Source organism: Phycodurus eques, chromosome 21 (assembly GCF_024500275.1).
Source record: "Phycodurus eques isolate BA_2022a chromosome 21, UOR_Pequ_1.1, whole genome shotgun sequence".
NCBI lineage: Eukaryota > Metazoa > Chordata > Actinopteri > Syngnathiformes > Syngnathidae > Phycodurus > Phycodurus eques.
The window spans coordinates 11,532,432-11,763,736 of NC_084545.1; the positions used below are offsets into that span (position 1 = coordinate 11,532,432).

Below are 231,305 nucleotides of genomic sequence, written 5' to 3' on the forward strand. Positions count from 1 at the left end.
TGTGTCTTCCATATCCAGTCACCACTTGGTCTCAGCAGGTCGGGACTTGGGCAGTGTATCCGTAGCTAATTGCACCGATGTCCTAGTAAAGTGCAAGAGCATATTAAATCAAGTGCCACTGTGTGTCAGAAAGTACTACTGAACATTGCGCATTGCCCTACTGCATATACTGCATAGTATTCAATAAAATGCTGCTGCATATCAGTAACATTTATAAAAGTACTAAACTACTAAAGACTATTGCACATTGTCCTATTATAAAACAGTATGAAAATCTGCTGGTTGTAGTTAAAAAAATTAAATGTGCATACTGCATATTAAAGCGTCCATGCAGTCAGATGCTTCTTAAGTGTTATGAAGCTGTGAGATTGTTTGACTAGGAAGCTGTTCCGGTGGCGCTTCGCAGTGTTGCACCTGAACAAGTTCAATGAACAAACGTTTATGATCTAGTTCATATTTTGGGCGGACATGAACAAAATTTTGTTCAATGAACAAACGTTTATGATCTAGTTCATATTTTGGGCGGACATGAACTAAATTTTGTTCATTTCTGCCTGATGTGCATGATTGAGAACGTGCTCATTCTGGTGTCTGTGAACGGTTTTTGAACTACATTTCAATTTCATTCAAGACTGCCACAACTGTGAGGCAGCTGTGCTAACCAGTCGTCCACAGTGCTGCCCCGTCAGAAATATATTGAATTAATTTATTTTTCTGTCTAAATTTAGTTATGGCAGAGAGTTAATACTCCTTCATTGAGCATTGTTATGAAGTCGTTAGTGCTGATGTTGATGCCCTCACAGTTGACTAAATAATTCAGCCACTCTCTTTTAGGGTTAATTCGAGATGTGGCTGTTGGTTCTTAGAAATTACAGTTTATTGAAAGTAGGCATAGTTCGAGTCTGTGGTGAGTTAGCCCCCGTTCTTCGGTCCCATACTATCTGTTATTTGGATTATAAATCAATGTGGGTTTTTTTCATCCTTGCTCCAGTAGCTTTTGTTTGCCTTTTTTAAATAACTTTTTTTTTTTTTAGATTCCCATGCAAAATCCTTACTTGCTTCACTGCATTTGAATTTGCAGATGAAAGGACCTGGTAAGACGTGGCTGAGTTTTTATAATCCATTACAAATATGAAGCAATTTCCCATTTGAAACTTGTTCTTTATTTATTTTGTTCAATCTCTGTGGTATGCTTGCTTTCTTTTCAGGTGCACTGGGATGCAATTTATATTCCTAGTGACCGTGACTTAAGAAGTGGCGGCATTCAAATTAATTTGTATACACAGGCCGACATACAAATTAGAATGTTGTGTTAAATGAAGTTAAACAATGTGGGAAACAAGACATGCAGCAATATTATCAAATGACACCTTTTATTTATTAGGTTCACCTTTACAATGTAATGATAATGTCAGTTTTACACACACCAAAAGTGCAATCATAAAAATATTTAGATCAATAACGGTCAATGAAAACAGTTTATTATTGTTTAATAGAGCTATCATTGTATTTGATTGTGCATGTTTATCTAATGTCGAAGTGTCATACACAAAAACCTCCATATTTATTTTTAAGTATAGTGTGACAGTCCATTGACTAAATGTTTTCGGAAAACAATAGACCAAATGTGTTAAAATCTGCCAATAAAACATAGCCAAAGGTATTGATCCCCCAAGCAAATCATGCTTTTTACTGGTTGAAAACGTGCAAATCAGTTTTGCTGGCGATGTTTGTGCCACCATCTGTTATCATGACTGTCATGCACGCTTGTGTAAGTGTGAATAGAGAAAGCTACAACAGAAGTGCAGCTCTGGAAGGAGCGCGCTTTCAGTATGCACGTGTGTATTGCCTTCGTTTCATGTTGGAGTGAACGCAGTCACCTTACACAATATAAAGCTCCAAGGACATGCTTCAAAAGCTGGATAGGGAAAGCTTCAAGCCAGGAATGCATCAATTGCAATAGTTATGCAAAAATATGTATGTAATATACATGCAGTATATGTACATGCAGTATATGTAATCAAAGTATTCTAGAGATCAGGATAGTGTTGCAACCTGTGAGAAAAGGTGGAGGCAACAGATGAGGCTGATGTGTGTACATGTGTGTATTTTATGGTGATGAGCTGTCTGAGTTTGTTGTGTAGCCTCCACCTCAATGTTCATGCAACGCTGATAGTCTCCAGGAAAACATGGTGGGTGGGAGACTCGGGGGGGGGGGGGGGGGGGGGGGGGGTAGATGCGTCTTGATATTTACACACAGCAGCCACCACCATCTGGCAGCGATGATGACTCCCTTGTGTCTCCAAAAGACAGCGATAAACCTTGCGAGAGAACGAGCGGCAGTGACAAATAGGCTGGCAAATGTGGAGTGCGGTGGAATTCAAACTACAGAAGACCTTATGAGATTTGCAGCTTGAGAAAAAAAAATAAAAAAATCAGGAGAAACTATGTCGACTGTGGAATTCGATGCCACAAATGACACTTCTGCTTCTAGAGATGTTGTTGCTTTAGTTTAGTTTGTCTTTGTAAATGAGTGACATGACACATGAGAATCAAGTTGAAAATGAGAAGGTTTGTTTTTGTTATTTTAAAGTACAAGTGTCAAACTCAAGGCCCGGGGGCCAGATCCATATATATACTTTTTTTTTCCAAGCCCCTTTTTACAGTAACTTGAAGAATAGTTGAACAAACCCTTATCGTTGACTTCTGAATTAAAAGTGGTTATCCATCAATTTGTTGTGTATATGATGAGGGGATCAAACATTTATGTGGTTTCACAGTAATAACGGCACTCTGGGGGAAATTGTAACTACAATATGGCCCACGACAAAAACGAGCGCTACCAATGGGCCAACTTCAAAATAAAAGCCGAACAAATGTAGTCCTCAATGCTCTTTTGGGGCTTTTATTTTGAAATGTTTTAGTTATGGATGCCCCTAAGTGATTGAGTTTGATTGCTCTTGAGGTTGAATCCAACAAAATTATTGCAAGTAATGTGATTAAAATGTGTTTACCTTTTACGTGTTTACCTTTTTAAAATAAATAAATACATAACATACTATAAAATAGTTAATAGCTGCATCGTTACTCAACTGATTTGAACTTAATCTATTAACAAAATATGGGGCAAAATGAATCGATGACCAACCAGATCCAGTAGATAGAGCTGCACCTGATATTACAAGCCATCTGTCTCGCTGCTGGTCCCGCCTCAGGTGGAACTGGACCAGTGTGATCCAAAATGGCCCAGCCCAGTCCGCCTGGTGGATACAGGAGGCATCACTGGCTGCTGCAGCACAAAACCGCTGATCATTTTGGTGCCTCAGCTTGAGTCTTGTGCAACAGCAGGTGACAAGCCACCAGATGGTCAAAGTGACCACCACCCGACCCACCCGCACACAAACAGTCGACATTCATAACGGTCTGTATCTAAATAGACGCAAATTTTTATGATAGGATGAATGCACGTGCAGAACCTTCTGTATTCTATGTGTTCTCACTGTAGGTAGCTGAGACGAAATGGTTCATCAGCATGATGACACTCACAAGAGACACTCTTAGACCCCACATTCATTCACACTTAGTAGACAACAAGCGAGTGAGAAACAGCCACCCCACTGACTGCAGGTTATTTAAGTCCTGTGGCGGTAATAGCAAAAGAACACACGTCTAACACCACGACACTGACATTTGATCACTGTCGCTAAACTGGCATGACCAAGTCTTCATATTAGCTTCTTCTGATGGAAAATCATTACATTTCATCATCATTTGTATATACAATACAAAATAAAATTAGCCCATTCGTTATATGGTTTAATAACGGGATTCACATTGCGTCCAGTTTTGAAGATATGTGTTCAGTAGACTTTAGGCTGGGTTCCAGTCCAGGGTGTGCCTTGCCTCATGCCCAAGGTCAACCAGGCTCCAGCTCACCTGTGACCCTAATGAGGACAAGCACTATATTTTTATATATAAAAAATGGATAGCTTGATGGTACTAAAGATTAAATATCTCTAGTAACATCAAGCCATAAATTTTTTTATCAATCAAATTACACTTACTGTATTTGCAAACTCTACAACCTTCGTTATATACCGGCTTTATTTAAGTAGTAACATCCTGAGTTTATTTTCCACAATGGGCGATGAATCATTTTGAATGCAACTGTATGGTGTGTAAAGTTACATGGGTGGGTTTGACTGCAACAGGGACGCATTTATTTCCAGGTATCTTCGCTCTTCAAAACACTAAAATTGTCTAAATGCTTAATGCGACACAACATATTTTAAAGGAAAACCAATGTCATTATCCCGAGAATAAAAACCAGTGTTGAGATTTTTAAGGGAATAAGAATTCAGAAATAAGAAAGAACCTGAACTTTTTACAATCTATTCTAAAGCTACAACAATCTATCGAATGAATACTTCACAGCTACTAAGTATATTTGGCAATTTTTTTCTAATTAAGAAAAAAAAATATTTTCATTTAATTTTATTGTATTATCTAAAGTGAGTTGTCCGATTAAAATGATGACAATATGATTTTAGTTTATTTATAAAACATTATTTAAAGGCAACCAAATGTTTACACTATTTTCTGCCTAAACCTACATTTAAACATTATAAATTTATCGAAAGAATCTTAAGTGCCGTATGAATGATTGACACCACATTAGAGTAAGCAACATATTTTTATTAGATACTATAAACATATTTTACATTATGGTACAATAAAAAATATACAGGGGAATGCTACACAGGCCTGAGCTGTTTTGAATTTAGGCCACAGCGGTTGTACCATGGTATAAGACAATAATATCGACTGTACAGTAAACACATTATACAGTACATCTTTGGCTCAATAACATGGAGCACATCACATACAAACCCAAAAGTCAGTGAGACATGCACACACACACACACAAAACACAGGGTGACTTGGCGAGGATTTCTTGGGTGAAAAAAGATCACGTTTGAAGGGCATCTACTAGCTGGTATGTAAAATCAATTTTGGAATTCCATTCTAAAACATTTTGTTTTGGTTGGTTATGAAGCACCACACCACACAGCCCTCAGACCATCATGTGAGGGTACCGGATCCACAGTGAAAATGGGTGGACAGAGATTAGATTAAAAATAGATGGGGAAAGGATTGGCAGGGACTGAAAGGGTAACGCCGTGACTGAGGACGAGCGAGAGAAACCGAGAGAGAGACGGATGCAGCAGGGTCGCCGATGTGTAGAGATGGTGTCATGATTAGATCGCGGGTACCCTTGAGGCTTCTTCCAGTGCAAAGACATTTTAGAAAATGTTTTTAAAATATCTGCAAGCACACTTGTTGGAAGGAGGGCCTACTCTTGTTAATGACTACACCGTCATAGTTCATTTGGGCAGAGGGGCAGAGTGGGAGTGGATTACCACAGTCTGCCATTAGAGAAGCCCACTCCAGGTCTCCTGAGACAGTCTGTTTCTTCATGGTCGACTAGACAGAGGAAGAATTTTGACTTTCTGGAATCTGCAGGCTGATAAAGGAAGCTCAGCAAAAGGGTAAAAAAATATTGAAGGAGTTTCTATTAGAATTTTTTTACACTAAAGAATGTAAAAAAATAAATAAAAATGAAAGCATGTATTTTGTTCCTGTTCATTCTCCTGTAATTCCACTTTAAATATTGTTAAACTCCTCATCAGATGATGTCATCTCCAAACTTTGTCAAACTGAAGGTGACCACCCAGAAATGAAAGAGGCTTCCATCTAGTGGTATTTTGTGGTATATTTTTCTAAAAAAAAGAAAAAAAAAAAGAAAAAAACATTCATATGGCATAATGATGAGAAGTGACTTTGTCTGCATTAATTATTTCCGAATATAACATCTCTAATAATGAGGGAACAGCCTATTTTACAAATAATTGTGCATGTTGCAAAATCAGTTAGGGGCGCAATAGCCTCACACACCTGAGGTCACGACGCCCTGAGGTGTGTTTCCAGAGGCGGAGTCCATCTGTTCATCACATAAAGTCTCTGACTTCTGACTAACAAGTGGCTCTGCCTCAATGTCACCTCTGGACCGTGTGATGATGCGTGCACTGAATAATCTACAGTATCTTATGTACATTGTGGTTTTTTGCCTTCCTGTGAGTTCTAACAAAAAGCTTCCTTATAGCAAAAAAGGTGAAAAGCGCAGTGATGTTTTAAACATTTCACACGTAGTTGCGTGTGAAAGCTGGTATTTGTGGAATGAGGGGGAACATAGAAAATGTAGCCAAATACCAATTTGAAATGATAGAAATTGTCTGCTTTTATCATCACATGACTCTGTTTAGCCCTAAAATAGGGTTGAAAAAAAATCCTGGAATTTTCAAAATAGGGAACATCGCATTGGCATTAATGACAATACAGAGGAATTTGAATGAATGTGTAAAAAATACAGAATTACCCAAGTGAAGTGTTTTCTATAAATAAAATGCCAATCAATGAATCATGAAAAACTGACTTTGAAAAAAAAAACTTATTATAAATACAATATTTATTTTCAAATATTATATCCAGTACTGTATAAAATCTTTATGTTGAACTCCCAGTAATTTCTATGTCCAGTTGAATCATTAAAACATTCCTTAGCTAAACATCCTATACATCCTTAAATATTATGTTGAATATGTCTACACAGTCTGAGATTTGTGAAGAAGTCTTGTTTGGCCTACAGTCTATAGATCGTATTGATAATTACTGAACTACACATTTTTTTTATACGGTATGTTATATGTTAGTGTATAGTTCAAGTGTGTGGTACAAAAGCAGGAAGGAGCAGAAAAAAATACAATATGTGTAACTTTTTTTATTTTACTTTTTTAAGTGTACGGCCTCTTATTAATGTTTTGCTCCATATTGTATTGCAAAGGTGTTTGAATAATATTTTGAAAGAACGAGCATGTAAATGACAAAATGGCTGTAACCTAAGTGGAAGGTCTGATTTCCTCTCGGGTCAGTTGGCCAGCAGACTGTGTGGCGTGTTCTCCCCGACATGCCGGTAATACCTCCAATAAGATAAAGCCTCCCGCGAATGGGCTTCTGCCAGCGATAAGCAAGAGGATCGCTGACGGCCGACACAAGCGAAAACACGAGAGTCTGTGCTGGAGATAAAGAATGTGAGCAGCTAGAGGAAAATTGGAACAAGAGCCATCAATTGCTGGCACTGTGCGCCGACGCCATCGTTATCTTACATCTCCTGTATGAGTGGAAGTGCGGCGATTGCGATCAAAGAGGGGTGGCTGCTGCGCCAGCGTGGGCCATCGAGTCATCAATAACCACCGGCATTAGTGGAACAAACAAACAGGCAAGGTCAACACCTCAGAAATTTCTTCAAAATGGGAAGAGGATGTGAGACGAAAAATACCCTTTTTTAAAAAAACATTTACAGTGTGGGTGTTCCAGCTTGGATAATTCCATTCCCATGGAGGTATGAGTGCATGAATGGTGTCTGAGTTCCTGCTTTCTGACATGTCTGCACCCGCCAAGTTGGCAAGCAGAAACAGGTGGGATTTGGGCAAGGGTGTCTGTGGCTGGTTCAGGCAGAAAGATGTGGGATATTATGGATAGCTCGGAGTCTGGAGAGCCCGCGTGCCCCGCTGACAGGCAAGCTGCTACTTGTAGACGGTGGAGTTACTTAGCCACACTAAGCCAAGCGGAAAGGATGGGGCCGGCCATCTTTGCGTCACCCGTGTTCAGTAGCCCTTTTTTTGTTTGCTCCTAAAGGTCTCGGATGGATGAAAGCAACAAGCGTCCGCTGGTTCTGAGCTTATTGATTTGACTCACTTCGTTCTTCTTTTGTCTCACTCTTCTTCGTTGGTCAGCTCACTCCTCGCCTTCCTCTACATATGTGGATGGAAACCAGCCAATCTGAGGGGGGAAAGGTGGGATGTTAGCAGATGGTGGGCTGTCAGCAACAATTTTGTAGCATTTCTCTTGGCTTCCAATAAAATGTCAATGTCATTTTTATTTATTTATTTATTTATTTGCCCTATCAAATTTAAGCCTCTATATGTCAATATAATCTGCCCAGTGCCTTCAGAATCAGTAATGCTGGCCACTGTAACAAAGTATTTTAGCATTGGGACTGTTTCTTTGACCAATCAAATTTCAAATGCTCCTCAGAGGGCCACAACAATAACGTCAGCGTTTTTTGTCCTCTGAATGGTTAAGTCAAAGCAAGCCAAATTTGACGAGCAAAACACATCTTGAGCGATCCGCACACATTTAGTAGTGAGCATCTCAGGTGAGTATGATGTATTTTATTTAAAATGTTGATGTTCTTGTCATGTTATGAAATACATATTGCAATTTGGTCATAGTAAGAGGGCGATTAAGTCAAGTAAGTCCACACTGAAGGCCCAGGTGCTAAATGCACAGCCGTCACTGATGAAACATTTTCATCAGAACACAAATTGTACTACAAATAGAGTGCATTATTGCACCAATTGTACACCTAAAGAGGCAACACATTTACATAAAATGCAGGACAAATTAGAAAAATGCAGGATAATAAAGTTCACTAACATTATACAGTAAGACATTTTGGCAGATATTTAACTGCATCTCAACACACTAACTTTAACTGCATCTCAACACACTCAACACTAATATACAGTATATAACAACTAGGACCAATTTGAACAAAATGGTTAAAACATTTTTTATTTTGAAATAAATAAATAACAAAATGTTGGATAATGTAATTATGTATGCAGTATTTTGCTCAAACACATTAAATGTATGTGTATTAATGAATGTAATTCAAAGACAATCTTCTTGAAGGAAGCCTTGAAGGATGTGTTAGCTCTGCCACTTACCCTGCCATTGACCTCGCCCCTCCACCACCCGTTGGCTCCAGACTTAGTGTAAATCTTCACTACGTCACCCTCCTGCAGCGAGAGCTCTCGCGTGTCACGTGAACTGAAATCGTACCGTGCAATGGCCACGCCAATTACTTTCGGCGTAAACACTGGAGCAAGACACAAAGAAATACGTAGAAAAATAATTAGTATTATTACTGAAATAATCATTTTCAAGAAAAAAAGGATGAGCCACATAAACACACACAAAGACCACTAAGGCTGTTCTTTCGCACAGTAAATGTTTCTCTATTTGCGGTGAAATGTGGAATTCAGAGATGCTACACTCACAAAAGTTAACTCTATACAACGTGCAATAGTTTGCCACTGGTTGCACTAGCTACCCTCAGGTCCTACATTTGGATCCTTTTAACAGCTTGGCAATATGCCTGTACCTTTTTGACCTTGGAAAAGTTAACTCACAATTTTGAGTCACTAATTCAAAAGTGTTTCCCGCTTTAGGATGGTATATATTGAGATTACAAATGGCTTGCAATGAACTCATCAAATTTGCACAGCAGCATATACAAAAAAATCGCCACGCAGCACAAGAAGACCCACTCAGTTAGAGACTTATGACCCTTTTTTTATGACTGGCGTAAATCTGGTGCGGCAGGTGCTGCAATTGTGCGCTAGGGGCAGGTTAGACGGGTGTTGGTAATTTCGTAGACCAGCGCTGCCCAGCGGATGAAAACGTCACGTGGCACAAGAGGGCATGCTCAGTTACCACCGTATTATGTACGTATTATGTCATACCAATATGTACAGTAATTATGACTGAACTACTCTGTTACCATGGGTAAGTGTAGACTATAACACGTCCCTAACTGCATACAAATACGGGTTACTCCCTGCCGGAACTCAGTAAAAGAGGACCCCCAGTAATTAGTGCTATGAAAGTCCTATATTGGAAATCGTTCATCTGTTCTTATAGATAAATGAAGAAAAGAGTGAAAAATGTTCCAAAACTAGATCTGCATCTGCAGAATAAGTCTGATATAATTATTTAATAGTAGGTTTTTTTTGTTTAAAAAAAAAAAAAAAAAAAACAGTGGTTCATGTTTATAGCCCCTACCAAGTGTTTATTGTTAAAAAAACATGTTTACTACACCAAAATTAAAAAAATATCCGAAGAATTATGAACAATGAAATAATGAAGATCTTGTTGATATTGAATTACTCAGTTTGGAATCTGGGCCTGTTTAATTGAACACAAAGCTGATAGCAGGAAGCCATGACTTATTTATTCAGTTGGATAAATGGCAACAGTTGGAAGCTAGGTTAATTGTACCTTGTGCCATCTAATGCAAGAGCATTAAATTGTTCTGCCTGTCACTAAACATCACTAGTTGAGATACAGTAGCTGAACAAATAAATAATAATTTTTGGACAATATGAAGTGAAATTGGATAGTTTCCTGCGGCACCCCTGATGATCTCTCACTGCGCACCAATGTGGCACAGCTCCCTGGCTGCAGGGAATTACTGGTATCACTGTTAACTTCTGTACTATACTGCAGTGCAACAAGGCTGGTCTGACGGCATTTGTGCAGAATAGACGTCCTGTCAAGCAGTATATATGAGAGACACATGTGGAGCAGGTTAGCTAGTTAGTGCTATTCCATCCCGCCCGTCTACCCTGCTGGCTCTCTCACACCTCCAGAGAGCGAGTTGTCTCGAGCTGAGCGAGGCTGACATGGAGAAATGGAATGTCAGACCTTTACAACTATGGTCGTGGGGATAGAATATCTGACATAGAGGTGCTCTGTGTGTTTGGACGCTTCCACCTTTCAGTCTGACAGGTGCACACACGGGGGTACAGTCACCCACGTAGTGTGTAGCTTCAAAAATGCTTTCTTTCAGCACTGCCATTTAGACACGCTCAGGGCTGGATGAAAGCACAGCACACCGGGCCCCACATGTGTTGCAGAGCCCCAAATTGGCCGTAAAAAAATATATATTTTAGTTGAATGTGCTTTGGATAAAACAATTCAGTCTGGATGGCAGCAATGTTAGAAATATATAACACTTAAGAGGTGTGGCAAGTTCATCTCAACTTTCTGAGTTGGTGTTGTTTTTTTGGGAGGGGGGAGGGGTGACCTCTTGCTCCCAAATGTGTGGGGGAAATACAGGATTTGAAGAAGTTCAAAAAGTAATGGAATGTGGACCAACTTAAGACCCCTGACATCAATCGCATCCCATCTAACACAAAGCTCACAAACCCGTAAAATCTTGAATCTTGAATCTTTTTTTTTTCCGAGACATGTGGAAGCTGCTGTAACTACAAAAGCGTGACAAACTCCTTATTTACTTACATTCTTGAATGTCAGGTGTCCCAATGTTTTGTTTAGTGTTCATTATGCAAAAATAAATAAATAAACATACTCACGACGACAGAAGTGTGCGTAAAACGGAACTTATGGCCAAGATTTGGGCGGTTCATTGTCAGAGACATAGTGTTGGACAGACAGACAGACAGACACAGAAAGAGAAGTACTACCTGTACCTGACCAGAAGGGGGCAGAGGAAGGAGGTACAAAGCTGTAGCCGGCGGGGGTTACAAAAGAGAGGCTGCAGAGCAATGGGGCTATGGCGTGGCGAGCCAAGCAGGAAGCGGAGGGATGAAAGAGGGAAGAGGGAATGGAAGAGGTGGAGAGAAAGAGAGAAGCAAAGTAAAATGTTTTCAGAGGTAACAAAACACAGCCTCAGGTAGGAAATGTTCTACAAGTCACAGATGGAAAGTTTATGACTCTTTCAACATTCATCTAATTTTCATCAGACCTAGAGGAAGCCCCATTTGGTGTTCTGCTGTAATAAAACTACAACGATTGTCCTTGATAATTTAAAGGTCAATCTTTCCCAAATTGGTGTTAAAAAGAAAGATGCACCCCTGAAATGCAGAGACAAATCCTGTGTGGATCCTGAACGAGGACTTATATAACATACAGAGCTTCATTTGTTTCTACTTCAGTTATAATATAATTTGAACTGTTGCACATTTTCCAAAGAAATCACTCGAAAGACATGTTTAACAGTCTTGTTATATCATTATTGCCTTTTCTGAGACGTTGTGGAAGCATGCGATGACAACAGAGCACATTTCTCTATTTCAAAAAGACGAACAGTGTCTTTATCATACAGACACATGAGAAATAAAGAAAGCTGTGGCCCACAGCATTTGTATTCCACTATTCACAGTCTTCCACTATTCAAAAAAGAAGCTACAAGCATTGATCTAATTCCAGAAGTTCAGTGCTGTGCTGTTTGCACCTTGCAGGGAAAAACAACTTAAAAGTAGTTCATAAGAACGTTGACATGGAAAATATGGCAGAAGTGAATCTGGGATAAAGTGTAAAAAAGTTGACATCTGCCACAACATCAGATACACCTGCACAATCTATTGTAAGATGTATTAAAGAGGATTCAGTATTCATTATAGATGTATAGTTATATTTCACTGATCTATAGACATGTACCGTATTTTCACGACTATAAGGCGCACTTAAAAGTCTTAAATTTTCTCCAAAATGGACGGGGCGCCTTATATTGTGGCGCGCCTTATGTGTGCGCGGAGTTCCGAAATCTGTAAATGTTGTTGTGTGACTTTGATGAGCGCTCCGCTTGACTGACTGGGAGATTTTCCTGCCGACACGCTGCTTAAATAGAGGATGGCGAACGTGACTGAGGACAGCATGCGGACGTTAAAGGGGGAAGGCCGCGCGTGAAAGCGGACACTAAAGGCACGCCCCCAGTAGGTATATAGTGCCGGTATGTGCATGGTGCAAAACAACATCGGTTTGGCCAAGGACCCCCGAAAATGGCACCTACAAAGACAAAGTCCCCGACAAGTGTATACTAAATGTAACTGGGCAAAAACATTGCATGACAACTACAGTACAAGTCAGTTGTTTTTTCATCATTACAGAGGAGTCAACATTTGTCCTCACTAATAGCAGATAAATGACTGCACTTTAATGAGAAACATGCTGTCCTCAACAATACTTGCTGGCAAGTTAACTGGCCCGCGTTATTGGTATGCTGTAAAGGGAGATGAGGCGGCGAGCTCTTCTGCTTTTTGAAATGACTACTAATCAGCCCGGTGAGAGACATCTCAGCAACCTCTAACAGAGTACAGGTACAAGCGGCACAAGGAAGAACGGCCGTCCATTTCAAACAGAAAATAAAAGCACCATCAGAATCCAATGTGCTTATTTTGGCTGAGTCTTTTTTTTAAATTTTTAATTTTTGCAAACCACACTGGAAGACGCAGCGCACTGGTTGATGAGCAGAGCGGTTTTAAACGAACAGCAAACACACAGCACAGAGATGAAATCTAATCAGCGACCACAGTTTGAGGAACGGGTTTGAAGAAAGTGGAAATCAACACATACATTAGAAAAGACTAAATCCAGAGTCTGGGATTGTTTAAAAAGCATGTTGAGCAATAACCAATCTGTTAACAGTCATGTTGCCAAGAATGTGACCATCATCAGCATGCTGTCTTTTTTCAGAAGCGATAAACGGGCTTGAGATGAATAAAACGTTACCACAAGTAGAAATAAGTCAGATATTGGTTTAACAACATGGGTACTGTTGCTTGGTGTGTGGCACACACGTAGAGTTTTGAATGTCGCTTTCCCCCCCGCACCCCTGGCATTGCTTGAAAGACACAGCTTGGCAGCAGCGTATGTGGGGTGAACACGGTCTTTTGAAAGGATGAACGACAAAGCGCACTTTTCGGAAAAGGCAGACAGTCAACTGAATCTTTAATAGTCGCTTGATGTTTTTTTTTGTTTTGTTTTGGGTTTTTTTTCTTACAGCCTTGTTACCACCTGGCGTTGCCTGCCACAGCAATATAAAGAAAAAAAATGTCTACTTCTCCTAAAATAAACTCAAATGTGAGAAATAAAAATACATACCGCTCAAAAGGAATTTTAAGCCCTCCTAAAAGTAAAACAAAAATAAACAGTCAGCTGGGATAGGCCACAGCTCACCTGTGACCCTAATGAGGACAAGCGGTATAGAGAATGGATGGATGGATGTAAATTAATACTAGCATTCCTTAGAAGCCACATCTAAAAGCCTGGTTTGTCACCTCTCAAATATGTTGGAAATTAATGCTGGTCCAGTATGCAAGACTTCATGTCGAAGTTTGACGTCTGTAATTGGACCTTTTCTAAAAGTAATTTTTTTGCAAAATACTGCCTTTACAAAGAAAGGTTTGATAGATTTGGATGAACTTGAAATGCCCTATACCTATTACAAGTGAACTTAATGAAATATTCAGTGTTTCAGTACTTTTTACACAACTTACTGAGTTGAATGGCAAAATTCACAACAGGTGTTTGATCTATGAAAATTTTCAAGGACTTCCATTTCTATGCCTTTCTGTGACTCTTCCAGTCTCTCTGTCGCAACTTGCTGATGACACTCTGAGCTCAGGGGCAACTTCCCTCTGACAACACCCTGTTTGAAGCCTTGAAATGGTGAGATGCTGCTGATCAATTATTAGGTTTTGGTCTCATGATGACAAAATCACAATGTGAATAGCAGGATGAAGAGAACAAAATGTATTGGCTAATTAATGGATCAAAAACAGGTGAATTTTCAACTCCTTGTTGGAGAACAGCAAGTTTTACAAAAAGTTTAGTTGTACATGTACATTCAAATGTTTGGAGAAGGTCAAACTAAGTTCACCTGTAAAAGTTAAAGTGCATTTTAAGTTCATCCTGAAATTTCACTCAACAGTCAAATAACCCTAACTTTTGGACAGTGTACAACTGTACATTCCATGAAGTGCATATCGACACTCAACGTTTAACTAGAGATTAAAGATTTGGGTATCATAGGTACCTATATACATTTTATTTTAATTTCGGTATGCGTCAACATGTGGAGCTAAATATAGAATTACCTTATTTCCTCAAATAATGGCACGGGGCGGCATTTATTTACACAATGGCAGAGTACCAGGCGTTTCACAAGTATTTGAAGGATTGTTGTTTTGTACCTTTTAGAGTGTCACCATGGTAACACTCACAAATTATCTCATTAAAATCTCTGTTCAAAGATATGTCAACAGCACCTGCTCTCGTCCAAGTCACTAAAGAGAAGAATCTTAGTGCATTTTATTTTCTTCTTCATTCAGCCCCTAATTAGCAGCCCTAAACTTTGAGAAGTGAGAACGGATAATGACTGACAAAAGAAACTACATTTGCATACATAAACAGCCATCATATGTTGCAGTTCAAATGCAAAATAACAGTGTTAGAAACGGTACGAGTTGTTTTGTGTTGAGGTCCTGCCAGGACTGTGGGGAACAAGAAAAAAAAACAGCAGAAAACATAGATGGGAGAAAAAGAAATCTTTACTCAACCCGCAGCAACAGCCAGACGGGTAAAATGTTCTGCAAAATCTTTGTGTAATTTCAAACAAAAATTTGGCTGTGAAAAACAAAGGCCGAAAAACAGAGGCCGAAATATTCTATGACTGAACTTCTGTTTTTGCAAGTTACGAGTTAAGTTTCATAAATAGTGACTCGCCTATGATGAGTACTGTACGTCAGCAATGTCACCATGACCAAGCACACTGGCGTGGTAAGTTTGGATAAAAATGTGAAACTTTCAAAACACTATCAAGCTTTTTTTAAAATGTATTTACAATAACTTTGTACTGTACTGGGCGTTTTAGGCTGCCAAAAAAAAAAAAAAAACCTATGAAACAATAATTTCGTACTGTACAGTAATATGGGTACATATGGCTTTAAAAAAATGCTTCAATGTAACGGACATTCAGCTATATCGGACGATCCCCCGCCCATATTCGTCTGTTCTATCGAGGTTCCACTGTATTTCAAAGTGAAAGTCCTCTTGATTTTAAACTACAGTACAGTATATCTGGTCAACTTTGAAGTACCAAATGTTGCATTGGTATGCGTTGGGAATATTCGCCAATTTGTAATTCTGATTGTAAATTTAGGGGTTTGATGATAGATTTTGAATGATAGCTATCAAGGCAAGGTCACCCCAGTTCAATTTTCAACTAATATTTATCATTACAAACTCAATGTTTATTATATCAGTCATTTTTTAGAAGTGTTTTTCAACCTACAGGATTACATTTTTGGCTTCTATTTTCAGACATGCAAACACCAAAGGCATGAAAAAGGTGACCAAAAAATATATATTTTAGGGGGGGTCTGGAGGGGTCAGTGAATTTTTTTGGTTTTAACATAAATTAAGCAATCTGGAGGACTTTAAAGGGTACAATAAGGCAAAAAATATATATATACAAATATTCACGCAGAAAAACCTATTTACACCGCTCAAGTACATTACGATTAAAATTAAATTTGCCCCATTTCTTATAATAAATACAAAATATGAATGTACAAATTCTGATGTTGCTGTGTGTGTGTATGCACAGTCAAAACTAAAAAAAAAAAAAACATCTGTAATTTACTGCACGGTGTTTTCTCAAGGTGTAAGTGAGCTGAAATATCCACGTTTGGTCAGACACTGCCAGACAAATACGACAATACATGAAAGCTGTTGTTTTTGTTTGTCTAAATGTAAACAAGAGTAGCGCACCATTGCCTTCATGGTAACGACGACCTTCCCAACATGGCCGCCACGTACGCACGACGATCAGCGGAGCAGGCTTATCTAATGTCAATATCTATGTCCGAGAAGCTCAATGGTAGACGTTGTGTGAGGTCATGTGACTTTCTTGTGTCATTTGATTGGTGAACTAGACTTAAACGTCACTAGCGCTTAAATTGGATGACGCAAACAGCCCCCGATGCGAAACTCGAAGTCGTAGTCTCGTGCACGAAATAGTTGATAAATAAGCAATAATTGAGAAATAAAAGTAGCGAGCGACATTTAGGTCATTGTAATGGAGAAAAAGTACCGTGAATTATTAACAGCAGAAGCGGCGGAAGTTTTTTTTCTGGTCTCGTCAACTCCTGTGACTTCGAGCGCACAGGCAGAACCTCAGGCCGCATATTAGTCCGTCGCGGAGTAATATTCACAATTACATCTGTGTGTTGATGATGGATGTGTGGAATGGATCTAGCTGCCAGTGTTCAAGGAGTACGAATCAGCCTATGACGTCAGCGATGGCGAACCACCGTCCAGGAAAAACTGGCCTATTTTGAGTTCAAAACGGCGAAAGGAGACTGATTTGCATGTATGATTTTGTATGTGTTCTACAACTACAAAAAAAAAAAAGCTTTTATATGCACGGGTTAATCGCTTTATTTACCGTAGTTGCCTCTTTGGAATTGCATGAGTATGAGGCAAGTAGGCCCCAAAGCCCAGATAATATATTTGCCATCACTTTGGTGAGTTCACTGAAGGTTTAACCAGATAATTTAACTCCCTTGGAGTTTATTTGTAGTATTTGGTGGTCTGGAAACTGCAGATACTGTTGTCAAATCTAATGAGACTCAGAGCTCAAGTAAAAAAAAAAAAAAAAACAATAAAAGTCAGTGGAGAATGAACTGTTCCAAACAGCAAATAGCTGTGCAGCTCTTTTACTGTAACGGTGTGAAGATGCTCCCAGGTGAGTTAAAGCGCTGTGAAAAGGATGAAGAAAGCACAGAAAGCACTGAGCGGTGAGCAGAGAAATCAGCAGAGCCAGTAACAACAGTATAGCGAGATGCAGGGTTGGAGCATAAACTGTTAAGAGCAAATGGAACACTGTTTGAAGGGTTGGCGGAGAGAAAGTGTCAAATCACAGAACTGCTCGTTCATCAAAACATTGCTCCATGGGGCTACTTGTGGTCAGAAAGTTGACATGCTACTGTTACTGTTGTGATGAATTACTGACTAACACGTAAAACCAAAGCGGTGGTGTGAGATGTGTTTAAAAAATATTTTCGGTGTGGAACTATACGGAAAAAAGTATTTGGACACCTGGCCTACAAAAGGTAAAAATAAATAAAAATGTGGAGTTTGTGGCCACTTTCTTCAACTTTTGGAGATTTAAATTAAAGTTAGACATCACCAGTAAAAGATGAGGGGGCTCAGTTCATGTCTGACAACTTCTTCCACATCAAACCTTGCAACCATGCATTAGTTTACGAGCTTTACTTTGTCAACAGGAGCCAAATTCTTCCCATGGAAACCATCCATCCATCCATTTTCTGTATCGGTTATCCTCACTAGGGTCGCGAGTATGCTGGAGCCTATCCCACTTATCTTTGGGCGAGAGTAAGTTAAATTATTTTATGTAGTATTGACATTGATAAATTCCTAAATTGTATAAGGGGTGTGTCTCAATATTTTTGTCCATATCAGTGTGACTAATTTGCTTCAGGTGCAGAACTGCACACTACAAAAAACAGGTCTGTCAACCTTTCTGAATAGCGTTTAAATTGTCAAGCTGTGACCTTTATCGAAAGAAAACTGAAAAGGTCGAATGAATAAAAGTGCTAAGCATTTGAGGTGCAATGTGTTTGTTTTCTTTCACACTTCCTCAGGCGTACTTACTGTTGCCACCAGAGCGGTTGAGACGATGCATTGCAGAATTCTCCAGTTCCCGGTATGGATACTGCAGCGTCGTGTCCAGACTCCTGAATCCCTCTCTTAGGGAGTGATGTTTATAGTACTCAATCAGCTCCTGAACACACACAAAAGCATGAATAAATTAAAGGGGGGACATCCAGTATTATGGAAAATTTATATTTGGTGATGTGCCCATGCACCACATACACACAATATATTGCGTGATGTGCTGCCTCTACCAGTAAAATGAGAGTAAACCAGTAAAAATATTGCTTTTGCTAAAGCATGTCATTAACTATTGTGTATTATACAAGTATTTCAAAGTTTTAAAATTAACATCTTTGTTTGTATGTTATGCTCATTAGGAATCACCTTACTTATCATTTAGTTTGCTAACACGAACATGTCTGTAATCTAAAGTGATTTTTGTGTTACACTGCGAAAATCAAATTTAAGTTTTGACACTTCATTAATAAGGCCATGATTTAGTCATGAATTGCAGTGGTGGAATTGGAAAAAAAACACAAATTAAAAAAAAGCAAAAAATGGGAGAGGCTGAACAGACTCACAAACAGACTCCGGAACTTCTTGTTTTCTGCGATGTGGAAGCAGCCCTCCTTCGTCAGGATCTTTATGTGCTTCACGTCGTTGTTGTACCTGTGGGCCATTGAATAAGTTATGAGTGTAATTTCCCTCTCTGATCACCGCCATCGATCGGTGGCCGGCCCCTGGCCCCATGGTGATACCATAATGGAATGCATAGGCTCCCAAAGGTGGTTGACGTGCGAATGATGGGTGATCTGAGCGGTCGTGTGCCTCGAACGGCTCCCCGCACCCTCATATTTGTCATTCATAGTCTTGCTCTACTTGAGATTATTCACCTTTGTAGTCTTTGTCCTTTATTTAAAACAACAATGGGCAGTAATTATTTTCTGACCCTAGGCTTCCCTACACCTGGGAAGTGTAATTTACTTTGAAGCCAGTTTCGCAAATACACATTAACAGCCAAGCATTATCAAAAACAATATTTTATATGATTATCACAGCACCTTTCAAAATCTTTTATTGTTAAAACAGAATTAATACCACCTGGCACCATTCTTTTAGTTTTACTGAATTTCTATTACCTCAAGGGGGCACAGCCAAATGTATAGCAAAAATGTACTAAAGTTGTTCCTCTTAGTCACCTGCTAAACGCCGCAACAGGTTTGATATAAAAAAAAAGGAAATAAAGAAAATGAATAATCTGCGGGATTTCTTTGCTCTAACAGTCACAGACACAGATTAATAACAGTATCAAATTTGAATTTTGCAGAATAAACTGAATCACTGATTTTGATGTACATGCATGTGCTTTTTGTAGTTAAAAGCGATCACACTCATATGTGTTTAGTCGTGTCAACCTACTTCTAAAATTACAAAATAGTTTAATCCAGAGTTTTGCTACACAGAGAAACAAAAATGATCACTTGGATGTATTAACCACTTGTGTCAGCGCTGACAGTGAAGAGAACCCTCTGTCTTTAAAACAACGTGAAAGCATTAAAAGCCGACTCAGCATTACTGAACAATGGGGACTTACTTAATGCTGATGGCGTACTCTGTGTACTCTCTGCTGCGATGGCGGACCAGGTAGGTGCTGTTAACCCGGTTGATGAGTTCTGCCTCTGCCTGCAGTCTCTCCATAGGTCCTGCAAACCTGAAAAGTAAGAAATACTGTACATAACTCACATCATTTGTAACAACACGGCACATTTTTACGTGAGCAAAAATACTGGAGCAGATATAAAAAAAATAGATTAAACAGATTCAACTAAGTAGCAGTTACGTAATGATTAGTTGCAAACCATTTGCTCACGATAAATGCATCAAGTCTGTGACCAATTGACATCATTGTATCTCATGTCCACCCAAATGTGTTTCAGCAAAAATAAAGAATTGTCCGAACTGTTTTAAAGCACACAGATGTTTTACTTTTGATTTTTTATTCTTTCACATTCCCATTCATGCGTGAACTCTCCATTTTCTGCTGTAAAATCCCCATGATGAGACCAAGAACGCCTTAGTCTTTAGTTCTTTATCAGTGACAAATGTGCCTCACCAATTTGGAAGCTGGAAACAGCTGTCTATTTGTCGTGTTAGTTCGATCTAATAGAGCAGTGATTTAGGAAAGGCTTCTACCTTCTATTGACAATCTAATTAGGCAGTAAAAGCTAATTTGTAAACTTACCATGGTTGAGAGGAGTAATCAATGGGCTTTGGAACCTGAAGCAAACAAAAAATGGGCAAAAATGGACATGCAATTTTTAGCTTTGCTAACTATTAAACCATCATCCAACATCAACTGAACTAAATACGTAAAATTTATTTGGGACCAAATCCAACGTGCAGTGTGTTCAAGCTGATTATTATTATTTTTTTTTGTCCCGACTAAAGACGCTGCTCATATTTGCTGTTATCTTTACAACAGAATGTTCTGCGATAATCGTGAATTATCTATACTAGGGACGTCATAGTCCTGAAGAGGCTTGTCTGAAATGTGTTTATGACCTATAACGTGGTCTGAGAAAATGTCACGAAAACAGCAGACTTATGGTTTTTTGAGCGAAACATTTCCTTGAGTTAAAAATGTCCATTTTATGTAAGAGGCAGTGGTATGTTGAAGAGCAAGAAGGAAAGGCTGCTTACACATGGGCATGGCTTCACGGCGTCACTTGGGAAGAAGCCAACTTCTTTTGTTGACAAGATTTTGCCCTGAAAGCACAGAGAAGATAATTGTGTTATGTACTGTACATCTGGGTGACTCTGTCTCCATAATTCAACAACAATTAGCTCAGGACACAGAGCAACGCATATATACAGCCCTTGTTATTCTATTGTTGTAATAACAGCTGGCAGGAAGAGAACCCCTTATTTCTCCCATGAGGATCACTCTAATGTCTTGATTTATAAACATTGGGGAGTCCATATGAGGGTGATAGAGGGTTTGCTGGTGACTATAGTGCAGTTATCTCCTTCCGTTCAGGCACTGAAGCTTAACTGTCTGTCTTTGTGTTGTGTGTTATTTGGTGTAAGTTTATAATCAGCATTGACATACTTTTCTTTTTATACACACTTCACTAGATGACCCTCAAAATGTGTCTAAGGTATATATTGTGCATTACATAATACAAATGAAACACACAATGCTCATATAAGATTTGCTTTTTTTTGTTGTTGTTGTTGCAAATTTAGCACACTGCTAAAATTACAATAAACAATTCTGCCTTAACAAATATAATCGTGCTTCTGACAGAGGCATTAATTTAACAGTATTTGAGTCACCTGGTTGAGTTTGTGTCGATGTGTAGTGCATCTTACTAGGAGGCGTTTCTAATATTTTGTGACCTCATTTCGCCACCATCTACCATTCCATACCATGACAGCCCATGGAGGTCATTGCCCGTCACGTATGAGTCCTTGTGGCCAGCCCGGAGCTATGTGACATTCGTGCTATAAATGTAATAATGATTATAGCTTCGGCATTGAGTGAGTAAACAGAAGGCAGCCAGTGAGTGAAATCAAATTATAGCGAGTGATTCTATTTATCAGGTAGAAGCCATGACGAAAATGATTACAGTCGCCTGGCTACAAAAATGATGGATATTGAATGTTTGCCGACGGTGCACATTCAGTTGCCTGCAGTTAAGCTTTTGCACAAGATTAATTGAATTATTTATCTGTATCGTGTATTATTTTGTTCATTTCTGGTTGCACACTTGCATATTAATAGTGCTGAGGCTTGATTATTATATATTAGCTTGCTGAAGGTGGACTTTATCTTGCGAATCTATGACAATGTATGTCTTTTGTTTTACTTACATACAAGGTGTGTCAGTAAAAATATATTTCTGAATCTGAATCGATGTTATTGTATTGTCAGTGAAAGGTACATTCGCAACAAAGATGTTTTCTCGGTACAATGGTGCAACACGAAATATACCTGGTAATAATACAACATTCAATATGAATGCAAAATAAATCGATTTAGAAGAAAAGAGAATAAACAATCCATACTACAACCTAATAGTTTTCCCTTTTGAAGTTATCCCCGACACTTTAACAGTCTTCTCTGCCAGGATGCATGCAATCCTGGAATAATTCTTCAAGGATATCAACTTTTCTGACATACCTCATATACTGTATATTTTATAAAGAGTAGTTATTTGTTTTGTGATCTTCTATGGACTATTAGTTTGAAATAAACAAGTGACTTGTAATTCCAATAATGAGATTCATACAGCTTCCTCTACACAAATGCATTGTAAGACAGCAAAAGTTAATCACATTTCCAGATGTCTGGTTTTTCTCACTGAACAAATGTCTTATCCCATGAAAATAATTGCACTAAATTCAAAAGTATTTTATAAAAGAACATGTTTGTTAATCTTCTGTGGTTGTCTTAATTACTTTAAGCATGAACAAAGACTGTCTAACTGGCCTGTCTGTGACCACAAACATTTATAAAACTAGACTGATCGCGAGACATCACTCTGACCTTGTTATATGATGCTATAAAGTGTCCGTAGAGGTGATGACTTTAATATGTGTGGATTGAAAGGTGGTGTCAACTCTGACCTGCCACCAGGGGCTGTGAAGGTCAGCACAGATTAATTCGATGATATCACCCGTCTGGATGCTGAGCGCCGGACCAGAAGTCGGGCTCGGCACACCAAAGTAGTTCCTGATCACCATCATCTTGGGCAGACCTGCAACGAACAGCGTGAGTACCCGCACAAGTCGCAAAAAAACAAATTCAATGATTGTTTGTTATTCTAATAGCTGTATAATATGTTCCTTCCAGTGCTAATGCTTTGATTCATCAGTATGTAGGTGTGTGTGCCTCTGACCTCACGTCTAAACGGCAATACTTGCCATTCTAAAGCTCTGTGCCACTAAAATATTCATGGCTCTTTTTAGGTGATAATCAAAGGGAGTATAGGTTGCATGTGTACACACAAGATAAGATTGGTAGCATGCAACAGGAAAATTCTGTGGAAAGTTATATTATAATTCATAGAGACAACTGTTGCCTTCTTTGAAAATACTTCATAATGGGTTTTTTGATCGTGCATTATGTCTGACCTCCATAGTGTTTATTTTTCTCTGTGCTGCGTGGCGACAGGTTTGTATAGAAATCCAATAAGAGGAAAAGAAGTAGGAGTGAGAGAATGATGAGAAGGGGACAGCTCAAGGCAAATATTGTGCACTTCAACACAGCTAATCTATCTGCAGTGCTCGTGTTCCAGCGCCGTGGCAACGAGGCTGGCAGCCTGACATGCACGAGCCTGCCTGAAAAGCACTTCTAAAGACACGCGGTCATGGAGAATTGCGTCTCGGGGGCATCAATTGCATTCCTATCTGCACAAGGACAACCCACGTGTTTAGAGCACCTTTTTCAAAATAGACAAAGAGTGGAGTGTTAAAGTGTTACAAAACGCCAAAGGCTGGAGCAATCAAATCCCTATTGATTTTAATGTGTGTTCAGTCAAAAAAGATTTTTTGCAGTATGATGAATAGCGAGGAGGAAAAATTATCATCGAGGAGAGGTTTGCGGGAGATTGTCCTCACATGCACACATATTCAGTAAAAGTATAATCAGTAAAAGGATGGTCAAGTTTATCACATTTGTTTGAAAATAAATACTTAAATACAGAATTTCAGTGTGGCAACACAAAAACTGTTTACTGTGCGATTTTCTGCACACTTGAGTTTGGATTTATTTACATTCAATTACAGTTGAGACTTCTACACTGCAAGAAATAAGATGGTGTCACTGATACAGGACAGTTAGGACTTCTCACCTGGATCTCGGTCTTTGATCTGAAATAATTAAAAATACCAGGTTTACACAGTGACAAAGAAATGCACGTTCGTGATCAAATCAAATTTCACATGAGCATACAATATATGGGCAAAATTATTGAGACAACCTGAATTGCAAATGCTACAAATTATTAAAATGAAAATAGTTTTTTTAGCAGTGCTATAATGATCACATATAACTAGAATGTAAGTAATTAGAGCGCAGTCCTCCCCCAACACTGAAGTGTTAATACAACTGCACAAACTTCATTAAACATGGAATTTGTTTGTTTGTTGTAATGATACCATAGTAAATTTAATGGTGAAAAAAACATTTCTGTATCCGCACCTTTATCTAAGTCCAAACCAAAATGTAATTGGTTCTTACTTGTTTCATTTACCAACACTCTACAAAGTTTTGTGGACACTGATTTTGTATTTTCTGTGCAATCCTGCTTTCATATGTGAACTATTATTTAATATTTTGGAAGACTTACATTGTACCGTACGATATGTAAATATTCTAACATCACATAAGAAGGCATCCGCCATTTTGTGTGATTTTTTTCTTACTTGGATAAAAGTAAGTCTGCTCATGGACAATGACAAGAACACTGGTAATTCTGTTGACTGCAGTGTGATGCTAAATCTCTCAGGCACTGGCCCGCTTCACCAGTTCACTTGGAAGCCTAACAGAACGGTGCCAAAAAGTGATGCCGAAAAGCCCAGTTAACAAATTTAGGCAAGTTCCAAACTGTACTGCTTGGTAGAAACAGGCTTTATAGGTTTACAGTTGTAGGTGCTCTTCTCAATGTCACCTCATCACAACTTTCATGATTTTGCTGATCAGCATTGCTTCCGATCACAGTGTAATCCCCGTAAAGACCAGTTACAGTCAAGGCCACTGCTACACTATTAAACTACAAAGTAGAAATCCTAGTGTCATTTGCTTTAAGGGGGATTCTTAAAAGCAATGCACACATCAGCAATGCAGTGCCCAGCAGCAAAGAAAGCTTTTAAGAGACGGTAAACACAACTTGTGGTAAATCTGAACAGGTAGGCTGCACCAAGCAAAGTCAATTGGAGTCTCCTTGGCAAACATCTGCAGGAAAGAGGACCAATGTCGGTGCAGCACAGCTCGGGAGAGGAGAACGACAGCAGACACACAAACGCTGACATCGCACAAACATGGCGGTAGCTCACCTGAGTTCTGAGGGAGCCGGGATCTGAAAGAGGTTTGAGAACAGGCATATTGAGTGACGGGTTAGCGGGTGCATGCAAACACTTGCACGGTACAAGACAACACTCCCTCATTAGTGGTAAAGGCGGACGTCTCGTGTTTGACCGCGATTCACTTTGTTTTGCTTTGCTGCTGCTAACTGACAGCTCAGGTAGAGGAGGTAACGAGGTTGGGGGTTGGAGAAGACGAAAGGTTGGCAGAAATGTGTGTGTCTGTGTTTGTATGTGTGTGTGTTTTGGTTTTTTTCTTTGCTCCACCAGTTTCTGTTATTGGCTCCCAGAGGGACTGCCTACACCTCCTTGAAACAAACACACGTGTACACACTCCTCTACCTGTACTAATACAGAACACGCACAGATCCACACCCAAGTACACAATGCAACACTACACAAAACACATGCAAGCCTCTCGCAGTAGGCTTTGAGTGAACTTTAACCTGTTATATAAACATGCGATGCTGATAACAGGGACAAATGCAGGTAAACAAATCTATGGCACAAGTGCACTCACAAGCATAACAGAATGAAACTGACATTTTTCCTGTTGTGCAGTGTGTTCAGGTTAACTGGTGTAGGATGATGTTTTTCAAAAGATATGAAAACAAGGAATCAAGAAACCTGTCCCCATTACTGTACATGCGCATTTAATGTATGTTTAAACTTCTTGAGTAAACTTTGAGAGGGACTTTTCCTCTTACACAAGTATAGTTTTTACTGTCACAGTACTGGTGGCGCAGCGCTGTGTGGAGGAATGAGTGAGGGAATTCAAACCGACAACACAGCCGTCACAGTTCCACGCTCTCCCATCGCGGGTGTCGCCCAAATCTACTCAGGTGCACATAGCGCCTAGGTGGGCCCGGCGGTGGCGTTATTGCCTCTGCGACCTGATAGCACCGTGACAGATGCTCGGGCCAACTCGAGCTGGCGGCTCGCTGTGGGGAATGTGCGGCACAGTTGAGACACACTCTTGCTGTACAATGTGTACTTGTGGTTAGAGTGCAATGTGCATGCCTGCTCTGGTGTTTCAAAAACTTTATGCATGGATTTAGTGTGGAACACAGCCATGCCCTTCCAAGACCAAATTATTTTTACAAAGTTTGGATTTAGATTTAGCTATCTCCCATTCACACACATATATAAGCAGAGGACTAAGCTGTCTTCTGAAGACCTTTTTTTTTTTTTTTTGTATTCCACCTCTTAAGTTTTCCCTCCATTTATTTCAGAACGGTCATGGCTCTTGCACAAGGAGCTGAGTGGCAAACACAATAAGGGCACAATAAAAGGGAGGTTTTTTTAAGGCTCCTCTGTAAAAATATTATGAAGCATAGGGGAGCACTGCATGTGTACACACAATGACGTTGCCTTTCGTCTTCTGTGTCAAAACATCCCAGAGAAGCAGAAGAGCATTTGAATGAGTATTTAGAAGAACTTATTGAATATGTAGCTGACCTTGGTTGTTGGAATTAAGGGCACGTTTCAAACTCTACACCCACAGATTCCCCAAGTTACACCTAAAATAACCTTTTTGAGCAATGACATTGCAAGAAATGTCACACCAACCCACAATTAGTCGCACATGGTGCTCATATCAGCTTTGTCTGTCAAGAGGCGCATACTCCCACAGTATAAAAGTGCAGTTGTGTTGATGCAATTTAGTTTAATGTCACGCGTGGACACCTTTTACTCAGAGACAAATTGTTGATTTGACTTATATGCACTGGGAAAAAATGAACTTTTCAAAAGTAGTAATAAAAATTAAAAACAAGACATTTTGTCCCTAAAATAAGTGTGGAAAAACATCTGCCAATGGAACTAGTATGAGTATTAGTATGAGATTAGTATGAAAACTCGTATGAATTGACTTGATAAAATTCCTAAAACAACATCTTGTATTATAAAACAAGTCTTCTTGTCTGGCTGAAATTTTCGAAAATAGTCACAACTGTCTTAAAATAAGTACATTAAGATGTTTTCACCAGAAATAGGATAAATTCACTTGGTAAGAATTTGCGTTTTTGCAGGGTGTGGTTGGCCAAAACTGTGATGAAGTAAAGACTAAATTGAGATGCACTGTATTTGCATGTGTCTATGTGTGTGCATGCGTGTGGTGAAAAGGTAGCTTACCTGTTTTTCCACAGCAGCCCAGGCGGCCCAGGCATTCTTTATGAGCACCTAGTCCGCAGTTGGAGCATATGTAACCCTGGTTAAATATTCCCCTGCAGACATGTAACAAGGGCATTTTTAATCTATTTACATTTTCTTTGTGCATGCACAAGAATACAAAGATTAGAAAATGTACTGAAGAAATGTTACACAAGCCTGTCAACCAAAAAGTAACTACAACGGCAAGAGAGTGACAGTTTTGTTATTTTAACCCAATTGACTGGCTCATATACTAAATTATCTCCTCAAATGGTGACCTCTGCTCTCAAGATGGCGTGGCTCAATGAAACGCTGGGTGCTTCGTGCGCTTGAACAATTAAACAACTTCTTCCCCATCAGGAAAAAAATATATATATGTGGTAAAACACAGCCATGATTGTGACATTATTGCAAAATTGACACAGGGGTGGTGGTTTAAATCTTTCGTCATTGATTCTGACCAATTTGAATACATTGCATATTGTAATGTACTATTTAAATTAAGTATTATGAGTCGGCCACTATTTGAGGAATTACTGTTTTACTATGTCGAAATGACTGCTATAAAAATATAAAAATAAATCTGGTTGATTTTTGTACATCACTATGTGTCTTGTATGTTCGCAAAATGTTGGTGACTCCCCAGTGCAGCCCTTTTGTCGACTTTTTGTCCAAGCATTTTGTTGATGTCCTATTACGCATCTGCACCATGGGTTAAACTATTAATTGAGTCCAACTCTCACCGCGCTATGGATGGTTGGTCAAAGCAGATTTAAAAAAAAATAAAATGTGTGTAAAAGACAGGAAAGCGACAAAGAGAACTGAAAAAGCGGTTAGAAGGAAAAAGGGTTTACCTGTGTTGTTTTGCCATAAAATGCTTTTGTGCCGCTCTGAGTGTGTGCATGCATGGGTGACTCGTGGCCTCTTACCGCAATAGCATGTGACAAGAATTGCAGGAGGTAATTCTTTCAAAAGTGTGCATATGAAACTCATGGAAATTGTTTGTTGCATTCTCAGGATGAATGTTGGAGCTAAATAAAACAGAATAGAGACAGTTCATTAAACTTTTGTTTCGGGTGTTTGGAGGTCATTTTGAACTTTAAAAATCTCAAAATCCAACACCAAGAACAAAATCTAAGATGTGTTAGCATGTAATCTAATAATAGTGCCAGAATTGGTTTTGCACATCTTGTCATTACTTATTAGACTGCTAATACCAGGAATGATATGTATCTATCTATAATGACAAATGACATACAATAATTTAACATAGAAACATATTTCTTTCAAAAACATATAGTTCCCCTTCTGGTTAAAGTAAGACAATGATGTGGTTGTTACATTCTTTAGGAATAAAAGTTTTTAGACACTGAAGGCTGAAAGTATATCATGAGATGTTGAAGATGTTGGCAAGATTAAGTCTGAATTTCCCATCTATCTGTCTATTTTCTACAAATGTATCTTGTACAAGGGTGACTAGAAACTGGTGCCTATTCCAGCTCACATGGGGCGAAAGGCAGACTGCACTTTTGACTAGTTGCCAGTCGATCACAGCGTACAGACAAACAACTATTCTACCACATATTAACTCCGTCAATGAGTGAGAACTGAACCCACGCTGTCCAAATAGAAGTCAAATGAGTAAACTACTACACTAGTCAGTGACTGGAGTTTGATTTTTTTATATTATAACGAGAAGCAAATTTAAAAAAAAAAAAATGTGTGTGTTCTCATTTCTTATGACTCACATCTCAATATTGTGTCTGTTATCAATCAAAGATTTAGACAAATGTAACTTTTTTTTTTTTTTTTTTGGTAAAAATGTAGTTAGTTTTGTAGTTTTTCCTGTTCTTTTTTTCACATGTTCAAAATAAAGAATTCCAACAATCAATCAAAGAGAACCTTTACTTGTAGAACAGGACAAGCAGCATGACTTTTGATGTTGTGACAAAGCTGCACACACAATACACACAGTACGTGCTCTCGCACTCACGTGGTACATTGTTCATACTTACATGGCCATGCCAAATTGCTCCAGCCACTTCTTTTTCAGCTCTTTGGTCTTGAAGAAGAACTCAAAGCCGTTCTGGCCCTGGTTATGAGTCAGGTAGAATCCGTAGGACCACTACAATGGGAAGTAAAACAAACATGTGTGAGCAAAGAAGACAACAAAGGCGACTCCATCAAGTGAGGGTGTTGGTGAAAGTGACAAGGACGGAGACAGGATGCAGAGCGACAGATGGATGTAAAGAGATGCGAGATGTGTGTGACAGAGAAAACTATGCCTCAGGGTGGGCAAACAAGAAGGGTAAATGTTTGGAGGGCTGCACATCAGACAGAACAAGCGAGATAGATGATGAAGAGGAGAATCCAAGTGTGCGATAGCTTTGCCATATCACTGCTGGACATCACACAGCATGTTCCGACCTAAGAAGGCTGTCAGCTGCCATCACACAACTCCAAGGCTAAATGTGACTCTATTAGCATTTGTACCGACATATGCCCCTGTTTTTATTATTAGTAGCACTAAATTATTCATAGCTCCTGGTTTTGCTTTTCAAATGTTTCTAAAAAATACAAAGTCACAGGGGCAATCATCGAAGTGCAACATTGCATTTTTATCAATGAGAGTAAAAGAAGCAATGCATTACAAAAGTCTTTCCTGTGGACACCTAGGCTTAGGCTTAGTAAAGCTATACTGTAATCTATATATCAAGTGCTATGGATGGGCAGCTGTCATTCTGTCAGTTGTTTTGTCTTATCACTGAAGTTTTAAAATCCGATTAGGAACTTGGTACTGCCACAGCTATTGTGTCTACCATAGTTCCAATCTTCATGAGGACCAGTACAAGAGTTCCAATAATTTGGTTACCTTATTTGGCTATATAGGTTGTATGAAAAAATCTTTTAAACATTGCACAGTATGTTGCAGTGCAGTTTTACAACACTGCAAACTACAGCCACAAAAATAAATATTGTTAAATCAAACATAATATTAATACTTATACTAATAAGACTGCTACTACTACTAATAATAATACGTTTTTGTTAACTTTGTTAAGTAAGAAAGTAAGTAAATGAACAATACAAGCACTGACTAGATTACAGCCAATAGTTATTACATTAAATACTTGTGTGGTTCTTTTTCTTTTACTTTCAGAATATTGATTAATTCTATTTTCAGAAAATGTGCGACACTCGATTAATGAAACAAATTGGCAGAACAAATCACATCCTATGATATTCAAATTCAACAAGCAGCCCTACGAATTACACATGTGCAGGCACATTAATATTGGAAATCGCAAAATTAAACGTGTTAATCACAAATTTGCCTCAACTTTGACATACTGTATCTTGGAACTCACACATTCACTGCCTGCGGAAACTACTAGGATAGTTTTTAAGTGAATAATTAGTGGGCCATTTATTAGTTGTAGAATGCTGAATGCGTCATCCCAAGCCGAGATTCGAACCCCAAACCTCAGAACCCTGAGGCAGAAGTGCGAACCATTAACAACCTTGTTCCCGACAAGAAACTACAGTAAACACAATAAAAGGTGACATGTTAACAAAGCGGCCGAGGTAAGAGGCAAGTGCACCTGACCAATCAACTGGGAACACGAAAACAAATAATTACAAACAGATTTGTTGAAAACCAACTTTTGTCTTACAACTTTGCAGCTTCACAATAGAAAAATAAACAACGACCTTTCCAACACAGAAAGGTCAACAACAAAGTAATTTGTTAAAGCAACACTGCTTGCAAGAACACAGCTACACCTATTGTTTATCAAAATGTCAAATGTGATTGTCCTTTTCAGCTTTGTGGAGATTGACACCACCATCATATATTTCTTTTGTGTTTGAGGGCCAACTGTGTGCGTCTACTCTATGTATTGATGCACAAACCTTTCGGTTCTCCTTGTCTGACGTAGGGTTGTTTGTGATCTTAAACAGGTGCAGGTCTATTACGTCTTTCATCTCATAGTTGTCTCCTCTTCGCTTACAAACGATGACAGCAGCATCGAACAAGAAGATATGCCTAGTTTAAAAAAAAAAAAAAAAAAAACACTTAAGAATGACCTTCAAAGCATTGGAAAATATAGGAATATCGACTTCCCATCATTTGAGCCCTTTCTGTGTGTTCCAGAATTTTAACATTTGTTTTACATCATTACATGATCACGAATTTGAGTATCATTGTCAAGTTTCCAACTCCCCAAATATTGAATGTATTTTATTACATACACAATATACACTGAGAGGCCACTACATTATGACCACATGAAAAATTATGATTTCAAATACAAGAGTTGTAGCAAATTATCTGCCTTTTGTCATAGGTTCAGGTTTTGTATTTATTAAACAATATGTATTATTGCGGTGGTAGTTTGCAATGGTGTAGAACTATGTGTGGAATGGTGTAGAACAATAATGTGAGCTGTTTCTAATATTTTTGTTACCACAATTGGTTCCATGAGAATAACAATATTGGCAATAGCTCTCAGTATGATGCAGTACAGTTTTAACCAGTGCAAACTATAACCATAATAGTATATTGTTGAATCAATACTTCTTTGACAGTGTCAATCAAAAGTGACCAGTAATTATTACATTGTGGTCTTAATGTTGCAGGTGTATATACTGCTGTATATACTGTATATCAGTTAATGTGATTTTATTTTGCATATTTTGAGACGTAAAAGACATAAATTCGGACCAATAATTGGAGGAACATGAAGTGTTACAGTCATTCCCTCTGACAATCAATCAACCAGCACAACACTACCACATGCAGATAGCTCACCGGTCCTGTTTAGCTCGTTTGTCCACCGAGGCCACACGCACTTCCCCGTCACCTTTGGGTCTCCCGTAGTTACTTAGAGGCTGATTCTTGAGAGGTACAAGGCACAATGAAGATGAACTGAACTGAAAAGAAAATTTTTATTTTGTATTTGCAGGAATTGGGCTGCTTACTAGGTTTTCAATGGATTTCTGATACTGATCTATTTCTCGCAGTGTCTCATTGTCTCTCTTGACTTCATTGACATACTGGGCCAAGTCCTGCACACAACAACACTTGTATTGAATATTTGGGCTTTATGGGCTTAAATCTGCTTATACACTTGTAGGAAAAAATATATATACCTTCATGGCATCTAATGCCTTCCGTAGGTTGCTCTTGTCTGTGGCATCGTGAGTGTGTTTAACGAGCTCCTGTTGGAGGGAAACAAGTTAGACTAAACAAAACTTCCGAAGTGGTCCATGGGAACACACTGCTTGCTTTTTGTATGACAAAATATTGTTTGTGTATTTATCCACCAGATGAACAAACATAATAACTTTCCACAAGATTGTGTATGGAAAGGTTTATGTGTAAAATCCAACATCCTTCTTGTATCATATCTATGAGCAAACATATTGTGCAGCACAGCTAAATCCCACACATGAAGTTAAAACATCAGATCTAGATATGAAATGAAAAAAGGTTAGTGCAAAAGAAACATAACTGATTGTGTGTGTGCATGTGTGTCTGTGTGTGCATGCGTGCGCACGTGTGCGTCTGAGAGTGTATCTGAAATTGCTTCCCAGTGCCGGGCCGCAGCATAAACAAGACATCTAGACCGCAGCCGTAAAGGATAAGGAATGATGTCATGCATGTCCTTCTTCCAGGCCAATGAAAACGTCCTCAACACTCTCTCTCTCTCTCTCTCTCTCTCTCTCTGTCTCTCTCTCTCTCTCACACACACACACACACACACACACACAAACACACACACAATGAATCCTAGAGGGAGATATGTATATATACGTCGGTACTGCTCAAATCCCCGATGTCAGTCTTGCTCAACTGGGGCATTATTATCACTGGCAAGATGGCAGAGTTCTATTTTCCACCTTCACACATCCACAGAGATACAGGGCAAGGGAGTGTACAAACTGATAGTCAGGACCGCACGTGATTGAACTCAGCAAGGGCATGGTAAGGGGGGGGGGGGAGTGTGCTGGGCCAGAGAAGAGACTGAAACACAGAAAGACTCAGACAAGAGACTGTCTCACACTGGGAGGAAAAGTAAGGCTCAATCCCAGTTCTACCCGTTAACCCTCGTTTCACCCCTTAGGCCTCGGTTTTGTGCATTCACAAGAACGAAGGGGTGTCCCAATTCTTCGTAAGGCTTAGGGGTCGGTCTGCACAGTGCTTGAAACGAAGACAAACCGGGAGCCCACTTGATACCTAGGGGCAAGACGTTCCACTCCCGCTGACAACAATGGCGAACAAAAAGAAGAGGGAAACACATAAATCTAAGTCATAGTTATTGATTTTCATTGTAATGACAGTCATTATTTTATTAGCTATTCTATCCTTTGATACCAAGTTAAAATACTAGCTGTGCTTTGAGTTGATTTGAGTTATTTTTTTAGTTGTTGGTAAGTTTCTCACTCGGGAGGAGGCTAACACTGTCGTAGCAAAAACGCAATACCGTCGCTAGAAGCTAGGTAATGTCGCTTCTGAATACTGCCTGCTAATGCTTTAGTAGAACTATAACAGTGGATCATACTTCACTGCATCTCATAGTAAGACCCAGATGTCAGGCAAATGTCCCTCTTTAAGTGGATAGTGAGTACCGGTAAGTAGATTACCACTGCTATTAGGCATTCCTGATTAAGAATAATCAATACATGAATAAATAGTAAATAAGCATAATAATAAATGTGTAGCACTTTCAGCAGCACAATAGTAATATATATTAGTATGTGAAACAATTATAAAGACCAAGCCTTTCTCTCTATTCACGCAATTTAGAATAACAAATAAAACGCCTAGTTTACTAATGTAACTCAATGACCATTCTAGCCGTGAAGGCTGTTCCTCAATATACCAAGCAAGAACCATAAAGGCACAGCTGAATGAGATTGGAGTGAAAGAACCGGAGAGCCTTGATCTTAACCCCATCAAACACCTTTGAGGTGAATTAGAAGAAATTGTGAGCCAGGGGCTCTCATTCATTGTCAGTGCTCTCTAACCTCAGTAATACACTTCAGATAAATGCATGATAATTTCCATGGACACAATCACAAATCTTTTACAAAGTATATCCAAATAAGTGGAAAGATGGAGAAGGTGAGTAATGGACTAATGTCCCCTAAATAATTGTATTTTCTCTCCTTCTCCTCCAAAGTAAAAAGACATTTTTAAAAATGGGGTTGGGGGGGGGTAGACAGCAGCGCCTCTAGTGGGCAGGAGTGACAGTGATTTCTTCTCTGAAAGTACAGTAGGCCAAAGATGAATTGCACTTTGATAAAAAAAAAAAAATAATAATAATAATAAAATAAACTCTTGTCATTTCCTGACAGTCAGTCATTTGGTCTACATCACCATACTCAATAGATTTGTCTAAGTTTTGGGAAACATGGTTGTATGATCTGTTTGTAAGGCAAACAAAATGATGCCATGGTTGTCTGAGCTAACCACTGTTCAACTACTCATAGCACCCAAATGTAGGATATTGCTTTACAGTGCCATGATTCCAAAACAAAAACAAAAACAGGTAAAATTACAGCACTGCACCTGCAAGAGGAGATGGTACTTTAAGACCCGTTGCATGGGAACCACCAGCAGATCCCTCAGAGTGAATTTGCCATAGTTGGCTCTTTTAGAACACTCCTGTGTAAAAAAACAACAACAACAATAACAACAATAGAATTTGAAGAAATGAATACCAAGTAGAATGTTTTCAGTGAGTAGCCCTGTACTGTATTTATCTTTATATCATGCAATTCTTTAGGTATACACTTGGAGGCACTGCCTGGCTGTTTAATAGAGACACTGCTAAACAGCTCACTGGAAATCAAATTTACTGAATTGGCTGAGCCCTGCGATTGGCTGGTGACTAGTTCAGGGTGTACTCCGCCTCTCGCCTGATGTCAGCTGAGATAGGCGTCAGCACACCCGCAACCCTAGTGAGGATAAGCGGTTCAGAAAATTGATGGATGGATGGATGAATTCGCTGAGAATAACCTTTTTACCTCGAGCTTCATGCGTACATCCTCTCTGTCTTTACATATACTGTCTAGCGTGGCAATGGCTGTCTCCACATCGCTGCAGTATTTCCCATAGATTAGCAACCTAAAATAGACAACAAAATGTAAAAATATAGATACAAAAAAGCATACATTTCAGTAGTTACAGTTTATTGTGAATACACTCCTACTTTCAGAGGATTATGAGTATTTCTGGGTTGGAAATTATATGGTGTACCTTTCTTTGAAAGCAATAAAGATCTGGTGAAGATTTTCGGCACTCTTGTGTTGGACTGAGTCTTGAATTTCCTGCAGTAAACATTTGTGAACTTTCACCAGGTCCTGAAACACACGCAAAAACAACCGCACCTTTAAATTTAAGCAACAAACCACACACGGTACAGTTAAACCTTTGTTCTCATTATATAATAATAACATACTGGTAAGATACAGTCGCGGGAAATTTCCCTTAACCACATAGTTTACTTTGCTCCAGTTCATGATCTGTGTTGAATATATTATACATATTCCAGAAACAAAAAAAAATGTAGTTCCCTCTCCTTTTTTTGACATGAGGGAATGTTTGGGATAGAGCAAATTATTGTTGAAAATTTTGTATCAGATTTAACTTTCCAAAAATGCAAAGACATGCAATACTCGTATTTAACATTAACATTGCAGGGCGTATTCAAAGAAATGTATTGAAATGTATTTTGTTGTGTGTAGAGACACAATATTTGCATGAAATTAAGTATGAGGAAGTAATATTCAGTAAAGTAAGCAAGAGGACCACTTTACGGGGACTAAAAAAAAAAAAAAAAAAAAGATGACTTACCGGTATATTCACAAACACTTTCTCTATCTCGTCCGTGGATAAAAACACAGTGAGAGGTGTCATAAAGTTCTGTTGTAGAGAAAGAAAGAAAAGGCATGAGAATAAATCTGGTCATGCTAGAATAAGAGTGGGCAAGTCATTGCGAGAGGCCATTATAACATTGCAAAGTCGCTGCCGTCAGCGAAAACAAGGAGCACTGTCTGGGTCATGACAATAATCTCATTTTCAGAGTTTGCAATTTAATGATTTCCTCTCGGAAAAAGCTTCCACTGCCTAGTCACCTCTCCACCTCAAAGCAGCGGGCAAGTCCGTGCTAAATTACACCATCCACTTCACATTGAAAGTCATCCACTGCCGCACTCCAGTGGGAAATCAAGAAGGGTCTTTTTCCATACTTTGAACATCAACAGGGGAGAGAAGACATGTAGCACTGAATGGCTTGGAAGAGACGCAGCCTCCCACCATCCTGCTGGAGAGCACCTCAACATTTTTCTCACAGAAAAATGTTCACTTGGCTCATTACTGGCTACTGACTTGGAAAAAAAAATGCCTTCCACAGATATGACAGATAATGCTCAGTTTGGTTTAACAATTATAATTATAATTGTGGTTGGAGTTTGCCATAGTGTACACTCACATTGAGAAGTGTTTCTAATATTTTGTTGCTTTCATAAATGATAGCAATAACAGAAAGTGGCCTCAGTACCACAACCCCAATAAAGATGTCAATGAAAACCGTATGATACTATTTTTTGTTGAGTTTCTGATAAAGCTCTTGAATAGGATTTAATTAAATTAAATCCATAAATTAAATTTAATACCCTGTCAATATTTTTTAAAAGCAAGCCGAGTTGAGTTATTATATATAGTTTTATAAATAGTTATACTATTTTAAGCGGCAGCCTGTCCTTTTTTACAAGGATTTTGAGAGTTTTTCTGGACAGTGGAGACTAATGGCCAATACAATCAAATTTAAATAAGAATGATCATTTAATCCGAAGGTAGCGTCAATCCTGAACGAGAATTATTTCACCGAATCATGCATGTAAATAAGAGCACACAAACACTAACAGAGAGCTTTGAACTACATACAGGCATGGAAAAAAATATTTTGAAAGAAATCTCATTAAATTATGTTTAATACATTTTACTGGTCTTAATTTTTGCAATGAAGTAATGTTACAAATTACATTAGTGTCACTTCATGTGTACCTTTTCTATAGAATCCAGGGTGTCGGAAAATTTCTCCTCTGTCTGCTTAATTTCTGTTAAACAGCAACTCCTGATGTCAATCTCTGCCTGTTTCTGGAACACCTATACACACACACACACACACAAATGCACACAATACAAACATAACTAAGAATCCTTTAGTTAGGTTTAGAGTCACTTATGTAGGTTGGATCGTTTGCCTTACAAACAGTACATGGAAAGTATAATTTAAGACAACTCTTGTCGTAATATTGTGCATATTAGTTTCAGTAGTGGTCCAGTACAGACCTGACAAGACACCATACAAGATTTAGTTTTCCATAAGAACATGTACAAACAAACTAAAAGCTCTAATTTTCCCTTAAAGAACATTATAAATGTTTTAGTTGTTTATGCTAAACGTGGATTACAAATTGCAAAAAGCTTAAATATACTGATCATAACATTTGTATTATTTAAATTATAAAGTGTACTGTACAATTGTAATTCATCGGAATCCTAATCAACTCCTTCATACATACTTCAATCACATTTTCTAGTGTTCCATCCAAGTACATTGAAAGTATGAAAGTATTTCCACATATGTGTATGATGTAGCTGTTGACTCATGTGATGAAATGTGATGGAGCTATGTGAGAAGAAGACTGACCGGGGGAGCGAGAGCTTCCGTTTTCATCAGGTCCTCATAGATTTCACCGCCCTCTTCATCATCATACACACAGTCATACAGATCCTCCTCATCTTCCACCCCGTTCTCGCTGTAGCACACATGACAAAACACATGTACTTATATCATGCGGCTGCTTGGTTTTACAGTGAACTTCTGGAGATTCAAGTTGGTTTTGTGTACAGTATTCTCTTTGTACTCTTCTAAATACATTATTGTAAAACCGAACATTTCGTGTGCACATTTAAGAAATAAAAGGGTAATGTCTTGTGTTTTTTACACGTCAAAACACTGCACTCCTTCAGTAGAATCTTAATCAAGTAGCCTTTCAGCCACCATTAGACTAGTATACTGTCGTAGTAGTATACAGTTTTTACCTTTCCTTAAATAGGGGGTTTGCACTTAAAAACACACACACACACAAGTTCAATCAGTATAACCTGACATGGGTGAAATGATCAGTGGAAAATAATCAGCCCTCTCTGGGCCCATTTTGTACTTCTTATTTGATTTTTAAGAAACCATCTCGCCCGAGGAAGAACAACGGCACATTCATAGCGGACACCCTTCGCGCTGACCTGTTACCTTGGGCTTCAGGAACTTTGCTGACACTATGGAGGAATAGCCACCTCGGGAAAATAAAAAAATGCCCATCCCTCGTTTGCCAGCAATTGGGCAAATGACTAGCAATCAGATCAGAGTGAAGGGACGTCAGGGAGCTGAGAGGATTCAGAAGTGACGCAGCTTTAGCAACAGTTCTGCTCGATAGTTACGTTTATCACCTGATTTTGATTGTTAATCACCGCCATTGACGGCTGTTGAATTCAAATATCCATGTTAACATGGAGGCCTGGCAGTGGATGAGTTAATTGATCGGACATTCCAGAAAATAACACTTCAAACTGATTACGTATAGTGCTATAGTAACACTCCATTATGAATAAGCCATGCCACCAACGTCAGCTTGTTCACGGTGCCAATGAGTATTGTTGGCACTTATTAAATCTGGATATGCATTCTCTGTGACTATTAATCACAACTATGCACTTTCATAATCACACATCATCATGAATGTCCATGTTTGAGATTTGTGTTCATGCACCTTAGTGAGGGGTGTGGCTTAGGTCAAAGTCGCTGAGGGAAGGGATTAGACAAGTGAGGCTATATTCAAATGTTGCTAGCAGTTTTAATACTGAAAACTCCTTTAAGATGAATCTGTACTTCTACTTAAGTGCAGAGTATGAGTACTTTTTCCACCTCTGTCAATGAACCTCGAGTAAAGTACAGTATTTCACTGATTGCTCTAAAAGGGGTTTAGAATTCACAGATACAGTATCAATGGCATGCGCCTAAAGAGAATGAAAAATAAAAATGTCTCTTCTCTTGGTGTACATGCTTCTGATCCGTATTAATGATTCCCATTTAACATCATCAAACACTGACCCGAGAATTACAGAGTCAAGAGCTGAACTCTGCTCAGTGTAATGATGGCCGCCACATCCACCTCCCACGTGTCCACAGCTGGCCCTTGTCAGGCGCCTATTCCATCCCAAATGTCAACACTCACTCGTGGGCTCCCTTCAGAGCCTGAAGCTGTCAGCACTAACGTAGAGCAGAGCTCTGTGGTAGTGGGAGGCCTCCCAAAAGCACTTTAACGATAACATTGTCCATCTTCACTGATTTCAGTTACAACAGTTACTGTATATCACCCCTTCAAATGTTTTTCAATATCAACCCCAAATGTGTTCAACATAACTGCTTGATTGTAAAAAACAAACAAAAAAAGATGCATGGACAAAAATACACTTTGTTAAACTAATAGTGGTAAAATTGTGTTGCCTGATGAAATGTAAGTATGCACAAAATGTGTTAAATACAAATAAATAAACTGTATACAAATATTGCCAACAGCTGCTCCAGTTCCCCTAAAATGTTTATCTTAAGAACCTTCAAAATCCATATTAGTCAATGCTATCCAAATCTCTTCCTTTGCTGCCTTGCACTTAGATAGAGGGCTTTGCAATGAATTGCGCCAGGAGCCTTGTTTGCTATGAAGACGGATTATATAATATTGACTCGGGTCTTTGTTCACTTTCCAAAATGAGTGAAAAGCAGCATTTGTTGTTTTAATAAAAGTTAGTTACAAAAACCCTGACAAACAAACACAACAAAAGAGCGGACCACATACAAGCCTCACGCGTCAGGTAAACTATTAAGTCGATTAGCCTTCCACTTTTAAACAGGGCTTGAGGCTCTCAATCAACATGCAAATGTGTCCTGTTTTAAAATGCATAGATTCTTGTGTGAGTGGGAAGGCTGAGTTGAATGAATACAAGCTGAAAGAGCAGACGGCCTTTACATGCCTTGTGGTGGGAGAAAGCGGGGTGAGGTGGCGCTGACAGCCCTGGAGGAGGTGGCCGCCTTCCAGGCAACACCCATGCAACAAATGTTCCTCAAACATACAACAGCATGGAGTTGTAGGAGGGAGACTAAATTGCCCAAAACCAAAAACCTTGATAATTGATTGCACCAATAAGTCATGTTTCTCTAAAAAAATTAACCAAAATGTGCTGTCCGGGAACCAATGTCTCATCAAAATGGATCCTGAAACTGCAACAGCAGAGAAAACGTAGTCAAAAGAAACAAAATTATTATTGTCTGTAGGACACATACTCTATTAGGTCCTCAAGGTGGTTGTAGATATCCTCATCTTCAACACTTTCTTCAGTTGGAAAAGACCTTTAAAACAAAGTATACACTTTTCAGTCAATGTTGTAACACTATATAAAATCTAGCCTAAAAACAAACACGTCACATCGTCATGTTTTGTGCTAACTGAAACATACCTGATTCCAGTTTGTTGTGCAGTCGTTGTGTGAGAAAGCTTCGAAAGTGTGTCCATAACCTGCAATGAAAATAAAGGTACACGTTTACCAGGATTATTCAGAGCATCCTAAAAATTATAATACGATAATAATGTCACAACACTGGTTAATGCATTATCAATATACAGGTATATCAATCTCCAGGTACCAAGCAATTATGCCCCCTATAGGCGATGACTGGCCCAAGAATGACATATCAGCCACGTGTGTGTTTTGTACTTACATCCTCCCGGGCAGAAACACCTCTAAAAAACCATCAATTATAACCAATTCGCATTTGGACTGATTTGGTGTTGTTGTTGTTGTTGTATTTTTTATTATTATCATGCAAATCTGTTGAGAAGTAATGTTTCTGCTAAAGCAAGTTGTGTTGTCCCCCCCCCCCCCCCCCCCAGTTACTTTTAAAAGGTGGCACACAACAGTATTAATAAATATAGGCTCTCAGCATTCCCAGTTAAAAGAAAAAAAGAAAAAATAGTTCTGTATTGTAGTTTATGGGAATGCGAGGGTAGTAATTCTCACAATTGACACTAGAGGACAGCCTTTTCAAACTCTTCAACACAACAGCATGTTGTTAGTATGACATACTTCCCATGAGGTTTCAGCCATTAATTAACAAACCCATTTGTACTTTATAATTATTAACAAAAACAAAAAAAGGACAACTGAGAAATAAGCAGTGTAACACAAAAACATGACTCACTAAGCTCGTTATGAAGTTGCTGAGTGAGGCTAGGTGACTGTTATGAGTCATCACCCATATTTTCTGGTAGTTCTTTTTGTTAGAATGTGGCAAAGGAGCCACAGACATGGTTGGTCATCACTGACACGACACAGAGAGACATGGCGAGTAGATACATTTGCCCTGAGGTGTAAGCTGTAACAGATCAGTATTGATCACACAACTGGCTTTTCCCTGTCCTCCACCGGTAACTAGTAGTACAGAAAGGAAAGACGGGCACATAGTTGGTTTCACCGACCGGCGTGAGCCACCAAATGAGGTACAATAGGTACCTAAAGTGAAAATTGTAATACTAGGTTTAGAGACAATCAGGACGGTTTGCATTGAGCATTTTGTGTACTGCATTATTGTGGTTGTAGTTCAAGTTTTTTTCCATTCAGATTGAAGTGGTGATCAGTATAACAATGTGTAAATAATAACTATTTTAGAGACAATGATAATCTAAACATACAGTATTGGGAAATGATACATACAAATAATATGATAACATAATTTTCCTCACTGCAGTAATTCACCCTCGGAAGTTATTTTAGCTTAGTTTTTTTTATTTTGTCCGATAGTGAAAACGGGCCAATTGGCTGGTACAACAAGATCCAATGTGTGCCGAACAGAACTCTGGAGGCGCTCAAGTGGGATGAGTGGCATCGCACCGTTCCCTTCAGCTTCTCTGACTACGTGAGTCACACATATTTGCAACACAAGTGACCATCTGCACGCGGCCAAATACACTTTCTGAAGACTCACATGGATGTCATTACACAACTCACTATTTAAAAAAAAAAGTTAAAAAAAACATGTCAAACAGAATGTCCACAAAGGCAAATTAAGGGTTGAAAGTCCAATTGGCAGTGAATTGATTTGTGGAGCAAAAATAGCGTGAGTAAATAGCGGAACAAAAATAAAGATAATTGCTGCTTTTAGTGCATGGCACGAGGATGCCTAAGACTTAACAATAGAATGTCACAGGGAGTCTTTAAAGCTGCATATAAATTATCAGCCCAAATCATTAACCTTAATTTGGGTGCTTTAATTACTTTGAATTCAATCTCAGGCAATTACCTGAGTATATTACCTTCGTAATGTTTTGGACCTTTTAATTAGAGAACATTATTATATAGTATTATCATTATATTATTCTTCGCTTATTGGCTGGGAGAAATGATGAGGATCTTTTGAGATACTGTATGTGAGGTCCATCAGTTCATAATAGAGTTAAATACATACTGAGGAGAAAAGAGGAAAAGTCACACTTTTGGGGTCCACATAAGCAGCATAAGCAGGTCAGGTTCTCAGGGTTTTCTATATAAAATTTGGAAGCAGGCACCTCTGTCAAATTTCCGGCCGCCTCCGCCCCGAGAAGGTCTGACATCATAAAAACCATTATCTGACCACGGTCATTTTTAACTGCACTTGTGGTATTATGCCAATCACCTGGAGCAGCGTTTTATAAGAAACAGTTGGAAATTGCTCCTAAAACCATCAAAGAAGAGCCACGAATAATCGACAAGAGAAGAAGTCGAAGAATAGAAGAAAAGCCGCAAATGATGGATTGTCTTTCCAACTGCGAATGCGCATCAGACAGTTTTGTGGATTTAAATATAATGTAAATATTGTTTCCTTGGTAACCAAGTACTGTATATATGATTACGCAGTTTTAAAAAAAAGTATTCTAAACATGTTTTTGGCTTTTTGCAATGTCTGGTAAAATAAGTGAGTATTTTCTAAGATGAGGTGATGCCGAACAGAGTAGGAACTGGTTAATAGAGGGCGCTAGGGCGCAGCCCCAACAGGCATGGTGGTCATTACATTACTTTCCCTGAAGACAGAAATTGAAATATTTCAAAATACATGTATATATCTAATTTTAGATAGGCAGAATAGATAGAAAAGAATATAGTTAATGACGAGTAAAGTTGTTTGGCTCGAGTGTTGTCTGATTAGCGATGTGTTTTCTTGTCCGGGGCGCACAAACCTTTATCCACTGTCTCTTGTTAAAAGTTTGACACGTATGCTACCTCCTCTTTAATGTGACAAAACCGCAATGTTCTGCCTCTGGGTGTTTAATGTAACTGAAATGTGTTCAATTGCCATTTAACAGGACCACGTTTAACATAAAGCACTTTTGTTATTGTTTATTATTTAATCTAATATTGAACAGTGTTTCCACATTTTCATTTTGTATTTTAGTACAATATGACATTAAATAACAATAAAATACATGTAAATACTTCATACAAAAGGTGATTGAGTTGTGGTGTGCAGCATAGGCACGAGTGCAAAAGGTCAGAACACTACCACATCTGCCTCAATTTGGGCCAGGAAAACCACTGGGTTCTGCTGCCATGTTGGAGGACTGGCCTTCATTGGCTCCCTAATAAAGCTGTCATGTCTGATCTAATGATTCAACACCAGTGTAATTAAAGTTGGCTGACAAGTGTGTCTGCTCTGATAAAAGGGAGGTGAGAGCGCAGCGGCAGCATGTCTTTGAACACATCATTGTGACTTAACGTCAGTATCTGTTGGGTTAATGAATTGGAAAAAAAAAAAACATTTGATGTTGATAGAGGGAGCAAAATAATTGGTGCTACACTTCTAGCCTATTGTTCCAGTTTCTGATTTTCTCTACTTATTTCATTCTTTATTTTTAGATTATCAGCTAAAAATAGTGCAGTCATTTAGGTAATCAATTTGGAACACCTACATGGTTTGCATTCAAAGCCTATGCAGGACATCAACTGAAAAAAAGACAAGCATGAGAATGACAATTTGTGGAGTTCAGACCTCCACCAAATAATACATGAACTAGATCAGCATCAATTTGTGCACTTTTGTAGATATCCGGATCCCAAAGATGCGGAATTTTGCTAAAAACATTAATGTATTGATCACTGAGAAAGTAGGTAAAATGTTTAAAATTGTCCTATTGTATCACTTGTTTCTTCATCCCAGAAGAACTAATTTAAGTTATTTTTGCAAAATCCTCCCATACAAACAAATGGCAATGAAAATGCATGCTTGTTTCCTTTAAGGTTCTGGAAAAGAAAGATGTTTGCTGGAAAACTTTTTTTTTTTCAACAGAGTAAATCATTTTAAGTTGGCCACATTATATGAATATAATGATATCAGTTAATGATCTAAATTATTTAACATGAAAGCCACAGAAAGTACAGGAATGCTTCTTACAACAGGCCCCATGCCTAAAACATGTTACAGTAATCCACTCACAGCTGAGACGTCATTGCGGATGACATCCAAATGCCCCATCACTGGGGATCAAATTTCATGTATCCATGACACAAAATATCACAACTTATTAATCTTTAGGCTTACACTTTAAAAAGATGCATAAACAAAGGAAGTTTCATACATCAACAGTGTAGCTGGATGATGATCAACTGATTTTGTGATAACCAGGAGCCAAACACTGAGGGACATATTCAAGCGCAGTAAACGAGCAGGTGTGAAAGCCCATTCATCAAGTGCACTTTGCTCCAGCTCTTGGTTCTCATTCTTATGTGATAGACTGCTATGTTGTCTATCTTTCAGTGTAAGCTAGTGGATCATTTTTTGAAGTGTTTATCTTAGTGCAGCAATGCACTTAATGCAAAAAAATTATAATATCATATATATACAGTGGAACCTCAATAAAACGGACCCCGAATTAACGGATATTGAATAAAACAGATCGTCGGGACTGAACAAAGTCCAAAAATAGTTTCCATTTGTCACTTAAACTGCCGTTGACAAAGTCTGTTTGTTCCAGAATTTGTCGCTGTCGTTTACTGGTGTTGTGGGACTGATTTATTTCCAGGTCACAGATATACAAAAACAAAACAAAAATGATCCAATTCAAAAAGACGTGTCTGCCTACATGGCGACCATGTTGAATGTAGGTTATTGATGTGGCGGCCATGTGATGATGGTTATATTTATTGTCTATTGTGCCGTAGAGCGTGCGCAAAAAGAGAGAGATAGAGAGAAAGAGAGAGAGAGAGAGCGAGAGAGAGAGCGGCATGGCGGCATTGTTAACTTAGGAATACAAAACACAAGTCTCTGGAGTCTGGAACATGTTATTTTTCGTACAGTAAAATTTTTTTGTCAAGCTGTTCGCCTTTGGGAATGGATTTGGAACTAGGAAGCACACAAACTCCTTGCATCTTATGAAAGTGACTCGCCTACGATTAGTACCGTACGTCAAGAATATCACCATGACCAAGCACACCGATGTGGTAAGTTTGGATAAAATGTGAAACTTTCAGACATTTTCAAGCTTTTTGGATATTTGATTTACAATAACTTTGTACTGTATTCGACGCTTTAGGCCACACACACAAAAAAAAACTGCAAAACAATATGTTTGTACTGTACAGTAATATGGGTGCAAATGGCCTAAAAAAAAAAAAAAAAAAGTGCATCAATGTAATGGAAGACGTGATCAAATGGATATTAGATTTCTTGAGTCTGAATGTGAGAAACAAACACCAGGACTTGGCTTTTGAAACCCATTGCGGTTTTAATGACGCCTTAATGACTGTCATAAATTTAATCCCTCTGTCTGTGTCCTTGCCCAGAAAATCTTACTCTGTGTTGTATTTGCAGGCCATGTTTGAACAGAGTCAAATGTAAGGCAGAAAACAAAGTCAGTACAATTAAGTAAAAACACAAACACATCAAACAGTTTGCTGCTGAAAGAGCAAATTGAATATTGAACACTGGCTACTGTCCAAAAATGATACTTCTAAAAATTATCATATAAAATTTTGCATCATAATTCAATATTATATTAACAATATCATTGTGGCTCAACTTTGGAGTGGTGTAGACCTACATTGCTTTGTTTATTTTATTCTGACCTCCTCATGGAACTCAGTCAGGTAATCAGAATACAATCAGAATGCAATGTGATTTGTAAATGTGATGAAATGATGCTATACAATGCTATACAATTGCAAGTAAGTACAACACAGTGTATGCAGTGCCACAAGTGTACCTAATCAGGTGGCCGGTGTGTGTACCGAAGCTCTTTATTCTTTCACACACATAATTCTGCATGTATGCACAGCGAACATACTATAACAATGCATCCTGTTTTATTTGTTTTTTTGTTTTGTTTGTTTGACTGATTGTTTTACATACACATCTGTCTCACAGATTCAGCAGAGTGCAATATTCAGTCCACACAGTGAGGAGCCGGATAAACTCAGAGACAGAAGCGAGCTGATGTTTGGCAATCAAAGCCACGGTTCATTAACACCCGTAATACATAATTAGCGGGTCTGGGTATACAGATGTAGAGCTGGTTGGAATGCGGCACACGTCTCCCCTCAGTCCTTGTTGCCAGTGGAATTTCCTTTACAAAGCTAAAGAAATATGAATCCAAAAAGCCGCTGGCCTGTAAATAGTGCAAGCTTGATGATCAATAAAACAGCTTAGATTCTTACTTATTAAAAATGGACCATAAGCTTAGCAAGGCTGGACTACAAGGCATGATTTGATGAAGAAGCGCATACTTTTTTAGGTCCTTTTCGATGCCATTGCAAAGATTTATCGAGATCAGTAGTACAAGACACATGCTCAAATAAACTTGTCTGATAATAATGGGTGAGGATGTTCCAGAAAATGGCCCAATAGTGTCCATTGCTGCAAGTTTATCTAGTTTTGTCATTCTATACTAATGACTCAACAACTGGCACAGCTGCTAACATGTCTCATGTTCAGAAATGAATTTTCCAGAACAAAATATTGGAACAGATCCGTCCCAGTGCAAGTTGAAGACCCTCCAAGTCCTCGTCTAACTTCAGTCGCACACTTATACAGCTCAGTCATGTGATCTGCTGCAAGTCAAATAAACAACTGCAGCTTTAAGTCTGAATATGATACGATGACTCGCTCTGCCTCCTACTCGCTTCATCTCAGCAGAATGAGGTCAAAATCTACAATTCCTACCCAGGTGAATGGCATCGCTCCTGACAGATTCTAGGCCCTCAGGACACATGTACTGTACACATGCAATTGTGCACATGTACACAGAAAACACATACACCAGTGTTTTCTACCACTCTACCTGAATCAGATCCTTAAAATTGTTCTTGCTCTCCCAGAGCATTTATACAATCATACCAAATTATTATATCACATATGGGGACCACACATTTGCACTGTTTTCACACTTAGAGACACACACATGCACACTGATTGGGATATGCTGACATTCCCACACAGATTGAGACCTTGATGCACAAGCACGCCTGAGCTGCCAAATCTACACCTTGCTGACAGCTGGAGAGAGGGAACTAACAACTGTCAACATAAACGAGCATTCCTATAAACGTGTTACACTGATGGGAAAGCATGTATATGAGATACATTGTCTGATTCATACTGATTCAGCCATTGTTTACTAACCTACAGCAGGAATGGTTGTGAATCAAGCAGAATGCACAGATGATACTGTATGGGTCTTCTGCGAGCGACCAAAGTGTTCTGCTGAAATGTTTTGACAGCCTGATTTGGGGAAAGAGTATTGATCCATTTTTCCTGTGTTCTGGTTTAATATTTCTCTTTTACACATTAAAATTAAAATTTTACTCAGGCTGGATTTACATTGCAAACCCAATTGTGATGTAAAAATGATATCAGAAATGACAACATTGTGGAGCAACACCACAGTCGTAGGAAATAAAGAAACTTTAGGATCCAGTCAAGGCGTAACTCACCATACAAGACTGATTTGATTTGATTTACCGTGGGTGTATCATTTGTATAGATGTGAATATTTGTTTTTCCTTCTATGCACTGAGGTTTTTTGTTATTTTACAGTAAATCCATTTTTTTTTAATGAGGTTGATTGAATGCAGCAAGGTCCTGATCAAACACCAACATCACTCATTTCTTCTAGTCTTGTCCTGCCCTCATTAGGCCATGTTTTTGTGAGCAAATGGGCTTCAAATGGGCACTGTATTTAATTGAAAAATTTATAAATATGTTTTGCTTCAGCACTTTGATTACATGTCATTGGCATTTTGGAATCTGAAATGTCATTAAACAGTGAAAGACACATTGCTATTGTCAGGCTTGCCTTCAATTTCATATATAGCCATGGACTGTATTTAAAAGAGAGTTTTTTGTCTGGGAGGATGAGCAGCTACTGAATATGATGCACTTAGTGTTTGTTTGTTGTTGTTGTTTTTTTTAACCAAGTGACTGTCAACTACTGGTCTGGTATGCGTATTACAGCATTTTCTGTAGCTTTTGCACATTATGTTGACAATGCTGTCTCTACATGAAACTCGGTGGTGGTCCTGTAAACACACCATTAAATGAATTAACACGTTTTGTGACTGAATCAGCATTCATAATAAACTACAAGGCTTATTTTTTCCAACATTTGGAAGGGCACTACTAGTTAGGATTAAAAAACAAACAAACAAACAAACAAACAAAAAAAACATCATTGGTTCACTCCACATGTCATCCAACTTAACAGTGGAAAGCCTTTTCAAAACATATCTGTAGAACACTCCATCAGAAGGGAGTTTTTCAAACCACCTTGTCTTAGAGACTAAGGGGACTCAGAGGAGAGGTCTACGATGTGACAAAACAATGCAGCACTGCTGGCTTTGTTCATTACATTCACATTTGTGTCTTGAAGTGTAAATTGGTTCATGATTAGAGGACTGCATTAAGGACTGAAAAGAAAGTAAAGTTTACAAATTTTCTCTCTCAAAACCTGCTTAAAGTTAGTTGCATATAGCGCAACTTTACCCATATGTCCAAATGCGACACTCAGCTTTCTCCGTGTAAGTGTGTCTTCATGACTGACACAGCAGGATGAAATCCTCAGAGAAGAGGAAAAATGTGGAGGATATACTGGCAGCCTCATGTCACTGTTTGCAAAACAAACATCCCATTTGCACAGTGATTATTTCGTTTTGCTCCAAATGAGACTGCAAAGAGCTCAACTTTATCCATCCATCCATCCATTTTCTGAGCCGCTTCTCCTCACTAGGGTCGCGGGCGTGCTGGAGGCTATCCCAACTGCCATCGGGCAGGAGGCGGGGTACACCCTGAACTGGTTGCCAGCCAATCGCAGGGCACATACAAACAAACAACCATTTGCACTAACAGTCACACCTACGGGCAATTTAGAGTTGTCGATTAACCTACCATGCGTGTTTTTGGGATGTGGGAGGAAACCGGGGTGCCCGGAGAAAACCCACACAGCCACAGGGAGAACATGCAAACTCCACACAGGCGGTGCCGGGGATTGAACCCCGGTCCTCAGAACTGTGAGGCAGACGCTCTAACCAGTCGTACACCGTGCCGCCCGGAATAGAGTATGTTGAGATATTGTTAGTTGCCACAGTAATGAGGTGGGATATTTTCTGAAGATTACTGTAGGGAAGGATGATGCTATTCCCCCATACTTTGAATGACAGTACCTACTCTACCTCTGGGAAGCAACAGAGGGGGAAAAACATCAACTACCCTAGTAAGCTTTGAGGGTCTGGAAAATGAATCAATCGCATACAATGCACAGCTTCTGAAATCTTTATGTTCCAGAAAAACATCTCTGATAGCTTGAAATATCATAAACACCCCTATAAAAATCCTATTCACTGTTAGGAATAGCGCCTTATCAAAGATTCAAAGGAGTGTTTTCAGAAATGTGTGGGAAAACAGAGATTCCATTTTAGTGACTATAAAACCTCTCGCACTTTGTCTTTTAGACTGAGTCCGAAAATTCCCCCGGAAAAGTTGTTTATTCCATAGGGCCATTTTTTCCAAATTTAGAGAGTAAGCATAAAGGGTACCTCATATAATCATCGGCAGGGAAGAAGCCTCCATTTTACTCAGTCTAAGGTAGAAAAAACATGACCCAAAAGGTGAAACATTAAGATCATAGGTAAGGGATGACGGATTGCTGGGTTATCGTATCAGCACGAATATCAATCAATACCACAATCCTTTATCCTTCTGATCACTCACACATTCTAAACTGGATTTTCCACTGTATGATAAGTCTGCATAGTTGATTATTATTAGGTTCAATATTTAAAAATATGCTAAACAGCAGCAGACACTAAACAGTCACGGACAAGGAGTTAGACTTTAGGACACCTTAAATGGAAAAATGTGTACATAAATAAAATGAAATAAGTATTTTACACGTCACCATTTTTCTCATTAAATATATTTCAAAAGGTGCTATTGACACGAAAGCTTCACCAGATGTTGGGAAGAACCCAAGTAATCTATACATACCAAGAAAGTCGAACAAATAAGATCAGAAATTATGTTGTGTATAAAAATGTAAAATGACACAGGGAAAAAGTAGTGAACATGCCAACTGGTATTTATTTATTTATTTGTACTAAAGCCTTTGTTTGCATTGACAGCTTCAAGATGCCTCCTGTATGGATAAAATAGTCGCATGCATTGCTCTGCTGTGAATCTGGCCCATTCCTCCACACAAGCAGTCTTATGCCCCAAGTTGATGATTTGGTTTTTCAACATTTTTTTGCCTAAATTTTGTCCCAGCTTTCGTACATCCGCATAGTTTAAGTACAGTTGAAAATGGTCCAATTAAAAGTATCTATTTGCCCACATCACTGCGAACTTTCTTATTTGAAAATGCTTGCTATTTATCAACATTTTTAAAAGTGAAAACAATGTATTTAAAATTTTGGTCCAGAACAACATGAAATAAACACACATGATTTGCTTACATGGGCCATATGAAATGATATGGCAGGCCGCATCTAGCTGCCGGGCATTTAGTTTGACACTTGTCCCATAGTCTATCCCTGTAGTTTCTGCTAGCTCAGCACTGAAGAGTGAAGATGGGGGAAAAGCTGTCAGAAAGTAGGACAGTGAGGTGAGGGAGACTAGTTTGTAGACTTACAGTTCATGCTTTATAGTCTTTGATCCTGTCCACGGTGGCTCAGCTTCACATGCACACCGGCTGGCCCAGACCCAGCGGTGGCCTATAAATATCTGCCATGTATCCTTCACAGCAACCAGTGTGAGTGAAAAATATTGCCTTCTCATCAAGGTGCCAGAAATCAATTTGTCCTTCATCTGGTTCTATGTGCACTGTACTTTCAAAATGCAATTTCACATTTGAAATCCATATTAAAGTGTCTAATTTATTACAAAAAAGTAAAACAGACACATAAAACTACATTTGCACTACATTCAAGATTCAGATGTCGTTTTACTGTGAAAAGATCAAAATATCTATTCAATAATAAAAATCATTTTTTATTGGATCTTCTCTCGTCACTGCAGCTTTAATGTTCTGAACTCAGTATGAGGCCTCCTTTGAACTAGTATTGTATGTACAGCCAAACATACTCACTTTCAGGTCAAGATGGAATGATGGATAGATGGATGAGGTCTGTTCAACCAGTTAACCATTTAGCGTGAACATTAGTGTCATAATTGGTTGTCATCCAAAGTTAAATCGTAGAGCATTATATAGTCGTACAAACTAGAAACCCACCAAAATTATAAGGAACAACATGCCTAAAACCATATGATGAGTCAGCATTGCGCAAGTTTAACTTCTTCCTATTCCTTTTCGGACTGACAGTAAATGGTGTTTCACTATGGGATATTTATATTGTAGATTTTTGTTTTCTTTTCTGTATTTGTATTGCACGTTCGAAATAAAACTTCAAAGACCTCAGTTTGAGCACAAAAAGATTAACTCTGTGCCTGTGTTTAGCTTTTCTTTAAATGTTTATGACTTGCTTGCAACACTTACTCCAAATGAACGACCAGCCTTAACAAAAGGTGTTACGTTCTCAAAATTTTGAGTGTTTAAGTTTATCAATATAGTAATAGTAGTAGTAGTATTAACAGTGTGTCACTTAAATTGCCTGAACTGTTAACAAATGGTTTAAGAGCGATAATTTTGAACCAGGAATAGAGTTTCTCTTTTGCCATTATTTTCTATGGGACTTTTTTTCTAACCCTACACAAATCAAGCGTCAATCATCGTCTCAGAATGGATTGTGTTCAACACTAGAAATTCCACTGGATGTGACTTTAGGATAAGTATACAGATTTCTTTGATCAGTAGACATTCTACAGTATAATGCAACACTTTGGTATGTGAGAAATATATTCAGCTGACATTTTAATGAGCACACTACAACCACCAGGGTGAAATAACTTTTCTGCTTGTATTGTCTTAGCAGCAAAAGAAAAAAAAAAAAAGATTTTGTCAACCACCCCCGCAGGGCCCTCATTCATGCCATCAGGTGGTAGTTGTCGCAGCTCAGACATTCATTGCGCTCACACAGGGATCAAACACGGGTCCGCAATCTTCAAAGACATTTCCCTCTTACACCCTGAAACAATCACAGACAATTCGGCGCTGCAGCTGGTGGGCGAAGAGGCAGAGAGCTCATTGGCCCTCAGCTTTGTCTGAACGCGCGTGTGTGTGTGTGTGCGTGCGTGCGTAGTGGTTGCACATTTGTGCGTGCATTCACGCTTGAAGAAGGCCAACAGAAGTGTGACTCAAGTAGATGCAAGCGCCATGGAGTCAGAAACCAGGAGCCCATGAATTATCCAAAGACTTTTGAGCACAGCGACTTTAAAGCTTCCATCAAATTGTTCAGATTTCAATGCAAAATTTATAACCCTTGTATGTGGGAAGTAAAGTGCACACAGAAAATTAAAAGTACTACAACTCCAGTAAACAAGCAGACCTCTGTAATTTAGGATTTAAATAGTTTAGGGATAAACCAATTTTGCATGATGACACCAAGGAGAGTATTTAAATTAGTCAGTGTTAGGTTAGGAGGCGCTGACACAGTTGTGGGATTTTCTTACAGAGCAGCAATTTAGTCAACCCATTTTTGTTTTTTTGTTTTATTTTATTGTAACTTTCAATTGCCAAGAGCCCCGCGACCCTTGTGAGGAGAAGCGGCTCAGAAAATGGATGGATGGAATTGCCAAGAGCCTTATGTGAAATGGGACACAGGAGAGAAGAAAATCCGTATTCGTTGAATGACATTTTACAGAGAGAGAAAAAAGGCCAGAGCAGCATGAAAATTACCTACAAGAAATGCTATAGAAATGCAACAGAGCAACAATCCAGAGTTACACTGACAATAAATCACTTTTCCGACTTAAACCTGTCATCATGGGAATGTTTCCCCATTGTGAGCAAGACAAGTGTGCTATTTGCCATATCCTGAATGGCCAACATAAGCCATGGAGGAAAATGTGTTAATGTAAAAAGTAGACCACACAGTAGCTAAGGCAAAAGCTGCAAAGATTCCCCCGAAGTATCCATTAACACAGATGACATATGATATCTGGTCACACAAATTGTCTGGATAGAGAACAGCTGAAGGGCAACGGGGAGAGGAAGGAGAAAGGAAGGGGGAGTTCGTCGGGGACGTAGAGCTGCTTGAGTGGATTTCCATCGTTAAACATATCACTGTTACCTGAGGGGAAAACAACTAATCAATGGACCTCCATCCCCTGCTTCCTTTCCATTTTTGTTTTCCCCTCCCATGTCTTTTTATCCACCAACCCTCACCCGAAAAGAACACTCAGTATGTTCACCCTCTTCAAAATGCTTGCGAGCCAGTTGCTGTAGAGAAGATTTCATTCAGGCTGACATAAGGGTGTCATTACGCTTTGTTAAATGTTAACCTCTTTAAAGACATGAGTTTTGCACTCTTGTGCCGCTCTAGTTAAACTCTCTGCAAATACAGAACCTGAATAAAATGATGATACAACACTCGTGCCTAATAAACTGGATCCATATATAATCAAGAGTAGTACTCGGTAGAGCACAGACTAAGATTAAACTTAACAAACCTGACAAAAGGGATTTGTTTCTATATGCAACAACGTAAGATGACAAGACCATCCCATTTTTGGGGGATCTGAGAGCTTCACTATTACAGCCCCCACCCTCTGGAACTCTCTCCCACCACACGTCAGTGCTTTTGACTCACCACAATCACTCAAAAAACAGTTAACTCTTTCAATTAGCATTTAACCTTCATTAACCCATCAACCCTTTCACCTGTTTATTTTTGTCTATTTATGTTTCTCTGTTTTTGAGTTGAGCTGATGAATTATTATGATTACTTTTTGGGTACTGATTATTGTAAAAGGCTACCAGTCTGATGCACATAGCTGAAATAACAAATGTGCTCCAATTACCTTCAATTTAATGTTCTCATTAATAATTAACAATACTCATCTACTGTATATGTGAAGGCACTTATCATGTTAATGAGTTCTCACAATACTTATCAGCAATGATATAACAAGGTAGGAAACTGTCATGATCCATGTTTTTGTTGACTTTGTATTGATTAGATTGTTTTGGTTTTATGTCAGGTCATGTTTTTCCGTGTCCCTTGTCAATGTTCATTCCTTAGTATCTTGCTCGTGAGGTTTTCATTTCCACCTATTCTCATTAACCCTGTTCCTTGTGTCTACCAAACAGCTCCCTCCAACCACTCGTGTCTTGTCCAGGTGTGCCTCGTTGTCTCATCAATTTGCTTGTATTTAGCTCCCTGTTTTCCTTTCAGTCTGCGTGGGATTATTGTCATCACACGTTTAGAGTCCTATCATGTCAGTTTCCCTGTTGTTTTGTAGTGGGGACTGTTTAGTTTGCCCATGTTTGTTTGTTAATTTGAATCTTTTTTTTTTAACTTTGTACATTTTTTTTTAAATTAGTCCACAGACCTCGTTTGCCTTTTTGTTAATGAAATTCCTTTTTTTTTTTTTAGATTCCCGCACTACCGCCTGCCTCCCTGCTTCCCTGTGCTTGGGTCCACGACCTCTTGCCTGCAACACCACGAATAGCTCAGTATTGACAAAAGCATAAAAATCAAAAGACAACAATTTATTTCAAATACATTTCTGCAAGTGTTTACATTTCAATGTAATTACTTCTACAACATTCCTTAGGAAATCACAATGTCCCATCACTGGTGAGCTATTTTTAGAACTGGCCAACAGGTTTCTCACATGTGTCTTGTGTGCCCTGCCTTATTTCGTTCCTACTGAAAGCTTAATAGAGACTTTACAACCATATTTGTGAAGTGATGAGATAATAAATGACACAAGCAGAGATTATCCATGTCCAATGCCTACTCACAGGAAACACTCAGTTGGATTTGTACAATACAAGATGCAGCATGGGTCCCACACACAAAGTGTCACATACTGTAATATCCTTCTTCCGGTCAGTTTATGACATATTTTCCGAGTACTTATTACCTTGTCCATCATGTGACACTTAGCATGGAAATATTTGGTCAGCATTTTGAATCCATTTTAAAACAAGCTGTGACCAACGAGATGTGTTGAGTCAGAAATGAGTGAGATCACTCTGGATTGTCATTCGGGTTACAAAGCAAGGGAATTCGGAAGCGTCCTTAAATACTTTGTACCATTAAAAAAGATCCTTTGTCACTCTCGCTGCTGGGTGCTAAATATCAGAGTTAATGTTTGCCCATTGAAGCGAAGAATCTCCTTTCCCTGAGGAACGCCAAAGTCTGAAACCCTCCATGTGTCTTCAAGACAGATGTTTTTACCAGATGTTTTTGCACCAAGGAAAAACAACCACATACAGATTTGATGCAGATGACTGTGTTTTCCAGCACTGCAGTGTTTTGCAGCTTTCAATGAGTGTAGCCACCGTCCAGCAGCTTTTAGCTCCAGTCTTGTCATGTTTTCTCAGATCTCTCAACCCCATACGGGATTGCTCTTTTGCTAATGGGTTCTATCCCAGATTTTAAAGGCAAAGAAGGTCAGAAGAATCTTAACTATACCAAAGTGAATTTCTTATGTGAGTCCACCACTATACGAACGCTACAATGAACAGACACTTGATATTTTATTCATAGGGAGCAAGGGAGCTATTTTTAAAACCAAAAAATGCAGGTGAGTGGCAGCTTAGCCATTCCCGCTGCTCCTTGCTCCATTAGCTTCTGCAGAGCCAGCCAAGTGAGCATTACAGTTGCCGGCTTGCTGTCTAATTTCAGAGATGTAAAATTTACTCAGGGCAATGTAGGAGTCACTCAACAGAGTCATCAAAAGTGTTCTGCCTGAGCCAACTGGAATCCCGGGAGGAAAAGTGAAATTAGACCTAAAAAAAAAAATGTACATTTGAATCACATACAATGTGTCACAAGAACGGATGTAAAAGAGAGAACCTTATGAATCTTTTCCTTGCATTATCTGCAGTCTTGAGGCATTCTTTGAAAGCATAGGTTCTTCAATACCATTACGGATGGACATAATAATGGATTAATCAATTATTTGAAGAAGAATCGAGAATCTGGTCGATTGTGTTTAGTTCAATGTTGATTAATCATGTACAGTCCATTATTGTCTGCACACAGCAGAGGAGTTGCTCATTTAGGCTCCACTAATTTGTGGTAAAGCAACATGATGTTAGTTTGGCTTACTGGAAGTTGAGCTACATGGAAATACCTCTGGGGAGCACTACACTCTTCACATTGGCATCAAAACAGGAGTTCATAATATGCAGATAGACTGTCTTATGACAGAAATATGTATTTTTATATCATAGTAAAAAAGAACAATATTTCTCCAAAGTTTTCTATTATACAACACTTGTCCTATTTAAGTATTTCACTAGTAATTATTAGTTCTTCACACTATTTACTGCTCTCAGGATAAGCGGTATAGAAAATGGACCGATGGATACACAGTGTATATTCTCAACCAAAATTATTCATCGTCTACAATAGTTCGCTGTAAAAACATGTTATATTTGTCCATAATTTCAAAGCGGTTTGCGTTTGACGTTGCGTAGATTCTATGAGAATTGTAAGATTCATTAATAAAGTTTTAAGCTCTCATAGCCCTGAATGTGTGGTTTCCACTCGTTACAGTGCATAACTATTGCTATTAAATTTTCAAGAGATCTGTCTACTTAAGGTCTGAGAATGGTAACACTAGCGGCATCAGTGTGATTTATTCACTTCCCAAAATGTTGAACCATTTCTTTCGAAAAAAAGATGGATGGTTGTGAAACCCTTGTGTTATTTTTATTTTTATTTTTTTCGTGCTGTTCGGCTGTTAGGTCAAACCGAATGAAGGCTCTGTCTCCCTTTTATGCCGGAACAGTTTTACTGTGTCACAGTGGAGTTTTTAAGCTGCCACTGTGGTTTCTTATTATTATTATGGATATTTATTGAGTATCAGAGTCGAACAGTCAAACATAACAGGGTTTCTAGAGGGGGGGTGAGAAAAGATGACAACAAAAGACAACGCACTAACTGTAAAAAAGACGAGAAAGGTAAATCCTTATAGCTCTAGAACAATACCTATGACTCCATATATGTACAGTTGTGCTCATAAGTTTACATACCCTGGTACAATTAGTGAAATGATGTTTTTTTTTTTAAATATGACTAATGACTGAACAACAACCATCATTAATTTATATATGGTATTCTGCCAAATTCTGCCTGGGTAATCAAACATATGAGCACAACTGTGTGTTTTCTAATTTCCTAAATTAAAGTAGTGCTGTGAATTTCAAAATAAGAGCAACTAAATAAAAAAAAGGATTACATGTTCAAATAAAGTGCTTAACTTCAGAATAACTCTTTGAAAAAAAACTAACAAAATACAGATAATCATGTTTTGATCATATGGGTAGAATCTAGGAGAACCAACATGATGCATTGAAATGAAGGTAAAAAGCACCATCTTTCAGCCCGTCTGCTGCACAACTGAATTATTATGTTTTTAACTATCTATTACAATCATAATAATCCCTTAAGGGGAAATTCAATTTACACTCTGCTGTATATTCATGTTGTAAACCACATTAAGAACCAGATTACAAATATGCAGGCAGGCAAGGGGAGATTCGGAGTTAAAGAGGTGCTCACCACATGAGCTCGGGGGGTGTGGTAAGTGCCCTGTTCAAGGGTACCTTGACAGTAGCAAGCAACCAGACGAGCATCTCTCACACAACTAGTTGCCATTTTATCCACAGTCGGTCTCAAACCCATGACCCTCCAGCTCCAAACGCCAAGTCCTTACAGATGAGCTACTGAAGGTCATCATTCATTCACTAAATATTACTCCTGTAATCCATCCATCCATTTTCTGAGCCACTTATCCTCATAAGGGTCGCGGGCGTGCTGGCGCCTATCTCAGCTGACTTCAGGCGAGAGGCGGGGTACACTCTTAAATGGTCGCCAGCCAATCACATGGCACCTACAGACAATAATTCACAGTCATATTCACACCTATGGAGAATTTGGAGTCTTCAATTAACCTATCATGCATGTTTTTGGAATGTGGGAGGAAACCAGAGTACCAGAGAAAACCCACGCAGGGATGTTCCCGGAACACCTCACCAGGCAAGCTTCTGGGAGGCATCCTAACCAGATGCCCGTGTTAAATTAAAGTGTCTGACAGCTTCATTTCGAGAAGATGATGTAATCTTGTTGAATCATACAATCATAATTTATGACAAATGGGAACCCCAGGTGACAGAGTTTGGGAAACAATCTGTGCCTCATTTGAAAATATCAAACTTGAATGGGTGATATATTATTCAGCATTCTTTACATTCATGCATTTTTCACAAAACTGACCTGAACTCAATACTGATTTCATAAAAATATTTAATGAGCTTGTATATATACTGTATCTGTGTCTTGTTTAACACCCTGACCCCCACGTACTAATTCTCAAAAAGAAAAATTGAAACACTTCATAACATGTGGCAGTATCCAGGCCCAGCGAATTCTAATTTAACCTCCTGGGGACATCTTGTCAAAGAAAGGCAGAGGCACTTACAGCTTTCCAAGCAAAGAGTCAGCAACCTTATCAAAAGGAATGAACCCTTGTCCAGACATTTTAACCCCCCTAAAGAAAGCATGCTGAGACATTTTTCCCCTAATGAGGGGAAGTGATTAAAATGCCGTGTGATGCTGCTGCTTACTTCAGCTTTAGCTTAAGAGAGTTGCAATAGGCAGATTGTTCAGGACAGGTTTTCAGTTAAAAGAGAAGAAAGTTAAAAATAAAGCATATTCAGTGGAAAGTTAGCTTAGAAGAACCAAAACTGCAAGCCTAACTCTATACAGTGCAAGAATAGTCACCAAAGCCTGACGAAAAATCTATTTTGGGGTTTTTATTCGGGCAAAAAAAAAAAAAAAGAATTTGACATACAGTGCACACTTTCCATGTGTAAAAAAAAAAAAACAGGCAGCACAGTAGTGCATGTGGTAAATGAATCTGCCTCACAGTCAAAGGTGTGAACGTGAACGCTTGTGTGTCTATATTAGCTGCCGACCAGCTCAGGCTGTACCCCACCTCTAGCCCAAAATCAACTGCGATAGGGTCCTGCTCACCCATGACCCTGAACAGGATTAGCAGTAGAAAATGAATGGATGGGATGTTTCACCTGCTAAAATGTCACTATGGACATGTTTGGCTGAGCTAAACATCCTAGCTTCATTCTGAGCATACGGACACAGGATTATTAGTACTCTTCTCAGAAGAAAAAAAAATCCATTAATTAATTAATTTCAAATATTTCAAATAAAACTTGTGCAAGTGTTGCCTAGCAGACCGGAGGCCTTGCTGTTGACTTAGTGTGGATGTTTTAAAGTCCAGGTTAAAAACTCTTCTTTTTTCTCATTCTTTTTAGAGCATTTCCACTTAAATATTTCTTGCACTGTACGCTGTTTTAATTGTACTTTTATGTTTCTCTTTGTTTTAAATGTTGCTATTTATTTTTCTTTGTTTAAAAATGCTTTTAATCATGTAAAGCTAATTGTGTTAAATGAAATGTGCTATATAAATAAATTGGCTTTGCTTTGCTTTGCTTTACTTTAAGTTATTAAAACGCTTGCATAGTGGAATGGGCCATGCCGTCTGTTGAACCCTTTTTTCATAAAATGATATAAAAGTTCAGAGTGCCAGTCATTTGATAAAAAAGGCAAGAAATACTATAGAATTTATGAAACAATTCAACATAATCTCCGGGCAAAGGCAAAATGACAAAATGGCCTGATTCTGTTGAGTCCTTGGACAGCAGACAGACAGAGTATTCGGACAAGCTTCTCCTTCTATTACTGAACTTGCGTACCTTACCTTTCCAAAATCCCTGACGTCAAAAAGGTCAAAAGCCTCAAACAGCTCACTTTTCTTCATGCCAAATGTGTCATTGCACGCCGCCAGAAAAGTCCTGATGTTCTTCAGGCATAGGAACTATGTTGGGAAGAGAAACATCATCAGTGTACATGAGGAAACTGTACATGTATAAGCAATATGATTTGCACGAAAGATCTACCCCTATCTAAATGTTTCCTTTCACCTGAGCTAAATGTGTTGCTGATTAGACTCAGACCAAGCTAATTGGTGTTTTAAGTTCCGATTGTTGAAAACAATTACTTGAATTGGTTGAGTTGGAAGGGATGAGCGAATTCCAGGGCAGAAAATGCTAGTGCAGTAGGATGCAACAAGAATTTGTTTTTCCACAGATTTTCATAATCGAGTGCAATTACAGTGACATATGAAATTGAATAAATTGATCAATATTTGTTTTCTCTTTTTAGAAACTATTTACTTAGGTTGTAGGTGTATAACCTTAAATTTTAGTCTAATGATCTCAGAGTCTTTGTTGAAATGGGAATTGCCAAATGCTGGAATGAAATGGAGAAAACTGTGAAGTTAAGCTCTCGTATTAGGTAATATTTACCGAACAGCCTTTTTCAGTCTGTGACACGAATTTATAAGGAAAGCAGTGATGCAGATGGGGAGTGAAGGGGAAGGTGTCACCAGGGTGAAGTTAGCCAACACGCGGTATCTCTGGCTTGTAGCTGCTATCCTTCCTGTAATTGATACAGGATGGAACTGAGGAGCATGCTGATGAAAGAACTTTTTTGAGGAAGTGATGTTTTTGCCACATCACTATCCACCCACACTCATGGGACTGGGTTAACCAGATGACCTCATGTGTAAATGTGCATTCTACAATGAATATAGCAATACGTGCATTAGTAAAACACATCAAGCAATCAGAGTAACAACATGTTTTTACCTACTCTTTATAAACAAAGGTGAAACTAAAAAAAAAATCCTTTTGGTTCCTTTAAATGTTCATACAGTCCCAAGGAAAGTTTAGACTTCGACAGCATTGAAAAGAAAATACGTTTTCTGCAAATTGATGAGTGCTAAAAAGATGTATGGTAGGGATCAGTTATTTTGGTATCCTAGTTCTTTGGTGCCAAAACTTCTATGGTATCAAACTGAAACAAAATTGTATGTTTGGTCTAAGCATGACTAAAATATTCAGTACATTTAATGCCAACAACAATTGTTACCCAACCATATTATTTGGAATTGTTTGAATTGAGTTTTTTTTTTTTCCTTTTCTTGTGAGGTAACTGTTTTCCGCTGATTCCTTTTACCTTTAAAATATTACATCTGTCTTAAATGGAAGAATTTCTCCTCAAGATACTAGTAGATAAACTGTGAGAAAATAATTTATTTATTGACATATCCGAAAGCAAAGCTCTCCATTGAAGGGGAAAAGCTGTAGGACCTATTCTGTTATTCACAGCACATCTTCACTCATAAACAAAGAATAATGAAATCCGTCTGAATGCATAAAATATGAAATACTCCTCTCTCCAACTGAATTCGGTTTGGGAGACATATTCAATGAGAAAAAGAACAGCCCCTAAGCCAGTGAGCTCCTGATAAGATGTCGAGTAAGAGCAGCAGTCGAGCTGCAAATGAGTACTGTAACCATGTTATTGAATGTTTACATTTGGACACATCAGTCTATTTTATCAGACAAGCACATCTTGTCCGCCTGCAGTCTCTGGAGAGTCCCTCAGGATTCACTACATTATCTAAGGGAAGCAGCTTCCCACAGCACATAAGAAGCACAGTGTGTCGGCTACAATGAGCCGAGGATGGTTGGACGGAAAGCCAAAGAGAACTTTTCCACGGACAACTTTTCTTCTGCATTATAAGACTGATACACCAAATGTATTGTAAGACATCAACATTGGGCTTGACCCAGATGGAACAAGTGCACAAGTGTGCAGACCTTTACCAAAACTAAAAGAATCAATTGACAGCTACGATCTATATCTGATTAGCTAAAAGGGTATAAAATTGCATCCTTTTTGAGATGAAGAGGGGAATAAAATGGGCTCTAAAGATAGTTTTCCCGAGACATCACACTCCACCATGTTGGAGGTTAACGTGAGGTTTATTTTTTTCCGATGATTATTGAGACTTTGAATAGAGAACAACATGACGGACCAACAAATATGATCACGTGATCAAAAATCATCTACAGCAACACTGGTGTATACAGGTAAGTGTCCACTAAATAAATAAAACTCTGAACAATGAACTTTTTTCATGCATAAGCTTCACAGATTGTGCTGTATGTATATACGCCTTAGCAGTCGTTATTTTGTTTTTACTTAAACAAGCAATTTACATATTATGTCAAATAATATAACACACTACATGAGAACTGTAACAGAAAGAATAAAAGGATAGAAAATACAATGATAAATGCAAATTCATTTGTGATATCTTCAATAGATAAATAAAATTAAATAAGAAACATTCTTTAGGGAGATCAACAACTACCTTTACGAAATTAGGTATACAGTTTATACTTTTAAATTTTTAATCAATGCTGTGGATTTATAAAGTGAGATCAATTGATGCAAGTAAGGAAAGATTGGTTGGGAAGTTAAAATGATGTGTTATTTCATAGCAACAAATAACATCAAAGAAATACAACATAATATGGTAAGAGCCGTAAAAATATAGGATAGGAAGTCACTATTTGTATATCATACTGGTAAAATAACAGTTGTTTGATGGTTTAAAATGACTGCAGTGGTAATACTAATTTCCATTAGCCCGTCTATGGCATTTCCTATTGAATGCAAGCATTAAAGTGGACTTGCGTTAGGCTAATAAAATGGCAATGATGCTGCGTTTGAAAATACTGAACTTTAAAGAAATATTTATGACAAATAAACAGCTTACAGCAAAAAGATCTTATTTGGTGAACCGTTATCTGTCATACGTTACACTGCGTGTTCAGGAAGGATAGAACAAATACAAAATACAACATAAACAGCCAACACTACTGCCAGAAATAAGTGGAAACAGCAAAACGTAACACAGAAGCAAAAATACTGCTAGTGCCTCAACAAAATACCCATTCATCCATTTTGTATATCGCCTATCCTCATTAAGGTTCTGGGTGTGCGCGCGTCTATCTCAGCTGACTTTGGCAAAGTTTAGAGTACCGTGACCTGGTCGCCACCCACACAGGGCATATATAGACAAACAACCATTCACACTTATGGACAATTTAGAGTCTTCAATTAAACTAACGTATGTTTTTTGGGAATTTGGGAGGAAACCGAAGTGCCGATAGAAAATCCACGCTAGCACAGGGAGACCATGCAAACTCTACACAGGAAGGCTGGTGCCTGGATGCGAACCCACAACCTCCGAACTGTGAGGCAGACGTGCTAAGCTAACCAGTCGTCCACCATCTCGCATATATATATATATATATATATATATATATATAATGTATACAGGTATATATTTAAACAATTGAAAAACATCAGATCTTGTTATGCCCATTATTAATGAGATTATTCTTACCAAGTTAGAGGGAACTTCTTCTACTCATTGCAAACAATGTAGGGATCTGGAGCCAAAATTAAAAATGCTGATTAAAAACACCCTTCTTTGCGCAGGAGGTACATAAGGCAGCAAGGTTTAACTAAGCCTCAACATAAATGATGACGTCGGCTGAGGTGACTTTGCTCTAACTGTTTGGTCCTTTGATCATCATCATGAAAGTTTACAGTTACTGGTTTTCTTCAATTAGTGGGCAGGAGCATTTAGTCAGCCAACTGTAGAAAGTAGTCCTTTATTCCACTTCTTGTGTATAGCTGGAGCGGGACATGCTCCTGTTCACTGGTTAATGGGAAATTGTTTCCTACATATTACAAATAGCATATTATGTAGCTCAGGCAGCTATTGGCTTCCTGCCTACACCAGTTGTAGAAATGCTAATAAAGAGTAGTGTAGCAAATTTAACTGTATCACCTTGGGGAAACATGGCTTTTGTCAAGGTAATTTCAGCGACTATTTTTGGGGGGGGATAGGAAAAAAGGAGTGTAGCAGGGCTGGTCTGCCTTGCATTCGAGAGGTTCTGGGTTTGAATTTCTGCTTAGTCCCTCCTGTTTGGAGTTTGAATGTTCTCCCAGTGTTTGTGTGGGTTTTTAATTGGGTACTCCGGCTTCCACCCACATTCCTAAAACATCCCTGTTGGGTTTACTTAAAATGCGAAAATCAAAGGTGTCAAACTCAAGACCCGCGGGCCAGATCCAACGACTCATGTCATTTGATGTGACCTGTGAAAGCTTGCTACAATTTTTCCATGACTTATATTCACAAATAGTCTATCTATCTATTATAAAAATTCAAATTTATGATTATGTGTTTTTGATTATAAGGGTTCCCACACAGAACACATTGGGCAAAGGACAAGAATTGTAACTGCTTTGCGCTCTAGCCACACGGCTAGTCCTTAACACTCACCAATGGATGAAATAAAACTGCAATTGTTTGTTTACATTCAAATTTCAGTTTACAGCTATCGCGGGTGACGTCATGCACACCCTAATACTAGTCAGTTCATCTCTCTTATTGACGGACAACTTCACACAATTATTACTATTATTATTATTATTATAGTAGGCGGCGGCACGGTGGACGACTGGTTAGAGTGTCAGCCTCACAGTTCTGAGGGGCGGGGTTCAATCCCCGGTCCCGCGTGTGTGGAGTTTGCATGTTCTCCCCGTGCCTGCGTGGGTTTTCTCCGGGCACTCCGGTTTCCTCCCACATCCCAAAAACATCCATTAACTGGGGACTCTAAATTGCCCGTAGGTGTGAATGTGAGTGCGAATGTTGTTTGTTTGTATGTACCCTACGATTGGCTGGCAACCAGTTCAGGGTGTACCCCGCCTCCTGCCCGATGATAGCTGGGATAGGCTCCAGCACGCCCGCGACCGTAGTGATGAGAAGCGGCTCAGAAAATGGATGGATTATAGTAGGCCTATTTCTGCATTTTATAATGAAACCTGAAAAAAAAACCTGTGGGAGAATAGGAAACTGCCATCATATTAAATTGCAAATCACACACACTCTCATTATTGGGAGGGATGCAACGTTTATAAAATAATTGTCTGTAAAGAGCTTTAAATCTCACCACATTTAGTCATAAACCAACCATCTGGAATATCAAACAGAAATGAGGCCTGAGAGTCAAGTCATCTCACTGCTGCTCTTTTTGATATGCATCAGGCCGTGCTTTGTGTCCTCAATAAGTATCCAGTGTCTCCTTATGTATTCCTTCATACAAGTCCAAGCTCCATAGCAACAAGCTGAAGCCTTTTTACGGCCCCCGTGCGTATTGTAGAGCGTAATGAAATCCAGTTTGTGTACGCTCACTGCTCACTGCTCAGCTAAAGGCTTGTCTCTCGTGAACCTTGATGAGCACCAATAGATGATCATCAAACAGATTGCAAAGGTAAGGTTGTAATTTAGTACTTTTAAAAGATGCCTGACCATACACTCCAAGGACACTTCATTAGATACATTCCAGGTTGTATTTGCACTACATCATATTGAGAAGTACTAATATTGTATTCTCTCACATAACAATGGAAAGTACCCAAAATATTGAAAACCCCTCTCGGTGTAGCCAAATGAGGTAAGCAAAGCATTCATGAAATGTACTGTAGTTCTGAACAGTCATAGTCACAGTATATGTATTGTATATGTATTGAATATGGGAAATTAGTGAAATTATGCTGCTGCCTCTTGACTTATTTGTTAAACAAGACATTGGTATGTGATAAAAAGAAATCTATTTCGTTATTTTTTTTCTTGCTAAATTCATTGTGGCAATCTATTCTATTTGATTTCTTCTTATTGTTAAAGGAAACCTGCGGAAAGAAATTAGCCTGAGCAACTTATATTTTATGTGCTTCTGTCAAGCTTTTTTTTAAGGCGCCAGCTGCCAAGTAATGTCTGTTGTCTGATAGACAATTGAAGCCACCAAATCCAAGTTATGACATGTGGCCTTTGTCTGCTGTCTAATCAGGAAATGAGAGGTGACACACAAACGAAGACGTTGCTGAAACGGCTGTTTTATTTCACAGTCTCCGTGGTTGGGTTCACTGCAGCGACCCTGGAGACTGCAGGGGCACGGCACATTCCATTTGACATTGTGCACCTACAATCGCTTTTCATTGAAGCAGCAATGGATGGAGTTGATGTGCTAACTACATCAAAACATTCAAACTTTATTTACTGTCTTTCCAGTTCTTTTTTTCCAGGCAATTGGTGTCCACCTCCTTATTACATCTTATCACATTTCCTTTAAGTGACACAGTTTTTTCCACTCACACTGGCACGTTTGCCCTCTTTAGGTAGGAGGGAACGGCCCTGCTTGGTGTGGATGGGGGCCACTAAGCCACATGCTTTTTCCACCCATCCATCCATCCATCCAGCCATCCATCCATCCATCCATCCATTTTCTACCGCTTATCCGAGGTCGGGTCGCGGGGGCAGTAGCTTTAGCAGGGACGCCCAGACTTCCCTTTTTCCATCCTTCCATCCATATTGTACTGCTTATCCTTGTCAAAGTGACTTGTGAGCTGGAGCCTAACGTAGTTGGCTTTTGGGGAAGAGGCAGGGTAATACCCTGGACTGTTTGCCAGTCAATTGCAAGGCACAGGTATTTTCCATCCATCCATTCATTCTCATGGGCGGCATGACATCTGCCACACAGTTCGGAGGACTGGGGTTCAAATCCCGGCCCCGCCTGTGTGGAGTTTGCATGTTCTTCCCGTGCCTGCTTTGGTTTTCTCCGGGTACTCCGGTTTCCTCCCACATCCCAAAAACATGCAGGGTAGGTTAATTGAAGACTCTAGATTGCCCGTAGGTATGAATGTGAGTGCGAATGGTTGTTTGTTTCAATGTGCCCTGCGATTGGCTGGCGACCAGTTCAGGGTGTACCCCGCCCCTCGCCCGGCAATAGCTGGGATAGGCTCCAGCACGACCGCGACCCTTGTGAGGATAAGCGGAACGGAAGATGAATGAATGAATGCATTAATTCTCATTGATAGTAGTGCAAATATCCCTTTGTTTTATGAGTGGCTATCTTGTTGTTGTGAGCAAGCACTAAGGCGGTTCTGTTTTCATGTTTGTATGTTTATATTTGTAAGCAGTAGTTTTATGTGACGAAAAATTGTATTTCAGTTCAAATCACCTTTTCTGGAAAAGCGATATTTTAACATTCGTCACTAAATAAAGCTATAAGGTTAATGACAACATTTTGGCATAATGGATATGGAGTGGTATTGTTTGTGCTCCAAAATGGGTACTGGATTTCTTAGCATTAGGAGATGGTGTTAATGCAGTTCTAGACAGACAACTGAGAATCAATCAGTCAGTTCAACAGTTTTTATTAATATATTTATATATATAGATATATATACACACAGCAGAGTGACATTACCGCTCCCAAAATGTAAACCATCCAATTGTTAAATCAATAAAACAAACTAAAAGCCTATTTTATTTTTCATCCACTCTATACTTGTCATAGCACTCCCATACAGTACAACACAGATATAGAAAAGTGTCACGTCTTTTTTTCCCCAAATTTACGTCAGGCAAACATCAAGCTGTTCAATAAGTCATGTATACCAGCTGCAGTTTGAACAGATAACTTCACAGTTATAGAAAAAAATACAACGATAGAGCCATCTATTCAGCGTACAGACACAAAGCTCTACAACTGTCCATGCCTCCCAGTTTTCTTAATGTAAAGACAATCAGGAGGAGACACGCCCTCCACACACACACTGTTCCAGCATGCTTACTACCTCCCCCACATTGCCAATAAATATTTCCAAAGCCGTTTTCCATGAAATCCTAGTTTTAACCCCAGTGACCCCCACATATACACAAAGCCTGAACCCCATCCCCCACTAGTAGAGGGAATTGAATTACGGCTACCATGTGCGATATGAATCCTGTGATATGAATGTTTGTTACAAGAACACAGATCATGTAGTTTGAGCTGATTCACTTGTGAAAATGTGATGTGCAATTGAATCAGTTGCATAAGGTAACCAAAATACAGTGCAGTGCAGCTTTACAACACTGCAAACACAAAATTAAAACAAATTGTTAAATTTAAAAACGTACAACTCCTACTCAGTGCAGAAAGTATACCCCATAGCTATCATTCTTCATTACACAAATAAGGGAATTCTCACTTACAATATTGACAACAGTCATCCATCGCTTGGCTTTGAACATAAATCTCTCTACTGACCCCCATGGAGTCAATAATCTGCTGAAATTTACAAGGCTCTTTGGCTCTATTCATGCTATCCACACTATAGGACTACCCGACTGTGTTATCAGCAACGTGTACCTGACTCGGCTGCAGTTTTCCACCACAGTGAACCTGACAATAAAATGTTACAGGCACACTGCTGCAGGACATGAGCATGAATATACGTTCGGTATTATCAAGATTTTTGGCTTCTGAATGTCATCTTCATATGTTGAGCTTATAAAAGAAAGGGATGTTCAAACTGATATTATCACTGTAGTCGTTTGGTACAAGAGAGCCTGTGGCTGTGGAAATTACTTTGCAAATTTTATTAGGAGATATTCCGGTGGGGCGACACAGTGGACGACTGGTTAGCACATCTGCCTCACACTTCTGGGGACCGGGGTTCAAATCCCGGCCCCGCCTGTGTGGAGTTTGCATGTTCTCCCCGTGCCTGGGTGGGTTTTCTCCAGACACTCCGGGATTCATCCCACATCCCAAAAACATACGTGGAAGGTTGATTGAAGACTCTAAATTGCCCATAGGTGTGAATGTGAGTGTGAATGGAAACAATAGAAACAAAGAAACAATTTGTTTCTATGTGCCCTGCGATTGGCTGGCGACCGGTTCAGGGTGTACCCCGCCCGAAGATAGCTGGGATAGGCTCCAGCAGCCCACGACCCTAGTGAGGATAAGCAGTAAAGAAAATGTTTCCTATATTTTAGTGTGCACTGCAGCACAGTCTTTACAGGATGACCATGGTGCAGGATTGTTGCCTTGGTGATTGAAAGTTCAGTACACTCTGCGCATGAGCAGTATACGCGCACCAGTGCAATGGAACATAATGTTGTCTTTGCCAGTAAATATATGCAAGTCACTGTGCATATAGCAGCACATGCACATGCATGACATTGAGGTGACACTGCGGAACAAACTAGTGTGACTGAACTTAGCTGCACTGGAATAGTAAAACACGGTGCCTTGAGTTGACATGACATGCATAGCTGCAGTAACGTGCAGTTTGCATTCTGGTGCGATCATTTTGAATCCAAGAAGCGGTGTAGTAAATTACGATGACTGTGAATAATAGATTATTATATGTAAAATTATCAATATTTGCAACATTATGCAAAATGAGGAGGTACTTGTATTGAGCAACCCAAGCTGGAGTCAGTGCTCCTGATGGCACTCACTAGGCCATGTCCGTTAAAGGCTAGCATGACACAAATATTACAGTGTGCCCAATGTGTGGCTTTTGATATACACTTTTACACTCTATAAAACCAGTTTATTTCATTATATTGTCTTTTTATTCTCGTTTATTTAGAGTTTACAATACAGTGATATTTTGCTTTATTAAAAACTTGCGTTACAAGCTTGGTCACAGAACAAATTAAACTTGTATGTCAAGGTACCACTGTATCTGTTTTTGACAATGGAAAAGTGTCTTTGTAGTGAGTGCAACATGCTAACGTGTGGCCGAAAACAGGCTTAGGATTCCAATGTCAACTTTCATGACATTTAGGAGCATCTGTGACTCATTACACCATCCATTAAGCCTCTGTCATTTGTCTTTCAAGTCCATACTGAAATAATGTATTGTTGTTGTTTTTACATCTTGATAACTACAGCAGTTGGCTTATCTTAACACTTTTGTGACCATCAAAAAAGTACCTGTGTACAGGTAATAAAGGTTTTATAGATATTTTTTGTTATGTCCTATGAAAATGTCTTTGAGCTGAGATTCCACTGTATATAAGACTCTTAACTTTCCCTCCTACATGCCATCCAAATTAGCTACTGTATATAGCTCCAAATATTGACTCGTTCCTGCCCTGGTATAACTTGACAGCTCTATCAGAAACCAAAGGAATACAAACATTCATCATCAAACGTTTGCCGCTCATTTTCGAAGGTTTGTCTGTGAAAGTGACTTGCAAGTGTCACAGGCTTTGAAACTTCACTTTGTGAAAAGTTTTCTCAGTGTTTGGTATCACAGATCTTATGGCGTCGGCTTGATTAAATATACATAGTAACCATTTATTATGTACAAGTATAATGCTGTTCTCAAAATGTACAAAAGTAATGTGCATCAGCTACAATATGTTGTATTGTAGCATACTCTGAGCTACCTGCTGGGTAAATATCTGTGAAGGCTTACATGTATGGTAATGGATGAATGTTTAAATCGAGGCATCATGCCATGTTTTTGTTGGTTAAGAATATGTTGAGATTGCAATACAATACACCTCTATGTACTTTTCCTGCTCTGTTTGATGCTCGTTAGAATTAGACCACACTCTTGCTGGGACACTGTCTTCATCTCGCTTTCCCTTTCCAAAAATGAAGATCAAGCCTTAGAAGGCGGCTCTGCACAGGCAAAGTCGTTTTTTTTTTTTTCTGTGTGAAGAGAGGCGGCTTTTCTTTTCATTGTCTGACATGTCGCTGTTTTGGACTGAGCTTTATTGAGGGCATGTTTAGTTTCACTTCCTTCCTCTATTCCGTTTCCTGATTTTCTGTGCTGCCGCTGGTCTGTGTGAGAGATGTGTTCAGTTGTTGTAAGGGTTGCGACAATGTTCAATAATCTGGTGTTGTTGGACAAGAAGGCAACAACAACCTCCCAAGCACGAAAATCTGAAAAACATTCAAGTTAAGACCTTCGGTTGATTCAGGATCTATACTTAAACCAGCCTGAGTTTCATAAGTTTCACAAATTTTTACTACTAAATATTTCTGGTAAGAGTAAAATGTGGCAGTTACTGTGTTTTGTTTTAGACATTATAAATGAATAACTATGGCCTTGTAAAACAATGATCAAAGAGCTTCGTTTTTGTTCTTGAGGCCTTAACTACAAATTTGATGCACTCTGTTGTAAATGTTTATAGCATACCTTGGAAACAATATAATTTCATACAGCCATGCATTCACCTACACAGCATATGGCCCATCAATTCAAGTGCATTTTCGCCTCAACCACACAATTAATTTCCTGAGCATAAAAACACATCCATGCTACTTCATGTCAGAATCTAAAGGCTCTTTGCAAACAAGCAGCCTGCTGACTTTCTGTTGTTGTAGCGTGGCTCCCTTTCCTAGCAAACTCAAGCACACGGAAAATCACTGACAAATAAAAAAAGAACATTTAGATGTAAATGCAGAATTAGAAGCAACTCGTCCCAATGGCAAAATCAAACCCTTTGGAGCCTCTGATGCTTTAATTACACAACCAACACAAGCACAGTTGGGGCAAGCCCCTTCAGGGTTCTTTTGCATCCTTGGAAATATGAGTCTATAGGGACCCAAAGAAGTCTCTTTGTAGCCCGGTCCAATCACTGCCTTTGTCTTTCTATCTTGAAGGTCCCATGGGTAAGGCCGCAGTGGCCTCACATGTGTTGTTATTGGCCAATGACAAAAAAGCTGCTGTGGTCCCTCATGAATTATGCGCAGCGAAATGGAAATTCAACTCCACCCTCAATTATGTAAATGTAACTTTGAGAGGAGGGGAGAGTGACACTGATTATCAACTAAACAGTGATGAACCAAGTCAGGACTGAGAATTATACAGTGTCAATGTGTGGACGAATTGTACTCTTGCGCAGTCTATTAATATCCTAACTCTTAAAGAACACCAAATAAACTGTTACATGAAATAACAAATGACGACATGTGTTCATGCACTTGCGCTATCTGTCATTTCCAGCCATGTTACCATACTAATTTCGCTCTATATGTAGCACCACTACTGGCTCCCAGTGTGAGTAAGCCATTCAACCATGTATAAAACGAACACTGCCTATAAATAAGCCAATCATAGCCAGGTCAGGCACTGTGCATAAGTACGACATTACAGTTCTTTTGCGGCATTATGTCATGATCGACACAAAACATTAATACTCACTCGCACTGATGTCTACCTCTGTAATTGGTACTATTAGCTGCAAGCTTAACTTCTTGCAGCAAAGGCTTCTCCTCTTACAACCTCAATCAGGTTTTGCCAGGGGAAAAGGACCCATCAGTAGCTGTTTCCATTGCCATTGATGCCATTACAATTGCAAATGCTGATTTAAATTGTCCACTTGATCTGCTGGAGCTGACAAACAGATACCCTGTTCGATTGTGAGAGACCAGTAACTGCGTATTATATTGACCCAGCCACTGTGGCATTGTGTCTGGAGAGCTTTTTCCAGGAAACAAGCCTAATACCACTTCCATCCACATGGCACTACATCAATACAAATGATATTTTCTATTTCCACTGTTTGTTACCGTGTCAAACCAAAGTTTCTCTGGATGCTGCGTAGGTGAGGTTTGCAGTCACCGTGTGTGGTTACTGAGCCCAACACTCAATATTAATTTGGCCCGCTGTCCTGTTATTGAGGCAGATGGTGTCTGACAAACAGGAACCATGTGGCCACAACTCTCTATCGTTCCATTTAATGTAGGCAACGCATGGACATCTCTAATGGAGGCACTGATTTACTACAACTATACGTTGCAGTGGTCTTCAAAGTGCAGATAAGCGTTGCATTGCAAGTAACAATTTAAACCACAAACTAATATTGCGCCGAGAGGTTGTCTTTCTTCATCATATGACCAAGCTAGCTAGCAAAAAAAGGAACATAGGTACTGTATATCTTTAACTGTCACTTTAAAATTAAAATCCCATTCCCACTTTGCCTTAATCCACACTGTGTATCTTCACCCCTACCCTCTAGACTGGGGAACATGTATGTATATCAATGTAATTGCTCAGCGCTTACCAAAGAGTAATCAAATTAACTAATCAAATGAACCCAAATTGTTAACAGACTTCGGGATTGCTCGATGAGAGTAGATGAAGTGCATGACTTTTTTTGTTTGTTTGTTTGTTTGCTTAGTTTAATCACCAAATTTGGTCCACTTAATGTCGAATTTAAGGTTTATCTCCACCCTAGCAATATTGGGTGTTTCATAAAATGAAACCAAATGCCCAGCGTGGTGGTTTTAGGGGTTGCACTGCGTTCGGCCACAAAAATGTTGACGACTACGATGGAATTATTCGTTATTTTGTGACTATAATAGATAGCGGGGCGGTCGTGGGTTACATACCCAAATTCGAGCCAAAGTTGAGGTTTTATTGAAACAAATGTCTACATCGTTAGTTATACGATGCCGAATTCTTTAACTGCTCTCTTATACACATGTGTGTTGAATATGTTGTTATATGTGTGTTTCTTTGCTCAGGGGTATAATGCAAGCGTCCCTTAAAGTGGCGTCAATGTTAAAGAAGTCTGGCATCGGAGCGTCGATGCAGGGAGCAATTACGGACGCGAGCTTGCTCTTATCTTACCTGTGACATTTGAGGTCGCAGGTTGATCTCCTTTAGGTTGATAGAGTGGGGCCTGAGGTTGTTGAGAAGGTGGCAAAGAAGCACTCCATCCCGAAGGGTTTGGGCCAAGTCGAATACCTGCGCAGTCTCCCACGTAACCCGATGGTTTGCTGGAAGCACCTTGCAGTTGATCAACCACAGCGCACACTGCCTCCAATACTCCATCATTACTGCTCTCACGTGAGCCGACAGTAAGAGGAATTTCGGGTATCTGACAAGTGGACTAGCGTTGAGTAGCGCGCCTTCAGAGCGTGTCCATGTTCCAACCCGAGAGAGAGAGAGAAATAATGGAGCAGGACCACAGTCGCGGATAGATGGGCTGTAGTCGATGTGAGGATGACAGCCTAGTGTGCTCGTATGACTGGATGGAGTGCACCCTCCCTCCCTCTCTCCCTCCCTCTCTCTCGCTCTCTCTCTCTCTCTCTCTCTCTGTTTCTCCCTCCCTCGCTTTCTCTTCCCTCCCCCTCAGCCTCTTCCGCCCGAAACTGCATTATTACACTGTAGAAGACCTCAGAACACGGTCAGGATTCAGGATTTATTCAGCAATGCTTTTGAAAAATATGTTGTTGTTTTTTTTTTTTAGGTGCCTGAGTATCTGTAACAAGGTTGCTCCATACGGAAGCGTATTGCATTCACTTGGAAAAAAAACAACTTTTTTTCTGAGTAATTTTTTTTGAAGGCTTTGTTTTTTGGAATATTTTTTTCAGTTTTTCTGAGTATTTTTTTCAGTTTTTCTGACGAATTGTTTTTCGCAGTTTTTCTCTCTAATTCCCCCCTCCCCCTGTTTTATTATTATTTTTTCTCCTGTTTTTCTGAATGTTTTTCCCCCTGTTTTTCTGAGTAACCCCCGCCCCCTATTTTGTGACAATTTTTTTCTGACAATTTTTTTTCTAATGACTAATAACAATATCATCTATGTGACTCAAAGACAGGAGTATCTCCCAGTGTCTTAAACCCCTATCAAAATAAAACTTGATCAAACTAAATAAGCCGGTCATGTTGCTTACTACGAAGTCCGCAAAGAGTCACTTGCAGTTCGCAGGTTCTCGCGTGAATTCGATGTGTCCCGATAACGCAGAAAAAAATAGTCAGAAAAACAGGTGGCAATAAATTAGTCAAAAAAAACAGAAAGAAATGGTCAGAAAAACAGAAAAAAATAGCCAGAAAAACAGGAAAACAATTACTCAGAAAAACAGGGGGGGGCATTAGACAGAAAAACTGAGAAAAATAATTAGTCAGATAAACGGACAAAAATATTCAGAAAAAAATATTCCAAAAAAACAAGGCCCTCAAAAAAATTACTCAGAAACACAGGAGGTTGTTTTTTTTTTAATCCAAGTGAATGCAATACGCTTCCGTAGCTCAAAATACAGAACATGACAAATAAAATACCTGCTTAAAAAGTTTAACATATGATTCTCTTCTTGAAAACATAACAAATGCTGAAATAATGAGTTGGTTTTTCAAAAATGCGCCAGTTGTAGGCCTACTGTACTTAAGTAGATTTTTCAGGTATCTGTACTTTATGTGAGTATTATTTTTCAAACAACTTGTTACTTTTACTCCCTACATATGAAAACAGACATCTGTACTTTCTCTTTACTTTGTCAAAATATACTTATGTTTTTCAACCTCCTAATGAGGACAAGTGCTTATAAAATTGATGGATGTTTAGATCAGTGTGATTACAGGCACAAGTGCACATCTTTACAAAGATCATAGACGTATGGGATGGTAGACTACCACAATGTATCCCCGCAGACACCAACAATTGTTTGATACTGTGTATGTAGAATATAAAATGTTCTGCAGAACAACCAGCTTCTAATAATTAACTCATCAAGGCAACTGTCTTTTGAATGACATTGAATCTCCAACAAGACGCAATGTGTTATGTTTGGGATCAAAATAAAATATTAAAAAGCTCAGTTTTTGTATTATGCTGTGACTTTCTACACAGCTGCACACTAACCACAACAGCAAATAATAAAATACATTATATATACCAGATTTTATATCTTAGCTTTCGAATACCTAATTCAATATGCTAATGATCTGTAGATTTTTTTTTTCTAGATATATGTTTTTTTTTTTAGTTAGGTAGCCATTAAGGTTTATTTGTGACAAAGTATTTTAATATGTATAGCTGTAGATTCTGAATGGCTGCTTTATATTTCTTTCTTTCCTGATTAAATCCACCACGTTACAAATTGTCACTGGCGCAACATGCATAATATCTTTTTACAATGAAACCCTTTTAGGCCTTCTTCCCCATCTACGACACACTATCAGTGTCAATTAACAATCTGACGACACTATTGTTTCCACTGTGAGCGAACACAGCAGTTCCTGTTTATAGCATCGTACGATGACAAAAAGGTCATTCAGAATTTGTCCACTACCAAGCTTATTACCATGCCTATTAACAATGATTAAACTGATACAGTGACATGTCGTGCCTTGGGAAGAACCCCTTCATAGATATTGATAATGAATGATGATGTATTCAATCTGAAAAGACGGAAACCTATCATTCTACCACGAGTTTAAAATGTTAAGTATTTTCTTTTAAACGCATATTATTGGGAATCGAAGATGCACAAATTGCATTGCTTCATGTTCGCCAGATAACAAGCAATTGACTCTATGGTGATTTGTTTTTCTAGTTTGTATTTATTTATTTAGATCAGCCTCTGAATCTAGAAAGTTAAATCTAATAGTTTTGAAAAATATCTCTTTAAAAAGATAAAAACAGATTACCACTATGTATCCTATCCCTCAATTGTTTGTGGTACTGCATACAGTATGCACAATAAATGTTGTTCAAGAAAACAATCAAACTGTTAACTTCAGAACATAGAATAAGAATATGAAGTATCTCCCCTTTCTTTTATAAGAAGAAGCACAGCAGCAAGTCTAAGTGAGATTGTATTGATCCACCTTTGTATTCACACGAAGGAAAACAGCACCTTAGCGTAAATCAGGCCAAAGATGCTTGAATATCTTGAAAGAAAGAAAAAACACAAAAACAAAATGATAAATTAGAAATGGATTATTCTAATTTTGCTCCCCAAAAAATTGTATTACATAACAATGAAAACCAATACATATACTGTACATAATGTACATGCTCGATATAGTGTAGACCTGTGCAGAAAGGTTGGGCTAATTACATTAACTGAGCTATAATTGGTTGCTTGCAGCATTCCAGCAAAAAAGAAAAAAGAAAAAAAAAGGAAGCGAGACAATAAAACCACAACGTGCGTTACTTGAACTTTGCAGAAAGAAACTGTGAGCAAAAGTGCACCATGAAGAATGTGTGACGATGTAACCCCCGATATGCATTTATAAACAGCAGCTGAGCATACAGGCTTGTGGAAACAATGCATGTGCAGATTAGCCTACAGATTATGCTGTTGTAAACACATCTATGAGCTGTGACTCCTCATCCCTGCTCTATTTCCTTGAATCTCCGTTCTTAAAACATGCCTTTATATTTATGCAGAAGTTTTGACAGAAATCAGTACTCTTAACTGTTTAAATTAAGGATTGACTGAGACAAGTCTTGGTTAACTTTCAGTCATGTGGCGCTATCTTCCATCAAATGCCATGACTGGCATAGCGCAGATGGCAGGAGAGGTGACAGGCGGCCGGATGCTGATGTACTGCTTAGCACCGTTCTCCTGTTACAGCTTCCTCTACCACACTAGAAGAGGAGCCATGCAGCAAGGGAATTATCAGCATTCATTGGATTAATGCAGGACAAGGGCTGAAAGGTAACACATGATCCCAAGTGCAATTTAACCTTGGTTTTTTTTAAATGTGGTGTTTTAATTAGGCTTTGTTGAAGTACAAGGAAGTAAAATATTGTACAAAAATGGTAGTGTTGTTGCAGATCAGAATTAGAACGTAATGACACAATGTAAGCCTCAAGTAAACAGTTTGATTATGTCCCGGCATATACAGTATGATCATTGCCAGTATTTGAAGTCTTCCATTTCAAAAGTTTCACAAATAACTGCTTTTGTGCTGTGCATGTAAAATATATGTATTCAGGATGCTTCTATAGAAGGTACAAATATATCCAGTATGTGCAGTACAATTATTTGGACCAATTTTAATGACCATGTTGAAGGACTAGGCATTATATATAAGTATAATTTAAAATTATTTTACCGAATTATGTTTCTTAATCTTGATCCCCATCTTAATTCTAAAATTGCAATGTTATAAACAGGGACAGTAGATGAACCCAAAGAATAGTACCTCTAATTGAGAATTGTTAATATAACAATACAACAATATAAATATTATGAAAGCTGTTGCTCATCAAGTTGGTATTATTTCATTTTCAGACAGTCCTCTGCTTATTCCTATTTAAATGAAATAATAATCACGTTTGACCACCTGCAGTGATTACATTTGTGAAGACAAATGCACCCTCCCACTGTCCAGCCAGATGCTCATTGCTCCAAAATGTCCGCATCCCCCACTCACATGAGCACACTTCCTGGTTGTTAATGATAGATGTCCAGCCTGTTCTTCATGTCACTTGATGTGGAGACAGTGTTGGATCTATTTACGTATTCCCAGCATTGAGGCACAAGCTATCGCCCTCCCTTTACTTTAATGAACTGAATTTATTTACAGCAATTCATAGTCAATGTATTTTTTAAACAATTAACCCAGTGTCTTTGCTGCATCGTTTATATATATTGTTCACAACCATTGCAAGCTACAACTAATAGAATACATCTAACGATTTTTAGTAAATGTGACATTATTTGTGTTTGTGTTCATTGTTGTTAACCGGAATTGATTGGGTAAGTCTGTTTTGTTCGCTTGGAAGGCCATAAGAGAAATAATGGCCTGGGAGCACCCAGAGAGATCTGGGACAAATGGAGCCCGGCCAGGCCTTGCAGGATCTCATCCGAGTGAAATCACCAATGGGGATCAGCTGGGAAAGCATCAGGATGGAGGCAATGGAGTGGAAGGTATACAGAGAGAGGGAGCATGACGCATCAGATTGGCTTCTGGTCGCCCTCTGTACAGTCTGTGAAAGCTACTTCAACATGTCATCATTTTTTACTTTCCATCTATAGAGTTAAAAACTTGATGACATCAAAGCATCACTAACATATATTTGACAAACATAAGCTAAACTTACCACATCCTCTGTTTTGCCATTGGAGCTTCATTATCAGGGGGCTGGTGGTACCCTCCCACTAGTTTCGAGGGGGGGCGACAGATGATGTTTCAAAACATGTCAAGTGGACTACGACAAGGTCACAAAGAGACTCCAGGGTAAGAATAAACATTACATTTATGTTTTATAATGACGCATCACATTTTTACACTCTCTTTTTAGTCATGAACATACACTGTACTGAACATGCATTTTTATTGAGAGAATCATGTTTTCTATATTCCGTCGATGGGCATAAGCGTGAAATAGATGTTTTTGATGTCATAGTTCTTCATGGAGTATCGTATATTAACTCCTACAGTGTAGAAATGTCCCTTTTAAACTATTCCCTACAAGCTGTTTATTGCATCCATACTCATAGTCATTACAAGATAGACATTCCGTTATTTATCAAATGATAAGTATTTGTACCATGTGAAATGTTGCAGTATTTGACTTCAGTTGCTCTTTCTCCAAGTGTGTTGAAAACAGATGGCCTTGAGTGTGCAAGACAGGGCCATTGGGGCCATTATCGGGGCAGCAGTAGCAGATGCAGCAGGTAAGATAAAATGTGTGGTACTGATGGTGAAAAGCCATTGCTGTATTTACAAAAACAGGACCTTTTTGTTTTGTTTACTAAATACTGAATTTCCATGGTATTTGTTACACTGTTGTTTTGCTATGCATCTCTGTCTTATTCTACGGAAGATTAGTGATTGTATAGCCAATCAAATTTTGACAATATATTTTGCATATGATAACAATAATCGGAATTAATGAAATTAAATATTTGAATTAAAAGGCATTGTACATTATCTGATTATGTAATTTTTGGTTAACTTTGTGATGGATGCCATAAAAACAGACCTGCATCAACAGCAGATGCATCTTGAGGCATCTGTTCGCGCTGATAAAAAAAAAAAAAAAAAAAGAAGGGGTGGCTCTTCAGACATTTTGACTGCCAGTTTATGGTAGCAGAGTCTATCTTAAATAAGCAGCTTTTGGAAGTTAGTTTTCTGCAGCTAGGCAAAATAGACTCTTATACACTCTCGTTTTCTTGTCTGTGTGTTTCCATTGCAGCCCAGCCCATGCACTGGATTTACAATCTAGACAGACTCCGAGAAGTTCTTGCTGACCTGGAACCCACACCAGAGTTTCGTGCCGACTCTGCAAATCCTTTCTACCGCAGGAAGACAGGCGAGCAGACGTGCTATGGCGACCAAGCTTACGTCCTGTTGGAATCACTGAGTCAGTGTGGAGGTACACAACTGAGTCAGGCGGGACAGTGTGTCAAATTGTCTAAACAGCTTTTGTAAAGACTTACTGTACATGTGTCATCACCACTGTGCACCATGACGTGTGAAAGGAAAAGACTGGAATACTTTTAAAAAATGTTTTTTTATGATTCAGCTAGGGAATACACAGTGCCCTAGTGGTTAGCACTAAAGTTCTGAGGTTTAGGGTATGAAAGTCAGCTTCAGACTTCCAACGTGGAGTTTGCATGTTCTCCACATGCTCGCTTGGGTTTTATCTGTGCACACCGGCGTGCTCCTACATTCCAAAAACATGCATGTTAGGTTAATTGAAGACTATAAATTGTCCATTGGTTTAAAAGTGTGTGTGAATAGTTTGTCTACATTTGCTCTGCATTTGAGGAAAATCGGTAAAAAAGAGATGGCTAGTGCGGGAAGGTAATCGTACAAAATATTGTGGTCATGCATGTGGTCACACAATACCTCAGTAACCTCACCAGAGCTCATTTCAGCAAGCAGCAAAGGATTTTGTCTCTCTCGTGTGTGGGCAGGTGTCAATGTGGAGGATTTGACTCAACGTATCTACAAGTTCTTTGGCGCGGGGACAGTGTACGACCTGCCGCTTAATGACCCCTACCGCAAAACAGGAGGTACAGTACATTTTTACAGTATTACCTGTGAATATTTACATTTCTGTTATTATTGCAATATTCCTGTTATTGCCCACACAACAGCCATAGGGATGCACACGCGTCTAAAACAATTGTGTATTCTACATGAAAATATTCAAAAGTCAGACTTGGCCATCATTGTACCTTTTGTGTTACGTTTTGTTTTTAATAAGTAATCACAGCTGTATCATTCATAATGATGGAGAAACATGCCAAGACAACAGCTCTCTATTTCAGTAAGTTAAAATGCATCAAAGGGCAAAGAGAGTCATACTGTGATCAGAGAAATAAACCATTTGATGAGTTATTCATTATTATATCTATACAAACAGCATCCATTAATAAGAATTAATCTGTCCCAAAAAGCTGATATGAATATGAAAAAAGTGCTTCAATTGCCCAGGTCCCAAAGCTATCCTTCCTATTGATGGTCCTTGGAGGAATGGGAGCCTGAAAGCTTTCATCAGAAATGTGGATGCTGGCAAAGAAGAAACTGGTACATAATAATAATAATAGTAATAACTATCATTGATGAGTGATATTTTGGGTTGTGAATTTTCATGTGCGTGTGTTTGAGGTTGTGACAAGGACTGTCAAATGGACGGCATCACCAAGTTGGCTCCAGTGGTGGCCCTTTATGCTGGCCAAAATGAAATGCTGGAGAAAGTGGAGAAAGTGATAAGGGTGACCCAGAATAATGACATGTGTGTGGCTGTGACATTGGCTGCAGCTAGGTAAGGCAAGACATTGAAAACATTCCATTCTTAACATTTGGTTTCTCATTGGAGGGAAAGTTGTTATCCTCAACCCTTTTGTGTGTTTTATGAATGTGGTCAGGATTTTGGAACATTTCATTCTGAATGGCCCAAGTTCCAAAGTTCTGGAAGCAGTTTTGTCTCAGTTGAATGATCCACAAAGACAGAACCCTCAAGTGGTTGATAATGCAGTCATTGGTAAGACTACACTCTTATAAAAACATCCACTAGGGCGCACCCACACTAGGCTATTGGAATGTGCTGGACTTGGGTGATTCCCTCTCCCTCTCCAATTCCCTGCTGGCCTTTTTAAAAACTGTTTTGATTATTTTTAATCATTTGAATTCTTTTTTTTTTTTTTGCATGATGTCAGTTGCCAGTTATGATGAATAACTGTAGAAGAATGAACGCATTACAGTAGGGAGTCTTCAGAGTTCCATTCCTACGGCAGCGATGGAACACAAATTTGTACATAAGTTGGAATGTCTACCTTTGCTAATGCAGTAGTAAAATCATAATGAAAGTAAATATTTATATGAACAACACTTCTCGGCATAATATAAAACAATCAATTGAAAAGCACTAAATACAGCGGTAAGCAAGTGGGCATTATTGTGCCGCGTGACAACATACAGTATTCCTACGCAAACCAGTTAATTGCAAGACATTTGTAACCTCAAAACATCGTATGTCGGTAACACCCTAGCCTGTAACTGCCATCTTAGATTTAGCCAGATGAACAATCTTGTCCATTATTACGGCCCCTCTCAAGTTCCAGTCTGCCAGATGAGTGTATTTCAGCCATCGATCCATTACCTGAGCCGCTTATCCACACAAGGGTCGCGGGAGTGTTGGAGCCTATCCCAGCTATCATAGGGCAGGAGGCAGGGTACACCCTGAACTGGTTTCCAGCCAATCGCAGGCACATAGAAACAAACAACCGAATCTTTCAAATTTCTTGAGCTTACCTCCATCACTAGTGAAGATCTCCATCTTCCCTTTACACTCCTGAGCCAGCGCTGTTAACATAACGAACACGTATGCTATCACAAGTGGGTCTTCTACACGGAGCCAACCAATCATAGGAAAGGGGCGGTCTTAGCCAAATATGGACAAAGCGGATACAAAACTAGGTCAAACAGACGTACAGTAGCTGTCAGAGCGGCCTTGCAAATGACAAAACCAAGATGTTTTTTGGGGGGTTTTTATTAAATGAAATTGACACTTTTATACTATGTCCATGATAGGGAGTCTTTCTGTGGAGGTCTAAATTGCCAAAATATGGGACCTTTAAGTACGCATGACAGCTCTTACATTTATCAAACTTTACTGGACTTTAGCTACTGTTCAAAATGGCTCAACGACAGTTTGAAAGGTCGAGTGTGAGTTCGCCCTTAAGTGTTTCATAAATCGAATTCAATCGATAGTCATTTTAAAATTGAGACCTACAATGCTTTTGAATGATATCCGACTCAAACGCTATTGATTAATTTGTGCTGTAAATTAAGTCAACGATCGAGCCATCTACAATGTGAGCTGTCTGGCAGTAGTGATTTTCAGCCAATACTATTCAAGTTTTTCTCCCTTGTTTGGCTAGTACTCGTTCAGAAAGAAATATTAAGATGTAAATCTTTCACAGTATTCACTATATTTACACAGTAAACCTACCTTAATCTTCTCATATCTCTGTGGAAGCACATATCCACCAAGTGAAGAACAACCTGGCCAAGACATCCCAGCAGCTCATACCCACTATCTTCACAAACACATGAGGTAAGTTAGTCAGATAGCCTGATGACTTGGCAAAACTCTTACACCCCCTCAGTTCCAGTCTTTCATCTCCACACTAATGATCTCCTTTCAACTGGCTTTTAATTTTCCCCTTCCTACTGTGTTAAGTGTCTCAAGTTTTACAAGGCTAAAAGGTGCAGACAGTAAAGGCTCATGTGAAACGTTCTGGAGCGGGAGGGTAGCAATGATGTGTTGCTAAATGTCGGTTCTGTCCAGCTTTGCCTGGTGCATTCCAAGGAGCGCTACATGGAGTCCGTGACGTTGAGCCAGTTGGATGAAGCTGTCAGGGACACCATGCGCTGCGGGGGATGCACCGCCAGCCGAGCCTCTTTCATTGGAGCCTGCTTCGGGGCACAGGTACAGCAGTGGGGGCAGAAGTGACTGTACAGATGAAGGGCCTTAGCTCTCATTCCAGACTGACTTTAATCGTGTTCTGAGTATCGTTCATAATATACATGCTTAAGTTTTTTAGACCACCTCCCAATGCAAGGTTTATTTTAAAAACATTCTGTGTCTGTTTTTGTGTCCTGGCAAGATTAAACCAAAACTAGTGCACAGACTTTTGTGAAGGTCAAACAAAAAAGGAGCAACAAGTTCCAGATCCCTAACAAAATGTAACTGTTTCTTCCTGAACGCATGCACCCAGCCCCCCCCCCCCCCCCCCCTCCCTCCCCAAACATTCATGCAGATGATTTTGGTAGATTTCCATAATACTCATAGTAACTCACATCCAAAGAAAGATACACTACACAAGCCTGCAATTATTTCTGAATTTAAACTTCAAGCGTGTTTTAAAATTTTAAAGACTGTCTGGAAAGTTGTATCTAGAATGCAATACCTTTCTGATTGTTACTTCCCCATTGTGAATATACACATGCATGTTACATCGATTGTAACGCTTTTACGATCTGCAACAGAGTTTAAAATGGCAATGTGTCAAACTACTCCATTGAGGAAACACTGTCAGAAAGGCAAGAAAAATGTCAGCTTTAAAAAGGGAAAGGCATCAGTGTTCTCTTCGTATCTGGGAAAGCCGCCAAAACACAGTAAGCTGTACTGTCAGAGTTCTGCCTGAATCTCACATAAAGAATCAATTATATATGAACTTTCCACTAATCAATGTAATATATTTAAAACATTCTGACTTGGGATCAGTACTCATAATCTTGAGCTACATGAGGCCCATAATTCAATTCTCCATAGCATGATTAGGAACAGTTGATCTGGCTTGTGTTTCCACTGTGGGGGTGTGTAGGCGGGATAGTGATAGCTGCGTCAGCTACAATGACATCATAGCAGCGTGATACTGTGTAACCTGCCAATTAATTCAGGAAAGAAAAGGACACACAGTAAACAGAAGACAACAATGGAAGATATCCATTTTGTGTTTTTTTTCCTCCTTGGCACTTGGTTATTTCTTATGAAAAGAAAATAAGCTTGATTCCTCCCATTTAATTCCTGCTGTCATGTGGACAATTCTTGTCAAGGGACTGCAGTATGGCTAACTCCAATCATTAGGTACTATACAATTTAAGCACCACCACCAGCAGGAGAGTGCCAAAAGTTGTATGGTACAGATAAGTTGGGTGAAGTGGAACCTCCATTGTGGAACACAATCGTAATGATCTATGATACTGGTTGACTTCCAAGCTTTGGAAGTCAACATGTTGTTTGTTTCAACATTTCTCCAATAGTAAATAAAATCAATTAAATCTATTAAACTGCAAATTGTACCTATTTTTGGAGTTTCAGCCTGAATTAACTTCTGTTCAACATGTGTCAGTCATTCCTATGTTTTATGATGTCTTTGCAGACTGGCCTCCAAGGAATCACGGAGTCTTGGAGGAAGAGGACACTCAGATATCCTCGGCTGCTGGAGCTAGTCGAAAATATGTTCCAAAAAACAGCCTAAATTGCAGTTACTCTTTGAGGTTGCCTTGCATTATCACCTAAAAGGTATTGATGGTGGTTAGTTCCTTTCAATGCTATTCATGAAGACTTTCCTCAAGTTGCAGACGTGTGCTTAGAAATGACAATTCATGACAGTCTTGTTTCAAAAGTCTTGGACTGAATGAGACTTGAATCTGTTTGTTGTATCAAAGTTGCATTATGTAAGAAGAGGGGGAGTCTGTACCAAGTGCTTGAGTTGGTTATGAACAAGAGACCGCTGTTAAAAACTATCAATTGCTAATAAAGGATAACATTACTTGCATGTGCATGCTGTTTTCATTGAAGTGCAAGATGGATAGCTGAGGTTTCTTAAGATCTGGAAACACAATGGTTTTTGCTGAAGTGAAGAATGTATTTGGTTTTTGTCTTCCCACTCCGTGGAGCATGCTTGGTTATTGAGAAGTGAAAGAGCAGATTTACTACTGGGACAACCCGGGACTGAAAATAATGCTTCCCTCAAAGGAGCTGTTCTGTGTTACTAAAAGTGCTGACTTGTATAGTCATTCATTTTAAGCACTCACAGCAACAAATCTGAATTTGGGATGTCCAAGATCTTGATATCTTTTACATTAGTGATGTAAAAAAAAAAAAAAAGAAGTACATTAATACAACTGAAAAAATAAATGGTCTTTTCCCTGACACAACAGTTTGAACTTTTCTTTTCTTTTATTATTATTATATTTTTTTAAATGTGTCCTGTTCAGCTGCATGGCCATGCAGAATGGTGGATCTGCATCATGCTGTGGGTTGTTTTTCAGCTGCAGGGACAGGACAACTGGTTGCAATCGAATGAAAGATGAATGCGGCCAAGTAGAGGGATATCCTGGATGAAAACCTCCAAAGCGCTCAGGACCTCAGACTGGGTCAAAGGTTCACCTTCCAACAAGACAATGACCCTAAGCACACAGCTAAAATAATGAAGGAGTGGCTTCAGAACAACTCCATGACTGTTCTTGAATGGCCCAGCCAGAGCCCTGACTTAAACCCAATTGAGCATCTCTGGCGAGACCTGAAAATGGCTGTCCACCAACATTCACGCTCCAACCTAACAGAACTGGATAGGATCTGCAAGGAGAAATGGCACAGGATCCCCAAATCCAGGTGTGAAAAACCTGTTGCATCATTCCCAAAAAGACTCATGGCTGTATTAGCTGAAAAGGGTACTTCTACTAAATACTGAGCAAAGGGTCTGAATACTTATGGCTGTGTGATAGTTCAGTTTTTCTTTTTTAATATCCATCCATCCATCCATCCATCCATCTGTACCGCTTTATCCTCACAAGGGTCGCGGGCGTGCTGGAGCCTATCCCAGCTATCTTCGGGTGAGAGGCGGGGTGCACCCCAAACTGGTCGCCAGCCAATCGCAGGGCACATATAAACAAACATTCACACTTATGGGCAATTAAGAGTCTTCAATCAACCTACCACGTATGTTGTTCGGATGTGGGAGGAAACCGGAGTGCCCGGAGAAAACCCACGCAGGCACGGGGAGAACATGCAAACTCTACACAGGTGGGGCCGGGATTTGAACCCCAGTCCTCAGAACTGTGAGGCAGATTTGCTAACCAGTTGTTCACCGTGCCGCCTCTTTTTTAATAAATCTGCAAAAATTTCAGCAATTCTGTTTTTTTTTCTCTGTCAATATGGGGTGCTGTGTGTACATTAATGAGGAAAAACATAGGCAAGGTAATAGGTAAAGAGGTTTAAATAGGTAAGAGAGTCAGAAAATATTTATTGTAAATGTCATGGCACCGCAATAGGAATTATCATAAAGCTGTAAGAGCATGTCCACATCTATATGGCCTGACAATAATGCATGAATGAACGTGATGATGAATAAACTTCGACAACATTGCTTAGCTGGGTAAATAGGTCACGGCTAAGAGGGCGTAGGTAACAAACAGAAGGGAAGTCATTTGATTTCTCCCTGTGCCTGACTTCCTCCCACACAACAGGTAGTTGTGCATGTCTGGCATAATTATATCCAGAGCTGAAGAGGTTGTTTTTTTTTCTTCCCAATCTGCCAAAGTCCACTTCCACAAGAAACGTTTTCTAAGAAATGGAGGGAGGGTTGTAAAATAAATTATTATTTGGAAATAATTTATTGTCATCTTCCCTGTGTCAATATCTTTGTAAATAACATTTTAAAAAAAACAGCTCCATCCTGTCCCTGAAATCTGGCATCAATGAGGCGCAGTGGAAGATCTTGAGGCTTAGTCATTGCACCATTTTTGAATGTTTTTGCAACTGTACATTTTGAAGTCGAGCCTTGACAGCAAAAAACACCCAAGTTCACTGACATGAGACAGATGAGCCTCCTACTACTCGCTAGTGACTGTACCACTTCGAGTTAATGGAGAAGTCATTAAAATACTATTAAACTGAATGTTTACAGTTAGGGTCAGCATACAATATTTTTTTATGAAAAAAGCCAATGAGGGCCGACAGTCTAGACTGTAGAGAGGTCAAACATTCATGGCCATAAAATGATGACGATGGATGGGTGGGCAGCACAGTAGACTAGTGGTTAGTATGTCTGCCTCATAGTTTTGAGGTTCTGCATTTGAATCTTGAGTACAGTCTTCCAGTGTGGAGTTTGTATGTTCTCCCTGTGCTTGCATGGTTTTCTTCTTCTGGCATTAAAAAAAATCTTAGGTTAATTGAAGAATCGTCCACCGTGCCGCCGCATTGATTTCAATGTTACGTAAATAAACGTGAATTGCAAAGCAGAGCGTGTGAAACGAGAGGAATGCAAAACAAGCCCCAGCTTTTCGAGTTCGCCTTAAGACCGCATGCGCAGTATCGGTCCGACTGTTAGCGTGCTTCGGAGTGTAGCGGGAACTATCTTGTTGTTGTGTCATCTTTGTACAGTCAACAGCTGGGTGGCACACCCGACAAAAACTTGCTTCTGTGACGTTTCAAAAGAGATGGAAGTTGGGCTGCTTTGAAATAAGCTTACCGTGCTTATTAGGAGTCCATTATCCCAATTGTCATGGATTTTAATGTCAAGCGGCTAGCTGCAGACGCGGGTACCTTCCTGAGCCGTGCTGTACAAGTAAGTTTAAAACGTTTTGTTAGTGGAAGTTATTGCTAATTAGCTGCTAGCTTACCCTCAGTTACATTTGAAAATTTCGCAACTTCGGCGTTGACTGTGGTATGTATTAACAAATAATTTAATAAATAGCAAGACGTGTCTCACTAGCACCTTATGCCAGGTCATGCAGCACGGCAATGTTTTGGTGTCCGTTAGTCAGTAGTAGGGCAACACAACCATCAAAACAGGCCGCTAAAAAGATAGTGCACTTCATTAGGTGGACGCATGACGTTGGGTTTTGTCAAGCTGATAACATTGGGGGAAACGTTAAAGCCACCCGCAACCCCCATTCCCCCCCCCCAAAAAAAAAACTGTATGCCGAACGTTTGATGTCTTTGTGTTTTGATATGCGCTGTTTGAAGTGGCATTTATATATATATATTTTTTAAGTTCACAGAGGAGAAGTTCGGTCAGGCTGAGAAGACTGAGTTGGATGCCCATTTGGAGAATCTTTTGGTAAGAGCTGAGGCCACCAAACAATGGACCGAGAAGATTATGAAGCAAACCGAAGTCTTATTACAGCCCAACCCAAGTAAGAACATACCCTTTGTTCCTAATTAAAAAGATTCAAGACATTTAGTTTGTGTTCTGTGCAGGATCATTATGCTCTATGATGGTGATGATATACAGTATGTGGAATTTTACGTTTGCAAGCAGATTAACCTATCCAAGATGGTGTTCTAATTGCATCCATATGCAGGATGGTGTGTGACATCTGTATACTCAACTGTGCATCCCCCTCGTTTGCACCACATTACAGCAAAAATACAACAAACACAGACCACCTGGTGGTAACAGCCTTGGACATGGTCAACTGGATTTGTTCTACATTTGTCCCATGGACAATCAAATATTTGACAACATTTTTTTTACATTTTTGTTTTCTAATAGATGTGTTGTAATTTATGAAGTATGTCATGTTCTGGAGCTTTCTTATGTTCGCTGTATTGAATTTAGTGTCCGTACATGGCCCCCTCGCTGTTGTCTCATGACTTTGTAATTGAGTTTCCCTTGTAATTTTCAGATGTCCGACTGGAAGAATTTGTGTATGAGAAACTGGAAAAAAAGGCCCCGATACGAATGAACAACCATGAACTGTTGGGCCAGTCCATGATTGACTCAGGAAATGAATTTGGTCCTGGCACTGCATATGGTGACTATCGATTGTATACATATGGTACAGTACATACAGTGCTCTGTGTTGTCCAATGGACAGGCCAGAGTTACTGCACTAGTTGCTAGATTGTACCATCTCCTGACCAGCGCAAAAATGGGAGTGATGTTTTGTTTGTGCTGCTCACTATTGTAGGAAATGCTTTGATAAAATGTGGCGAAACCCAGAAGCAGGTTGGCGGTGCAGCGCGAGAGTTAATTCAAAGTTCTGCCATCAATTTCCTGACCCCTTTCAGGAACTTTCTGGAGGGGGATTTCAAAACAATCCTGGTGAGTTGGTAATGACCGATGGCATTGGCTCGGCTCTCTTATCTTTTCCTGCAATTTTAACTTCAATCTAGATCTTCGATCTTAAGTAATTCACAGTGCTCACGGTATAATAACAGCTGGTCTGTATTGAGTAAATTATACCTCAGTGGCCATTCTCCAGATGATTCCTTTTTAGTGTTTTCTTGCAAATGTTTTAACTTTTTTAAAAAGTACAAAATACAGAAAATGGTCACACGAAGTGACATGGCCAAACCCGACTTAACTGTCACACAGCGTGCAGGATTCTGTTCTGTTTCACAGTTTCGCTCCAATTTGAGTCGAATGGCCATGCGAGGTCGCAGGTGTAATGGCCAATAAAAAATGCCATGTCGTATCAATATTTCACAACATTATAAAAAGGTTTCCGGGAATGAAATGAGATCCAGCCGGCCGCTGCCATGCTGCACCAATACAGTGTATACAGTTTGTATATATATACAGTGCGGTGAAAATGTATTGGCCCATTTCTCAAATTCTTACATTTTTGCATAGTTTTCCCACTTTAATGTTTAAGATCATCAACAAATGTAAATATCAGTCAAATATAATCCAAGAGAATTTAAAATATTGTTGTTAAATTATTTTATTTATTAGGGAAAGAATTATTCAGTTACCTGGCCATGTCTAGAGGTAATCAGGCTTGATCAATCAAGAAATCACTTAAACAGAATCTGTCCTGGCAAAATCAAGTCGGACAAAAGATCAAGACAAAAGAAATTCCAGAACAGTTAAGAAATAAAGTAATTATGTATCAGTCTGGAAAGGGTTACAAAAGCCATTTCCAAAGCTTTAGGATTCCAGCGAACCATAGAGAGAGCCATTATCCTCACATGGAGAAAACATGAAACAGTGGTGAACCTTTCCAGGAGTGGCCAACCTCCAAAGATTACTCCAAAAGAACAGCAATGACTCATCCAGGAGGCCACAAGGAAACTCAGGACAACTTCTAAAGAACTGCAGGCCTCACTTGCCTCAGTTAAAGTCAGTGTTCATGACATAATGATAAGGAAGAGACAGGAAAAAAATGGCAAAAACCACTGCTAAGGCTCGTCTTACTTTTGCAAAAAAAAAAAAATTATAATAATAAATAATAATCTGAGTCCCAAGACTTTTGAGAAACTATTATATGGACTGACAAAATAAAAGTGGAGCTTTTTGGAAGGTGGATGTCTTGTTACATCTGGCGTAAATGTAGCACAACATTTAAGGAAAATAGCATCCGACTAACAGTCAAACATGGTGATATTGTGATGGTCTTGGGCTGCTTCTTGTGATGGTCTTGGGCTGCGGCTTGCTGTGATCGATGGAACCATGAATTCTGTCCTTTTAGCGGAAAATCCTGAAGGAAAACATTCAGCCATCAGTTTGTGGCTTCAGGCTGAAGCGCACTTGGGTTCTGCAGCAGGATAGCGATCCAAAAAACACCAAGCCAACTTCTGAATTGCTGAAAAAAACAAAAGGAAGGTTTTGGAATGGCCTAATCAAAGTCTGGACTTGAATCAGATTGAAATGCCCATGACCTTTAAAAAGTTGTTCATGCTTGAAAACCAATTCAAATTTAAACAATTCTGCAAGGAAGAGTGGGCCAAAATATCACAAGAGATGTGAAAGACTCTTTGCCAGTTATCGAAAATTACAGTTGCTGCTAAGGATGGTCCAACCAGTTATTCAGTCTAAGGGACCCTTTACTTTTTCACACACTTTGAATAGTTTTTTTTTTCTTCTTAATAAATGAAATCACTATTTCAAAACAGCATTTTAAGTTCACTTGAGTTATGTCTATTTACGTTTGTTTGATGATCTTAAACATTAAAGTGAGGATACTATGCAAGAATATAAGAATCTGAGAAGGAGGCCAATACTTTTTCACAGCACTGTATTAATTGTCCAGTGCAGATATGTTTGCCTGCTGGTCAATTACCAATTTTGTTCAGAATTTGAAAAGTTTCTATAGGATGAGGTAGTACTGAATATTTTAAGTAAAATTCTTAACTGTTATGAAGGTGCAAAAAGGAGTTAACTGCTGTATTGTAAATCTCCAAAGTTGTGTGCGACTAATGGTATAATTGAACTGTTTGCTGTGTTTTTATTTTGTAAAACACACTTTAGTCTAATGCTTGTAAATTACATCCACAATAAGCTTATTTTTGAATTTAATTTATTTAATATACTGATTATAATCTCTCAACAGGCAATTCAGTTGACACTAAATCCGAATTCCAAAGAAGTTGGGACATTGTGTAAAACGGAATACAATTATTTGCAAATCCCTTTCAACCTGTATTCCATTGAATACACTACAAAGAGGATATTTAATGTTTAAACTGGTGAACGTTACTTTTTTGCAAATATTCTCTCGTTTTGAATTTGATGCCTGCAACCCGTTCCAAAAAAAAGGAAGAAGTTTTCGAATGAATGCCCGAATTACAGTGCTAATCAGAAGTCAACTTTTATACAAGCAGCTTTTTTGATGCACCTATTGTTTAGCATATTATTATATTTCCCTGGTACCTAATTAAGTAAATAAACTGAGTCTTTGCCTGTTTCTTTGTGATAGAGAGTCTGTCATGTCACCACTAGTTACTAAAAGAGTTCTTAAGTCATCCAAAGTATGTACCTGGAAAAACTAAATATGGTGCAAAGCACCGGCAGCATTGTTAAAATGTACCTGGAAATTGAAACATGTATGTTTGTTAATTATTTGTACGCAGAAAGAACGGAAGCTGCTGCAGGTCAAACGCTTGGATCTGGATGCAGCCAAAACAAGACTCAAGAAGGCCCGCATGGCAGATGCTAGAGCTGTGGTATGTACTTGTTCTTTTACATCTTGGTGTCCGGGTTATTTTAACATTAAACATTAACAGCCGTCAAAATTTTTGTTTCCCTAAAAGTATGCGGCAATATCCTCATTTAAGGAAGGAAACAGTACCTGGGGCCTGTAACTCTGTATGAAGTCACATGAATGTGAATGAGTATTTGTGACACATTTATACTTCCCTTTTCTGCTCAGTTGTTCATTTGAGATGGTACCCCCATTTACACTGTGACTGCATTGTTTTTATCTTGGTCCTTTAAACATAATTCAAATCTTTCAGACTTTAGCAAGTTGTGGCACTCTCTTTCATATTACTTTACCTTTTCTGTCATCGATCATAAAACAGGATCAAAATAATGAAAAACATTCAGTAAGTGTGCCACTGATTTTTCTGTCATTTTTTTCCAAACATATCTTAATTTGTAATCTCCTTGGTTCCCAATCCTCTCTCCACTGTTTACATGTTAGCTCCTCCCACAAGAGATCAGGTCAAGGAGAACAACAGAGGAGCGATGAGAGAGAAATGTTTAGGGACATAAATAAGACTTTCGCTCCTTGATGTCATCATTTTATTGAGTCGTCAATAAAAGATGACATTACGTCATTGATATATATCACAAATCAGTTGTCTCTGTGGCTGTATAAGTAGTATTACAACACGTCCACATTGTGCTTTTGTTCTAGAGGAATTTAATTAAACTCATATATTGGCAACGCTGTTTCTCTTCACAACTGCATATGAAGAGGCGATCGTGTGTGGGCTTCTTCAGTGCGTTACCAACCACTCTACACACTTTTCTCTGGCAGCACGTACTTGTAGTGACTTGTAAATATGTATACAGTGTTGTATTTCTTATGCATTTTACAGAATGCAAAAACAGTGTATAAACTTCTGAATTTGTATTTTCTTTGTGGCCAAATGTATTTGATAAAATGACATCCTAATTATTACTAATTTTCATTGCGTGGTAACCTTGAACCAGTGTAATTAAATAATTTCAGTATTAAATAATGCCCAAGATAAAACAATGATGAAGCAAAATAGTCATATTTAAACTAAAATAATCAATTAATGCCTAAACAAAAGATTGACTATTTCATATTTAAAGTACAGCTCCGTTTACGATCTAGCGAGAACAAACCCATTTTTATGCTGGCATTGTCGAGGACCTAAAAGATTTCCACAAAGCAAACCTCAATGGTTCCTCGACTGTAGCTCCTCCGCGGAACCTCCTCAATCCTCGTTGTGCACTTGAGATGATCCTTTATGTGACGGAATACGAACAACTTCCGGGTTGTGGTTGAAGCATTCAAGAGCCAGAAACTAGAAACGTTGCAATTAAGAGAAATGAGATCGTCCCACAGTCAGTAAAACTGGCCTCATTCTGTGCAGTCTGCACTCAGTCCACAAGTAACAAAGAAACAAACTCCCTGTCAATAATTGTAAAGCTAGAGAGATGGAATAGTGTTCAAGGTTTGAGTGGTAATGATTCAAAAGTTGTAACATAGAAACGTGAGTGTTAATTAATAATGTGTTCTGTAGCCCAAGTGATGTTCAAAAACTAATATTGTTTTGTCATACGGTGTAAGTATGATCCGTAGTTACACAACAGCTGTAGCTCTAACTTATGTCACTGTTTTCAAATTGCAAAGCAGCAGATGTGAGCAGAGGAAGTGACAGAGGTGAGTGGAATGTTGCAGCTATGTTGGACCTTAAAAAAAAAGGAAAACACTCGGACACACTTAAAGTACACACAGAAGGCATCTCCTCCCCAAGTAATATCTTCTCCAGTCACACTTGGTCCTGTGTATGTAAGACCAATAAAAGGTTAAATCTATAGTTATAGTCCCTTCCTCCTGATATCAATCCAGATGGGTACTGACCGCAGCAGAGTGCAGGACAGTAAAGCCATTGTCACTCTCACCGACACGTACTGGTAGACTCAACAAGTCATGGTATGGCAGGTTAATATGTTGATTCCTTTTGACTCGCTATGCAGACAAGGAAACTTTTCTTTATATTTTTTTAACTCCCCACATCCTTATAGTGGTTATTTTAATCCACTGGTGTCAAACACAAGGCAATGGGGGCCAGCTCAGACTCGCCACATCATTTCATGAGGGCCTCCAAAGCAAATCACTTGTCAACATCATATTTTTAGGAAAGATCTGGACCAAAAGTGCAAACCATTAGCCAAATGGAAATTAATTAACGTTGTTATATTGCAAGCATTTTTTTGTCGTTACCAATAATTATATATTTATTTTTTAAACTCAAGAGCTGAACCAAACCATTTGTATTGGCTTTTGATTTCGAAACTAGTAAATCTGTTGTGTATATGTAATACGATGGGGCAATTATGTACCTTTTATGGTTTCAGTCATAACGGCCCTGTCGGGGAAACGGTAACTACAGTCTGGCCCTCGACAATGAGTTAGACACCCGTGTTTATCCAACATATTTGTATCATTACAATTACAATATTTTGAGTGACGGATCCTTCCGAGATTCAAAATTAGTGTCATTTTTGGAACCCAAACTCTGTTCCTTATCACGTGCGACAAATGTGGCCTTTGGTCGCATGTGCCATTTACTGACTTTATTATTTTTTATAAATTAATTAATTTATTTATTTACTTTAAGGGACATAACACTGGTCTCGTGTGTTCTGTTCTATGTGTTGAACATGTCCATGGTGGAGATGCTCTAGAAATCACTTTTATTCTCTCCCGCAGGCAGAACAGGAGTTGAGGATGACTCAAAGTGAATTTGACCGTCAGGCTGAGATCACCAGACTGCTGCTAGAAGGCGTCAGCAGCACCCATGTGTGTATCCCAGCAGAAACGCAACGTGTCACCTCAGTCTCAGTCACGCAACACATTTGAAAATAAAAAAATAAATTCAGATATGTAACTGAAAGTGGGTGAGACCACAAGAGAAAACTTTACAAAATGAAGGGATTGTTGGCAATTGTAATATAGGAAATGTATTTTCAACTTAACAAGTGCAAAAAAGCAGCTGAGATAATGAAGCTATCAAATGCGTCACAAGTTAAACATGAATTGGGTAAAGCTTCCTAAACTTAAAGCATTTCTTCTTGTGTGGAATCAGGCACACCACCTCCGCTGCTTGAATGACTTTGTGGAGGCTCAGACTACATACTATGCTCAATGTTACCAGTATATGGTGGATCTGCAAAAGCAACTGGGAAGGTAACGTTAATCTTCTGAGCATCTACCATCAAATGCTTTTTAGCATCTCATTCTTACTACTTTCTTTCTTTCTCTCTCTCTCTCTCTCTCGCTCTCTCCCCCACTAGTTTTCCTTCATCATTCTCCAATAACAACCAGTCGTCAGTGTCTGAAACGGCCAGCATCTCAGTGCCGACCATACCAGTGTCGGCGTCCCTGCCCAGCTCTTCTAGCCGTGGCGGCTCAGCCACATCAGGTGGCTTCAGTGAATTACGTAGCTCCAGCGGCAGCCGCAATGCGAGGGTCCTTTACGATTATGACGCCGCGAGTAGCAGTGAACTATCCCTGCTGGCTGATGAGGTGAGCCACACTTGTAGCTGTCAGCAAGGTTCCACTGTATCGTTGCTTCTTCTAGCAAGGAGCTAATATTTTATTCGTGTGCGTTTCTACATTTTGTGTTCATGATTTACATTTTGTTGACAACTAGATTGCCAGAGGGATTCATTTTATGTATTTCTTGGGATAATGAAGAACACAAAATGTATTTATTCAGGCCCTATGTGGAAAAACTAATATTGAGCTACACGCTCGACTGGTCACCAGCTAATTGTAGATGCGAAAGACTCAGAATCAGAATCATCTTTATTTCCCAAGTATGTCCAAAAAACACACAAGGACTTCAAGCGAGTAGTGCGATAATCTGGGACAATGTTGATTGTGCAAATGTTGCAGATACTCGTCAGTCAGTGTGCAAATGGAGCAGATCCTACTCTGGCATGAGTGGCCAGTATTGGTCAACAACAGGTTATTTGTGATCAATGCATTTAATTCCTGACATGGCTCCCACAGTAACGCATGAAACACTGTCTGTTTGCAGGTGATCACAGTCAGCAGCGTGCCTGGCATGGACTCAGACTGGCTGATGGGAGAGCGAGGCAGTCAGAAGGGAAAAGTGCCAATCACCTACCTGGAACTACTTAACTGAAACATGCAAATAGTCCCTTCAGTTGTGAGCTTACATTGCCTTGTCAGGAGTTACTTCCTCTTCCATTCACATTCAGTTTTTCTCTCTCTCTCTCTCTCTCTCTCTCTCTCTCTCTCTCTCTCTCTCTCTCTCTCTCTCTCTCTCTCTCTCTCTCTCTCTCTCTCTCTCTCTCTCTCTCTCTCTCTCTCTCTATCTCTATCTATCTATCTATCTATATATATATATAAAAGCAAACACACAAAGCAAGGCTCTATTTTAGTGGGGACACTTGAACTCGTTGAAGCTGGAATCAATTCATTTAATTGAAGGGAGGGGAAATGGAGCTGATGTTTTTGTACATCTTCCTTACATTTATAAAAAAAAAAAAAAAAAAAAAAGCCTCTCTTCCATGCCTTTTGTATTTGATGTTAAGCAATTTGCAGTATGTGCCAGAACAGCTCCCAAAGGTTTCCATGCATTTCTTTTTGTTTACATTGTTTGTCATCTCAGCTGGAGGCCTAAATGTGTAAGTTTTGGGTCTCTCTACTTCCCCCACTGCTAGCACCAAGTACATTGGCATTTAAAAAAAAAATAATAATAATAATACACTTCAGCTTTAAGTACATTGATTACCTTATGGTGCAGTTATGGATAACCTAAACAATAATATGTTTATGATATTGTTCATGAAATAGTAGTGGGGAAAAATTACATAATATGTGAGCAGTTTGAAATCACATTTTTATTTAAAAAAAATATATATAAAATCATTTATTGTCTTGGCACCAATACCAACAGTATTCTGATAGTCAATTCATTCTCCTTTTTAGTCATGACTCCTGTTACCTGATATTTATTGCTAATTGGGAAACTAAATTGTCACATCTCTCTAGGAAATTGTCAACCCAAAGCTAGTTTATGAGATTAAGTTATTACTGAGTTGGTTCTTGGCAAATATTTTGTTTTATCGTATGACGTAGTGATTGCTTTGATACTGATGAGCGTGGCATGGCTTACACCCTTCCTGAAACCTGAATTGCATCTCAACATATAAATAAAAAATGCTGCCTTTACAGTGTGGAAGCTTTAAATACAAATGGTATTTTATTTTGTTAATATTTGCATAGTAAAAACAAACAGGTGAAATACAAATGTCATGCGAACACATGGGTGTGCAATGAAAACGTTTTTAAATTATTGTGGTATTACCAAAATGAGCCAGGAGGTGGCAGGACAGAACTGTTTGTGCTGCTTGAGCTCAACAGTGGGAACACCAGACTGATGCTTTAAAACTATTCTGCCCTTACGAAGATTTTGAGAAGACACTGTAGAGTCGAAGTTCAACGTACTGACAGATGTTTCTAGTTTTTACCTATTAGACATAGCTATACAAAAGGCAACCAAACTATAGAATTGCCTATATTAGCTGTCCGTATGCAGTTCTACACCACTCCAAACAGCCACAATAATAAGCGTCCATTATGTATTAATATTCTAAATTTAACCGTTGCATAAATACAAAAAATAGTCAGACTAAAAATAAAAATGGAATAAATGCGTCAGTTAATATTTTAGTTTGGATTGATAAAAAGTGATTCATTTAGTGTATCCATAAAGTTTAACCTGGAACTTTTTCTTTCATCTAAAGCATTTTTCACCGTCGTTATTTGAAAACGTTTTATGGCGTATTTCTGAAAGATCTGCAAGATATAAACAATTAAGCAGGGACAGATGTTTAAAAACAAAAATTACTTTCAACTAACCGTAACCTTACCAAAATGCAGTGTTATTTTTTCTTACCAATCAACGTCACTTCTTCCGTCCAAGTCCGCAATACATGCACTAATCACATAATTAAAGAAAGTCCTTTGGTCAAAATGAAACATTTCAGTTTGGTGCCCTGCTGTAAATTTAAATAGCAGTAAAGAAAATACATTTAACCATAATTATAAATGAGAAAGTTCACTTGAAACGAACTAATATTTATCTGTTTTATTGTTTTTATTATTATTATTTCCTACGGATAACAGGTTTGTTATACTTTTTTCAGCGTAGTTACCAAAATAAAAATAAACTAAGCAATGCTGCCGGCTACATTGGCATTCTTTCTTTTCAAAGCACTAGCACAATTTGGAATAAGGAATGCTTACTGTTATCTTTTGTAATTTAGCCTACATATCAGTGCTCAATGAGTGTGAAACATAACTTTTGTTGTGTCAAGGTGCTATTTTATGTCTTCTGGACTTAAAACATTGATTCATTTTTCTCGAACTCTCTGAAGTGTGTGTTCATAGGGGAAGACGTGTGAGGAGATGCGATGTGAGGCATTTTGTGTCCTCTATTGGGTTTCAGCATCCTAATGTGTGCCTCCCACTACTCCCACGGAAGCTTCATGCATCTGTGCCCACGTCTGTGAGTACAAAAAAAAAACACACACACAGAGGACCCAGAAAATCATTCAAAACACTGACCTAGTTTGCAAGACCTGTTTCATTGGAGGCAGTTTTTCCCAAAAGGCCAAAGGCACCCGGGAATAAAAATAACACACACTTGCACTCTATGTTAGTGCCGTTGTGGCCTAACACAATGAGTCTATAAGACTATGTTGTTTTGCACTAATTTAACTCATATTCAGTCACCATATAGAACACGGTTGTGCTTCGCTGTGTATGTGGTCGTCACAGGTCATACTGTATTTAGCAAGTGAATAGAAAGTGCAGAAAACTGTGTGGTGACTTTCCAGCACCTGACCATTAAGACAACTTTATTTGCATTTGTACATAGCCATACAGTTACCACAAACACTAACTGTGAAGAGAGAACCGTCCTCATGCACAATCTAATGAGATGTAAAGAGATGTACTGAAAATGTTGCCATTACTGTGTAAAGGTAATAATGGTTGGTTTTGATAGACAATTATTGTGGTTGCAGTGCTTTACAACTACCAACTACTCCATCAAATAGCTGTGACCAATATTTTTATTCCCTCGTGTAGCTAAATAAGGCAACGAGAATTTTCGAGATACCTCTCAGTATAATGAAGTTGTAAACTAAAACCGCAATAAAAATGTATATTAATCAAAACTGAGCATAAGCATCTTTTAAAGGCAGACGTTTTGTATTTTTGTCTTGTATTGGATCTCACTGCATTATGCAGGTGATGATAATGTTGCAGGTTGACTTATTAGATTTTTTTTTCAATGCTGAAATATAACATCTCTTTGGTTATTTGGAAATATTTTATATTGGGAAACACATATTTCAGACAAAGAGAAAACCTGAAACCAAAATACTTCCTTCCACTACAAGCAAAACAAAAATCCTTAAGTTCCATTGCAATACTTTAGTCCAAAGTATCAGTTGCACACTGCAGTGTTAAAGGCACAATAAATAGTCCACAATAAATATTATAACCTCTTTCTTTCATATTTATTTGCAAATTAAAAGCAATAAAAAAATAGTGTAATTTGAACATTTCGCGGTTGACACAATCACACATCATACTAATGCATGTTCAGCAACTTCACATCAGGCACTTCCTCTTTCTACCAAAAAGTATTTTTCAGTTTGACACAAACACATGGGTTGTATTTCTGGTATTGTTGAGGAATCAGAGTAGTAATTACCAGTCATTACCAGTTGGGTAGAGTCATCCAAAATGGAAAGCTCCATTAGATTGTCCATGTATTTGGAAATGTCTTGCCAACTGTATCAAACTGACGACTACACAAATGAATTAATGAGTAAAAAAAAACTCATTATGGCTATTTAGTTGAGTTTATTATTTTGTTAATTTCTTTATTTTGGATAGCATCTACCTGCTGGAATGTTGATGTGTAATGTATTTTATTAATATATATGTTTGGTGGTTTAAGTGCCTCCAAGCACTTCTGTTAACCTGATAAAGTTGACCAGCAATGTTAGGTACTCACTTGCAGAAGCTTATCAAAAATTTAACATGAGCCGAGTAATCAAGACTTGACTTGATTGACCTGACCAGGTGTTTTTCATTCAATTGATGATCTGTTTGCATCTATTCTTACCCAATAGATTCCCAATATGATCAGATACTTATGGACAAGACATGGTAATCCTTTTATTGGTATAAAGTGAACCGGTGTTCTTTATCCCCCTAAAGCAGGGGTCAAGAATCTAATGATGCAAGTACTGCTTTCTTCACCTGTAATTTATTAAAAATACTAAAAGCAATCCATCATGCAATCACATATTTTTATATACAGTACATAATCATTAGGAAACCTGTTACATCTCAGCTTTTGGTTGAAGGTGATAGTTTATGATTTTTCAGGAATTATTATTCCCCCCTCCCTCCTACTAGAATACGGTAGATCTGCCCCTGCACTGAGGAGCAGCACATCGCCACATACTGTACGGAACCAAAACGAGCAATCTGCAATAAGCTCACAATCTTTAAAGGTGTGTTTACTTGAGGATCATTAATTTGATATGATCACAAATGGCAACTTAACACCGAGCAGAAACTGCTGAATACCATTTTGGTTCTGAAACAGAATTTTCTTTATTCCCTGGTGCATCTTTTCCTATCTAGAAAAGCTGTATATGAAACCAATTTATTATAAGTTATGGTGCTAATCTTAGTAGTTGTCAGACAAAAGCAGAGCACATAGAGACAAACAAGCATTCACATTCACACCTTTGGACAATTTATAGAGTCTTCGATGAAACTAACATGCATGTTTTTGGAATGTGGGAGGAAACTGGAGTGCTGGGAGAAAGCCCACGCAAGCACAGGGAAAATATGCAAACTGTCTGGATTTGAACACCCAACCGCAGAGCAGTGAGGCAAACAGGTTAACCACTAGTCTCTGCACAGTAAAAGAATAATTGTAATTGACACTTGATTGTGTCTGTACAATCTAGTGTGCAATAATGTAAATACATCCTGTATATTTTTCACTTATTTATGTAGTAGATTTTGTGTAAATAACTATACCACTCTCTGCTCCCTTAATTTCCCATGGGGATTAATAAGGTTTTCTGAATCTAAATCGCTTAACCAAAAGCAAAAAAATAATACACTTTCTAAAAAGAAGTTGAATGATAATCCTCACTTATTACACTTTCAGGTTTTTTTTTCACTACATGGTAAAGAACTTCATCAGAACTGGAGGTACTATATTAATTAAAACAATATACTTTAAATACCATCAAGTGGCACCATTGTCATGGAAGCTGAGTGGTTCGCACAGTGAATGCGAGTGTAAATTGTTGTTTGTTTGGGATAGACTCCAGCTCACCCTTGACCTCAATGAAGACAAGCAATGTAGAAAATGAATGGTTAGATAGATTATAGGCATGTATAACTTATGTTGTGATTGTTTTATTTTTCTCATATCCTCTTGGAAACAGAAAACAGGTTTATTTCACTCATTTGAAGTTGTCAAAGTAAAGACAGGGATGGCAGAATAAGATTACTTTCCAGAATGTTTGACTGAATCTTTTAACTCCATAAAATAATAAAAGTTAAATGTTGATTTGTTCTCAACTGTACTTTTTTTTTTCTTTTTTAAATAGTGATTTTAGTTATGTCAAGGTTTCTTTCTAGTTTCTATTTATATGTCTTCAACCGCCATGACCTTGAGCATCACCACAGCGGTATTTTGGTTACCTTCTGGTTAGGCCTCTTGCTCTTCTGTAACTACACACATCAGCCTTCTTGCTCTTCAGCAACTTGACTCATTAATAATAAATACGCACTTACAGGCTGTCTATGTACTTTTTCAATTTGTTGACTGATATCTGCCTCTCCTTTCCTTTCTGCACGTCTCCAGAAAAGATGAGCAAGCACAAGGATCCAAAATGTGCTCCTCACATTGAAATATTGTGTTGATGTTGCATTTGCCCTTCATCCGTTAGGAAGGAAACGCTCCTCTTTGAGATGCGGAACTGGGCAGTTGCTACACATTTGAGCAAAACAGGAAATTTCTTGTTTCCTCCGCTGCTTATAGCAACAGCTTGCACCACACCACTTCTGCATATGTTCACACATGAAGAACACCACCAAGCACACATTCACACACAAAACGGGACCCAGCCGCAGTTTTAGATTGAGGTACCAGAAGGCTGTGGCTTTGAACCACACTCTTGTGCATGCAATGGTGGGAAATGAAATACTCTGTGTGAGTGTGGAAATGTTATTGCTTACACTGGTTAGTGTATCACAGGATACCATAGCGAGGACCAAATAACATTCAAATATGCCCCCAAGTGGTTGGAAGCACCACAAGTAATTGAATTGGATTAGATGCTTCCGCCGATGACGTGATGCAACGTTTTTGTTGTTGATGATCTCACCTTTAATCTTTCTGAAATGTAAAAGTACTGCATTTTAAAATCTTTTAAATGTTTTTCACTGAGAAATCACCCATCTGAAAAACAAACAAGAAAAAAAACATACATTTTGTTCCTGGAATCGGTTATTGATTATACACCGTAAAAATGTGCAGTATGTTGTGAATGTTGGACTCACAGTATACCTACAAGTGCTTTGATAATCCGTGACAGTTTAACAAAAGGTTGATTTTATTTCTGAGAGTCATACCATTTTTCAACATAAACTTATTTTGGATTGCCGAGACTTAAAAAGTGTCAATAGGATGTAGGCTTTAAATAGTTCTTTTTGATTGATTTGTGTATCACTTTGGGCTTCAGCGTGAGGAATAAAATCGTTAAAATACCCACTAAAGAAATGCAAACGGGTACAAAAAGGAGAATGTACCACAAAATAGATTCTCCATATTCCTCATGACACAAAAATGACTGGGAATGCCAGATGCTGTGTGTTTGGAAAAGATCTGTACATTCCATTTCCGACTGTCCGACCATATGGATTGTCTTTGTTGTTTCAAATGTCCTAAACCACTCTGTCTGACAGCAGTTGAATGGATTTCCTGTGAGGAAAACAGTGTGAAGTTTAGAGGCTAATGTGTTGGCCTGAAGTGAGGGAATAGTGGACAGCTCATTGTCCCTTAAATCGAGCTGTTTTAAGTCAAGACCCGAGATCGAAGCTGGAAGATGTGCGAGAGAGTTGCATGAAATATTCAGAGACTTCAGATTCTGAAAATTTGTGAAGTCCAACTCCCCAACGTGTGTGTTTCCCAAACCTAAGTGGTGTAATGTTGTGCTCAGACTTTTTATTGATTGTTGGCCTCTTAGTCCGGGGTTATCAGATAGTTCTAAATGTGTGAGAGAGAGTCCGGAGAATGCAAAAGGCGGAATTCTTGGAAGGTGGCATCCCTTGAGGTAAAGCTGCCTTAAGGACACTGTGGTGTTCCAGGCTATCCCTGCACTGCCCTCAACTTCCTCAGGAAGGCATATTCCCATGTTGTTGTAACTCAGGTCCACTGACCTAAGGCTTGGCAAGGCAAACAGTAGTTCTGATGATAAGCAGTCAAGATCATTCAGGCTAAGGTTTAGGTATGTCAAATTGCTAAGAGTTCTCAACGTAACGTCATTTGCTACGATCTCTTTCAGTCTGTTGTTGCTAACGTCCAATTCATACAAGCGATCAGAGAATTGCTCCGAAGTTAGATTCAAGCTTTCTAGACAGTTGGTGCACATTCGGAGTCTAGATAGGGAGGGCATTTTGTGGATGAATCCTTGCGGGAAGTAGTGCAACTGATTTCCTCGTAGGTCTAAAATCTCCACCGAGGAGATGTCGCCGTGAAGACTGTCATCCCACAGCTGAGCCGTGATGTTGTTTGTGTTCTTCCTCAGGTTGTAGAACTTGACAGTGGCGGTCAAGTTGGGGAATGTGACATTGTCCGCCAGGTGCTCATAAAAACTCACAATGTTGTGGGACAGGTACAGATTCTGTAACCGGCTCACGTTGGGTAGGAATGGAAAGAACAGCAGTTTGTTATCGGACAGATCAAGCGTCTCTATTTGGAAAGTGTCATTGACATCCTGCCTGGAGATGAACCACTCGATGAAGTTGTGGCTGGCGTTGAGGACCACCAGCTGGGTCATGTCGAAGTCAGTCAGGCAAGGTAGATAGTTGAAGGCCAAGTTGAGTCGTTGTAATCTGGGAGTGCTGTCGAAGGCGTTGTCGATCTCAAACAGGAGGTTCCTCTGCAGGTCGAGGTCTTTGAGCTGGTGGAGATCCCTGAATGAGGTCTCGTCCAGGCGGCGTAAGAGATTCCCTGAAAGATTTAGGTACTCCAGGGCTGTCAGATTTTGAAGAAGGACGGCAGCCATTTCTTCATCCAGTTTATTCACTGATAGATCTAAAGATTTAAGATTGGGCAAGGTCTTTAAAGCGTTGCTGGTTTCTAGATATCTAATATTCAGATTATTATTTGCTAAATTAAGACTCTTCAACAATTCGGAGTGCTGAAAAGTGTTAGACTGTAATTTCTCCAGCTGGTTGCAGGCTAAACTGAGGCTAGTGAGTGAGGGATACTGAAGAGAGTTGTCCTGTAGTATCTTGATAAGATTGTGATTGAGCTGAAGCTCCTCAGTGGTGCCTGGTAATCCCACAGGTACTGACGTAAGGTTGCTATTGTTGCAGAGAGTCGTTCTTTGTGTCTGTAGACAGAGAGAGAACACAAAATACATGATTGGTCGGGACGCTGTTGGCTACAATGTTACGGTACTTAAGAGTTCAACATTTCAAATCTTTCGTCGTCTTTGATGAAATTATGAACCTTTTTTCCTTTTTCAGTGACATTGAAAAGACAGTAGCCAGTTTCATTTGAGCTGTTGTTGTTATTTAAACCTATTTTGTTCTTGTTGAACAATTTGTAATTTCATATGGTGCATAAAGTACTAGCTATTGAATGAGAAGAAGACCTTAGACTGGTACAGTATGCACATTTTCATAAATGATTGGAGAAGGTCGTGGGATCCGTTGTGATCTTTTATGCCCATGTATTTATTAAGCTAGAATTATTAGGTTTTTTTCCTTCTGCTTGTAAAGGAAGAAATTGTGGTACGATCTATAACTGTACCTTTTCCCCTACACCAAGCAGGATGTTAATTAGATAGCAGGATAATACTGTTACAGCTACTAATACTACAAATGCATAATATTTGGTGCAATTTAATTTTCACCTCCCAGTAGTTGAGTCACTATTGTATGAATAAAATACCCAGAATCTTGTATCATGCCCCTTCACCTCAAAGTATAGCCTGCGACAAACCAACAAGAATGACAATTGCTGTCATTGTATTTTGTACTTTTTGCAACGATTGCCTCAATTTTTCAAAAATAATGAATGTACTTTAAAGTTATTATTAGATAAGAAAGAGAAATAGAACAAACTCAGTGTTTTAGCACTTTTTGCAGGTTTGAACCCCGGTCCTCAGAACTGTGAGGCAGATGCTCTAACCAGTCTTCCACCGTGCCGCCTACTTTTACTATAGCGATGGATATTTTTTGTAAGTTCTCTATTTATTTTTTTTCCTTGAACATTGTGTCAACTATTGAGCTATATTTACCTTGAAAAGCTTGTCAACATGTGAGGGAGTATCCCTTCCACAAGCAAAAAAAATCTAAAAAAAAACCATTGCTTTAAGGATTTATAGTATATTTTTAAATAAACCGACCCACAGCCAAGTGACGATAATATGGAACTTAGTCCATTATATAAAAAGGGAGCGCTTACCAGCTTGCACTGACTGTGTTGCGGATGACTTGAGGTTGGTGTGAGGATGGTCCACATGGATAACAGTAAGCAAAAGAGGATGGATGAAGGGCCGTGAACTGACATTTTAACATCCTCACTGTTCAGAAGATAATGAAAAAAAGAGGTATTTCATGAAAATGCATATTTATTTCCACTTTTTTCATATATAGCTGAGCAGCAATTTTAATACCGTTCGATTTGGTGTAATTATTGTGTAATAACTGACAAGTTTTATTATTGTTGTCTTCATGCCACAATGTAAAACCAAAAGCACCTAAACTACCATATAATATAATCAATTTAATGTAACATGAAATAATAAACTACAATATACTTATAATTTAATTTGTGTTCTGTGTATCATTTTTATATTTTTCTTATATTTCAAAGCACCACGTGAAACTGTGTTTTTTCACCTTGTGATTGCCAATATTAATTTTTGTCGTCAAAGCCAGTGATCATAAACCCATGTCACATTTAATTTACATGTGTTGTGAGTCTCACACGGAATATTATTTTTTATTTCAAAATGTATTAAATGTTCATTTTTTTCTATAATAGTTCCAAAATGAGCTGGCACTGAAATAAATGCAGTACTGTACATCATACTGAATAGCATTATTTTTAAAATCTTAATTTTACTAATTTCACTTTGTGGGTCTCCAAGCAATGTGGAAATAGTGTTTTTACAGAAAAAACAACAACAATAAAAAATACTAACGATAATATAGTACGAGATGGGTTTGATCAACAATGTGCACTGCTCCAATAAATAAACATTTAAAGTTATCATTCAGATTGTTTCTTAGACAGTATCTGTTAGTTTTCCAGTAATAAACTGCATATTACATTAACTTACAGTGGTGGCTAGGTGTGGATTCCCCAAGCCACTGATGCCCGCTCCCCTCACCATATCGCTGTTTCACTCTCCGCTGTAGTGTGTTCTCATGTGTGATCTTCATGTGCCGTCCTCTGACAGAAGCACTGACACCTCTGTTTTACTATTCACAGAAGCATACAACGGAAGCCAAGTCACATGGACAAAGCTGCAATCAGAGGTTCTCAAGCTCGAGGGGCCACAGGAAGGCAAGTGGTGCTCAACTTGTCGTCTTCTTCCTCCTCGCCAGAGCCCGGGCGTTATATCTCACATATTAGAAATGTGGTTGCGAGCGCAGCTGCCACCACAAGAGCTCTGTGAAAATGCGCAATTGACACTCTTTTGACACACTCTTGGCCTACTCTGATCAGCCAACATACTGGAGAGGAAACCAAACAACGTACACACCCTTCCTGCTCGGTTTGAAGCCTGCTGCTACAGTAGTTAGTACAAAACCTATTGGTACAGTTAACATTATCGGACATTTTGTATTGTATAGTTTCACTGCTGTAAGGCATTCAAATACAATTCAATCAGCGGAGATATTCACTACACTTTTTTTTTTCATTGTCCCTGTAGTCATATTTTGACCCAAATTGTTTATCCTTAGTATCCAAACCACAAGCAAAAATAGGGAACAAGGAATAAGGAAGTGAAGTGGCTGCCTGGGACATAGGTCACAAGTGTGGCAACAACAATCAATGAGGCATATGATGCCAAGAGGCTAATGTATTTGGTTGGCAGGTGCCAAAACACTAATAGTGCTCCTGCGCAGCATGTATAGCAATTAACTGAGCACCTATAGCATTCTTTGCGTTAAACTAACATGATCTCAGTTGGCATTTACATTTTGATATATTTTTGGTACTATGTCATCATCGTTTTAATTAAGTGCACTGCCATGCAAAAATATTGTAAACTAATACACCTGCCCAATCTCATGAGATCCAATACAAGTCTTCACAAATTCTACAATTGAAATAAGATAGACTTTCAAGTCCATTAGATTTATATCTCTCCATCCATTTTCTATGGTGCTTATCCTGACTAGGTTCACGGGTGAGCTAGTGCCTATCCCAGGTGACTTTGGATACACTCAGGGCTGGTCACCAACCAATCACACGGTCCATATAGACAACCACTAAACAGTCACATCTGTGGAAAATTTAGAGTGAACCTAATGTGTACCTTTACCTTCTTGTTTTGATGTAGGTGTACCTAATGGTATTATCTGTGTTGGTAGAGTCGCTGTTGTCCAAACTGCTTAATGTATTCCCATGCCTATACTGTACATATTTTGTCTTTCCAATGTCACGCCTTCAAGACAATATTTTTGTCTGTATAAGTATCTTTGTTAATGTGCTACAGGTCAAGTAATTTGTTGATTATTTTCATGTAAATTAGATTAGTTTGGCAGGTGCATAGACAAAAGAAGGGCAGTTGGTGAATTATAATTTATAGTAGCAGCTGTAATCAGAGCATGTCTAATGGTGTGTTGACTGAATATGAATCTTAGGCATTATTGTTTGCCTAGCTTCAGGGATTAAGGCTGTGATGAGGAACAGCACGATATGTAAATCTGCGTTCTATTTTCGAGAACTGAGGAGGTGGAGTATAATAGTAGGGGGGATGTGGGAAATTTTCCTGCAGGAAAAAGGCAGTTTCATGGTGTTTAAATATATCCAGAAGAAGAATTTGTTGTGCAAGTGCATTGTCTATTGTCAGCCTAAAAGTAATCAAAACAGGTCATGTGTTTACAGTACACTAGATGACTGTAAATATTTTTTTTTTTTTACTTAAGTACATTTCAGAGTCTGTAGTTTTTTTTTTCAGTACTTCTATTCAATCCTATTATACTTCAATTCCAGTATTATTTTTTTTACACAAAGCATATGCAAGAATTTGTACTTCTACTTAATTACAGAGTGTGAGTACTTTTGCCACTTTTTTGACTGTGCAGAATACTCATTTAGAGAGGTCTATCTTGCATGGAAAGCATGCACAAGACAATTGCTGCACTGACCTCTTGTGGAAATCAACGTATTTCAGTTCTTTAAAATGAGCAGATACTATTAGGGGAGTTTGAGAGGGAAAAAAAAAAAAAGACTGGGAAAATATCAAGGTTGGAGACACGGATCGACACATACAGTGACAGTGCCAGAGAACGACAATATCAGAATAGAGAGATGCGGTCATGAATGCGGTGATCCACAATGAGACCATGCCACAGAAGAATGCATCAAAAAGCCATCCAGAGTGGCACCATGTAATAACTTTATTCTCCAGCTTTTCAACCATACAGTAATAGTACCATAGATAAAACAGAGAAATAAATAGTATATAGTGTAATACTATAGTAGCACATTAAAAAGGACACACTGACATGACATTTTCCACCATTATTGGATGTGTTGGATTAAAAACGACTGATTATAACGGTCCATATGCCACTTTCCATGCATGACAACTACTGAGTCAGGTTGCGTTGCTGTGGCATACAAATCATAATAAGGGTTATAATAGATTATTCTACAATTAGCTGTTTATTTAACTCTTTAACAGCGAGCTTTATTGCGTTAAAATTGAGTTCTTTTAGTTTTTGCCGTAGTCTACAATGGTTTAGATGGGCCAAATCTGTGCTTCATGTTCAGCGCTGAATCGGGTGAAAGGTTTATATAATTTGATGTCCTACATGTATAAGCAGTCTGGTATCTAAACTGTAAAAGTGTTAGCTCCCATTCTGACGCATAAATAAACAAACAGTCCTTTTCACAGTCTAAAAATCTGACTCAGAATTCATGTTGAGATGTGGTAGAAATGTCAACAGTCCTCGCTATGAATGCGAAGGGCTGCTTAGGAGAAACAGGACGGTTCGGCCTTCACAACCTTTAGTTATACACGGCTCCTAGCCATCCAGTGGTTTCCCCAAGTACACCATCGTGACCTCAGTGTTGCCGTACACGGCGGAGACTGCAGGGAACAGGCAGGCTTTGGGCAGTCCCCGAAACGCAACTCCCAGAAACTCAAAACCCCTCTCGAAGGCTAATGTCTTGTCATCCATGTCGAGAATCACTCGTATTCTCTCCCCAATCTGCAGAAAAATACAAAATGGGCAACGGTTTAATCAACATTTTAACAGCGATATAAGTGTACAAAGAAGTTAACCACTATCTACTATATTCTATGTGTAATCGTTACCTTTTAATAGGTCGTGATGGATGCATACCAGCTTTTAGGGATTTCAGAGTAAAGAGAGAGGACTGCTGAAGGTAGTGGCGGGCTGAGCATTTAGTACCGGTACCTAGGCCTTCAGTGGGGACTATATCCACTTTGTACTACTAGTATCACGTCGCGAGTATAGGAACCATCAAAACTATACAAAAATGCAATATAATAAGGTGTGACATTACACAGAGAGAACTATTTCGTGTATTGAGGATGAATAAATACCCTTTCTGCTAAAGCAAGAAACCCAGTTATGACGACCCCAAACCTCTACACTACAACCACAACTGTGCCACGTAGGTACGCACTGTACGTTTGTCAGCTAGTTTTGGGCTTGGCGGAGCTCTCCTTCTCTTGTCTTAGCTTTTCTGGAATAAGTCTGCCTTAAAAATAGATTATCCGAGACTGAGTCAACTTTCCCTCTCCGTCGGCCATTGTCAGCCATAAAAAACTTGTCAACGTGGTTGCGGAGGGGATTTGTGTTTGCTGATGCGTCCAAATGCCACATACACAGTGCATGTTTCGGACACTGTTGCAGACACTAGTGCATTTCCTTCTTTAATTATTGTTGTTGTTGACTTATTGTGGTCATTTGTACTGTTTTAGGTGACTTCAGTATTTTACCCCAAATTGTGGTTGATGAACTCAAGGGCGTTTGAATTTAGAGGTTCCATTGTATCCAGTATTTTATGTAGTGGCAACAGTCACCAGATTGGCACCTACCTGATATTTTGGTGCATTGTTACACTGTGGGAAGTTCCCGTTCACCTCCCCGTTGTGAAGTAGGTTGTTGTCGACCAGGTTCCAGCCCCAGCTCTGGTCGTCGCTGCCCAGAAGGGCCACGTAGCCTTGGCACTGCATGGACGCCCGCTTGGTGGCGATGCCAATCACCGCCACCGTGCCCAGAGGGCCTTCCCACCAGATCTCCCAAGCGTGGCGCCCCTCCGAAAAGCCGATCTTGCCCCGTGCTCCATCTGTGCTCTGGGCGATGGGGTTGCGGTGCAAGGTGAATCCGTTTTTCTTCACGTACACGTTGCGAGAGCAGTCATGGGAGCTCAGAGCGTGTTGGAAGGATTTGAGCTGGAGACAGATTAGAATTGTGATCATCGAGAACATTTTACACAGTTACAGTAACACAACCATTGAGGTGGAAATCATTCTGAAGGTCAGGAATGTTGTGGTTCTTCTGCAGCCAAAATTCATGTTTGTCAACCATCCATCCATTACTACTGCTATATACTGCTTGTCCTCATTAGATTCAAGGGTAGAGCTGCAGCATATCCCAGCTGACTTTGGGCGAGAGGTGGGGTACACCCTGGACTGGTCGCCAGCCAATCACAGGGCACAACCAGACAAACGACCATTCACACATTTTAATTTGTTACACTAACATGCGTGTTTTTGGAATGTGGGAGTCCCTGAACTTACAAATTGCAAGGCAGACGCGCTAACCACGAACGGGCAAAAGTGCTTTCCCCTTTGCCATCCTGTTTAATAGACACATCGCCCATTCTGTGTGACCCCGAATACTTTATACATCACCATAACGCAAAAGGGGCATTTAAAGTAGCAGCGATGGTGCAAATCAACCCACGGGTCTCCCAATCGGAACCAAATAGTAAACTCACCTTTCCCTTGTATGAAGGGAGGTTGCACAGGATGTCAGACCGCAGAGCTTCGTCATTTAATGTTCGAGTCCCCAGGCTGCGCCACACTTCGCTGTTTTCATCCCCCAGAATGTTGTTCCAGTGCCAGCACACCAACGCGCATCGGGTCAAATCGGCGAGCTCTAAATAGGAGAAAATATGCTCTAGGACCCGAGCTGGTAGCCTCCCGGCTACCCCTGCTCCTCCCCCGGACGCCGTAGTGTAGAGAGGGCCGGCGGAGCTGCAACTAGCTCCTGCTGCGCCCAGACAAGAGGAGCCTCCACCGGCCGCGCCCGACATAATAGTCCCACTGTTTGCAAACGAGCGAAAACTGTCACCTAACCCCACAGAATGTCCCCCTATTATTAATTTAATGTCGACATTTTAGCTATTGACACATACATGGGTGCTACTGGAACCACAACAGTATGGATCCCATTCTTCCCAGTTCAACCGCTGAGGGGAAATGATGCGTAAAGGTCCTTGAAGAAAAAAATTATAATAATCAGTAACATTATAACCAGATACTCTGGTCATTCTAAAACATTCTAGTATGGCGTTAAGTTCTTAAAATGCTTAGTTCATTACGTTTAAGTGTATAAATAAGGATAAATCACCGCCGCAGTTCAATACACTTTTATCACGTGCTAGGACCTGATGTGACGTCACTACACACCCCATGGCATTTGGCTAAGCGCTGTGGAGCAGCCCAGTTTACCAACGTGCCTACGTGGCGGCCATGTTAGGCGGGTCAATGTTGCCATTAAAGGCAATGCATGGACATTGAAATTGAATCATAACATGTTCATTTCTCAATTTATTTATACTTACTTACCTACCTACTTGTGAAAGGTTATTGCGCGGCGTTGTGTGCAACCGTATATCGTACAACGGCATCCTTGTTCTTTCGGTTTTTCGAGCCGTCCACACACATAGATTACTTTGCCCTTGCCAGTTTAGCGACGCCTTAAACACACGGTTTAAAGGGGGCGTGTCATATTTACCTATTCATATCTGAGGCATTTGTAGTAGAAGGTTAAAGTGTTGCAATCTTATTATTATTTGAATTTTATTAGTTTATTTTTAAAAAGCACAAACTGTATATCAAGCTACGGGACAGAAAACACAAATAAAATTGGTTAAAATGCAGTCATGTATAATTTTATGTATATATATTATATTTTTATAGAAAATAATTACCAAAAAATCGAATATGTTGTACAATTGTCTTAGATAAATAATGATTTTCACAAATCCCAAATTAATTTGCAAAGCGTTCTACAAATACAATTTAAAAAATGTATACGTTTTCTCTCATAGTTTTCGTTGTTGTGCGTTTTGAGAGATTTTATGACCACAATACATAATAAAATATCTAAATAATTGAATAAATCCCAATCCGTTTTGGGCCCTTATCACGCGGCGCTATGCGGAAGTGACGCGGGCACTCCAAAGAGTTCAGCATCTGGGAGCAAAACAACAGCCAGCTTCATTTGAGTTGCCATCGGGTCTTCAACGAAGCCTAATTTGCACACGGCAATAACATCTACCAGTAAGTTATTGCAGTCCATTGGGCTATTTTGCTTAGCGTTGTGTTGTCTGCCGTGTTGGGCCAAGCCAGTGGTGCAGAACACAGCTGTCCGGCTGGCTGCGGCCTCCTCCTGGCTGCTGTGCACTAACTCCGTCCCTCCAGAGGTGTTTTTGTTGTTGTTGTTGTTGTTTTTTTGTTTGTTTGTTTGTTTGTTTTGCGTGGTCAGGCAGGTGAATTTCCTGCAAAGGTATCAATAGTATGAATACTGGACGTTCTCAATGCAAAGCACACGCGGCATCGCTCAGGTTGAGCTGCTAGTCGGGCTCGCGCGTTGACGCTAGCTAACGATAACAAAAGCGTCGCTCGGTTCACCTTCGCACACCTTGCCGAAATTCCTCCACAGCATCTCCAGTTCAGCGCGGAGCGCAGCCAACACCGCTCCCAATAACGCCAATAGCGTGCACCGAACTGTCATTTCTAATCATCTTTTAAAGTCCAATTTGCCATCATATCGCCAACTTCTTATCATTTTAATCGCATTCACTCTCATGACTTTGTTTGTAGTTCAACTGCCATATATAACGTGTGTTCGGTGAGAGAAAATTTTTTTTTTATTTGCCATATAACGTCGCACTGTGCCCCGTTGTGTCCTCGAATACGGAGAGTGTGTATTTTGATTTCCACAAGTGCGTAACGAGTGTGGAGTCATTTTGAGCCCCGGACGCCCGTCATCGCTTCAGCCTCTGTGCAATGCGCCGTGGTCGCCGGTAGGGGGCACATCTGACTTTGAATGTGATTGCTTCATTCTGGTCACATCTAAGGGGTTGTGCAATCCCATTATCTGAACAAATGAACAACCATTATAGGTTGTTCATTTTTACTTACACTTTCGAAAATATTTTTTCCAATCAAGTAGTACAATTATTATTATTTTTAATGATTCATCTTAGTCTCATTTGCTTATATCCCAAATCCTGGCATTTGAACAGATGTGTGTGTGTGGACATTTTACATGCACTGTAGGTGAAAGAAGATGGAATGTAAAAAAAAATATATACAGTACATACTCTATATACATATATTTTTTTTCTATAATCGCAGGATTTGGTGGCCATAATGAATCCAGTGTACAGCCCTGCACCAACAGGGGTTCCTTTCACCAATTCCAAGGGTATAGGCTATCCAGGTAGGTTTTTGCATCAAGTGTCCTAAGTAAAGGTTTTATGCAAGTATTTAATGTTTGGTTTTTTTTCATTTGTTGTTGTCATGATAGCTGGCTTCCCTGTTGGCTACGCAGCAGCTGCCCCAGCATACACTCCTAATGTCTACCAAGGAGCAAATCCAGCCTTCTCAAGTGGTAAGATCTATTATAAACCCTATATTAATGCTACAATGTTTTAATAACCCTGTAACGTTCCTAACGGTCATACAAGTTAGTCACGTATAGTAAAAAAAAAAAAAACACTTGTACTGAATAGTACAGATATGTAATTGAGAGGGAACTGGAACATGTTTGCAGTATTTCTGCAATTGATAAAGCCTTGTGACGCTTAATTGATTGTACTGAGCCAGTCGCTTTTTGTATGTCACACCTTTCAAAGTTTGACTTTGGATGTTTCACTGTCACTTACGGACACTCACACAATGTAGTTCCACATAACTGCAAAGTCCAACAATGATGATTATTCATTTTCTTGGATAGTTTTGAGCAAAGTGAAGTATTATAATCTGTGGGAAGGCTGAACATTTGATACATTTTGTAAATGTGATGTAATTAGATGACACGTGTAGCCTCCCTGTTGATGTGACCAGCGAGTTGTTTGAATGCATTTCATTTTCTCTTCTGTGATCCAGGTTACGCCCCTGGGGCTCAATTCAAAATGTCCTGTTCCCCAAACACCGGGACTGTCCCGCCGTACTCATCCTCCCCAAACCCCTACCAAGCTGCTGTATACCCAGTAAGGAGCAGCTACCCCCAACATAACCCTTATGCACAGGTATGTAGAACTTTGTGGTGCTACCTAGTTTATAAAACACAAAAATACTATCTAATACACTGTACTGCTTGGTGTAATGTAGGCGCTGATACCTTCACAACAGCAAGGTACTTACTTCACACAGCCACTGTATGCGGCACCGCCTCACGTGATCCATCACACAACAGTGGTCCAGCCCAATGGGATGCCCGCGGCCATGTATGCCCCATCCATCCCTCCTCCCCGCAACAATGGGGTTGCCATGGGGATGGTAGCCGGCACCACTATGGCCATGTCAGCTGGTGGGTAGCATTGAAGTAATAACTATTATGGCAGCTCTCTGCTCAGGCAAGACTAATCTAGGATCATAATAGGTAAATATATTCTCGACACAAGGGAAGAAAATATAAGAAGAACCTAGAGAGACCGAGATACTGTTTATAAGCCATCTTTTTTTAATATAGCTGTTTCGGTCATTTGTGTTTTATGGTTTCTGTTGTCACTTGTTTATTTTACCCCAAATTACTGGCAACATATTAAATAGTACAATTGAGCTTTTTTTGTGTCAAGTAAAAATGCTGGATGCACAAATATGCCAATCTTGTTCTCTCTGCATGTCAGGAACTCTGCTGTCGACTCCATCACCAGCGCCCGCCGCTCTCGCCCCGCACCCCGTCACCGTGCCCACATATCGGCCCGCCGGCACGCAGAGCTACAGCTATGTGCCCCCGCAGTGGTGAAGTCCAAGCAGAGTGAGTATGATGTACAGGCGGTGTTAACACACCCACTAAGTGCTGACAAATGTCAGTTTTTTTTTTGTTTTTTTTTTTTCACTTTTTGGACCTTGGTGTGTCTGCAGGTGAGGTGTATGATATGCATTCACACTCCACTCCAGTGTTTTTTGCTCGCGGCGGTGGACCAACTCTGCCAGCATCTGCAACCAGTTTGTCTTCTTCCAGTATAATGTGAATCTGAAACCATGTAGGTCCATTAGGACAGAGAGATGGGTCAGGCCCGTCTATCCTCGAGTCTTAATGGAATTAGGCTTCATTCCACGCCGCACCCCTACAAGCCTGTTGCATATCTCACATCCAATGGCCTAAACCTCCATGCAATTGTTTATGCAGGCTGTCATGCAGAATTTTACAGTTTTAAGTAGCTTGTGGTGAAATTGGAGTTCGGAGTAGTTTGTCCCCACCTATTTTGGAGATGCGTCTGATGTTGAATGCATGTTCTGTATGTTGATATGTCAAGTAACGCTAGCGCAATCGACCTGCTGTGACCGATGCAAACTCCTTCAAAAGGAACACATCCAAAGGACGTTAAAAGTAAGAAATCTCCGATGCTGACTTCCCAGTCACCCCATCTTAAATGTGAAACAAGATGAGAAGTGTTCATGCAAAAAAAAAAAAAATAATAATAAAAAATAGCAAAGTTGCACCGTTATGTGCAGAACCAACTGTTCTGTTTTCACAGCTTTGTGTTTAATTAAGATGACCTTGTTGGTTTTATCTTATTTCTTTCAGTGATGCAATATGTGCATTGTGTTTTACCGTGAGCGTATTTTAGGGAAAGAGTGGGATTTTAGGCTCTGGCTGAGTGTTGTTCCAACTCCGGCTGAAGCAGTTTTTTGGTTTGTCCTTGATACCTTTTTGGTGATGTTAGCGGGAAGAGAATTGATCTGTTTTAGCCAGGCCACCCATTAATAGAGTGGATACGCAGGAACCATTGTGTGTGTGGGTGCGTTTAAATTGGAGACTATTAAGAAATTGTGTCATACACGTCATTGAATTGTCCCAATTATTTTGTTCTTGAAGGTCTTAAACACTACACCACTGCTAACTACTAAAGTTAAAGTAACCCATTACTATTAAATTCCATTTGTGAATAGCACTACTGATGGAAAGCACCAAGTAATTCTAAGCCGTTTTTGACATTACTTGCAGATGCAGCGTCGGGCTGACTCCACACTATCAATGTCTCATACTGGCTTTACTTAAGATGTCACCTCGGTCACCTGTGTTCAGTAATCTGTTTTGTACATGTTATTTTGGTTCTTGTTTTGTATTCTAAAGAAATGAGCAAAAATAAAAAGGAATATAAGACTAAACTTGCTTACTGTTGTTTTTTGTACAATCCTTGAGAACTAATTTTGCTGTGCAACGTAAATGTGACAAGTTACCTTTATCGTTGATGCTTGTGTCAAATGGGTAACTTTTACTTCTATTATTATGTAGCATTCCTTCCATCCGTCCCTTGACATCTCATCTCACGTTGCATACCGTTGTGCCCTGTTGTGTCCTCAAACACAACTGTTTGAATTTAACAACAGCTAAGGGAGAGGAATTCATGCAGTATAGTGAAATTTAACAAAGGAGAAAGAGAACTATACAAAGGAAAACATGAGAAAGGAATAAAGTGCTGATAAAATTCTGGGAATTACATGATGTCAAATGTAGGACAGATAGAAAAGTCGAAATACGTCAGAAACTTGGAGTAATTATAAAACCAGTATTGAGAGACCAAAAGACTGGAACAATCTGAAAAAGGTATTAACTTGAATGAAGAAAATTAGGTGGCTATAAGGTTAAATAAGTAACAAAATAGATAATATATAGTATCTTGTTAGCTGTGAGTCTGGAAAAACCTTTTAAGATGACAGAGGATGTGGTGGGCAGTCTGAAAAAGGATATGTGTATGTCAAAGAGTGGTGAAATGCCTACAACAATAAATATTGAGTATTTGAACTCCTGTATAATTTAAATAATAATAATAATTCAACACTGCTTGCAAGTATGAAAAGGTTTGTTCATGTAGCATCATACTAAAAGGAAGACACAGGAGGTGTGGAGTCGAACGTGAATGGGGAATGGAGGGGCACATAGTATTGCTTATAGAGTGGGGGAAGAAAACTTCTGCAGAAATATACAAGTCAAAGTTGGGGGAAACATGCAGAGGCAGTAGTTAATTCAGCGAAGTAATAAATACGAGTATTAATGGGTAAAGAACTATTGCAAAGTAAAATAAGATTGTAAGGAAAACGTTCTATATTTCATCTTTTCATATGAAAATGAAACGTTTGTAAACTAAAGCGGGAATCATTAGTAATCGATAGGTGGCAGTAATGCACGGTTACTGTTTGCCATTAAATACAAGAAGAAGAAGAAAAAAAAAGAAAAAAAGGACACTTAATCAAACACTTTAGATTATATAATGTATTTCTGCAATGAGACACTGACTTTTTGGTTGTGTTTGGATTTCACCCCCTGGCGATTGAATTTGTATGTTCTGTGTTTCTCAAAAAAAAAAAAAAAAGCACGAGACTTCATCAGCACGAACAGATAACAATAGACAATAGATACGCTAGCGTGCTGTAGCAGCTGGCGAAAGCGTTTTACCGAATATTTGTAAAAAGAGCAGAAATAAAAAACAAGGAAAATCAATTTTCACCTATTAAAGGTTATTCTCCGTTCCCTTGTTGTGGCTGGAAGGCGTTGTGTGCAAACCGTATGCAGCACAGTGGGCACGCATCCTTGTTGCCCCCACTAGTTTAGCGCAGCCGTATGCACGCAGCTCAAAGTAGTTTCTCTACGAATTGTTATCTATGCGGAACACGTAATTCAGCGCGCGGATTTGGAATTTATTAAGCTTTTTTTGACCTCCTCCATTACGTTCTTGAACATTTTCATACATTTGAAATGTTAATTTCCCTGCATTCATTACCGTCTCGTATTCGTCAGCGTAAGTAGCAGTTGTATAACAAGTTTGGCGTTCTACTAGTTGTCATTTAATCATTGTAATTGTCATTTTTGTCAACAGGACAACAAAAGCGGGTGGTACTGTACTTATGACTAATTAAGTGGTTAATGTTGTGTGTCTGGCTTGTTGCGTATGTGTCGCTGTTTTCCTTGGGGGGGATTGACAGTGGAGTTAGCGGTTGAGCTAATTCGTTTTGTTCTTCGTCATAACTTGGCATATTTGATGAACTTGTGTGTCGTCTTCAAACACACACTTAAGGAGTATTGTACAGGACATGTCAAGATAACCAATGAAACGGTTAAACAAATGCCACGGCGCAAACAATGCCATGTAAAAGTACTGCCAGTACCACTATTATTATCAGTTTGTTTTTTTAAACTCTACCAGAGATGGAAACATCACTCACACGCTTTACTTAAGTAGAACTACTTGTTTAAAAATATTACCGATATAATAGTACCGATTCAACTCATTATTGAATTAAAAAAAGTTACAGACTCTGAAACGTACTTAAGTACGAAAGTATTATTATTATTTTTTTTCCACTGTCTTGTCTCCTCTGGCTTGTAGGGAACTGAGGATGAGCAGCCCTGCAAACACACCCAAACCAGCTGACCCCTTTCACACTTTATGGATGCAACTACGGGAATGCCAACAAAAAGGACTTCAGGGTAATACATCTTTGCAATGTCAAAAATCTTCGTTCTTGACTTCATGGGAATACATAAATCATGTTTAATCCATATTTTAGGTGTGTAATGTGAATTTAAGATGTATGATGGCCATGGTAGATGTTTTCATGTTTTGGGTGTTGCGCTATAAACTTGATCTCTCCTTTAAGAACTTGAGGAAAAAGTGTGCAAGTTGAAAAACGAACGCCGTCTGTGAGTATGCTACCCTTTTAAAGAATAACTGTATAACTGTAACAATTAAAATATTTTATATTGTCACATTTAGATGAGATTATTTGGTCTTAATTCAGATTTAACAACACCAAACTGACTGTTATTATATTTGTTCATCACAGAGATGCAGAGAGTCTTCAACTGTTTTATACACATAACCAGGAGCTGAAAGAACAAATCAAAACTCTACAGGATGCCAGTAGTCTCTTGGAGGATAGGTAACTCCAAAGACTGCTAACATTTATGCTTCCTGTTTTAAGGAAGCTTACACATCCCATGTTAAGACTGTATATGATTATATATGAAGTGTATGTGTAAGAGAGAGAGGTGTGGATTTTGTCAGAATTAATTTTAAGAAGTCAATTTCAAATGAATACAGAAATTTCAGCAGTGTCATTGTATTGTCAGTGTAATTTGAAGACTAACTACATTTTATTCTGCTTTAAGGCTGCGAACAAAAGAATGCGATCGATGTGCAATCTTGGAGGAAAACTTGAAAAAATGCCAAGACCACAGCGAGTGGATCCTCACCAAACTGAGTGAGCGTTTGTGTGTATATCTGCAGTTTCTAACTCGAGTTCTTGCTTTTCACTTGTTAAATGTTATATTTTTCTATACAATACTGTCTTATCTCATTGCTCATTGTTGACTGTGTGTGTGTTTTCTCAATAGCGTATGAAAGAAAGCGCCTAGAGGACGAAAACCGCAAACTTCACACCGAGCTGCAAATATTACAGAGGTGGTGAGTGCGTCTCGGCCAGCTTTCTATGTTTTTTTTAATCATTGTTTGTAGGTGAAGACTAATTTCGTATGATTATTCACACTTAAAGAAATCATTGCAGACATGCTTGTTTATGTTCTGCTTTTGGCTGTTTAGTGAAGGGTTTTTAGTTGTAAGCTCCAAGTTTCAGCTCCCTAACTGAGCCCTGTAGGTGTGTGATATTGTTATTATTAGCTCCGAACCGCAGGTGGCCCTCTCCCCAGAACATGAAGATGGCGTCATCCCAGACTCGCCAGTCCTGGCCAGCTCGCTTCCCGTAGCAAACAAACTGAAGAAACGTAAATACATGGACAACAGCAAACATGTTCACTATGCAGAGGAGCCGTCAATCAAGTTCAACAGATCACTTTTCAAAGGTCACTTTCAAACGTCAATATTTGCACTCTCATGTGGTAGCTGTAAAATGAGGGATAAGTCTTGTAATTTGTGTTCTTTTCAGATAAAGAATCAAGTGACACTACAAAAAACACTAAAAGAACACAAGTGCTTGTTCATAACACATGTGAAATGGAAACATCCCAGATTTTCGGTAAGATTTGAAGTGGCATTGTTGGACGTTACAGTAATGTAATTATTTCTGTGATGACCATACCTTTTATGTTTTTTTTTTTTTCATTTACTGTTTGTACTTGTAGCTTCTTTAATAGAATTTTGCACCCAATCATCTGAACAATCTATCAGCATTCCTTTTTAAACATGTTAATATAAAGTTTTTTTATTTTAGGAAATGTTCTGGTATCCCACATGGACAATGATGCTCTAGAGTGTTATTTAAAGCGAAACATTTATTTTACCTTTCCATTAGGGATCGGTATAAGTGCTGAATTGATTAATCAATTGAATTGATTGTCGATTAATCGGGTCTTGAAACATTTGAGACAAAATTGAGTGCCCTACTTGGTGGTAACCAGCAGGGGCGCTGTTGATTCATTCATTCATTTTCCGTACCGCTTATCCCCACAACACACTGGCATTAAAATATGATTTTAAAACATTCAGAGTCTCCCATCCTATTGAAATCTAAAAAAAAAAAAAAAACAATCCCACACAATCGCTAATCCAATGCATTGAATGTTAATTGCATAGAAAATCAAGGAAATGTCAAATGTCTAACTGTGGGTTGATGCTGAAATTGATGTCTGTCTAATGTCAGGAGAGGAGGAGATTGGAGGAGAAGTGATAGCAGAAACTTGTGGCCTTGAACTTGTCAACACATCTCATATGGTGGGTTGTGTTCATGCTCTAGCCTTCATAATTATATATACAGTATGTGTTTAAGTCCTTTTCTCTGACGGAGTTCTCTAATATTTCTGATTATTTTCTCAGAAAAACGCAGCTGCAGGTCAGCGTTACAGCTCAAAATTGCCCTTGTCTAATGTTTGTCTAAAGTAAGGACTAAAAATGTCTACTATACAGTAAACAAGAAGAGAATATATCAAGCATTATTGTTTTAACGACCTCTATAATTCAAACTGTATTTGTGTCCCGGTGTGAAGGCCTCGTCGTATCTCTTCACCGTCCACACCCATCTACAGTCCAGACTCGACCACAGCAAAGTCAACATGTCTTCGTCCTCACGGTGAAAAGTTGAATGATATTGACTCTCTCGTGAAAGTACAATCGAAGAAGGGAGATGATGATGATCCAAAAGGGCTGGAGGAGGGCAAAACGTGCGACTACGGAAATGGGAAGAAATTGGACACCAAAGTGGTGAGTGAGATTTTTTTTTTCCCATCCATTTTCTACAACGCTTATCTTCACTTGGGTCGCGGGTATGCTGGATCCTATCCCAGCTAACTGCGGGCAGGAGGCGGGGTACACCCTAAACTGGTTGCTAGCCAATTGTATTTATTTATTTTTTATATATAATTCTACAACCACCCCAAAAACTGATCAACTTAACTAAGCCTCAAGTCTAGAGAGCGACTGATTATCGACGCGAATGTTCAACATTTTGACCCACACTTTTTTTCTTTCTTTCTTATTTGACGGCCGATAAGAGATCAATTTAAAACTGGGTAAACTACAGGGAACTATTTGTTTATTTAAATTTTCAGTTAACTTTATAAGAGATGCTGCTGACCCTGAGACCTCCCTACCCTTGTTGTTTTAACTTAAAACGAAGATAAGTGAAAGATTAATATTTTAGTAATACTGAAATTTTGGACGACCAGTTCAGGGTGTACCCTGCCTCTTTCCCGGGGTACACCCTGATAAGATAGCTGGGATAGGCTCCAGCACGCCCGTGACCCTAGTGAGGATAAGCGGTACAGAAAATGGATGGATGGATGACATTTTTATTTACTGTGATAACTTTAGGGAGCTCTGCATTAAACTTCATAAGACGTGCTACAAATCCTGGGAGCTCCCTGCACTGTTTTTTAAAACAAAGATGTCTAAGATTAAAAAAAAAAAAACACTTTGCAAATCTGCATGCATAAAGGTTGTTATGTTGAGTGTTGGATTATTATTCAAGATTTTTACGGCAATATTTTCCCTCCAAATATCGGTTATCGGCCTCCTTGACTGCTAATAATCAGTATCGGGCCCGAAAAAAGCATGTGTCTACCTATACTTCAGTCCGGTTTTAAAATCTCTTCACAGGTTCTCAACCAAACACCAGGTGTTGACTGTGGAAGTCCCGCTTTCAAGAAGCCTGACATGGGACCTAAAGCTCACCACAAACAAAAGCACCTTCAGTTCCACAATGCTTCACACAAACGAGCTCATCCAGATGATGGTAAGCTTGCTTTGCCGTTGTTGACTATGGTCACCTTTGCACATCATTTGTGTCCCTAAGATCGGTACATTCCAATTGATTGTGCTAATTTTGTTCTTTTAGCAGTAAGGAAGCAAAGAGTGGAGAACATGTGGAGCATTGACCCCGCGTTTGCCCTTTCGATGTATGAAAGTGAGCAAGGTGCAGATGAGGTACAATACAGTCACATGACTTACAATATTCACTACAGGACACTGGGGAAGCCTCTGGGACATCTGGGCCTGTGTCTAATAATCCCCTTTTGCTCAGTTTTAGCTCAAGAGTGATTCCACTCAGTAACCAACTCTGAGAAAAACTCAAACACTGATCTTTATGAAGTTGACCCCATTGCTCGGTATAACTTGCATTCAACACACTCAGCTGCCTCCCAACATGGTTAAAAAACAAAAAAACTGACCCAATATTAATCCATATTTTTATATTCATCTAAAGTAATCGCTTACCTCAAATTGTTTGTTTTATAATTTAATGTAGAAGGTGTTGACTGACCCTAATAAATCAATATATCAGTTGCAATCTCCTACAAGAATCTTGCAACATTGATTACTTGCATTTAAATTAATATGCTAGGTCGGATATGTAATCACATCTCTTCAGCCCTTAAAATTATCCTCCCACATTCCAAAAACATGCATGTTTGGTTAATGGAACACGCTAAATTGCCAATAGGTGTGAATGGGAGTTTGAATGGTTGTTTGTGCTTGGCTCTTCTAAAAATCATGTGTGTCCCCACCGGAAAATCATAGAATTTTGGGTGTGGCTTTTAAGAATTTCATCACAGCTGCTTTTAGCACTAAGATTCTTTATGAATACTTCCCCTGAACTCTAATTGTGCTTTTCCACCAAGCATTACATTGACACTGTAAATTAATTTGCAGGTTACACACACAATTCGTGTTAACTTGTGAAAGGGTAACAAAATTAGAAAAAAAAAAATCACCACAAAAATCACCACAAAAAAAGTTATTCACTGAGAAAATAGTAACTTGTTAAATATAATCACGGTGTTCCCCTGTATACTTTCTGATTTCACCTTTTTGCACATATTTTTTTAACCCATCGTCTGTTATTCACTGAAAATTCACATTTGCTGTTTTTGTGGTCAGGTCATAGCTCTGTATCATGTAAAAGTAACTGCTTTAGCACCATCTAGGTGCCAAAGAACTATGTTGACGTGAGTTGTTAATTTAGACAAAAGTAGTGCTTTGCTGCCAGCTATTGGCATCTTGGTGCCAAGGAACTTTGAAGTGAGTTGAGGAGCTTCATTTTGACAGAGATGGTGCTTTTTTACCATTTTGTGGCCTCTATAGTCAACTACAAACCTTTTTTTAGGAGGGGCATCAATTACTTGTGGATTTTTGTCATTTACGGCAGGGTTGAATCCCTATCCTATGTACGTAAATTTTTCTTGCAATATCATTCAGTGTTTTCTGGGATTATGTAAAAATATGCTAAATGATTTAATACATTTTATATGTATCTCTTACATAACTTGTTTCTGTGTTTACAAACACGAACAGCACTTTGAAGAATTACTTGATAGCGACTACACTTTGATCAGTCACAGCTTGCCCCAAGGTCATGTTGAAGAAGATCAGCACGAACACAGTGTGTCAGGTGAAGCACTCTAATCCCGTTCCCGACCTGTCCAACATTTATTGTCAAAGCCAGATGTGTTAAAATGACTCCAGTATTTTCTGACCAAGGAATTGGTGACAAGGCGAACGACAGTCTGGATCGATTGTTTGACACTACTGCCCATGACGAGTACATATCTTACAACAGTTCAAAAGTTGCCAATCATCCCTCTGAGGATGATGATGAGGAGGAAGATGGTACATAGTTTGACAATATACAGTACAATCACCACCAGCCACAACATTAAGTACAACCAAACAAGTATCAACATTTCAACAATGTTGATTGAGACAATGAAAGAGAAAACTTTCATTTTATTTTTTTTTAATAAATGTGCTCATCATTTTGGTTGTCATTTGCTGTGGTGTGTCTCCAACAATAATGAACATATTGTTCAATGATTTAAGAGATAAGTGGGTCAATCAAAATTCATCACTTGTAAGATTTTTTTCATAGAGCTCTTGCATTGGATATCTGCCGAATGTTGTGTCTGGTCTGGGGAATGTATCATGTGAACAGTTTGTATGACAACAATAAAAAAATTATGTCTTTATGCTTCTCTCCAATTAGAACACGAGTCTCCAGAAAACTCTCCACGAGTGCGCAAAATGCAGTGAGGAATTTATTCTGCGGCTGTTTCATGCTAAGTTTCCAAGACAATGAGATTTTCTAAAATTTTTGCTTGGATCAGTCTGACTGTAGTTATAGTTATCAACTGTCATCTTTTGTTTCACACTGGTAGTTTAAAGGATCATAGATTAAGTTTCTCTCTTGATTAGACACCCAACGTTTGCACATGTGGCAGTGGTCCGCAAGAAAGACGAGAGAAGAAAACTGAAAGGCACCACTTGCAAAGAATGTGAAGTTGTATGTCTTTTGCTGTGCGATGTATACACAGAATTGAATGCGTTCTTTCAAATATCAACTTTCTTTGTGTTTGACTCTCCCTCTGCCAGTATTACACCCATCTCCCAGAGGAGGAGAAACAGAGGAAGTTGTCCGAATGCTCTCGGCATCGCCATCGCTTCATTCCTCCCAGCACTCCGGAGAACTTCTGGGAAGTCGGATTCCCATCAACTCAGACATGCATCGAAAGAGGTCTCAAACTGCTTTCCTGTTCATGTTCATGAGAGTTTAAAAACACGAAAAGGTGACTTTCCTCTCCATTTGCATAGGTTATATAAAGGAGGAGAAGATCCCACAGTCTCGTTTAAGGAGAAAACAGCCTTTCACTGCTCTCTTCTCTCCCAAGAGTAGCCAGCAGGAGAGCTAAGCACAAAACTAGTTAGTGTCAAAACTCCACCAAGGAACTCAATGTAGTTCTCGTTTTGTATGTACAGTACATTGACTGTATCATTATTAATGATACTCTTTACCTATCCCCCTGTCGCACTTGCTCTACCTATAAACTTGGGACAGGCTGAATAAATAAAAAATGCCAAGTGAAATGAAGTGTCAATGCATATTTTATTTCTTTTATTTCATTTAAAAAAAAAAAAAAAAAAGGTTTGGGTGTACATTAAGGATCGTAACAGTAGTGGCTTTTTATCCCTTAGTCTCCCCTAAAATAAGAGTATACAATAGACAATATGTAAACAAATGTTATTTGGTCTGTAGTTTATCAGAGCAACATTAAGTAAGTGAAAAATATTAAAATACACCAAAGAAGAACATTTGTTTAGGAAGTGTGTGGTCCATCCTGAAGTGCTGACATTACTGTGTTTCTCTCTCAAAATACACCAGCAAAGCCTCGCTCACGTGACTGACTGCCATACTGCAACCAGAACAATAAATGACATTAGTAGAAAAAAGACAAAAAATACTCTTTGCTGCAATATTTGAAAACAGTAATTACCAAATACAGCAGTGATTCCCCAAATTTCACTGAATTGGTCAATTGTTTTTCTATTAATTACAAAATATCTATCTATGCCAATGATGTACAGTATATGAACCTGTGTCCACTGGTTGTCGCCGTATACCAAGTCATGGCTTCCTTTGTTTATATCAGTTTTGTGTTCAAGCGAACAGATGAAGATGTCACTGAGTAAATTTGTGAGTAAACTGGGACGAGATCATTCAGTATTCATACTTTCTGACATTTTTGTTTGGTTGTGTAATGTGAAAATTTCCTCTGAAAATGGGTGCCTTAGCTCAATAAAGGTATGGAAACACTGCAATATATGTGTTAAAAAAAACTAAACCACTAAACTTGCAACTTACCAAATTATAGATGGAGTATTCATGTCCATATAGAAAATGAGAGGTGACAGGAACATGGCAGTGACCTGGAACAAATAGTACATTGGACATTGAGTAGAACTATTCTGTGTCTTACAGTTGTGTCTTTGTACGAATGAAGAAAAATTTTATTATTTCTTTGTTTTTTTTACCTTGGACATAAAAATCCACACTGCAAAGTGCTGAAGGGACAATCCACTTTTTAATTTGACTGTGGCCAAAAGCAACAAAAAACCCAGCAAGGCACTGTGAAAAGACAATGCAATCAATGTGTGATTAATACAGTTATCAATTTATCCTTCTTTTTGATTAGGTCTCAGGCCAATTACTATCCATTTACATTCACCATACTGTATTACCAGTGCAAGAAAACAGCAAAGCTCTTATTTTGGCTGTAATTAATGCTTTAAATACATAACTTAATGTATTAAAATTATAACATTTATTATGATGGTTGTAGTTTGTAGTGATATAAAACTGCACTGCAGCATAATATCTTATTTGGCTTATATAAGGGGTCAAAATACTGAACTCACACAAAAACTTGCTGTCACTCTAACAAGTAGCTGAACGGAAGAATTCACAATAGGTGTTTGATCCATGAATTGACCAATACATTTCCTGGTTGAGTTAGAATTGGTATTTAAACAGTCCTCTATTTGATCTCATCAGACTGCAGGTGTACCTAACGTTAAAAGTGAGTGTTTTCTGAAATATTTCAACCAATAACCTTCTCTTATCTGTTACATTGTTGGTGTAAGTAGACGTTAGCGGTGATGGTGGGTTCACCTGGCACAGCAGCCGCCGCGGAAGGAGTAGGACTGAAGAGAGGGGAACTCCAAGACACTTGTGAGGTCACCTGTGGGGGAACAAAGGTCAAAGTGTAACACTTCGGATTGCCACTGTACAACTTAGACGAAGACATTCAAGGGAACTCACAACAATAATTCTCACCTGTTGGGTGGGCGGCCATTGCCAGCAGCAGAACGCTGTTACAAAAAAAAAAGTTCTGTTTAGTGTCTGACTTTGTTATTATCATAAATACGTTATTCTACATGGTTTGTTCTTACCTGAACAGGTAGTTAACACATTGCTGCTCAATGTCGCTATGCCAGAAAAGTTACATGAAAAGTGATTAATTAATTTGAATATTGCTTCTATTGCAATCAAATGTGCTCACCCTTACCTCAAATTACTAGATTTGTAGTGAACTTGAAACACTCTGTAAGCACCTGAAAATGCAAAACAAAAACAGTAAAAGTCATGGACAAAAGTGACGCTTAAAAGTAAGTACAGTACTTAAAATTCTAAACTTACCAACACAGACTAGATGAGCAATGGCCCACATGTAACCGGTGAAATCAAACTACGATGTGTACAATCACATTGATTAACTTTACAAATAATCATCATGTCTGTCTGTATATCAAAAAGAAAATGAATACCTGGGGATCATAGGCAGGAAGGTTGATGGCTGAAAGCAGCACAAGACATATGCTAACAGAGGAAGAAAGAGATAATAGGGTTCTTATTTTCATATAGCAAAAAATACCACAAAATACAAAATAAATCACAAACCTGATAAATTTCAGCCACTCAATTTTCTGTAATAAGGAAGAGAAACAAAATTGTCCATCAAAAGACATTTTTGATGTTCATACGATAGCCTACATTCAGCATGAGACTATCCGGTGACTTTAAAGCAGCGATATATACTTATTTTATCTCATATATTTCATATAATTGAGCATTTCTGTCATTGTGATAGAAACACACCCCACAGCACCCCTGATGGACAAGCTTGTGTGGCTTTTGCACTAGGATTCACACTAACACATTGTTTAGAGTTGTGTGTACTAATGCTGATTTAGTGATAATGTTGCTGCATGATTCGGGAGAGGATGACAATTCCACGACATGATTGATGTCAGGAGTTCTATCACCATTAAGAACATTCAAATTGGTCGTCCGACCTGGATAGAGGGGCGAAAAACGAATCAAACCATTCTCCGTCCAATTTAATTTGGATTTGTTAAGAAGCAACTCAATTTACTTGAATACAATATTGTTACAGGGAATTACAGGGAAATAACACTTCACAGGCGGCACGGTGGTCGACTGGTTTGAGTGTCTGCCACACAGTTCTGAGGACCGGGGTTCCATCCCCGGCCCCGCCTGTGTGGAGTTTGCATGTTCCCCCCGTGCCTGCGTGGGTTTTTTCCGGGCACTCCGGTTTCCTCCCACATCCCAAAAACATGCATGGTACGTTAATCGAAGACTCTAAATTGCCCATAGGTGTGAATGTGAGTGGGTATGGTTGTTTGTTTGTATGTGCCCTGCGATTGCCTGGCAACCAGTTAAGGGTGTACCCCGCCTCCTGCCCGAAGATAGATGGGATAGGCTCCAGCACTCCCGCGACCTTTGTGAGGATAAGCGGCTCAGAAAATGGATGGATGGATAACACTTCACAACAATCGTGGAAGCCCTGGAATAACAGCATTTTTTGTTGTAACTTTAACCATCCTGTTGGGTTTGTTTCTGTTCATGAGTCTATTTGACTTGCTCTAAATTAGAATTACACAATTCAAATGTAATGTTTTAAACATTAGTTTTAAGGGAGGGGGGGGGGGGGCAACAGAATATATTTAATTTAATATTTCTTTTTCTTTCTATATTTTTAAACAGGTCACTTTCAACCTCAACATAACAGGAGGATCTTTGTCTTGGTGCTTAAGAGTGTTGTAGTTACTTGGAGCTTTACTGTAGTTTCATTTATGGGTGAGTTACATTTATACAACTCTGGGGGGAGGACTCTTGGGAGAAACAACAACAACAACAACAAAAGAACTAAAACAAGTCATGTACTGTGTGGACTCTTGTTATTCAACAAAATTTCTTCCGGGAGGCATTAGACTTTGGATTTATTTGTTTTCTGGATTAATTTGGTACACTAAAGATTGGCTAATGATTGTCTTGCTTTTTTTGGTCCATTTCTATATTCTATAATGTTGTCATGATAATAAACGGTTTCTATATTGCGAAACTACTCTAGTTCTGAGAGTCCACTGTATTCCTGAACTGTGGATCAGTTTGAAAGTAAATTACACTTAACAACTGTAGCGGAAGCCCTGCAGCAAAAAAAACAACAAAAAAAAAACAAGTTTTCCTTCCAGTATCTTTCGGGAGTGGCTTGTTTGCAATTAGAAGTAGCGTGTAAAAACAGCATCTAGGGCATACTCTTACTTCTCTATGAACAGCCTTCAAGATGACATAGCTAACAACATGAGAGGAGTTTTGCAGAGTGAAGAAGAAAGGAATCTCCTGGAAGGAGAAAGAAATGTGATGTTATTCAATCAATCACTACGTATAGTACATTCGAAGCCCCAGTGTAAGGCGAGCATGCGGTGACTCACGAGGCGTGATAGAGCTCTGGAGCCCGCATAAATGTTTCCTACAAACAGGAGGGAGCCTGGAAGCCAGGCGAAGGCAGCAGATCTGAAAGTCAGTATTGAAATGGATCAAACATGCTGGCCTCTTAAAGTGTATGTAGTTGAATATATGTAAATGGACTTGTTACAGGAGTGTACCTGGAGATGCGGCTCATTTCTACCCATCCCAGCTTGCCAGAGAGCAGGAGCAGGAGCGCCCCAATAAATGTCTGCCATCTTGGACAGAGACACGGAGGGAGTTAGCCCTTTCTGTACTGTCAAACCTGGATTTTGCATTCAGACCATTTTGAAAACATCTACAGTGACTTTGTGATCAATTATTGCAGCCATGTTTAAAGACAATAAAATGCCATGCTTAACTATACGACTCACCCTTGAAATAAGGTTGGATAGGTGAATTTCATTACAGACAGGACAAACTGAAAAAAAGAGATCCATGTGATTACATTTAAACACACAGTAAAAAGGCACTAAAAACACTATGTCAGTAAATTAAAAGATATTTATAAAATGTCAAATATGAAAAGAGAAATAATTAAGGAGGCCCTTAGATTGGACTGTGATGTGCTGCTGTGATAGTAATGGTCCTAAACAGTGAAAATACAGTATACATATGACAATTACTGAACTTGTGATATTTTAAGTTTACTACCATAGAAAGAAAACAAAAATCGATGTTTAAATATATATAGTCTTAAACAGTTTTTAAATATAACACCAGATTTGAGAAAATAGCCACATTTACCAACTACACTTGCACAGTACAATATGATCCTATACAAAAGCTGTAACACATTCTGCTTTAAAAAAAAAATGCTCGACTTTATCACTTTTCTTCCTTCAATGTATTTTGTTCACTTTATTTACTGAAGTGATAAGGAAGAATTATTAGAAACAACTCCGCATATGAGCTCTGCAAACTAAAACAACAATAATGAACGCGGGGTCTAATACATCACGGACAGTGTCGATTTTTTTAAATCATTTTAATGCATTACTTATCTATTATTTTGATACATCTCTTGTGTTCAATGATTTTATTATAATTAGCTTCCACAGGTGTACATAATGAAGTGTCCTGTGGCTGTAGTTCCTGCAGTGATTTACCAAAATAAAAGTTAGGCTGTGTTTACCTGGCGCATGATTCTTTTTTTTTTTTTTTTTTTCCCCCATCATTAGTACTATTATTATAAAGGATCCTAAATCGTGTTAAAATCGTTAAAGACGCGGGTGGTTGGGGTTTTCTTTAAAAAAAATAAAAAATAAATAAAACAATAAAGCCAAGTTCTCACACTGGCATTTGTACAGGTAGGGTACTGTACGAGGAAGTGCAAACTGTTCAGTTTAATCTGCCCGTTCAGGAAAAAAGTCAGGTAAACTGAATGTTGCTCAAAACAACTTTTATTTAACAAACTGAGATCTAATATTAAAAACTCATCGTTTAAAGATACAAACGCGATATTTGACAGACACTCACCTTATTCATGAAATACGACACAATGAAAAAGAAACTAAAGGCAAGGCCGCTGAAATTTCTTTTCCACTGCATTTTGACCTGCTAAAACGCAGCATGACTTCTGCTGCGCGAACACTAATGCAATAATATCATGAGTCCGTTTTCAAACTACTTTACTGACATTTCACAATCGGAAACTTTGCTGTTCGACGACACGTCAAGACGTCGCTAAACTAAGATCGTGTATTAAGGGAAGACAACGTGCTGCGCTGCATGGTGAGAAACACTACGACCGGAAGATAAATGAATTGCTGTCACATCTGTGATACATGATTATACAATAAATATAATTACACGATCTATGTCATTCGACACGATCGTCTAGGGCATAATTGTTAAAAAAAAAAAAGTATTTCGGAAAAAGTGCGATAGGATGTTCTATATTAGCCATAGATCGCTTGTGAAGGGGGTCACGTGGTGTAGGGGAAGTTTCCTTGTTTACAGGCGTGTGACTGAGCTGCTTCGGTCGGTGTCACACAAGAATGGTACAGAGTGACAGTCATGGCATTTTTGAAGACTAAAGAGCGAACTAAGGAAAGGTCGGTGCCCCCCACTGTTTTAGCATTGCGCCGTGCCACTGTGTGTGCTGCAGCGGTCCTCCCGCGGGTTCTCGAATGTGCGAATCCATGTAAGAACAAAGTCGTACTGGGCCAATTAGCTAATGAGAGACGCTGGACGTTCCTGTGCCGCTAACATTAACATGTATGAGGAATATGTGGAAGAAGACTGGTCTCTTGAAGACGAAGACCGCGGGGGGTGACGGGAAATGTAGTGTTTGCTTTGACAGCATTTACTGCAAAAGGTTATTGTGTTTTACGCCATCCTCTCACACTTGACTTTGCTGCAGGATGCTGACGCTCAATAAGACGACATTCGATACACTCCACCTATCCAATGAGGTCAAAAAAAAAAAAAAAGAATAATGACAACAAAACAACTTTGTATTGTATTATATATATAGATATATATCTATATATATAATATTGAATCATACAGAATTGAATTGCGAAAGGGCGCTGACATTTTGATGAGTATAATCCAGTACAGTTCTACACCACTACAAGCACAATAATAATAAAATATATATATCCCGTTTGTATGCTAGTGCAAAGTGATCCGGCTCTTGGTGTTATTAGAATGTGTGATGCTACCACAAACCTGTGTAACAATGATAGGTTTTAACATGTAGATTTTTTTTATTCAAATATTTTTTCAGTTGGACAAGTGGTATGGAAAATGGATTGTTGGATGAATGGAAATGAAGTGTGACAATTATTTGATCGCATTTTAAGCAATACAAGCTGTGCACTGTTAAAACTGCTACTAGATTCCATGTGAATGTTTTTGCAATGAAAGTAATGCTTTTTATTCAGATTCTAATTAATTAATATACTTATGGATTTTCAATCAAGAGGAATGTTATTATTTTTTAACTAAAACTTACTACAATAGCCCATGTAAATGTTTAATCAATTTGTGTATAGTTGATTTAAGTGTATGCATATTCAACCAAATAATGAAATCATTTGTTTCCGGACGAAGGAAGCACTAGGAGAAAACAACCAGGGCAGAGAAAAATGGCTTGACTCATGAAAAAAATACTATTCCCGTAAAAGTTCAAATAAAAAAAATTTTCATTGCTTCATCATTTCATGCAACTATGTTGGTGCAATCAAAAGCTATCCAACCAGAGGATCCAGTATGACACACTACCCACCTTTTGGTAACAAATACAACTATTGATATTTAATTGCTCTGCTGTAATTATCCTGGCTAAATCGAGTGGGGTAACTGTAGAGTGTTGAGAGGATGATCCATTTACAGTAAGGCAATTAAACGTCTGCTCGTTTTGAAGTGTCTTCCCTAATGACTCAAACCCTGTGTAATCTATGTATTTATTTATTTATTGCAAAATCTTCTAGATTTTCTCTCTTGTTATTGGATCTGGAAGAGTATTATTTTGAACAGCACACTGCATACAATGTGACAAGAAGTTCAGCCAAGAAGAGGTAACTTACACATATTCTTTACCATCACTGTCACTATCTCCCATCGCTGGCGTTGGTGCTGCTGTATTCCTTTAATCCGGGTACCTCCTTGTGGACAAACAGATCAATTTACATTCACACGATGTTGAGCAGCTGTTTAAACATAATCTAACTCAGTCATCTATTATCTGCAGTATATGATGAGGTTTTATTGTCAAACACAAAGCATGCGATACAGCTGCTTGGCAGATGAGAAGGTGTGTGATCCAGAAAGATTGTCAGTCAGTGTGGTCTGTATCTGAAATGGGAAAAGTTGAATAAGATGTCATACAAAGAGTGAAGAGAACAAGCTGGAAAAGGGTAAACACACCCTCGCAGTGTGATAAATTGTATAATAATACCTCTGTGATATTATTGCATGTTGCAATGGATCCAGTTTGTCTGTACTGCTCACATCTATAAGAACATTTCAATACAAAAATATATGGTAAGATGATTGATATTGATGTATATTAAACTTGTTAGTCAAGTAAGCTATTTTATTAATTTCCTTTTAGAGCTCATTTTTTTTTTTTTTTTTTTTTTTTTTTTTTTTGCAGGATGTACCCTCCTGGTATACCAAAAGCCAAAATAGCACATTTTTATTTCTTTACTGCTTATCCTCATTACAGTTGCAGTTTGGCTGGAGCCTATCCCAGTTGATTTTGAGCAACCTGGAATGGTTCCTTCTAACCATATTTGACACAACTGTATACAATCACAGGGGCACATATCAACCAAGCATTCAAACTCACATTCACATCAATGGACGAGTTAGTCTCCAATGAACCCTATATGCATGTTATTCTAATGTGCGAGGAAGCCAGAGTACACCGATTAAAAAAACACATCCAAGCAGGGGGAGAACATGCAAATGCCACCATAAGCTTGAAATGCTAAACGTATTGGGTAAAATAAATCACATTTTGATAATCTTTCCTGGTTTCTCTCCAGCCATGATTATGATGTACGTTTTTTTTTTAAAATTATCATTATTATTATTATTATTATTATTATTATTATTTTGCATCACGCTTTTTTTCCAGTCTTTGTCAATATCGTATGAAACTAAAATGTGTCAACTATTTCCCAACCAGAAAAATTCGAGGCTCCTTTAAGGTCTGTTCCAGATCAGTCATTTTTGACCCAGAAGATTTTACAGAGCCAATTTTAAAGGTTTGTTTTTTTTAAATTTTATATCATGCCTTTGACAGCTGTCTGTCTGCCTGCCTGTGTGTATAATATATTGTGTATATATTGTTTATATACATACAGTATATAATTATACATTTTATTTGCTATACCTGCAGATTCCACTCCGAGACTGTAAGCAGATTGAGTTTGTAGCAAAAGAGACCAACCCTTTTAATGAGTGAGTATATGTTATGCGTATACAGTGTATGTCTTTTTTCCGTTTTGCTCCCGCATTGTTTGTTTAGTTTGTCAAACTGGTTCAGTTCCTTCTAACCATATTTGACACAACTGTATACAATTCATTGGGAGTAGTGTCACAAGATTATCATGTAATCCTAAAAAGAATAATATATTTATTAACATTATATACATATATATTTTTTTGTCATTTCTACTCATTTATATATTTTTGTTTCCTTTGTAGACCCAAACCATCCAGCATTTCAATTCTATGTGATCAGGTGAGGTTATTTTCTCAACGATATGACTGACTCAAGATGTATGCATTCCAATGTCCCAATAATTCAGGCCATACTTTTTTTTCTCGTCCTAAAAGGTAAACAGTTATCCATTTTTGTTGCAGGTTATTTACATCAAAGAAAACTGCATCATTTCACCTTACAGAAACGAGAGAGTGAGTCTGGTGTGAACATGCTGTCGGCTATCAGTGTGCTTTTTGCGTTTTTTTTGCTGTGACGATCGATTTATGTACAACCTCAAGACAAGTTTGCCTGTGCACAAATATCTTTACAGTCCACAATTAGGTACACTTTTCCTTGCACACAAGAGCTGCATTGATCTACAAACTGCCTTTACAAGGTTAATAATGATCAATTTTGATTAACAGAAATTTTTATTTACCATTATTATGGTTTATTATGGTGGTTGTAGTTCATACTGAGAGGTGTTTGTATGTTGTTGTTTTGTTTTTTATAGAGAAGGTAAAAATAGTTGTGTAAAGATGAGCCAATACATTTGCATTGTTGTCTTTGTAAAGGATGATTTTGATACAGTTCTTGTATTGGATCAATTGTGCAGGTGCACCTAATGAAGAGGTTTTTCCACCCCCCCCCTCCCCTCTCTCAAGTCCAGGGAAGGTCTTGCTAACGCTGGTGTCATAATTGATCCAAAATGAGCACAGGCTTTATATTCATCATCACACTGTCAAAATGCTTAATTTTGTGTGAGTAACTAAATGTATTTGCTTCAATTGAAAGGGCACGAAAACTGTGAACTTTCAGCTGGAAGTGTGGTGTAAAACAGAAGATGTCGTTCAAACGTTACATCAAGTATGTAGGACATTATGGGATATTTGGAAAGTACTGTAAATTTAGCTGTACGCATTTGAATGTTTGACTATCTCTGCCATATGCTTGTTTGTATTTTTCAGCTGCATCGAGCGTCCTGTCTGGAAAAGCTTGGTGACCAGACTGCCATGGTGACTTCATACAGACTGATGTTGGTTTAAGGGTTAATTGTCACACATTCCAAATACACATTTCCTTTTGTGTGTGTTTTTTTGTTTTTGTTTTTTTGTACAGATTACAGCCAATCTTCAATCCCGACTGGCAAGGACATCCTTTGACAAGTACTGGTATGTGTCATGCATACTCAGTGTTGAGATGGTGTTTTGTGCTGAGAAAGAATATGCAACAAGAACATGAGTGTATGATCCATTTGTTTGATGCTGCAATAGTGCTGGTTGTGCAATGTAAAGCTTTCAGAGTGTTGCTGAGAAGCCTCATATGGAGTGTGCGGTGGAAATCGTCCTACCTCTGGTGTCCAATCCCGGCCACGTCTGCATTACGAATGAGAATCTCTACTTTCAGCCACTCAATGGATATCCGGTGAGCAGTTTGATATGATAAAACGTGGGTACTTATAGTCTGCAGTACAGTGCAACTCAAGAATGATGTCATTCCTCTCTCACTTCAGGAGCAGGTCATTCAGATCAAACTGCATAAAGTCAGGTGGATCTACAAAAGACGACATGGCCTCAGAGCCTTGGTAAGTACAACTGTTCTGAGTTCAAGCACTCCTGTTTGCTGGACACACAATGTTTACATTAACGTGTCTATCCTATCATGCAGGGGCTCGAAGTGTTCTGTTCTGAGAATGACTTCTGCTCGGACATCTATCTCAAGTTTTACAACACTGCAGACAGAGATGAAATCTATTATTTCATTGCCACATTCCTGGGTGAGTAAATTCAATGCTGTACAAAAAAAAATATCTTCAGATGTTATCGCAATTCTCTCACTAGACACAATAGAATATGAATCTGATTTCTATTCTTTATTCACCCCATAAATTAAAACACGAGGAATTGTTGCCGGTCGTCGTTTGGACCCATCACCCTAATTAGAACTAATTTCACAGAAGCTGTGAGTTCAATGAACCAGACCTGTCCTGAAATTGGGAATTAAAAGATATTGGAAAGGTTCAAGGAGGGTGAAATAAAGAAAAAAAAATATTCAATAGAAAAAAACTTTCTTGATACTTATGTCACCTAAATATAAATATATTTATTGTTGCGGTACTACTTTGCAGTGGTGGAGAACTACACTGTATCATACAAAGAGGTGTTTCTAATATTTGGGTTACCTTATTTTGTCATATGAGAGGGGCAACCATTTTAATCATGGAAGGTGAGCATTGCAATCTTTGTAGGCAGAATAGTTTTTGGATTGCATCTGGATTTGATTGTGCCGCCATAATTAATATAGTCGGTGTGTATATTAAAATCCAGATTTGGGTAGTGTCAGTGTTTCTCTAACATGTATTTGATCTCTTAACACCTTTGGCCAGTGGCTTATTTGTGCATGACAATATGGTTTATTTGAAGGGTCTTTCCAGTACAATGACGTGTAATTCAAATGAATTGTGTAAGAATCAGTTTTATTCAAAATTATTATGAGTACAATTTTATTCAAAATTATTATTAGTACAATTTTTCTATACCTTGGTATCAAGTACATTCATGAGTGCTCCCCCCCCCCCCCCCCCCCCCCCCCACAGAGAACCACATGACGGAGCACACAGCAGAGAGTTACATGCTGCAGTGGCAGCGCGGCCACCTGAGTAACTACCAGTATCTCCTCCATCTCAACAACCTAGCTGACCGCAGCTGCAACGACCTCTCCCAGTACCCCGTCTTCCCTTGGATCATTGCCGACTACACAAGTACACAACTGGGTGAGTTGATGACACGTATAAGTCAAAGCAATATACACAAAAGACCAGGGCTGTCAAACTTAATCTACTGTAGTTCAGGGGCTGCACAAAGTCGCTGTTTTGCGTAATTTATATAAATAACAATAAGTTCGTGATTTTCCTCTTTTGTTTTAATGAAAATTGATGAATGTACTGTATATTAGGAACAGCTTTATATTTAATTCATTGTCCTTTTACAAAACATTAAGGAAAATGTGGAATTTGGTACACTTTATCGCAGTATATAAAGGCACAAAACCTAGTAACATGATTTAGGAACTGAAAATATAGTATTACATTTTAAAATTAAACCCACTTATGAGGATATAGGAATTAAACTAACTCTTTACGGTTTCACTTTTTCACGTTGCACAAAAATTATCAAGACTTAAATTGATTCCTGAGACGTACAAACTATTAACTAGAACTATTTTAAATGTATTACAAAGAAAGAGCTCACCTGTTGCGAAAGTGTATCTCGTGTGTGCGGTGAGAACATATACAGTGTAGATGTTGTAAAGCAAAGCAAATGTATTTATATAGCGCATTTCATACACAAGGTAACGCAATGTGCTATACATGATTAAAAGCATTTAGAAACAAAGAAAAACACAGCTTATAAACATTTAAAACAAAGAGAAAAAATAAAAGTCCAATTAAAACAGCATACAGTGTAAGAAATATCATTTAAAAGTGGAAATGCTCTAGAAAGCATGGGAGAAAAAGGTTTTGGGAAAAAGAGAGTTTTTAACCTGGACTTAAATACATGCACACTTGGGGCTGACGTCACTTCTGTTGGCAACTTATTCCATTTGTGTGCAACATAATAGCTAAATGCTGCTTCACCATGTTTTCTTTGGACTCTGTGCTCCACTATTGAACTGAGTCTGTCGATTTCAGAGCCCTACTGGGTGCATATTCGATTAGCATTTCATTCATGTATTCAGGACTTAAACCGTTTTGTGATTTATAAACCAGTAGCAGAACTTTAAAATCTATTCTAACGCTGACTGGAAGCCAGTGTAAAGACTTTAGAATTGGAGTAATATGCTCTGACCTCTTTGTTCTGGTCAGAACCCGAGCCGCAGCATTCTGAATGAGCTGCAGCTGTTTAATGCTCTCTTTAGGGAGTCCAGTCAGAAGACCATTACAATAGTCAAGTCTACTTGAGATAAAAGCATGGATGAGCTTCTCCTGGTAGAGCATTCGTAGTTTCAATATCATTACTGGCACTTATATTAAAGACACAGTATGTACAGAATGAATTGATATCCTGCCTCTTGTCTTTCAGATATGACAAACGCAGCCACATTCAGGGACCTCAGCAAACCTGTTGGAGCGTTAAACAAAGAGCGACTGGACCGGCTGCTGGTGAGATCCACTCCCCTGCGGAATCTAATGAGATCTAATGCTGTACATGAGGTTTATCTTTTGTACAGCGATGATGCTTGTCAAGGAACCATTTGTTTAGGACCATTTTTATAATTGCAAGTGTAGTTTTCAATTGTGTAGAATGACAGTGAAGTACACAGGTCACAAAAAAAGTAAGTTCCGATCCAACCTCTCTTTCTCAGTGTCGCTTTAGAGGCATGCCCGAGCCTCGCTTCATGTACGGCAGCCACTACTCGTCTCCCGGCTACATCCTTTTCTACCTGGTCAGAGTCGGTAAGTCACTAACCTGACGCTGTGTATAAATCTCAGGATATGCAGCAAGTGCTCAATGTATTATCGTGTGTTTTGGTTCCCTTCTGCACAGCTCCAGAACACATGTTGTGTCTGCAGAATGGCCGCTTTGACCATGCAGATCGCATGTTCAACAGGTAAATTATTTTGCCATGATTACAACATGTTATATAACATGCCTTGACTCGAAGATTTTTTTTGGTTAATAAAATTTAAGGCTCTGTGGTATTGATGCTGTCTTTGTTTTGATTGTATTATAACTGCAATCCAAACTGACCTTTTCTGTGTAACTGGGAATTAGCTAAAGGGGAAATACACAAGCATTTAATCTCTCAATGTTGACGTGTTGTTGGTATGAACTATGCATTTCTCTCTTGCAGCATAGGCGAAACATGGAAAAACTGCTTAGAGGGGGCGACAGACTTTAAAGAGGTATAATGTTTATTTTGCTCAGCTGCAATGACACTTCAAGCCAGGGATCACCAAACTTTTTGAAACTGAGAGCTTCTTCTTGGCTACAGATTAATGTGAACGGCGACCAGTGTGATACACGTCTGAAGTAACACAATTCCTCAAATTGCCTTTTAATTATGTTATTAATAATTAATGGTATTCCTTCATATGAAGACATCAATCATGTTAGTAACTTCTAAGAATCATTATCAACAAGGATTTGATTAGGTAAGGAGATAACTGTCAATATGCAACACTTTGCAAGTGTTTTCATTTTCAAATGATCACTTCCACAACATTCCCAGGAAATTCCAATGTCCCATCACTGGTAAGCTGTTGTTAGAACAGGCCCTCGAGCGACTTGTGGTGCTTGGGGGCTACCTGGTACGCGTGGGCCCCATGTTGGTGACCTCTGCTTTAAATATTGTTTTTAGTCTAATGTTAATGCTGTATAGCTTGCTGATGTTGTTCCTCTGATTGTGTTTGCGTCTGGTACAGACCGATTCAGAGCATCAAACTGATGATGCTGTGACTAATTTACAGAGCACAGTTTATTGAATGGTTTATCATCTGTGGTTTCAGTTGATGGTTGTAATAATTATTGTCTTTTATCACTCAGATAATTCCGGAGTTCTATGGGGACGACTCCAGCTTCTTGGAAAACCATCTGCATCTTGATCTGGGCCGACGGCAGAACGGCAGCTTTGTCGGCGATGTCCAGCTCCCACCCTGGGCCTCAGGTAACTTCCTGTGGACATGTGATGACAGATGTGCACCCTGATGTCTTGCCCCCCTGTGGATACCGCCCTACCTGCTCATGTTCGAGTTACAGTGGGTCAATTTTGTTTACTTATTTGGATCCTCCTACATCTTTAAAGCCTAATCGCAATTAAATGTCTCACCTCCTAGTTTTTCCCCTTGCAAAAAAGAACATCTGTTGGTTCCATTACCTTTGCTATGACATATAATATCACTCTGTGCTGTAGTCGAGGTCTTTACCACATTAAGACAATAGTTTTTTTAAATATTTGTTCTGTTCACTTCACCTGTTTGTAAAAAATGCATTTTTTTCCATGGTACTGGTAAATTACAAAATATATGACAACATAATTTATCCATTTTGCTAGAGCGCTTGTCCTCATTACATTCATGCGTTAGCTGCAGCATATTCCAGCTGACTTTTGGTGAGGACGGGGTACGCCCTGGACTGGTCGCAAGTTGGTTGCAAAGAAACATGTCAATGATATATTTGATCAATTGTCATTATTAATTAGTAAAATGACCAAATATATGTACTGTATCATCACTGAAGTGCTTCTTGTTATTTGATGTTATGAAATTCTGGGTGTTAAAGTTAAAATCACAATCAATTGACAATCAAGCAGTGCAAGTATGTTATACCTGAATTAACTATTGCTACACATACAAAGACTCACACCGAAGTATGATATGCTGAGTGTCTTTGAAGTAACTATAGAAGCCTAATTTTGCATACATCATTGAGCGAGGACAAAAACACACAAATAATCCACTTGTGTGTACTTGATGATAGCTGCTGAATCCTCAATCCTTGTGGTACGTTTAAGACATTTGAGATCCACGATAATATGAGCTTCAGGACGGCACATTTCTGCATTCTCCACTCCAGATGCTAGGGATTTCCTGCAGAAGCACAAGATGGCGCTGGAGAGTCATTATGTATCAGAGCACCTGCATGAGTGGATCGACTTGGTATTTGGGTTCAAGCAGAGAGGGACAGAAGCAGTCGAAGCCCATAACGGTAAAATAAATCATCATCGAATCCAGTAAAAGGTGGTAGAAGCTAAGTGTTGTCATCTTCTCTCAGTCTTTCACCCACTGACCTATGAAGGTGGCATAGACTGTGACAGGTAAGAAACCAAGTATGCATGAGTTACAAAAAAGGGAAAACATCGGGCAATGAGACAAATAGAGCAGCAGCAGCATATATAGCAACTGTATTGGAAGAATCAATACTATATATGCAGATTATAACTGTACATAAAAATTGTATTCAATAGTGTAGTTCATTTCAAACAGTGAACCCAATACAGATCCACAAAACACACAGGAAAATACTGTACAGAAAGCCAATTTCTATCTAATTTCAATGTCAAAAATACGTTTGATTGATTCTTCATGTAATATTATAATATCTTGGTGAATTTGGGGTTTTCATTTGCCCTTTATGCCATCATCATCCAAGTTTCAAGAAATGAAATATTTCACGATATGTAGAGTAAATGTATATGATACATAAATTTCACTTTTAGAATTGAACTACTGAAATAAATTAAGTTTTGTATTAATAATAGCTAGATGTATAGAAACTGCCAATCATACAAAACCAGCTATTTTAAAATCAGCAGTGGAGTGACAACAATAATTTACGAAATAATATATAAACATAATATTATGCATACTGCAGCGCATTATACATACTGAGCTAAATTTTGAGCTTAATGGCAAATGCTGTGAAACTGTTTTCATGTGAGTTAATGCTTTTTTTATTTTAAGTAAATTTGCAAAAATCTAAAAAAAACCAACATTATTTCACATTATTATATTGCGTCATTTGTATAATTTTGAGGGGAAAAATAAATTCAATACATTTTTGAATAAGACTGGATAAAGTGTCAACTTTATAAACATAACAAAATTGTGAATAAGGTGAAGCGCTGTGCAGTTGCAAACTTAACTTGCGCTTACCCCGCCACATTGTGTGTTTGCAAAGTATCAAGGACCCTGACCAGAGGGTGGCCATGCTGACACAAATACTAGAGTTTGGTCAGACCCCTACGCAACTCTTCACCACTCCTCATCCTCAGAGGATCACGGCAAGATCGCAGAACATCACCAGGAGCCTCAGCCTCACCTCACCCATCAGTGAACTGACCCCAGGTTCAAATTCACCTCTCCTCCGGCCACCATTGTCATTCTGTGGCTTATGTTTGTGCAAGCAAGAATACTACTGCATTTAAAAGATGTCCAATACGTCTGATGTAGATGTGTCAAATAAGTAGTAATGTGAGTGTGTGAGGGAAAAACCCTTTTTAATTAGGCTTAAACTCTCTAATTGTATCATTGAAAGCTCTTTATCACTCTTGTAGTTTTGGGGATGATCAGGCCATAGGCTACCAATACATTACTGAATATTTGCATCTCTGTTGCATGCCACCACTTAAAATGTGTGCTTCCAGGCTCTCTGAACGAGGACTCCTCCTTTGAGGACTTGACAGAGGAGAGCCGAAAGTTGGCGTGGTCAAACATGAGCCTTCTGACACCGGCCTCCAGACACAAGATCCATAAGGAGTATGTGAGATCAGAACATTGTGTAGTTGAACTACATAAACACTGGCAATACTTCAGTGGTGTTTTTTGTTAGTAACGTTGTAATGAATGCACAGGGCAATAACGGCCATCACTGTGACCCGAGATGGTGCTTCTGTTTTCAGCACATCCCAAGGTACAAGCAACATATGTCAATAAGCCTGTACTCTATGTTGATTTTTGCTTGATTATGTTTTAGACTCAACGCTAAAGATGTTCTCCAAAGAGTTAAAGGACTTTCAGAGGAGCATGTCTTTCTCCAATATGGTAGGTAGCGCACCCTTACCTCTGCCAAAGTTGTTCCGCTTTTATTTTCATTTTTAACTGAAATGTGCAAAAAAAATAAAAATGTCGAAACCAATTTCTGCAGAACTTTGTGGAGTGGAAGGCTAATGACCAAGCAAAGACCTGTAGAATATATTTGTATTTTTGTCTTTAAAATTGGTGACAATAAAGTAGGACGAGAGACAGTTGGGCTCAGCTTAGTGTTTAGTGGCAGGCAACAAAGGCCAATGTTCATGAGTAGCAAGATCAAAAATCATCAATTCATATCTCATATGAAAGCCCCTGCTAAGAGATGGTCATGAACTTCAGGAAATCCAAGCGCACTGATACCTTACTCTTCCTAAAAGGAAATTAAGGGATTTCTTGTCACCATTTTGTTAATTATGCTCATGTTTGATGATACAAAGACTCTTTTTTTTAAATATAATTTATTTATTTTTTATTTAAAAAAAATATATATATATTTATATTTTGTGCTCTTAAACTTGGGTCACAAACTGATGGCTGAACATTGTCCTTCAGGATTTTCTGTTAAAGAGCAGAAAGTATGGAGCAGCCCAAGACCATTACACTACCACCACCATGTTTGACTATTGGAATGATGTTCTTTTTCTGAAATGCTGTGCTGCAATTACACCAGATGTAACGAGACACACAGCTTCCAAAAATCTTAATTTTCATCTTGTCAGTCCATATAATATTCTCCCAAAAGTCTTGGGAATCATTCAGATGTTTTATTTATTTATTTATTTATTTATTTTTTTGCAAAAGTAAGGCGGACCTATATGTTCTTATTGTTGTGTCTTGAACACTGACCTTAAGTGAAGCAAGGGAGGGACTGCAGTTCTTTCAAAGTTGTCCTGAGTTCCTTTGTGGCCTCCTGGATGAGTCATTGCTGTTCTATTGGGGTAATCTTTGTAGGCTGGCCACTCCTGGGAAGGTTCACCACTGTTCTGTGTTTTCTCCATATGGGGATAGTGGCTCTCCCTATGGTTCGCTGGAGTCCTAAAGCTTGAGAAGTGTCTTTTTTTCCGACTTGATTTTGTCAGGACAGATTCTGTTTAAGTGATTTCTTGATTGAACAGGTCTGGTGGTAATCAGGCATGGCTGTGATCAGTGAAAATTAACCAAAAGTTATGATTAGCCACAATTAATTTGTGATTTAACAAGGGGGTTAATTACTTTTGTTTTACACAGCGCCACGTGACTTTGAATATTTATTTTTTCCTTAAGTGAAATGATCATTTAAAAACAGCATTTTACCTTCACTTGGGTTATAGTTGTCCGATATTTAATTTTTTTTATGATCTTAAACATTAAAGTGGAGAATCTATGCAAAAATATAATTTGAAAAGAATTTGAGAAAGGGGCCAATACTTTATCACGGCACTGTAATTGTCCTACCTACTAGTATGCCCAAATTGTCGTGTTAGTGTGCAGAAACATCATACATGTTAGAGAAATGACCTACTAGTTGCATGTAGTCGAGCACTAGTAGTGTGTAATTGCATACTAGTAGCGCACTAGAAAACTAAAAGCTGATGGAGCATTTATTTGACATCCTTGACATCCATCTTATCCCCCATCTACAAGTACTCTCTTTGTCCTTGATGCTTTTGTCTTTACCTCAGTCAGACATCTTCGCATGCATGTTATTTCATGTGTTCTGTAAGTGTAAACTCATCGGATATGGATCACTTGAAATTTACATGGAAATAGACTAGCATTAAATTGGATTTTAGTACCTGCAGTGTAAATCCAGCTTAAGTCTCTCAACTGTCTTTTAGGCTTTGTCATCATGCCTGATGCTGGCAGATGGTCAAATCGTGGTCTGTTCCTCGTGGGACAATAATGTGTATGTATAATGTATTAAGTGCAGTATGTTGTACTGTAGATGCATTTGTGTCTTCTTCTGACCTTCGCTTTTCTGTCATGAAGTTACTTCTATTCCATCCCTTATGGGAGGCGACAGGACACGCTGATGGGTCATGACGACGCAGTCAGTAAAGTGCTTTGGTCCAACGACAAGCTATACACGGCGTCTTGGGACTCAACTGTCAAGGTGCAAAAATAGATAGATACACATGCGGTATTCCCTCATCAGAAAGGTGAGAGCAGTGGAGAGTGCTAACGTTGTTGTTCATGTCTCAGGTGTGGCAGTGTGATCCTGATGTTTTGTGCGGTCACAAGAGATCACAATTTGAGCTGCTGGCTGAATTGGAGCATGATGCTGGGGTGCGTTGGCCATATAATAATCATCACATGACAAATATAGTGGTACATGGACTTAAAAGTTGACCAAGATCGTAACTCAGTTTACTCATATAGTCATGGCTAAAAACATAATAATCAATCAATTCCAATTACCGGTAAATCAATAACGTACATACACATGTTAATAGTTTGTAATGTTTTGGCTGATGGATGTCGTGTAATACCAAGAGACCTTGAAATACAAAGGTTTTAACAACGAATAATCTTGCATTACTCCTGTAATATTAGTGACTTCACTGTCCAAAATTCAGGTGAATGCTATTGGACTAAATCCACCGGGGACTCTGCTAGTGTCAGGATGTAAAGACGGGGCCGTCACCATCTGGGACACAGACACCTACGGCACCCTGCAGCAAGTCGACTGCCACGCTGCCACTGTCCACTGTGTGTCGTTCAGTCCAGGTGAGTTGGGTTATTCTTATGGAACTGAGATAAAATAATTGATACAAAAAGTACAGAGCACATCTGCTTCACAGTTCTGAGGACTTGGGTTCAAATCCCGGGCCTGGCTTTGTGGAGTTTGCATGTTCTCCCCATGCCTGCGCGTGGGTTTTCTCCAGGTACTCCGGTTTCCTCCCACATCCCAAAAACATGGCTTGGTAGGTTTATTGAAGACTCTAAATTGCCCATAGTTGTGAATGTGAGTGCGAATGGTTGTTTGTTTATGTGTGCCCTGCGATTGGCTGGCGACCAATTCAGGGTGTACCCTGCCTCTCACCCAAAGATAGCTGGGATAGACTCCAGCACGTCCGCGACCCTGGTGAGGATAAGCGATACAGAAAATGGATGGATTGGATAAAAGCGCAGTGACGGGACTGATATGGTCCGAGCCCTTCCAAGAATAGCAAAAATCCGGGAGTAATACAACACACACACACACACACACACACACTTAAAGGTTTGCAATTGCGTATATATGCCACAAGATGGTGCCAAAGCACTACTTATGTCTAATTGAAGCTCTTCAACTCACTTCAATATGGTTTCTTAATACCAACCAAAGGCGTCAAAGCAATACTGTTATTATATAGGTGAGTTTTTCAGCAAATAATGGAGGATAGATTTCGCCAAAAAGTCACTCTATTGATTCTGTATGTTCATCAGATAACCTATACAACTATAATGAGCGCCAATACAAAAACTGTGTCAAAAATCTATAGCAGAATCAATGTGGTTGTAGTTTTTAGTGGTGTACAACATCACTGCGTCATTTTGAGAGGCGTTATGATAACACAAAACTTCTGACGGTGTTAAACAAAACTGGGGAAAATCTGATAATAGAATACAGCTCTTGTACTGGATCATACCTGATGTTCTGCCCTACTGGATAATCTAATGCAATCAATTTCTACCTTAACACACTGCACATTTGCACATTTTGCCCTTCATGTTTTTGGAGATTAGCATCAGAGAAATGTCTCATGGTCCTCATGATGACAAATTGGCAATTGAATGACATTTTTCTGGAAATGTTTGATGATTAAGTGAAGTCAAGTCAAGTGAAAAGTGTAGGAACTTGACGTCTAATTTCAATCAGCTGATATAATGTGTTTAACCTGGCAGTGATGGTGGCTATTGTACTGTATATTCTTAATGGGCTCCGAACCTTAACTTTGTACTTTTAACCAAACAGAAAGTAAACAACTGACAGTGAACACTGAAGTGGTTTGTTCTATTCAGATAGTCGACATGTCCTCAGCATTGGCGCCGACTCCTTCATGAAGGTGACCGACGTTCAGACGGGAATGGTGATCTCCTCTGTGAAATCGGAGGAGGAGCTCAGGTAACGTAATCTTGACTACGGAGCAGAAATGATTCTCAAATGAAATCTCCCTCATTTGGGTTGTATATATCAGGTGTTTCTGCTGGGATGGAAACTCTGTACTGTGCGGGGGCCAGTCAGGTGACCTCCTGCTGTGGGACTTGATGAGCAGCACAGTCACCTCCAGGATCTCGGCACATTCAGGTGCATCTCTCTCCCCCGACACACACATGCACGCAAACACACAAACATGCACGCACACACACTTAGACACGCACACACCCTAGTGAAATAAATAGTAATATAGGATAGGGCCTGACCCGTATGGATTTTTTGAGGCCGATTCTGGTATTTGCCAAAATAAAATTCTGACAACGATTTAATTGGGCGATTAATTAAAAAAAAAAAAATCTGTGATGGATATAATAACTTTTTTTGGTCCATTAACAGCAATAAATATATGAATTATAGGGATAACATTTTACTGTTTTATAATACCTTATCCATTAGTATTTAATTTTACAGCAAGGGAAAAAAATTGGTAAAAATCGGCCAATTTTGGCCTTTTTCTTTGTTGGTTTGTTTGAATGTCATTATCTTGTTCTTATATTGTAATGTGTTAAAAAAAAATCTGCCAGTTTTTGCCAATTTGAAACGGGCTAATGTCGGCCGATTAATCAGCCTTTATATGGTATACCGATGAGAAAATGGAAAAAAGGTTGGAAACAATAACCTGTGTGTATACATGTTTATGAGTCTCTCTCTTTTTTGTCTTTTTGTGTGTTTATGTCTCTTTGTGTGTGGCTCTGTGTGCATTTGTCTTGTGCATCTCGCTGCGTCTCCATGTGTTTGTGTCTCTTTGTATGTATTTGTGTGTGTGTCTTTGTGTTTGTGTGTGTCTGTGAATCCCTCTGTGTGTTGTCTCCATTGTGTGTGTATCTGCCTCATTCTCTCTGGGTTTGTGTGCTCAGGTCCAGTCACAGCCATGTGGATGAATGAGCTCTGTGCCACAGTGATCACAGGCGGAGAGGACAGAGAGATCATCTACTGGAAGCTGCACAATTAGCACGCAGACTATGCAGAACATTTTTTGAAAAATAAAGCCATCAATACAACGCAACGGGAAAGAGTCAAAAGACCCAAATCTTCAGCAATTTTTTTTACAAACACAGCGGGTCCATGTTAGCATATTGCTGTCTGTATATTGAGAGAAAAATGTCCAATTGCAGTTTTGTTCATGGCAACAGGAAGCTTCTCACAGTTTTTTAGTTTTATTTTTTTGTGCTTTTTTTTTTTTTTTCAAAAATACTGTGTTTATTTTGCTCAATACTGTGGACATTTTTGCAATATGTGCGATGCTTATATGCTGCTCAGATGTTTACTTGAAAAAAATGATGCGAAAACAAACCTTTCCTGTCATTGGTACCTTTACTCTATATTGTACTTACACCTTATTACATTTCTGTATATTAGTATGAGTCCAACATGTAGGTGCTATGTAGAAACACAAAGAAGGGCCTGCTTGGGCCACTTTTAACTATTGTCATGCATTTTTAAAAATACATCAATCCATCCACCCATTTTCTTTATCCGCTTCTCCTCACTAGGGTCGCGGGCTGCTGGAGCCTATCGGGCGCGAGGCGGGGTACACCCTGAACCGGTCGCCAGCCAATTGCAGGGCACATAGGAAGAAACAACCATTCGCGCACACATTCACACCTACAGGCAATTTAGAGTCTTCAATCAACACAGTCACATTATTTTATAGCCATATTCAAGTGCAATTCACAAAATAGACACATATAAAACAAATAAATAAATAAATTAAATATGTTAATAATTGTCCATGATCAGTTGATACCGGTCCACAGTCGGTTGAACCTATTCCCACTGCTTCGCTGGTTGTTTCTGTGAAGACAAAACCACACGTGACGCACAGTGACATCTGCCCTTCTGCTCCTAGATCATTTACTAAAATCTTCACTGACCAAATACTAAAGACCTGGATTTGACCCTCATGACTATTACAACTACTTTATAAATGATTATACTGGGTGAGCTACCTTGAGTTTGTGCAAGTTGGCAAATGCTTTCATTATCTTTGGTGTTGGTGGTTTTGGACCAAAAGGAGCCGGACCTTTTGGCCTTTCCACATCTTTAACATCTGTGGGAGCTTTGGCCTTCGTCAGTTTCCTTAAGACAAATGCACACAAAAATAAATATTTACATCCTAATAATCAGCAACACAGAGAAAATACATAATACTCTACATGCCTAAATAGTAAATACATAGTGTATGCACAAACAAACTTCCACCATGACAATAAGCTTTGAACAGTTAAAAAAAAAAATCAGCCAGGCTCCTCATGTAAAATGATTGTCGGTCATTTCAGGCATGACTTCCTTTCCCTACCTGGAGCCAGAACCTTCTGAGACTCAGGGTAGTGCACCAGGATATCAAACAAATCTTACTCCTCCAAAACAAAGAGATTAGCGAAGCCATAGGCTTTTACATTTGCAGTCCGTCTGTTCCCTCCAGCTTTGGCAGACTGCGGCAGACTGATATATAGACAGAAACAAAAATATGGAGCCAATTGTCGCTTACTTGATCTCAAATTTTAATGAGGTGTAAACACAAGTTTAAAGGATACATTTTTTCCACTTACAATATAAAAAGTATTTCTCTGACATGTTTTTGTGAAAATACATCAAGGATCAAGAATTACATGACAAATTGTAAAAAAATCTGTATCCCTTTAAATATGTTGGAATTTTAAGAAATTTTTCAGCATGAAGCCTTTTTAATTTCATTGGCACAGCATGAATGTACTCAAATAGTCATATTTAAAATAACGTAATTTTTTAGGGGATAGCAGACTGTACACTACTAACGTGTAATAAGAAAATCTGTAATGCTGTGCAGTACATATTTATATAGTTATTACTTGCACTACTTCTAATATTGATAATAATGGTAATCTATTGGATTACCTTGCGGAAACACAATCAAAGCAAAGCATTATCTTTTTAAAAGGTAGATTATTTTTTTAATTGGATTAGTTAAAATAAGTAGATAATCCATTTCTACCTGGGCGGGTGTATGAACAAGCGCACTTACCTGATCTCTTCAAACACAGAGCCAGCCTTAAGTGTGACAAACACATTACTGTTATCAGGTCCTCCCACTACCTGCACCGCTCCGCTTTTGATGACATACATCTCTTTACCGATGTCACCCTGAAGCGAGAGCACAACGCCTGATTTAGGACAACGCAGTCTTGGCTTTACTATTATTGGCCTCTTTCTGGTCACTATCGTCATAGGTAGCCTGTTTGGAGATGCTGCAGAGTACCAAGTAAATGTACTCACTTTCTTCACAACAAAATCTCCAGGAAAATAAACAATAGATTTGTCGCTGTCGTTGCTGCTCCAATGACATTTCTCATCTATGACTCAGAAAGATGAAGAATGTTATGAAGAAGCATCTGAAAACGAAAAAGGAAAAGCAACTGTTGACACATAATGATTAAGATGATCCTGACCTGGCTATTCAGGCTGGAGAACACAAAGACACCAATGAAAAAGTTGGTCATCTGAAAGGCGATCTCAAAGATGGTTGTGGGCTCTGGTAGCCCACTGATGTTGATCAGGCTGCGCACTGCAAAGTAGTAGCACCGTATGTACCTGTGGAAGACAAACACAGAGGAAATTAGTATGGCATTTAAGATTGCATTAAAGATTTACAAGTGTACAACAGTATTACCATGTATAATAGAAATAATACATCCATCCATTTATTTTCGATATCAGTTGTCCTTGCTAGGGTTGCGGGTGAGCTGGAGCCTATCTTAGCTAACTTTGGCCAAGAGGCGGGTACGCTCTGGACTAGTCGTCAGCCAATTGCAGGGCACAAATAGACAAACAATCATTCACACTCACATTCACACCTATGGACAATTTAGAGTCTTCAGTTAACCTCATGCATGTCTTTCGAATCTGGGAGTACTACTACTACTGCAATAGTTACTCTTCCTATCATTTTCAGCACCATGGACAGAGTTGATCTCAGTGTCTTGACAGGCCAATGGAGAGCGACATCACCACACTTCATTGCATGCGTCAATCCGAAATGAAGAGCACGTACGCTGTCCCCGTTCCGTTGTAGACCCGAGAAAAAAAAGCTGTTGGATTTTTTGAATCCAAAAGCTTTTATGAGAAGACGAGAAGTAAGTAGAAAAGACAAGAAACATTTCTGCGTTTCAAGAGCTTTCCTTCACTTAATACTAACCTGAAATCGAGGTGATTTCCGATAATGTTCCCTTGTCATGGCCCTGTCTTTCTGCAAGGTGGAAATATACTCATTTAAAAAAAAAATGTTGTTTTCATATCACATCATCCTCACTATAATTTGACTCAAAATAATATCGCCAGCTTTGACAAAGTGAAGCCGAGGCTGCCAAACCATAATGTCCACAACATTCACCAGGTCACTCAGAATGTCAAAAACTATCCAGTATCGGTTTGCCGTGTCATTATGGAAGGGGAAGGCCTAGCGGGTGGAGCAAAACCAAAGATTGTAGTTGTATGCCACTGCTACGATGGCCAACCAAGCGATGTAACGGCGATCTGAGGAGACAAAGACCCTTTTATGTCAATTTCAATGCATTTCTTTGTTCGCTCAGGGCCATATTGTCAGAAGTTGGAAAATGCACGCAGCTGCGTGCTTTTCTGGCTACGCACATACTCTTATTCATTTATGCACCCTCATGCCAGATAAGCACAGTGGGTGGAGCAACCCTAAAATGTGGGCGCTTGCCATTTTCCTGTGGAGTTAAGCACTTTCCCTTTTCCGCACTCCAGAGGCTGTGAATCATAATGCACGTTTTGATTCAGTTTACTGCCTGGCAACAGCCCGGCGACAGCAGGCAGTGCAGGACACACCTTTCCCATAACGCTTACCTACGCCGTTGGTCCTACACTCACTAACCGCCCAATGACCGTAATGTGTCCCTACCACATTCCGCCATTAGCCAAGTGTCAACATATCATATTTATTTGCAAAAAATATTGGCGCCCGCTGCCTTTCTTCACCTGCGAGATTTTCTGCTTCAAAGATGCTGCTTGATGTTTTTTTAATAGACCTTGATAGACCTCTAAACATTTGTTCAGTTATGAGCACAGTATTTTGAGAACATTACTTTTATTGGGTTTATTTTATACAGAATAAAAAAAAAAAAAACATGCTCCTTGAAAATGGAGCATGTTAGACAGAGTGGTGTGCACTATCTCAATGGCTACGACACCTGCGCGGCTGTAGGTAGAGCGGGTCGTTCGGTCACTGGTTCGAATCCCGGTTACGACTGTCCGCATGTCGAAGTGTCCTTGGGGAAGACGGTGAACCCTAATTTGCTCCCAGTGGGCCTGAGATGCGCCTTACATGCCAGCAGTCGCCCATTAGTGTATGAATGTGTGTGTGAGTGGGTGAATGTGAGACTTTGTAAAGCGCTTTGGGCACTGTGATGGTGTAGATAAAGCGCTATATACTGTAAGTGCAGTCCATTTACCATTTGCGCAGGGCTCACTATGACAAAAACTAATATCATAATCGCACAATGGCGAGTTACTGTATATTTTGAATTATTTGTTTCTATTTGCTTCAAAGACGTTAAAGTGACTCGCCTGCTCTGTGTCGCAAGGAAGCTTGAGCACCCCTGATCTATCCCTTTTTTATTGCTCGACCTCTAAACATTTGTTCAGTTCTAAGCACAGTAATTTTGATAAAGTTACTTTTATTGGGTTTATTTCATACAGAATAAAAAAAAAAACACATGCTCTCCTTCAAAATATAGCATGTTAGATGGAGTGCTGTGCATGTCTCAATGGCTACGAAACCTGTGCTACGGAAGGTTTTTTCATATTTAACGTGTGCTACGGCATATTTTCTGAATGGATTTCGACACAAGCTTGCACAAGTTTCCAGTTTACACACCATGGGGTGTGTCAGAAGTCCGGATGGGAGAATCCGTGTAAGCCAGGCGTTTAAAAACAGACTTGCAGAGTTGGCTCCAACAGGAGAATATTGGACTAACTGTATTTTGTTCTCACTCACCAGTGAAGGGGTCGATGATGCATCCCAGCACAATATCCATCTTTTCTCCTATAGGTCGGAAGAGGATGTCTAAGCAGGAAAAGATGTTATCTGAGAGCAGCTTGTCTTTCTTCCTGGCCTCCTCTGACATTCTCTCCTCTTCTGCTTTTTTCTCTGCCTCTAGCCTTTTGTCCTCATCCTTCTTTTTCTTCTCCTCTGCCTTTTTGGCCGACTCCTCTGCTTTCTTCTTTTCCGATTCTTCTTTTGCTATCTGCTCCTCTTCCTTCAGTCTGTGGTATTCCTCCTCCTTCAGAATGGGAGCTGAGGAGGCAGAGCAGCGGTGAGTTCAGTGACACTGAAGCCCCCTGTGTGTTTATGTGTTGATTGTTTTTGTCCATACTTACTGACAGGCGGGCTGATTTCTGGAGCGCTAGCATTTGCATCAATTACTTTCTCTTTGAGCGTCTCTGTTCTCTCCCTCATCGTCATGACCAACCAACTGAGAGTGTCGTCTGTGTAACGGAAGTAAACAACAGGAGGTGGAGGAGGTGATGCTGGATTCTCTTCACTGAGAATATGATTGAAAGGTGACAAAAGATTATTTTATCTTCTGCATTAAAGAAAAATTTAATGCTAATGATTGACTATTCTTGGTCAAAAGCACCTCAAAGCTAATAATCCTACAGTTTGAGAGTCACAGAATTACAAATACACACCTCACAAAAAAACAAATAATAATAAAAAATGCGACTGAACAGCGGGAACAATGGTGTCAAACTGGTGGCCCAGGGGCCAGATCCGACCCGCCACATCATTGCATGTTGCCCGCGAAAGCAAATCAAAATTGCTCATTGTGTTCTGGTGTAATACCATTGAGATATGCTCAAGCATTTTTTTGCTACCAATCCCCCTTTGAAAACAAATATAATAGTTGAAAAACATGTTTTTATAGGCTTCTGATTTCAAAACTGGCTCTTCATCAATGTGTTGTGTATACTGTATGTAATTACAGTAATCTTTCATTGATATGAGTTCACAGTTGTAGCGGCCCTCCGAGGGAAGTCATAATTACGATGTGATGCCCGTGACAAAAGTGAGTTTGACACCCTTGATCTAGAAGAGTGATGTGTTTTCTAGTGAACATTGTTTTTGTATTTCTTTGTTTTGAGGTGGAAGGGCCAATAAAACTGGCACCAGGGGTTTCAGTTTGTCCTCGAAATGCTCATAATGAAATGCTGATAATTACACATGCACACATACACACACACACACACACACACACACACACAAACACAAATGTGTTGTGTGGCCTTCAGTAGAAGTTTTTCTTCAGTGGGTAAAAATTTGGCAGGAGAGTCAATTTGTTGAAATTTTAATCGATGTTATATTTCAACCAGTGGGATCACAAAAAAAAAGGCAGAATTAGAACTATCAGGACTGTGCTGTGTGTAGTCGGTTGAAAAGCACATTCCCTTGAAATTTTCAGTGCATTTGCACATTGTGCAGATTAAGCCATTAGAAGTCATTAAGCATTAAGATGGGTTGATAGGTCAAGTACAGCTAGTTTGCCATACGAGTTGCTGCTGGACTGCAACAACACTTTCATTTGTAGTCACACCACTGCTTTTATTTGCATGCATTATTTCATGACTTGGCAATTAGTGACTTGACAATTGTTTTCATGGGGGCATGAGCATACATCCAGAATTAAATTGATCTGACGTCATTGGAGGACAAGCATTATTTACACATTCTTACCTTCCTGCTCCCTCTGGACTGACGGGATCTACAAGAGCTGCTGGAGCAGCTGAGGCAGGAACTGAATAAAAAAACAAACAAACAAACAAAAAAAGCCAGAGCAAAAAACTCATTCCTTTGACCAGCAGGTGAACCAACAACATTACCATGACTCTTTCACAAGATAAAATCTCTCTGCTCTGCATTATTCTTTGTAAATAGAAAAAAATATAAAAAAGTCATGATAGAAAATGTAATGAAATATAACAAATAAATACAATGTACCTTTTAATTTCATGGGGTTTGAATTAAGTTAATGTTTAGTATAATATTTGTAAAATGTAATGGTCGTACCCCAAACGGAAAGACAAGACAAAGATGTTTAGGACCACATTTCAAAATATCTTTCAAAGGCAGTGAAAGGCATCCAAGGCTTACCTCAGCTGGCGGAGCGGCCGGAGATGGCGCAGGTGCAGCCACTAACTTCTTTAACCTTGTGAAGATGGCAGAGTCGTGTTCAGGCTGCTGTCAACTGACCCGCTGATGTTCTCCTCCCTTTTTAGAGCCTCTTTTGTGGCTCGAAGAATCCTGCGAGACTCCGGTGTTGTCTGACTCTCACATCAACAAACAAGGGACTGACGCAATGAATTGCTCTAACTCGAATAATTCCCTCTGAGCGCTGCCCTTCTTTTGGAGTCATCACCAGATCAGTTGTCATTAACATCAGTCACTACCAAAAAAGTTCAGTGTTTCCCGTTGGGTTAGAAATTGTAACATTTTCATCATCTTAATATAATCAACCATATATGATTAGAAGGTTGTATTAAGTCATTTTAAGCGCACCCATTTGGGTCCAAATTAAATTGCCCGAGTTTATTTTGGTCCCTTCTGTCTGTTGAGGTCCCAGTCTAGATAATGGGATTACCGTAAATCAGCATTTCTCTCTCTCTCTGTGTCACTCACTTGTTTGTTTTGCATCTAAACTCGTCCACAAACCATGGCCAACACAGAAAAACAATAATAAAGAAGAAAAAAAAAATCAATAACAAAGCGCAAAGATAAATCACAGCTATAGTTATTATTAAATTTTGGAATCATTTAATGCAGCAGTTTTTGGATAATCTGACAGATTTCTACAACCACTGAGCATTGACAGAAGGTGAATGCAGACGACGGTAAACAGACGGCCACAATAAAGTACATTTATACATAAAATATAGTGCAGGCTGGGTCACAGAACAAGACTCAATTCCAAGGAATTATTTGTGTCAATAAAGCTTAGGTATAGACAGGAAAGTAAAAAGTATATATTGGTCTATCAGAATAAAAGAGGGGTATGAGTCTTAAAATAAAAAATAAACTCCCAAAATGGAGTTGATAAAATGAATCAATAGAAGTGTCTCTCAAGAGTCAGCACCAGACTAGGGACAAAAGAATAACAGAAGTTAATGATCAACAAAGATAGATTAAAGATCACAAAACAATTGAAAAGAACTCACAAGTGACCTTACCTTAGGTTTGTCAATTCTTTTTTTCTTTAATCCTCCACCGAAGAGTCGCATTAATTTGGGTGTGGGTGGTTTGGGTCCAAAAAGTGCCAGACCTTTCTTCTTTTCCTCTTCTACTTTAGCTGCTGCTGGACCCTTGGCTTTCATTAGTTTCCTATACAGGCATGTGCATTTAATGTCAATAAAGAGTCGAACAATAGATTCACGGGGGTTCATATGACAGTATTATCAGCTAAGAGACCACTGAATCGAGATTAGCCTTTAAATTTAGACATAGATTTGTAACAGGACAGCAGGGATTTGTCTCACCTTCCCTTTCGGGCCAGCACTTTCTGAGACTCTGGGTAGTGGACGAGAATATCAAACAAGTCTTTCTTCTCGAGGACAAAAAGATTAGCAAATCCGGAGGCTTTGACATTTGCTGTCCGTCTGTTTCCTCCATCTTTGGATGACTGCAGCAAACTGATAATACACACACACACACACACACACACACACACACACACACACACACACGCACATTCACATCCATCCATCGATCCATTTTCTGAGCCGCTTCTCCTCACTAGGATCACGGGCGTGCTGGAGCCTATCCCAGTTATCATCGGGCAGGAGGCGGGGTACACCCAGCCAATCGCAGGGCACATACAAAAAAAACAACTATTCGCACTCACATTCACACCTATGGGCAATTTAGAGTTGTCAATTAACCTACCCGCATTTAAATCGTATAACAAAATTTGTCCTAAAAGGCAACGTAGTTCAGATTAAATGGACTTTCGTGGACGACTGAATCAAATAATTGACACAGACAGGAATATTGATAACTGAAACTAAAAAATGCATTCAATTGCATTTCAACACAACACCAACACCAAAATTAAACAGGCCTAAAATGAAAGTGCCATTTTAGGACATTTTTTTTTTTTTTTTTTAGAACAGTATTTGAATGGCTTCTGCGTGGCAGTTGAAAAGTTGAATCGCATGTTGGAGGCTTGAAGTGCTTCAGTGGAACGTAAAAGTTCCCTTTTGCACAAATTGCACAAACTCCACTTATGGAGGCTTTCATCTTTTTTTTTTATGAAATTTGCCTCCCATCAGTCTTATCAACACTGGTTCATCCAATTCCTCCATTTGGTAGCCGAGCTCTGACATGTGCATCAGTGTAATTGTTGTACTAGGAAATCATGCAGTGACAAAGGTTCCACATTGTTTAAAACACAAAAAAAGCAATTAAAATGCGTTAATTTTTTTAACTAATTAATTTTTGTAATTAATTAATCACAATTAATGTCTCCAATGTATATATATGAACTGAAGAGCATAAAGCATATCTGACCTGATCTCTCCAAACACACAGCCAGCCTTTAGTGTGACAAACACAATACTGTTGTCAGGTCCTCCCACCACTTGCACTGCTCCGCCCTTGATGATGTACATCTCTTTGCCAATGTCACCCTGCAGAGAAAGCAGAGGGGTGCATGGGGATGGCCATAGGATAATTCCACAAAATTAACTATAAAGCATAAGACTAGCAATCCATCATGTAATAAAGTATCTCGAACCTACTTTCTTGACAACAAAATCTCCTGGCAAATAGATTATAGACTTAAGTCTCAGTAACATATCCACCAACATCTGCTGGTCACAGCCCTGTAAGGAAATATGCATGATAAGTCTCACGCAGCCAAAAATCTGACTCATTATGTGCTTTACAAATACTTATAGATGCAGCCACCTTGAAAAGGTCTATCTTTTGGAAAGTGGTCAGGTTGATGTCCACGGCGATGGCAGTTCTCATTACCAAAGGCATCTTCTCCAGCAGCTCAGACTCATCTAGATGCATCAGGAGGGACGTAATACTGAGTTCTTCTTTTTCACATTTGTGAAAAAAGATTCCTTTACACAAATGAAGGCACACTGACCCAGCATGCCCTGGGCATCCCAGGTGTACGTATACCAGGTGCGGACTCTGTTCTGGACTAAGGAGGGGATGCGGTTGGTCACCATGTAGGCCACGGTGCCGTCCATGGACGAGCGGAAGTAAGTCTGTCCTGCTGTGGCTGCGCCAATGACATCTCTCATCTGAAGCAACGAGAAGAATTAGTCAGAAAACAGCAAAATATACAGTATTTTTCAAATGCATTTAGCTTTTTTCTCAGGTTTTTGGCAGGCAAGATGCCAACGGCAACCATTGAGCAACATTTGTGTGATGGATGACAGGGCGGTGACGTCACTAACTAAGCGTCACTCCTACATGGATTGTTTTTTCTCGTCTATCACGACTCTAATGAGGTGATGACAAATTTGGAAAAGTTCATTTCTATCGGGTCTTCGAGCTGCGGGGAGAATGTGTTTTGTATTTTACCTGTCCGATCAAACTGGAGAACACAAAGATGCCCGTGAAAAAGTTTGTCATCTGAAACGTTATCTCAAAGACGGTGTGGGGTTCATTAAGACCCCCGATGTTGATCAGACTGCGGACAGCAAAGTAGTAACAACGCAGGTACCTGTAGAGAAGATGAGGGTGTTCAAGGGCCTACGAGTAAACATAGTGGACCTTATTGGGCTGTTCATTGATAGAAATTAATACACATGCTGGAGTCCATTGTTCACATATTTAAATCACTGTTCTTCCTTTTTTTTTTTGTTGACTCCCTTGATATCTTGCTGCCAATTAGAAAATTATATAAATAATCACATTAATAAATATAAAACAAAACAAGAAAACTGCATAACTGCAAGCCTTGGTAGGATCCTTCCTCGGGAGCGTCTTTTGACGCCAGCTTCGAATACCTACCTGCTGCTCATTGGTGACATTTCTTGAAATGTCCAGTTTTTTTCACTGCTAATGATAGGAAACTAATTATCAAACATGTTTGAGATTGACACAAGAGATCTAAGCAGACAGGAGAAATGCAAAACCTTCCAGAGAAAACCCAAAAATCTCATGTTTACAGTATTTCACTTAACTCTTACATGCATAATTTGAAACAGCGCAATCAATGGACCAGGCCCAAACCTTATTTGGACAAGTTGCTTTACGGGGACTACAACAAAACAAAAACACAAGGTGTGTCAGAAACGTTCCAGGACTGGCGTCACAAAAGATATCCAGTACTTCAAACCCAAACTACAAACTATGGGTTTTCCCCTTCAGTGTGGGCCCGAGGATAAACCAGCACGTCTACAACGAGAGCCTTCCGCGTTTGCTTCATTCATTCAGTGCGCAAGAAGAGGTGAGATTTATGGCAGGACAACTTGCACCAGCTTCATCATGTCAACGCGCCTGCTCACAGTGACCCGAGCATCCAAAAGTTGACCTGAGCGTGACAACGGCGCTGCAAAGACTTCCGGAAGGGTCCTTCCAGGAGTGCATTAAGGCATGGCAGAGAAGGCTGGGAAACGGCATTACACTCTAGAGAGATTACTCCAAAGGGGATTTTCTTCTGTGACGTCAGTCCTGGAACCTTTCTGACACACCTTGTAGTATTAAGTAAACAAGTTGAAAAGATTCCAATAAATAATCCACCTGACCGAGAATGATGGACATAAATAATGTCCCAAAAAGGTAATTTGTCATCTGGAACAATAAAAAAAAATAAAAAATCTCCTTTCTGTCCTTCAAATAGTTTTAGACTGACAGACAAATCAAGAACATATACAGTAAACAAAAAAGAAAACAGATGCTAGTGCTAGTAGAATGGAGAAATACTACTTACGCATTTCCCAGTCCAGAGTAGACCCACTTAGTTTGACCAATGCCCTGGTAGACTGAAGCCACATAGTAGAAGCAGGCGTTGAGGTGGAGGACGAAGAGGAGATAGCCGATGGTGCGAATAACTCTAAGAGCACAGTAAAGAAGGTAGTTTCTTTATAGTCATCCATCAATCCATGGTTGAGTTGCTGTCTTACAACTTACCTCCAGATGTAAGCCTTCGCCATGATACTTTCCAGGCGGTCGCTAAACTCGAAAAATGTATCCGCCTTGGAATTTTGGGGGAAAAGTCAACAGCGGCACCAAGTGAACAGCAAAAACACACACTATATATTCACCTTTAGCAAGCGGTTTGCTCTGAAAATGGATTTGAATCCAAACTGGAAGTAGAGTAAGTCAAAGGGTAAGACTGACACTATGTCGGCCTGTTGAGAAAACAAAGACAAAGTTCAGCTGACTATGATCTCCTCATCATTAAAATAGCATGCGACACCATACCATAAATCTCTCTGTTTCTCTGTAATTCTTCTTTGTCATCTTTCCATCTTTCTGAGAATATACATATATATATATATATATATATATATTTTTTTTTTTTCATTTTAACAAGAATGTAAATCCTCCAGAAAATCCACAGGTGGGAAATTGACAACTTACGATGATGTCTCCTGCTTTGACAAACTGTTTGCGAGACTGGAAGACGATGCTGTCCGTGAGGTAGATGAGGTCAGCCAGCAGGTCCAAGGCAAACCAGTAAGGGATTGCCCACTCAGTGTGGTAGGGGAAAGAGAGCCGGGCAGTAATGAACCAGGTGTTGTAGTTGAAGGCGAGAGTCACCACGCTCAGCCAGGCAATGTAGCGACGATCTAAGACGGCGAATGACAATAAGGAATTGAACTGAATGGTAACAGGAAATCATAATTTTTTGGTTTGAAACTTAATCTGTGTTCACCTGTGAAAGGATCAATGGTGCTCCCCAGCATATAGTCCATACAGTTCTCGAGGGGCTTCAGAAAGACATCCACACAAGTCCACATTTTCTCCATAAAGACAGCCTTAAAGTCTTGTGTCTTCTCTTCTTTCCCTTCTTTTGCCTCCAATTTCTTTTTCTCGTCCTCTTCCTTCTTTTTCTGCTCATTCTCTTTCTTTTTCTTCTCCTGCTCTTCCTTCTTCTTCCTCTCAGCCTCCTCTTTTTTGATCCGCTCCTCCTCCGCTCGCCTTTTCCTCTCCTCCACAACTTCAGCATAGTGGTCTTTAGCCAAGAGTGGCGCTGAATGCACACAATTTTAGTTGTACGTATCACATCAGAATTACTTTATGCTTTATGACACATCTGAGACGAAGCTGAGTATCCAAATTAGTGGAGAACAGATGGCGTTTGTACTCACTGACAGGGGGGCTAATCTCCGGTGATGAAGCATATTGATCAGTCACTTTCTCCTTGTAGATATCAAGTCTCTCTCTCATCCGCTTCACTATGGAGCGAAGCTGCTCATCAGAATACGGGTTGATTACGATTGGTGGAGGGGGGGGTGCCTCTTTTCTGAATAAATACATTACAGTCAGCCTCCCTTTCACATATTGTATATACTGTGTGTATATATATATATATATATATATATATATATATATATATAAACAACAACAACAACGGCACATGATTGGAAGATTGGAAGAAAGAAACCGAGAAACCTAGAAACATGAGCATATGGTGCCCCCGAGTGGTTTTACTTTAGCAATACCTTCTAATGGAATTGGACTACAATGGAATGCGTTTGTGTTCTTTCATTAAATGAATAAATCAATAAATGAAACGACACTGTGGTTAAAGTATTTTTATAATAATAATTTTGCATGAAATATTTAGACTGACCCTAATGAGGACAAATGCTGTAGAAAATGGATGGATGTTTAAATTTAAAGACAAAAAAAAATAAAAAATAAAATTGGGACTTCAATACAGTATCAGAATCTCCCCTCTGTAAATGACAAACTTGTAAACTTACCAGTAGATGCACAAATATAACTGAGTGATTGAGCAATATGCTTTCATATACCGTACTGTATAAATATGTAGTTGAAAGTTTCCAAAGGTGCCGCCATGACAGTATTGGACGACCTCAAGAAACAAACACCCGAGAAGAATTTGCAAATCGAGTACAACCCGGAAGACTTCAAATCCTAAACTAAACACATAATTTGGTGTTGCTTTGTGTACCTTTGCGCCGATACATAAAAATATTTTTTCTTTCTGTTTCTGTGGAAGGATTTTGAGAACGAAACAAATTCATGTGTTGCGGTGTGAAAATATCCATTAATTTTTTTTTCTTTCACATACGGACGCACTACATAGTCCACTATGTAAAAATCCCCCAGTAAAATTTTTCTTGGGGAGTATTGTACAGGTGTCTTCGACACGGAGGCAACCAATCAGAGGAAAGGGGGCTCGGTCTTAACCAAGCATGGACAAACCGGATACAAAACTGGGTCAAACAAAAGTACCTGTCAGAGGGGCCTTTTCTGGACACTCGTATGACAAAACCAAGGTGTTTTTTAAAAAAATATTTTTTTTTTTAATGAAATTGACTCTTATACTAAGTCCATGGTAGAGAGTCACTCTAATAGAGGTCTAAATAGCCAAAATATGGGACCTTTAAAATAAATTTGATGAGAGCTGAACAAACATCTTTTTATTGGATTCTGATTTCAAAGCTAGTTCTCCATCAATTTGTTGTGTACAGTATATGTAATTATATGAGGCGATAATTTATGTGAGTTCTCAGTCATAACAGCCCTCCGAGGGAAACCATAACTACGATGTGTCCTGCGACAAAAAATGAGTCTGACTTCCCCGCAGTAGGGAATGAGTGAGCGATTCCATAACACAGCCACTGTTCATCTCTAATAAGGTGTATGACACATTAATACGCTGTCTGTTCACCTGTTACTCACAAGTTGGCCCCAATATACAGGTCATCCTATATATACAGTATGTCATCTAATTAAAATTGAACAACAGGTCCACTCATTTAGAGAAGTGATTAAAAGTGGAAGGATCAGTTGTATCTGTCTTTACCTGTCACTCATTGGTTTATATTGCCGGGGCAGAAGTCGCCATATTGAGCTTCTTAAATCACAAAAGCTGAAAAGCTTTTAATCTACTCTGGGCTCATCGTCTCGTTAATATGCATGCTGCTCCAGCGCATCAAGATCTCACATACTGTGTTCGTCTCTAAGGACTTTCTTCGTCTCTCCCTGTCATCTTGCCAGGGAATCTGATTAATTAACTATCCTCTGAGTGATTAATTTGATACTGTCCCCCCGCACCCCATTGAAATCTTAGCCAGAGTGTGTTTTGGTATACATTATGCAACTGGTGAGAGGATAATATAGTACTACAAAATACACGAATGTTGGCCTCTCTGTCATTTCTTGCTTTATACTATTGATTTCGCAACTGTTGTCACCCTGCAAGACACATTTTTCTATTGTTGCTATGTCACGACCCACTTTTTACAGAAGTTAGGAACTATAGAGAACATGCAATGTTCAAAAATAGCCTATTTTTAAATTTAAACATAATCTACACATGCTAAAATTGCCTTTCGGAGGACCTTATTTAGAAACAGGATGAACATAAATGCAGCTACAAACATTTACATCTTGGCACTGATCTCGTCTTTTGAGAAAAGTTCAACATCAATAGTTTATCTCCTTTTTCGGAAATGTAATGAAGGCTGCAGACCAAAGCCACTGTAAAGGTTTCAACAGAATGAAGTATTATGCTAACCATTTTTTACTACCCACCCAAAATGGCTCCCGACCCACCAGTTGAGAATCACTGCTTTATACTGTATACTATTTTATTCTGTGTTGATTACAGTACAAATTCAAGGCCAAAGATTGGATTTCTTACCCCTCTGGTCCAATTTGATCAGGGTTGACTGTGGCTGCAGTAGGGGCTGATACTGGAGCCGGGGCTGGAGCCGGCGCTGTGGTTGACGCTGGTGCTGGTGCTGGTGCTGGTGCTGGTGCTGGTACTGGTACTGGTACTGGTACTGGTACTGGTGCTGGTACTGGTACTGGTACTGGTACTGGTACTGGTGCTGGTGCTGGGGCTGGTGCTGTCGCTGTCGCAGGTGCTGGGCCTGGAATTGATTTATCACACTTTCAACCAGTAGGCTAAGGCAGTAATATATAGCTTCTCCCGTACTGACTGATTGGCGATGACAATGCATGACCATATCTTCCAAGTACTCGTATCACGGAAATATATTCTAAAATTCAGCTTCGATTCTATTAAAACAGTAGCAACTACACACAGTCACTTTGACATAATACATATCAAACAGGAGTGCATCATTTCATTTCAAATAATAAGACTTACCCTGAGGTTGGTCCTCATTTTCCTTTTCGGTAGCTTTATTGTCCTACAGCACAAAGTCAGATGGTTCGTTAGTTGAGGCTTGTTTAATGGAGTCCCATTTTTCTTTGGAAACCAGACACGACTCTCGGCAGTGCTTCACAACATGAGAATGACAGAAATTTAGAATGACCTCTCAGAATAATGACGAGTAGTACAGCAAACTACAACTGTGACAACACAACATGCTGCTACAAAGAATAGCTCTTATGAAAACTGAAAGTACGCATAGGGATATAGTTCTTGTATTGCATTTCATTACACGTTGTGGTCGGCAAGTGTGCACATAATTACATACAAAAGCAAACGTCAGTGGTCGGGGATGTTCAGAAAATCTTTCTTCTTCTTCTTCTTTTTCTTTACCTTGCTTCCAGCAGGAGCTGGAGGAGGAGCAGGAGTTGGTGGTGGGTCTTGACCAGGGTCAGGAGCTTCTCTGTTGGTGGCAGGAGATGCTGGGATCTGCGGTCCACCAAGAAAGCCCTTAAATCTACCAAACATATCCAAGTGACCCTGAGGGTAATGTATAGATTGGCAAAAATGTGTAAGATCTCTTCTATGCCGCTTTCTTCTCTTTCCCTCTGAATGAGTTGGCCGCAGTGTTGCTGCTGCTTTTAGCACCACTAATGCTCTTGCAGGGAGAATAGCCCCCGTCACCTCCACAAGGGACATCTAAGCCCGTCACCATCTCATACAAGATCCCAAGAGGATTATGGCTCACCGCTAAAGCTCACATGGGCCACTCACAAAGAATAGATGCAAGCATGGTGGAGTACATAGTGTACCTAATGAAGGGACTCACAGCAATGAATAGCATTTACATACTATTGAGATACATAATGGCTTATGACTTTCCTTTGTGATTTTTACAGTATGGCGTTTTCATGGCTTTTCCGTTATAAGAACATGCACGATATTATTGTTTTTCCATTAGTTTTTTTGCCTTATTTTTGAAAACAAGTTTTCACACAATTGAAATCGTTGTGGCTACATTGCAGAATATTCTGGTTTATGGTTACTGATGAGTTTAGCTTGAACAGGTGTTGCTCCCAAACGTGTGTGTGTGTTTTTTTAAACGGGTTAATCATAAAGTAGTAACAGCAACAGAGCTCAAAAAGAAGTACTGTTTCCTTATGTTATAACACTCAGTAGTGCGGGCACATCGCTAGGCAGATTTGGTGCAGCCCAATCATCTGTTCCCCATAAACCGAGTCAAGATTGTGGGAATGGCAAACAATTGATTTAATCACTGTGCTGTATTACCGGTAAGTAAAAAAATGCATATTAAAAAGAACCACACTGATGTTAGCACAGACTATATATTTTCTTTTTACCCCCAAAAGCAAATAATAATAATAATAATAATAATAACAGTTTTGATTAATGATTGTGGAAATACGAACAATCTCAGAGCTGCTCTATAATATTGTCACATTGTAACATTGTTGATTCCAAGTCATGAGGGAACTATGATTTAAAACATTGAATTCATGTCTGTCTTTCGAGCTGTCCTTTTGTGTTAACTAGATACCAATACATTTCTTGATTTACTCTGCGTGACTCTGTTCGAGTCGGGCTCGCCACACTAACAAAAATGCCATTACGATGCAGTTGGGACTTGACTTGAGCCGTGGGCTTCGTGTCATGTACCTCACGGACCATTAAGTTGTCGCAGGTGTAGTGGACGAAATTGTAAGAGGAGTGAGAAGAATACAGATGCACCTTTTCCAAACCTACGTCTGATTTACTCATCGTGAGCTGAGAAAACAAAGCAGAGAAAACTTGTTTTTGTTGCTGAGCATTTTACAAATGATTAAACACTGTTATTAGAGGACAATATTAGACTGAACATATTTCGGCCACAGTGTGGCCCGGATGCCCAAGTGTTGCAGTGCTTTCAATCAGTCAATAGCAGAGTGACGATAGACCTTGACAGTCCTAACTGGTGGAGGTAAATTTCGAGCACTGAGTGGAGGAGGCTGAAGACCTCGGAGCACATTGACATATGGCTCACTGCTCTAATTGGTGTAATCCAAAGCTGATCTCAACCGGGGGTGTGGAAACGATAAGAATGCTTTACCACTGGTTGAGGCCAAAATCGTCGGGAAGTCATGGAGACAAATGATGCATGATTATGTGCTTTTATGTACTGTACACGGCTGTCAAAATCAAACACTGTATACGCATGATGGGCATGGACGTCCGTGTCTGAAAAGAAGCAGAGGTCAAATCAATGGAGGAATAAATAAATATTCCCAGAACCAGAGCTGCTGAGAGGACTGTTTCAGGTGAGTGAAAACAGAACACACACCTTTTTTGGATTAACAAACGTCCTGGTTTTTAGACAGACAGAGAGCCTTCACAAGGGAAATAATGCCGTCATACTTGAGCGTGCATATGTGCAGGTGTATGTCTTGAGTAAAATGGTTTCTTTGTGCTGTCAGATATGCAGTATTTCTTGAAATCATGCATAAATCAATGAATTCATTAAAATAATCATGAATCCAAACATCTTGTAAAAGGCATCAGAGCACAGTTGGATGCATTTTTCTCTGCCACCAAATGGGGGCAGGAAATGCCTTCCTAACTCTTCTAATCTTCTCCCCTCTTTTCCTGTGCCTTATTCACAACCGATATGGAACGATTTCGCCTCCAATTAGCCATATGTTGAGATGTATTCTCCGCTTCCGGCAAGGCAAAATAGAAAAGACACTCGTTTGATTTATGAACATTTCAAAGACATCAACATCTGGTGCCACGACACAACTTGTTCCAAGAGACTAAAATCATTTTTAGTCTCTGAACTTCAGGTCACTTCAGAGTCTAAAGTGACTGAAGATGTTAATATTCTCTGTGTCAAAGTCTTGGTTACCAGTGGTGGTTTTACATCGTTACTACCTACTTTGTTTCACATTAACCTTGCGAAGGAATCATTCATTCGTACAGTAACTCACACAAACAGAGGGTTCAGTTTATTGCGCATTGACACTTCAACAGAACTGACAAGGAAACGGGAATTGGTCCTGGGATCTTCCAGTTGAAAGACAACCCTTCTAACTTGTTGTGTATCCAATGGCATTTAAGGGCCACCATTCACATGGCATAGAAAACTGTGATAAATATATATATATATATATATATATATAGTGTTTGGCTTCTTTTTAAATCATGGAGAGTAAATATAAAGGAATGTCAAGGTCTCAACTGCAAGGAATAGTCAAATTAATCATGAGACACAATATTACGAGTGTTGCAGTCCCTTTCTAGTAACTGATGACGAGTTGAAGCAGCAAGCGAGGTCATGGTGTATTTTTGGAAGAAAAGTGTACTGATGTAATACATTTCCATTGCTTTTGGTATCGCCTGTTTCTGCTGGGGGGGGGGGGGTGTTGGGTGGGTGGATCATGCTGTCTATTTCTGTGAGCCGCATGGTGCTGAGGTGCATCATGTGGATTTTTGCCAGGCCTGCTGATGTTTGAACATTAGGCTAATCGGAACGAGTCCTTCCTATTAAAGCTGACAGTCACATCCTTGCTACTGTCACAACACTGGCTGCTGGAGCACGCTCATTAAGCTCAGGTCAGGTTGCTGACAACACACAGCTACTGTATTTACTCCTCTTATACATGCTTACTATCTTGCATATGCAAGATAGCAAAACACTATGTTCACCATAGGACTGTCACTATCAAATCATTTTAGAATAGATTATTTTGGGATTATTCAATCTTTTTATTGAATAGTTAATGTTTATTGCTAAATCATTTTTTGATTAGTTTATTCACCGATTATTGTTGTTTATTTGGTATTGTTTAATGTTTAAACAAAGCCAAATAAACGACGTCATGCACGCACCTGTTCATTCATTTTGTAAGCAAAAGTGCATTTTGCCAGCAAAGTTCTAAGCCTGGGAAGGCTTCGGGATACCCCCGGGGCAGCTGGACAAAGTGAGTGAAGCTGATGCCCCCGCGACTCGACGGCAAATACTTTAAGTGGAAGAAAATGGATGGAGAAGGAGAACCAGTCTGCTTTCATGGAAGACTACAGAAATCAGGGAATGCTTCTAGTTGAGAGGCTGAAATGAGAGCATTTGGAGCATTTTAAGTTTAACAATGGCTCTAAACAATTAATCGATGACCAAAATAGTTCTGGATTTGATAATCAATTAGTTGTCGATTAATCGATTAATTGTTGGAGCTCTAGTTCACCGTCTTGAGGCAACAGTCATTCATATAAAATGATGTTTTGCCTACTTGTGGACTGCAAAATGATCGAAAAAACAGCAAACATATATTACGTTAGCAATGTGAATGTCACGAAGAAATGTTAGGTCAGTGCAAAAGAAAAGTGGAAGAAATATGGGTTTAGAGGAGTATGTATTGGAAGACAAAGTAAGAAAGGAAAGCAAGACAGACAGAAATATGACACCAAAATAGCAAACAATAAGTAGGGAATGAATGCATGAAAGAAAGATAGAAACTAAGGATGTATAGGGAATGAGAGAAATAGAGGAGGAACAAAAGTAAGGAGCGAAAGAAGGAAAGTTAAAAGAATTATAAGAGTAGAGGGAATAAGAAAGCAAAGAAAGAAATATTAAGAGGACAGAAAGAAAAGCAAAGAAAAAAAGTGGAAACAGGAGAAATGGGATGGAATGAAGGAACAAAGGGAAGTTAAGAAAAAGAATGAGACAGAATATATAAATAATGTCAATGAGCGATGACAAACAAAGAAAGGGAGAATGAAAATTAAAAGAAAATGAAAGAAAAAAAGGCCAAGATTTAGAGACAATATGCTACGGAAGAAAGAAAGAAAGACAAGCGAATTGGAATAATTGAAAAATGGAGGACAGAAAGAAAAATCAAGCAAAACAAAACAGAAGAGGTAGGGAAAAGAAGGAAAGTAGGTAACCATCCATCCCTTATTCAAGAAAAAAGAAAGCAGGAAAGGAAAGAATGAAAGAAATACGATTATGTGTGAATGAATGAAGACAAGCATGAAAGAAAGCTAAAAAGAAGAATGCAACGATGACACATTGATGTCTGACGTCTGGCACTGTTGTCATTCCTCATGAATGTTAACAGCACAATTTCATCTTGCCTTTTTGTCTTTTCTTTTCTTTCTATTTATATATATATATATATATATATATATATATTTAACGGCGCTCTGTGAGCTGCTCCTCTTGGCACCAATCAGACGTGACACGTTCAAGTCTGCCGGCCAGCATTAAGCTACAGGCCTCCTCATTACGACACTTTCTGTCTGACAGAGGTCAAACTGTTGTTAAAAAATATTTCGGGCTGGGTCAATATAGTTCCGGAATTCGATGCACGGGGCACAGGGTGCCGTGATGAAATGGAACTTTAATTATCTTGGCTCTGGAGCCGCCATTACGGCTGGAAATGAGAAGACAGGTGACATACTGTAGATATTAGAGCAAAACAGAAATAACACAGGCCTGAACCACAAAACTATACTCGTACAAATCTATAGCATGAATGTGTCAGCGTGATAAATCACACTATTATATGGTGAGAATGCTTAAAGTATGTGTATTCAATGTAATACATTTGAGGTCAGCGAATAAAGTAAGGTAACTGGTAACTGCACCAAACATTTTACCCAATCCGATTAATTTGTATTTAAGGCAAACAAAGAAATATCCCTGGCTTTTGCGCTTCTTTTGAACACACAGTCACAGTGATTTTTTTTTTTATAGTTAGTTTTGCGCCTTCACATTTACCTGTTTCTTGTCAGAGGTTGGGGATAGTGGTGTTGGGAGCAGACCGGTTTTGTCATGGGACTATTACAGTAGCTGTTGGTGTGTCTATTGTTCTCTAGTCCTTTCGCTGGTTGTTTAACCCGTGATCCAGTTTTCTCTTTCTATCTTCCCTCTGTCCCTCCACTGGGTTCTGTTTCAGGTTTCTTCCTGAGAGGGTGTTTTTCCTTCCCTCCGTCGCCAGGTTCGGTTCTTGAGCTGCTCAATGGGTAAAGTGCCCTGACATAACATCTGCTGTGAATTGGCACTATATCAATAAAATTGACTCGACTTATTACTCTAAAAACTGCCGTACACCATCCACGGATCATTAAACACTAGAAAACTAAGTAAAATTGAGAAAGGTCGGGCAATAAATGTACAGCAGATCGAGTAAATCTGAGAAGTCAAATGTATTATCTGCCATCAGCGCATATGAACGCACGGCTGTCTGTATATGAACAAGAGGAGGAAGGTGAAGGTCAATGAAAGGTGTGTCCTTCATTTTGTCTTGTGCTGCCCTCAACAGATGGAGACACTGATCATATCTTCACTGCATTCTGGCCTGAGGCTGCTTCCACTTCCTCTGAACTCTCGAAGCTTCTGTCTTCATATCCCGGCTATGGAGGCCATTAGTAATCCGTCATGCCTCTGTGAGTGTTTTATTTGCGTAGACTATACTGTAGGACCACTCTTTAATTGTGCCTGTGTACTGTGCATAACACCTGCAGTACATTACAGTTAGGAATATTGCATTGCAATGTTTAGATACTGTGGAACCAATTTGAAAGAAACATTATCCTGCATACCCTGTTTAGCACAAACACCACAGTAGCATTCGTATTAAATGTCATACGAACTCACATTCCCCTAAACATTGGTTAAGATGTCTACTGTAAGTAATAAACACAATATTTCCCTGAGGAAAACAGTCCCTGTTGTGCTGATATTCTTTATGTCCTATGGCCACCAAGTAGCTTCTCATGAGAATTCAGCAGGATGTTATTCAAGCAGTAAACTACAGTGAACTTTCATTAATAGAAGGAAGTTTGGATCAGGTCGTTTTACAGGCATGCGTTTTCCCATTTATTTTTGTTTAAAATATTCCCAAAACTCACTGAATGAATTCATTTGTTTTAAGGAATCGTGTTTTACAAAAACTCGAACCGTGGCTAATGCTCGATTTCAAATCAAAATATACCACTTGAAGTTTTCGAAGTCTGACCTCAAAATGTTCCATCCATCCATTCTCTAGACCACAAGGTTGTGCTGGCGGCCATCACAGCAGACTTAGCTTGGCCCATGACAACTTGCATAGGTCACATGGGTAAAACTACATTTTGCCTTTTCTTTGTCAAATAAGCAAACAAAAAGATTCATAAACACATTCATAAAAATGGAGTCTTCACTTATTAAATGCCACAATCCAAGTGGAGTCGTCAAATTTAAAGCTGCCTTGTAGTGAAATGTTAACAGTATAAAATGTGTCATAGGTGTTGAATTTACTCCTTATTTAGCGTCCAAGTACAATGCACTCTTTTCCACTTACTGTACATCTATTGCCACAGGTTTTCACTTTCAGAATGGCAGGGAGCCATTTATGTGCGCACACACACACACACACACACACACACACACACGCACACACTTCCGTGGAAGCCTGACGACATGCCAAACAGGAATTGCATAATTTGTCCCGCTCCCTGTCATCCTGCTGGGACGCGACATCTGCCCTTCCACTTCGAGCATGTTGCTTATTTCTGAGGCAGGATGGAATGGATGTCCATTCCATGGACTCATGGGTAATCGACGGCACGACTTCTCGAACTCTTAATTTCAAATAAAATGAAACGAATGAGACATTTCCTCGAAACACTCAAAATTCTAAAGAACAGAGTAGAGCGGACTCAAGGATTTTTTTTTTTTTTTTTTTTTAAAGAAACATCTGACCCCAATGTCAAACAAGAATCCAGAACATGAACAAATTTTGAGGTATATCTTCAAAAGGATAGAAGGAAAATGTTAATGACGCTAAAAGTTCAAAGGAAGTTAACTCAAGAAGTTATTCAAACGTAAACACTAAAGGGTGATTTTGTCATTGATTGTGCTTTAGTTTCGAGGGGTTACTGTACTAATTTACCCACTTCTGTTCTGGCTAATTGCAATTGGTAATTATTTACATTTTTTTATTGTCCAATTTGTGATCTACACTGTAACTACTGCAACATCTTCACCTCCGAAGGTGAAGCAGTGAAAACATACTTTCTAAAGCAGAATGGACAATGAAAGCTAAAAATATACAAACATTATTAAATATAAGTATATATTATATAAATAAAATAACAAAGAATTTCTTTTACAAGATCCCGTTTAGACCCAAGAGCTACCAAGGTAACCAATGCCTTAATAGTTTAATAGTTTATGCTTTTCTTAAAGCATAGTTTGATAGTTTGGACCACTCCTGTTCATTGTGACTGAGCTATAATACGTACAATTTGCTAAGCGATACGATAATTCCAGCAGCAACACACTGTTAGTGGGCTTGACAACGAAAACCTTAACAAATGGGATTTATGGGACTGCTTTATATTGGATAGAGAATGGTGAATGCATTCCTCTGTATGTGGGCCAATTATTAAGGGACTAGATGGGAACGGGTTTTTGGGAGGCCCTGAAAGAATGATCTATTGACAAAGTTGTCTGCAGGATTGTCCTGGATGTGGCCAGACATTCAACAGCTCTTTCCAAGAACTGTTGGACTCAGCATGAGGGGAGGACACTGGTCTTTTTCTTCTTCTTCATTTTTTGAAAAAGAAACCTCCAGTATTTATAATCGCATAAAAATGGATTGTATTTTCCTTAAACAGCTTTAAAATCCTTCTAATTGTTTTGGAATTTATATATATATATCAATGTGTAAAAGACAATTAGAAGTTATAAAGCATGCCTGTCAAAACCACAATAATCCTGGAGGATGTACTTTAACATTTCTTTCAAGGTTAAAGTTAAAACAAGTTCTGTTAGTGGTTACCACTTATTTTCAATTCAATTCATTTTTTGTGTGTACTGAAGAAGTTTTACGTAAATTAAACATCATAATGTACCTCTTTTCCACAGTTTGTACAGTTTGCTATTCACATTTAGCCTCTTTCCATACATTAAATGCATTGATTATGCTTTTGCACTGACTCATAACTGTTGCGTAACATAATAAGTAACAAAATAACATGATTCCTTGAGACGAAATGGTCTGTAAATATGTCGATATTGTCTAACATTTGTAACTTTCTGTAAATATTCCGATACTTGCACTTCTGGTTAGATGGTAATCACATTTCATTGACTATACATGTACCCTCTACTATGACAATGACAGTTGACTCGAATAATACGATTAAATGTGGATAATCCTGGATCAAAAATGATTACTCATTACAGCTACTGTAAATTCATGCATGTGTTTGGCGCATTGGATCTTTTCTCCTATCCATTGTCAGATTTGTGCAGTTTCGTGTATCGTGCCATTGCTTTATAGTTTATTTTATGTAATGGCAAAATATTGAAATTTCTGCAGCACAGTCTCATGCTCCTACACGTGCATCACATCCAGGAGCTGAAGCATCAATGTATTTATTAAGAGGCTGCTACTGGCAACCCGCAGAGTACGAGCGCAATCGATAGGCACCATCATGTTATAATGGATATGAAAACGGGATACCTTGGTTGTTCTGGCTTCTCGTCTGTGTTTGTCTACTGAACTACAGTAGAAGCTGTGATCAATATGTTGTGAGCCTGTGAGTCTCAAGGCATCAGAGATTGTAACTCAGATATAAGGCCAAACATGGAAAAACGTTATATTCCTTTTGAGGAGCTGTAGTTCACATTCAGTTGTTCTCCGTAGTGCAAGGATTATTCCAAACTAAACGCTAAAACACACCATTAGGCTCATTAGGGAGAGGAAGCTTTTGGTGACTTGGCATTTGAATCAATTTATGTGGCAGATTATTACTATTTAAATGTGTTGTGCACTGACTGACAGCCGACAGTACTGTATGTGGTTCTGTATACTGTCATAACTGAACACATTAGCTTTAAATTGGAGTAGAAAGCACAACTCCCTCCAGAATTTCAGTTTTCTCAATAAACTTTCCTGGGTTTTCCCAGAAACCGGAGCCCTACTTGGCTGAAGCATGTCGAAGTATTTAGTAAATATACAAAGCGGAGTTGCCAGAACTCTGGGTGGGACTGACACCCTGTGTCATGTGAAAATGATTTAATCATCCGTCTCCCTGATTGATGAAACAAACCAAGGAGCTGCAGGATATTTACATAGCCTGAATTCCATATTGTACGGACGGCGCTTGCCGTATTATCTCAAATAGTGTGGACTACTCTCATAGACATCATGTCTCACTTAATAGCTGCATCTCAAATAAGCACTGTATATGTTGGGGGCAGGCAAGTGGGGCGGTGGGTCCCTGTGTTCTACTTCAGGTGCCTGGTTTTGGGGTGCTTCTGTGGGGCTGGTGGACCGCCCTGGATCCCTTGGTGCGTGGTGTGTCCTTTCAGCCATGCTGTTCTCGGGTGGGCCCCTTACATCGCCACTACCACCACACTCCAGTTGCACAGCCGGGTCCACTCTTTTCCTGCTCTCTTCCCCTCCTGTCCCAGTCCTGTCCCTCACACGGTGTGGCACTACTATCCCGTACAAAACTAGAATCCAATGCGACACTGTAGTATGCATATAATACTTAGTTTAGTGTCCTGTATTTCCTTGTTAAATTTTCTCTGTCCTCTCCTTTTTCTTTTCTGTCACTCCCCTTTAAAAATCTCATTCTCTCTGACTGACATTTTCAATAAATATCCATCATAATACAAAAAACCTCAATGGCAATATAAAAACTCCATTGTTGCACAGCAAAACAAAAGGGATCATCCATTCTGCTTGACCTTGCAGCTGAACAGGACAGGTTTAAAAGTTGAAAAGAGTTGAAGTTAAGTATATGTGCTCAGTGTCATATACACAGTTTGTCTTTGGAAAAGACACGTATGAGTGCTGCCAAGCATTGTTGAAGAGGTTGACGGGGTGGGGGCGCGGGCTGTCAGTGCTATTTGGCTGTCATCCCAGAGGAAAGCCTTTTCTAAAGATGAAAAGAAAGCCCACAAACAGTTTGTTGAAGACAAGCAGACTAAGGACACAGATTGATGGAACCATGTTCTGTGGTCTGATGGAGCCGAGAAAAAAATCATTTGGTTCAGTTCGTGTCAGGGTGTGTGGCAGACTGGGGCTATCTACAGTTTTATTGAGGGATTCATGGATACCAACATGTATTGTGACATGCTGAAGCAGAGCATGATCCTCTCCCTTCAGAAACTGGGTCACAGGGCAGTATTCCAACATGATAACAAACCTCCAAGACGACCAGTACCTTGCTAAAGGAGCTGAGGGTAAAGGTGATGGAGTGGCCAAGTACGTCTTCTGACCTAAACCCTACTGAGCATCTGAGGGCATCCTCAAACAGAAGGTGGAGGACCTCACGGTCTCTAACTTCCACTAACTTCCACTAGCTGCGTGATGTTGTCTTGGAGGAGTGGAAAAGGATTCCAGTGGCAACTTGTGATGGTCTGGTGAACTCCATGCCCAAGAAGGTGACAGTAATGCAATAAAATAATGGTGGCCACACAACGTTTTGACAGTTTGAGCCCACTTTGGACGTTTTTGCACGAGTGTGTACTTACAGTACTTGTTTTTGTCAGTGGTATAGACATTAATGACTGTGTGTTGAGTTATTTTGAAAGGATAGTCAATATACATTCTTATACAAACTGAACACTAACTACTTCATATTGTAGCAGTGTCACTTCTTAAGTATTGTCTTGTGAATGGATTTAAGAAAATGTTTACAAGGTGAGGGGTTTACTCTCTTATATACATATATATTGCTAAACAGGAAGTAAAGTTTTAGACAAATCCAGAGTTTCATCCATTTCCAAGATAATAAATAAATATATATATATATATATAAACAGTATAATACAAATTACAGGGAGCAATAGTATTGTACTAGTGAACAAAAAAAAGTTAAAAACGGCTTTAATGAAACTGAAATCCTGAACAAAATGGAAGCATCTTTTATTCAATGAGTGATCATGATAAAAAGACAAATCAAAGCTGTTTCTTGCAAAGGAGCGGATACTAAACTTTTTATTCATCCTCAGCAGAGACAAATGGAAATCATTCAAATCATACGGTCACACTAGACATACAGTGTACAATATATTATTTACTCTATAAACTATTTTGGATTTCTGGGTTAGAGAGTCATTTGAGGACTCTGCAGAAGGCCAAAGGATGTTGTAGCTCCTTCATTAGAAATGCATGAACTCCTCACTCCACAATTGCCTATGGAGTGCCTCCAGTCTGCGAATGAAACACTCCATGGGGCATCAAAAATTACACAGTACATCTTAGTTCAGTTTTTTAAAGCCTTACCATAAAAATAAATAAATACAAATAAAATAGTGAATCAAGAGCATGTAGAAATCAAGAATTCAATGTTGGTTGGATGGGCCATTTTTTTTGTTCATTTTTAGCACAGCTCCATGTTGGCTCAATGTATGCTTATCTTCAGCCTTGCACAAGCAAAAAGATTTACTCTATTCACCGATAATCATGAAAAGACTTACCATGATCAAAAGAAGGGTGAGAGGTCAAAATTGTCATTGAGTCCTGAACTAAACAACTTGCAAAACACACACGCACACTTGCAAAACATGCAAAACATACTGCTACTGCTAATCAGTGTCTTGCAAAGGGGGGGAAGGGGTGGAGGTCTCATCCAACTGAGGCTGAGGGGGGCATCCAAACAGGTGTTGGTGGCCATTAACCAACCCAATACCCCATCGAACAACGCATTTCAATCTGTCAGCCCTCGCGACGACAAATGTATATTCGATCGGGAAAAATTTCTGTCATGTATAGTTGAGAAGAATAAAGGTGTTCGCAGTTGACCACTACACAGTATAGCAGTATGGTGACAAAAATATCTTTACCTCACTGTACCATTACTTTCTTTCTCAAAAAACGTGAAGTTCATCCAATTAACAGGTGTTTGGCTCAGCTAAAGCATTTACATCCCTGTGTAACAGGTTACGTCCTGTGGAACTGTAGAAAGACTCTATAGCAGGCAGACCTCTAAGGCCAGAGAATCCTGATTTGGATAGATAAATGAAGGAAAATCTTACTCTATGGTTAAAAAGAAATTTGGAATACACATGCTGGATGAGCTCACATTAACCCACAAAGTATTGTAGAAACTGGTAAAGTATTTTTTACCTGCTAACTCATAAACAATGGAAAATGAAAACATAGCACCTTCTTGGTGTAGCTAATAAAAATATGTGAACAGTTCCAGTTGTTTGCTTTGTTTGTGCATGTGTTAGATGCAGAACAACAGAGTGAGAGTCGTCAATGCTAAAACCTGGTTTTGCAAAAGAATATTTTTGGTCTGTGCACCACAAAATGTGTCATGGAAGTTCAAGACAGTGGCAACTAATCCTATCTTCTAAATGCCACGCTTTAGAGCCTGCTGCTCAGAGATTCTCTCCAAAGATGACATTTGGCACGGAGAGAAATCACCCAGGAAGTTATCAATATACCAACATCAATCCTCAAAAAGGCTAAACGTAATGCAGCCACAGCCGGCACCTTTATCAATCGGGCCATCAACCAATGTTCTCAAATCTTTAAATTTGCAAACTTGAAATAAATAAATATAAAATCCTGCTGAAGGTGAGTGAACTGTGACAAGTTACAACCCTATGATTTTACACATTTCTAGGTTGTTTAAATACAAAGTACAGTTGAGATTTTTTTGATCAGTCAAATTTAGGGGTGCTGGGATTCATTTTAGGGTCGCAACAGCACCCCCAAAAATGGAATGGAAATGCCTATGGTTGTATCTGTTGCATTGAAAAGGAGCTGCTGTGCATGTCAAAGTCATAACGACAGTCAATGGGTGAAGATTTGTGTGCCCCGAGACCGGTGCGTCTCGAATTAGACAACACACATTTTATCGATAGTTTCATCTTATTTGTTGTCTTCACGGAAGGTAATGTGGTGACCACCATCAGTGGTGGGGCGGCGCCCTAGCGCCCTCTCTTGACCAGCTCCCACAGCTTCAAAATCATGAAAAGTAAAGGCTCCATTCTGAATGAGCTGAAACCACGCCCAGCTCACTTCTTAACTGTTAAAAAAAATATCACAAATATCATCCATTATTAAAAACATTAGGCCTCCTGGGGACTTTAGTCATAAAATAAGTACACAAGCCAACTTACAGTCATTGGTGGGGACATTCATTAATGTGACTACTGAACAGTCGCCCAAATTGTCACCGGGCCGCTCAAGTTCTTATGTAATGGGGGAGGGATGACTCACAGTGGCTTGCTAAGTGCTTCACTGGCTGCTGTATTATTAGCCATGTCCCAAAAAAAAAAAAAAAAAAAAAAACAGAAATTGGTGAAAAACTGTTTCATGTTATAGCTCCAAAATTCAGTACTACATAGTTCTCAGTATTTGCAGATATTTTCAGCAATTATCTTCAAACATGGAGATTGTGACTTTTTAACATGGACTTAGTATAAAAGTGTCGTTATTTAAAAAAACACCTTGGTTTTGTCATACAAAGTGTCCAGGAAAGGCCCCTCTGACAGCTACTTCTGTTTGACCCAGCTTTGTATCTGCTTTGTCCATATTTGGCGAAGTACGCCCCCTTTCCTCTGATAGGTTGCCTCCATGTAGAAGACCCATTTGTGAGCATACACACATTTGTTATGTTGAGAGTGCTGGGTCGGGAGTGGAAAGGGAAGGTGGAGATCTTCACTAGTGACGTAGATAAGCTCGAGAAATTCCAATGACCTGATTTCAGGCCTCTCGGCAGAAAAACGTCAGGAGCTCAGGTCTGTGTGGGTGATTTCAATTCATATTTCATGTTTACTGAGGCACCATGGATACAATATTACATTATGCAAATACTAGAAAAAGTTGGTTTGGCAATATATGACCCCTTTACGAACTAACGGCATGAATCGATCCCAGTTTTCTAGTGTAGCTTCTGGCATGTGTTCCAGGGGAAGAAAAAAACCCATTGTGAAATATCTGCAAGCTCTGCGCTGTTGGTGTTTACAATAAACTGTGTCTCTGCCCTTGTTGTGCTGTACAAATCAAAGCACCAGTAAAAGACAATGTTAGACTTAAATCATTTAAGGACTGTGGAGGACATTGGCCTTCCCCTTGAAACGTTTCCTTCCCTTTAGTCCACACAATGCATTATCCGGTGACAGAGATGTCCCGGGCCGTGCTCTACGGTCGGTGATGGATGGCCCTTCGCACTCCACAGAGGCCTCAGTGATTGGCTTGTGCTGATAAAGCTCTAAATGGCTTTGGTAAGATTTTCATTGTAGCAAAATCCCCCAAAGACACAGCCAGGCAACAACTCCTGACATACACTTGCAGTGGTGCAATTTAAACCAACTGATTTAATGAACTGTATTAATGTATTTGATAAATCCTTTTTATGGTATCAAAAGAAGGACAAAAAAAACTAAAGTAAACTTTCTACTTTTCTGCTGTTTTTAGGTATTTTGTGTTTTATTATATTTTACGGTTACAACAAGCAGCAAGGAGAAATACTAGATAGCATGTCTGCCTCACAGTAATGTGATCCGTTTTTTAATCTCTGCTGGAACAACTGGAGTTTCGATATTCTACAAGCGCTCACGAGGGTTTTATCCATGTACTCTGGCATCCTCCCACATTCCAGAAACATGCATCAGATGACCAGTTACATTAGATTAATTGAAGACTTTTTTCTTAATTGTCCATTGGTGAGAATGTGAGGGTAAATGGTTGCTGACCAGTCTACGGTGTATCGCCCCTCTTGTTTAACTTTAGTTGGGATTGTTTCCACTTACCCGCAACCTCTTTGAAACGTATCTAATGCCTATGCAACAGAAAATGACTTTGGTTCCATATTTCTTGTTCCACTTCAGTGTGGGATACTGTACATTCCTAATACTGAGTAAAATTAAATATTACATTTCTGAGTTTATGTGATGTTATGAATCATATCTTCCGAGTGAGTAAATTGTAATGCAGCACTTGCACTGTTCAACCTTTTTGGGGTAAGGGGTGAATGCGGGGGGCGGGGTTTCTTCAGTGTTCAGAAATCAATCAAAAGTATTTCAGAAGAAAGATGTAGCAAAGGCAATAACAGAATGTAAGAAAAAAACCTGCACAGGCATTGAGGAGACCAAATGTACATATATGATTTTTGTGAGTGCTGTATGTTATGCAGTACTGTGTTTCTTGAGTACATCATCTATAAACAATGTACAAGTCTCTACTGAGCTAAAATGGACCCTGTCAGTCTTCCTGTCTACCCTTCGATTACGCTGTTACCCCCCCCCCCCCCCCCCCATCGGCATTGCACGCAAATATGTGCGCGCACACACGCCTCACCCAACAAGTTAATCTGCCACACTGCTTATGCGATTCTCTTTTCTGTTGGCTCAGCTCCTTAGCGTGTGTTAGTGTGCGTTTGTGTGTGTGTGTGTGTGAAACCATGCGTCCAACCAAAAATCCTTGTCACTGCAGAATAATTTAAGTCCTCTCTACTCTCAGAGATAAACTTTTCCACCAGATAATTACAAATATATGCTCGGATTAGTTGAATTCATTATTAGTATTATCGCGGCAAAACTGAAAGACAAATATTTGATGCTTTCCAAGTGTTGTAAGAAAACTGCAGTAAATACGGGAACTTGTTAAACATGTTAGTGAGTGCATGCTCTAGTACGACAACAGACAGTCAATTTACAGAACACTCTGGAGACAGAAAGACATTGACAAAAAAAACAAACAAAAAAAAAAAACAGTCACTGAGCAGTAAAGGGTTGCTAGTTATCTGGTAATGTAATGTAAGCATGCAAACTCCACACAGGCAGGGCCAGGATTTGAACCCCAGACCCCAGAACTGTGAGGTAGATGTACTAATCAGTCACCCACTGTGCCAGCTTGCTGTAATACCATTGAGAGATTTCGAAGCATATTTTTTTGTTAACAATCTTGAAAAATGTAAGTTGAAAACCGTTTTTAAAGGCTGATTTCAAAACTGGCCATTCATCAATGTGTTGTGTATACTGTATGTAATTAGAGTATGAGGTAATCTTTCATTTATATGGGTTCACAGTTGTAGCGGCCCTCTGAGGGAAGTCATAACTACGATGTGGCCCGTGACAAAAATGAGTTTGACACCCCTGCACTAGCCTATCCTTCTGCCATTAACAGCTTAATAGAATAATAGAATAGAATAAAGGATTGGTCTATCTATCTTTTATCATATAAATAGCCTTACTTATTCATGTTTATAATTACTGTACTGTCTTTTCATTTAATTAGCACTAATCAAATTTATCCAGTTACCTACTGTTATTTATTTGTTTTTATTATTGTTGCACTGACTGCTTTAAAGCACTCCTTATTGGTTATTGAAAACCTCTTGACAAATAGACATAATCGTTAAACATAATCAATTTTAAATGTCATACTTTGACCACCCAAGATGAGTTATACCTCGTCCGATATTTGGGTCAAAGTAACTCAAAGCACATGACAAGATGTTTTGAAACTGCATGACGAGTTGATGAATGCCAAAAGAAAGTCTATTGTTGTTGACTGGGATGTGACTTTCTTGTAGCATTGTGTACACACTGTCATAATTACACCAAGTGCCACAACAAGAACACAATAACATAATTCTGGCACTTTGACTTCCACACAAAGAAACACATCGCCAACAGTCCCCCCAGCTGGCTGCATTGTGGAGCTTTTCCATGAGTGATGTCTCTGACCTATTCAGAAAATCGGCGGCCACACTGGCAAACTAATTGCCCTATCATCATTATAGCTCGCGCACACACACACACACACACACACACACACACACACACACACACAGATACTGACTCGAAGTAATATTTCTAAATACACGAGTGAAACACAGAAAACTTTACAATTATGCTTATTTTATTAGTATTATTTATTATGACTATTATACAGGTATTGCCTCTTCAGATTTAAACTCAAGCATTCTATTTATCTGATACATACATAGTATTTTTATTATGAGGTTAAAAAAAAAGAAGCAAGTTTAAGACCAGCAGTCTAAACAGAGACACTGCCTTCTTCTGACTTATTTACAGCTGTAAATAAACTGTAAACAGAGGCACAAAGCTTTGATTTTAGTGGCTCAGACAGCCTCATTTCTGGTTTCCATTCAAATGAAAAAACAAAACAAAAAACATACACTTGCCATCTATTATTCATTCTATTTACCAACGCTATTTGAATGCATCAAGCGAGTGGGCGGTTTGTGTCCAGCAGTTATTTTTAGCTGCAGGGATGCAAAGCAAACGGAGAGTATGTCTACATGCTACATGCACGGTTCCATACATGTACAGATATACAGAATATACACAAGCACACAGAACATTATCCTCCATCCATTCTTTTTCTATGCTGTCACTGATGGTGTAGCGGTACATTCGCCTGACTTGGGTGCAGGCAGCGTGAGTTCAGTTCGCACTCAGTGACAGATGTGAATGGTTGTCTGTCTCTATATGTGCCCTGCGACTGACTGGCAACCGGTCCAGAATCAGAATCAGAATCAGAATCATCGTTATTTGCCAAGTATGTCAAAAACACACAAGGAATTTGTCTCTGGTAGTTGGAGCTGCTCTCGGATGACAACAAACAATCAATTGACAGAGAATACTTTTGAGACATAAAAAACATAAAAACACAGTCACTGAGCAATAAAAGGTTACCAGTAATGTGGTAATGCTGGTACAATTTATTTATTTTTTTGACAACTGTGCAAAATGATGCAGAGTCCTCTAGCAATTAGAACACTTTGAAATGGCTAATAGAACAATAGTCTGGTGTAGTGACCATTGTGCAAATGGCGCAGAGACTTCAAGAAATTTATGCAATTTAAAGTGACTAGTAGTGCGATAATCTGGGACAATGTCAATTGTGCAAATGGTACAGATACTTCACAAGCACATGTGTGGCCAGTATTGGTCAACAACAGATATACAAGTAGTGCAGGGTGGCAAGACTACTGCAGTGAGTGCATGAATAATGTAGAATTGGCCCGACAGAGATGTGACAACCATCTCAAGACAAACATTGGCAGCAAGCAGTGCGGAGTCCACCTTTCGTCTGAAGTGGGCTGGGGTGGGCTCCAAGTCACCTGTGACCCATTTGCATTTGATCCAGTTACGTAGTTACAGTATGTACTGTAGGACTACTTTGTTTTTCACCAATGGCCCAAATCATTATGCCCACTTTTTTACAAAATCGTATGTGTTCCAACAAGATCCACATGAGAAAATATCACAATACGATATGGTAATGCTCAACTTTGATTGACATAATCAGAGCGGTATTAAGCGAACAATGTGTTTGTTGTGCGGTTGTAATGTGGTGTGGAATTGCACTGCAAACATGCTGGGGAGGAAAAGTATGTGGACTTTCTGACTGACCACATTCTTCCATGGTACCGAAAGAAGAACCTAGCATAACAATGCACCATCTTAAAATAAATTGAAGCAGAAAGTATACATCCATCCATCCATTTTCTGAGCCGCGGGAGTGCTGGAGCCTAACCATGCTATCATCGGGCAGAAGGCGGGGTACACACTGAACTGGTTGCCAGCCAATCACAGGGCACATACAAACAAACAACCATCCGCAGTCACATTCACACCTACGGGCAATTTAGAGTCTTCAATCAACCTACCATGCATGTTTTTGGGATGTGGGAGTCAAATAGTCAAGAGTCAAAAGTTTAATGGATTTGTGAAGCTGTTATCAAATAATCAATATCAAATTTGGGATTGAAATTGTTTTTGATTTCAGGAAATATAACCTCCTAATGCTGCAAATTTGATAATTGACTATTTTCAGTCCTTTAAAAGCTGCAAATATCTTGAAAAGATTTTCTGTGTAATAATTTTGAAAAAATAAAAATACAAATTCACAAAAATACTGTTATCAGTGGGAGGTTTGTTCCAAAACTTTATAATTATTAATTTTAATTAATAAATTTTATTATTTATAATTGGAATGCAGTGTATGCCACTGGACAAAATGACAAAATATAAATTTATACATTTATATAGGTTATTATTTTTTTTTTTTACACATCTACATTTTTTTTCAATGTGGTATATGCCAAGCCTGTTAAAAACCAACAATTATACAACATGCATTTTTTTTTTTTTATCTAGGAGCATACAACTTTTATGAGTGTGCGTGTGAGTATATGCCTGGCCTCTCAAGAGCTCAAAAATAAACAGAAAAATAAACACATTCAACAATACAAATGCCATTCAGCAACCCGAGATGTTGAAAGGATTCATTTTTCCAAGAAAAATATAAAAATTGCTAGATTTGTGAGATTGCAAGAAAAGAAAAGAAAAGAGAAAATACATCTGAAGTAATGGTTTGATCCGTTAGATGAAGTCTTGTTACTAAATCCCCAGTGATGACGTGCAGTCACAAATGTAACTGCATTATGAGTCACTCCTTGCTGGTCTCCTCTGTGGATGTGGCTGAAGGGTTGCTGCCTGAACAGTCTGAAGAGCGCCACGTTAAATGTTGTAAACCAAAATGATCACTGAATCGGAGGTTTAAGTAACCGTATAAAGCTCTGCAACCGTATATAGCTCTGCAATTGACCTGAGACCAAACTATATATTGTTCTTGAACATGTAAAGGTGCAAGACTAAATGATAATGACATAACTTTATAACTTAGCTTTATTATAGCTTTATAACTGTGTACAAATGGCATCAAGTAGATATCTGAACAAAGAATAAAAAATAGGAACTAATTTTACTAAAAGAAATAACAAAACCAAAAAAACCTTCTAAAATGTCCCTCGAATGCTGTCTTTATGTAACCTTCACACATGCAATTTATTTCTACCGGCTTCTTTTGTGCAAGGAAATAGAGGAAGGGTTGAAAAAAAATAACATTGGAAAGATCGAGAGATGGATGAATGGAGGGTGTGATAACAACCAGACAAGCGGGAGGTTGATTTGGCCTTTATCTGGACCTCATGGGCCTGACAGGCGACTAACACTACTGCCACACGCACGCGGAAGCACGCACGCACACAAACACATGCATACAAACGCACACACACACACACACACGTACACACAAAAGTGAATGATGGCACTAACTCCATCTCTCTCTAATTAGTTTGCAATGCAGGCTCTTGATCCATGAAGGAAAAAATAGTGTGTACGCATGCATGTGCGTGTGTTTAATGCCACGTTTCACGTTAGGATGCCCCCTAACAGGCACACAATGAACTACATGCCTCCTCCCTTTTGGACGAGTAAAGCTGGGCTGGACTCTGGCAGTGTTGACACACATAGAGACGTGACAAAGCCTGACTTAGTATTGACTGTCCTGGCACTGTCCATACGGCACGTCAACTTTCCCACACTTCTAAACCGGAGCGGACTCTTCGGAATAAGAAGAGCCTGTGGATGTTGGATGCATTATCGGAATACTGTCGTGTCCAGACAATCTTCTTTTCCCCCATCTTGGGGATATTATTTGAATCTTACACACACACACACGCACACACACACACACACACACACACACGCACAAGCACGATGAGTCCTAATTTGACTGTTTTTGGAACTTTAACTTAAAATATTGGTGTCAACATTTTGAATAATACAAACTCTAACACACATTCTCTTTGTATAAATGTCTTTAAGCATATCTATACTAAACTGCTTTTCCGATTTGCAACATGTTAAAGGTTTTTCTTGTTTTCTTTCTTTTTTTTAAATCTAAAGACAATAGACAACTTTGTTTTAAAATTGTAGCAAAAACTGACAGGAGCTCCCTGACTCAACTGCATGTCTCATGAAGTTAAATGAAAACTTCAACAAATAAATATCTCCCCAAAGTTTTCTGCAGTAAATTGTTTTCCCAAATTGTAATATTACCTAAATGTTTATCTTTCACTTTGTTTTAAGTCCAAACAAAAGTAAGTTTACACAGTATTAAATTGATATTTTATCATCTGTCGGATCTTAAAAAAGGCCGATGCCGATGTGCATCGTAATGCCAAATTGCGGCGCTGATAATTGGCCTGGCTTAGTTGTTAACAGTTTATTAATCAAACGTTACAAATGTTGCTTACTGTCAATTCAATAGTAGACATTGATAAAAATAAGTATCTATAAATTAAATGTTACATCGTTATTGTTGAAAATTCAGGGCATGAACTCCGTTTATTTGATCCACTAAAGCGAAAACACCTGTACATGTAAACACAACATATGTCGCCATCGTTCAAAAGGTTTTTCGAAGTATTTGAACTAATTGAACAAAACCAATGTGATATTTGGATTCAGCACATCAAAATTGTCCTATATCAGCTAAAAGATCTGAGACAATAAATTTGTTGTTGACCAGTGTCAGTCTATCCCTGTTAAGATGTTAAAAATTGGTATGTGTAACCCTTTACATAAGGCTTGACAATCTGCGAATGCAGATTTGTAAGCCTGTGGATACATTTAAAAAGGGTTGTACAGAAGTAGGTCAGTATCTTGCTCAAACCACAGTGGAAGAAAAAAAAAGCACCTGGGGTTGAAAGCATCAACTTTTCCATCGCAAACTAGACAGCTACTATGCTGCACGAGCCATGCGGCCCCCTGAGGGCTGATCGATTCATATTGTACAGTGACAGAACAGATCAATTCACCATGTCTCCGAGCTGCCTTGATCCTGTGATTCTCGGCGTAAACTTGCCATTCTGCATTATTCCTTTCAATGGGGTGGGAAGACTCAGCGCCATGGCAGCAGGCTGATGCCTTCAGGGGAACGCAGCCTCCAATCCGTTACGTATCGTGCGTGGCCGCGGTAGCACTCGGTATCGTTCCCAGTGAGCTATCAGCGGTCGAGCAGCCGTTTGGATACATTGATGTAACGTGATACATCCTCTGGGAATGAATTAATTTCCTCCTCAAGCCTGTGCGATGTTGGCATCTGGCCTCGTCTGAGGATTCTCAGCTGTCGTTTTCTTTGCTTTTCTTCACATGCAACAGGACACTCAACGATATGGATCCACTAATGCTCCAATGGCCTCATTACTCTCAATAAAGGGTCAAAAAAGGCATATGTAGCATTATTTACCCATGTTTAGGCCTCAACCGAGTACAGTCAAAGCACTGAACTTTAATATTTAAGATGTTACGTGATCCCATACAAGAGAATAATGATAATAATAATACAGAAAAATCTGCCTATACAAGGACTTGTAATCCCCCCCCCCCCCCTCATATTGAACTGCAAACATTGCAAATATTTATCTTCCTCTCAAATAAGTTCATACAAATATTGGGAACAGTTCTGAGTATGATGCAGTGCAGTTCTACACCCCAGCAAACTGCAACCTCAGTAATGAACAAGATATTCTGCAAAAACGTCAGTGGCGGTAAGATACATACAGTATACAATATTTTAGCTGCTTGGCTGACCTCTAAATTGGGCAAAACAACAACTATGATTATTGTTGTTGCTATTGTTAACATTATCATTTGTCACTGAGTGTTTACTCGCCCTGACGTCCGTGGAGGCAGTGTGGGTTCGGTTCCCACTCAGAGATTCTGTGAATGTGCCTCCATGCGTCCCGTGATTGACTGGTGACAAGACCAGGGTGTAGTCTACCTTATTACTGTTAATAATTTACAATTCTAAACTCCAGATGTCTCCACAAACCAGTCATAAAAAGTTTCATTCATGTAATATTAAATATTAAGAGGGAATAATTTAAGCATACTTCATGAATGTTCAAAAGGGTTGGTTTTGAAAGGTCATTTCAGAAATCTCATGTTAGCTTGATTATATTTTATTTTTTTTCAATTGAAAAAACAGTTTTAAGGTGTGTTTGAGATCATTGTCATCCTGTTGGAGCACTCAGTTGTGTCAGGTTGATGCCCACAAACATGAACGCGATTGCACCGTAAAATCCGGTCTATTGAGCGCTCTGGCTGATAAAATGGACGTATAACACATCCTAATACAAAAGAAAGCTCATCATAGTAATCATAAAGAAAATACAGGCTGTTCTGAAAAAAATTACAAGATGGATGGATGGATGTTTGGTCGGATTTGTTTCTATTAATATTCTTATTCTCCTGTATGGGATCATGTTACATGTTCAGTGCTTTGACTGTACTCAGTTGAGGCCTAAACATGGGTCAGTAATAGTATACATGTATCTAGCTTACACACACAGCCAAGAGAAAAGGAAAGAGGTCTGCTGCGTCTCCATCAGCATCTCCGGTGAAGACGATGTATTTTATTTAAAGTTTTGACGTTTTTTTGTCATGTTATTCGATAAATATTGATTGTGAACTGCTATATTGTGGTTTATACATTACAATTGAGGTTTGGAGATGTTTGGAGGTGACGTGTTGGAAGATCAAGGTAACAGTTTCTTGCTTTAGTAATAATGGCCTTCAACCTCAAATATGGGGAACGCCTCTTTCTTTTCTTTAATGTAGCACATAGTTAAACATGTGTAGTGTTAATATACATTATTTTTTCTACGTGATGGAGTTATTGAGAGGTGGATTAGTTCACTGGAGGCCCAGGTCCCAAACTCACCACCCGCCGCTGACTTTTTCAATAGCCAAGTCGGTCGCCATCAACTCGACGGCTACATCATTAAGTCACGTTTTCGACATGTGACAGACACCATGCGTGAGACTGTCCATTGCAGGTTAAAAACATGAAGAGTTAATGCTTCAATATAGAGCTCTTCAAAAAAATCATGGGCAGTAAACACCATATAGGTGAGTTAAAGAGAAGCTAAGACTAGACATTTGGTAAAATCTGTAAATGGATGTAAACTCCTGGGGTGTTTCAAAGTAGCCCAATAACGTAGATGAAGCTGGGAAAAAAAACAAAATCTGGACCAAGTAGAAGGATGACAATGACGTTGAAAAGATGAGAAACGCCTACAGAGGAGACATCAGTGCCAAAAAGCATGTGTAAATAGCGTGTGAGGTCATGCTACACTTGGGAAATGTCATAGTAATTAACTAGATGTCGGGGTGCCGCCCCCATGGAGCGATCGCTGATTAAGCGTGAAGAAAAACACAAAACTTGCTACAAAAAATATTGTACAGTACCAATAGGATTTTTAACCGGTATTAACCTGCCTCAAACATCAATTGTCAGTAACAGTCTTGGTTTGAAAAAGCAACCATCCCTGAATGTTGGCGGAAACACTGACAAGGAAAATGTTATTCCAATCTATAATCCATGTTTACGCTAAAATCGAGGATAATGATCCCTGAAAGTTTAACGAAAGCTTGCGCTAGCTCGCCTGTAACATGGACTACTTTATTTAGTTGAGTTGAGATGAAGCATCTCATGGGAACATTTTCTATCGTGTGCATGATTCAAATGTGTGCAAAATGAAGTGTGGCTAAAGCGAAACTGTTGAGCATGGATTTAGTAAACACTGCGCCTGTGTCCGCAGTTGCTGTGTATAATTGAGGCTCTCTGCCTGCAGAGTTCTCTTCATTTCTTAATTTAGACGGCGAGTCCGAGCTCTGGTCTTCATGTTTGTGGTTAAAGTTCTTAAAAGAACAAAAACCATATACTGGAATTACTTTGTGTTGATAAATTAACACTGTTTGGTCCATTCAGTGCCCTCACGACTATATAGACACTCATGGGCTACACATGGAGTCTTTACATCCTATTTAGTGGTAAATTGCTGACCTTTAAGGAGGGACCACTAATATGATGATATTATAGGATTTGGTGGAGAAAAGTCAGTAAATCTCTCTTGAAAGTACTCTGGTGCTCAGTCATCTGGCCCACATCAATGTTTACGTCATGAGTCGCGGAAATCTCAGTTGCTTGTGTTTTGTTTTCAGTTGAGGCCACTCTCATGGAACAGCTTGTGGGGTCCACATGGCAATGGGCGTGGATGGATTGGTGAGAGGATAAAATAGAACACAGAGTAAGTCAAGTAAGTCATCATGAGCTTTGGTGTACAGGCTGCCCTCCAAAGGGCATCAGACGACTCAGTGGTGGCAACAGCCCTTTTTACAGGAGCGATGTACTAACTGGACGGACTGGTAAGGAAGGCCAGTTCTGTCTTGGGATGTCTCAAAAGCTAACCTAGCAGCATGTACAGTATAAGTTTACTTCCAATCTAATGAATCCAATCAAAATAGTCCAGTTCCCTCCCTATTGAGTTGTATATTGAAGGGCCCCCTGTTGGTCATTATAGTGATTTGTGTATATGTGCAAAGCTGCCTACTTATTTGTGCATGAGCAAGTATCTTGTAAAAAGCATTTAATGTGTGCACAACATCCATGCTGTGATTCCAATCTGAAACCGCTGCAGCAAGGCCGTTTGTATTCATAAACATAACACACATTGATCCCTTCGTTTATTTCCACAGACAAATCATTGTGGCTGTGTGGCCTGTCGTCAATTCGCTCTATGATTGGTTATCTGTTTCCTATAATTTTAATCCCAACTACGTGCCCTAGAGATGACTGAGGTAACATCACCACATCGATTTACGTTTTCTCTAGCGAAGGGGTAGACAACGTGATCCCCTGCCGGTGGCCAAAGGAGAACCTTCTCGTGCTCAAACACATGCAACCTGGATGTGCGGAACATTAAGTGATGTGATTGAAAGTCCTGCCCGTTCATTGATCACATCTATAAATCAGAAATGAGTCGAGGATGAGTGCAGAGCCATATGCGTGGTAATAGGGAAGGGAGGGGTGAACGTGCTGTAGCACATCTGCGGTGGGGCTAAAAGAGTATAAAATGGTGTTTTTGTCCATTCTCACTCTACGTAAAGATGATAAGGGTAGCATGTCCATGTCACTCACCCACGCACCAACTGGTTGTCATCGCTGTCTTATCGAAAAGCGATTCTTTTACATTCTACTTCACATATAGTTGAGTTGAGAATATGCGCCTTGGGAGTAATGTATTGTAGCTGGTTACAGCAAAAAAAGGACCTATAGCTCTATAATAATAATAACAATAATAGTAATAATAGGGCTGGCCTTGCCACTGCGATACAAATTATTGCGACAAAATGTAGCATTATCTTCCTTGATAATTCTAAGAGGGTATTTTGTTTCAATGATCTCCTCTAAATGCAACACTGTGTATTACTGGTTGCAAGCAAAGATGTGAATTATTTTTAGCCCCGCAGGAATTCCAAAGTGGCTTCTTGCAGGACTCACAAATGCTGCCTTCAGCAAACAAGGAAGCCAGATATATTGGAACACTCTGCCAAACCCTAATTTGCTGTTTACTAAGAACTTCCCTGATGCGCTCTTGACAACAACTTACGGCTTTGTAAAAATGGAATCAATATGCTCCGATAACACAAAATCTAGTCAATGGAAATGCATCATGTTCAGTACTTTGACCTAAAAAAACAAAAACAGTTGCTCTTTCCAAAAGGATAAATAAATCAGTCTGAACTACCATCACTGAAAAGCTTGCTTTTTCCCCCCATCTATTTTATCAAATCTCACTTTCCAATTTGTACATCTCACAATTAGGGTTTTCGAATGCGAGGAAGGCCAGGCAAAAATGTGAGGGACCTAAGTGCAGGGAAGCAGGGAGGCAAGGCAGGAGTACAGGAGTCTCAAAAAATAATATTTAATCTCCAAAAAATGGAGATTAAATATTATAAAAATGGAAACCAAGGAACAAAATGAACCACATTCAAAATAAAAGATGATATACTACAAATTAGAATTTTTTTTCCCTCAATAAACTGCAAATGTAATAAGAAAGTATGTAACGCTTATTTTTATATGAGACAAGTTCGGTACGAGTGAAGACGGTTGAGTTTTAGCAGTGCTTTGACTCCTGATAGGATCTTGTAATTACGGCTCTCGTCATCACTTTGGTGCAGAGGTGGGAAACGGTCCTATCAGCATAGATGGTAGATAATCTCAAAGGCAGATATTAGTCAAAGGCAAACGCAAGGCAATTTGCATCTGTACCGCAGCCCGTTTCTGTGACTCGTCACATGAAAGACTTCAATCTCAATGAGAATTTTTTCTTTCAACAGTAATGTGAGGAGAATGCGTTCTTTTGACTTTGGCAAAGAAAACAAAACAACAACACGTAAGTATCAGCCTTCCTTGTAATGAAAAAAGAAAATTATTTATGTATTTTATATAATTTTATATATATATATATATACATACATATATATATATATTTTTTTTTTAAATTGCTATATATATATTTTGTCAAATATGATAATTAATCACAGACAATTTGCTGTCTACGCAGTTCAATACATTGTCGTTTAAAGATACATTATGTGATTACTGTATTCAATTGTATTCATTTATTGTGGTTACTGTAATTGCACAGTTATGTCTCATATGTAGCTATAAGTAGTGATGAAGCGATATGAACATTTCCCATCAGTATTATCATGACCAAAATTATCACGCTTATTGGTATAACACGATATTACAAAAGAAATGTTAACTAACAAACAAAATCACAGATTTGGAAGCATTTCAAAAGGAGCCACACCCAAAGTGAATTTTCATACGTGCAAGAAAGAGCCCATAAAATGTACGTTTACACTTAAAATAATTGGGATGACAATGATGAATTTAATAGGTGCTATACTGTATATTAAAGATTATATATTGTAAGATTTGGATGATACAGGAACTTTGAGGTGATGGCGGTAACATTAGCGAGCCTCCATTACATGCCTTGAGCAATGGTGATGGATTAATCTTACCAAATGGTCACGCCTGAGAAATGTTCAATGAGCTCATATTAGGCTACATCATAACATTTTAAGATATTTATGTTCAAGGTGTGTTGAAGGGCTACATAGCAGTTTGAATTAGTTGCTACCATCTATGCTGTAGTTAAACATATTTTAAAAGCAACCATAAATGAAATACACGTTAAGTAAAAGCTTTGCAATTTAAACATGATTGAAGTGTAAAAACAATATAAAAGTATTATTAGCAAAAGTATACCCTCACTTAATAAGAGTAAGACAGTGGCATCTCTGTTAAGTACAGTATTTTTCATATCCTTCAAGAAAGCGGGGATCTATAGTTAAAGAAACCTGACGTGATAGAGAAAAACTGAGATCAGTTTTGGATTCCGCACCCAAAAATGAGTTAAAAACAGCTGTCAGACTTAACTCAACAAAAAAGTGTGTTCCCCAGTGTAATAAGCCTACAGACCAAAATACATTTTAGATATGATGCTGCAATTATTTATTTTGTTATAAGCATGCCTGAAGCCAAATCCTTGTGTTATCTTTGGTAGTGTCATGCATGACACCTTTTGTAAGCTTTTGTAAAATGTAACTTTAAGATACTGAATAGACTGAACCCAGTGAAATAAGATGGAACATCGAGCATTAGTGGGATAGTCCCATATTATAGTACAGTATTTCAATTGTTTAGGAAGCTGCACCAAGTTTTCAATTGACCACGTTATATACAGTCAATTGTAATTGTAGCTGTCCATTCCTGCAAGGGCCAGGATAATACTGAAATACATTTCTTCAGGTAACACATACATAAATCACTAGCCGGTTGTGCTGTGCTAATTATGAGGGGCCGGTCTAAGGCAAAAATGCCAAGGCCGATTTCTTTGTCCCCATTTTCTTTGTACCATCCAAATGATGGAATTACATAATATCGGTGCTTTAATATTTTACAAGGCGGGTTAGTTCAACCTTGCTAGTGTGGACACGTTGTATCTGTAACCCGGCCTGAGGCCCATCTGCTGACAGATGAGTGCACACAGGGTGTAATAATAAACATAGTGTATGGAAGGAAACACGAGAGTGTCTCAATTTCCAGGCCTTTAAGGTAATCCATCATCCGGATGCTGACCGGCCAACATTCGGGCACCTGTCGAGTCAACACGTAATATAGTAGAGATTGTCGGGCTGAATAAAGGATGTTTCGTGGCCCCTCCCACGGCATTGTTTCCCATTGTCCACGTGAAAGGATAAACAGAACAGAGCTTGGCACAAGTTTGTCATCCATCCTAATGAAGTGCATCCTCCTGAGCACCAAATGCCATTCATCATGCTCCTTCCTCGCTTTTCCGTGTGTTTGTATCTTTAGGATGCTGTTGGATCTGCATCTTTGTGCTATTCCCACATTTAACTCAAAAGACAGTTCAAACCAAATAAGACAGTGAGCACATTTCTGTGGCGTGTTCAAAGTGCGCACCCTTAACCCAGAATCAAAAACTGGTACAGTCCAGTCATCTTATGTCCAGCTGCATCAACTCCGAAGTGGTCTGCTAACATACGGTTTTGAGAAACAAACACAAATCTGCTTCCGTTAACAACCTGCCCTTTGAATGGCTGGCAATTAGTCCAGAGTGTACCCTGCATGTCGCCCAAAGTCAGCTGGGATCTGATATATGCGCAAGCAAGTTCCATTGGAACCCAAGCAGGAGACCACAACAAAGCACCTGTAGGAACTTTAAAATACATCTACATTGTCTTTTGTTTAATACAGGATGTCACCACAAAGGTACCTAAGATGACAATGCAGGTATCTGATGTTTAGGCTTTGTTCGTGTTCAAGTATATCATATCATATTTGTCGAAGTAAAGGAAATACACGTATTTAACTTTTGTCCCAAGACAAAAGCCATAAAGTCATAAGTAAGTCATAAAGTTCGGTTTCAAACCATAATGTCGTCAATACGTAGTCAAGCTCTACGTTAGCACAGCATACACAGGAAGTCCACGAACCTGTTTTGCGGGTTTGGTCACGTGATTTTCCTCATATAGCGCATAGGCTAACGCTTACCCGCTACCCTAATGAAGCTAAGCGGTGAGTAAAATGGATGGATAGATAATAACAGTTCAACCTTGGTGGATGTTGTTAAATTTCTTTTTTTTTTTCTTTTTTGATTGGCACACATACATGTAATTTCCTGCCTTTTTAAATGGATATAAATTTCATAATTATATCTTACGTTACACTCTACTAGATACACAGGGTACGTTTCCTTTGTTGATTTATGTTGTACATTACAACTTCGCAGTTATTGATAAATGATCTACCCCAGCTGTACCATGATATCGTTCTGGAAAAAGCATTATCTTTTGTTTAGTCTCTCTCTCGCTCACACGCACACACCAATGAACATTGGTGTGAAAGGTCAATACTCACTTTATCATCATTAAAAAATATATACCTTCAAATGTGATCATATCATAGTCTAAATAGTAAAACTATGATTGTCTGAGCCAAATAAATACATTTCATATGGAAGATTAATTGTTGGGGGAGTACAAAGTACACAAAAAAAATTGTGTCTGCGTCAAAGCAGGCTGAATACGTGTGATACCTTCCATATGGCTATAAGATGTTGAGCATAACCAGATGCGACTTTTAGCCTAAAATGGATGATTTCATTTCCAGAGTTTTCTTGGCTGCAACATTGGAATAGCCAAAACTGAAGGCATTACATTGACACTGGAAAGTTAATGTCATGAACATCAGATATGTTTTATTGATTGGACGGTTGAAGGGGTTTTCCAATGCAAAGTAGCACATCTGTTTTGGAAGCGCTGAATGATGAATACATTTTCTTTCCCATTTTACAACCTGGGTCTTTTTGATACCTTGCGCTCAAACAGACTGGCATCATATTTATATCATGGCGACTCATTGTCACTGATGGCTGCAGGGTGTTTGAAATGGAGACTTAAAATACAGCTGTTGTCAACAGCTGTGATCTGCAGTCACTCTTTGAAAACTAAGTTTTTGGTACAACTTTAAAGAGAAACTGATTGGGATCAACCTAAATATGGAAAATCATAGCCTTGCTGTTGTTGCTGCTCCGTTGCTTTCAGTGATAAATATATAAATAAATGGAATTATTGGCATTGTAAAGGTTTAAATAGCTGCCCCCTGGTAATGGAATCTCATTGTAACTAATTGCGTTTATAAAGATGCGTTCATTTTGGATTGTTATTGTTTTGCAAATGGGTGCAGGGTCACATTATTGTGTGAAATAGCTTGCCTGTGGGTGGTAACACTTAAGTACTTTTGAAAGCATATACTTGTACTTTTGTGAACCAGGAAAAAATACAGGCACGAAAGTCCGATTATTATTGGTTAGTACCTTATATCGATAATACTTCAAGGGGCAAAATGCACTGCTGCATTATTGTTTCTGTCAGTCAGGAGCAGATGTCGCCACGTTGTCAGACCCTAAGTGCTTTTAGGCATTTATCGCCTGGCTAAATGGCATTTCGACCATGCTCAAAGAGCGAATTAGCATTTCTCTAAACACACAGTCCAAATACAATTTTTGGTTGATAATTATTGGTTAGCACTTCGAGCTCTTTGGTCCCCATGTAAAGCCCAAAAGCTACGCCATTCTCATGGGAAAAATCATAGTGGAAGTTTTAAATTCAAAGGTCCATAGATTTTTACAATTCGGAATTTAACGAAACATTTCTCAACAATACAGAATACAAAAGATAGCATGCAGCAAATATTGCGAGGGTTCACCTTATTGAGCAAAAAAAGGAAAGCTAAAAAGTGTGATGATGACCAACGAACCGCAAAATCAACTCGCTATAAAGGAGTCGTAGGAAAGCAGCACACTAGGATAGCGCTAAATCTTTGTGGTTGCTCTCTATAAAATAGTAATATTTTTATTTATTTATTTTTTTCCCAATACAGTAGACCATTGGAACCTAAATGGTTAATTGGTTGAACAAAACGTATTTGATGGTCCAAAACACAAGAATCGCACATCTGAACAAAACAAATAGCTTGTCATCACCAGATCGCCCTTGGTGTTTTTTCTCCTTTCTTGGCTTTTTGTTTTTGGGGGCTTACCTTTTTACAAGAGCATCAGTGTTGCTAAAGCAAAGTGGAACTCATCACCGAGAGCAGCCCTCACCATAAATAAGATTTCATTACATGTCATGTTTTATTTTTTTTTAAATTATGATTATGATTTCGATATTTCTTGATTACTGCTGACACATACGGTAAAGGACAAACAGCTTCCTGGACCAGAATTGATTTGAGTTCTTATGAATCAATTGCAGATAAATGTTTATCAAACACTGTCTGTCTTTCAGTTTCTCTCTGAGTATTTCAGAAGTACCGGACAGATGTTGACAACTAGTAGCTATGACTAGACCAAGATGTGAACCTGCAGAAATACAAGATGAGCCTCTAACAAGTCAACATACTGTGAAACATCTGGCTGTCGACCAACAGTGTGATCTCTGAGTGAGGTTCCTCCAAGCCTCGTGGAACTATTTGCTGATATAATTAGCATACCCCCCCCCCCTCCAAAAATAGCTTTAATTAAACTTTTTAATTTGTTTTTCATTGTAATTATCCAAGCTTACCTGAAACTAATATAATGTTAATGGGAAACCGTAAGAGTTCAAAAGATGTGTGTCATCCAATTTCACAGATTTCCTTTTTTCATTTCTGGAACATCTGCAGGAACATTGTCTGCTGCTTTGTTCTGCTCCTGTTGGTTTGAACTCAAGGTAATCTCACTCAGTATAGCTGACCTCGGCTTCCTTGCCGCCTCGCACACTGAAGATAAGAAGCTTTCATAATACCAGGTAACATAAGGAGAAATAGCTTACGATAAGGATATGAACTGCTGCTGGCCGTGTGTGTGCGTGTGTGTGTGTGTGTGTGTGTGTGTGTGTGCTCGTATACGCAGTCGTCTCCACAGATAAATGTCCCCTATCTCCACTCCATTTAATTCTACCGTTCCTTCTGTTGGTCTAGGATCCAGCATCCACCACCTCAGGGGAAATAAGGATCCGTCTCTCAGGTTCCCAACGGGCCCAACATAGGGGAGCTGTTCCTCATTCATCCAAGATGAATTTATCCCAAACTCATTTCTTCACACAGATTAATTTGGCAGACATTCTGAAGCAGGTGAATACTGTTGAGTAACATCTGCAGGTATCTCTATGATATAGTGTGTGCAAATGCTTTGCCTTTGTGTGTCTTCGACTGTATCCCAGAGGCTGGCCGATGGAAATCAGAATAAGATATTGGACTGGTTATATTGATTATCAGCCGTTGTGTAGTTGTTTTAGGCAGACGTAATACATCTAACATTTGTAATGTACAACACAACATCGAAAGTCAAACAGCTCACCAATCAAACATTTAAGAATTAAATATTTTTAAGATAAATATGGTCTCTAAGCAGAGGGGGAGCCTGGGGGGCACGTGACACACACACACACTTTTTACCCTAAGTGCCCCTTTTTTACCCTATGTGCCCCTATGTGTGCAGCAAAAAGTGCCCTTGTAACAGCCAAAAGTGGAGTGGCCACAAGTGCCCTTGGATTTGCAAAAGTGCCCCTGAAAATGTTCGATTGACTACTGTGTTTACATCACATTAGCATTTCTTTCATGTATTCAGAACCTAAACCATTAAGTCCTTTATAGACCATCCATCCATCCATCCATTTTCTGAGCCGCTTATCCTCACTAGGGTCGCGGGTGTGCTGGAGCCTATCCCAGCTGTCATCGGGCAGGAGGCGGGGTACACCCTGAACTGGTTGCCAGCCAATCGCAGGGCACATACAAACAGACAACCATTCACACTCACATGCACACCTACGGGCAATTTAGAGTCTCCAATTTATGCATGTTTTTGGGATGTGGGAGGAAACCGGAGTGCCCGGAGAAAACCCACGCAGGCACGGGGAGAAAATGCAAACTCCACACAGTCGGGGCCGGGGATTGAACCCGGGTCATCAGAACTGTGAGGCTGACGCTCTAACCAGTCGGCCACCATGCTGCTCCTTTATAGACCAGTAGCAGAATTTTAAAATCTATTCTAAAGCTGACTAGGAGCCAGTGTAGAGACTTTAGAATTGGAGTAATATGTTCTGACCTGTTTTTTCTGGTCAGAACCTGAACTGCAGCATTCTGAATGATCTCCAGCTGTTAAATGCTCTTTTGGGGGAGTCTGATTAGAAGACCATTACAGTAGTCAAGGCTACTTGAGATAAAAGCATAGATGAGCTACTCCTGGTCTGCTTGGCACATGCAAGCTTTCACTCTGGATATGCTCTTTAGCTGGTTGAAGGCTGTTTTAGTAATTGATTTGATATGACTGATCGAAGTCAGGTCAGAATCTATCAGTACACAAGTGTTTCAGACTGGAGACATTGCTAGATGTAACTGTATATCATTTGCATAGGTATGATAGTCAGCATTAAGGTTCTGATGAAGTTGGTAGCATATACAGGCTGAACAGGAGTGGTTCAAGAACTGACCCTTGAGGGACTCCATAGGTCATTACCATTCGATGAGACTGAACACTTTCAATGGTTACGAAATAACCCATTTCCTCTTGGTAGGGCCTTAACCATTTAAGGACTGTTCCATTTAGTCCTACCCAGGATTTCAACCTGTTCAGCAGTAAATTAGATCTACCATATCAAAAGCCACACTGAGAGCCAACAAGACCAGAATTGACACCTTTCCCAAGTCAATATTCAACCTGATATCATTTAGCACTTATCAGAGCAGATTCTGTACTATGATGAGTTCAGAAACCTGATTGAAATTTATCAAAAAAAGTCCATTTAAGTTCAAGAAATTGCTGAGCTGATTAAAAATAACTTCCTCAACATTCTTGGCTATGAAAGGGAGATTTTAGATGCATCTATACAGTAGCTTGCTAACATGGAAATGTCCAGTGTTCTATTTTTTTAGAAGAGGCTTAATGGCAGCTACTTTAAGAGCTTTAACTACCGTATTTTCACGACCATAAGGCGCACCGTATTATTGGGCGCAGGCATGGTAAAACATACGTTATCTTAAAACATACGGTAGCATGCATACACACTAAAACATGCTAGCATATGTTTTTAAAAATGCAGCGGGCGCAAAACTGTGCTTCGTAAGCGTGTCTCTTCGTAGGTGCCATTTTCGGGGGTACTTTACCAAAACGATGTTGTTTTGCAAAATGCACACCCCGGCACTATATACCTACTGGGCGCGTGTCTTTAGCGTCCTCTTTCACGCGTACCCTTACCCTTTACACATCCGCATGCTGTCCTCAGTCACGTCCGCCTTTCCTCTATATAAGCAGCGTGTCGGCAGGAAATGCTCCCAGTCAGTCAAGCGGAGCGCTCATCAAAGTCCTACAACAACATTTACAGATTTTGGAACTCGGTGCACACATAAGGCGCGCCGGATTATAAGGCGCCCTGTCCATTTTGGAGAAAATGTAAGACTTTTAAGTGCGCCTTATGGTCGTGAAAATACGGTAATAATTTAACAAGAAAAATGTATTTAAAAAATACTGAATACATTTTAACAAACACATTTTCAGAAAATGACGAACGTATGAAATAAATATCACAGGACTTCTGATAATGTAAATGATCCATGGGCTGGATTTAAAAACAGAGCGAACCAGAAGAAAAACTTGATGCTAATTGCAGTTTATTACAGGCCATCTTTGAATATGATGGTGCGGATGTTAATTCACAGGAAGTGGACAGACAGACCAAAACACAAACATTCATGTAGGATAAGGGTGGGTACAATCTGTGTACATCCACTGGCCTCAAAAGCTTTAAAACCCTTTGACTCACTGTTGATCTGCTTCTCAGACAGATGACAACATCATCTCCTCACTGTGCGTTAATCTGCAGAATAGGCCTGCCTTCTCTTAGTGCATGCGTTCCTTTGTCCACATATCTCTTTACCCAAGTGTCACTGATGCGCTCTGCTCCACTCGTCTCATCGAGAGCACGATATTCCTCCTCATCCCCACAATGGCCTGCCTGTCCTGCGGAGGGGCTGTCAGCTTCCTGCACTACATCGCCATCTCTAACTTCACAGTCTCACAGCCCTCTGTGTCATCTACCTCTGCCGTCCTCTGCTTGCTTCCTCTATCTGTCACTTAGCCGCCAAATCTCAGAGACATACAAATACATTAGATGCTACAAAGCATGCAAACACACAAAAAATAAAGTCACGTTTTGGTAATAAAACCCTCTCGGGACAGTCGCTCAAACTGTGGCATGACCTTTTGTACAAAGACGCAGTCCTATTGTTACTTTTACTACTAATGCAAAATATTCCATTCGGCATCTGAAATATTTGTTAGAAAAATAGAATATGAAGCAGGCACGTGAGTGTAAAAACAGCACAATTAATCAATCACATGCAATTTTATTAAATGTGGAATACTGAATGGGCTTGCCACTTGATGAAACTGCCCTAAAATGTGGGCACAGGTCTGGCAGATTCCCTCCAAACTCATTGAGAAGTGTGGAAGCTGTTATAGCAGCAAAGTGGGGACACGCTATTTATTAGCTTCTATTTTCCTGTTGGCCTATTGTCCAATACATTTGTCTATATAACGTTCAGTCACTTGTTTCGTCAACACAAACCACATAATCCTCAAACGGTTTCTACTTATTTCCCTTTGATTGCTGCAAATGGGAGGGAAAAAAAACAAAAAACGTTCAGCTTCTCAACTTAGTTATCTCTTTGAACTACAAACCAATTCAATGTCACACTGCAACAATTCAAGAAGGGATTTTGTAGACAGTTTCCATTAATCTTCCAAGGGATGGAAACATAAAAATAAATATATATATATATAAAGCCACATGTTGGTGGCAAGGAGGAAAACACAAGGATGGAGCCACGCAATTTGATGGATAACAAAATGGTAACAGCAGAAAGGGAACAAATTACACTGTGTTCGCAACCGTGCCAAAAACAACCAAAGGGGACGACAACAATGTTGGTGATGCCTCACAGCTCAACTCGGCTCATAAGTTATGCTGCTCCCTGACTAATTAGTTGCATGACTTGTTTGTAGGCAAATAAGAAAACAAACAAATTTACCGTACGGATGGTTTTGTAGCCCGACCACTGATGTGTGTTGACTAGTAGCAGTAACAAAACAAGATCAATGCAAAAGGGTTTTGAGGCACAAATCAGAGATTTCTCTGCTGGCCTAAACACTACAGAAGCACTAACCTACATTTCCTACCTAAAATATTTGTTTAATGAAATTGTGTGAATTCCCAACAGTCTCTTCCTGCTTCCAGTACATGAATGTGGATGTTCAAATTTTAGCCTGTCAATCTAATCTGCCCAGGGCCTTCAGAATCGACAGTTCTGGCTGATGTATCTTAAACTATATGTATTAGCAATGGGGCTGTTTCTTGTTTTGACAGTTAGGAATGTAGTTTAACACAGTCACTGCCATTGACGGCTTTAGAACTCAAATATCCATGTTAACTGGGAAGGCTGGCAGTGAGTGAGTTCAAATGCCTGTACAGTTAGTAAATCTTTTGTGATGGTGACAAGTTGACTTTGGGACGAACAGTTGTTATTATTAATATTTCCTAAGGGGAAATGGATTCAAAATACCTGTATACCCGTGTTCTACCTCAGTGATTGCTGCCCTAATTTGTATGTATCGCGTGGTGGGAACAAGGCTTAGGTCTTTGTGGGTAGCACATCCCAAGTGGTTGCTGTCATGATAAATGCCACTGCATCATAGATTACTATAATATACTTTGCAGTATCCAAAGTGCAAACACAGAAAAAGTATTTCCAAATTTGACGGCTTTTCAGGCAATTTTAGGTGACGAACGGAAAGAAGTTCACACCAAGGGCTCGAGCAGATTCAAACTCATAAAGGTTTCATTGGAAAGCTATGCATTATCTTGTCTGATTAACCATCTACAGATGAGGGAATGGGCCATCTTTTATGGCCCCTTTTAGCTTGCTGGAACATCAGTAACATTGTCGACTGTCTCAAAGACTGATCTTTTTTTTTTAACTTTAACTTCTTCATTTCCCCTTCCATTATCTTTTCCACCTACACATACAGCACATCCTCATAGTTGCCAGTGTGGTGCACTACAAATTATTCATGATATAATTAGCAAGCAGGGAAATCATATTAGGCTGTCTTAACTTGGACCTCATGAACCTTTTAAGCACTTCAGCAAATAATGGGTCCAAATAATATCCCTGACCGAGCTCTATTCCTGGATGGCCCAGATAGTCATATAAACCAGTAGATGGCATGGAAAAGTTCACAAAAACTAAACCAGATTTAGCCAAATGTGGGCACAGTGTGTAAAATTATAGATTTTTTTCATGGTATTCTGTCTTTATAATTGCATATTTGAGGTCATTGTTTATAAGCGTTTGACAGGGGACAAGACCCAAACCTCATTCCTTTTGTTTAAGGCTGACATTTTGTTAATCAATCCACCAAGTCTCAATAGACCAAGTCCAAAACAGCCACTTCCTCCTGAGCTCCAGGCAAACAAAAGTCAGAACTGTTGCAATCATATCAACCTTAACATGTTTTATATTTCTTTATTCCAAAAGGCACTTGCTTTTGTTCATTTGAGTTATTTGGACTCCCTGCAGGAGTACTTCTACCGCAATCAAGAGAATTAATGCATCTGGCCCTTGAACTTAATCTGCACCACAATTTAATCTGACAATATGTCAGAAAAATCGTATGAAAAATTCCATGCACCTGCATTGGCCATTCTGTTTTATAGTTTTAGTCAAGCCAGGGGAATCACACTGAAACTTTCTTCTCCCCACGTCAGTGCCTCAATGGTAAATCTGCGTTCAACTGAGCCAATGACATGAACTACGGCTGAACTTCACATTTTGTGAAGGAAAACACGATACTTCTCTCAGGATGACGCTCTCTTTATTAAAGCTGAGAGAGAGCTAAGTAGGAAAATAAAATGATTCCACACTTGTTAGAGTTGCATTGGCTCTGCTGCATCTAAATGCAAATGAATGAATAAGAGTGTGTCAACATCCATTCATTGCTTAATGGAAGTTTAAAAAAAACACACAAAAAAAACAGTCTCATGCAAATGTTTGTTTGGATGTCTTGAGTTTACTTGAGACTGGAGTATTTACTGTTTTCCTTCTATGAAAATATAGAATGCCAAGTAGAGGTCGAACTCCATCTTTCCAATCAACATACATTTGGCAATGATAAAGAAGAAAACATACAGTATTTGTTTTAAAACAAAGATGGATCAAATGAATGAATGCAGTTTCATGCCTCCAACCTCAAAAAGCGATTCTGGGCCTGAGGAGGTACAAGCTCCCACCAATACAGTTTTATGCTGCCGCACAATGTACTGAGCAGTTCACACACTACAATAAAACTAACAATAAGAAAGGAACCCAACATTATTAGATACTTTCCGGTTCATATAACTATAAATTCTGCAAATATTTAAACTCCGTCAAAACCATGCTGCATTGAATGCATCTGTCAGAACAAGAGATGCTAACTTATAACAACAGTGAAGGAGTGTCTCTTGTACTTTATTGACTTCTTGACATGTGCCGTTAGTAAGGAATTAAATTTTATATGAGAGAAGATGGTGGCCAGCAAAAATCAAAAACATGAACTGCTACAACGAAGTGGAGACTGAAATATACAGTAATAATGTGGGATCCCAAAGGGTAAGCTAATTAGTTGTTAGCTGTTAGTGGGGGGGGGGGGGGGGGGGGGTCTAGCAGTGTTACGTTTGGGGAGGTGATGAATCTTCTTGACCAGTGATGCGGCCAGCACTGGTTTACGTCATGCAGATGCTCCCATATGGATGCGCGCTCTGGGTCTAGCTGAAGTGCTAGAGACAGTCCTGTGTATTAACTGCCAATGGAAATATGTCATTATTATCTCGGACTGTAGTGTGATGAATAACGACTTGAGGGGACAAAGGAATTAAAAACAGCATAAAGTTTCAGTACTCAGGGAATGACAGCGTCAATGTTTGGTGCAGTCTTCGCTCTTCGAACAACTCTTCCTATAAACTGCCATTTTAAATAATGGCCGGTCTCCATTAATGCAAACTGTGCAATGCACATCCTGGCTGGTTCTGTGTACAATGTCAGTGACAATACTTTCACATCTGGCGTACAAATAAAATTGAGAGGGATTGCTCCTGCTGGAGAAATTAATGTTAATTTATATAAGCTGCTCTACCATCCTGAAAGGTGTCCTATCAAAGTGTCCTCTTGTTTCCATTCCATGTTTGATAGTTCTCTATTCTTTGCTGATTTTTGCGGAATCCCACAACATTCCCCTTAGGCCAGTTCAGATGTTTTTGTGATTCTTTTGGAGACATAGATGTAAGTCTGTTTTTTTGTTTTTTTCTTATTAAAAAAGCAGTTCCATAAAATTATATTAAAGTTGATTCGTAATCTTTGACTTCAACTTATCGACTTCTATTGTTTACCCGAAGCCCATACCTGCCTCATACATCTGTCAGCATTTAACTGCAACACTGAGCAGATAAAAGGGGTTGCTACTCTGTACCTAGAAGAAGTTTGTTCCACAACATTACATTCATGTCTGCAAGATACTTCCCATTCCTGCTGAGACATGATGAATGGATCCAAGCAGGCATTTCTGGATGTGGTTACAGAACATCACTCTTCCTTATGATCCAAAGAACACTTTCTCTTCAGTCTCCAGTGAAATGCTAAATGCAACTCCAGAGTAAAGCGCAGCAAGGCTAGAGTTTTAGATAACACTGTTCAGTTAGTCTTAATGGTATTGCTGTCTGTTCCTCTGTATTCCAAATTATGCTATTTTCTTTTGCTAGCCACCCTGATGGCTCTGGGGATTGAGACGCACCTCGGGAACAAATGGGCTATGAAATGCACAGCAGCTGGTGTTTTGGTGGCGAAGCACTCTACTACGTTCAGCTTGATCCTTTCTAACATGGTTGCTTAAAGGCCAATTCTTCTGAAACATTTTGTAATGGAACATGTCTGGATCTTCAGATGACCTTCCCATAGCTGAGTCACACACAGATGGTGCAGCTCGACAACGTAAGAGAGCACAATGTGGACTTGATCAGAACAAAATAAAAAGAGGAAGCAGAAGATGAAGAAACCCGTATGGGTGGCAGAGAAAGACTAAAGCATATGGTCACCACATTTAGTCATCTAGATGGACTTGAAGGCAAATGAATAAACTAAATGCCACCTAAACAACAGCTAAATTGCTAAGTTGAGCTTCTCCTCATCCATTTTTCCATCCCTATTATCCTGGTCAAAGTTCCAGGGGAGCTGGAATTCCTTCCAGCAAGCTACTGTCAGAGGTGGCGTTCACCTTGAACTGCCTGCCAATCTATCACAGGGCAAACACAGACATTTACGCTCACAATTATATTAACCCAAGATGCGTGTTTTGGACTGTGGGAGGAAGCTGGAGCAATCTGCGCAACCTACCCCCGCATTTGGCAAAACAGGTGAAAGCACATTCACGCGACATGTGTAAATGGCACAATGGGACTGGGGCAAAGCACACGTAAGAACTTGAAACATCTACAATGTCTTTTGTTTAAGAAAACAATGCCAACAAAGATCACAATCTCCAATGTTTCGGCTTCGTTCGTGTTTACATGTATCGTATTTGTGTAAATAAATGATATACATGTATTTAACTTTTGTCCAAAGACACCAGCCATAAAGAAAAACAATTTTTCGCAGGTTCAGCGTCAAACTACCTTTTCATCAACCTGTAGTCATGCTCATTAGCATGGCATACACAGGAAATCTGAAAAACAGTTTTCCGGATTTGGTCATATGGCGGACTGGAGAAAACCTATAGAAGAAATGTAATAAAAAAGAACTTTTATTTGTATATACTGTAGTGCCTTTCAAGGGACCCAAGGTCGCTTACCACTAAGCGTACTTTATGTATAACATAGGGAGAATTTGCAAATTTCATACCGAAAAAGCCACAATTAGATCGAACCAGTGATCTAATTGTTATATATATAAGGGTTATATCATCTCGCATCGTTTTGTTTTTCCGGATACTCCAACTTCTTCCTGCGACTTCCTCCCACATTCCAAGAACATGCATGTTAGGTTAATTAAAGGCTCCAAATTGCCCATTAGTGTCAATGGCTGGCTGTGGGTGTCCTGTGATTGGCTAGCAACCGTTTCAGACTGTATCTTGGATCTCGACCAAGGTCAGCTGGGATGGGCTCCAGTTTACCGTGACCCTCAAGGGGCCAAGAAAATGAATGGATCATCGGCATTCAGGTATATGCTTATGTTCTCCACTTACGGTGCCATTTTTTTAAAATTGTCCACTTGTCATGTAAACACGTCCAAAATGACACTTTTACTCAGTTTTTAGTAAAAAAAAATTGGATTTTGTCAATCTCCAGCCATGTTGAGCTGAACACCATTGATGTATGCAAAGAACAAACGTTCGTCAACATTCACCCTAAATAAACTTTGTTTCCAACCTGTGCTCGATTCTGGCCATGAATCACCTCATCATTGTTTATTATTATCATTCATTGTTGAGCTTACACCAACTGCTGCGTACACCACAGCTCATCCGCTTTGCTACATCTTTTATGAGTTACCGAAGTGAAAGTTATTCCTTATTTGAACAAGCCTTACCTCTGTAGCGACTGTATCCAAAGTAAAGTAAAACAGTCTCAACCCCCCTTTTCTCTCTTCCCAGACGTCTGAGATGTGAAACCCCCCTCCCACCCTTCTGTTCAAGTGTGTGCTTTGATATTGGCTCAAAGCTCAGGGGAGGCCCCTCAGGTAACCAGATCTGCCGGTTCACATTGCAGCACCAGGCTTTGCGAGAAAGATGCATGTGTCACTGAAGACAGCCAAGCATGACCTAAAGGCATGGCAAGCAGCCAGACAAACAAAGAAACCAGCATATCTCAGCATGCTTGTGCACACACAGCCACCTGTGTTTTGATTGTATGACAATTATATATAGATTCTTACATAGAATCTTTTTTTTTTTTTTTTCATTCTAGGAAATCTGCATTTCAGTTTTCAACCAGCTTGATGAAGGACATGATAAGCTATGTAGATGCAGATTGCTAGGATTGCCTATTGTTTTACAGGGACTATTTTGTATATTTATGTGGATGATGAGTCAAGTTTTGACTTTAGTTATAATCAAATTTTGCTGGGAAAAAAAATAAATCAATGCAGCAGTATCCTCTTTGCTTGAAATTTAGTTGGCTAAGCCAAGAGCAGGCCTCGGTAATGTGCCAATGAAATGTCTACTGAAAATAAATGTGAATGCAGACAATTTCTGGGTAAACTCCGGAATTGCATTGTGTGAAAGAGCTGATGACACCAATATACAGTGTAAATGAAACTACTGGAGCACAGCAAAACTCAAACAAACAATTTGTCACTGTGGGAAATGTAATAATGTATAATGTTAACATATGTTTTATTTAACAATCTAATCCATCCCCCTTTTCGTTCTGCATCCCAAGCTTTGTATTGTTTCTTTGCAGTTGATGACATTTCAAAAATAATGGAGCACGTTCAATGCAAACCTTTCGGTGTTATTTGATTTGTAGTCTGGCACATTGACTTGTGTGTGAAAGGGAAGATTCAGCAAGGGGGCCTATACACATTATAGTTAAATGGGGTCAGTTTGGCAGGGTGTTTCTGGACTCCCATCGTGTATTTCAACAGAGATCAATAGGACTCATTCTATTCCATTGACTTTCACTCACATTTCACAGAGTTCCCTTGTTCCCCACCATTCTGCAACCAATGACTCATTATGGGCTTGTGTTAAAGGTGGCCAGGCTTCTTCTCAAAATGGTGGAATGACACCCCCCCCAAAAAAACCTAAAAATAAATAAATAAATACAAATATTTTGGGAAATTATTAACAATAATGGTGTGAATGTGAGTGTGATTGGTTTTTTGTTTCTGTGTGCCCCGCGATTGGCTGGCGCCCGAAGATAGCTGGGATAGGCTCCAGCACGCCCGCGACCCGCGTGAGGAGAAGCGGGACAGAAAATGGATGGATATTGACAATAATAGTTTTCAACTCTAGAGCCTAACAAGTATATAATAATAATACACACCAAGAACACTACTCCCCTCTCATACTGTCTGTGTTTTTTATTTAGACCAATTTCTATTCCAACGGCAATCTTAAATTCATTTGTGAGTCCTGATGATAAATTTACAACACGATTATAAATGTTGCTGTTTTAGCAAATCAACAGCATGTCTAAAATACTTTTCTGTGTTACATTGCTCCATTGAACGATCACTTGTTGCCAGGCAGAATTCATAGGGTTAATGCAAAACTGTCCCAAAATCCGATGGCCCTACTCTAGCCACGGCCACGAGGTTTTTTGACTCGTGCACTGGAGTCTGATCGCAATGTGCCTCCAGACAGAGCGAGCAGCAACCAGACAGCCAGAAAAACAACAACTGCCAAGCTCAGAGGAGTTGAGGAATAAATGGCTTTATTTCGGAACCAGAATTGTGCCGTGTTCAGACGCATTTCGTGGGTGATGACTTTTTAAAATAAGCTTTCACACATGCTCACAATTCATGAGACATTTTATTTTCACTATGACATCATTCCTTACATGTTGCTTTTGGACAGTAAAACCTGGAAAAGGTGAAAAGAAGAGGCGTTAACATTGGCCGTGACATCAAAGATGATGCAGAAATATAAGGTGGATGTCACAACACACATGTTGACAAGAACTAAGCTAGTGTGTTTTAGCACACACACACTTGTTTGTATATGTGGTTGTGCACATGATGAAGATTGAGCCATTAAAGGTGTTATCACTATTCTACTCAGGGGAGCAGTTGACATACTCACATAAGGACAAGGACATCTTCAACCTGCCTCTTAGCCATACGTCATCGTTAGGATGACAGTTGCAGTAGTCTCTAATAGCTTTTTCCCCATAATCCCCCAAGTGGCAGTATGTTTCCAAAAGCCCACCTCATTTCACGCTGCATGTTCAACAAAAGAAGATTTGATCAATTATATGAAGGAGAGAAAGGGTGAAGCAAATAATATTAAGAAAAGGAAACGCTATTTTGTCAGAAGACAGGTGGAGGTAAGATGTTGGATTTAAGGTGCTTGCTGGGAAAGGGAGCATCATGCAGATCTCTGCAGTATACGTGTCAAAACCCCCCCTGGGTTTCTTCCTGGCTGTAGTGTTGAGCTCTGAGCACTGAGTCAGTGCATTAGTGTCATGGCAGATGTGTCCTCCGGCCCGTCTCCTGGCTTGCAATGCGAACCCACAGAGATGCATTCAGTTGCAGCCAGCGGCACTTTGCGTGATGAGCCTGGGCAACGGCCTCAATACGGACTGAAGGCAACATTAGGCCCAAAAAAAAAAAAAAAATCAGGAACGGGGCGCGAGTGGAGAAGGCATAACTTCCTGGAGAGGCAGTTATATACTGAAGCGTGTCTGTACATTATATTATATTGGCTTTTTGATGGCTATTATGGTCAAAACTGTCATATTCTTTGACAACAACATATGAAAGCAACTATTATCACCCTGGCAAATTCATTATGACACGCCAAGGATAATTTTATTTTATTTTTTTTAAATGTTCAATTTTACACCGCCACTGAATAAGTGCCATTGGCAGCGGAGTGTGTGTTTTGTGTCACCAGATTGCACACATTCAGAATTTCACTCATTTGAGCCTGGCGCCACCATTCTTTGGAGGAGTGTGCGGTGGCCGTGAACACGTTACATCCACATGGGGCAAATGAGCACCCTTGCACATATTCATGAGCAGTCTTGCCACAGTTACCTTGAAAAAGTAACTTAGTTAGAAAAAAGTCACTTTTTAGTTTCTTTCAGCAGCTGCCAAATGGCAGGAATATCACTTATCCACAATAGAGAAAAAATATTAGCTTAACCAGACCCATGACTTGGTAATATACGCCACACAAGTTACAGAATGATGTCATCAACGTGAACCAATCACTTAAATATTAGTGCAGTGGAAGCCACATTAAATGACCAACTTAGTGCGGACTTGGCCTCAATTGCTTTGTGAAAATGATGAATCAACTAAACCCAATCAAAATCATTTGAAAATATCAATTTATTTATTGACTACTCAGTTATGCCTATCTGTCGTGACCTTTAATGCCAAAGGGCAATTTATGCAGCAATCACTGCTTCAAACAATCAATGTGAGTCGGCAGTTGATTGCTCGCCGACCTGCCGCATCAGCCTCCGACTGATTATTTCCTGACGCTGTGCTGTGAGATGGCTGCTGAGGAGTTTGACTGCTAATTAAAATGCAACAGGAGAACTTCAGAGGGGGACCCTTTAGAATCAGTGACAAAGTAAAAAATCCAGGCAAATATTTGTGTTGTCCATATATATGGACAACACAATGGCATTTGATGCACTTAGGGCTAAATTGATTGCGCTATTGGGCAACCAGCAGTGGCTCAACTACTTTTTACTCTAAAGAAGAACAGAAAGAAGAGAAGAAGAAGCTGAGCTACGCAGGGCATTAGTATGCGCAATGCAAAACTGGCATTAAAACAGGCTTTCAGAACATTTAGAGCAATACTTTTCAAACTGGGGTTGGTAGCTTAGGGATACGCAAAATAATTTGCAATACACTACTATGTCGAATTGTGGTCGACAACTCGTCAACTTTTCGAAATTGATGTCCATCTCTACTTTTAAAGAAAACATAGTGTGATTTTAGTACTAATTTTCCATAATATGTTCCCTGTAAATATTGTATAGTATCTTTTTGTCAAAATTGAAGGGATAAAACATAATTTTGATGAAGAAAAGTCTCCCATGGCATTCTTTGCTCTTCTTAAGAAATGCTCTATTTATGGTAAAACTGCCCACCTGTTGTCTCAGTCTCCTTAAAGGATGATCATTGGTCCTATGCCATTCAGAATAACATTAAATCTAAAGCTTGAGAAAATAAATGTATGAGTCTCCGTATTTCCAGCATGCTTAAACCAGTGTGGGGGGCGAAGGACTCCGATGAAAGAATGGGGCTACAGTATATAGACGCCTGGTCATTATGTTCCTATTAGCTCATCTACTGTACCAAACAAACATTAGCATGTCTAGATGCTGATGTTTATGATGATGGTTATCATTATGCACGCTGGAAACACAATAGCGTTGCGAAACTCATTCCATTTCCTCCCTTGCTGTGAGACAATTCAGAAAGTAGTTCCGGGCTCAACACAGTGTCTCCACTGTCTCACACTGACATAATACCAACGAGAAAAGGGAACCAGCAGAGAAACTGTCGACTGGGATCCACTTGCATGCTGGAGTCAATTAGCGGGGGTGTGCAATTATGTTGTCCCCTAAAAAGCATTTAGTGGATGCAGGTCGGCTCTAATAGCATCTTAACTGTGTCGCTAAATGGGAAGTAAAACATTAATGGGAGAGCGTGAATGTGTGCGTATGTCACAGAAGTTAATTGCTGGGGATTTCCATCAGACCACACACGCACACACACATAATTGCTATGAGTTTCTTCTCACAGGTTATCTGTTACAAAGCTGACAAAAAAAAAAAAAGTCATGCAATTGCATTATATACAGTATGTGCTCCTGCTTGGATCAAAGCAAAGAAATAACAACATTTAAGCTACTTATGTTCTTCAGGACTGCAGCAAAACCCAATACTAGTTCTATCATTATTATCAGAAATGGTAGCAGTAGTGGGAATAGTAGCGCAAGTCATGTTGTGAGTAGAGCAACAATACTATTGCACAGCCTCATGTACACTACTTTGTACCATTATTGGTATTGATTGTTGGAGCTTGCGGAGCCTCTTTCCTATGCATATTTAATTTTTGATTTACACTCATTGTGATCCGGGAAGTAATAATTATAATTAAAAAATATATATTTTTGTTGCAAATCACAGCGAAATGTAATGTAATGGGTCATGCAAATGAAGTCTGCACCCTTGAGCTGCACTTCACAGGGGTGTGGTGCCTTGCTCAACGGCACCTTGACTGTTGTCAGGATGTAAACTAGCATCTTTCAAACAACTGCAGTAGTTCTAATGCCATAGTGAGACTTGAACCATGATCTCCCAGTTCCAGAGTCCTGACAGATGAACAACTTCCGCCACTCAGTGTGGTCCAAAACATACAACATAATGGATGAAAATGACCTTCCGAAATAATGATATATTCACATCATCATTTTTTGATATATTTAATGTTGTTGTGTTTTTAAAGCTTACTATTATGATGAAGGGTTACATACATTTGCATATGAACATAACCATCTGAAATGGGGCTTGGCTCATGTCAGAAAGAGCTTCACTGCCAGCCCTCCCAGTTAACAAGGCTATTTGACTGATATAGCCGTCAATGGCAGTGCATGAGTTAAACAAAGAAGGTGAATGGAGGTTCAAGATGCACTTCTTGCCCTTGGCAATGCTTTTACTGATCTCAAACCTGAAAAAGGATATGGAAATAAGAACATGCTGTATTTTAGCATGATTCAACCATCCATCCATCCAGTTTCTATATCGTTTATCCGGTTCAGGCTCACAGGAAGCTGGAGTCTATCCCAGCTGACTTCAGGCGGAAAGGCGGACTTCACCCTGGACGGGTCGTCAGTCAATCACAGCGCACGAAACAGACAACGTTTCGGACTTTCAATCACACCGTCACTGAATAATAATCTGTGTCATTTATCATCCGAGTCTTTCAATAAAGTTTTTATAAGGTCTAACTAGTCTGCATGTTGCAGTTTAAAAAAGAGGAGCACTAATTGGATGCTGTCACCTGTGAACAGAAAAGAAAACATCCCCCAAACTCTCTGTCCCTTTCAATATCCTCAATCTTTTCTTCACCTTCAACGTTCTAATAACACTCTTTAAGTTGACATTCCGTTTTCCCCCCTTCCGCGGGCCACACCGCTGCTGTCTGGTTTCTAATTGTTATAATAATTGCGGTTGCGACTAATCTCAGCCAGAGCAGCGACCTTGGGATTTGTGATAATGAAATAATTGCCCAAATGCTTCTTTTTTTTTTCCACCTCTCTCTATCAGCTGCTGAGACCTGAACCCACAGACGAAGATGCATCAACATTCATTCGGTTTCCATCAGCCACACTTTGCACTTTAATTGAAATTTAGATTGTTGTTGACCTCGTGGGTGAGGCTTCCTGGAACAGCAGGAAGGAGGATTCACCCTCAAATGGGAAGAATGCCAGCTGTCTGTCACTGCACATGCTATATGTCCATGGAGGAAGTGCGCATCGTCTATTTTCTCGAGCTTTTTAGTTCTGCATTGTTCTAATGATTGAATGTGAGCAAGCACAAATAGGACATTACTTACATTTGTCTCGGCTGAAAACGCATCATTTATCACGCAGCAGGTCAAATGAGGCTGCTACGAGAGTAAAGTACACTGCCACAATCAACAAGGTCCAAAATTCGTAAGAGAGAAAAAGAATATTGCGAAGACATCTAATTAACAGTATAAACACATGGACAAAATGTTGGCAACTTTCTGTTAAAGAAAGAAACCCTCACTGAAATAACTTGAAACAGCTACTAACCGCGCAAGAATACGGAAATTATGCAAACTCAACACAGGAAGGACGAATTCGAATCCCCAACCACACAACTGTGAGGAGGATGTGCTCACCACTCATCCACTGTGCCACCCAATAATAAAAATAAAGTCGGATATTTAAAAGAGCTCCTCAATCAAATCTCATTAGATTGCAAGTGTCGCTCGTGTTGTGCTCGCTGAGTGTTCATGTCTATTTAAGGAAAGCCTTTTAGCACGAGATGAATTTCACGGCATTGAAATGTGGGCTTTCATTTTTAGGGCACGCTGCATCATTTAACAGGAGGGCTCCAAGAACATTAGCAGTGGGACTAAAATAGTTGGTGCTCCCCAAGTAGGACACGGGGAGGTGTTGTCAAGACCTTGTAGCATAGCAAAAAGGTGACAAATATCCATTAGCGTTTTCCTTTCTTTTCCTTAAAATCAATTTTGCATGCACCGCAAAGTTTCCAAAATCTTGTAAAATAAATTCCGACGTACAAACCAAGTCAAACGTTTGGATGTAAAAGTGTTACATTCAGCACTATGGTGAAGACATACTGTATGATTTGAAAATTCCTGCATGATTCCCTTTGGATGAGCATTAACAGTAGACTGGTACAGTACATACAAGGACAACCCAAAGTTCCCATAAAGATGAGAACGTTTCCTCAAAAACCTGAATAGGAATCCTGCTATCTGTCAGAGTATGACAGAAATAAAGTCATTTCAAGGCATCCCCCTAATTTCTTTCCAAGTGGGTAACGTGAAAAATTCTGTAAAAGTAGGCAAATGGATTTACTCAAGGCATTTGTCACCTATATGATTTACTCATTCCCATTCTTCTTTCTTTTGTCAGACATAATCCATCATTTTTGGACAACTTCAATTTTTACCAATGTTAAAAATTGTTACCTATTGTAACATAGTGTGAGTGACCATGTTGAGATGTTTCGTATAAAAATATGTTTGGTAATGTAGTTTTTGCACGGCAAACCAACAAACAGCAATAAAAACCTAACACACATTTTGTCCTGACGCTTAGCGATGGAAGCATATCAGAAATTGTGTGTGAATGTTATATCATAGCAATCCCACATACGACTATAATATGCCTGTCTCGTATGTGGCAAACATTCTGTAATGTTCTTAGCAATGATGCTGCTATTTGGAGTGATAAAAACAAACAAAACAAAAAATAATAATAATAATGTTTGACTGACTGGACTAAGAGTATTCATGTTAACAACAATTTTTTTTTTTTTTTTTTAAATCTGAACTAGGCCTGCAGCTTAGAAGTGTTGAATAACTGTTACCATGGACCTTCTGGGGCGCAGTGACCAAAACCAACACTATAGCAGAGTGTCTGAATTATTAAGGCTTTGGAAGGAATGGGAGCATGAAAGTGAACATGCTGTTCAGGGATGGACCAGATGATATAAATTAGATACAACACATGCACTACATGCTGCAGAAGATTAATTCTAAGTAATACTCTATTTTTATGCAATACCTTTTAAGATCAGCTGTGGTATAAATAGTATCGGACAGGAGAAAAAAGATCATATGAGGTCATTGTTTTTCTGGAAGCTTCTCTTCTTGAGAACAGTTCATGTGAATCGTATTTGACATTTCAGGATGGTGTTGAAAGTCCAACTACAGCAGCAGTACAAAGTAGTAGCAAAGACAAATTTATCATGTTTGATATAAAGACAATAGCATTTTCCTGTTCTGAGTCGTCTGCTGACCCATGCTGCTTCCGCTTCCACTATATTCATTCCGCTAATTAAACTGACTACGGAACAAAATCCAACTCAGTAGCCTTAATTGCTTTTGACGCAATGCATAGATTTTTCAGCGATAAGACCCGTAGTAAGCGTTAGAATTAGTGAACATTTTAATTAGCCTCTTTTGTATGGAGGTGAATTTGATGAAGAAACGGTGAGAGAAGAGGGACTTTTTTCTGAAGCTCTGGGAGGGAACAGCTCAGGAGAGAACGAACGGCCTGCTTTATATGGGGACACTTTAATTACTGCCACACAGAACAACACTGCAATTTGAAGAAGAGGAAAAAAGAAGACAGAACACAGAGTGGGAACAAATGATGGTGCAGTGATTCATCCAAAAATATATTTTCAAAAAAGATGAAGTATTGCTTCTTGGTGAAATTGTGCGTAATTTAGTTTCTGTGAGAGCGTTTCAGTCGTTCGTATGAAGATAATCCTGAATTATGTCCCAGACAGCCCCTCATATTACACCCTGTATAGACCAGGGGTGTCCAAACTTTTTCCACCGAGGGCCGCATACAGAAAAATCAAAAGATGCAAGGGCCTTTAATGTATTAAGCTCCGTAAAACCAATCTACTAAGTAATGATATATTGTTTATAAATTGTAGTTACTACAACTACTATGTCACAGCTTTTTGGGGTGGCACTATAAAAGATCAATAGATCCACCCCTTTATTATGTTGATCTCCAAATTCAGAACCAAAACAAGAACGTGTAGTAAAATGACATTTTTTAGGATCATTAATTGGACCTTGATGAGGAGCAGAAAGTGTGGGAGACTATTCTTGCACATTATCTTTATTCACTGTAATGAAGAGAAATTGTGTTAGTATTTTAGTTGTCAATAGTTTCTTTGCGTCTTTGCATATCGTTAACCTAATAGCATAGGAACCTGAGCCATTACTGCCACAATATTAATAAAAAAAATAGCAATGCGCTTGCTTAAAATTGTGTTGTGTCTGTGTGGACTGTCGGTCATCCAGGTGACGGTAATCCACAAAGGTCGAATCAAAGCAACTGGATTGTAGATGTTTGTTGAATATGTTGGTTTTTTCTTTTTCCATTCTTTTCCGAAAACGTTAAAAAAAAAAAGCATGTGGGCAATTATGTTATTAGACTGGCGATAAATAGAAAACCTTTATATTAAATTTATATTAAATATTAAAATGATATATTATTTTTGTGGTAGTAGTTCTAGTTGTGTGAGTCTTTAATTTTTGCAATTTCTTTTAATGATTTGACCTGATGTAATAAAAATGTAGCGTTTGAACATTGGTGTGTAGACTTTTTTTATACCCACTGCATTTAATGTAATTAGATTGTTAGTTATATAATAGAAAGAGACATTTTTAAACACGAATGCAGTATAGCGCACAGTCATTTCAAACCATACTCCCCTTTGTTTTTGTAAATTATGTTTATCATTCTGCAACTGCAGATCATATAATCCACAACCTCAATCTTACGTGTGCGGCTGGAATGTGATTTGAGCAGCGGCTCAACTGATTGCAACTGAAAACAACGAGGCAATTCATTTTCAAAGTAACAAATATTGTCTACGTTCAATCATCAAGTATTGAATTATTCGATGTCGACCCTTTTAGTAGCGTGTATAGAAATTATAATTATTGACTCATCTTGATTATCCTTCCCTGTGCAATTTCTTTCCACCTTTCACCTCACTGTAGAAGGAAGCATGCCAACTGCAGTGTAATATCTCAGTGATGTAATGAATTTGGAAGGTAATAATTCTGTGTCATCCTTGGGATTAGATGATGATTATTGCTATGATTACAATTGAATGTGAGATACCTTAGTGTATGAAGGTTTAAATCCGAGGTGATTGCATGCAAATGTCCACTGACAACGCATGGCACGTATTGATGACTGCGAGCCTGAGAAATAAACACAAAAGCACACGCAGCATTTTCAAAAGGAGTGTAAATGTGCATTTTTCATATTTGAACTGAGCTTTGGCCGAGTGTTTTTAATCCAAATGTTTCAGCCTCGCACTTCCTGAGAGGTTTGGGAATGAGATTCTGCTGTCGTGTATAATCCACTTCTATAATGACTTTCCTAGGGAAAAAAGGCGGGCGCCCACAGGGGCCTCGCTAAGTAACTGTCAGAGCGAGAATCACAGCGACTCACCGCTAACACCGCCACATCCTATAAATTGGGACTGCCTGTTAAGGCTGCACGTTTGCACTGAACTTGTCCCAATTCCCACATTGTAGTGTGCAGAGGACTTAACGTTTCCATAATGGCTGCTTTTGGATAGACTGTAACTTCCAATGAGCCATTAATGGCTCACTGCTACCTGCTTTATAGTCTCAGAATCTTAATCTGATTCATTAAGTACTAAAGACGTCCATGATTGCATCCAGCCGTAGGACAGATTTAGGAATTTCTATCTTATTGGCGGCTTTTATAAATGACGTACAATTCTTCTCTCACTGGACACATTAGTAACACTTGCACAATCTAATGACATCCAATGCAATATTCATATATCCATTTTTAGTACCAAGTATGGTAGTATGGTCGTTTATCCCAGCAGACTACACCCCAGACCGGTCGCCAGCCAAACAAAGGGCACATGTGGAGACAGGCAACCATTCCCACTCACATTCGTACAATCACTGACTGGGATTTAGTTTTCAATCAATTTTTGGATCCTGGGAGGAAGCCAGAGGACCAGAATAAAAACAACGCACGCACAGGCTGAACATGCTAACTCCACATAGGAGGGCAGCAGCCGTGATTTGAACACAGGACATTTCGACTGCGAGAAAGACGGGCTAACCACTACTGTATTATACTAGGCTTCCCTGCAACGTGATAGTTATATCAAAAATCGGGCCTTTACAAATATAATAACATTCACTTTTGAATGACATCGCCATAGAGGAATTTATTGTGTAGAACTGCACAGTATCATACTCAGAGATGTTTCCATTATAGCACAGCGCCACTGTACGAAGGCGATTCAGGCCACTGACCACACATCCTGTGAGAAAACGTGTGGATATACACTTCATTGCCCTTATAGTTGCTCTCTTTATGATCGCACAGACCATGCTCTTTGCTTTACAAGGCCACGGTGTGTAAAAAGCCATTTACATCAAGTTGACGACTTCATGGAGCCTTCGCTTGTTCTCACAGTGGATCGTCTCATAGGGCCCGCTGTCATCTGTCTTAAACCCCCCCCCCCCCCGCCGCCCTCCTCACTTCCTGTCGTTTCGCTAGTCTACTGAGACTCAAAGCTGTCAGCGTCTGTTTCTAACAGTGACGTGTTTTGGTTGGATAGTAACGGTGAGGAACGACTAGAAATTGCGTGTGCGAGTGCTAAAAGACACTATCGAGAGCCAAACTCCACAAACAGTAAAGGAACAGAAAACTGTAGTACTGGTCATACATCCCAGCATATCTATCTATATATCTATCTATCAAAAAGAGAGTCAAAATAATCAACATATGTCAGTCTTTTTTTGGAAGTATAAGCCTACCTCTTTGACCAGAGGACTTCAGGGGAGGTGCAAGACCTTGAGGAAAAAAAAAATAAAAAAATTATTTAACCATAACCTTGGTTATATGAAATGTTTATTCCATCCCCCCAAAAGATGAATGTTTTCAACATACATTCCTGAAATCTTTACTTGACTTCAACGACATGAAAAGACGCTTAGCTAGTATATGCGACACAGTGTTCGTTGTGTGCCCAAGTTCGCTTTTAAAAACGCACACTCACATACACACGGAAGATGAGGGTATCCTTGCTGGAGTAACTGTTATTTTGAGATCATATTGGTGCTTTTAAGGATGCAGATGTCTCTTAAATAATAATAGTATGATCCCGTGGTCTAGCTGTTGTTGCTGTATACAATTGCCCAGAGCATGGGAAGAGAATTGTCATTCCAACTATAAAAGCAAAATAAAGCCTAGTATTGATAGACAGCAAAGAAGCCATATAACCTCTCTGCGCTGTTTGAATTGCACACTTCCTGAGTGTGAGCTCCCGTTCAAAGAAAATCATCACCAACGGGAAAAAGAAAGTCGATGGTCTGGGCTGTGTTGATATAGCAGATTTGTTGCTGAGGTCCTTCAAAAAAAAAGTCAGGTTTAACGTGGAAAAAAAAAAAAACAGTGTCCTACTGTATGTGTCCTGCTGATAAAGCGTTATCACTGGAACGGGAAGCTGTGAAATCAGGCCAGGAAAAAATAAACACATATTTTTGCTCGTGTGATGTTCCCACGTTCTAAGATGTACATCATCATCATCATCATCATCATCATCAGCAGCAACCTCTGTGTTGGATCAACAACATAGAGGTTGCTGAGATTAGATATAACCTAGAAATAGTCATGCAGTGGCTACACGGTTCATGACTTTAATCCTTTTCGTGACTCTGTTTGTGAACCAAGGTAATGTTTCCCATTGAAATGAATGTAAATGCAGTTCATCCGTTCCAGACTCTGAACAAAGTTAGTATTTACCTTATTTTTATTACTGTGTGGTTAAAACTGAATACAGTACAATATAGAAAGAAGTGAAAACACATTTTTTTAATGAAGCAATAACATGGCACGGTGGCTAGCAAATCAAATTCTTTAAATTTACAATCGGAAAAGCGAAGGAGATTTACAGGGAAACATTAGACCATGAAGCCTTGCTAACACTATCAATTGTAAGCTCTCGTAGCCTACCATGGGCAAAAGTTAGTATCCAGATTTTCACCTCTCTCAGTGTGGTTAACACTTGCTAGCTGGTACTTGTACTTGTACCAGCTAGCAAGTTAAATGAAACTGATTTCTATTTTCTCTTTAACAAAAACATTATGTCTAACCAGACACATCCTCATTTTAATGAGACTCCAGAATCCAAGAGTAAGGAATTAAACAAAGTTTTATAATTGTTTTCTTCTTGGGATTGTGGGTTGGAGTGTCAGCTGAAGGTGTTTCTAATATCTGAGTTCATTTACCTACATTACAAGACCAAACAAGAAGCAGTTACACACTACCTAAAACCACCATTAATAAACTTATTGTTAACTTAAAACCTCACCGAGAATGTCAATCAGTAAACAAAATTCCGCAATATAATTATGTTTGACGAAAACATGGCAAACTAGCAAAGCAAATGATCTAAATGCCAATTCAGTTCAAATGTTTCTGCACGAAACTACCGAAGGTTGATTTCCTTTCTGTCAGAAAATACATTGACGTTTAAAGCAGAGGCATTAAAACGAGACTGTAGGCACTTTTGATGGAGAAAGATTCAAATGCATGCAAGAAAGATCATTCAAGCAGATCCAAGAAAGATATTTTCTTCTTCCCAAAAATACCCTTGGAATGGTCACCAACAATATCCAACACCCACTCTTTAGCTGTAGTTGTGTGATATAATAATAATATTAATAATAATAACAATTTCCTTCTTGGGGGAAATGGACTGGGTAATAAAAATAATAATTTTACCAATGATTTAATGTTTGATGATGGTGAAAGTTCAGAGGTAAATAATGAGTAAGCTCAGGACTTTCCGATGCTTATTTCTTGTGTGTTTACAAGGAGACAGGTATTGGCTGTAACTCCAAACAAAACAAGCGCCAACAGATGAACGAATATTATTGCTAAGCATACTCTTGCCATAACTAGCACGGAAAGAAAGGAACGGTGTTCTACATAGTACCAATCAATGATGATTAACTGAGCTAATTTGACCTCAACACCGTGGATCATTACTTACCATTTCCTCTTTTATCCTGTCTAGATGGAAGCAAGTGTGGAGTGTGTGGAAAGTGGATAATGTGTTTACTGCTTTAATGAGAAGCTCTCTCTCGCTCTCACACACACACACGCACACACACACACACACACGCGCACACACACAGAGGACAGAGGAAGGTAAGAAGAGTCATCAAGGAACGCAGAGATGCTATCTACATCGTCCAAAAGCATGCACCCTCTGACCTGCACTGTGTCCACTACGTGAAAGACTGCACTGCATATTGGTCGAGTAAAATTTAATTTTGTAGCTGTTATTTTTTTCCTCCTCAGTAAATAAACAACCTTACTATACTGTATGGGCAGCATGGTCCGTTCTTCCATCCATCCACTATCCCAGCTGACTTTGGGTGACAGGTGGACGACATCCTGGACACGTACAGCATAAAGACAGACAGCCATTCATACTCACATTCACGGCGTCACTGAGTGGAGAACCGAACCCGCGCAGCCTGTGTGGACATTAGGCAAGAGAACCACACATTCTAAACGTTATAGTAGCAAATCCACACCTATAGAAAATATAGCTGTGGCTTAGTTAAGGTCAACAGAAGTTCATAATTACCACCCAACTTCTGAGTACTTCACCTTGAGCTCAGACATAACATTACACTAGGATTTTTGTCTCAGTACGACCCTGACAAAATATGAACTTTTGACCATCTAAAGAAAAAAAAAAGGCCCACCGGGGCTCTTAGGATAATTTTGCGGTGGCGGCAGTCAAAGTCAGCTGCATTCTTTTCTCACCATTAACCGCTGAGCCACCACATTTTTACACTTCCCAAAGAGTGTGGTATTTACCTTTGTGGGGCTCCTCCTGCAGTATTTAAACCTTGAGCTTGCCACACAAAAAAAAATTGTAGAGTGTTAATAACATTCATGTAAAACACATTTGAGAATAGATTATGCTGTACTTTGCTACCTAAGCTTATAGAGAAGTGAAAATAAATCACTAATTACAATGAAGTATATAGTTGTTCTGTTTACGTGACTACTCTTCGAACCTCTCGATCAGTGCCATTTATGTATTGGCAACTGCAGTGCTCACATTGGCTGATATATATTTGCCCTTGCCCTGTCGGCAATGTCACAAATACAGGTTCACAATGTTGTAGCTGATTTAAAAAAAAATATATATATTTACTCTGTTATTTGTAGCTGTGCCAGGGACTTGATGTTTTTATATTAAAATTGAAAAAGGAAACAAATATGAATATATTTATGAATAAATATATATATATATATTATGGAAAATTAAAATGTGTACTATACAATACTTACATTTCTTGAGAGCCTGCCCAACGAGCAAGTGTGAAATTTAACAACCAAGTAAATCTTTAGTCATCTGACTGTTTCTGAAAGTCTGTCTGTGAGCTGAGCTGTTCTGCACCTCCGTCCCCCTGTAATGAAACAGTGGTGCTAATGAACCTAATAACCAACTGGCCTGGCAAGAAGTTCCAGAGCGAAAGAACCACTTTCAAGCGGCAGCCGATGCATTAACACGTCAAAGCCAAATGCTAAGCAGAGTTGCAGTGTTTGCACAGATTACTGTTGGCTAACGGCATAACCAGCATTAGCTTCTGATAATGTTATAGTAATGTTAAAAATGTCTACGTGTGTGTGTGTGTGTGTGTGTGTTCGGGTAGTTGTGTTTGGTCTCACCGTGAAACTAATTGACGTGTAATTCGATGGCTTGGTGATAAAATGCTGCATGCGTTGATTTCACCCCAGCGAGAAATATGCTGTTAAAATATCATTTTTTTTAATCATTTAGGTATTTTGACTTTAAAATAATCCTTAGTGCTGCTTAAAAAAAGAAAAAGAAAACGAAAAGAAAACACACATGACATGACAGAACATCTTAAAATGATGTATTCCACCTTAAAAGTGAAATCTTAAAGTGAAGGTTATGCTTTTAAGTTGACAGGTCATATAATTAATTGTTTTAAGAAGTAGAGTGACAAAATTACGGTGATATTCATGGAGTCTTTTGGAGCTCAGCATTTCATTTTCATTCAACCTCATACTAAAATAAACCGCTACACCTCCAATTGCGTCATCCTGATTGGAAATTGTCAAAACATATTTGCCAGGAGAGAGCACGCTTTTGAAGAACGTTTTAATTGAATTCATTTGAGTCTGTTTAGCATTAAATTGCTGTTACTTTCTGTCGGGATTCATCAGTGCCAGACCGCTGATGGCGTGAACAAAGCGCACATAACAGCTTTGCAGAAGACAGCTGGAGCAGTGAAACGAGAAAGCTTTCAATCAAAACATGGCAGGAAGGCTAAACAAAGTGTCAGCAATTGGAGAAATAGAAAAGAAAATATAATGCTGTTAGTCCAGAAATACTTTCAACAAAAGCAAAATGTGGCTGGAATGTACCATACACACTTAGTATGTTTTTATATGCATTACTTTTTAGTCAAAGCAGACTTTTTTTAAGCGAGAAGGTGCACCGCCACTGAAAAACCATTTGGCAGTGAATTGCAAACACATTTTCTGGCATGTCCGATGCTCGCAGCTCATTGTACAAAACTATTAGATATGGAATGCGCAGAGGCCTCATTTATTTGTTCGCTCAGTCTCGTTCCATATGGAAAGTGCAGTTTTTCATTGTTCAGTCTTTTTAAAGGTGCTTTATGGGTCTTTTATGTGCGATGAGGAAGAAGGCTCTTAGCCAATGGATGTAACTTGGGGAGATAGGAAGACAGCTTTCATCTGCCACACTCCATAAAGTGACAATAACTATCTCTTTTCTCCACACAAAAAGAAGAAAAAAAATACAGCACCATCTCTTTCACGCTACGACACCTGTCACATGTCGCCTTTCATGTCACGAATATGCTATGCTATGAATTTGAAATGAAGTGGGCAATCTTTTCTGATTACTGTCAAACTAGGCTTGGAATGCACCGATATGACCATGAAGCCTATCCCAGCTGCCTTTGGGCGAGAGGCGGGGTACACCCTGGACTGTTCGCCAGCCAGTCACAGGGCAAATGCTCACACATTCACACCTAATTTAGAGTCTTTGAATAACCAAAGTTAACATGTTTTTGTAATGTGGAAAAACTCGGAGCACCCGGAGAAACCCCATGCAAGCATGGGAAGAAAATGCTCTACACAGGAAGGCCAAAGTCAATATTCAACCCTCGAATCCCAGAACCACCAGGCAGACAACTACACCACCGTGCTGCCGACATAAAAGCATTTTCTCAGAAATATTTATTAATACACAATACAGTCTGCAGTGGAAAAATGAGGAAACAAAGAAAATCCATTGGCCTGTGAGTCAACATCGTTTGTACAAAATAGGGAGTCAGGACCCAAGCATAGAGCAGATTTATCCACTTATGCTGCATTCAGGAAATCAGGGAAGTAGCAAATACCCCACTTGAAGCTTACAAGGTCTGACCTTAAAGCTGTCCAGCAAATGTAAACAAAAAACATGTCTGCATTCACCTCTCCATGATACAGGCACATACAATATTTACACACCACATTTTAAATGGCAACATCTAGTATAGCAAATAAACACAGATTCTATTTGTTCATACGTTTCTTCTTTCTTTCTAGTCTTTATATGTGCTGCCGTCGTTGTTTGACTGACGTCAGATTACTCCATCTCAATAAAGTACAGGTACGTCCATATACTTCCAGAGTAGGAACTCCAATTTTGAGTGGCCTTTCAATATACTTTTTGTTGTCGGAATTTCTGAGGTCCAAGTTATCTGGAATGCAGCATTACAAATGTAAAGGCCAGTGAGGCAGAAACCAATGACTGTTTCACAACAGAATGACCCAACATTGGGCCTTAGCTGAGATTTTAGTACGACAATATTATTATGTTTGTTCATTTGACTGACCAATTAAAACAGATGGATAGATTGAATATGACTGTGTTACTTTTAAGTAGGAAGATTTTTGGGGATGTTAAAGGAGTAACGAATGTTAAAGTTAGCCTTAATTAGTGACAGAATACTTCCAATGGAGAAATAATTCTTGGTAAATATCATATAATATCCTGTATTAAAGCATTCCTGTAAAACAAAAGCAAAAAACAATAGCGTATGACTGGGATATAATAATATACATGACCATTTTTCAGAGCCTTCATTATTATTTCTTTTTATCATAATACAAAGATGATATCATGATATATGTATCTATATACCAATTTATATGAAATATAGTTGAAGAGAAATTGCGACGTTTTATGACAAATTAATGTCAATATAATCTTTGTTGTTAGCTATCATTGTCAGATGAGAGCATCTCAGCAAATTTTGAGTAAGTTAATATCCTAGTTAGAAGTCTGTCATTTTAAATGCTGTGAAAAAAAACAGCTGCGTTAATAACTGGCTTTCATCAAAGTACCCCAAGGATCAAGAAATATAATATACTTTGCTAACCATTTGTCTGGCTGAAATTAGCCTTGAGAGGGTGGTCCTGTCTCATGCAAGGAGCCAGCCCTGATACTGTCCTACATACTGCTGGGCCAATGGCGAGTACGGATTTTGTAACTTTGACGGACCTCTGGGTGGCTGCACTTAGAGCCCTGAAACTACAGTAAATAAAGTAAACAGTGCTGAACTAAAAGTAGACATGGGCACTTGTCTACTTGCCGTATATTGCAGCTTTTAGAAAATGGTCCGGTGTACTAATGGGCGCTGAGAAACTTCACAGTTAAAGTTGCGATGTAAAAAACAGAAGCATTTGTAGGACGCGACCAGACGGCGTTGCTCTAGCAGCTTTCCAGTTACTGACACAGTGCACGTTAACAATCATCCATCTCTCCGCATTGTTTTTTTCCTTCTCCTTCATTTTACAGGCCAAGGCGACAGTTTGACCCTGGCTAACCTTCAACCAGACTCTCTGAGGCGCTGCACTGAGCGGCGCTAATAACCACCGCTAGGATAAATGGTCCTTAACATAGGAGGGGGCCATTAAGCAGGGTACCGGAATGGTTTAGCTTATTCCTTCAGTTCCTGTTGTAATCACTCAATTTCTAAGCCAATGGCAGCAGCAGGAGGAAGAGCAGGATAAGGAGGAGGTCTGACCAAAATAGCCCCATAGAATAACATGCCTGGCCAATGTGAGTCAGCGCAAGCAGCCGCTCTTGCGTTGAGCCTGCTATGCAAAGTACACGGTTGAAATGCAACACGGAATACATGGAATAACAATACACTTGGATACACAGGAACATATAGTGTATCAACATAGATCATTGTAAAGTCCAGTCAAGTATATCATTTTTATTCCACGGGGAAATTGTTAGTCAATAAGACGTCTTGACTTCAACCTCTTCTAACTGTACATATCTGCAACATGTGATAAATCACCAAATAAGGCCAGAGTACCCATTTTATCTACGATCTACTTATCAACTTTTAACAGTACACGGTTGAACTCTCAGCCTCACAACAACACGTATGCCTTTTTTTTTTTTTTTTAACAGAATCAGATAGCTTTGCTGCTGGCTAGGATTGCAAAAGTTTCCATCAGAACTCGGGTAAAAAGATTGTTCGACTTTACTATATGTGCCCTGTGATTGACTAGTGACAAGTCCAGGGTGTACCCCACCTCTCACCCTGCTGGGATCAGGTCCAGCGCACCTGTAACCTTAAGCTGGTTGAAAATGGATTTTCAGGAATGAATGTGAACACACTTAATTTGCAAATATGACAGGGTCACCGGGAGCATAAATGAAGTTGGAAAAAGAACACGGTG

General features: G+C 39.1%; 9 protein-coding genes, 1 long non-coding RNA gene and 2 pseudogenes across 18 annotated transcripts; 6 read left to right on the forward strand and 6 right to left on the reverse strand.

The window, feature by feature from the left end:
- Window positions 1–4,674: 4,674 nt before the first annotated feature.
- Window positions 4,675–75,159, reverse strand: LOC133396360 (guanine nucleotide exchange factor VAV3). 2 transcript variants are annotated; one of them, XM_061666142.1, is made up of 27 exons: window positions 74,771–75,159; window positions 61,119–61,235; window positions 41,210–41,268; window positions 41,037–41,102; window positions 38,346–38,454; window positions 37,697–37,798; window positions 36,485–36,553; window positions 35,888–35,991; window positions 35,656–35,755; window positions 35,198–35,293; window positions 32,776–32,844; window positions 32,605–32,691; window positions 32,435–32,520; window positions 31,537–31,669; window positions 29,640–29,749; window positions 28,554–28,655; window positions 27,607–27,698; window positions 25,447–25,469; window positions 24,243–24,261; window positions 23,017–23,147; window positions 21,088–21,153; window positions 20,630–20,664; window positions 19,982–20,098; window positions 18,969–19,056; window positions 18,385–18,514; window positions 8,850–9,001; window positions 4,675–7,899 (listed from the first exon to the last, which is right to left on the reverse strand). In XM_061666142.1, the coding sequence occupies exons 1-27, from the start codon at window positions 74,975–74,977 to the stop codon at window positions 7,855–7,857; spliced, it is 2,514 nt and encodes an 837-aa protein (XP_061522126.1). In that variant the 5' UTR covers window positions 74,978–75,159; the 3' UTR covers window positions 4,675–7,854. The 2 variants fall into 2 exon arrangements, with proteins under 2 accessions (XP_061522126.1, XP_061522127.1); XM_061666143.1 differs by lacking the exon at window positions 74,771–75,159 and having other exon boundaries at window positions 61,114–61,188.
- Window positions 75,160–80,047: 4,888 nt separating this feature from the next.
- Window positions 80,048–87,048, forward strand: LOC133396429 (crystallin J1A-like; annotated as a pseudogene).
- A 2,220-nt stretch (window positions 87,049–89,268) lies between these two features.
- sh3glb1a (SH3-domain GRB2-like endophilin B1a) lies at window positions 89,269–99,034 on the forward strand. Its single transcript, XM_061666018.1, has 9 exons — window positions 89,269–89,469; window positions 89,899–90,040; window positions 90,533–90,661; window positions 90,818–90,951; window positions 93,702–93,794; window positions 96,542–96,631; window positions 96,918–97,018; window positions 97,126–97,357; window positions 97,875–99,034. Exons 1-9 carry the CDS (start codon window positions 89,407–89,409, stop codon window positions 97,980–97,982), a joined length of 1,092 nt encoding a protein of 363 aa, XP_061522002.1. The 5' UTR covers window positions 89,269–89,406; the 3' UTR covers window positions 97,983–99,034.
- Window positions 99,035–101,418: 2,384 nt separating this feature from the next.
- Window positions 101,419–108,837, reverse strand: nrros (negative regulator of reactive oxygen species). 2 transcript variants are annotated; one of them, XM_061666017.1, is made up of 3 exons: window positions 108,541–108,837; window positions 107,610–107,727; window positions 101,419–106,530 (listed from the first exon to the last, which is right to left on the reverse strand). In XM_061666017.1, exons 2-3 carry the CDS (start codon window positions 107,712–107,714, stop codon window positions 104,593–104,595), a joined length of 2,043 nt encoding a protein of 680 aa, XP_061522001.1. In that variant the 5' UTR covers window positions 107,715–107,727; window positions 108,541–108,837; the 3' UTR covers window positions 101,419–104,592. The 2 variants fall into 2 exon arrangements, with proteins under 2 accessions (XP_061522001.1, XP_061522000.1); XM_061666016.1 differs by having other exon boundaries at window positions 101,625–106,530; window positions 108,490–108,837.
- Window positions 108,838–110,759: 1,922 nt separating this feature from the next.
- Window positions 110,760–114,330, reverse strand: fbxo45 (F-box protein 45). Of its 4 annotated transcripts, none has more exons than XM_061666444.1 (4): window positions 114,218–114,330; window positions 113,361–113,521; window positions 112,456–112,812; window positions 110,760–111,598 (listed from the first exon to the last, which is right to left on the reverse strand). In XM_061666444.1, exons 1-4 carry the CDS (start codon window positions 114,273–114,275, stop codon window positions 111,413–111,415), a joined length of 762 nt encoding a protein of 253 aa, XP_061522428.1. In that variant the 5' UTR covers window positions 114,276–114,330; the 3' UTR covers window positions 110,760–111,412. The 4 variants fall into 4 exon arrangements, with proteins under 4 accessions (XP_061522428.1, XP_061522425.1, XP_061522427.1 ...); XM_061666441.1 differs by having other exon boundaries at window positions 113,361–113,860; window positions 114,214–114,300; XM_061666443.1 differs by lacking the exon at window positions 114,218–114,330 and adding an exon at window positions 113,781–114,166 and having other exon boundaries at window positions 113,361–113,688.
- Window positions 114,331–114,812: 482 nt separating this feature from the next.
- fam168b (family with sequence similarity 168 member B) lies at window positions 114,813–118,325 on the forward strand. Its single transcript, XM_061666283.1, has 7 exons — window positions 114,813–114,930; window positions 116,011–116,095; window positions 116,183–116,266; window positions 116,764–116,906; window positions 116,989–117,187; window positions 117,507–117,637; window positions 117,745–118,325. Exons 2-6 carry the CDS (start codon window positions 116,026–116,028, stop codon window positions 117,623–117,625), a joined length of 615 nt encoding a protein of 204 aa, XP_061522267.1. The 5' UTR covers window positions 114,813–114,930; window positions 116,011–116,025; the 3' UTR covers window positions 117,626–117,637; window positions 117,745–118,325.
- A 2,219-nt stretch (window positions 118,326–120,544) lies between these two features.
- On the forward strand, window positions 120,545–128,279 carry rbbp8 (retinoblastoma binding protein 8). Of its 2 annotated transcripts, none has more exons than XM_061666909.1 (19): window positions 120,545–120,626; window positions 121,215–121,315; window positions 121,486–121,528; window positions 121,672–121,767; window positions 121,997–122,088; window positions 122,222–122,291; window positions 122,505–122,686; window positions 122,770–122,859; window positions 123,484–123,554; window positions 123,657–123,718; window positions 123,827–124,040; window positions 124,935–125,070; window positions 125,173–125,261; window positions 126,630–126,726; window positions 126,816–126,944; window positions 127,318–127,360; window positions 127,527–127,614; window positions 127,704–127,845; window positions 127,923–128,279. In XM_061666909.1, the coding sequence occupies exons 2-19, from the start codon at window positions 121,225–121,227 to the stop codon at window positions 128,018–128,020; spliced, it is 1,833 nt and encodes a 610-aa protein (XP_061522893.1). In that variant the 5' UTR covers window positions 120,545–120,626; window positions 121,215–121,224; the 3' UTR covers window positions 128,021–128,279. The 2 variants fall into 2 exon arrangements, with proteins under 2 accessions (XP_061522893.1, XP_061522894.1); XM_061666910.1 differs by having other exon boundaries at window positions 125,176–125,261.
- On the reverse strand, window positions 128,204–134,148 carry LOC133396751 (transmembrane protein 241). Its single transcript, XM_061666911.1, has 15 exons — window positions 133,915–134,148; window positions 132,810–132,856; window positions 132,576–132,653; window positions 132,402–132,483; window positions 132,232–132,309; window positions 130,567–130,592; window positions 130,434–130,485; window positions 130,306–130,354; window positions 130,175–130,220; window positions 130,059–130,094; window positions 129,943–129,977; window positions 129,778–129,847; window positions 129,141–129,234; window positions 128,971–129,035; window positions 128,204–128,521 (listed from the first exon to the last, which is right to left on the reverse strand). The coding sequence occupies exons 1-15, from the start codon at window positions 133,984–133,986 to the stop codon at window positions 128,461–128,463; spliced, it is 891 nt and encodes a 296-aa protein (XP_061522895.1). The 5' UTR covers window positions 133,987–134,148; the 3' UTR covers window positions 128,204–128,460.
- Window positions 134,149–134,364: 216 nt separating this feature from the next.
- On the forward strand, window positions 134,365–151,486 carry nsmaf (neutral sphingomyelinase (N-SMase) activation associated factor). Of its 2 annotated transcripts, XM_061665902.1 has the most exons (31): window positions 134,365–134,492; window positions 135,876–135,962; window positions 137,078–137,156; window positions 137,291–137,352; window positions 137,599–137,635; window positions 137,758–137,808; window positions 138,392–138,463; window positions 138,565–138,612; window positions 138,716–138,768; window positions 138,892–139,021; window positions 139,110–139,181; window positions 139,265–139,373; window positions 140,193–140,369; window positions 141,679–141,758; window positions 141,962–142,052; window positions 142,144–142,207; window positions 142,451–142,502; window positions 143,143–143,263; window positions 144,172–144,303; window positions 144,370–144,412; window positions 145,276–145,442; window positions 145,742–145,853; window positions 145,949–146,007; window positions 146,071–146,138; window positions 147,944–148,011; window positions 148,095–148,218; window positions 148,308–148,391; window positions 148,682–148,832; window positions 150,111–150,213; window positions 150,287–150,396; window positions 151,164–151,486. In XM_061665902.1, exons 1-31 carry the CDS (start codon window positions 134,455–134,457, stop codon window positions 151,256–151,258), a joined length of 2,739 nt encoding a protein of 912 aa, XP_061521886.1. In that variant the 5' UTR covers window positions 134,365–134,454; the 3' UTR covers window positions 151,259–151,486. The 2 variants fall into 2 exon arrangements, with proteins under 2 accessions (XP_061521886.1, XP_061521887.1); XM_061665903.1 differs by lacking the exons at window positions 134,365–134,492; window positions 135,876–135,962; window positions 137,078–137,156; ... (14 more) ...; window positions 143,143–143,263; window positions 144,172–144,303 and having other exon boundaries at window positions 144,385–144,412; window positions 145,283–145,442.
- Window positions 151,487–151,939: 453 nt separating this feature from the next.
- Window positions 151,940–158,864, reverse strand: LOC133396826 (cyclic nucleotide-gated cation channel beta-3-like; annotated as a pseudogene).
- A 228-nt stretch (window positions 158,865–159,092) lies between these two features.
- LOC133396785 (cyclic nucleotide-gated cation channel beta-3-like) lies at window positions 159,093–168,340 on the reverse strand. 2 transcript variants are annotated; one of them, XM_061666980.1, is made up of 18 exons: window positions 168,030–168,340; window positions 167,631–167,673; window positions 167,160–167,391; window positions 164,632–164,786; window positions 164,196–164,513; window positions 163,901–164,109; window positions 163,742–163,792; window positions 163,582–163,668; window positions 163,448–163,512; window positions 163,248–163,370; window positions 161,894–162,035; window positions 161,451–161,610; window positions 161,264–161,361; window positions 161,095–161,178; window positions 160,865–160,983; window positions 159,835–159,987; window positions 159,529–159,679; window positions 159,093–159,438 (listed from the first exon to the last, which is right to left on the reverse strand). In XM_061666980.1, exons 1-18 carry the CDS (start codon window positions 168,333–168,335, stop codon window positions 159,421–159,423), a joined length of 2,514 nt encoding a protein of 837 aa, XP_061522964.1. In that variant the 5' UTR covers window positions 168,336–168,340; the 3' UTR covers window positions 159,093–159,420. The 2 variants fall into 2 exon arrangements, with proteins under 2 accessions (XP_061522964.1, XP_061522966.1); XM_061666982.1 differs by lacking the exon at window positions 163,742–163,792.
- A 1,422-nt stretch (window positions 168,341–169,762) lies between these two features.
- On the forward strand, window positions 169,763–193,546 carry LOC133396221 (uncharacterized). The gene is made up of 3 exons (XR_009767337.1): window positions 169,763–169,951; window positions 173,951–174,074; window positions 193,474–193,546. It is a non-coding gene; the product is annotated as an uncharacterized LOC133396221 (long non-coding RNA).
- Window positions 193,547–231,305: the final 37,759 nt, after the last annotated feature.

Coding starts and splice junctions, on each gene's coding strand:
- rbbp8 (XM_061666909.1), top strand. CDS start 121,225: ATGAGCAGCCCTGCAAACACACCCAAACCAGCTGACCCCTTTCACACT. Junction 122,687..122,769: donor CAACAGATCACTTTTCAAAG/GTCACTTTCAAA, acceptor TGTTCTTTTCAG/ATAAAGAATCAAGTGACACT. Junction 127,361..127,526: donor CCACGAGTGCGCAAAATGCA/GTGAGGAATTTA, acceptor TCTCTTGATTAG/ACACCCAACGTTTGCACATG.
- LOC133396751 (XM_061666911.1), bottom strand. CDS start 133,986: ATGCAGTGGAAAAGAAATTTCAGCGGCCTTGCCTTTAGTTTCTTTTTC. Junction 130,095..130,174: donor TACAAATCTAGTAATTTGAG/GTAAGGGTGAGC, acceptor TTTCTGGCATAG/CGACATTGAGCAGCAATGTG. Junction 129,036..129,140: donor TGTGGATTTTTATGTCCAAG/GTAAAAAAAACA, acceptor TATTTGTTCCAG/GTCACTGCCATGTTCCTGTC.
- LOC133396785 (XM_061666980.1), bottom strand. CDS start 168,335: ATGTCCCTTGTGGAGGTGACGGGGGCTATTCTCCCTGCAAGAGCATTA. Junction 167,392..167,630: donor AAATGAGGACCAACCTCAGG/GTAAGTCTTATT, acceptor AATCAATTCCAG/GCCCAGCACCTGCGACAGCG. Junction 163,513..163,581: donor GAGCAAACCGCTTGCTAAAG/GTGAATATATAG, acceptor CAAAATTCCAAG/GCGGATACATTTTTCGAGTT.
- fam168b (XM_061666283.1), top strand. CDS start 116,026: ATGAATCCAGTGTACAGCCCTGCACCAACAGGGGTTCCTTTCACCAAT. Junction 116,907..116,988: donor AACATAACCCTTATGCACAG/GTATGTAGAACT, acceptor GGTGTAATGTAG/GCGCTGATACCTTCACAACA. Junction 117,188..117,506: donor CACTATGGCCATGTCAGCTG/GTGGGTAGCATT, acceptor TCTGCATGTCAG/GAACTCTGCTGTCGACTCCA.
- nrros (XM_061666017.1), bottom strand. CDS start 107,714: ATGTCAGTTCACGGCCCTTCATCCATCCTCTTTTGCTTACTGTTATCC. Junction 106,531..107,609: donor AACACAGTCAGTGCAAGCTG/GTAAGCGCTCCC, acceptor CTCTGTCTACAG/ACACAAAGAACGACTCTCTG.
- LOC133396360 (XM_061666142.1), bottom strand. CDS start 74,977: ATGATGGAGTATTGGAGGCAGTGTGCGCTGTGGTTGATCAACTGCAAG. Junction 41,103..41,209: donor GCACAACAAACTGGAATCAG/GTATGTTTCAGT, acceptor TTTGTTTTAAAG/GTCTTTTCCAACTGAAGAAA. Junction 35,992..36,484: donor AAGTGTTTGTGAATATACCG/GTAAGTCATCTT, acceptor CGTGTGTTTCAG/GACCTGGTGAAAGTTCACAA.
- sh3glb1a (XM_061666018.1), top strand. CDS start 89,407: ATGGATTTTAATGTCAAGCGGCTAGCTGCAGACGCGGGTACCTTCCTG. Junction 90,662..90,817: donor TGGTCCTGGCACTGCATATG/GTGACTATCGAT, acceptor TCACTATTGTAG/GAAATGCTTTGATAAAATGT. Junction 97,019..97,125: donor CTGCAAAAGCAACTGGGAAG/GTAACGTTAATC, acceptor CTCCCCCACTAG/TTTTCCTTCATCATTCTCCA.
- nsmaf (XM_061665902.1), top strand. CDS start 134,455: ATGGCATTTTTGAAGACTAAAGAGCGAACTAAGGAAAG. Junction 137,353..137,598: donor GAGACCAACCCTTTTAATGA/GTGAGTATATGT, acceptor TTTCCTTTGTAG/ACCCAAACCATCCAGCATTT. Junction 148,012..148,094: donor TCCTCGTGGGACAATAATGT/GTATGTATAATG, acceptor TCTGTCATGAAG/TTACTTCTATTCCATCCCTT.
- fbxo45 (XM_061666441.1), bottom strand. CDS start 113,678: ATGTCGGGCGCGGCCGGTGGAGGCTCCTCTTGTCTGGGCGCAGCAGGA. Junction 112,813..113,360: donor TCCCTTCATACAAGGGAAAG/GTGAGTTTACTA, acceptor ATCTGTCTCCAG/CTCAAATCCTTCCAACACGC. Junction 111,599..112,455: donor ACAATGCACCAAAATATCAG/GTAGGTGCCAAT, acceptor ATTTTTCTGCAG/ATTGGGGAGAGAATACGAGT.